The sequence below is a fragment of the Xyrauchen texanus genome, chromosome 32, assembly GCF_025860055.1.
Source record: "Xyrauchen texanus isolate HMW12.3.18 chromosome 32, RBS_HiC_50CHRs, whole genome shotgun sequence".
Lineage (NCBI taxonomy): Eukaryota > Metazoa > Chordata > Actinopteri > Cypriniformes > Catostomidae > Xyrauchen > Xyrauchen texanus.
The window spans coordinates 9,826,792-10,115,149 of NC_068307.1; the positions used below are offsets into that span (position 1 = coordinate 9,826,792).

The following is a 288,358-nucleotide window of genomic DNA, read 5'->3' on the forward strand; positions in this document are numbered from 1 at the left end:
AGAGAGAGAGAGAGAGAGAGAGCGCACATTGCACCTACAGTTCACATTACAGTCAAAACATTTGTGTAAAAATGGCAATCACAAGAGAACACACAGTAAAGCAAAAGGCTTCAATTATTCCATTCAAACTTAACTGATGGCTGTCACATCAAGGAAACTCTTGTTATTGTATGAACACTTGGTCCTCATCAAGGGATCAAATACTGTAGATAAGCATCAGCGCATATGCTGAACATTTTCATAAAGGCATTAAGTTAGTGACATACAAAAAATAAAGCAAAAACAACTAAACTGGCTGCGTGAAGCTAGGCACAATTGGCAGATAGAGGCTTAAAATGAGCAGCACACCACAGGGTTTCAAGTGTTTAAGTGATTTCTTTAGATCTGTGGTAATGATGACAGAGAGAGAGAGAGAGCGAGACAGAGAGAGAGAGAGAGAAAGTGAGGGAGAGAAAGAGAGATAAAGAGGCAATATATGCTACAGTGATTGTCAGTTTAGTGGCATGCAAACTCCACCAGACACTCTAATGCCAATGGTGTCCCACACAGCACAACCAATGGGACTTGCTGCGGTCACACTAGGCTTTGAACATCACTGCAAACCATGCAGCTTTTAAGTGTGCATTCTTTAGAGTTCATCTAAAAGTTCAATTTATGACATTAGGTCCTCTATTAGTCATATGTCTTTTGGCTCACCAAACTTGGAACACAGTGAAAGATGGAATTAGCGTGATCTCGCATTTCCAGTCTCCCGCATTCAGATACGTATGAATGGATTGCCAAGTCTAGTGTGATCGCACTTTTATGAGTCACAACATTTTGACGCAATCATTCAGTTATTAGAATATGCTAAATTCGAAAACGATGATGATTTGGGCAGATTTCCTTTGTTACATGTCTAAAAGGGGAGGGGGGGCAGTCAGCTTATAATACTTTTTTAATAGAGAGCACTTCTGAAAGTAAGAACATGATTTATCAGTGTTGTGTAACACTTAAAATACACATACATACATTTACACATACAGTACATTAGCTGCCACAATAGCATGATGCATCCTATGAATTATACAGAAAATATTGTCTTAAAAAATGGGGGGGGGTGGGGATGCCCAGCAGACTGACACACTCTCATAGTTTGTTTGTTCTTTTGATCTAAGGTAGGTTGATGAAGAATAAGTTGCTACCAAAGTGGCACCAAAGTGGTCAAATCAAAACAGGGCCCAAGACATATTGCAGGTCCTACATGCTAGAAATCTTCTTTACTCTCCTGATGCTAAGTGAACAGAAGTCTATTGCTTTCCCTGATGCTTTAGCATTTTGGCTTTATACAAGACTATCTACCTTTGAGAGCACAAAATATTGAAATAGTGATCATTTTAACTCACAGCTAAAGTCCTGGAAATGTGTGTACTCAAACTCTACATGTGGATAAGCAATGCTGATGTGAACACATCCACACCATTCTCCAGTCACCACTGGTGTTAAAGACACCGACTACAAGTGTAACACTGTTCTAGCAGGCAGAGCTGTCTAACCGACAGAAAACAGTCACAACTGAGATTTCAAAATTCATATAATAATGATATACTCATCTCCATATACAAGTCTGATATATATTTTTCCATAAAAAACATAATGGAGTCATTTTCTCTTTTTAATATATACAGATAAATATGCTGTTGATTAATATTTTGCATAACCAAAGGGGGAAAGCCTTATACAGTATAATGCCAACGACACACCCAAAGGAACAGACTAGCACTGACAGACTACAGGGCCAAGAACACCAGTTAAGTACGACCACCACAAAGACTATATAACTGGGATTACTGGGAAACAACTGATATGACAAGAAATCTCCTTTACAGCTTCTATGCATTCAGTGCACTCAAAATCAGAGTTCATAATTCATCTTACTGTCCCCCTCTATTGCACGGTGTCCAAGAAAGCTCTAGTGTCTTTTAGGAAACAGGAGGGGTGGAGGTGACCCCTCCCTCGTCCTTTCAAGGTGTCCCCAGAATTTGGCATATCATTCACGAAAGGCCGCAAGCATGTGTCCGTACAGGTAGTGGGAATGCACTGGTAAGGAAAAGACTGAATAAAGTTAGTAAAATCATATTTTCAGTATATGTTCTTATTTGTTTCACAATTCAGGTGACATCATTACATTTTAATACCCTATAATCACACATACTAAATATCTACTTAATAAAACACGTAAAGAGAGAACAGTTAAAAAAGTGACCATTTAAATATAATTCTCAGCTTATAAATTTATTCCATTTTTAGTATTAAAGTAGTCAGAAAAGATAATGGACCATTCATTAAAGGAATATCCCAGGTTCAATACAAGTTCAGCTCAGTCCACAGCATTTTTGGCATAATGATGATTACCACAAACATAATTTCAACATGTCCCTTCTTTTCTTAAAAAAAAAAGCAAAAATCTGGGTTACAGTGTGGCACTAACAATGGAGGTGAATGGGGTCAATCGGTAAATGTTACAATACTGTTTCAAAAGTATAGCTACAAGATGTAAACAATATCCGTGTTAACATGATTTTTGCTTGATTAAATCGCTTACTAACCTTTTCTGTAAAGATATATTCAATATTGCAATTTCGTTGCCATGACGACGTAACGCCATAAATCCAAAACAACCATAAAACGATGATTTAAATGACTTTACAGCTAAAACAATACATATGTTTTAAGAGACGAATTAATGTTAGTGCTTTTATATAAGCTTCGCATTTCTGCCTTTAATCCCTCCAAAAATTGCCCCCCTTCAAGTCCATCGTACAACCCCAATTCAGAAAAACTTTGGACAGTATGAAAAATGCTAATAAAAACAAAAAAGGAGTGATTTGTAATTTATAGTCACCATTTGCTATATTGAAAACACTACAACTAAACATTATATGATGTTTTACCTTGTGAATTTCATTTAGCTTTTTTGAAAATGTACAGTCATTTCAAATCAGATGATTGCAACACCCTCCAAAAAAGTTGGGACAGTCGAGATTTACCACTGTGAAACATCACAATAACACTTATTAAGCATTTGGGCACTGAAGACACACGTTTGTTAAGTTTAAAAAGTGGAATTATCTCCCATTCATCCATTATGCAGGTCTTCAGCAGCACAATTGTACGGGGTCTCCTTAATGCATCACACATTCTCAATGGAGATGGTCAGGACTGCAGGCAGGCCAATCTAGCACCTGCACTCTCGGCTTATTTGGCCAGTATGTGGTTTGACGTTGTCCTGCAAAAAAAGTTTTACATATCTGTCTGTATTAATGGTGCCCTAACAGATGTGCAAGTTAACCATGCCATGGGCACTGACACACCCCTGGCCAATACAGACACAATGGCTGTTGGACCTGACGCTGATAACAGCTTGGATTGTCCTTTTCCTTTTTGGCCCAGAGAACACAATGGCTGTGTTTTCCAAAAAAATTGAAATGTGGACTCATCGGACCAAAAACATGGTTCCACTGTTCTACTTTCCATCTAAGATGAGACAGAGCCCAGAGAAGTCAACAGCGCTTCTGGACAGTGTTGATTTAGAGCTTCTGCTTTGCATAGTAAAGTCTTAACTTGCATCTGTGGATGCAGTGGCAAATGGTGTTGACTAACAAAGGTTTACTAAAATAATCCCAAGCCCATGTTCATGATATTCATTACAGATGAATTATGTTTTTTAAGACAGTGATGCCTGATGGATCAGAGATCACATGCATTCAGAAGTGTTTTCGTCTTACCCTTTAAGCATTGATATTTGACCAGATTCCTTGAATCTTTTAATTATATTGTGCACTGTAGAGGGTGAAATACCCCAAATCATTCCAATTTGTCCCTGTGGAGCATGTTGCAATCATCTGATTTGAAATTACTGTACATAAAAACAGACAATGAAATTCACTAGGTAAAACATCATATAATGTTTAGTTGTAGTGTTTTCAATATAGCAAAGGGTGAATAAAATTTACAAATCCCAACTTATTTTGGAATTGGGTTGTAAGTGCCTCACTGTAACCTAAATTTTTTCTTCGTTTTTTTTTTTTTTTTTAAAAAGTAGGGACATGTCAAAATAAATTTTTGTAGTAATCAACATTATGTTACAAATGCTATTGATTGAGCTTAACTTGTATTGAACCCGGAAGATTCCTTTAAGTAAATAATATACATCTTTGTCAAAAAACCTGAAACATGAAAAAAACCTAACACTGTGTCTACACTCAAAGTGACAGATTTCTTTAGGTTGTCTATACTGAAAGCACTGAAGTGGCACATTATCTTAGTACAGGGGCACTCAGGTGCTGACAAATAGCTAAATTATGTTTGATTTCATATATACTAATGTTTAATGAAGTGTGTAAATTGGTACTTAATTTGCTTAAAATTAGATTTTCATGAAAACATGATGAAAATCCAAAAGTAACACATCCAAAAGTAATCTGATTAGATTACCTAAAAGTGCAAGTTAAAATATTGTTACTTATTACAATTTTAGTTGTCATATGTAATCAGTACCAGATTACATTTGAAAAGTAATCTAACCAACAATGTTCATTGGCAAAAAAGTTTACATTGAATGGGCTATTTTAGAATAGAGAAAAATATAACACACAATTTTATTTCAGCCATGAAAACTCTCATAAAGATGTTAATGTGCATTAACCCGCATGTTAATGTGGGTATGACGTATTGACAGGATATTGGTCTTGGAGGACTAGATCTGCTATACTGCTGTAGAGCAAGTATGGAGACATGCTGCTGCTAGAACATACAAAGACATAATGATTTAAGCATATGGACAAGCTGCTGCTGTACAATTAGAAAAACACAAAACAGGCTGCATCAAGCATGCATGACATGCTGCAGTACAATTAGTAATAAATACAATCCCCCTAAAAAGCAGTACAAAAACATAACACATAACACAACAAGCAGATCTACCACCAAGACTTGTGTACTGCTGCTGCTCCGAAGAGCCATGTGCACTGAGCGTATGCTAACAAGGTGGGCCTTGGCCTGCTTGGCCGAATGGCATAGAGCTAATGAACTAAATCTCTGTGTGCCTTGGCATACTTTGACAAAACACTTAAACAGCTAAGAACCTGACTCATGATGTGTATCTGGTCCAAGAAAGCTGAATATTTAACCAATTAATTAGCCAAGCTATGTGTAGGTTTAAACTGATGACTAAAGAAAGCAATGTGTGCCAGTGCCTCATTTGGCTACGGCTTACCTTCACAAAGACGCACTTCTATGTGTTTAGGCCAAAGCAGACCTTACCGTGCAAGCTGATAGATGAAAAAGCTCCAGCAACCACATGAGCACACAGCATTTTAGAGCTGCAGTGAAACCAACTTACTTGCAAACTGAGCAAATTTAAACGTGAGGCAAAGAGAGAGTACGCAGGTTGATTAGCTACCCGATTACGTGACAAAGGATCTGTCAGCTTACGCCATGTTAGCTGACTGGCTTGACATAGCACATGTAAGCAAGCTGATTGGCTAACAGACAAGTTTAAAGAGCCTATCAGTTTCATAGAGTTTCATGCCTTAACTTAGTCATTTAATAAAATAAATTCTATTTATTTCAGAGAGCGAAAAAAATATTAGGGGGGAGTAAAAGTTTAGACAGCTCCATTGATTATGTAGTTTTATTCCGTCCAGTGTAGACACAGTGTAACTAACCTCAAGATCACTCTCCTTTAGTTGAGAGGCTACAGTCAAGAGCTTACCTGTTAGTGTAAGTGCAGTGATTAGTAAAAGCAAGTTAGCAAGAGTAAGTCCTTACAGCTGAGGGGTCTAGTCTCTGCTGGGCCGAAGCACCGGCTGCTGAACCACAGAGACACAGAGGGGAGAAAACATGCAGCGAGTTAGGGGATGCAAACTGTCTGCGCATGATTAGACTTGGTGTTAGTCTTTTTTGTTTTATAAATTCTAACAGTGCTGTTAATATTATTTATGTTACAAATTTTTTCATGCTTTCACAGTCAACAAGCATACATTATTTGCACTTGCAGCAAGAAGCGATGTAAGACAATGTTTTTCAAACTTTTTGATGCCAAGGTCCCCCAAATATGATGAACCCATTGTGAGAGCTTTCTAATAAAGCTATAAAACAGCCAGATATGTATTTTTATGAACAAAGACCCATTTATAAATGGTGAGAAAAATAGCAGTGGTCGACCGATATACTGGCCGATATTCCGAATGTTTTAATTATCAGCATCGGACAATACCTTTTCCCATATGGCCGCGAGGGCACTGTGAATCACCTGCTTGCATGTTAAGCATCTGAGACATGTAAACAACAAATCACAGTTTTTTTTTTGCTATATGCCATTGTGTTACAACAATAACAGACTGGTGTGTAACAGTCTCATTTAAATGGTCTGCACATAAGAGCCGCGATAGACGTGCCTGAGCTCATAAAGTTAAAATGCTCCAGTGTTTTCTCTCTCTCTCTCTCTCTCTCTCTCTCTCTCTCTCTCTCTCTCATTCCCTGTAACTGTTAACTGTCTTGTTTAAAGAGAAAAAGGAAAACATCAATGAAAATAATATCATATACTGTCTGCAAATATGCAGATATCTTGTTTAAACAGATGTAATAAACAAACCTCACAAAACTTTAGGAAATCCAGCATCCTGTGATGCGCTCATACAGTATATCTTCCTCTAAAGCACGTTTTCCGTCAGCCTCTCCTCAGCATTTCCTTGTAACTTTTAACTTTCTTGTCTAATGATAAAAAGGGAAATATCATACTTCTATCATTTACCACCTGCAAATATGTGGATGTCTCGTTTAAAAAGGTGTATTCATGAACCTTACAGAAATCCAGCGAGTTTCTTCCCATAGAGTGCTCTTCTAATATCTTCCTCTGAAGCGCATATCCAAACAGCCAAAATCAAAACTTCAGGATCAGGATCAAATGTTTCTCTAATTCACAAATCATGATGGTCATTTTGTGACAATCCAAGCAGGTGATTCAGCCCATCAACCATTTAAAATAAAAACTTATTTTTTAAAGATAATTTTTTACAAAGTTAAGATTTTGTGTAAAATTTTGTAAATATAGTGCTTAAAGAGTTTATTTGTTTATTTATTAAATAAATGTTATGTTTATTTTACACTACATTAAATTGTGTGATATATCATCGTTGTATCAGCCATACTGCTCTCTGGGTATCGGCATCGGCCATTAAAAAACTCATAATGATCGACCACTAAAAAATAGTAAGCATGATATATTAAAGGCATGTTGTTTGCAAAATTACAAAAATGGCCTTATATTGCCATATTTTGACAAAAATCAAAAGAAAAGATTAAAATACTCTCTGGAAAATATTTACTTAGCATTGAGTTTACAGTGTGTCTTTTTTCTACCCACTATTAATGTTAGATATACACATTTGAAGAGAATCAACACAAATATAAATTACTCTTAAAATAATGAACAGTACGTTGAAAAGAAAGAGCGATGAACACTTTGAAATAAATAAGAAATATTTTGTTACATTATATACCATCAAACTATATGCAAAACGTTTGGTTACGTATGTAACCTCCATTCCCCGAGGGAGGGAACGACACGTTGTGTTGGAGAAGCGACACTAGGGGTCTCTCTTGAGCGCCGATATTCACCTCTGATCTTATTGAAAAGGGCCAATGGGAGTTGGCAGTCGGTATTTGCATATCCCGCCCCCGGACATACGGGTATTTAAGCGGCGCAAATACGGGAGTTCATTCAGGATTTTTCTGAGGAGCGGAAATGGTCCGGCCACAACAGTGGCTCGGTTCAGTGACATGGCGGAGGAAAGACACAGCGTGTCGTTCCCTCCCTCGAGGAGCGGAGGTTACATACGTAACCAAGCGTTCCCCTTCTGTCGCTCTCTCCACGTTGTGTCGGAGAAGCGACACTAAGGGACCCATTTCAATCTTGCCATGCGCTGAACCTTGTACGTGGACCGCCGATACAGAGGCGGGCAGGGATTTCATCCAGTGCCACGCATCGTCTGTACCTGGCTGCACGTACCCTTCTCCAATGCCCCATAAGAACATCGGAGTCCTTCTAGTTACCCTGGGAGGGGAAAAAGGCGATGTTTGCCAACATGGGAACGGGCCAGCCTGGCTGGGCCTCTTTTCTCTCTATGTTTCTCACATAGAGCAATCACGGCCGGGGCCCTTACACGCATATAGGGAAGAGGGTCTTACCCAGACCCTGCGGAGACTACACCTGCCCTTTCTCTTGGGGAGGAAAAGTGGTAGACACGTCACATGGCCGTCTTAGGTCTCGTGTCGGAAAGTATGGTTCGGTGGTAGATCCAGCCTTGATAGGGAGGAGTTGCTACAGCACGGCGACCGAGGCAGCTGTAACTGCCTAAGGGAGACACGGGGGTCCGCTCGTGAGGGGACAGAACCGTGGAATTACACACAGGGGGAGTCCGAACAGGAGGCCTTCTTATTTTACCTGTGGAGCCCCTATACCAGCACGGGGTGGCCATCAGGGTACCCGCAGTGGCTTGGGTCGGCGAGTTCCTCCGCTGAACCGCGGACCCGGAGGGCTGGGGAGGAATCGACCAGGGGCCCGACTTCGGAGTGGAAGCCCTGGGAAAAAGCGCACTACTTTACCTTGGCGTCAGGAAAAGGGCGCTGGGCGCAAGCGATCCACCCGGCCGGTCGGTCTACGTGTTACCGAGTTCTACGGGCTCGGACCTGAGAAAACACGAGACACAACCGACTCAGCGGAGGTTGTAAAACCTCGCGAAGGTGTTGGGTGTTGCCCAACCCGCGGCTCTACAGATGTCTGCTAGGGAGGTGCCCCTGGCCAGTGCCCACGAGGGCGCTAACACCCCTTGTTGAGTGAGCTCGGACCCGTAAGGGTAGGGGCACGCGACCTGGGTGTGATAAGCCAGTGTGATGGCATCGACAACCCAGTGGGCCAGCCTCTGTTTGGAGGCGGCATTCCCTTTCTGCCGTCCCCAAAGCAGACAAAGAGCTGCTCAGAGCGTCTGGTGCTCTGTGTGCGGTCCAGGTAAATGCGCAGGGCACGCACTGGACACAGCAGCGAAAGGGCTGGGTCTGCCTCCTCCGGGGCAGCGCTTGCAGGTTCACTACCTGATCTCGGAATGGTGTGGTAGGAACCTTGGGCACATAGCCCGGTCGCGGTCTTGGGATCACAGGCGTATCTGCCGGACCGAACTCCAGGCAAGTGTCAGCTGACAGAGAGCGCTTGCAGGTCCCGACCCTCTTAATGGAGGCGGCGCGATCAGCAGGGCCGTCTTAAGAGAGGGCCCTGAGTCCAACTGATTCGAGCGGCTCGAAGGGAGGTCTCTGGAGTCCTGCCAAGACTACCGAGAGATCCCAGGAGGGAACTAGGCCTGGCCGGGAGGGATTCAACCTCCGAGCCTCTCAGGAGCCTGAGGATCAGGTCGGTGCTTACCTAAAGACTTGCCGTCTACAGGATGCGTGGTGGGCGCGATAGCGGCAACATACACCTTGAGGGTGGGCGGGGACAGCCTCCTGTCCAGCCTCTCCTGTAGGAACAGAAGCACTGACCTAATCGCGCATCTCTGCGGGTCTTCGACTCGGGAAGAACACCAATCTGCGAACAAAGCGCCACTTTAGAGCGTAAAGGTGCCTGGTAGAGGGGCTCTGGCTTGGTTGATGGTATTCATAGCGGTCATCGGTAAGCCGGCTAGCTCTTCAGCGTCCGTCCAGGGACCAGGCGTGGAGGTTCCAGAGGTCTGGGCGCGGGTGCAGAGCGTGCCCGTCCCTGAGAGAGAGGTCCTTTCTCAGGGGAATTCGCCAGGGAGGAGCTGTCGCGAGGAGCCTGAGTTCGAGAACCAAGTCCGAGTAGGCCAGTAGGAGGCCACCAGCATGACTTGCTCCTCGTCCTCCCTGACCTTGCACAGCACCGGTGCAAGAAGGCTCACTGGGGAAATGCGTGCTTGCGCGGCCCGAGGGCCAGCTGTGTGCCAGCACGTCTGTCGAGGGAGCCTCTGTTAGGGCGTACCAGAGCGGGCAGTGGGAGGTTTCCTGGGCGGCGAACAGGTCTACCTGGGCCTTGCCAAACCGTTCCCAAATCAGCTGGACCGACTGGGGTGAAGCCTCCACTCCCCGCCGGGCAAGCGTTGTCGTGATAGCGCGTCCGCTACGACGTTGAGCTTGCCGGGGATGTGAGTGGCACACAGCGACTTGCTGTCCGATCTCACGAGGACATGTTGGTCCCGAACTAATGGGAGGAACTTCCTGAGAGCAAGAAGGACGGTCAGCAACTCCAGGCAATTGATGTGCCAACGCAGCGGGGCCCCTTTCCAACGGCCCGCTGCTGCGTGCCCGCTGCACACGGCACCCCACCCGGACCGGGAGGCGTCGGTTGTGACCAGGATGCATCGGGACACCTGCTGCAGGGGCACTCCTGCCCGTAAAAAGCAGAGGTCTGTACAGGGTCGGAGTGTTTTGAGGCAGGCGGGGGTGATCCTTACCCGATGCGTGCCGCGGTGCCATGCTTGTCTCGGGACTCGAGTCTGGAGCCAGTGCTGGAGTGGTCTCATATGCATCAACCCCAGCGGCGACCGCCATGGAGGACGCCATATGCCCCAGGAGCCTCTGGAAAAGTTTTAGAGGGACCACTGTGCCTGGCTTGAAGGAAGCGAGGCAGTCCAGCGCCGACTGAGCACGCTTCGCTCGTGAGGCGTGCTGTCATTGAGACTGAGTCTAACTCCAACCCGAGAAAAGAGATGCTCTGAACGGAGTGAGCTTGCTCTTTTCCCAGTTGACCTGAAGCCCCAGCGGCTGAGGTGCGGAGCACCTGGTCTCTGTGTGTGCATAGTAACTCTCGAGAGTGTGCTAGGATGAGCCAGTCGTCGAGGTAGTTGAGAATCGCGGATGCCGGCTACTCATAGCGGGGCAAGGGCCGCCTCTGCGACTTTCGTTGAAGACGCGAGGGACAGAGACAGGCGAAGGGAGGACTTTGTACTGAAATGCCTGGCCGTCGAGCGCGAACCGTAGGAAGGGTCGGTGTCGGTGGCAAAATTGAGGCGTGGAAGTACGCGTCCTTCAGGTCCACCGCTGCGAACCAATCTAGATGCTGAATGCCAGCCATAATATTTCTCTGCATAAGCATTTTGAGCGGGAGTTTTAACAAGGCCCGATTGAAAACTTCGCAAGTCCAGGATTGGTCGTAAGCCGCCGCCTTTCTTGGGTACAATGAAGTAAGGGCTGTAAAAACCCTTCCTCATTTCGGTTGGAGGGACGGGCTCTACCGCGCCCTTGGCTAATAGGGTCGCAATTTCTGTGCGCAGGGAACTGGCGTGCTCGCTGTGTACTGCGAGAAGCGGGCGCACCTGAAGGGGCGGGAGCGGGCAAACTGAATTGCGTAACCGAGTCGAATGGTCCGGTGCAGCCAGCGTGATGCGTTGGGAAGCGAAAGCCACGCTTCCCAGCTCTGCGCTAGGGGCACCAAAGGGACGAGTATTTTGGACGTACCCGGGTTCTTGACTGAGGAGGAGGTCTGATGTTGGCGTCCTCTGGACTCGTCTGAACCGGCCAGCCGGGGGACAGTCGTGGGCAGGCGGAAGGCGGGATCGCCGCGTCCGGTGTACTGGGACTGTTGTGATCTGAAAGCACATTGCCGTGAGAACGGCATTTGCGGGCCAGGTGACCCAGAGGCAAAGGAAATAGCTCTTTTATTGAGAATGTGGGTACCACAGCCCCGTCAGGGGTGTGGCAAATGAAAAAACAAAGGATTCTCCTCCCGGCCCTCCACCGGGGGCGGAGCGGTCTTACCACCTCTGGAGCTAACGTCTTCGGCTCTGGGTCGGCTGTCTCAGGAGCGGCTTAGGAGCCTTCCGGGTCCTGGAGGGGGTTACGTGAGACAGGGGCGTGCACCGCCTGCGGAGTGCTTCGACACTGGGGCTGAGAGCTGGGCCCGGGTTGAGGCGGAGCAGGAGCTGGTTTCCTCGCAGGGGGCGCCCTCGGCGGGCAGGCAGGGCAGGGCCCGTGGCGGCAGGTCTGCGGCGGGGCATGATGTGCTGAAATGGCCTCCGTCTGCTTCTTCACCGCGGAGAACTGTTGGGCGAAGTCCTCGGCGGTGTCACCGAAAAGGCCAATCTGGGAGACAGGTGCGTCCAGGAAGCGGTTTTTGTCAGCCTCACGCATCTCGACCAGGTTGAGCCAAAGATGGCGTTCCTGGACCACTAGGGTGGCCATCGTCTCTCCGAGTGCCTGCACTGTGGCCTTCGCTGCTCTCAGGGCGAGGTCGGTCGCTGAGCACAGTTCCTGCAGCACATCAGGATCAGGTCCACCCCGTTCATGTTTCTGAGAGCTTTGGCCTGGTGGACTTGCAGGAGGGCCATTGCATGCAGGGCGGAGGCAGCGCGTACAGCCGTAGTGTAGGCCTTCGCGTTAAGCGAGGATGTTGTCCTACAGGGCTTGGATGGGAGTACGGGCGACCCGCCAGGAGGTAGGGCTACCGGGGCATAGATGGTGCGCCAACTGCCCTATCAACCTGGGGAATCGCGTCGTACCCGTGGCGCTCTCCGCCGTCGAGGGTGGAGAGAGTGGAGCGGGTGGCACCTAGACAAGCGGAGAGCGGGGCTCTCCACGTAGACGTCAGCTCATCATGCACCTCCGGGAAGAAAGGTACCAGGGGGATGCGAGGCCGCGAACGGCGCGCTGCCCCAGGAACCAATCATCCAACCGAGAAGGCTGTGGGGAGGATGGAGGGTTCCAGTCCAACCAGACGCTCAAGGCGGCCCAGGCAAGCATGTCGGACATCTGAGCGTCGGCCTCAGCCTGGGCCTGCTGGCCCGAAGGCGGCAGTCCAGGAGAGTCCTCAGCATCAGACACCGCACTCTCCGATGCAGCGGCAAGCTCATCTGCTTCGGACTCGGGAGGATAGACAGCCGGGCCGTGAGGCGAGCCGCTATCGCCCGTGGCGTGGGCGGAGACCAGCGAGCGTGTCGGGAGCGGGAGGTTCGCGGGAAACTGCACCCGCTGCCGCCCCCAAATAGCCCCCAGCGCCAACCGCACCGTCCTTAATCCCGTGGGAAGAAGGAGCAATGCGGGGTGCAGCTGGGGTGGCTTGCTTTCTGTTGAAAGCGAGCCGCGACCATAGCGTGGTCATGGTCATGTTCTCGCAGTGAGAACATGAACCATCCATAAGCGCCGCCTCGGTGTGATCGCGGCCCAAACACACGAGACAGCGCCTGTGGCCATCTGAAGCAGAGAGCACTCTACCGCATCCAGGAGCGACACAGAGGCGGAAAGGCATCTTGAAAAAGACGGCGTCCTTAAAAGGGCGTTCAACGCCGCTGTGTTTGCTCTTTTAGAGAAAATTACTCTTTTAGTAAAAAACTCTTTTAATACACAGTGTGTGTATGCGTGTCTGCGCTGTCGAGCGCTCAGGGGCAACAGTGCACGCCGTGCACTGAGAAGGAGAAAGCCGCTGTTGTGCGCCATCAAGATCCAACAGCATGCAGATCGTCAGAGGAAAACAGGAACGTTTAAGTGGCGTGTAACTTCGCAGCAAACTGCAGACAGACCATCGGCTCGAAGAAATTTTCTGAATGAACTCCCGTATTTGCGCCGCTTAAATACCCGTATGTCCGAGGCGGGATATGCAAATACCGACTGCCAACTCCCATTGGCCCTTTTCAATAAGATCAGAGGTGAATATCGGCGCTCAAGAGAGACCCCTAGTGTCGCTTCTCCGACACAACGTGGAGAGAGCGACAGAAGGGGAACTATTCCTTCAGTAGATTAAATCATATTTAATCATATTTAATCTAATGATTTCCGTCTTAGTGTAAAAGTAGAGTAAAATACAAATAATGTAAAATGTAATAAATGTTAATTTTTTGTACTTTTTCCAAAAAAATAAATAAAAACAAAATAAAGCTTTTCCACAAAAAAAATTTAATTTTTCACATATCCCAGTTTGAAAACCCCTGTTCTTAGATATACTGTTAACTAAAAAGTTAATTATTAGTGTTGTTAGTACTGCACTGCACCCATTTCAACATGCTAACGGCAATGCTGAACTCATTTCAGCCCTGTAAAACAGCCCATCCCCATTTCTACCTTCTGGTTGCAGCTGTTTTTTGGGCACAGCAACCATGGAGGAGGGAATGGACATGGTGTTGAGGCGGAAGCCAGCAGGAAGAGTCTCTATGGACCCTGGCATCATACCCAAACACTGGCCGTCTCTTTGCCTGAAGCGCTTACGCCAAGATGGAGACCTTCGGAAAGACTTGTCATCACACTGTTGTTAAGAATGAAAAGAGTTGAGATATTATTAAAATAAATATGACTACACCAACACTGGTGTTTTTTAGTGAAAATCACAACACTACTTTAAGTAAACTTTTACTTTAAGGCAGCTTTAATTAAACAGAACTTGATATACAGTAAAAGCATCATCTGATATTGATATTGTTGTCTTTGCCACTTCATTTTTTCTCCCCAATTTGGTATGCCCAGTTCCCAATGCACTCTAAGTCCTCGTGGTGGCATAGTGACTCGCCTCAATCTGGGTGGCAGAGGCTGAATCTCAGTTGCCTCCGTGTCTGAGACACTCAATCAGTGTATCGAATCACGTGGCTTGTTGAGCACATTACCGTGGAGACCTAGCATGTGTGGAGGCTCGCGCTATTCTCTCTGCATTCACTACATACCCCACCGAGAGCGAGAACCACATTTTGACAACCATGAGGAGGTTAACCCAACATGACTCTACCCTCCCATGCAACTGGGCCAACTGGTTGCTTAGGAAGCCTGACTGGAGTCACTCAGCACACCCTGGATTCGAACTTGCGACTCCAGTTGTGGTAGTCAGGGTCTTTACTTGCTGAGGCCCCCCAATAAAATGCAGTTTAATAAAATTCTGCAAATGACTTTGAATGGTCCATCCTGATCAGAGCTGATAGAAGTAACAAGTAAAACATGACAGTGACATTATGAGTGCCTCTATATGCTGCTTTAGAAGTGGTCTGGATGATAATTTGCACCTCAATTATTATTGCACAATTCAAAATGCACATGTTAGCAGCAAGACTCTATTGGGCTGACATCTTAAATTCAAACTAGAATTCAAAACTTCACCTACCTCTTCCAGGCGCCGGCCCGTTCCCAATGCCAAGAGATTATTGAACTCCCTCTCCATAATCTGCCTGGCCTGGAAGATACATCAGAGATACAAGACTTTGGAACAGTCCTCAGTATGATGGACAACCATGTCAACTGAGTGAGTCTGAGCGAGTTTGATACCAGAACATCAAAAAAGTGCTCTCCTAGAATGGCAACCAGGTATGGCTGGTGAATCCGGCTAATCATTGATGGCTTTAAACCTCATTTGTCAGAGCATTATCTGTGTAACCCTCACCTGGGTGTTCTGCATAGGGATCTGTAGAATGAGGGCCAAGCTGCTGAATTCAAAAGTCTCATCTAGGGCGATTAGAGCTCCATGTACCCCACTCTCCAGCAGGTTATTACTGTACTCCTTCAAACCGATGTTCTGTATCCACTGCATTACATGATCATTGGTCCACACCAGGGTATCTGGGAGTGCAAAACGGTAAAATAATCTGATATTACCTTTTCAAGACACTTTCTTCCAAATATGACATCAATTGCTTTTACATTAAGCTGCCTCAATACTTACATAATACTCTGTGCAGTAAACATCAATGAAGCAAATCTTCGAAGGAGAGTGTGTTTACAACTGTAGCATTTCGAAATATCTGTGTTTAGGTAACCGTATGTGCAGCATGATCATTTTTCACAGCTGGCTGGCCTACTTTCTCTTTGTACAATTCTGTGCGCAATGTGCTTAAGTGTGTGTATGTCTTAAGCAGTTGGTGCGTGTGTCTATGTGAGGAAGATGAAAGATTTTAAAAAGCTGTGACAGCTGTGTCAAGTTCATGTGTTATGATAAAGTTCAGCCGGGCGCTGTCCCATTAAATGGATTTGACAATAAAAAAGCACAGCTGTTGACCTCACACATTCCTGTCCTCAAAATGTGGTTAACAGGTATGACCACTAGAGAGTGCTATTCCCTTCATAACTTACTGTGGTAGTAATGAATCCTGTGTAATCATAATTTCCTCATAGGCAGATGAGCTCTAAAACATTATTGTGTCTGCTGAGTCACCTTTGATGTCATGTTGGAAATTTTCTCTTCTTCGTTCTAACTCTTTCCTATCGTAGTTCAGCCTCTTCAAGCACATTATGCCATAGTGCAAACTAGCCCTGCAAAACAACATAAAACAAAAAGTAAAGCAAAACAAAAGTAAAACAAATCAAAACAAAAAGTAGACCAAATAAAGCACAATAAAAAACAAAACGGAACAAAAAGTAAAAACAAAAACAAAACACAAAACGGGACAAAAAACAAAATAAAGCAAAACAAAAAACCATATTAAGACAAAACAAAAAACAAAACAAAAAAAGGCAAGGCAAAATCAAAACAAAAACCAAACCGAAACATAACAAAATACAACAAAAAACAAAATAAAAAAACACAAAATAGTATAAAGAGTACATTTTTAGCAACTATGGTTATTGTTTACCGATGGAAGCTGTCCACCATCTTTAGATGTGTTCGCAGGTCTTTTTTAGTCAGGTGGTCCAGCATACGAGCATCCACCAGGCACTCCATGAAGTAGCTGCGGTACTGAGGTAGGCCCAGACTGGGAAGCCACTCATTCCCAATCCACTCATGGTTCATGTCTCCATATGCTAAAGTCTGAGAAATAGAAGACATATTAGATGCTGTTAATTGGGTCATAAGTGGGTTTATTAATCTTAATCATTTATGTAGGCACCATATACAATCTCACATACAAACTTGCCCACAAACATTATTATCATCATCAATCCTCAATTATTCCACCAAAATCTTTGTATTCCCTGCATACATAACTGCATATTTTCATATGACAATCATTTGAGCTCTCAACCAATTCCATATGCGGTACATTTATAAATTCCTTCTCAGGTTAATCTGTATTGAAAGTGTTTATTATAGAAAAAAAAATGTTAATGGTGAGGTCAATGGAAGACTCTCTGTCGGTCAAAGGCAGCGAGTTCGTCTCACCTGAGCCCAGCTTCCTTCCTCTTTCTCCTGTTAGTCAAACCCCAGAGTGACAGCATGTTAGAGCACATAGGAGACACTGTTAGTAGTATACACTTCCAGTTAAATAACTCACTGAGCTCAGCCAAGTTAGAGTGAATAATGTGGGACACCGAGTAACAGCAGCAGTGAAATACTATTGATTACAGCACAAAACACATACTGTAAACATGGAAACATCACACAAAGGTGCACTGTTTGCGTACTGTGCAGGGCATAGGGGGATGGGATGGATTCAGGGGCAGCAGGCTGGGGTTATGAGGGCTGCAGAAGCGTGGCATATGCATGGCGCCGTGGGCACAAGAGAGTCACACAGATGGACGAACCATTTTGGTGGATGTTGCCATGTTTTCCATCTCCTCATGAGTCACCCACACATTTCCGGAAGACTGTCCACAGAAAAAGAGAGAGACACACACACTAATGGTTTTCAGAAGTCCTGATTGAGACATTGAATGTTTTTGCTATCCCCACGCTTTGTAAGGAGAATATTTCCCACTAACACTAATTCAAGCCCAAAAAACACAGAGGACATAATAGCACTGCAGATAAAAGAGATGGCCTCACTTTCTCAATCCAATGCATAAGAAATCAAACAATGTTGGTTTAAACTGAGCAGGGCGAGAGATGAGGATACGCTCAGAGAAAGTGGGAAAACAGACACGGGCTCAGTTATTCTTTTTGTTCAACGTTAAATTAATAATTCACTCAACAAAAAAAAATTGCCATAATTTATTCACCCCCATGTTGTTTCAACAAACCTGTATGACTTTTTCTCTTCTGTGAAACACAAAAAGTCCATTTTTTTAATTTTTTTTTTTTTTCCCTTGCTTGACAGTGTCTTTCCCCATTCACTTTGACTGTAAGAGAGCTGCCAGGATATTCTTAAAAACTTTTACCTTTTAAGTTCCATAGAAGGAAGAAAGTCATATGTGTTTGGAACATCATGGCTTATATTTGACCATACGTATAAAATGGAGTAGTTTAAGGGCATGGTTCTTACTGTGCGGGAGGTGAGAGGAGCTGACGGACTAGTCAGCGACACCATCTCTTGAATGGCCAGCCTCAGCTTCAACCGATGAAGTGGGTTACTGATACCGATCTCTCGCTGAATCTCTGTATCCGACAGCGCCGACATGATGGCGCCACTCTTCACGTTAGCACGACACGCTGCCACGTACCAAGCTGGCATGCCCACCCACAGCTGAAAGATGTCAAAGGAAAAATTACCAAAATGCTGAAAAAATCTTTGTTATCTTCATCATCATCAGAGCGAGTGAGAAATTATAGTAATTATTGTCATCCGCATCCCCCTTCCCCTCTGTGATTTGTGTGATTATAATCATGGAGATCATGAGAGCTGTGCTCATTACTGCACTGTGGGAGGGATGATGGTTGCTGATGTCTTTGTACCTCGAGCCAGGAGACAACAGTGGGGCCGTCCCACTGAGCGAAAGGAAGTCCTTTCCTCCTGGCACCCTCCAGCAACTCATGTCTGATAGAAGACAAAGAAAAATAAAGACCTTTATAAATCAAACTCACATCAGTGTGAAAGCTGGAAGCATAGAGTTGTGGTTAAACTATATGTGTTATTCAATGTTCAATGCTGAAGCCAATCTCTATTGAGCAGGGTGGCCAAAATACATTGGTGTTACTTCAACTTCAGGAACTTTTAGCAGTCTGGACTTCTAGAAAGTAGTATTTTATGTTCATTTTTGTAATTTTTCCACCTGTGATTTCCACCACATCTCAAATTCTGTATTGTGTTTCATATAATTTTGTGGTGGAAATGAAAATGTTAACACTATTAAAATAAAACGGTCAACTATATATATATATATATGTATAAACACCCCTTTTTCAGGACACTGTATTTTAAAAATAGTTTTGTAAAAATCCAAATAACTTTACAGATCTTTATTGTAAAGTGTTTAAACAATGTTTTTCATGCCTGTTCAATGAACCATAAACAATTAATGAACATGCACCTGTGGAACGGTCATTAAGACACTAACAGCTTACAGACGGTAGTCAATTAAAGTCACAGTTATAAAAACTTAGGACACTAAAGAGACCTTTATACTGACTCTGAAAAACACCAAAAGAAAGATGCCCAGGGTCTCTGCTCATCTGCGTGAATGTGCCTTAGGCATGCTGCATGGAGGCATAAGGACTGCAGATGTGGCCAGGGCAATAAATTGCAATGTCTGTACTGTGAGACATCTAAGACAGCGCTACAGGGAGACAGGAAGGGCAGCTGATCATCCTCGCAGTGGCAGACCACGTGTAACAACACCTGTACAGGATCGGTACATCAAATATCACACCTGTGGGACAGGTACAGGATGGTAACAACAACTGTCCGAGTTACACCAGTGTAAAGGTATTCAATGGAAAGGAGGCGGCGAGATCCGGCTTGACGATATAAATCATATTTTAATGAGAAACTTAAAAGACAACATAAACACACATGACGGACATGTCCGCTAACGATCTCTCTCTCCCGCACGGCCCTCTGCAGTCAGCCTTTAAACCTCACTGAGGCATAATTAGCCTAATACGGGACCGGGTGTGTAGGATCACGACCCGGCCCCGCCCTCCGCCCTGCCACAACCAGGAACACACAATCCCTCCATCAGTGCTCAGACTGTCCGCAACAGGCTCAGAGAGGCTGGACTGAGGGCTTATAGGCCTGTTGTAAAGTCGCCTATGGGCACAAACCCACCTTCACTAGACCAGACAGGACTGTCAAAATGTGCTCTTCACTAATGAGTCACAGTTTTGACTCGCATTTATCGTTGAAGGAATGAGCATTACACCAAAGCCTGTACTCTGGAGTGGGATCGATTTGGAGGTGGAGGGTCTGTCATGGACTGGGATTCATTTAGTTTTTATTTCAAAATAAAAATAAAAACTAAATGAATAAAACAAAAACAGTACAGCAGACATAACCATTTGTTCACATGTTTACTATATTATATACAGTATTTTTTTTTATGACAAGAATTAAAAAATGTAACTAAACTAATAAAAAAATACTTGTCTACACTCTGCCCCTTTCTACCGGCTATGCAGTGTCACGTGCAAAAATAACTCACTCTAGGGGGCACTGCAGAGGAATTTAGACTTTACTCATGACAAGGTTAAAATTATGCGATTGGATTCTTGCTCTCTTGCCGATGCCTTCACAAACCCTGACACATATACAGGAGGGTAAAGTGCACTGAATATAATGTTAACCTCAAAACATGTTCCAATTATCTGGCAAAAAAAAACTATTTAACATAACTGCCTCAGCCTGAACACATCAAGTTACACCAACAAAACTAATTTGAAGGGTTAGATCAGGAAGAATTAGCACTTTAAGGTAACAATTGCAGGTTACCACTTTTGACAGTGTAGGGTTTTCTGGAGTGAACATATTTGTAAGTGACTACAACGGCTATCCAATTACTTTTCCTCATGCAACACCCTGACAAGAAGCACATTTTGTTCTTACCACAGTTCCAAAGAATGGACACACACACACACATAGCCTAAAACTCATCCACATGGCGGGTGCTAATTAGGAAGCGTTTTTTTCTGTTAAGCTATTGGTCAGGGGACAGAGATACAATACCGCTCTACAGAGAGGACAGTAAAGTATCCTCAAATAAGGCTTCTCTTGCCCTGTTATTAGCCTATTATAAAACTTTATTTGTTCACTTGTTTATCTGCAGAAAATGGCACTTTTACCATCTGATCGATTGATCATTTGCTTTAACTGAGCTGTGTAATTAGGATAAAGTCAGATTAGCGAATGGATGATCTAAATCCATATTAGCGAATGGCCTCAGGATGATCTAAAATCAAGTATCAGGATGAAGGGACCACATGTTCTGAGTGATAATTAGAGAGGGACACCAGAGGAGACCTACTTTTTCTTCATCCTGCGGTCTCTCTCTGCCTGGGTGCCCAGTTTGCTCAAGGTCATGGTATCTCCGATACCCATCTCGAAATCTGTTAATCATAACGTGTCATATTAAAACACAAAACTCAATTTATGGTTAGTTAAGCAGAATATTGTCTTAGTTTATACACATAATGCAATAAATCAGAATTTATAGCATTATGATCCTCTTTACCTGGAATAACAGGTGGTGTCATCTGGCCATCCTTGATCATTGGCTGGTCTAAACGTGCTTTCTCCTTCTTGCCAAAGAGACGGCCGATGGAGGACTTTATGCCCTTCTTTTTGTTGCCCCTAGGCATAGAGAGAGAGAGAGAGAGAGAGAGGAGAGATATTGTGTGCCTTATTTATAAACACTTAGGGGTCGTTCACACAGGATGCGTTCTTGGATTACAAAAACAGCTAGTCTGACGCAATGTGTACAAAGACAAACAACTGAAATATAGTGCAGATTGAATGCAAGGACCTGTCCTGTGTGAATGGCCTTATACTGTCTAACATTCTCTTAACTTCCATTATCATTTTTGTATGTAATCCTTTCATTAAGTGGTCTGCCCTGCTGAGAATTGCTTTGTTATTCATGCACTTCAATTTGGGACTATCAAAGCTAATGCTCAATCTTGATAAAAATGATTATTAAAATATATTTTTACACCACTTAAGTGCAGGAATATTCATTTTATAAAGATATAAAGGATGATAAACATCTTATGTCTTCAGTGTTGTGGTGAATTTTGAGTAAATATTATGTAAAATTGGTTCAATTAGTTAAATCAATTTGTTGTGAAGCAATTTTGTGAATATACACCAAATGTGTGCATATAAGCATCCACAAAGCATATAAAGGCTGTATAAAAGCAACCCATAAGACTTCAATGGTTAAACCTATGTCTTCAGAACCGATATGATAGGTGTGGTTGAGAAAGAGATCAATATTTAAGCCCCCTTTTACTATTAATCTCCACTTTCACTTTCACTTCAACATTCTTCTTCTTTTGTTTTTGGCGATTCACATTCTTCATGCATACTGCCCCATACTGGGCAATGAGGAGAATTAATAGTAAAAATGGACTTAAATATTGATCTGTTTCTCACCCACACCTATCCTAACACATCTGAAGACATGGATTTAACCACTGGATTTGCATGGATTACTCTTATGCTCACATTATATGCTTTTTGGAACCTCAAAATTCTGGCCACCATTCACTTGCACTGTATGAACCTACAGAGCTGAAATAGTCTTCTAAATATCTTAGTTTGTGTACAGTAGAAGAAAGAAAGTTATACACATCTAGGATGGCATGAGGGTGAGTAAATGATGAGAGATTTTAACTTTTTGGGTGAACTATCCCTTTAAACTAGCCTGCATGCACATTAACTACTTCTATTTTATTGTATTCTTTATTAAATTGCCCATATGAAAAGATCACAGCTAATAGGGAAGATCTCAAATAGTGTCGATTATATAGAGAGAACATCTGGAGGTAAAAATGTACTAACATATATTCACTGAAGACTGATACAGAGACTATAGTCACTATTGGACAAATGTGGACAACAAGATGAACAAAGTCATGCTGATAGTAATTAACTATTTTATAGTCCCAAGATAAGCTAAGTGTATGTTTGTGTGTTTCTGTGAGTCACAAACTCATCTGTCCTCAGTTGAGCCTGCTGGGTAAATTATGTCCAATCTACTTCAATCAGAGAGGAATCTATAAGCACTAGAGACGTGATTGGCTGTGGATGTTTGTGAGTGTATTTACCCTCGGCCATCCTCTAGGCTTCCTGTTAGCTGAGCGAAGTTCATTTGGTCTAGTCTGAGGCTGCGAGGGGAGGAGGGGGGCGATGTCTCACACTTTATGGTGGCCTTGTCCTCTCGAGCCTCCACGGGGGACTAGGACAAAACCACAATTTTGCAACAACACTAATGACACACACAAATCTTCTCCCACACACCTCCAAACACTCATTAATTAATACGGAGTCAAATTAACATGCAAACACAAACACTTTATGTTCTTCACATCTGTCACTCTCACAAGCAGGCACACACATATTGAATTGACAAAAAAACCAAGCAGGTCTTCCGTTTACTCATTTAGAAATGAAGACAGTACACTTACAGCCACTCTCCTGCGGTGTTTCCTTAAATCACTAGGCTGATAGCGTTAGCATGGAGAAAGAGACCGAAAAGATGCAGGAATATAGATTAATATATAATAAATATTATCACTGTTAGAAAAATCTAAATAGGATTCATTCAAGCTCCTGTTGAACTCATGGAGTGAGGGAAGGGAGCAGAGTCAGAGATAGAGGAGAAACCTGTGTGTTTGTTCACGGACAGGGTCCAAATATATATATATATATATATATATATATATATATATATATATATATATATATATATACACAGTTTCATGGCAAGTAACAAATATTTGGGTCGTTGATAAATAAGGTTGTTTGAGATGATAAAAATTTGTCATATAAAAATCAAGTTTAAACCACATGTATCAAGCTTGTAGAAATGTAATGTTTGTGTCCATGTTGATATCATATATTTGTTTTAATTTTCTTCAATTATTACTTACTGTACAATGTTTTTAAAGGGTAAAAATATGTCAATATTGTCAAGATGTTTTGTCAGGGCTACTCCATTAGACCTGAAAAAAATTTGCCTTTTGATAAAATTCTATATATAGGAGATATTTTTTTTTATTTCACACGAAGTCATGAGGATCACCTAAGATGACATGGCAGGAATTTTTATCAATGAAATAGTTTTGTGTGCCCTCGCAATAAGGTTTGCGTTCCCTCTCATTAGTTTGTGTTCCTTCGTGATAAGTTTTGCTTTCCCTCACAATAGTTTGTGTACCCTTGCAATAAATTGACCAAGGTATTACTACAGTAACTTATTTTAATCTTGATATTCATAGTAAAATAATAGTAATGATACAGGACAATGAAAACCATGTTAATAAATACAGGTGAAACTCGAAAAATTAGAATATCGAGCAAAAGTTCATTAATTTCAGTAATTCAACTTAAAAGGTGAAACTAATATATTATATAGATTCATTACAAGCAAAGTAAGATATTTCAAGCCTTTATTTGATATAATTTTTATGATTATGGCTTACAGCTTATGAAAACCCCAAATTCAGAATCTCAGAAAATTAGAATATTGTGAAAAGGTTCAGTATTGTAGGCTCAAAGTGTCACACTCTAATCAGCTAAACACCTGCAAAGGGTTCCTGAGCCTTTAAATGGTCTCTCAGTCTGGTTCAGTTGAATTCACAATCATGGGGAAGACTGCTGACCTGACAGTTGTGCAGAAAACCATCTTTGACACCCTCCACAAGGAGGGAAAGCCTCAAAAGGTAATTGCAAAAGAAGTTGGATGTTCTCAAAGTGCTGTATCAAAGCACATTAATAGAAAGTTAAGTGGAAGGGAAAAGTGTGGAAGAAAAAGGTGCACAAGCAGCAGGGATGACCGTAGCCTGGAGAGGATTGTCAGGAAAAGGCCATTCAAATGTGTGGGGAGCTTCACAAGGAGTGGACTGAGGCTGGAGTTACTGCATCAAGAGCCACCACACACAGACGGGTCCTGGACATGGGCTTCAAATGTCAGTATTCCTCTTGTCAAGCCGCTCCTGAACAACAAACAACGTCTGTTTTCTGATGAGAGCAAATTTTGCATCTCATTTGGAAACCAAGGTCCCAGAGTCTGGAGGAAGAATGGAGAGGCACACAATCCAAGATGCTTGAAGTCCAGTGTGAAGTTTCCACAGTCTGTGTTGGTTTGGGGAGCCATGTCATCGGCTGGTGTTGGTCCACTGTGCTTTATTAAGTCCAGAGTCAACGCAGCCGCCTACCGGGACATTTTAGAGCACTTCATGCTTCCTTCAGCAGACAAGCTTTATGGAGATGCTGACTTCATTTTCCAGCAGGACTTGGCACCTGCCCACACTGTCAAAAGTACCAAAACCTGGTTCAATGACCATGGTATTACTGTGCTTGATTGGCCAGCAAACTCGCTTGACCTGAACCCCATAGTGAATCTATGGGGCATTGCCATGAGAAAGATGAGAGACATGAGACCAAACAATGCAGAAGAGCTGAAGGCCACTATTGAAGCATCTTGGTCTTCCATAACACCTCAGCAGTGCCACAGGCTGATAGCATCCATGCCACGCCGCATTGAGGCAGTAATTAATGCAAAAGGGGCCCAAACCAAGTACTGAGTACATATGCATGATTATACTTTTCAGAGGGCCGACATTTCTGTATTTAAAATCCTTTTTTTAATTGATTTCATGTAATATTCTAATTTTCTGAGATTCTGAATTTGGGGTTTTCATAAGCTGTAAGCCATAATCATCAAAATTATATCAAATAAAGGCTTGAAATATCTTACTTTGATTGTAATGAGTCTATATAATATATTAGTTTCACCTTTTAAGTTGAATTACTGAAATTAATGAACTTTTGCACGATATTCTAATTTTTCGAGTTTCACCTGTATCATAATTTTGTGGTTATTATGGTTTTACAACAAACATTATATAAACCATGGTTACTTTATGGATACAGTATACTGCATTAAAACCATGGTTTCCACCCCCAAAAAAACATGGTTACTTAACATACTTTTCATAGTTACTACAATATTACTATAGTAAATCCTCTAAAAACTATGGTTACTACAGTCTAAAATATTACTTTCGTAAAACTATAGTTAAACTATGGTATTTGTAAAAAAAAATATATATATATATATATAAGTCCTGTGCTGTCCTCTAAGGGACTCTATACTAAAGGGATCTTCTCTGTTTTATGGCTTTCTTGTCACATGACAAAAGAATGGCTCCATGCATGCTGGTTTCACTGCCTGGACAAAAGTTTTAAAGCTATTAATAATATTATAAAACTAAATTGTTTCACTGTTTTTATTTATTATTATTTGTTTTTTAAATAATTATAAAAAATGATTAAACAATGCTTATGCCAACATTTCTTTTTACATAATTGTTTTGTTACTCTCGCTGGACGGATATAACCACCTAGACATTTGTTACTTTAAGGCCCAGTAAAAATGTCAAAATTACTTTGTGCTCAGAATTTCATCACATTTGATAATAGTACAGGTGTGAATTGCATTTTGTATGTATTTTTAAATACCTTAATAGATCCCGACAGAAAAAAGGAGCATCATGTCAATGGCCCATTTATAAACTGTAATTTTTTTCAATTCACTGTGTACCTAAAAGATCCTTTTGGACAGTAGTCATGGGCTAACACAGAAAGTTGTAAAAAGACTTTCAGATTTTGATGATAAGCATTGAATTAGGAGGTCAGAAATTGTAAACAATATTGCATTATTATTACAATTGTTATGAAGAGTTCTATCTGTAATAGATGTCTGTAATTTGTGAAGAATGCCACACTAATTGGAAAACAATCTGGTGAGGCATGATCACACAAGAACCGTTCATACATTGTCTGCATGCATGAATTGCACATGTGTAGGAGGGCTGGTCAGCCTCACCAGGGTCATGATGCCTAACTCATGGGCGGTTGAACCGGATGTCATCTTGGGTGTGGATCGGCCGCTTACAGGAGGCGAAGAACTGGCCAGGGAGAGGGCGGTGACGGAGGTGGGGATGGAGGATCGTGGCCGCAGGGTCACATTGAGCCCGTCCATACTGCCGCTGTTCACCCGACTCTCGATCTCATCCGCCCGCAGCTCTGCTGATTCCCTCTCCACCTGGATCATTCTGAGAGAGACAGAGAGAGATAGAGATAGAGATATCAAATCAAAGCCACAAGCCTTTTTTCCAATCAGAATATATATATATATATACAAAAAGAACATGTAACTGTGATCAAGAAAATGTATGGTTATATACTATGTTAATCAATTCAATAACACTTTCCATGAAGCCTTATGTATTATGCATTATGAAGGTTTTCATAATGTCTTACATAAGGCACCTTTTAATCAGTTGAACGTTCTTGTAAATAATTCTAAGCAGTAATAATTAATTACAGTCTCATATTCCAGCTTAGTATGCCAAGTCATTTATAAATAAGCTTTAGTAGACTGATTTCCCTGGGAAGTGTTAACTCTGTGGCTCACTTTCAGAACATTGCTCGGTTTGTTTGTGCATCCCAAACAGCCCAATAACAGCAATATTTACTCTTCGTGTGAGTTGTGGGCGGGATTATCTTTTTGTTGACCAATGGAAGACAAAGGGAGTGTTTGAGAAACCTGTTTGAAAACATTATTTCTGCAATTACGAAATCGCACACTTAATCTTTATACAGTATAATGCATTAAAACACACAATGAACACCCAAATTCATGTTTTCTATCACTAATAATGTACTATACATTTATAAGGTGAATGGATCAGAATTATAATTTCACAAACAGTGGTTAAACTGATTTATGAAAAGATAAAATACTGTATATTACAATGTATAAGGCATTATGAATACCTTTAAATGTATTGAGAACACTTACATAAGGCATTTTATACTGTACATAGGCTTTGTAGAACCGTATTGATAAATTCAAGTATTCATGCAGCGGAAATGCAGTCAGTGAAACTTTAAGAGTTCATTCATCACATCACTGCACATCGCAGGCAATGCTGCTACTGATTGGCATTTATATTTATCAACGACTCAGAATCAATCTTTGTGACGGGCAGATTCAGCGTAGTGACTCACAAATATTGTCATATATGGCAGAGGTTCTACCGCCAACATTTTCCTTTATGCTGCTGAATGAAATCCAGACAGCTCGGTATCAGGACAGAGGCTTCAGTGGACTGTTTGGATTTAGACGGGATGAGGTTCTGACAGTTTCTGTAACCGTTCCAGTTATATCTCCAGTCTGCCAGAGCAGAGAGATGCCAAGGTGCTCTTTTGGTCTGCCTGCAGTATCTAAGTCATTTTGAAATCTAAAAAGTCAGTGAATTTGAGAAGAAAGCTGACTCTTGGCTATAAGTGCCCATCTGTCTTATGAGTGTGTTCAACAGAGTGTGCCTTTAAAGCACAACATTCTGATCAATAAGACACCTGAACCTGACATCTGAATCATCAAAGCTGTTATATTTGCATCAGAATATTAGGCCTCTAGTAAGTAGCAATATCTTAGAAGGTTAATATACTAAGGACATTTTGTAAAGCATAACCCTGAAATCAGTTTAAACTGATCGGTAACACATTGGCGACGTTTCTTTCATTTTAAGGGAATTTTTAATCTGCCAGAAGTTAAAGGAGCCATTCTGTATACTTTTGTAGCATATTATTTCCCCCCAAAAGTCCATTTATAGTGTTATTAAAAAAAATTGTACCAAAAACCGTCATAATCTTTTTTTTCTGTGACTATTTTTCCTCTCTCTCTCTGACCTTTGCTTGCTCTTTTTGCTGGTGTACCTTTAACCCCTTAATTTCTAGTGCATTTTTGGGCTGCCTACTGCAATTTTTCCATAGACATTCAGTCTAATTCACCATTCATGCACCAACCCCATTGTTTCATCAAATATTTTGGCCTCTGAGTAGAATAGAAGCTCATTCTAGGTGTCATTAGAAATCTGAGATTCTCCCCTTTGCGATAATATAAACGTTTTATCACCAATAATCGAACAAGTTTTTCCGATGATTTGAATAGCATGCTGGACTGCATATTTTGTTCTGGACAACTTAGATATAACATTGAATTATTCACCCAAGAAAGCTCATACACAAGTAAAAAATGGCTCAAAGATAAAAGCAGATATAACGTTTTTGGCTACCTAGGGCTTACAGATGCATTGATTGGCACAAAAAAAATTGTTTGCATTTGAAGCCTATTTCACTTTGTGATTTTTTTTTTAAATCAATTGATCCATGGTATTAAGGCAACAAATAAACTATATAGTCATATGTCTGAGAATGAGAGCTTTCATTTGATATATGACTTATCCATTTAATTGCTATGTGAAAGACTTTTATATTCACATGAATATTTCTACCACATTACCTCTAGGTGGCGCTTATTTGAGACATGGATGTTTTCAGCCCTTATTTTGTTATTTTATGTAACATAAATGCAAAATTGATGGTATTCTATGAAAAGTTCTGATTCTAAACTTTCAAATGAAACCCAATATGTCTGACTTACTTCATGTATCCAGGACTTGAACATTTTAATATAAAGAGCCCCCATATGGGCCCGCTGGCGGGTCTATAGAGTTTAATTAACACTATTGAACAAGGATTCCCATTTTGGTCTGTTTCTCACCTAAAACCTTTCATAGAGCTTCAGAAGGCTTGGATTAAACCACTTGAGGTGTGTGGATTACTTTTATGCTGCCTTTACGTCCTTTTTAGGAGCTTGAAAATTTTGTATCCCATTGACTTATATTGTATATACAAAAACACATCACGTTTGTTTTCCGCTTGAGAAAGAAAGTCCTTTTTCTGCAAACTGTAACTTTAAGAGTCTGTATTCCTCACCTTATCTCCTCATTAATGGCATCGAGCTGTTCCTGCAGCATGAGAGCGAGTGTCTGCGCATCTGAGTGCCCACTGGGAGACAGCATATCGGCTGAACTGAAGATGGTCTCACGGTCTTCATCATCCAAGTCTGAGAGCTCAGTGTCGCTGCCCATCAGGTGAGTACGGCTCGCCCGAAGGCTGGAAGGTTGAGAGCGATCCCAGTCCTGCTCCACCATCGGCAGAGTCTAAAAACACACACCACCAAAAGACACATGGATAAGGGCACAAAAACCACAGGCTTATCAAACAGGTATTATTCAACCATGACTTTCCAAGATTTTAGTGGTTAAGAAAGATATTTTGGATAAGTGAAGAGTTCCTGTAGTGTAACTGGTAGAGAGTGGAGCTGGCAATGACAGTGAATTGCTGCTCTATGTGGCTTTGGTTAAAAGTGTCTGCGTACATAAAATATAATCTAAATATGTAACCCAGAACTTACAGTGAATGCATCCAATGAGGCAAAATAGGAAAGAGAAAGAGAGAGGTAAGACTGAAGGAATAAACATTGTCCATATTTATTATTACAGCACAGTGCTACACCTAGAGGCAACATTTAGCTGTTGGTTTACATCATTTTACACCACTGAAATAAATTGAAGGAAGACAGGAAGTGAGCGTTTTAATTTGAGACTGTAATCGATGGTAATGTAGATGACATTGACACCTTTGTGGGTTCATCCCTGAGTGCCAACAGTCGACCTTTCTGAGCCCTTCGTACGACCCCTGTGGAGGAATAATGATCACCCTGACCTTCCACCACTGAGAATCGCAGGTCTGTGGCACTGCCAACATGAGACCTAAGACAGGGTCAACAGAGAAAGAGAGAGACAGACAGACAGAAAGAGAAGCTCAGATGCCTTACTTGGCATGTGTTCATGGCTATATCCCATTTAATTCACAAATTAAAATAGAGCACATGCTTTCTTATGTTAAATTGAAATCTGGATGTCACCTAGGGTGTGTTCCATCTCCAAACACCCCACTCCTGCGCTTCAGATGATCCAGTTCTGCTCGTAGTTTCTCAATCTCACCGATCAGCCTCTCCTACAAAGTCAAAGAACACTCAATTAGTTGAATAAGTTCATGCAAGTTTCATAAATTCATGTCTCATTACAAAAGGAAGCAGAATTTACCATACTTTAACATGCTATTGTTTTTGGATGTTTGACATATAAAATGTCCATGGACCTTTTCAGTTACAGATCAGTGCAATATCTTAGGAGCAATGATACCTTTGAGTGATGGAACTCTTCGAGTTGTTTCTGAGAGTTCTCCAAGTCATGGATGAGTGCATTCTTGATGAAGGAGAAACAGGAAATAGAAAGATAGAAGAAAGAAAGTTGAGAAAAAGGTCAAAGCAGCAGGCCGTACTTAAGATGACATGCATGCTCGTCTCTCTCTCTACATATTGTGCTTCGACCTGTCCACTTACATCTGGACAATCATTCTCACACACTACTTTCCTGTCTTATCAGCTTAGAGCTAAAAAAATAATAAAATTGCTTGGTGCTAATCATGTGAGCAAAATGGCTGACCTTTGCAGTACATCGGCGACAAATAGGTTGTACTTTTTAAAATAAGTTAACTACATTAGTTAACATGAACAAACAAAAAGGGTGCCAGATGAGCTGGTCCATGAGCTGGACTTTCACACACAGAACAGTCTGTAGAATGTACTCCGAATGTTGCCAAAAACACAAAAAAAATCCAATGAGTGGCAGCTCTGCGGACGAATATGCCTTGTTGATGAGAGAGGCCAACAGAGAATGGCCAGACTGGTTCAAACTGACAAAGGGACATCCAGCTATGGAAATAGATCTGCTGACATGTGGCCTGGGAAATAATTCAGTAATGAGAGCTGTGTGTAGGAGGATACTGAAGGCTGACACTTTGCTTGAAAGATAATGGTTAAGTATGTACTGCATGTGTGGGTATGTGTGGTTTAACCTGTACCTTATCCTCCAGTGCAGCCATGCGCTCCTTCAGGTGCAGCTGTAGTCGTTCATTAGATTCAGTGAGGAGACGGTCTACAGTGTCTGACAAACGTTTGTTATGCTCCTCATTCATCTTCTCCCTCTGACGAGCCTGAGAGTGATTTAGAGAGTCAACAGAAAAGATAAAAATAAGAAAAAGGTGGAGTGTGAAATGTAGTGTAGAAGACTGTCTTTTAACTGCATACAGTACAGTAATTGCTATGGTTTTCTGAGGGGTTTTTAGTGCATTAGTATGTGTTTGGTAGGTTCTTCTGGGTCAACAGATAGCACCCACCCCCAAATGTCTATGATATATTTGTCATTTAATATAGAACAAGTCCCTCCTTTAATGGAAGTCAATGAGATTTTATTGCACATCATCAAATATCAAGTCATGAATCTGATCACTTACTGCACACCTCTCCAAAACAAGCTGCACCCTTTGATGTATCACAAATAATTTACATACTGAAGTTTAGTACTTAGTTTCAGAGATTTGGTGGGGCAAAAGTAATAATGATGCTAGCCTTAACAGGCACTACTTACTACAATATTTTGAATTGCAATTCAATTGTGAAGTTCACAGTAAAACCAATAGAGGGCATCATTAAACCCTGAAGCACAGTAGACATTTTAAATATTTTTTTTTGTCTATGATTTTAATGACTTATACAAACATTATATATATATATATATATATATAGCTTCAAAGCTTCAAACTATGTTTAACTTGGCAAAGTGACCTAAAACTATATGTTTAAGACGAAATGCAAACGAGACGCTCCAAAAGCGTCTGACGCAGGTGTGCACTGACACGTCCTTAGAAAAGCCCTCATAATAAATCTATCTCGGATTGATTCAATTGCAAAATAGATTGCTGTGAACACTAGGCCAATTATAGGCAGATTACATAAATTCAGTAATATGGAAATAAGCATATATTGCATACTAAAGACACTTTTTGAATTGTCTTTTTGGTAACACTTCACACTGGAACACTTCTATTCGTTAATATTAGTTAATAAAAATACAATTGTTTATTTTCAGTTCATGTTTGTTTTTTTAAATATAACTATTTATAGTATTTAATCATTTATTGAATTATTGTTATTTGAGGGGCTTTCTAGGCAAATATTTATATATGCGATTAATTTGATTAATTACATTTCTGAGGGCATGTGGTGTATATAATGTATATAATGCAAGGGTGATGACTTTTAAACACAGTTGCAGTGGGATATTGGCACTCAGTTGCCTGGCAACAAACTCTTAATTTTCTTTTGGTAGCAAATGACTTTTAAGATGTAGTCAGCTCAGAGCTTCGTGAATGTACGCACCAGTTTCATTAAGGTTTAAGGAGTATAAGGAGTCTGTTTTAAGTCATTAAAACCATCAGCTCACATGCAGGAGGAAATTTAGCATGCATGAATTATTCAAAATCCAAATATAGCAGCCAATTACAGTGCTGCTCTTAATGGGGGTGGGGAAATTCAGCAGCAAGATGGGCTACAAATATGCCCCATATTCACAATTATGGGAATGTATTTGCATGCATAGCATTGCTTGATTATAGATATTTGCAGGTATTTGTTTAAGTCTGTGTGTGTGTGTGTGTGCCTGAGAAACAGGCAGAGGAGGCTAATCAGAGTGGTCAGCCCCAAGAGTCCCTACTGTGAGGTCAAACACATCACCTACAGGCCTGGTCAAGACCTATTGCGCAACACCCACTGTCTCTGTGAATCCATACACAAACGTACAAGTTTAAGTGGGGACATACCATAGAATTCTATTGTTTTTATGAAGTGAATAACAATTGCTATAGACCACTGGTTCACAACCAAGACAGCCTGGGGCCCACTAAGGGCCCTCAGCAAACTTCCAAGGGGGCTGTAAGATGATTTAAAATGATTAGTTATATTATAATAATGTAACTTAAACTGCAAAAAAAAAAAAAACTCTAAAAATCAAGATGCACAGCATGTAAACTGTCATCGTATTTCTTATTTTAATGAATTAATCCCTCAACGACTGTTGTTTTTATTGAAGAACATGACAAAATGTAAATCTATTGACAATCCTAGTTTCTGTTAATAAAAAAAATTGAAATGAACAGCAATTGCTTTATTTATTAATTACATTTTCTTTTTTAGGACGTCCCTGAATGTTTTTATGTAAGATTTAGCTCGCTTTTGGGGATAAATCTGGCCCCAAACTATAGTTAAGTAGAGTACAATGGGCTGATGGCACACCTTATGGAAAATTTGCTTGTTTTTATTAATAAAAAATGCATCAATATTAAAGAAAATGTATTTTTATTGAATATAGATGAAGCAACTATTTGTATGGGGGGGCGGAATAATAACAGAAGACTGTTTTGATTACTGAGGGGCCTTTTATCCCACACTTTTGGGGTAAAAGGCCCCCAGGGGGGATTAAAGTGATATCATTTATCATATCAACAATAGTTAAAGGATGAAATTTGTCAACTCAGGCAAATACATTTGAGACAGATAGATGCTTTTTTGAGTAACAAATTAAACTTATTCAAAATAACCACTTCAGAAAAGGGTTAATGGGTTACCATTTCATGTTCATTTCAATCACATTCTGCATTTCATAACATCTTAAGTATTCTATAAACAAATTAATCTCACTTGTGATTGGATAAGTCAAGTTGAGTCAAATCTACTCGCCCACTTAAGAAAAACAATGTGTTTTATGAGGGCCTTTGGCAGCGGCGTAGCTAGACCTTAGCTGATAGGGCTGAAGCCCTGGATCTTTTGTTAATAGACTCACATTTTTTTTTTTTTTACATTTAAAAAAATAAGGCTTAATGTTAATTACATCAGGGTACAAAAGCAATGAGGCATGCTTCAATTCTGGCTTCAAATGTAAATTAATTCCAATCAGTGAGCCCAACTTGCATTAATTGACAGTTCGCACTTTGATTTTTACCTGCTGTTTGTGCTCAGGTTCATCAGACAAATAGTTATGAATGCCTCGTGTGGGAGCTTTCTATTTTCTCTCATGGGGTGCAGCTTTTCTGTATCAGAGGCACTGAGATTTTATTATGCAAGCCTTATTTCTAAATATATAATCTATAATCCACATTTCTAATCTTCATTTGTTTATAACAATCCAATCACTAAGAAGATTTGAATGCATGCACCAGTCATCTTGTTCAGTTATTCGGGTTTAGTCGGGAGTCGGTACGTGGTAATGTTTATTGCAATGGAATTTCCTCAAACGCTGCTCAAAATAGCAGCACAGTGAGCTATAAGCCTAAATAGCACAATACAAAGGTCTTTAAATGATACAATCTCACATTAAAGTCAAACAAAAATGACTGCCTGTATTGTATGTGTGCTCTGCCCGTGCTGGTTCATATTTCCATGTCATGTGCGTGGAGTTAAACTGCTGCGTTTAAATAGCCTCTTTGGGGTGCCTTGATTTTTAAATGGTTTCAAATCAACTAACATTGAACTTGAATTTGAACAACTTCATTGAACAACTTGTCTAATTATTGTACTTAAGTCTGAGTAAAAGGGAAAGAAAACACTTTCTTACCGTTTATCAAGCGTTGAAACTTTGTTTTGTTTAAAAACAACCTGGAATCATGTTTAATAACAGTTATGAAACCCATGGGGGCCCTGGGTAGCTCAGCGAGTATTGACACTGACTACTACCCCTGGAGTCGCGAGTTCGAATCCAGGGTGTGCTGAGTGAATCCAGCCAGGTCTCCTAAGCAACCAATTCGGCCTGGTTGCTAGGGAGGGTAGAGTCACATGTGGTAACCTCCTCATGGTCGTGATTAGTGGTTCTCGCTATCAATGGGGTGCGTGGCAAGTTGTGCGTGTATCGAGGAAGGTAGCATGAGCCTCCACATGCAGAGTCGAGGTGTCACGCACAATGAGCCACGTAATAAGATGCGTGGATTGACTGTCTCAGAAACGGAGGCAACTGAGACTTGTTCTCCGCCACCCGGATTGATGTGAGTAACCACGCCACCACGAGGACCTACTAAAAACAAATTGTGATATTATGATATTAGTTTTCATATGAAAATAAAGTCAAAATTATTAGAATAAAGTCATAGCATATTGAGATTATAGTCATAATATTTTGAGATTGAAGTAAAAATGATTAGAATAAAGTTTTAGCATTGCGAGAATTAGTATAAAGTAGTATACTGTGTGAATAAAGTAGAAATATTAGAGAAACAAATCTCAATATTAGGCTAAACAGAGTGTCATTATCGCAATGATGGAACGGACGCCGAGCCAGCAGCTTCATTAATACAAGAGATGTATGTGGAGGACGTAGTTACATCATACTTTAGGATAGGATTTTACAATAAAGAAACCCTTGGTATTTTGTCTCATCAGCACAGAGTTATTAGTATCCGGGCTCTGCAGCGGTAATGTAGGAAATGTAATTTATTCAGGAGAAAGAGCCAGCCAGATCTGAGAAGTCCCGCTCAGCGTTGTTGTTGGGTTTTCCTCTCTAAACAATACTGTAACTGAGGGGATGCTACCACATACAATATGTCATTATGGACTTACATAGTTCATGGCAGTTCCAATTATTTTTCGCTTCACTTGAGTGCGAGCCTATATATCGTGCCTCCATTGACAGGTGCCACAGATTGATTACTCTCGTACTAATCCACCCCTCATTCATGAACAGAGTGCTTGCAAAATCTTGATGATGCTCCATTTTGCTGTTGTCCACAATATCACTTTGATGCTACGTTCCTTTCGATTTATACTCAAAATTGTACGACTTTAATCTCATAATGCTTCGACTTTCTTCTCGTTATTTTTACTTTATTCTCAAAATATTATGATAAATGAAAATTGCAAATTTAAATTGTTAAACGAATTAGATTTTATTGTTAGTGTTCATTTCTGCACACTGAACAACGAGCCGACGAGTTGTAATTCTCACTTTGATCCTCTGCAAATTAAAACGTGTTTGATCCGTTTATTGTGCTCCTGAAGTTTCTGAACCAGTGTCAGTGTTGCACTTAATATAATTATTATTTGACAGGTAGGGTGGTAATCTTTTAAGTCATGGAAGGAAGGATTGTTCTTATTTTTATATTATAATATGGCCTGTGGGCTAAGCCCCAGATGACAGGGGGGCTTTTAACCCAAATACAATCCTCTCAATTATTGGGGAGTTTTTTTTTATTATTTATTTAATCACCTTGAACAAAACTAATAATGACAAAAATATTTATTCTCAAAATGAATGCGATAATTTCAGGGATTTCCATTAGCTACATACATTTGCAACATTTAAAAAGTAATAAAGAGAAGATGAAATTACCTTAAGGTCAAACTTTAGACATTGCAAACAATTATATCAAGGATCAGGAATATTTTGTAGTGTATAGTTTCAAAACAGGTGTTAAAGAAAGTACTGTGGTAGTTTTAGTTGCTGTTTAGTGTTTTGGGAGAAAATAAAATCAAAAGTGCCTTTTATCCCGGGAAGGCCTTCAGCCCTGATTTACTCTATGTACTCTTTGTTTTATTTTTCATGGATGGGACTTTCCATTCACTTCTATTAGTACAGTATTATTATACTGAGCAAATGACATTCTCTCTTCCCTAAACCTAATACTCAAAGAAACCTTTTTGCATTTTTAGACATCTATTATTTATTATGTTTATTATGTTTCTTTCATCATGGGGATTGTTATCTGGTCCCCACAATGTAGGTGATTTCAAGTTGTATTATCTTTCCGGTACATTTGGGCTCAACAATGTAGACAAAACCTGACCCGCAAACACAAACATACATTCTTTTCACACATGCAAGCTTACGTGCTCAAACCACTTTAAATTCATGTCATATTAAAAAACATACTCACATACTGTATACCCACATGCCTCTGTCTCTTTGTAAATATCCCTGACCCCATGCAAATATATGTGAGGCACACGCAAACATATGCATTCGCATGAAATAAATAAATCACTTGTGACTCTTTTTAGTGTTCATTCTTATGTGCACTTAAAAATGAAAAATAAGAAACAAAGCAACCACATACACACACACACACACACACACACACACAAAAACATGTAGTGTTTCCATGTTTTATGGAGACTTTGCATAGACATAATGGTTTTTATACTGTACAAACTTTATATTCTATCCCCTAAACCTAACCCTACCCCTAAACCTAACCCTCACAGAAAACTTTCTGCATTTTTACATTTTCAAAAAACATAATTTAGTATGATTTATAAGCTGTTTTCCTCATGGGAACTGACAAAATGTCCCCACAAGGTCAAATATTTCGGGTTTTACTATCCTTATGGGGACATTTGGTCCCCACAAAGTGATAAATACACGCTCACATACACACACACACACACACACACACACACACACACACACACACACACACACACACACACACACACACACACACACACACACACACACACACACACACACGCTCCCTTGTTTCCTCCTTCCCTCCATCCATAATGCAATCCCATCTTCTCTCTATCTGACATTCACTCACTCCCTATTTCCCTTTGGTGTCTCTTCAAGGCAGTCACCCCTTCAGTACCCCAATCCCAGTCCTCACCCTGCCTAGCTCTTGGTTTTTCTCCTCCAGCTGGGCTTCCAGTTGGCGCAAACGCTCCTCAATGTTGCCATGACGCTCTTCTGCCTGCAGGAGACAAAAATGAGAGGTGAATGAGTTCCACCTGTGCTCCACACCTGTCTTGGGTTCCAGTGACGAGTTACAGGAGTATTTAAGGAGAGGAGACAGCAGCAGATGGAGAGAGATGCACAAAGCCGCGTGTGTGCGTGCGTCGACCATGTTTGTTATGCTGAAAAGTGTGACTTAAGTTGGATTGTTCACCTGGCTCCCGCTTCCTCCTTCCCAACCGAGTAAGAAAGACAAAGATTTGTCACAATGCTATATGTAACTTTTTAGGAATACCATTACACCTACTTATTCTTTTGATTATATAATCAGCCAATTGCGTAGCAGCAGTGCAACGCATAAGATCGTGCATATACAGGTAAGTAGCTTCAGTTAATATTCATATCAACCATCAGAATGAGGAAAAAGATGATCCCAGTGATTTCGATGGTGGCATGATTGTTGTTTCCAGACGGACTGGTTTGAGTATTTCTGTAACTGCTGATCTCCAGGGATTTTCACGCACAACAGTCTCTAGAGTGTACTCAGAATGGTGCCAAAAACTAAAAACATCCATTGAGTGGCAGTTCAGCAGACGGAAACGCCTTGTTGATGAAAGAGGTCAACGGAGAATGGGCAGAATTGAGCTGACAGAAGAGCTACGGTAATTCAGATAACCCCTCTGTACAACTGTAGTGATCAGAATAGCATCTCAGAATGCACAACACGTTGAACCTTGAGGCAAATGAGCTACAAAAGCAATAGACCACGTCAGACACTTTATTAGCACCATAGTGTTCCTAATAAAGTGTTCAGTGAGTGTAGGTGTCTCTGTAACATCTTTAGGCTCCATAAACAGCGATAGGGGAATAGCCTGCACTAAGGTTTCAGTTCCAGTTCCTGCACTAAGGATGACAGTTTCACTGTCATCCAAAATTCCAGCTGATGCTCAAATGGAATGTGACTTTTACCCAGCGAGGATTATCAGAATAGGAAAGAAACGAATGAGAAAGCCAGCAGGAGAGAAATATCTGTTTTATATCTGTGTACAGTGTGATGGTTGATGAAATGGAGTGCTTTATCATTATGAGCAGAGCAGGGTTATTTTGGCCCTTTTCTTGACAAGGATATTAGAGAGAGGACAAAAAGTCAGACTCGAACTCGAATTTCCCACATAGTACCATGACCCAATTTGTCAGTATATGTTGGCTGACCTCTATGCTATGGCTCTGAGCAGTAAAATTATATGGTTTTGGAATGGCATGAGAGTAAGTAAATTGGGTCGTGAACCCAATTTAGGTGAACTATTCGGTCAATGCTCAAACATTTAAAAATAAATTCTAGATAAACTTGATACGACCACCCTGGCCCATCCATATCGGGTACTCACCTTGGTGAGAGCGGCCACTCTCTGGGCCAGTTCAGCCTCCACCTCGGGCAGAGTCTCTGCCTTTCTCATGGTCTGTTGTAGCCGCTGCTCCGCCAACTCCAGCAGTTCCTGGAGGTGTCGTACCTTCTCCTCACTCTGAAAAAACACACACATGCATACTCATGCACATAAACACACAAAAAATAAGACAGAGGGTGTATATTCAATTAGGCACCAAAAAAATGAAGATACATACCCATGTTTAGAAGAATAGATATACAGTATAGAAGAATATACATTGAGATACATGAATATTATGTAACTATTACAGTAAATGCATTCACACACAAAAGGTAAGATATCAAGACTCACACAACGAAGAACTCAAAGCATACACACACAAACGAAAACATACCAAACACATGAAAAGCAAGCACACATACAAAACGTAATAAATAAGTGCACATAACAACAAACCACCAGTGTACACACACAAACGAAAACATACCAAACACATGAAAAGCAAGCACACATACAAAACGTAATAAATAAGTGCACATAACAACAAACCACCAGTGTACACACACAAACGAAAACATACCAAACACATGAAAAGCAAGCACACATACAAAACGTAATAAATAAGTGCACATAACAACAAACCACCAGTGTACAAACACACACAAAAACAAACACAATATACATGTAGAAACTGAACATGATAAATTAACCAATTCAAAAATTGGATTATATGTCTATTGCTGTAATATCAATATAATGTAATACAGTTTAGCATTTACTTCTACATAAACAGTACTCCGGAACTAAAATTCATAAGGCCAGGAGAGCTCTCTCTCTCTTCTCTGGGACCAATGAGTAGGCTATACTGTGTTTCCCAACCTTTTTTATATTATGTACCCCCACAGCCTTATCAGTAAGGCTCAAGTACCCCTTCATCAATGCCAAACCATAAATATGTTCCTTTTAACCACATTTAGCATTTGTATTAGACACTGTGGGTGAAAATCATAACAACCTGATACCCCCACCACCCTGGAACTGTAGCATGGGACATCAACCAGCACTGACCTATAGCATGGATCAACTTCAGTTCAACCATATTCAAATTGAACTTTAAATCATCCCAGGCCTGGTTCAAGGTTTGCGTACCTGTCGGTAAAGTGATTCCTTGGTGGCCAGCTCACTCTCCAACTTGTCGTTCAGGTCGTGGATTGAGGTGGTTTCCCTCTGGGCAGCCAGATAACGTTTTTCTAATGTTGTGATTCGCTCTTCCATGTCTTCCTTCTGTGCCATCGCCTGTCAAACAGGCACATAGTAAGAGAAAACCAAAACCTAAGGGAAATCTGGAAACATTTAAAGGAATATCGGGGTTCAATACAAGTTAAGCTCAATCCACAGCATTTGTGGCATAATGTTGATTACCACAAACATTTATTTTTGTCTCATTGCTCCTTTTAAGCAATAATTTGTGTTACAGTGAGGCACTTGAAGTGAATGGGTGCATTCTATTAAAGTAAAAATACTTTAAAAAGTTAAACATTTTAAAATATAGCCACAAGACTATAATCTAATCTTTTCTCTGTAAAGTAATCTTAATATTTTCAACTTTGTTGCCATAATGCCGTAAACCCTAAAACCACAGTGGAAAAAAATATTATATATATTTTTTTATAATAATACATTTCTTAGCTGAAGTATTAATGTACAAGTGCTTTTACAAAATTATCAGCTTCACATTTCTGCCTTTTAACCAGGCCCGGCTCCACAGTGGCCCACCCAATCATGAATTTGGCCCACCTTGAGAACTACACCTACACCCACCCCTCCAACTGTTCAGCCCACCCGGTGGGTCCTATGGCCCACCTTACATCTTAGAGCTTGAGCCAGGCCTGCTTTAAACCTTCCAAAAATTGGCCCCATTCACTTCCATTGTAATTGTCTCAATGAAACCTCCATTTTTGCGTTTAAAGAAAAGGAGGAAGGACTCTAATACATTTTTGTAGTATTCAACATTATACCACAAATGTCGATTTAGCTGAAATTTGTATTGAACCCAGAACATTCCTTTAATAGACTAAAACACACTTAAAAACATAGGTGTTGTGGAAAAGTGAAAAAAGACACAGCTCAAAGTATTCAAAAAACAAAAATGATGCTTTAGTTTAACATAACCACAAAACTAATTCACCTATGTTGAGAGGCAAAAGGAGAGGTTTAGCCAAATCTCCAAACTGCACTTTCACCATAGAATGAAAGTGGGCAGTGAACTATAACGTCAGAGGTCAAAAAATGGCACAAAAACTTAAAACATTCAAATATCATAAATGTTGCCCATACAACTTGTACGCTACACTAAAAGTCTCAAATCGCAATAAAACTTCTACATATTGTAAATTGGCGAGGCACAATTGTGCAAGACACACATGAACTAATGGTGTTTGTGGTCATAGATTTCAAACCAGGTTTGACATGTCTAGATATGCCAAGTTTTAATACGTATGCTTTCATTGATGAAAAAGAAAAGCAAAAACATTCCGCAAAACATCTCCGGTATTTCACAGAAGTCATCCAGGTTTGAAAAGTAAATGGTGACAGAAATCACTTTTGGGTTGACTATAACTTTAAATATGCTGAAAGACACACAACTTAACATTAGTCCTTGTCAAAGAATCAGTCACCTTCACATTATTTGTAACCTTGTGCCTCTCAGGCAGAACAAAGCAGAGTTGAGAAGCTCAAGGTCTTCATTGTCTGACACCTTATCTTTCCTCAAGAAAAGTCCTTATTAGTGTGTCCCCATTCTGTCCCCTGCCTCTCTCCCCAATCATTCTAACCTCGCGGATGTCCCTCTGGTGTTTAGTGCTCAGCTCCTCGCTCTTCAGCAGGTCTTTGCGAGCAGTGGCCAGTTCTGTCTCGAGCTCACCCATCCGACTGGTCAGGCCGCTGAGCCGGTCTCTGTTTTGGGCCAGCTCCTTATTAGCCTTATCCAGCAGTTCTTGCAGCTCCAGACATCTGCTGTTATCATCGTGGGCGTCAATGGAGCCATTGGGAAGCCTCTGTCACAAACACAAATAAACAAATGTTAGTTTTGTTATGGAATAAGGATGGCATTGAGGTTATTTTGTCCACTGAAGCACATGACATATGTCAGATGTCTTTGGTCATTGTTTCAGCATGAGCAAATTGTGCCAAGTTGAAAATAGTTTACCTATGACTTTGAATCTGTTCAAATATGTCTTTTAAATAAAATTCAGTTCCACTTCCATCAAATGAATACTGAATGAATACCTTATTGATACACAATTTAAGCATCTGTTGGTGTTGGCGGTATGGTTCTGCTCTGGGCAAATACCACATAGCCATGCATGGATGGAGCAGGGCGTGCAGCAAATAACCCCCCACCCAGGGATAACAGAACAGAACCAGCAGAATTTACAATATTGAAAAAAATTTTTTACATTCTGACATATTAGATTAAATGAACATCTAATAGAACTTCAAATACTGTATATCAAGTTGATAAATCGAGAACAAGGCGCAATAACAAATTGAAGACAGGAATAACAACTACCAATTAATTGTAGTCTTAGAGCACAAAGACAGATGTAAAGGAAAACTAAAAGGCAAAGCTGCCATGCAAGATGTGGAGCTAGGGATGGAGAAGGGTTAAGTGCAGCTTGCCTCTGTGCAATGGAAAGACAGCTAAAGAAATGAATAAATGGAGGACTTAAATAGAACCGCTTTGATGAGCATCTGAATTGTATTGGTAGACGTCATGATCAGCTGAGCGTCAGCTGATTGCAAGCTGACTAACAAGACCTGCCTAAACTAATGTTATGCTTGATTTAACAGTCTGCTATTCATGAGCAATAACAGAGCAATTTCAATTGAGTTTTCTGAATAAAGCTCAGTCTATAATTAGCCTCATTTACATAGAGAGGAGTGTTTGCACAGACATTTTTGCTGCCTATGTTATGTTGACATATTATAATTAACAATATCAAATATGTATATTTGTGAGGTGCCCATTTTCTAGAATATTTACGGTAAATTTCTATATTCCTGATTTGCAGAAGAGTTAAGAGTGCGAAAAACTGCCAAGAATATAACAAATGAATTAAACAACAAAGACTATTTGAGTATAGCTGATGTTACATGAGAGCAGTGGTCAGTGTGTGCACAGCCGCGTACTCGCGTGCTTGCTCGAGTCACTTATCATAGCAAATCTGTGTCAAGCCCGTTTGAATTGCTCACCATATATGCATGATCATCACGATCACAGTGTGAACAGAAAAATTATAGTTTATCCTGCAATAATGGCATTGATACCATCAGGAGTGGTGGTGGTGGTGGTGGTAGTGGTCTAATGCACATAACTGGTAAACTGATAATCAGAAGGTTGGTGGTTCGATCCCCACAGCCACCACCATTGTGTCCTTGAGCAAGACACTTAATCTAGGTTGCTCTTGGGGGATTGTCCCTGTAATAAGTGCACTGTAAGTTGCTTTGGATAAAAGCGTCTGCCAAATGCATAAATGGAAATGCAAATGAACTGCATTCCTTCACAGCAAAACAATACAGAAGGTGAACAAATCCTTATGATTTGTCACTGGAGCTATTTTTGAGTAAGTACAGGAAATATATCTCTTGTTTTTTAACATATCTAAGGTTTGTGTGACGCTGAACACTCTTTGTCTATTCGTTGACAGTGTCTTTGACAGTTCTTACAATCATAGTAACTACAATATTACGATAGTAAAAGCATGGTTCAGTTTTGTAAGAACTGATCATGTCTGTTTTCTATACAGCAATGAATGTAGTAGAAAGTGGCTCTTTGAAAAATGAAAACCAAACCATGAGAAATTTGAAATGTTACACCCACAATTTATATTTTATACTTTAAAAATGAACACTCACTATACATTTTTACAAATAAATTAATAACTTATATATAATATACTAATATTAATAGTTCAGCCCTCTATGTTAAGGGGTCCTGCTTTTCAGTCCCAGAGCTTTCCAAAGTTGAGTAGCCCTCACCTATAATATGCCTGTAGAAGACTTGGAATATGACGTATGAGTTACATTGACTACTTTTATGATACTTTTTTAAACTTTAAAGTGAGCCACTATCAACTTCCATTTTATTAAAAAGACTTTAAAAATTGTAATTTCATTTTATGCATAGCAAAAAAAATCTAATGGTTTTGGAGCCTCATGAGGGTGAGTAAATTCTGACAGAATTGTTTCCTATTTCTTTAATTGAAATACTCCAGACGCTATTTCAGCACTGTTTGTGCCTGCTTAAACTGGATTGATGGCAGACATGTGTTTTTTATTCTAACATGCAACATGCAAAAGCGGTGCAACTGTGTCAAAAGTGTAAACAAACAAGTAAAGGATTGTTTATCGGTACCCTTTCCACTTTATGTCCAATATCCAAATAAGTTTCAGCGTGGATACATGCTGAGTCAGAGGCTGTGGAAAATGGTCTGCAAACTAAGCAACTTCACCACAATTATGGCCTCAGGAGTTCAGAGGTTCTCTGGCATGCATCACTCTGTGACCGTGCAATTTCATCCATCTACTTTAAACACCCAAGCAGATTAAAACCTTCACATAAGCTATTTTGTCAGCCCAGAAACTCAGGGATCTTTTGTATTATTGGGAACAACATGATGTGTGAAATGTTTTACCCACAAAACTAATTGCTTTCTTAACTTCAAAACAGAAACGTCCCAACACCCGCCTGACGCGAACCTCCTGGTTAATGAGGAAAGCCATCATGCAACGGGTCGGCCGCAGCCCAGAGCAACAATGACAGCACTTCCGCTCGCTGAAACTGCGCAACACGATATTCGGAAGCAGTGTCTGCAGAGGCCCTTTTCAGAATGATCTCCCGAATGGGAATTCCGAAATAATTCTTCACTAATCAAGGCACTAATTTTATGTCACGTACACTACAGGAACTGTACGATTTATTGGGTATTTAATTGATTAGCACCAGCGTTTATCACCCACAAACAGACGGGTTGGTGGAACGATTTAATAAAACCCTGAAAAAATGATTTGTATGTTTGTGCTCAAGGACACTAGAAATTGGGATAAGTGGCTCGAATCCCTGCTATTCGCAATCTGAGAGGTCCCCCAATCCTCCACAGGGTTTCCCCATTTGAGTTGCTGTATGGTCATCGGCCGAATGGCATGCTCAACGTCATGTGGGAAGCTTTGGAGGAGGGACCTTCAAACAGTAAAAATTTGTATTCAGTACGTTCTTGACCTTAGAGCAAAACTTTGGGTAAATTAACACAGGAGAATTTGCTCAAAGCTCAAGAACGCCAAAGCTAGCTGTATAGGGGAGCTAGGCTATAGGAATTTGCACCGGGAGACAGAGTGCTCCCAACCTCCTAGCTCCAAATTACTCGCCAAGTGACAAGGGCCTTTTGAGGTCACATGATGAGTGGGGTATTTCGATTATGTGGTAAAACGAACAGAGGGAGGTGACGCACATCAAATATACCATCTTAACCTCATAAAATTATGGAGGGAGGTAGTCCCTGTGACATTGGTGATGTTGGTTCCAGAGAGGGCGGAACTAGGACCGGAGGTGAACTTGAAAGACAATCATCTCACCCCGGTCGCTTGTAGGGACCGCCTCTCACCATCTCAACTCACAGACATTGCTAAATTGCAGAAAGAATTTGCAGACATCTTCTCACCTCTACCTGGTTGTACAAACCTCATACAGCCCAACATTGAGATTAACTACTAAGTAGTGGTACGTACTCATCCCTACCGACTTCCTGAGAATAAGAAAAAAGTAGTACGAGAAGCATTGGATGCAATAATTGAGATGGGATTAATAAAATAATCCCACAGTGACTGGTCTAGCTCAGTAGTTCTGGTTCCTAAGAGCGACAGGTCGGTCCGGTTCTGTGTTTTAAACTTTTAAGTGAAACTTTTTAGGCACAGCTCGTTTCTATTTGACACTGGATTTAAAAAAGGGCTATTGGCAAATCCCCTTAACCCTAAAATCCCGTGAGAAATTGGCCTTCTCCAACCATTTGGCTTACAAAAATTCATCCGATGACTCCTTCCGTTTGGGGCTCCGGCTACGTTCCAGCAGCTCATGGACCAAGTCCGCACGATGCTTATGCCTATTTAGACGATATCATTATTTACAGAAATGATTGACAGCGCCACCTTTTACATTTGAGGTCTGTCCTGAGGTCATTGTGGCATGCGGGGCTCATGGCAAACACGAAGAAGTGCGCAATTGGCCGGGTCGAGAAACGGTATCTGGGCTTCCACTTGGGCCACGGGCAGGAGCGTCCCCAAATTGATAAAACTGCAGTGATTGCAGCCTCCCCAAGACCTAAGATCAAAAAGGAGGTAAGACAGTTTCTGGGGCTGGCAGGCTACTATCATAGGTTTGTACCTAATTATTCGGCAGTCACCAGCTCTCAGACTGATCTTACTAAAAAGGCAGCATTCCATTTTACAGACAGATGCTTCAGACGGGGTTGGGGTCAGTGCTCTCGCAAGTGGTGCATGGGGAGGAATGGCCAGTGCTGTACATTAGTCAGAAGCACTCTTTGAGAGAGACTAAGTACAGCACCGTGGAGAAGGAATGCTTGGCCATCAAGTGGGCCGTCCTCAATTTCCGTTACTACCTGTTGGGGTGGGGTTTCAACCTCTGTTCATATCACACCCCGCTCCAGTGACTCCACTGCATTAGGTGGATTGGTTCTGGATTTGTTCCCAAAGGAATTTATAAAATTTGTCATTAAAGAGTTCTAAGACATGAACCAAATCAACAAGCTCTAAGGTGAATCACAACATTTCAAACACTGATTTGAATGAAAATAATATTTGAAAATTGGACAAAAAAAAGGTACAAGACTGTGTACTTATGTTTTTAATGAGGGAAAGAACAGCAACCCATGAAGCATTGCAAATTATCTAATAAAATTAAAAATCAAACTAGGAAACTATAAAAATATATATTAAGTTTATTGCAAAATACTTAGATATTTAGAAATAGTTTAGGAAGACAGACCGATTACGTCATTCACAGTGCGCTAAGGAAGAGGGCAGTTTCTGCTGTGTTCTTATGGCACACTTTGCCACGATTATCTGATTAGTGGATTTTCCCCACAAGATCATGGATAGTGTAGCTGTTCTGATGGAATTCCGCTATTGAACATGATAAAAAACAATTATGTTGAAATAACGCAGACCGATGGTGTCAGCAGAACCCTACCCCATTAATTAACCTTGTAGCTCATATTAGGTCTGTTATTGTTAATAATTATCTCCCCTATGGAAAAAGATGTATTGGATTTTATCTTTCGGAACCCAACCGTGGTGCTCTATAAAAAAAATTACTTCTTCTCCCTTGAAGAAGACCATATATATTTAATATAAAACTTTTCCAAGACGTAAGACTTTTCTAGGCCTGGAAATCACATATTCTAAATTCCCAAATAAATCCATGTATACCATGACAGTATGAAACCTGCTTATATTTGATATTTATTTGTGTACCCTTACAACATTTTTGGTGTTAATCTGAAAATGAGTGTATTTGCATGTGTGTGTGTGTGTGTGTGTATGAGTGTTTGTGGATGTCAGAAATGATAATTGGCTGATATTGTGATGTGCTTCTCAGATTTAAACTGAATTACATGCTGTTAATTAAATGATTCTTCAGAGGGAGTTTCAGATTCAGAAACTCAGCAGGAAGGCTGCCAGAACCACATTATAGTGATCACGAGGAAGTAACCCCATGTAACTCTACCCTTCCTAGCAACCGGGCCAATTTGGTTGCTTAAGAGACCTGGCTGAAGTCACTTAGCACGCCCTGGATTCGAACTCGCGACTCCAGAGGTGGTAGTCAGCGTCTTTACTCGCTGAGCTACGCAGGCCCCCTATAGTGTTCTTTTTAACAAGATGCAAGGCAGTGATGCAACAATATAATTTACTTGTTAAGAGAGCCCACATGAGAAAAGATGTTTCAGTTTTCAAGACATTTGATGAAAATAAAATGCACGTTCCGCACTGCTAGTCTGTTTGTAAACAAAATACTGTTGCTCGACTGTTTCGACATTCTTTCTAGCTTAAAGACAAATATGAAGAAGAACTTTGCTATGAGTATGTCAGAGCACTAACAGTTCAATTCGGCCAATGTCCGATAGCTCAAAAAAATTATTAATTATATGCTGATACAGATGCACTGCTTTATGGGTCTAAAATTGAAGGTTTAGATATAAATTATTCACATAAGGCTAGTATTTAAATAAAAAAATACAAGCAATGGTAGCACGACTATAAGACAATAAAACTTGTATATGTAATTTTTGACAAAAAGAACAGGAATTAATAAAAGAATATAAAAAAGTTATATAGAGTAGCCAGAACAATTAATAATATTTTTTTTTTTTTTGCAGAACCCTCTAAATGATGCCTCTTGGAGTCTGCTGATTGGCCCTTGATGGCTTCTGAGCGAATGATCTTTGCTTTAAGTATTTGATGGGCTGTGATTCACAGGGAATATCCACCATATTTCTGCCCTCCAGGGAGGCCAGCTCTCCTGAGAGACACACTGTCTGGACCACGTCTGCCTTGTCTGAGAATCTACATGCACTTCTATGCAGTCTGTCTGTCTGCTCTCGTTCTCTATACATAATTTACTGTTATCATTAAACATGCAATTAAAAGTCTAATATACAATTTACACAAATTTAAGGCAGTCATCAGATTTTAGGTGTCTTCCTGCAATGACCACTGCAGAAAATTACTCCAGGCCTCTGATTTTCATCACTTTCCTCTAAAGATGTAATATTGCAAGATCAACCTTTCAGGGGCTAATGACTCTCATGAGAAATCCCAGCCAGCCAACCATTAGTTATATATGTTTTATTGATTAAAAAAAAAAAAAACAATAATCAAACTAAAAAAAGCTATTGAGTGAAGGGTAAAGTGAAAAAAAAAAAAGAAGAGGTAGTCTATAAAGTTCACAAAATCAAAATATCAACTAAAACTTTGCAGCTCCAAAAAACACATAAAAGGCAGCATAAAAGTACTTCTTGAGTCAAATCAAATCACTTAATTGTCACACTATATACACAAGCGCAACAGTGGGTGAAAATCTTAGGTGCAGTTCCAAGAAGCAAAGCAGTCATGAGAGTGTCGAGACATGTACCAATCTACAATAAACATCAGATTTACACAACACAATTTACAAAACAAATATACACACTTACTCACAACACAATAAAAAAATATTAATATACAATACACAGTATACAATAAAAATTATATATATAAATGTGCAGTAAGGTTGTATAGTGTTGTATTGACATTCAGGCAGTCGGTTGATAGTCAGTTGCCAGTATGTTTTAAAAGAAATACCATTATGACATTCCAGTGTGAGATTAATAAAGTGCAGTGCTGATATATGTTGATCGTGAGCAATCAAAAGTTCAAAAGTCTGATTGCTTTGGGGAAGAAGCTGTCGTGAAGTCGGCTGGTGCGGGTCCTGATGCTGCGTGCCTGATGGTAGCAGTGAGAACAGACCATGACTCGGGTGGTTGGAGTCTCTGATGATCCTCCGAGCTTTTTCACACACGGCCTGGTATATATGTCCTGGAGGGAGGGAAGCTCACCTCTGATGATCTGTCTGGAGGTTCACACCATCCTTTGCAGGGCTTTGCGGTTCAGGACTGTGCTGTTGCCATACCAAGGGGTGATGCAGCCAGTCAGGATGCTCTCTACAGTGCTGGTATAGAACCGTGTGAGGATGTGGTGGTTCACTCCAAAGTTCCTCAGCCGTCTCACGAAGAAGAGGTGCTGGTGAGCCTTCTTCACAATGGCCTCAGTGTGGACGGACCATGTGAGTTCCTCAGTGATGTGGACTGTGATGTGCTGACTCTCTCCACCAGTGCTCCATTGATGGTGATGGGGCTGTGTCCTCTGTCTTTCCTCCTGAAGTCCACCACAAGCTCCTTTGTCTTACTGACGTTGAGGGAGAGGTTGTGCTCCTGGCACCAGCGTGTCAAGAGTGTGCACCTCCTCTCTGTAGGCAGTTTCATCACTGCCAGTGATCAGATCTACCACCGTTGTATCATTAGCGAACTTGATGATGGCATTGGAGCTATGTGTTGCCACACAGACATGTGTGTACATGGAATACAGGAGTGGGCTGAGAACACAGCCCTGCGGGGCTCCAGTGTTGAGGGTCAGTGATGAGGAGATGTTACTGCCCATTCTGACCACCTGGCATCTGCCTGACAGGAAGGATCCAGCTGCACAGTGAGCTGTTTAAGCCCAGAGCCCAGAGTTTTGCATCAAGCTTGGGTTACAGAAGCGGTTGCTTCTGTAACCCAACTGTAGTGGGTCCAATGAGGCAGGCAGCACAGAGTAGATGTGGTCTCTGATAAGCTTTTCAAAGCACTTGCACTATGGTGTTGAATGCTGAGCTGTAGCCTACAAACAGCATTCTCACATATGTGTTCCTTTTTTCCAAGTGGGAAAGAGCAGTGTGTATTGTGACTGCAATGGCATCATCAGTGGAGCGGTTGCTTCTGTAACCCAACTGTAGTGGGTCCAATGAGGCAGGCAGCACAGAGTAGATGTGGTCTCTGATAAGCTTTTAAAGCACTTGCTGATGATGGGATTTAGGGCAACAAAATGCCAGTCATTCAGGGAAGTTTCTTTGACTGTTTTGGTATGGGCACAATGGTGGATGTCTTAAAGCATGTTGGAGCCATAGACAGGGAGAGGGAGAGATTGAAAATGTCCATCAAAACACCTGCTAGTTGATCCACGCATGCTCTGAGAGCACGGCCCGGAATGCCGTCTGGACCCGCAGCTTTGCGAATATCCAAACAGTTGAGAAATCGGGTTACATCCGCAACAGAGTCAGTAAATGAACTAACCTCTGCTGTGTCATGCATGGGAGTTCTTTCCATGGAGGAGAAACCATGTCTTCTTATGCGATCTAATCCATTTATGGTGAGAACAGACCAAAATATTACTCATTTTTCACTTTACATCTTGCCATTGCCATTCAGAATCTCTCCAGATCCTTACAATTTTGAGGTCCAAGCTGTTGGACTCTCCTATTCAGTTCACCCAATGGGATTTCTATGGGGTTCAGGTCAGGGGACTGAATTGGCCATGGCTGAACCTTGATTTTGTGGTCAGTGAACTATTATACCCGGCCCCATTTTAAGCTTTCTGGGTGCGCAGGCAGGTTCAGATTTTTTTTTTATCTGTCCACGATGCCATGTATCCAAACAAGATGTTCAGGACCTCTGGCATAAAAACAGCCCCATCTCTGGTGTTTGCTGCAAAAAAGCTCTGTTTTTGTTTTATCTGACCATAGAACCTGGTCCCATTTGAAGTTCCAGTAGTGTCTGGCAAACTGAAGATTCTTGAGTTTGTTGTTGGATGACAACAGAGGCTTTTTTTCTTGAAACCCTCCCAAACAACTTGTGGTGATGTAGATAATGTCTGATTGTAGTTTTGGAGACATTCGGACCCCAAGACTCAACTAATTACTGCAATTCTCCAGCTGTGAACCTTGACCATTTTTGGCCAATCGAACCATCCTCCTTACCATGTGTAGCGACAATATAGACACACGTCCTCTTCCAGACCGATTCGTAACATTTCCAGTTATTTGGAGCTTTTTTTGCCCTGATGGTTGAAATGGGCATTTTCAATGCATTGGCTATTTTCTTTTAGCCACTCCCATTTTTTTATCTTAACCCATTGTGATTGATGATTAAGGCAATTTGGCTTGTGTGTTGCCTCACATTTAAATCCTTGTGAAAAGGAAGCCACGGCTGAACAATTTCATGTTCAAAGTCACCCATGTATACAAAAAGATTTAAAATATGTATGGGAATATACTTCAGATACACCCCCCACCCCTTCAATTAGTTTACTTCAATTAAATGTTAGATGTTTTTTTTTTTATATATATATTTTGAATGAAAGATCAAAAAGATAAACAACAAAGACATATTTTTCACAGCCTTCATTGACCTTATTTACCAAGGGTGCCAATATTTTTGGCCACAACAGTAGGCATGGTAACACCTCTTGCCAAAAATCTTATTACAGACCATTAATCAACTGCATTTAAAATACTTCAGTCAGAACCATGCATGAATGGAGCTGTGAGAGCTGTGAATAAACCCCTCAGGTGTACCAGAACAGATACAGCATATTTATATTACTACACTGTGCAATTTTCACATTTCTGACAATATGGTTCAAAAGATAATTTGATTAATATAGATTAGATCCACATATAACAAGTTGTTAAATCAAGAACAAGCCACAAACACATTGAAGATAGACTTAAAATTGATTGTCAGTCTGGACATACAAAGAGCACAGAAAAACAGGACAGATATTGAGATAGCTAAAAGCAAAGCTGTTATACAAGAGGTGGAGCTGGGCATGGAGTGGGGTGTTAAATGTTAGGCTTGCATCCATACAAAAGAAAGGCAGCTGAGAAAATGAATGATGGGAGGACTTAAAAAGGACTGCTTTGATTGGAAACTGGTAGATATCATAATCAGCTGAGTGTCAGCTGATTGCAAGCTTGATTAACATGATGTCACCTGCCGGAACATACGCTATGCTTGATATAAATAAAATATAAGTTGATAAAAACCATGCAAAACCGGATACAAGATTAAGAGTGATTCTCAGATCTCATATTGACTATATTTTTGTTGGTTGGCTGGCTGCTACAGAAGTGAGTCACACTGTACACAAAAAGGCAGGGGACCATTTAGCACCCTGTGCTGAAGGTTGAAGGGCAAAAGTACTTGGCGCATAATCAATGCTGTTTATTTACTAGAAGTTGGGAAAATCAATCTGTGAGGGAGGTATTAGAGCAGAAGGGATTCCTTCTGGACCAGTGCCTCAGAGATAAACAATTGCAAGGTGTAAGTAAACCTTTGTGGTAAAATATTGGCAAGACTTGATAAAGTTCTCTGCAGTTCCAAGTGGTCAGGACAGAATAATATACAGCATGTTCTGAGTTGATGAGTTGATGTACAGCATGTTCTGAGTTCATTAGCCTTAAAGGGATCACATATACACTTACTGAGAACTTCATTAGGAACACCTACTTATTCATGTAAATATCTAATCAGCAAATCGTGTGATAGCAGTGTAATGCATAAAATCATGCAGATACGGGTCAGCTGCTTCAGTTAATGTTCACATAAACAATCAGAATGGAAAACAAATGTGATCTCACTGATATGGACCATGTCATGATTGTTGGTGCCAGATGGGCTGGTTTGAGTATTTCTGTAACTGCTGGTCTCCAGGGATTTTCACGCACAACAGTCTCTAGAGTTTACTCAGAATGTCAAATGCCAAAAACATCCAGTGAATGGCAATTCTGCAGACAGAAATGCCCGCTTGTTGATGAGAGAGTTCAACATAGAATGGCCAGACTGGTTTAAGCTGACAGAAAGGATATGGTAACTCAGATAACCAATCTGTACAATTGTAGTGAGCAAAATAGCATCTCAGAATGCACACGTCAAACCTTGAGTTTTGAAAGTATGTTGTCCCAGTACATTGAATGTTTATATCAAAACATCAAAGAAAATGTTATCCCTCATGATATAAACTTCTAAAAATTCTAAATGATTATTAAAAGTTAGTAGACGTTTATTGAAACACAGCATATACTCTACAACAGAACGCTCTAGCACCCATGGGAATATTTTAAGAACATACAAACTTCAACTCCAAAACTGGAAACATTTATATACCAAAAATGAAATTCAGGCAATACATGCATGTACCTTCCATGTAGATTTCGAGCCGTCCATCCTGTCAACAGCATCCCCATCTGTTCGTCCATCCTTTCTCTGCCTCAACATGACCGCCTAACAATATACAAAAACAAACCAGTCACTCTAACCATGTTTTACATGTGTTAACCTAACCCACCGCACAACATAAAATGTGGCATAATACATAATTGCTGTTCACAAATCTCCGCAGTTGCATAGATGTGCTTCTCCTCCTTGATTTGTTTTGGGTTTTTTTTCCAATTGCAATTTTTTTTTTAAATAGTGGCATTTCTTGTGTTTCTTTTAATAGCATTTGAGCACTGTTCCTGTCTTCCTAAGACTGTATAGACAGTCTTGTGGGAGATAAGATTATACAAACTACTCATTTTGTGGAATTAGCTTATCACATTGCTTAAAAGCCGCATGTTATGGTATTAATGAAATACTGGTAGGCCATTTGCATTTAAATCCTCGCATATCAAGGCCAATGAATGTGAGAATTGGAAGAAGACAATTAAAATATGTACACGCTCATATGATATCACTATTCAGGGGATCTGATTTACATATGCACCAGGCACTCTTAATTGCAATTTGTGCAAGTATTAGAGGAGGCTGGCGAAACAGAGCAGAATTTCAAACATTGAAAAATATGCAGCTTTCCATCAGTATTAGCTCATGAGTATTAATTTAATCACATTGTGAAAGCGTCCAAGAACACTGTGGCTACTGAGATTAAGGGAGTAGCATTTGGCTGGTCATGTGATTCAAACATGGCAGCCTCCATAAGGGAACCCTCTCCATGTAGAATAAAGCAACTTTTATAAGTTCAAAAAGTTTCAAAATTAATTTCTTCAGGAGTAAAACTTTTTAAAGACGAAAAAATTACTTAGTGCACCTTTAATATGATCTTGAACTGTTTAATTAGTGTATGTGATGTATAGATGTGGCGATCAGATCTGATGTAGAGTATTTTCTGATTTTCAAGTCAAAACGTGAAATGTAAATGATGCAAATAATATACAGTAGATGTTGTGATGTAAATAATTTTTAAGAATGCAGGGTTTCCAACCCTGCATTCTTATTGGATAGGCCGCGTTCAAAGCTGCTATAAACAAACACCTGGCATAACACTTTCTATATTAATCTGCCAAATTTCTATGTTGCCTAGCAACCGCAACCAGCCTACAGCTGGGAAAATGAGGAATACATCTTGGCAGACTAACTGTTTACTCAGATGATTATTAACAATAATTTGAACTGCTTTTTAAACATTATTGTCTTTCATCACAGTGCTGTTGTTTCTAACAGCAATTAGCCACTTGAGTCTGTGCATTACAAAGCAGAGTGCCTAAAACCACCTAACCCTAGGTAAAATCACAGTAACGCATGGCCTATCGTGGCTTATTGCTTTAACGAGTAGCAATTTTTCAACATCAATTTTTCGAACTGGTCTCGTTTTATTTGATAACTTCATCCTTACTGTTTCATAAAGTAAATTATAAGCTTTAGGACAACAAAAGGAAGGAATGAAGAAAGGAAGGAAAAAGGGAGGAAGGGAGCGAGAGAGACAGAGAGAGAAAGAAAAAAGCAAAGAAAGAGAAAGAAAGTTGTGTTTTTAATATCTTAAGACACACAATGCCATGATGACCATTTCCTTTGCTGCTGGCTCTAAGTGGCAGCATTAGGTCATATTTGTACTGAGACAACAGAAATGCTTTGCTCTCTTTGGTCTTAAAGCAGCAAAATGACACCCAGAGGCCACCTCACATCCCTGCCACCACAGTGTTATCCACTCTTGCAATTCAGTGGATAACAAAATTCCTTTCTTTATCAGCATATTTGCAAGTGGCGAATGATGCGAGCATTTATGTAACGGTAGAGTGTACCATTACATAAACTGGGCTAGCCGGGGCCAAAAGCCTCAGACCTCAAACAACAAGACCAAAATCGATCTGCATTCCACCATCGGGCCAATAACTCTGCAATGTTGCCCAAAAACCTGCCCATAATATGCCGCTATGGTGCCAACGTCACACACCCCACCCATTTTACAAATAAAAGGGAAGCTCAAGATGAGGTATTGTGTTATCCAGTTATCAAGAGTTTATATTGAATGTAAACAGCAAGATAAGATAGCGTTGACAACTCACCGACTGTAACTGCCATGGTGTCCCGAGTGTTCTCTCCACTAACAGCAGGACGATGTCCCAGCACACGTCTATGAAAGTTCACCGAAACATGGATAGTAATTTATTTGGGCATTGGGCATTTTAAGGGATTTGTATTGTGTCTGCATTATTTTTATTTCTTTCTTTCCCGAACCTGTATTGTTGAGCACTGGATACACAACCTGCAAAGTTCGGCGAAACTCTGCCTTTGACATTGAACCCGCCTCAATCCCTGGCTGGCCTTGTTTGGCCCAAGGGTAATTGGCAGGCCAAAGGCCATTGGCCCTGAGAATGGACGATGAAGCCCCGGAAGTGAAAGTGGGAACGCAACTGGCCCTAGCACGCACTATTTGGCCCGATGGTGGAAACGCAGCTATTGTATGCTTTAAGCCTCTAAAGCAGGTTTAATGAGTTGGTGCAGGCAATTACTGCAAATAGCATCCCTAATATATACTCAGTGTAAATGAAAACTTAAACCCACTAATAAAAGGTGAGGTGTATCATTTCTGTGCCGCTAGTGTCACCAAACAGAATTGCAAAAAGGATCAGCCATTGGTCATGTAACAGATAGTCCTGCCTCAAACTCACGCCATTGGATGAAGCATGTTGCATTGTCATGCTAATCAGAATACTCAAATAAACAGATCAATGTTTTGATAGAGCCACAATTCCACAGGGTTACACTTTTAACTAAATGAATGGCTTACTTATAGTTGTCTCGGAATATTATGCTGGGATATGAGAAATAATTTTTACATCGAAAAATTTATACACTTGAGAAACAGTAAAAGTGATGATGGATTTAGCAAGCACCATTTCCATTAACTAGCTAAAGTAATTCATATTGGAGAATGTATTTTAACATTAAAACATTATACATATCACCTTTAAGTTCACATGAATACAATTTAATACAATATAAAATGTATTCACTAATTTGAATTGGCTCGTGAAACAAAATTCGATGAATAAAAGCTGAGTAATTTCTTTGTCAATACGTTTTTTTATAATTAGGTTAATTACTACTCTATGTCAAGTGCATTACTTTTGCTTGATATCCTAGTGAGATCTAAGTGAAGGAAAAAGACAGCATGCATTTCCTCCAAAGGCTGACAGTAGGGGGCAGGTGATCACTGGACAGATTTTAATGAATCCATCCAGTGTGCATGCAAACCTAAACAAACAAACACACACACACACACACACACACACACACACACACACACACACACACGTAGGAAATAGCCATACCTCTTGAGTGGCGGCTGCCAGCTGTCCTTCTAATGTAGTCACTCTTTCAAGAGCCACCCGTAACCTTTCACGCACCTGTGCAAATTAAAAACAAAATTTAGAGTTCCCCCACCCGTTCCACTTCTTGTTGTGTGATAAGCTACAACCAATTCTCAATTTTAGTGTTACATGCTCATTACTATCTTTACATCATTGACCTGCTATAACAAGCAAATATATTTAATTTATTTAAATAATTAAACAGGTACTTTTGCACAGAGTATTTGAGTGCAAAAACTTACATCATATTCACTAATCAAACAAAATCCATTTTAACCAGAGGGTAAATGCAATGAAATACACTGTGAGGTTGGAGCTCCTTAAGAATAAAAAGCACTGTAAAAGCACTGTTTATAGCACCAGATTCACTCAAGAAATGATGCAGATCAGTGCCATTTGCACAGTGCAGTTTCTATCTTGTGGGCTGACACTGTATAGCAGTGGAATCAGCAGACCACCAGAATCTCTAACCACCGGTACTCACTACTGTGACCCAGACACCTGAATCATCTCTTTAAAAGGGATAGTTCACCCAAAAATGTAAATTCTCTCATCATTTACTCTCCCACATGCCATGCTAGATGTGTATGACTTTATTTCTTCTGCTGAACACAAACAAATATTTTTAGAAGAATATCTTAGCTCTGCAGGTCCATACAATGCATGCGAATGGAGGCCAGAATTTTGAAGGTCCAAAAAGCATATAAATGCAGCATATGAGTAATCCATAAAATTTCATTGGTTCAATTCATGACCTTTGAAGCGATATGATAGTTGTTGGTTTGAAACAGATCAATGAATAAGTCCCTTTTTACAATAAATGTTCCTCCCTGTCCAGTTGGTGGCAATATGCACAAAGAATTTTATTTATCATAAAAAGGGATTCAAATATTTATCTATTTCTCACCCACACTTATAATATAACTTCAGAAGACATGGATTTAACCACTGGAGTCATATGAATTACTTTTATGCTACCTTTATATGCTTTTTGGACATTCAAAGTTCTGGTCACCATTCACTTGCATTGTATGGACCTACAGAGCTGAGATACTTTTCTAAAATTATTTGTTTGTGTGCAGTAGAAGAAGGAAGTCATACACATCTGGGATGGCATGAGGGTGAGTAAATCATGAGTGAATTTAAATGTTTGGGTGAACTATCCCTTTAACATGCAGAAAGTGCATTTGACTGGAAAAAATACCAGGTTATAATGCTTTTCTCCCTCATTTGTTCATTATTTGATGAATTTACAGTTATAGAAGACAAGGTTCTTGGATTCAGACAAAGTGCTTGGATCACAATGCTGGAGTGATGCCGTATAGTCACAGTAAAGTATGCTAGATCATAGTAGTCTGCTGCATCCTCCACAACCTAGTACTCATAACCAGCCTGAAAGAATTGCAACAAGCAAATAGCATAGCAGACAGCACTTGCAACTAAACAAAACTATTAGTGAGAGCAACTCATTCCTAGTGAATTCCGCCTTGAATGCTATAATATAATGTTATACAGGAAACAATTTAGTCCATCTTGCAGTCTCACTTTCTCATCCAGGGCCTTGTGATGCTCAAAGAGGGATTTCAGAGCCTTGAGCACCTCCACCTCACTGGACACCCCGGAGGGCGGAGGAGCCTGCCTTTTCACCACGGTCATCCTCAGCGAACGCTCGTGGCGCGACACCAGACACTCCAAGTGCTCCAAAAGAAGCTATAAAACAAAACAAATTTACATACATAAGCTTTAACCTTCACTCATTTATGATATAGATAATAATGAACCACCATGAAAAACACCACATGTACATTTATAAAAATGGTTAGAAGTTTTAAAAATGTGTTTGTAGAAAAACAACTTTATTAGAGGTGCAGTATGTAAGATTCAGAAACCCTTGTTATTAGTGACACCTGTGGCCATTAAGTGAACTGCAGCCAGCTACCCATTGCTTGTGATCGTGCACACACTCCAAAGGGACGCGAGCATGGGACAAAACAAAGACGTATCGTACAAAGAGAATGAATGTTATTCACTGACATCATGCTGACAGATGAGTTAGCATTATTAAAATTACACAGTTATGATTGTTTTACTACAAAGTTTAAGAATGTATATTATATTTGACTCTCCAGTGCTGGAACAGGGCTAAAACAAAGTGTGGATATAGGTCTGACTATGCAAGACTGTAAATTGAATCACTTTTCTTTGCATGATACATTGACTGCATTTATACGATTTATCAATAGCTGTTAGATACATTTGGTGGATGATGACAGTAGCTGTTTATAAAATAGACAGTACATTATGTTGACACAATTCAGTATTGATGTGATTCCATCACAACTGTCATTTTGATATATCGATGCGCTATTGTTTTATAATAATAGAATGAATATATTTTCTGTATAACCAAGTTACGTTACACTAACGAATGGAGCTTTTTGCATGATCTTGAACATTTTCTAGCATACATTTAATGTATTATTGTAGTTTAACTTGCTGAATAATTACAGATTAACATTGACAATAACCTGACTTTTAGTGTAAAGAGAAGATCCTTGAAATTATTTGAAAGTTAAGTAGTAAGGTAGCTTGCAATTCTTCAGCGTTAGCAGGCAAGATCAAGTTTGCTAAAATTACACAGATCAGTCCTTATGACCCTATATTTCACATGCTTTGCAGTTATGTAAGCTTACCTGTCCAATAAGAAGAACGACAATTCAGGGTCAGTTTTGATCCCAAAAACCAGTTTTGATCCCCAAAACACCATGATCACGTTCCCGCTTAGCCAGACGGGAGTAGATAAATGTTATATTTTTTTTTTTTTGGGTAGGAGTCAGTGTTGTGCTGGGAGCTGGACGTTTGCTGGATTCCATCTCTAATATAAAGTTATCTAGTATTGCAGACTGTTGTTGTCGCTGTTGAATAGCGGAAGAGAAGCACTGAGGCAAGGCTTTCAGGAGCATGCATAAAAGTCACATCCTTTGGATTTTCCTGGCAAACACGACCCGCTCCCTTTGCATGAAAATCAGTCTACAGGCTTTAATAGGCAACCTAGGAAGTCCGGGAAAGGCTAATTTTTTAAGTTACGTTACAAGCCGTTCACACATTGGCAAAAAACAAAAAAAGATATTGTTAAAATGTTACATATTGCACCTTTAAAGGAAGAGTTCACCCAAAAATGTTCCTTACAGAAAACTATTTAGCTTCAGAAGACATGAAATACAGCACACAAGTCATATGGACTTCTTATATGATGCTACAGTGCACTTTTATGTAATTTGTTTAGCTCGACAGTCCCCATCCACGCACATTGTACCCACTTACATTTTTTTATTTTAAGGTCGAATGCTGCAAAAGTGCAAATGCTTCCATAAGGAGGTATAGAATGCTTATTACTTCATGCTCAATAAGGAATTACATCAACACACTATGCTCCTTCAAAGATTTAGCTTGTTCAAATTAATAACATGTAAAAGTCAGGATTGATGGTTAGATTATCACATGAATCAATCAGAATCCAAATATCTGAACAATCTCATACTTGTATCTGGGCCTGATAGCATCATTACATCATCAATTAAACCATTAAAGCAGTTTCTCTGTTTCCCTTCTTCTTGAACACAAACACACAGACTCACCCTGGTATTGTTCCTCTCTGCTTTAAGCTCAGAGATCTCCTCCTCCTTTTCTAGAAGCTGCTCTCGACACAAATTTAGCTCCTTAGTCAGGGTAGCAAACTCCTGACAAGAAAAAGAAAAAGGGAGGGAGATTAATTCATGAATTTGTTATAAATACATTATTACTGCAAACTAATGCACAAGGCCCTTATTGTGGTTAGATATGTTTTATAATGTTATTCAGCACTATTATTCATGGAAAGACATAACTCAGTCACCCAAAGACCTCTGTTAAGCATTTTTTTTCCAATGTGATCGACTCATGTTACTGTTGGACACTACTTTTACAATCTCCTCTGAGTGGTTCATGGGAACCTGAGAATTAACAGTCATGGCAAATAGACCAACTGAGCTAGTTAAGTCCTATTTCCACAATCACTGGCCTTTTGCTGCACAGGGCCACACTTTTTGAACACAAGACCACACAGTTGGATATTAGTCATTTTGTACTCTGTGTGGGCCATGCCACAGTCAACAAGCATAGACATGAGCGTTTACATGCATGTTCTTACACATTTATGCTTAATAAGCTGACAATGTGTGTGGTCATGTAAACGCAATAAACAGCATTTCTTTATTGACGTAAGGTCATAAACGGTGTAAGAAATAAACCGGTCGACATAGGTAGATTTTTGCCCATTGCACTGACTTTACAGGTGTTCTCACCAGCTTATCCAATATGTGCACATGTTGAGTGGATGTCTCTTCACGGGTTGACGTCAAAAGCAGAGAATAGCGCAATTATTTCAAATCTCATGTAAACAGGGTTTTCTTGCTTTGTCAGATTTTTTAAATAAGCTGATTTTTGGGAGTAATTAGCATATTGGTGTGCATGTAATGTGATCATTGAAACACCAGTGACACTTTAATTCAGCTTATTAAATATACATTCACCGACCACTTTATCAGGTACACCTGTACACCTACATATTCATGCGATTATCTAATCAGCCAATCGTGTTGCAGCAGTGCAATGCATAAAATCATGCAGATATGGGTCCTGTTAATACAGTATATATACAGTGTGTGTATATATATATATATATATATATATATATATATATATATATATATATATATACACACTACCATTCAAAAGTTTGGGGTCATTTGCCTGAAATGTTTCTCATGTTCTTAAAAAACTTTAGATCTGAAGGCGTATGCTTAAAGGTTTGAAATTAGTTTTGTAGACAAAAACATAATTGTGCCAACATGTTCATTTATTTAATTGCAAAACTAAAATTTTATAAAATAAGAAAAAAGGTTTTGAAATGGATGACTTGGATCAAACAATAATGAAAAGCAGCCAATAATTGCCCAACATAGATGGAACTTCTTCAATACTGTTTAAAAAGCATCCCAGTGTGATACCTCAAGAAGTTGGTCCAAAAAATGTCAAGAGTACATGTCTGTGTGAGGCCACTTTGAAGATGCTAAAATATAGCAAAGTTGATAGTCACAACATAATTCCCATATTTCCATATCTATTACTCCATAGTTTTGATGACTTTACTATTACTCTAAAATGTGAAAAAAAAAAAAATAAAGAATGAGTAAGTGACCCTACATTTTTGAATGGTAGTGTGTGTGTATATATACACACATATACAGTACACCCACACACACACACACACACACATATACATACATATACATATATATCATTTTAAGACTAATACAAATCTACAGAATAGCTAAAACTCACTACTTTTTCACTGTTTTCCTTTGCTGTAAACAACACACGCTTCTGAGTTCGTCACTTCTCACATGAGCTTACGCTACGCCTACGTCATAAGCCGGAACTCGACTCTCTCGTGAATGTGCGAACAGCCGTTAAGCTAGTGATCATAGGTTATAAAGTTATAAATATGGATATTTTTCTAAGAACAATGAATCACTTCACTTCAGAAGGCCTTTATTAACCGCCTGGAGCCGTATGGATTACAATTATGATGGATGGATGCGCTTTTTTGGGCTTCAAACTCTAAGGTACCATTCACTCCCATTATAAAGCTTGAAAGAGCCAGGATATTTTTTTATATAGTGATTGTGTTTGGCTGAAAGAAGAAAGTCATATACACCTAGGATGGCTTGAGAGCAGTGGCGAATTCTCAGGGCCAGCAAAGCCTTCTCTGCTGGCCTAACATGACAAATAAATAGATATTTTTCATCCTTTCATTCTCAATCACATTTTTGCATATGTATTTTTAATCACTTTCCACTCTTAATTCATCTACAAACAAATAGAAAAAAATGAAAAGTTTATCCAGTCAGAATTTATTCCTTGATTCTTACAAGCAAAGTGTGATAACTGTTTCACAAATTGCATGCCTGAAGCAGTGTGTGAGTTTGTGCTCCACCCCCTCAGGCCTTCAGAATTTCCACAGAATCCCTCAACAGTGCAAATGAATGGGCATCTAATGTCAGATTGTCAAATTCAACAGCCAATCAGATTGATTTATTTGTTCTTGGTGGGTGTGATCTTTAGTATATGTCCCGATCGAGGCCTTCTAGCTGGCCTTGAGTGACGTAATCACACTTTCAGTGATGTACGCAATTTGAAAGCGAAGAGCACGAGATCTTGCTGACGAGTCAACTGTCATCACTGCCGCTATCGCCATTGAGGAAGAGATCCTTATGGATTTAAAAACCTAGATGTTCTGCATGTGATTGTGTGATTTATTAAACAGGCTAATTTTCACGTCAAGTAAATTGGTAAGTGCTTTTTGCATTTTTATAGCAAAGTGTAAATTAGGCTGCTTGAGAATTCAGTGTCGGATTAAGTTTTGAAAAGAGGTGCTGAAAAGAGTTACACCTTCTTACAAGAAAAGTGCAATGGAATGCACATTGAAGTTAGAATTACAACTTGTAGGCTCGTGCAGAAATTCTCACCACCGATTTCGCCGAGATGCAGGGGCATAATGTCACACAAACATGTCAACACTCAGGGAGATATAGAAAGTAATTGATAAACATTCACTTTATTAAGTAATATTGATAAATGAGTTTGTTCCCACATTACATGATACTAAAGCTTGTTTAACAAACACCTGCAGAAACCGGTGTATAAAACATTATAATCTATTTTGATAGTCGTACACCTGAAGCACAAATGCTAATGCTGCAGCATTGTTTATGAGTTGGGTTGCTAGGAGACATCTCTATTGCGAGTCAAACCCCTGCTAAGCTAACGGGAGCATTGCAGTTCTGAATATCGGGGAATGGAATGCATTTATGGCCGGAGATATCAAGCAGGAATATCCCACATCCAACTTGAATGGTGTTGTTTCAAGTTCTGGCTTTCGTGGTGGATGTGTTTTTAATATGTCAGTTGATATTATTAGTTAGCTGCGACATAATGTATTATGCCCAAAGACATATAGTGTCTTATTCATTGTGAAATTGTGTTTGCATAATGGCATGAATCACACTGAAGGCCTAGACTTTTAATGCATGGCCCGCCACTGCTTGAGAGTGAGTAAATAAAGGGATAATTTTTGGGTGAATCAACCCTTTAAATGGAACAAAATGCTAATCTTCAAAACTGAACTTCAACTTAACACGCATATTAAAACGCAATGGTTATGGTATCTCCTGTTATTTGAAAATATACTGTTCAGACAGTCACTAAAAAAAAAACTGGTTCGCACTTACTAAGATTACTATGGTAACCTGAAGGAAGAACAGACAGACGCGCGTTTTGCACATTATGTCAAGAGTTGGGCAGCGAATCTTCACAGGAGATACCATAACCAATGACAAAATATGATGAATTATATTTTCATTATGCAATATTTAGTACATTTTGTAACATACTATTATTGTCACGTTCCCCTGTTGTCTGCCCCTGTGTTCTGTGTCTCACCAGTCTATTGTTTAGAACTACATTTCCCACTATCCACCTGCCGTCATCACTGCCATTTTGTGTCATTGTTCACACCTGTTTATCATTTGTAATCATCCTGTCCTTGTGTATTTATACCCTGGTTTTTTGTTCTGTCTTTGTTAATCGTTGAAATGGTGTTAGCCAGAGGGGAACTGGCCCCTGTTACAAAATGAAGGCAGCGAAGGCAGACGAGGAGAGCGGATCCAAATGCAGGCTACTTTATTAAATCAACAAACAGGCAAAACACAAAGGAAAAACCCTCAATAGGGAAACAAACATAAAACTAGAAAAGCACGGGTAGGGGAAACACACCTGGCTAACAACATTTCAACGATTAACAAAGACAGAACAAAAAACCAGGGTATAAATACACAAGGACAGGATGATTACAAATGATAAACAGGTGTGAACAATGACACAAAATGGCAGTGATGATGGCAGGTGGATAGTGGGAAATGTAGTTCTAAACAATAGACTGGTGAGACACAGAACAAAGGGGCAGACAACAGGGGAACGTGACAATTATATAACAGCCTATAAAGATAAATAGATGATACACTGGAACAACAAGATGCCATGCAACGGCCATAGAAGTTTGTCAGACATGTTATTATATATACATACATGCAGTACATATATATATATATATATATATATATATATATATATATATATATATATATATATATATATATATATTCCCAAATATAGGGAATTACAATAGTCCAGTCAAGAGATGATAAAAACTGGATTTTATTTGCTTGTCAAATTTAAGGGCACTATAAAAAAAGTCCTTCTGAAGAGCCAAACACAATGATCTCAGTTTTACTTTAATTTAAATTTAAGAAAATGAAAGACATCCAGGCATCAGACAGAAAGGCAATGAGAGAGTCTAAGCCATTTTTATGCTTCAGGGGCAGATACATTTGTGTATCATCTGCCTAGCAGTAATAATTCAAGCCATGTTTTTTTTTTTTTAATTGAGCCTAAGGGAAGCATATATGGAGAAAACTGTTCGGGGGCCAAAATAGAGCCTTGGGGAACCCCACAAGTCAGGGGAGCTACACTCGAGTGGAATTTTCCTATGTTTAGAGTAAAACTTCTATTTTTAAGATATGATTGGAACCAACTAAGGGCAGTTCCTCTAATGCCCACAACATGCCCAAACAGAGAAAGAAGGATATCATGGTCAACTGTATTGAATGCAGCACTTAAATCTAAAAGAACCAGGACAATGGAGTCACCAGAATCAGTGGCTTTTAAGACATCATTTAAAACCTTTACAAGTGCCGTCTCAGTTGAATCAAAACTTTTGAGATCACATATTGTGTTACTGTGTTGTTTTTCAGCTTTTTTGAATAATGCTGGTTGACTGAACTGTAGGGGCAAAAAGGACTGTGGGGGCGGGGGGAGTGTGGATGGGTCAGTGTGTTCATTTAATTTTTTCACAGGAATGGAGGAATGGGCAGGAGGCAAGTTCAAGTCCACAAACAGATGTTGGATCTTACTGCCTTTTTCCAATCAATGCAAATGGATTATAATAAAAAAAATCTAACATGAAAAAAATCTATTCAACATGGCCAGAGAAAAACAAAACACAAAAAGTACATGAAAAAATGCATGTGGTTTGTCATCGGAGATTGATATTTCAGTGTTCAAACCAAACATAAATGATTGTGTATCAACTGTAAAAATTAACACACAGAAGTGTTTTCTGTGCTGCGCATTTGCATTTGAAGCCCAGGACTATTTTGTATATTGACTTGCGAGCCTGAAAGGCTGAAATCCTTCCAGTATTCTTATGCATACTTTCCAAATCAAATCAATCAAATCACTTTATTGTCACACTTCCATGTACACAAGTGCAACAGTAGATGAAGTTCTTGTGTGCAGTTCCGAGTAACATAGCAGTCATGACAGTGACGAGACATATACCAATTACAATAAACAACATCTTTATGCAACACAATTTACATATCAAATGTATTCATACCTACACAACACAATAATAATATACAATGTACAGTAAATAATACACACAATATAGAATACACATACAATAAAAATAAAGAGTATATAAAAAAGTACATTTTCTGATCTACATTGTCGCTTCTATGACACTTTTGGCTCGAGCTTCGGTCTACCGATCGAAAGTCCAACATTTTATCAGGTTAGCTACCATGCAAGTAAATCACATTGGTATAAGTGTTTAAGTGTAGGTGGGTCTGTAATACAAGAGTTAAAATGTATTGTTTTTCAAATGATGTGTTATAGTAAAAGTGTTTCGATATCATAACACATCTGTGTGTGAGTAATACAGTAAAAAATAAGTGTTCATAAAGTCATAATCAGCCACTGTAATCCTGATTTGTGTAAAACGCACAGTTGTTGTAGCGCCTTTAGTGTTCATTTCTCCAGGAAACTGTGACTAAATGTAGAAAGCGGCACGTAAAATTCAGTTTGCAAAAATTACGTTATAATTAGGGATGAGCACGAGAACTCGAGGACTTGGGTACTCGGACGTGGCAGCAATGATCGATCGTGAAAATTATGATCGATAGTGATCACGCATGATGTGACTTTTCACTTAATTCGAAATACAGTGACAATTACCTAACTAAACACAAACGTGTCAAAGAGGGAGCTTACTTTTATTTTTGAGATTGATTATGTTGTGACTTTGAGGGGTACATTGATTATCAGAGACTTCTCATGGCAAATAAACTGATACGACGTTGCAATGCTAATCATTACAATAATCAAAACAAAGAGAGGGAAATTAACAGTGTTTTCAACACCTGGCTCTGTAAAACGTTTGCTAAACATGATTTAATATCATTTAATGTAAGAACTTTGACTCGTTAATGGATATTATTTAATAAAAGTGAATGATTGTCACTGACTAAACATCCCTGCCCTGCGTGATGTAACGCACACCTGCATCTCAACAAAATTTATGACGATTTCAGCTCGAGTTTCCAAGTTAGACATCCGATATAAAGTGTAATTCCATTGCACATTCCACAGTTGAATGGTGGAAATTCAGACTCTCCAAGTTGAATGGAATGCTTCATGAATCACAGCAACAACAATACAGAGCATTGTGGCTTTCCTCACAAGAGTGAAACTTTGGGGACACGCACGCACGCACACACACACACACACACACAAACACACACACACGCGCACACTTACACTTACACACCAGGCACGTGTGGCAGTGTACAGCAGGCGAGTGTTTTAAAAGCTAGACAGAGCGTAGTTAAATGGAACACAATGCAGCATCTTCAAAACTGAACTTCAACTTAACACGCATATTAAAATGCAATGGTTATGGCATCTCCTGTTATTTGAAAATATACTGTTCAGTCAGATACACTGGAACAACAATATGCAATGCAACAGCCATAGACGTTTGTCAGACATGTTATTATATATACAGTTATGACCATGTAATTGCCCCTTGAGTACTCAGCGAGTACTGAGTACTTAGTCAGAGTACTAGAGTAGACAAAATGACCAAAATGCCCATCCCTAGTTATGATAACGATAATTCCATGAGACTAGGTTGGAAATTATGGTCATTATTTGACTTTCTTGCTTGACAGCCTCACTTGGTGTGGAATTCGCCAAGTGAAGAAAACGTATTATGGGTTTGGAACATCATGAAGGGGAATAAATGACTGACAACAGAATTCAACATTTTGGGATAACTGCCCCTTTAATGTATCACTTTAATGTATCCTAATGAAAAACACCCAAATATAACATGTAAAAAATAAATATATTTATATAAAAAAAAACTATGATATTTCAGATTCCATCTTTGACAATTTTGATGAATTTTTTTATTTCTTCACAACAACTTTCAACGTGGCTCATTTGCAATAACTGCAATAGCTATATTCCATTTGCAAGCATTGCAAAAAAATCACTAGGTAACCAGTATACAAAAACCTAATTAGTCTGCTTGAGATATAATTCATAGGCTTTTCCTGTGGTAACACCTTCTTCATTTATGTTCCACTATAATTGGCACACTTAACTCGTCTTTGTGTTTGAAATCCATTTTATCAGGAGAGGAGATTATACGACCTGTGTAATTATCATTTTCCAAGAAAGAAAGAAAGAAAGAAAGGCACAGCTGAAATAACGCTGCTAATTATACAGTAGGTCACTTAATGGATATCTATAATGTGAATACAGTGCAATTACTGTATTGTTGTTAGTTATCATAAGGTAATAGCATATCATGTTAGAGCTCTGTTCTTGTTTATAATGATATCTTTTTGCCTCTCTTTCTCTATGTTGATCCTTATGTTCCCCTTCTGTCACTCACTCAATGTTTTGTCGAATGTAGTAACACTAGGGGTCTTTCTTGAGAGCCTTGCGTACCTCTGAACTTGAGAAAAGGCCAATGAGAAATTGGCAGACAGAATTTGCATGTCCCGCCCCCGGACATACGGGTATAAAGGGAAGCAGGCTTGGGTCAGATATTTTCTTCGGAGCCGAGTGGTTGTGCAGCAGCAAGCTGAAGTTCAATACTGTTCCACTCACCTCTGTTGGCAGAGCACAGCTGCTGGATCTACGGCACGTTACCAGCAGCTTTCTCCTTCTCTGCATGCTGTGCAGTCCACACCCCTGGGTGCCTCTAAAAGAGTTTGTTTTCACTCACAAAAGAGCAATACACATCAGGCGTTGAACGTCCTTTTCAGGACCGACCTAAAGTGGCGCTCGTTCACAAATTGGTGTTCTTCCCGGTCTAAAGACCCGCAGAGATGCGCAGTTCGGTCAGTGCTTTAATTTCTGCAAGAAAGGTTGGAGGGGAGGCTGTCCCCCTCCACCTTGAAGGAGTATGTAGCCACTATCGCGGCCCACCATGACACAGTGGAATGGCAAGTTCTTGGGTAAGCACAACTTGATTATCAGGTTCCTTAGAGGTGTCCGGAGGTTGAATCCTCCACGGCCAATTCACTAAAGATATTATGCATCAGGTAATGTAAACACGCCAAAAAATTTGCCATAAACAACATTTCCGCAATTTCTCATCTCAATTCTGTTTACTGGCAGGTTTCCATGCGTGGTAACAGTGCAATGTTAATTGTGCCAGGCAAATAGCGCTGACATAAATGAATAAGGTGCAATATATAATTTTGCGCAGAAAGTATTAACAATTGCTTCATTTAAATACTCAGAGGAAAGTGATATTTGAGCACATTTAGCCCCTGGTTAAACTAGATAGCAGGTGATTAGTGAATAAGACATGTTTCTGTGTTGAAATTCAGTACGCAAAAGTAGTGCAATATTTTAGAGAATTTTCCCCAGACTCTTTTAAATCACACACGCACGCACGCACGTTCACACAATACCTTGTAAAAAAACTCAAAACAATACCTTGCATGTGAACAAACTCACTGAGGGCTTTCTAAAATGCTAAAAGCTTCCAACAAAATATTCTATACTGCCAAGAGAGAGAGAAAAATCTACAATGTGTCAAGTAGCTTTGAGCCAGTTTGACCTTGTGAGACGGCTGTTGGCAGGTGAGCAGTGTGGAGCTCAGACAGCTCCAGGGATTTCTCTGTGTTTGGTTGCAAAAAAGCCTTGGGTTTAAGGAATGTAAGGAATATTTTCAAATAACACAGCGTCTCTGAGCAGAGGATTAAGACTGCACAGTCTGAGTACAAACCCCAAGCACCTACTGTCAACACACACACACAATAATAAGGCACAAATGGGACTGTTTAAATTATATAGAGTGAAACACTTGAATATGTTGTATACTTTGTGTTCAGAGACTGTGAGGGTTAAAAGTGAAGTGTTTTTTCCCCTATGTTAAAATACTTTCTCTCAACCCAGCTTAGTATGCAGAGATAACTTAAAGTAATCCATTAGGATAGGTAGGGTAGGATGATCAGATTCTCTAAAAAGTGCACAGACTGTGGTGCAGTGAAAACATTGGTTTGTCGTTTAACCATCCCAAGCAGTGCAAAATAAAGGGTCACCCAGATTTATGTAGAATAAAATATCTTCTTCTAGGCCCCTGATATTGAGTCTCTATCTCACATTAGTGTATATTGTTTTAAACAGTTTGTAAAAACAATTACTGATTTCGATTGGCATAAAACCTTTTTGAGTGGAAAAAAGTACTTGGTGCACATTTAATAAAAAATGTCAGTCCAGATGAATGCGGAGAGGGACTATATTCTGATCAGCTGTGTTGGTAAATTTTTACCATCACATTTTCACATTTATGCTTTTAAATGACAATGGATCTACACTACGCTATATGATGACTTCAGAATATACACATTTTGTGGGCATAAAATGCCAAAGGCTTGAAATGCAAAATATAGTAATCCTAATATTACAAATTCTGTACTTAGTGTTTGAATTGAATATTGCATCCAAAACAGTCCTTTCCTCAACTCCACCAGACATGCCTAAAGCAAGCTGATTTATTCTGGTCTACCCCAAATCCTTAACATTGTTGTAGGCATGAAATTTACATTTACATGTATGCATTTGGCAGACGCTTTTATACAAAGTGACTTACAGTGCACTTATTACAGGGACAATCCCCCCAGAGCAACCTAGATTAAGTGTCTTGCTGAAGGACACAATGGTGGTGGCTGTGGGGATCGAACCAGCGACCTTCTGATTACCAGTTATGTGCTTTAGTCCACTACGCCGCCACCACCACTCCAGGCAATGAAATGAAAAATGAAAAAAAATGAAATGGGTTTTGAATAAAGAAAAATGTTGACAATCAAGACCAGCAGCAAACATTTGTTCATCTTTAGCTGCTCAGTCAAGCCCTCTTGCTCAAAAAGTGCATTTGCTAGTTCAACAAAAAGCTGATGATAACGTTTAAATATCTGCTCATTAAAAACAAACAAACAAATTTTATATGTTTACATGCAAATCAAGAAAGCAACATGCCAGACAAGCATGTTATGAGAGATTTTAAAATGACCCTTTCCCAAATAAAAGAACACTTATTAATCGTAACTGGTGTAAATTGTGCATTTAAATGAAAAAATAAATGGAAAGAAATGTAAACCGCATTTAGATTATTAAATGGATAGTTCATGCAAAAACATTATCTCATAATTTCTTGACCAGGACTCCCTGGAAGAAGAGATCATTTATTTCAACGGGACCCTCCTGGTTAAATAAAGGACAATTAAATAAATAAAATAAATTTACTTACCCTCATGTCATCCCAGATGCATATGACTTTCTTCTGCAGAACACAAACGAAGCTTTTTAGAATACAATCTCAGCTTTGTTGGTCCTTACAATGCAAGTGAATGGTGGCCAGACCATTGAAGCTCCAAATATCACATAAAGGCCACACAAATGTAATCCATAAGACTGCAGTGGTTAAATCCATATCTGAAGTGAAATGATAAGTGTGAGTGAGAAATAGATCAATATTTAAAGTCCTTTTTACTATCAAGCTCCACTTTCACTTTCTTTCACATTTTAAAAGTGAACATGAAAGTCAAGATTTATTGTAAAAAAAAAGTAATAATAAAAAAAATATTTATATTGATCTGTTTCTCACCCAGACCAATCATATTCTGAAGATATGGATTAAACCACTGCAGATTTATGGATTACTTTTATGTGGCCTTTATGTGATTTCTGGAGCTTCAAAGGTCTGGTCACCTTTCACTTGCATTGTAAGGACCAAAAGAGCTGAAATATTGTTCTAAGAATCTTTGTTTATGTTCTGCAGAAGAAAGAAAGTCATACACAGGGATGGCATAAAGGTGAGTAAATGATGAGATCATTTATTTTTGAGCCAATGTTACATGCTCATAGAAAACAAAGCAATTTTAGATAGTACATATATTTAATGGCCTACTTATACGTGTCTCTGCAAATTAAATATTTTAAGAAAATATTTTCACATAAAACAACAGCTTTAAATGTCAAACTGAACTTGGCGATAATAAACTTGAGCTCGTCTTATTTATTGTTTGATGAAATACTTGTAATATCATGATAAAATTTAGTGACAGCGACTCAATTGCATAAACGTATTTCGTTTTATTCTCTATGCTGACTGTGCTTTCTGATTGCAGGTTGGGGGTAGTGTTGTAGAAATGTACATGAACAGCATAATTAGAAAATTTGATTAAACTGTAAGCCAGTGCAGTATTACCGAACTGAACTATAAAGCTTTTGACAAGAAGACAAAAGTGGCTCATCAACTTTATAGATCATAGTAATGACCTCTTTATTCTCATTGACGAGAGATAAGAAAGATTGTGGAACATTTTTACAGCTGACAATATGTGAAAGCTTTGGAAATCATGATGATATTTTTTATTTTTTTCTCATTAAGAAAATAACCTAACACTAATCTAATCAACTGGATGAAGATCAAAAATGAGTGGTGAGATGTGTAATGTGAGAATAAATAAATATGGAGGTGGGTGGGAAGAAATGCTATTAGTTTTAATTAATCACCTCAAGCTATCAGTGATATGACTATCTAAAACAATGTACAGACTGCCATCTCATTCTAACAAACAATTATTTACATCTTTATTCTGGTCAGTGGGTGTCAGCTTTCATTAGTTTGATTACATGCTGAAAATCAGGTGATATAATGATAAATTGTAATACCACAGGTGTCTAAATCAATGATTGTGAATTCGCTAAACAGGTAAATCGCTTTTGAATGTGGTATTTTCGTGCCAAAATCTGCTAAAAACCTGCAATCCAGTTTAACCATGTGGTAAATGTCAGTGTCATTGTTTTCAGTGCAAAAACGCCTCCTTTCAATGTAAATAGGAGTATTGTAGATTGCACCTGTAGAATGCCTCACATTACTTTCCTTCTAATGTCAAACACAAAAGGAAAAAGTCTTCATGTTGATTTTTACCATATAAAAAAGGTGAACGGTGACTCGTGCACTATATTCCAAGTCTTCTGAAGCCATATGAACACTATGATGAACCGACCACAACAAAACGCATTACTCACTCTTAAATCTAATAATTTATGAACCGAGTATGCAGCGAATATGCAAATATGGTGACTATGGTGCAGGTTGGGCGTCAACAACATTAAACATCAATGATTCTTGCTTGTTTTGTACACATATATATATATATATATATATATATATATATATATATATATATTTTTTTGGAGCTTGACAGCCCAGATGTTCACTTGCATTATATGGCAAAAAGCTGTGTAAAGACTTTAAGTTTTTCCTTTAATGCTTGAATTCTTTATTAAAAAGAAAGTGATATAGGATTGGAGCAACATTAGGGTGAGTAAATTATGACATAATTAAACTTATAGGTTAACTATTCCTTTAAATTGTAAGTCCAGTGGGCATTCCAGAATACAAATAGCAGATTCAGATCTCTTGGCCTGGCACCAGGCACGTTAAGAGGTAAGTAAGGCCTGATCTTGGTTAATTCTGAAACACAGCTGCACTCTTTGGCTTACCTTCCCTTCGTGCATAGAGGGAATTGTGGATAATATGCAGAACCTGGTGCTCAGTTAGCTGCTAATAGATTGATTCCTCTAAAACATGGCATCTCCTGTGGGATCAGGACAGATTAAAACAATATTCCATGGTTTGGGATCAGTCAGGCATGACGCTGCCAGGATGCCTGTGGGCATTGGAGCAGGTGAAGCGGAGGCGAGGGCTACACTTTTATGATGGCATTTCATGGGCACATTTATGTATTCTAACTGCCTCTGCAAGGGGTCCACACACTTAAAGGGCTTATTTAAGACATCAAAATTTACCAGTACTTTATTGCCAAGTCGATACTAAAATATTTTTATAATTAACAATACCAGTCTTTCTGCAATACCAAGTTCCAAATAATTTCAGTTCCTGAGTGCTGACTGACTAACTGAAGATTTCTCTCTATAGTTACAGTAGATGCATGCTTATGTCCTCTGAGAGCACTTGCAGTAATGCGAATATACACCTTAACAATATACAACGTATACATGGACACAGAATGCGGCTTATTGTGAGAAAGCAGCATTCCAGTTTACATGCACTGTATAAGCGGTGTACACTTTACAACCATATACATGTGGCTCGGTCAGTAAGCAGCATTCTCTACAACAACGTCAGTTCCCAAAGACACTTGTGTAAATAACAAACATGACACGTGGAAGACTTCACTATTTTATTCTCTGTTGCTTCGCTTTATTTCCAGATTTTCCAGAGTTGTTGCTATTTTTGCTTCCTTAACTTTGCATCACTACCGGCAGCAGAATTGCGCTGCAATAGTGGGGTTTTCCTCTTATGTAAAACTCTGGGATTCCCCCAATGTACAAGCGTTTATACGAGAACTTGACAGTTGATATTTTATATTGGTGTGTATAAATGGGTATAGTTTATAGTGTATGTTTTTTTCCACTGTAGTTCCAGAAATGCTGAATTATTTTTGGTTTGTTGACTTGTTGTTGGGCTCCATCCAATGATATTTGTTATCCGGTCTGTTCATGCACATGCACACTCCTATAAAAACCTATAAGAATGGTGCTTAAGTGTTTGCATGACCACTTAAACCGTGCTCTCTGGTAGAAACCTGGGTGTGTTAAACTGCATTCACCTGTTGTGTGAGCTCATACAATTTTTTCCAGTCGGGAGAGATTGCGTGGAAATCGCAGGTGCTCGTGTGATAGCGGCTCGCACTGAATTACGAGCGGAGCCAGGTGGCTTACGACCACCATTTTTATCATTTTTAAAAATGTCTAAAAAATTTGCCCACTGTCGGCATTAATTTGTGAGGTGTGTGGTTGATCGAGCCGATTTGGCGGTCTACCTGAACTTGACCAAATAAGAGAAGGCGTTGCCACTCAATTAGGTATAGATGCAGACCGGGGATCTCCAAATGGTGGTGGTATCTCCTAAACAGGGTGGGGTTACTCAAAAAGGGCCAGTGTAACTCAAAAAGGTGGTTACGCCAACTCCAAAAGGGGGCATCACTTCCATTCATTGTTAAGTTTACGGAAAGGGTAAGGTTAAGGGCTCCCTATATCTTTAATGAAGATTTGGAGCTCATGTCCCTTTTTGGAGCACTACAACCCGTAAAATGAAGCTTTTACACATTTGAAGAAAATGGCATATTTTCCATATTATTCATGACCACATTACTAAGAATGATTCTACAGAATGGCCATAGTGCTCAAACAATTTCTTTGCCATTCCCAGAGGTTTCGCTAGAAAAAAAATATATATTTATCACTCTGACAGACTGAGCTGTAAAATTTCCATCATGGCTTGTTTTTATCCATCATGATTGTATTAATTTAATTTCTTGGGCTACATTCAGGGGCATGTAGTATCCTGTAATGGTATATTGTAGATTTTTTGACTCCCCAAGAGCAAGTCTGGTGAAACCAAGGACTTCTATGGTGAAAGTTGTACCTGTCAATCAACTGCTGTGCAAAAATAAAGATTTTTAAACTTAACTGGCTGCATGCTGCTTTAAAGCCCATTTACATGGACAAGACTTCACAGTTCTTCTGATACAATAGATGAGAAGCAATCTGAAGGAACTCAGGTACAACAGGTACAATAAAAGAGTAAAATAACTCCCTCTTTTTCTCTAAACGTCATGTTTGCGCTTTGAATAAATCCATAATTTGAAGCGGTGCACCTATTTATCGCACTTTCTTTTTAATCTTGTACTTTTTGTGTGCTTTATTATCATGCAGTAACTGGCAGTAACACACTTACGTAATGATTGATGCAGTCAAAAAATCAGATGTCCCCTCGAAATCTGAATCTGTCAAATGTCGGAAAAATCTGGAATTGTTAAAGAGTTTGCCATTAACGCAGCCCCTGCCCATACCCGTCTTATTTTATTTAGAAATATTAAACTAACTGCCACAAGGAATTAAATATCCTTTTCTGGCTTTATGTTTTATAATGATAAATAGTGCGAAAATACATGCGATTTCTTAGTAATTTGCCAGGAAGTAAAGTCATGTCCCCATGCATCTGTACAATTATCAGATAACCTGACTCGTAATGTGTGCTGGGGCTCACAACCTCCCGAGTGTTAGAACTCGTACAGTGTACACCCGCCTTAAGGAAATCAGCGTTTTCTTTTACATTATGTTTCAGAACGGTGCTTTCATCAAAAACCTTGGAATAAACCATTTGCATGTAAACGTAGTCACTGCTCATAAGACTTGATCGATCATTTATAGAGGAATAGATTTTATTCTAAGGTTAAAATACAAATAAATCCCTTCACACATAAACAGCACTTAATAAAATCATACTAAAATGATAAAGTTACCCATTTATATGACAATTTCTGAAACTTTTTTCATCCTTTAACATGACACATTGAAAGTAAAGTAATTCCAGCTCAGTTATGACAGTGCAAATCTAAAACATTAATAGAAAAGTTGAGAATAAGGTCACAGCAGTTCAAATTATATCAACTGGTGGTGGCACAGATGGTTTCGATGACAAACCAATGTGAGAGAAATTACACCAATTAGTCATGCAGTATATAAAATAAAATATGCAAAATATGTATAGACGCTGTCAATTTCCTTCATGACTCATCAATTCCCATGATTGTAGTCCAACAACGGCACCCTGATGTGACCTCAGCTAGGTCTGGGGAAGGCTAATTATCAGTCTAGGACAGGGTCATGGTAAAAGAAATAAATCATTGGCACAAAAAACATCCATTTCAGGGCTCTTAATGTCAGCAACACTTCAATCAGGCTTTCCTCTTGAGAACTGCTGAAAATGTCACTTTTTAAAGAAAAACTTATAAATTATGGATAACTCACTGTAAAATGCCAGAAAATACAATCAGCCAATAACTGGAAAAGGTTTTGGCATGGGGCCACAAGTATGAATCAGTCTTACACAAATTTAATTAGAAGCAAAGGCAACAAGAGCTGAGTTGACAAAGTGCCAGGATGCACATTTACTGAAGTATATCACAGGGGATGGCTCAGTGGGACAGATTCTGATCCTGCAGTCCAAAGAAGAGATTACAAAAAGAGAAATAGTTACAGAGATAGAGAGGCTTAGAACTGAACACATATGAGCAAAAAATTTAGCTTCCAATTTGGTCTATTTTCAAATGTCTTAATATGAAAAGGTCCTACTGTAAATCCGATACATATCTGATATCTCCATCTAAACACTTGTATAGTGTTCCAATGATTAGCAACAGATAAGCTAGTTCCACTACAGTTTTTCTTGTTTTAGATAGCTGAGGAGTATAAAATTGTTATTTTCTTTAGAGATTATTGTAGTTGTTATTCAGAAGATAGATAAAGATAGATAGTTTTGTTGATTGTTTTCTTATTTTGGTTCCTTGTAAAGTGTCAAAAGCTAAAATAAAAGAGAAAGCTCATACATTTTCCGCCCCTCATTTATGTCACTGGATAAGAACCTAAACGGAATACACCTAGGCCCTTTGGAAATAATTTTGCATCCTAAACTCACTCGCATCTACAAGCAAAATAACCTATAACAATTTAGTAATCCTTCCACCTAGTCCACGCAGTCTGGTTTTTGTTTTTTAGATCTGAGATGTATGGTAAGCCAAACACTCAAAAAGTGGGACAAATCTGAACAACTTAAGTGAACCATGCAGCATAAACCAATTATCCATGCAGATCAGTCATACTTGCACAATTTTCTGAAAGTGTGCCGCAGACCGGTTTTAGCAATGCAGATCAACTTGTACAGTGCTGCTTTAACATGAAGTTGGGTTGTCACTTTACCAAAATTTCTGTAATCGTACTATGGCTGGGTGATATGACGATATATTGTGGCGAAGATATAAGAGTCAATCGATATAGATTTTGCTATATTGTATATTGCAATATGTAAATAGCATTTTACAATATATTTAAATAGAAAACTGTTCTTTTAAATTGTAAAAAGAGTTCAGAATAGCAATGTTGTTTCTGTATTTTGGATCAAATAAATCCAGTCTTGGTGAGCAGAGGAGACTTCTTTTAAATGGTAGTGTAGGTCTAAAATTAAGTAAAGTCTTTATGTAAGTCATATATAGTCAGATTACTTCTTTTAACTTAAAACTTGATTTTGATCATTAAGTCTCCTCACATTCATTCTCTATCCTTGATTGATAGGCCCAGGAGAGGGTCTTTGATCCTCAGGTGTGAAACACATCCATATTCATGATAGTTCACGCCTCCTCGCATATTACCTCTCAACACTAAAAGTGTCTTACAAAAGTTCAATTACTATATTGTTTTGTATGAATGAGTGATCAGGATGGTTTTCACATCATTTTGTAGCAAAAACTCTAGGCTACAAGATCCAGTTCTCAAAGGTCTTGTGGACAAATGTTTAGTATGTGTTATATGACGTTATTTCAGTGACTTACAATTTTTGTTTTTTCAAAAACCATGCATAAACATTATTTTCTCAAAAATAAAACCTTTACATGCATGTTGCTCACATATTATTTTTGCCCAGTTTGTGCTGGATACAGTGTAATTAGACTTTAGCCATTAATATGTTTTTAAGCAACTGAAAAAAGCACAAATGTCAAGGCATGTCAAAACCTCTCCAGGGCCCAAAATACCCTCAGACCCCAGAGGGTTAATCCATCCAATATAATACTCCTGAACCCTTATATTTCCAAAATCTTAAAAAGATAATCCCACACTACCATATCAAACGTCTTTTTGGCGTCAAGTGAGATGGCAGTGACTGGAGTCTGATCATTCGCCACTGACCACATGATACTGATGAAACGCCTAATGTTATCTGAAGAGCTGTGGCCCCAAAAAAACCCACCTGATGTATAAGCTTTACTTAATCGGTTAGCCACTATTTTTGACAATATTTTTACGTCTAGCTGGATCAGGGAAATTGGACAATAACTCATAGACTCGTTTGGATCTTTGTCCTTCTTAAGAATCAAACTGATCCGGGCTTGTGTCGTGGTTGGCGGAAGCTTTCCATTCTTTAATGATTCCGTATAAACTTCTAACAAAAGTGGAGCCAGTTCTGTAGCATAAGATCTAAAACATTCAGTGCAAAGCCATCTGGCCCCAGAACTCTACCTTCCACGAAATAATTGTGTTATGTCTGTATTTCAATCTGGTCAATTCTCTGAGGCCATCAGACAACAGCTCTGCCTAGGCACTTTTAACATTCCCTTCCAACTCCACAAGTTCTCGAGCTTTGGATTTTTTGATGAATGAGCATTACTGTATGATCCGACCCCTAAGAACCACCTTAAGTGCCTCCGAAGCCACACCCATAGAGGATACTGAGGACCAGTTGTTCTCCATATAAACATTGATTTCGGCCTTTAACATTTGTTGAAATTCAGGATTTTGCAAAAGGGATACATTAAAGCACCAACTATACGATTTATTTTCTCTGTATGTGGCAACACCTCTAAACTCACCAGGGCGTGATCTGAGACTAAGATGTTTCCAATTGAGCAATCAACAAGAGATGAAAAAAAATCTATATTAGAATAAATCTTATGGACAGTTGAAAAGAATGTATAGTCCCTACCAGATGGGTTCAAATGTCTCCAAATATCTGTAAGACCAAGATTTTTTCCACATCCTGTGAAGGATGCTGCTCTAGGGGGCTTACACACTTTTGCTTTACTATGATTCAGGACTGAGTCCATCAAAAGATTAAAGTCTCCTCCCAATATTATATACTCACTGGAACACGAGACCGGTGTGGCACACAGTTGAAAGTCATTTGCCACTTATATTCCCGGCCTCGATCTGCCCAGATGTCGCTCAACCCCACCCTGCTCACCACAGTGCGCATTAACCCTGCGTACTACAGCACTAACTGGCATCCATCCCTCTAAACTCAAACAGTGTACCCCTACAAGTGCCCCAGTGACAACTTTGCCGTTGGATTGCACAAGCCACTCTTGTAACCATCTCATCTCCATGGCAGCGATTGATCGATGTATAACAGCAAGATCCTCCAAGTCAGCACCGGCCTTCGTCAGCATTGCCAACACGTTCATCAATTGACACAGATTTTCCTTCACTTTACTGTCCAAATTGACGCTGACTGCCACCCCTGGAGTCGTGAGTTCGAATCAAGGGTGTTCTGAGTGACTCTAGCCAGGTCTACTAAGCAACCAAATTGACTCGGTTGCTAGGGAGGGTAGAGTCGCATCGGGTAACCTACTCGAGGTCAAGATTAGTGGTTCTCCCTCTAAATGGGGCGCGTGGTAAATTGTGCATGGATTTCAGATTGCAGCATGAGCCTCTACATGCGGAGTCTCAGCGGTGTCATGCACAATGAGCCACATGATAAGATATGTGGATTGATGGTCTCAGAAGTGGAGGCAACTGGGACTTGTCCTCCGTCACCTGGATTGAGGTGAGTAACCGTGCCACCTTGAGGACCTGCTAAGAAGTGGAAATTGGGCATTCCAAATTGGGAGAAAAGGGGATTAAAAAAATATATTATTATTAGTTATTATTATTAGTATTGGTACTTTTGACATCCTTAGAATTAAGTTAATGCAATCAAACATGACAAAACACATTGCTTATGTCTCACAATATCAGATTTGTGTATTAGTATTTGCAGTGTAAATGCAGACAAAGGGACAGAGAGTGAGTCAGTGTCACCAGTGCATAGAGAGTGAGAGAAAGAAACAGAGCAATAGTTTGGGAGCAAAAGTGAGAGAGAGAGAGAGAGACGTCTTTCATCAGAGAGACTTTGTCCGTCACATTACATTGTAGACAGATGTGGTGAAGGTGCTAACAGATGTCGTTCTCATCATTGCTCTTGGCAGAGTGCTAGTGAACTCCTTTAAAGTCCAGCACACTCATTAGAATCACTGAGAATATGATGAAACTCAAGAAATAACACCGCAATATTATCATATTATCATTAATAAAATATTGTATCGCCAAGTCTTTGATGATATACCCATGGCTCAGTAATAAGGATGGCCAGTGTGAGAAAATTTTGGGCTGGTAGAGGGAAACCCATCGGTCTAGTGCTGCATTGTCAATACATATTAAATTAACTGATATTGTACATATGTTTTTATGTCTTGCAAACTTAAACATTTTGTTTTCTGTGATGTTTTAAACATTGTTGCAAAATCTGCTGATTTAAATGTGTCACCAGGGTAAAGTTAACTAGTCAGAAAACAAAGGTTTTGTCAAAACTGTGAAAATGACTAGCGTGTACCATCAGTTAGAATGGGTTGAAAAGTTTAAGCAAATCAGTAATTACACCGTGTACCATCTTGTATGCAGATTGTTTGTCATTCTTACTATGTTGAATAGTGAGATCGATTTATTTTTACAAATGGTAATTTTACATCTGCAATCCACGGTAGTGCTCGGCTAACTTGCTATATAATGTTATAGTTTTGGTAAGGGTTTACTATTCAGCTGTGAGCCAGCTTTTACCTAAAACTGTGTAACAAAATGATCGATCTAAAGAGTCTTATATAATTACATTATTAAAAGCTGTAGCGTTATGGCCTCTATCCACGGTAGTCCAGGGCTAACTTGCTCACAAACTGGGATTAAGACTGTTCCCTGTTCATATCTCGGACGAAAAAAGTTCGACTAAACCAATTCCAGCAAAAGATGACTAATTTAGATGCACTACATTTCTTTTACTTGAAGCTTTGTTAAGTTCACACTAATCAACAGTGTTCTTGTAAGAAAGCAACAGAAGTAAAACTTACCACTGTGAAACGTCCTGTTCAAGTTGTGCTTGCGAAGGTGGTTTGGGTCAATCAGTTTTTTTCTACCAAACTTTCATTTTCGGACTCAGACTCAAACTGGTAAGGCAAAAACCAACGTCATTGTTACCATAGTTACAATAGTGTTTACATCTGTTAAGGGAGCTGAAACTTAGTTATGATAAGGGGCATAAGGATTTTACATCTGTAAAATGACGTTACAGCTTGTAATAATGTAATTATATAAGGCCCTTTCATTTCCGACATGCTCTACTCAGTTGAACAATCACAACAGAAAAGGCCAGCTGACCAATCAGAGCAGTCAGGGCTTTTTCGGAAAGGGGGCTTTAAAGAGACAGGAGGTAAATCAGAGCGTTTGAGCCAGAGGATGAAAATAGATACAGTTTGAGAAAAATAATGTGTTTTTGAAGATTAAAGCATGTTAACCTGTTCTATAAGACACCCCAAAATAAAATCATGAACCTGTACATTAGCATAATATGGGCTCTTTAACATTTTTAATAAAAGGCGCTTTTTTCATGTCAAATGGAGATACACATAAAATATCCATGAAAAAAAAAAAAACGAAACCGATCTGATTCAATCTGTGTTGTTGTTTTCTTAATCAGTTTAGAATATCTAAATCTCACTGTATGGAAATTATTGGGGCTATTCTTTTATATGTAAAGCAAAAAAAATTAAAATAATAATTTGAAAATAGAGAAAACAAAACAAAAATTATTTCATAAAAATGTGTAGCCTATTAAGCAAATCTTTCATTTTAAATAGTCTACTAAATATCACAGCAGCAAAATTAACAGTAATTCTAGTGAAAGTCTCAAAACTTGAATCTAGACTTGTATTCAGCACATTGGACATTTTTCTTGTTCACTTCAGTTGTAATAGATTATCAGTCCACTATTCAATCACACAGTTATTTTTTTTGTAACCCAGTCAACTTAAATATTATTGCAATAAATTATTATTATAAACAATAACAACCAAATAAATAAAAAATTAAAACAATTTATAATGTATTTCTGTAATTATTTCTTAACTTTATAACCCTGGAATTTTTTTGGACAGAACACTCCCAGAAGACAGTGACCTTAGAGTATCTTTGTGTGTATTGCTGCCTTCACATGCTATCGGCTTTATAGTAAATACGAGTTTCCCACTCAGAAGTTGCACATGAATGACCCTTCCAACTCTAATTTTGATACCCAAGTTTCCAAGATGGGAGTTGACCTAAACTTTCAACATGGCGGAGCAGAGTACAGTTTCTAAAGTGAATGACAGGTTTTGTTAATTTTTCTAAATACAGCTAATAGTTAGCACTTGCCATTTTAGTCATTTTCATTTATGTATATCAGCAACCATTGTAAATTTTTACACTGTGAAAATAGCTTGTATTTGACCAAAATACCATTATTGTCACTAACTAACTGAGTGATATGTATATATGGTGTCTAAATAAAAGTTCCTCAAGTATGAATGAACTTGGCGTTGTCCATGTTTCTTGTTCTTTTCGACAGCAAAGCATGTGACAACGACATACTCATAATTACCACATCAGAAGTGGGAAATAAGATAATACTGACAGCACATGAAGGCAGCACTAGTTCACAGTAGTTTAATATAAGTTTCCATTCACAATCTAGTGAATCACTGTATACTAAATCATAGAATTATCATAATATGTTATCACAGATTTAGGAAACATGCTAAGATAAAATACTGGCTTCTCCGGAAACAATGCTACAGCCAGTATATTCTACTTTGAAATGTCCGTTCCAGGATGGAATTTCTGTTTGTGGTTTAGCCACTGCCCATTTCCAAATAGTATTTAGACACCCCGAGTTGCCAGATTTGAAACAAGTTAGCCTGCAAACACAGCATGCTGCAGCCATGGAAGCCAGCAATACATCTAGCTAACATTGACAGGTCTGAGGGAGAGCGGTAAGGATCGTCACCTGGGTTATGATTACTCTAACACCTGTCTCTAATTATGGTGATGGCAGAGGGAGTCATGAAAAGGCGCGTCAGAGTGGAGAGAGAGCACCAGGGACGAGCCTAGAGATTGACTGGCAAAACAAAGAGCCCTGATTTTTTGTTGGCTATAATCCGCAACTTTTAATGAAAATAAAGTCTGACCTTGACTGTTTACTGTCTCCTGACTCCTCCATTGCCCACGAACATAGAACCTTTTTACATATACATTAGCTGATCAACTTACAGTGTAAGGCTCCTCGCTTTCCATTGTCAGTTTGCTCGTTCCTGTTGCGTGACCTCAATCTGGCAACACCTGTGAGCTTCACGTCTGGGGAGGAAGGGGTTGGGGAGAAAACTCTCTCCAATATTTTGAATTTGGACTGCAGTACCCTTTTAAATGCTTGATGTCAATGTTACATATTGCTCCTTTAAAGCATGTTATAAGTGAAACGAACTATCGAGGATCTATATTTGAGATGTAGTTCGTGTGGAGCATTTACATATCGCGTGCCACTCTGAGAGCAGCAAACAGTAATGCTTCATCAGCCAACGCTTAATACTGTATGTGTGTGTGTGTGTATGATAACAGTCCAACTCGTTTACTGGAGCACGCTATGCATGCAAAATACATATTTATTTATTAAACACAGCCTTTTGAGAAAGCTATGGCATGTCTTCAAGACTCAAATATAATAAAATTCATGAGTCATATTAACTTTTTTATTTGTGCTTTATTGGTTATTTTATGGCATTTTTTGAGCTTGATGGCAACGACCATGATTAACACAATATCGGATTTGGATCGGGCTTGTGGGACCAATACCCGATCTGATTAGTAACGTAAGTATCAGAGCCGATACCAATCCAGTTATTGGATCAGTGCATCCCTACTTTAAAGTGCACTAAAATTTGTGTTATATTGCACTGACAACTACCAGCGGAGATGCAGAATCACTCAAAAACAGAAGTTGCGGTTGTAAAAATTGAGGTATTTGCAGTCAACCATGATTCATTTAATTTGCAAGTTTTCAACTCATGTGAGTATTAAGAGTTAAAAAAACTATTAGCAATTAGCAAAAATAAATAAATAAATAAATACATTAATTTAAAAAATACTGCAATTAGATAAACCATGTACTCTAACTATAAGCAAGTCACAAGCAAGCCCTTAAGTCTAGATTCTCTCCCACAAATGCTTATCGGAATTACTATGCACACAAATTCCTACGCATACTTTGGCAAAAATACTTCGGTTATAAATCGGACAACTTGGACGGCAGACAGCACTGATCAGAAACAACTTTCACACCTTAAAATGAACTTCAGCCAATGGTAGGATGAGTTGCCACCCCTTACCTACCTGATACATGTACTTGTTAAAATAGATCCCATTGTGCAGTTGGATCTTCGGAAAGGTAAGTTTCATCTCGTAAGAATCATATCAGACCCTGGCTTGGATCTGCCAGCCCCCAACAGTGAAAAGAGAAGGGGAGGGTGGAGAGAGGAAAAGGACTAAAGAAAGAACCGAACTCTCGCTCTGTATCTAAATCCCTGATGGATGACAGTAAGCTAGAGAATAAATTAAAGTCTTCGATGCCGGCTCTGCCTCGCAGACAGCGGCGCACAACTCTGCATATTGCAACCCACATGCGAAAGGTCGAGAGAGAGAGAGAGCGAGAGAGAGAGAGAGGGGAAGAGATAGAGAGAGAAAGAAAGAGGGAGAGAGATTTGGGGGTGAGTAAATGGGGTAGGAGAGGGAGTGCAACAGAAAAAGAATGCTACAAAGTGCAAACACAGAATGAAATAGAGCGAAGGAGAGGATAAAGATCGAGACATTGTGGAAGAGAGGGAGAAAGAATGAGGCTGGAAGGGGCACAAATAGAGAGAGTTTTGACTGAGCATTTGCTGGCAGGGCATGTGGACCTGGCTGGGGGTACATGGAGACAGTAAGAGTTTACAACCTGGTGGATGTCAGCCCACCTGTTCTGTGCACTCTTGCCATGAATATGCAAACCCTCCAAAGAAAATCCCAACCATTATTCAAACCATCCCAAGGGAATGTAAAGAGCAGATCTAATCAGGTCAAGCATTGGAGACTGAACAATGTTTGTCATGCTGTGGCTTCAATTTAAAGATCACATTCGTCCACTACAAGTGTACAAGCCAACGTTAAACAATGTGTGTGATCCGGATTAGAGGCATTGGTGTTAAATAAGTCTAAACACTGTAAGGCTTACAAAAACCACTGTATTACATGGACTTTTCAAGCCCTAGTCTTACATATCCTGATCCCAGACTATAGGCACAAAGCTCAAGAAATGCAAATGGTGAACAAGCACTCGATGATGGAGGAAAAGTTATTTCAGTCGTGGAAGGAGAATGAGGGGTGATTTCACAAAACAGTTGTGCCATGTTTGGTAGTTAATTGCAAAAACCTGCATCTTATTCAATAACCACCCACAATCTTGCTTAAGTAGGTGCAATCAGTGCTGAAATAGCGCAGTCTTCAGTATTTAAATTAAGTCATTGTCATTCCTTTTGTGGAAATACTTTGTTCCTATAAAAAATTAGGTTCATTATTGATTACAGTGAGCCACTTACAATGGAAGTGAATGGTGCCAATCTGTAAACATTAAAATACTCACTGTTTCAAAAGTGTAGCCACAGGACGTAAACAATATATGTGTTAACATGATTTTCGTGTAATACAATCTTAACTGTGTCTAATTATATAAAGTTTTACAACTTTGTTGCAATGACGACGTAATGACGTACACCATACAACTTTAAAACGGGCGTTTTAAAGTTGTATGGTGCTCAAACAATACAGTTTAACAGAATGCATTCACATAAATTGTAAGTGCCTCAGTGTAACCTCGTTCCTCTTTTTTGATGAGGAATCTTGATCTTTTGACATATGAGGACATTGTACTATAAAAACATACAGTAAGTTTCAGAACTGAAAATGTCCTCATTAATTTTTTTTTTTTAAAGATGCAGTATGTAAGATTCAGAAACTCTTGTTATTAATGTCACCTGTGGCCGTTAAGTGAACTGCAGCCAGCTACCTGTTGTTCATGCTCACGCACACACTCCAAAGGACCATAACAATGACGCAACGTACAAAGAGACTGAACGTGATTCACCAACATCATGCTGACATATGAGGTAGCATAATTAAAATTACACAGTTATGATTGTTTTACTACAAACTTTAAGAGTGTATAATATATTTGACTCTCCAGTGCTGGAACAGGGCTAAAACAAAGTGTGGATATAGGTCTGACTATGCAAGACTGTAATTTGAAGTAATCACTTTTCTTTACATGATACATTGACTGCATTTATGCAATAGCTTGTGTTGGCATTATCTAGCTAGCCAGCTTTATCAATAGCTGTTAGATACATTTGGTGGATGATGACAGTAGCTGATTATAAAATAGACTGTACATTATAAATATGTTGAAACAATTCAGTATTGATGTGATTCCATCACATCTGTCATTTTGATATATTGATACACTATTGTTTTACAATAATAGAATGAATATATTTTCCGTATAACCAAGTTACGTTACACTAATGAATGGAGCTTTTTGCATTATCTTGAACATTTTCTAGCATACATTTAATGTATTATTGTAGTTTAACTTGCTGAATAATTACAGATTAACATTGACAATAACCTGACTTTTAGTGTAAAGAGAAGATCCTTGAAATTATTTACTAAGTTAAGAAGTAAGGTAGCTTGCAATTCGTCAGCGTTAGCAGGCAAGATCAAGTTTGCTAAAATTACACTGATCAGTCCTTATGACCCTATATTTCATATGCTTTGCAGTTATGTAAGCTTACCAGTCCAATGAAAAGAACGGCAATTCAGGGTTGGATTTGATCCCCAAAACCGGTTTTGGACGAAGGTCCCTCCAGGAATCAAATGCCCTGCCGATGTTCACTCTAGTTTTCGCTCAACCATGATCACATTCCCGCTTAGCCAGACGGGATTCAGTAGTTAAATGTTTTTATATTAAATTTTTTAGGCTTACTCTGAGTTTGTGCTGGAGTCGGTGTTGTGCTGGGAGCAAGACGTTTGCTGGATCCCATCTCTAAGATAACATTACCTATTGATGCTGTTGAATACCGGAAGATGAGTTATTACTGTCTGAGGCAAGGCTGTCGGTAGCGTGGATAAACTTCACATCCTTTGGATTTTCATGGCAAAAGCGACCTGCTCCCTTCGCATGAAAATCAGTCTACAGGCTTTAATGAGCAACCTAGGAAGTCCGGGAAGGGATCATTTCTTAAGTTGCGTTACAAGCCGTTCACACATTGGCAAAATAAAGGTGAATATTACATGAAAAATGTTACATATTGCGCCTTTAAACCAGGCTGCAAAAATTTATAATTTGCAATTTGTGGAACTTGTGACATCACAAGGACCAATTACATCTGTTTATGCAATGCCTATTTTTCCATCATTGCACCCTTGGCCCCGCCCACTTGTGCTCAGTCAGTCACACAAGTGAAGGGGAGAGAGATGGGCCTGTCATGGGAGATTCATCCAAAGCGGACTTACACAGGACACCTATGTGCCTGTCTGGATTTAAATGTTTTTCTACGTAAATGTGCACTAGAGGAACGGCCTTGATTGTTATCTTGCACCGCTTTTAATTTTTGTGATAAAATTGTTTTCACAAATGCTTTCAACTTTTTGACAAGGTTTACTTGTACAGGTGGAAAACTGGAATTTTATTTTAAACTGGAATTTTATTTTAAAGTGATGTGTATATTTTCTATCAATCATGGCAGTCAAATAATGATCAAATGATGGAGAAAAGCACTATAACCTGGCAGATATCCAGATGTGCATATATTGTGGTGGTGTGCATCATATATAGCAAGCAATATTGCCTGCAAAATCTGAATTGAGTCATCCAAATTTCATTCAGCACAGATGTTGTAGCCGTTGTCTGATCTGCAGAATTCCTTTAGTGAATCGGGCGCTAAACTAGCGCTGACAGTGTGTGCATATAAACGGCACTTTTACTGCATGCAATACTTTCTAGAGAATTGCAATAATATAGGCTAATTATAATTATAATACAGGCTTAACTTCTGTTGCTTGTTCATACAGACAATAACAAACCTCTATTGTACTGTTGTATGAACAGGACATTTCAAGATACACACCTGTCAATAAATATGGTTATCAATCCCAAACATTGATTGTGTAAACGTGGCCATAGTCTCTAAGTCTGGTATGCCTAGTATTTTTATAATCTGTTCAGATCTTCAAAGGTGGGTAACATTATCCATCTTTAAACTCATCCAGCTTCAACATACAAGCATAATGAAAAACTCAACATATACTTTTAGAGTTAATTAAACAAAGCTAAAGCGAATGCTTTCATAAATACCTCATATCAGTTACACTAGGCAGTGTCACTATAACAATACACATATTTGCACTGAAATAATGTGAAATCCAAGATGACAATGCAAGTTGTCACCAAACAAAACACGGAGGCTGCTTTATAGAGACAGGGATTAGCAACATATTCCGCTATTTTTGGCTCAGACATACAGCCCCTGTTGAGCTCACAACACGCAGCTATAAGGCTCCTTTGAGTAGATGTGACAGAGTCCTCACGAAAGATTTAAAAGTTTATAAAACAGAGAGAGAGAAAAAAACACGACTGTGTCCCAAGGCTCAGACACAATGTGTATGGATATTGAAGCAGTGCTCATTCGACAGCAAAATCTTCAAGTCTAGTTTTTGGCATGTGGGTGCAGTTTCTCCTTGTTCAATTCTCCTTTGTACTTCCATGTCTCAAAGAACAAGATGTTGCCCAACAGACATGAAACTACTGGGATTGCAGTTTTTGAGGTTGCTTTTTATTTTTAAATTAATAGGAGAAGTCCAGTTATTTGGAGAAAGACAACAGAGAATATGAAGTGAAACAGGGATATAAACCAAAACAACCTCTGTAACAGCACACCTCCAAAGTAAACCTATTTAATGTTCAATTCTTCCATGTAGCCATGGGATTAGTCTTAATCTAAACCTCAAAACCGCAGACATGCTGATATTGGAGAAGCTGTCACATATAGACTATGAGCTATTCTGGTCTACTGCACACTTTCTGTATTGATGCATTTAGAGTGAGAAAATTCATATCTCGAAGTGATAGTACTGATCTGGGCTCAGATTTCCTCTTGTCCAGAGTCATCGCATTCAATCTTTGCTGAAATGATAAACTGATCTTGGAACAGTCTGTTTGGTTAGGGGGAGGATGAAGAGGTCTGCTGGGACTGCATGTACAGGAGGAAGAACAGGAAGTGCAATGTTAAGACAAGCCCCTCCATAACACAGACTATTTAGCAGAGATGGGCCACTTCTATTAAAATCAATGGGAGAAACTGGAAATGCCCAACGGTCAATAGATGTAGAAAGGAAGCCCTGCCTTACAGGTAAAAGAGCCAATCAACTCTCAAATACAGACATCGGCTGCCAATCAACCCAAGAAAGTGTGTGCGTATTAGCTATACAAGCCGGTAAAATTGTTTATTTAGGTAAAAAAGCTAAACTACTTTTGACAGTGGACTGACTTGCTAGAAATACTGAGAAATAATTTGATGACAGGTTTTAGCATTTCAGTAACATTTGAGTTGCTGCGTGAAGAATTTGTAGTATCATGTGATATTTTTGATGCACATCTATATTCCTATAAAATTCTATATAGCGTATATGATTTTTATGCTCATTTTGGAAACTTAATTTGCATCTTGTTGTTTCCATCAATGCTATATCCCAAAATGTGCATAAAATTACAAATATGGAAACCCTGCTCATAAAATGCACCAATGCTAAATATCAGAGATCCTGTTTTCACCTGATATTACAATGCATTTTAGTTGATCCTTTGAAATAGGATTATTAAATTCAATAAACTTGCAATTTCAAGTACAGCAGTCCATAATTTCCAAAATTCTTGAAAATAATATAAATATATATTTTTTAATAAGGAGATCTACATTTCTACTTAAGATCATGTGTCAGCCCCACCATGATGCCAAATAGATGGTCCAACTTATAAAGTGGTGTAAGTAACAAGTACATCAAACATTTAGAAGTTAAATCATCTTAATGACTAAAGGAACTTCAAAGCAAATACTAATAACCCTGAAGGTGACCAAACAAAACGTCTCGGGTTACATGTGTAACCCTTGTTCCCTGAAAAAAGTGGAACGAGATGCTGCGCTGCTAAGCGCTACGGGGAACAATTCTAGCTGTGAACCGAGCTGAAATAGTGTGTGTAACACGTCAATGAACATTGACCGGAATTTATAGCCCCGGCTGATGTAATCATTAGATGCACCTGCGGCCAGGCTATAAATGGATACGACACCAGGTGTCGTCAGACACTTCTTTTTGAAGAGCAGTCCTGGGACGTCCCAGTGCGGCAAAGCAGCGCAGCATCTCGTTCCGCTTTTTTCAGGGAACAAGGGTTACACATGTAACCCGAGACGTTCCCTTTACAAAAAGCTTCACTACGATGCTGCCCGGAGTGCAGAACATCCCAACTAAAAAAGTCCCATGAATGTGTGCGGAGAGAACAACCTGCCGCATCACAAACTTGTTTAGGCATGGGCTGAGATGTCGACTCAAGGACATAAGAGTCCGGAGTAGCAAAGCATCTAACCCATAAAGTTCGATGAATGTGTGCGAAGAGAACCCTATTGCAACACAAACTTGTCATAAAAACTGATGAATGTGAGCGCAGAGGACCAGCCTGCCACATCACAAACTTGTTTAAGCATGGGCTGAGATGTTGACTCAAGGACATAAGAGTCCGGAGTAGCAAAGCATCTAATCCATAAAGTTCGATGAATGTGTGCGAAGAGAACCCTATCGCAACACAAACTTGTCATAAAAACTGACGAATGTGAGCGGAGAGGACCAGCCTGCCGCATCACAAACTTGTCCAGACATGAGCTTGAGATGTCGACTCAAGGGCATAAGAGCCCGGAGTGGCAAAACATCCAAACTATAAAACTCTAATGAATGTGTGCGGAGAGGACAACCTGCCGCATCACAAACTTGCTGCAGAGGGAGACTTCTAGCCAAGGTTTTAGAGGAGGAGAGCCCTCTGGTAGAGTGCGCCCTAAAACCTACTGGCGAAGCTTGACTGCGCGCCTCGTAGGCCCGGGCAATAATGAGGATGCCTCTTTGAGGGCACCCCGCTCACCAAGCCGTGGCAAACCGCAGTGGCCACATAGAACCTGGCAGTGGCGAGGCATTGCGCTATCAACAGAGGCGAAGAGGTCCTCTTCTGCCCTGTAAAATCTACCCAGATCAGTTCCAAGTGGAGGGAGCCCTAGCACTTGAAATGGTCTCGATAATCTCAAGAGAAAACCCTGTGAACCTCATTTGGTACCCTTAGGGGCCAGATATGAAAGGTTTCACAATTCGGGCCAAGGATGAGAAGGTCCTCCCTGTTCAGAATCGCCCAAGGCGAGCCGTCGAGGAGAGGAATTAGCTCCGAGAAACATATCCTGTTCGGCCAGCGCAGCGCCATTAATAGGAGGCAAGACCCTTGCTGGTGAACATCGCCAAGACTCCCGGGAGCAGAGAAACCGGGGAAAGAAATGCATACAGACGCATTCTGGGTCATGTATGTGTCTTAACGTCCAGACTCAAGGGGGCTGGGTGATTTCAGGGAGAAGTAGAGGAGACATTGCGCTATTCAAAGAGGCGAAGAGGTCCTCTTCTGCCCTAAGATCTCACCCAAACTTGTTCCAAGTGGAAAAAGCCCGGCATTTAAAAAGGTCTCGATAACCTCAGGAGAAAGCCCTGTGTCCCTCAGTTGGTACCCTTAGGGGCCAAACATGAAAGATTCCACAATTCGGGGCAGGGATGAACTATTGCCCTGTGCCTGAGATAGAAGATCCTTCCTGTTCGGAATCGCCCAAGGCGAGCCGTTGAGGGAAGAGATTAGCTCCGAGAACCAAGCCCTGTTCGGCCAGCGCAGTGCTATCAGTAAGAGGCAAAAACCCTTGCTGGCGAACTCTGGTCAACTACTACCTTAGGGTGGAGTTCTTAACTCCCCCGTTGGTATTTTCTGTCTGGACCGTAAACCTGCTCCCGTATATGGGCATCCAGGGATATAACTGACCTGAGTGACAGGAGCTTACCCTGGGCCCTAAGGAGAATCCGACGTGTCAGAAATACAGCTGACAAGAACGTGGGTCTCCTTGATGATTTATGTAATAGGCTACCGCTGTATTGTCCAGCCGCACCAAGACATGGCAGCCTCAGGAGGAGGTATTTCAGGGCCAGAAATACAGCCATCAACCCGAGACAGTGACTGTGACAACCGAGCTGACGACTCTCCTATCCCCTTAAGCTGGACGACCACTTAAGGCCGCTACCCCGCCCATCAGGGAGGCGTCTGTCGTTAGCAGTCTGCGACAACAAGACGCACCTAGAGTGGGACCCAAGGCAGAAAACCGGGGTCTGAACCACATAGAAAGGGAACGAAGCCTGAGGCGCGTAACCCTTTTTAGCCTAGGGGTTTTGGCCCTTGGAAGAAATCCCCTGGCTTTTGGCCACAACAAAAACGGTCTCATGAGCAGAAGGTCCAGAGGGATCACCGTGGACGCGGTCACCCTGAGACCTGGAAATCGTTGATACTGATAACAGTGCAACCTTGACCTAGCCTGACTTTGCTCAGGGTGATCTGAATGGACTCAATCCTAGCGGGAGACAGTTGTGCCCGCATTGTGATTGAACTCAATACGATGCCCCGATAGACAGTGTTCTGAGTGGGAGAGAGGACGCTTTTCTTGGCGTTGAGCCTCAACCCCAGAGAAACAGATGAGCTAAGACGATGTCCCTGTGCTGAACTGCCAGTTCCTGGAACTGCGCTAGGATCAGCCAGTCGTCTACATAATTCAGAATGCAGATGCCCCGGAGTCGTAAGGAGCCAGCGTCATGCATTGTGAATGTGCGGGTAAAAAGGGCTAGGCTGAGTGAAAGAACGTGACCCTGGAAGACTTCGCCCCCGGAAGTGAACCTCAGGAACTTTCCATGTTGTGGCAGAACTTCTAAATGAAGTATAGAAGTGCATCATAAGATCGATGGTGACCAGCCAAACGAGTTATAGGGCTTGAGACACGACCGTCTTGACAGGCATCATCTTGGACTTGAACACCCACGGGTAGTTCAAGCTTTAAGATCTAAGCCAGACGCCACCCCTCACCCTCCATGGGAAACGGGAAGTATTTAGTGTAATAACCTAACTCTCTCTCTGGAAGGGGAACACATACCATGGCCCCTTTAACCAGGAGATTGAGTTTTTTTGTTTTTACATAAAAAGAAATCCGGTTCACGGTAGTGAGAACACACCGCTGAAACACGGAAAAGCGTGTAGAATATATCCGGCAGAAGTTTCCACGCTGCCAGGATCTCTGAGATGGGTATTATATTTTAACACTTCCTGTTGAGGGGTTGTCGAGTGTTTCACGTCCTGAATAAAATGCAGGAACAGCGAAAACACCCATTTTGATGGAAGCCTCTGCAACCCGAAACACCAAGAGGTGGCGGGAATGGAGGGGCTTTGAGGGGGTACCGGGAGGGGTGAAGTGAAGCACGAGCCCCGTCCCGAGGGGAGCTACCCACTAATCTAGGCCCTAATCTTTTCTCTTACTAGAATTTATAGTTCTGAGGTCTTGCTTCGGGGGCTGGCGAGGGCGGCGAGACTGTCCCCAATCCCTGGGAGGAGGAGCACGACTCGCCACGCTTTGCTTTTGAGCCTCCCTTCAGTCAGGACCGAGGCGGGTCTGAGGCTTGCTCGTCAAGCGCAGAACCCACACTCAGGTCGTCCAGGAGGTCAGCCTGGTACGCCTGTAAAAGTGCATAGTGTGCAGAGCAGCACCAGCCTGACCTGCTGCTTGATAAGCCCTTCCCACTAAAGTGGAGGTTGTCCTACAAGGCTTTGAGGGGAGAGAGGGCTTCTTAAGTGACGATGCCGAGCCCGGCGAGAGATAGCCCTCAAGCGTCTCTTCAACCGGCAGCATCACTGAATACCCCCGTGCCTCAGCACCCACGATAGTCGAATATAATGACGTCGAGGGTATGTGAACACAGGAAGAAAATATATCTATATATTTTTTTTTTTTTTTTTTTTAGGGGTTCTCCATGGCGAAAAAGCTCTTCATGGAGGTTATCAAAGAAGGGAAGGGACCCCTGAGGCATTCCCTTTCTTAGACTGGAAGATAAAATCTATCCCAATTTGGAGCGTTTGGGGGTCTCTTTTTCACGTGGCCAGTCCAATCTGGCAACCGCACGAGTAACAACATCGAGCAATTCCTCCGTAGATTTTCTATCGCGGACGGAAAGCTCGGAGGCGGGAAGAGAATCGCGATCCACCTCATGATCCGAAGAAGCGTCGGAACGCGCTTCGAGATCATGTGAAGGACCAGCTGGGTTTGTTGAGAAAGTGAGAGAAAGGGAACAACCCGTCTCTTGCTCCTCAGCCAAATCCATGCAAGAGCCCCACGAACTATCTTTTTTTCGTGAGTGCTGACTCCCGGAAGCAAGCGAGGCGAGCACGATGCACTCTGCCTGTTAAAGCAAATCGCAGTGCTCGCACCCGCCCTGCTGCAACGCGAGAGCAGCCTGCTCTTACCCCCAAACAAACAGCAAAAACTGATGTGTGTCGTCTTCAGCTATAGAGCGAGAAGAGGGAACACGCACCGCTTATGGCTTTCAGTCATTCTCTCTTTTTTTCTTTCTTTTTAGAAATATATATATATAATATTTTCTAAACAGAAGAGAAAAGAGAACAACGTTCACTGCACACTGCCTAACTGATTCTAACTCCTAACAGAGGAAAGAAAGTTTTGACAGGGTGTGTGAAACACACAGAAACAGAATCGCTCTGAAAAAAGAGTTTCTGATGACACCTGGTGACGTATCCATTTATAGCATGGCCGCAGGTGCATCTAATGATTACATCAGCCGAGGCTATAAATTCCGGTCAATGTTCATTGACGTGTTACACACACTATTTCAGCTCGGTTCACAGCTAGAGTTGTTCCCCGTAGCGCTTAGCAGCGCAGCATCGTAGTGAAGCTTTTTGTAAAGGGAACACAAAATTTTACAGCAACACATCATTCAAAATATACAACTAAAACATCTATTAATTCAAAACAGATCATTTACAAATTATCTACATGTCCTCATAAATCGGCACGATTTGACCAAACACACTTAAATAAATTCAAGTGCAAGGGATTTTGGGTATTGCCTTCAGGCAAAATGCTTCTCCATTGGGCATGCTCAGTAGCAGATGTTCACGTATAATACCAAGTATACTTATACACATTTTGGAAACTTCATTCACATCTTGGTGTTTCCATCCAGCATTTTTATGAAATATCCTACAATTTGCATAAAAATACATAGATGGAATCCCAGCTCATAAGATGCACAAAATATCAGTTGCCCTGTTTACACCTCTTATCACGAAGCGTTCTGGTCTATCCTTTGAAATGGGACAATGCTAAAGACAAGTGTTAATGGGATCCAAAACGTTTTGAGATTTGTCTAATTCAGTGGTGATCAAAATGCATTGTGCTTGTATTGTAAACGTGCATTCGGATACATTTGAATCGCCATCCACTAGCCTGTAAATAAACCTCTGTGCTAAAACAAAACTTTAACTTTGCCATCAATGTGGGCCTTTGAAAGGAAATAACTGTCCACGCCAAAAAAAAAAAAAAAAGCACATACATATACATGTTAAAGAGGAAAGATATGGAGCTGAATTAATGAGCTTGTATTTTAGCATGTCTGGAACACTGTATTGACCAGTCATCATTGTTTTATAAAATATAGTTCCAGAGGATAAACAAGCACAACAAACAGTAGTGCAGTCTCTGAATGTCTTCATTGGTTTCTGGTTTTGAATCAGCTGGCCACGCTGTTCTTAAATGCAGTTGTCAAGGAAACAGTAACACATCTACATTATAGAAGGTAAGCACCTGGTGTGGAGAAGAGGAGATTACAGCAGACAAGCCATGTCACTCTTAAATATGACACTGTAAACAGAGAGCTTTCTACTGCACTTCTCGTGGGAATTCTCGAATGTCACTGCAGGAATAATTGAGCTTGAATAAGGACTCTGCAGAGTCTCAGCAATGCTTTTAGTGCAGTGAGTTTTCTAATAAGAAAAACAAAACCGTGTGTTTGGCTGCAGGCCAGACTGGACTGGAGTTGGAAGAGACTGGCACTCAGAATACAGTAATGCATCAGTAAAACAGATTTGTTATTGGAAACTCAGGCACACCACAGACCTTACTTTGACCATCATATAAAAGTTCAAACATGAAAAAGGAAATTCTCGCACCCCTTTGGTCTGGTTTTTCTCTAGAGCTACTACTTAAGATCTGCTCCATCATTTGTAATGAGATTGGGCCCCCAAGTGACTAGGAGGTGTAAATGCTGATCTAGGGGTGTGTAAAATGTTTGATTGTGAACAGCTGAAATGCAAATACATGCTCTTTAGGACATAGAATAGAAAAGCTTTGTGGCTTTTAGTCCATGTCTGTTAACTTTGATGCCATCTATTGACCTGATTCAGTCACATGACTTTTTTTCTTGCAGCAGCCATATGTAATGACCATTTAAGGGGGTAGGGGGGCAATGGCAACAGTCAGAATATTCTGACTGTTGTTTATTGACTAGCATTACTATTCACATTAAGTATATACAGTATATTTACATTACAGTGTGTTTTTTTATTTATTACAATGTGTTACAATTACCACACACCTTATACAATCTGGCTGGGTTTCATGAAGTTAACACCATCCTACATGCATATCCAGTTTAATTGAAACTGACTCAATTATGTTATATATTTTTAATTGACACATTTAATGACAACTGATATGTCAAAGGTGTTTGAGGTAAAATTTCAAAGCTTTAAGCTATAGACATTTTCTGAACAAATAAGCATAATTGCTGCTTGACGAAAAGAAGCCATAGCACTTATAGGATATACATTACAAATACTATACAAAATATATAATTTTTTTGACAAGGTGGCAATCGCTATATTTCCTGCCTAAACTGTGCCGGTTAAACCATTTTTGGGGGTCTTTTACACAACTTCTAACACTAATAATGAGACAAAGGAAGATAAGAAAGATGAAACTAGAGAACCAAAAGTTGCTTTTTGGAACTATCGTTTATCTGCAAAACTCTATGCATATTTTGATTAGATAATCAAGTGTCTAAATCGAGGGCATGCAGATAAAAATGCAACTATATGGAAATGTACCCCGTCAGCACATACATTGTATCTCCAACTTCATATTTTTCAAATAATAATAATCTCATTAAACCACATCTGGTGAAAATAAATAAATAAATAAATGTGTATATATATATATAAGCTGTCGGAATTAACACATTAATTGCATGCAATTAATTAAAAAAGTTTAACGCTGTTTGGGAAATTGGAACTTGAACTCAAAGGTAGGACTTTTACTTCAGAGCACATCAGCGCTTACAGCTTCACATTAATCAATAGCTTTTCAGCTTCACAATAAACTGATCATCTTTCAGCTTCACAGACATCACTTAGTTCCACAATATTCAGACCCAGACTCTCTCCCTCTCTGCCGGTGGCATGGCCGCTTATATACTGCTCTCCCCATGCTCACTGGAATTACAGACAGGTGTTAATACATAATTTAGCTCAGATGTAAGCGCCTTTACCACTTTCTCTCTCTCAGGACAGACGTGCAACCATGCCCCTGCTGCCACATATCCCCACTGCCCGTCTCAGGCCGGGGAGCCATACAGCCTGTCCACCCCAGCAGGCATCTCGGAGATGTTGAGAGAAGGCAAACGGGCGGCCGGTCTTTTCCATTTCTATTGACTGGAAGAGCTGACGATACTGTTCTGGGCTTCGGCCAACCCGCTGCAGTATGGTCTTCTTCAGGTCGCTGTAGTCCAGGAGACTAGCCACCGGCAGTTGTTGAGCAGCCGGACAACAAAGGAATGAGCCAGGCCGCCCATTGAGGATGCAGCCAGCCCCAGATCACAGCAGTCCGCTAAAAGAGGTCAAGGAAGGCTTCTGGGCCATCTTCCACCCACATCATGAGCATGGGTGGGGGCATGGGGCCTTTTGTCTGGGGTCGCAGCTGGGGCTTTCTCCTTGCTTAGGAGACTCCGGATCGCCTGCCAGTCCTCTGCCTGAGCTCTGAAGATCTCATGGAACTGACGATCTTGGTCCTGTTGGAGCTCAATCAGGGCCTGTTGGTGAGGTTGGTGTAGGCCGGCAAGGGATTTGAGGACTTCTGCCAATGGTGAAAACTCAATGATGCATACCATCTTCGATCAAAAGAGCCCGGATCAATTTCATGGATACAGCATAAACCAGCATAAAAACTTGTTGGGAAGGCAGAACCTTTGTAATTTGTCCGCCCGGAGTCCTAACACTGACACACACGCCACAACAGTGCTTCCCTGTCAAAGATAAAATGATGGAGAAAGGACCTCTTAATGACGAAGAAGTATAAATATGCCTTTAGGTCTATTTGATGTACAAAACAAGCCCAGATGGGACTTGGTATTTTTAGCCTATGTAAGGCACATTTTAATTACCAATAAAGCACAGCAAGTCTTAACTATCACTCCGCTTTTCCTGTGGAGTTCAAATTGGTGCTGGACGCTGGTGTTGACGCTCTGGCGCGAATCATGAATTCAGCTTAACGACTGCTGTAGGGAAAGTGGATAGTAGCAGTCTCCTGGTAAATTAATATTGTGGAGGATGGGTTTAAGAGATTTAATGCCCATTGCAACGAATACTAAACCTATGGGGACTAAAGCCATCTTTACACAGCAAAGGTGGCACAGAAGCTGCATCTGAAGTAGCAATTAGATGTATTTTCACAGAGCAGAAATAAATGCATTTACACAGCAGTTGCAAATATATAAACAATTTTATGAGATGAATATTTACAATATTAAATTAGGAATATAGAAATATGAAATGAATAAAATTATGAATCAATATTCAACTTATGGGGACTAATTATTTCAAGAAGTCAACCTCGCAATTATTAAATGTTTGATGTTACTTGAACAGGTGATGCAGTTCTATCTTATACTGTGGAAGGCTTTGCTTGAAAAATGTCAATACGGCATTATATTGTTACATATTGGTTTGTTTTCTTTACTAAAATGCAAATAAATAAATTTTTACAGGAAAATAAGTATATATGGTGTCAAATTTCAGCATTTTCAAAATCTGCGATTAATCACACTTACAAAACAATATGTGATTAATCGTGATAAAATTGTAGACTGACAGCCCTAATATATATATATACACACACACAAACTCACACACACACACACACACACACACACACACACACACACACACACACACACACACACACAAGATTTAAATAAGGTACAGATTTTGCTGTTTCGGAAGGAAATTGGTACTTTTATTCACCAAAGTCACAATCAGCTGATCAAAAAGTATAGTCAGGAATTACTGACTATACTGACTAAATAAAAAAAAAAAAACAGTACCATCACTATTTAAAAAAAGTAATTTTTGATCAAATCTAGACAGACCCCATTTCTAGCAGCCATCACTCTAACACCTTATCCTTTAGTAATCATGCTAAATTGTTAATTTGGTACTAGAAAATCACATGCCATTATATCAACCACTGCTGAAAGCTATTTGGTTCGTTAAATTAAGCTTAATATTGTCTTTGTTTTTGTTTTTGAGTTGACACAGTATGCAATAGGCTGGCATGTCTTAATAAGTTCAATGCTAGGTCAAAATGGCAAAAAAGAAACTCATCAGTCAATCATTGTTTTGAGGAATGAAGGCTATACAATGCTTGAAATTGCCAAAAAACTGAAGATTTCACACAAAGGTGTACACTACAGTCTTCAAAGACAAAGGACAACCGGCTCTAACAAGGACAGAAAGAGATGTGGAAGGCCCAGATACAACTAAACAAGAGGATAAATAAATAGAGTCTCTAGTTTGAGGAATAAATGCCTCACATGTCCTCAGCTGACAGCTTCATTGAATTCTACCCACTCAACACTGTTTTATGTACAACAGTTAAGAGAAGACTCAGGGGTGCAAGCCTTATGGGAAGAATTGTAAAGAAAAAGCCACTTTGAAACAGAAAAGTAAATAGAAAATGTAAGGGTGGGCAAAGAAACAAAGACATTGGACAACAGATAATTGGAAAAAAGTGTTATGAATCTTAACCCCATTGAGCATTTGTGGAATCAGCTAGACTGTAAGGTGCATCAAAAGCCATATCTATGGCAAGAGCTACAGGAAGCATGGGGTGAAATGTCACCTGAGTATCTGGACAAACTGACAGGTAGCATGCCAAGGATCTGCAATGCTCTCATTGCTGCATGTGGAGGATGATGTGAACTCTTTGTAGTTTAAGAAGTTCAGAATTTTTTATTATTGTCCTGACAATACATTGTGGTCAGTTGAATGCCACTTTGGTGAATAAAAGTACCTCTTTCTTTCCATAAGAGCAAAATCTGTACATTATTACACATTTTTGGAAGCCAGAGAGCACACACACACACACACACACAAACACAGTCGACCTCTAGACGAAACGACAAATTGTATATTTTCGTGAGAAACCCTCAGCTGAGCATCATTCCTCCTGTCTCCTCACCATAAGGTGAAGAAAGAGACACATTTCTAAAAAACAGGATTCCGGACAGCATGAAGTCAGCAGTTATACCAAAGAGATATCACTTAGCCATTCCCAACATTTATCATGTCTATTTCCCATCACCAAGCAGCTTTCTTTCCTGTGGCTTTTCTTAAAGACCTCTCCAGATAAGCCCCTTATGCTGGAGTTGGTGACTGCATGGCTGGGGAGCCATTTTACAGCTCAGCACGGAGTCTCGAGGAACATACTGTGCATGTACTCATACATACGTATATGCCCACTTGCCAGTGTCACCACAAAAACAGAGAGGCTCATAGTAGATATTAAAGTGCCTCTGTAATGAATAGGGGTGGGCAAGGAGGAGGCGGGAACCAGCTGAGCAGTCAATGTAAACTTTCAATGGTATAAAGAAACTGAAACATAATATAAAACACACATGCACACCCACACGGCATGTGCGTCTCTCTCTAACTGGCATCTCCACTGTCCCTTATCTCTCTCCTATTAATTACTCAACTTAGCGCCAGGCATGCATCATCACGGCCCAGCCACACCCCCCTCCTCGTCACACTCCACTAGCAGATTCAGGCCAGGGAGACTTCCCTCTGACTTACTAACCCCTCCATTCCTGGGGGGGGAGGTGTTACCCTTTCGGACGTTGTTCCTCCAGCCCCCTCTCAGATGACAGCCACTCCTCCCCTGGCAGATGGCAGCGAGTCCTCCATCCCCTGGTGTACGGCAATGGCTCCTCCACTTCCTGGCGGACGGCAGCATTTCCTCCGGCTCCTGGGGGATGGCAGCGGTTCCTCCTGCTCCTGGTGGATGGCAGCAACTCCTCCATCCCCTGGCAGACGGCAGCGGTGAGCACTCCACAACAGTGCATCCCTCCTCCTTACCGGGTTTCGGCATCAGTGTAATGAGTAGGGATGGGGAAGGAGGAGGCGGGAACTGGCAGAGCAGATAACATACATTTTTAATGGTATAAACAAACTGAAACATAACATAAAACACACAAACACGCCCACACACAGTACATGCGTCTCTCTCTCTCTTGAACTGGCGTCTCCGTCCCCCCTTATCTCTCTCCCGCTGATTACTCAACTCAGCCCCAGGCGTGTGTCATCACGGCCCGGCCATGCTCCCCTTCTCGTCACAGACTCTAAGGCAGTTTACTTGGTGGTCATCCTGGTAACGCCCCCGGGTAACTATTTTCTATGAGAGTAGTAGGCATACAAGTACAGCTCCTATCTACTTGAATTTGGAGAGACCTACATTTCTGAAACTGTTTGTGAAGATTATGCTTCAATATCATTTTATTGGCCACTGGCTACCCTGCTCTGTTGAAACTATCACCATTGCCATTGAAAAACCCACTTTAGCTGACACAAACAGATATATACACTATGCCCGTGCCATATACACAAACACATACACATACAAACAGAACCAAACAAGTCAAACGACTCATCCATGCAAATTCCATTTGTCACATGCAATTATTACAAGGGTCGCTTCCCTCTGTCTCTTTGCTGTCACGTCATCATTATCTGCCCTTCTGCACACCTCTCTTCACTCTCTGTCTCCCTTCTATCCCCAGCAGTTTCTAAACAGGGTGCATCCTTTTCCTCTAGCATGTTGTCATCTGTTGAAATACATTTCATGTACATGGCCATGCCATTTAAGCTTTCAAGGGTGTTTGCCTGTATTTTTCACCATGTACCACTGGACCTTTATGCTCTTTTATTTCCACTTCCTGTCAGTCACGCCTGTTGAACACAGCACGGGAAGAAGTGCATGAGCAGCGCCAAAGCATCACTTTAGCAGCAAGCAATGCTTATGCTTTTACACCAGCAGCATTTCTGCTGCAGAAACTGCTGCGCCCTATATGAAAAATAACGTTATAAAATGGTAATCAGGTGTGAGCTATTATAAAATATTACTGATGCAGTCATAATAAAAAAAATACATACAGCTTCACAGTTCCTTTCCACCCAAAAAAGCATATTCTCGTCCATTTGTTTGCATGACTGCAACAAGAACCGAATATCAAGAGATATTCCTCCCCTGAATTCTATAGAGTAGAATTCAATAACAAACAAAATTATTACAAATATTGTCTTGTAATATAACTAGGCTTTGCTTTAGAAGCACAGGCGCCATGATATCTTCTTCTCTCATCCAACACCTTGACGACACAGAATGGAAGAATGCAAGATCGAGAACCGTTTAGGGAACAGAAAGTCATGAAAATCATTTGGTACATTTTCTTCTTTTTTTTATAGAACCAATTCTTTGTTCTCAACCCAAAAAAGTGATAGTGTGAGCAAGTGTGTAAGTAGACTAACATGCAACAGCATTAGATCAACAAACACTCAAATATTACTATTCAAACAAAATAATTCATATTCATAATTTAATACGTTTCTTGATTTGTAAAGATGTTCGTACAGATCCTTCATACGGTTAGACTGCAATGGTTTTCATGCAATGATTCATACACTGAATAATCATCCGCCTAAATAATCATCGCAATAGCAACCTAGATATCAATATAATATAGTATTTCCAAATCCTTACTGATTTTCACCCCTTTTCAAAACAAACAACAAATCTGTGAGAGCTCTGAATACACTAGATAATGCTACAAAGAAGCTCTCAGAGACACCAAGACATGTGGCTTCATATAAATTGCTTGTCGACGTCAATGAAAATCTCTTGATCACAGAAATGCCCATTTATGCTGTTTGAGGTCTGTAATTTCCCATTGTTAAGTGTTCCCATTGATAAAGATTTTTATACGTCACTCCAAATGACATTTTATTACAAAGATGTTCAGTTTCATTAGTAAATTACATTTGAATATCAGTCAACTGTCTGTCCAGTATAATCTGTGAGCGCTATTAGTGAGCAGCCTCTGCTATGTAATCTGATATGGGGAAAAAAGAGGACATGATCTGATACCTGCATCACATTTATCAAAGGGAAGAAAGAGGAAGAGGGGGAAGAGATGAAACAGATTGAAGGGAGGGAAGCTCGCGAGAGAATGGAAGGGTGCGTCTCAATCCACTCCCTAAGTAGCAAATATACTGCAAAGGGAGTAAGACATTTCTAGTGCCTTCCCATTGTAAATTCCAGTGCACTGAAATGTTATGTCCTCTTCACCCTCTGAAGTCATTAGATGTTAAGCATTATAAAAAAAACAACATTGCGTTGTGTACCCTTTATAATGTCTTTTTACTTTTATAATAGCTGTATGTGTTGTTTGATATACCCCTGACAAATTTCATTTAAGAAGTTCTGTCAGAAATGGTGGCTATACTGTATGTGCTTATGTTTAAGGATGTGAATGCTGGGACTTATAGAAGATGTCAAGGCCACAGCTACTCTCCCCAAGAGTAATACAAGCATGCGTGTGTGAATGTCTGTGCTATGGTGTGATGAAACCGTACACTACATGGTGGACAAATGGATTTCAATGGGAGAGGAAAGAGAAGGTTATGTGTAAGGAAATTAGGATGGTGCCACAGCAAGAATCAAACTGCAGCTTTGCTGTTCACCTTCCTCCTGTCCGTCCATCATAATATTCTTCATTAATATACAGATATTAAAGCTGAAGTGTGTATTCTCTGCACCACTAGCATCACAAAATGGAATTACAAAAATAATTACTGTTTTCAAACAAATTCCTAAAAACTCCCCATCTTCCTTTGGTTGTGCAAACAGATAGTCCCGCCCCAAACTCACACAATTGGTTGAGCCAATGTTGCGGTGTGTAATATATATATTAAATGTTAACAAATATGTACAACATTGTTGCACAACACTGAAAACAATGATAGCACTTATTCTGTTTATTGTTAAGGGGAAAGTGGTTATTTTTTTAGTTGTATTGAGCCTTTTCATTCTTCCGGTTTAAAAACGGAAGTTGAAGCAACATCACAAAATATGTTTGGCCAGACGCCGTTCTGCTACTCTAGCGCTCCAAACATGAAGCAGCTGTTTATGAGGGGAGGCTTTTCTGTTTAGACAGCATGCATATCTTCTACATCCATCTGATTATGGAAAGGATAACACAACAGCTTTTTCAAAAACAGAAGACAATGATGAAAACTGCAAACTCGAAGTCAAAGTGATGTTTTTTTGTATCCTTTACATTATTGTGTCAATACAATCTAATATCGATACATTGTAATATTTTTTCTCATGATATTTCATTGATACTTTAGATCCATGTATCGATATTTACACTAAACTATTTGTGTATTCATATCAAGTAAACACACAACAAATTTGGCACACTGTTGCTTCCAAATAAATTCAATGACTAAGAGGCAAAAACATGATTTTTCGACCTACATGCTTTTCATCAGACATCAGTATAAACAGTTGAAGTCAGAAGTTTACATACACCTTAGCCAAGTACATTTAATCTCAGTTTTTCACAATTCCTGACATTTAATTGTAGTCAAATTAACTTGTGTCAAACATTTTGGGTAGCCTTCCACAAACTTCACAAAATAAGTTGGAATTTTGGCCTATTCCTCCAGACAGAACTGATGTAACTGAGTGAGGTTTGTAGGTCTTCTTGCTCACACGTGCTTTTTCAGTTCTGCCCACAAATTTTATATCAGATTGAGGTCAGGGCTTAGTGTTGGCCCCTCAAATAACTTGACTTTGTTGCCCTAAAGCCATTTTGCCACAAATTTGGAGGTATGTTTGTGGGTCATTGTCCATCTGGAAGACCCATTTGCAACAGAGCTTAAACTTCCTAAAGTTAATCTCTAGGAGACATAATGCTTTCCTTAGCGGTATGATGGCTTGTTTGTACAGATGAACGAGGTATCTTCAGGCATTTGGAAATTGCGCCCGATGATGAGCCAGACTTGTGGAGGCCCACAATTTATTTTCTTGAGGTCTTGGCTGATTTTCCCTTGATGTCAAGCAAAGAGGCAGAAGGTAGGCCTTAAAATACATCCACAGGTACACCTCCAATTCAGTACACCTCCTATCAGAAGCTAATTGGCTAATTGCCCAAAGGCAAATGAAAAGATCAAAGCGTGTCTCAGCCATGACAGTATTACAAATGTCATAGACAGTAATGTCTTTGTATTGAAGGCCAAGTTTAAAATATATCTCTATAAATTCATGCGCATCCATGCTCTCAGTATCTTTGAGTAAATGAATGATGGCAATGATGCAATCAGAAAAGAGCTATACACACACCGGAAACTGTAACGCGTGCGCACGCGAAAGTATCTTGCGCGCATGCCAAAGTATATTTAATATTCATCTCACATTCTGCACTTTGTAAGTGCTAAATATGCTTTTTATCTCAAGCATACAAGTTAAGCCTGGTTTCACGTGAGTGTCTCACCAGCCACATGGTGCATTTGCATATTCATCTTCTTTGAATGTGGTCAGAATCTGTCCCTGACCACCACCGAATATGTTTTCAGTGGTCCGATCAAAATGCATCTTTGGTGCATTTACACCTGGACTTGAATGTGGTCAAGTGCAATCCGATTGCAATCTGATCAACGAAAACATTAATGCAAGGTGTAAATGGGGCCACACACTAGCCACCTGGAATATAGTCTGGACTGTATTGCAGTTTAAATTGGCCAAGAACAGCCCTCTTAGTCAGGAAGAGCCATCTGACAGATATGTAAAGCGATCAATCAGTAGGTTTTGTCATTACGTGCTATTTAGGGACATGGTTATTGGAGATATTTTATGCCATAATAAAAGTCTGCCATGGGGAAATAAATAATTTTAAATAACAGACTAAAGTCAGACTAAAACAAGTCAGACTAAAACAATAATTAATCTTTTTAAACACTTTAGTCTAAATAAAATCGTACCAGTCCGTTTTTTATAAAGTCGAACAGATAGACCTAGATTTTAAGATTGTAACTCAACTTCATCCAAAATATATTCTTATTAATTGGACCACAATTAGCCTCAATGTTGTGCAAATGCTCCAAAAGACAGTGGTGATGCATGGCCTGGATTTAACCTGGAAGTCGAACACAACACACACAGGGTAGATGTATCATGGCGAACGCTAATGAAACATACATTTTTGGACAGTTGAGAAGACGACATTCCTGTTCAAAGAATGTAAAAAATTTTTCCATGTTGTGCATGTTGTGTAAATATTGCTATTGAGAAGCTACAGTAGATAGCTGAAATTGTTTGGTTTTGCATGCTAATGTGCCACAAAAGGGCAGCCAAAAAACGTCAACGTCACTTTCTCTGCTGACATCCTTCCTTCCAATCTTCAATTACGTTTTGTGTCATGGATACTTGGAACAAACAGATGAAGACTGTAGCTTGACTATGCAAAAACCTGCTGTAGTTCGATTATAAATGTGCATGTAAATATACTGACATTTATACAGTTGCATGGCTTCTTATCACTGCTAAGCCGATGATACTGTGCATCTCATTCCCTTCCACTGCAATCAGTCACGGTCAAGGCATGCGTCCCCTGACATATTGACCTGGATGACTACTCATCATCACACGATTATCCTTGACAAGTCTAAGCTCCTCTACCTCCCAGCCAAGACCTCCCCCACTCATGCACTCTCATTCTTGGTTAAAAGTCATAAAGTCATATAAAGTCATACAATAGACCAAATAAAACCTCAGGAGACATCCAAGGTTACCAAGTGCAACAGCATAACAGAAACAGCTTGATCCTGTCCATTGTCGACTCGGCTCTTTGTCCATGCTCTCGTACTGTCATGACTAGAGTACTGCACTCATTCATCACCAGCCTACCAGTATCTGCCACACGTCACTTTGAGTGCCTCTAAAACTTGACTATAAATTCTGAGAAAAAAGCATCATAAAATTCCTAGGGCGGTCAATCGATTCATTTTTTAAAATTAATTAATTACATGAAGTGCCAATTAATTTATTGAATTAAACGCAAATTGCATGTATCAATAATTACTGAGAATATAGTATATAATAATTAAAATAAAATAAATAAAACAATTATATAATTAAATATAATAATTTAGATAATTAAAATGCATTACCTTATTATGAGTACAAACAATTAAAACATTGAATAGACAATAGAAAAAGTAGCTTTGGTTTATTTATTGTTTGTTTTATTTCCATATCATTGCACATAATCATGTTATTGGCATCATCTTTAGCCAAAATCGGTATACGTTGACCGCATTTTAAAACACTGCCCCCAGAGGCTAAAGCTAAGTGTTTTAGACTGAGCATAAAAACAAGTGTGACATACATTTATATCCATGAGATGTCGCCAGAAGCCAGTTGTAAAGATAATTGTTTTCAGCTGTACCGTACAGGGTGTAAAACTGTGAAATGCTTATTTTATTTAATCTACCTCCCAACCAAAACCCAAATATAAACCTAAACATTAGTAGACACAAAATACAAAGTTATGGATAAAAATGTAACCTTTATCATGCTTGTGACTGTTTATACAAATGTGATTACCTCCTTTGAAAGGGGATTGGACTGTAGTCTCCTGAGCAACTGACACTATGCGATACCAATTGCACCAAGAGGGAAAGTAACTGTTGGAACAAATACGTCCGATGGGAGATAAGGTATGTTAGTGAGACGGCATACTGTTGCCGATCCTAGGGTACTGGATCTTTTGGAAACAGCATGCCAACTTCCCTTGTGCTCATGTTGCACAGGATGCATTTTGTCTGCATTAGATGAATGCTTTTGGAGCATCTCATGTTGATTGAATTGTGAATCACTGGTTACAGAAATACTCAAACCAGCCCGTCTGGCACCAACAATCATCCATGCGATTATCTAATCAGCCAATCGTGTGGCAGCAGTGCAGTGCATAAATTCATACAGTTATGCGTCAGGAGCTTCAGTTAATGTTAACATCAACCATCAGAATGGGGTGGTTTGAGTATGTCTGTAACTGCTGATTCATGCTCAACAGTCTCTAGAATTTACTCAGAATGGTGCCAAAAACAAAAAGCATCCAGTGAGCGGCAGTACAGTGGACGAAAATGCCTTGTTGATGAGAGAGGACAACAGAGAATGGCCAAACTGAATCAAACTGGCAAAATCTATGGTAACTCAGATAACCGCTCCCTACAATTGTGGTGAGAAGAATAGTCTCTCAGATTGCTACTATAAGACTGTTTTGGCAGCACGAGAGGGACCTACATAATATTAGGCAGGTGGTTTTAATGTTTTCGTTGATCAGTGTACATTAGAGGGCAAGATTTTCATTGAAATGTTCACGTAAATGTTCCAGAGAAGAAGAAAAAATCATACCGATTTGGAACATCATGAGGGTTGTAAATATCAACAGAATTTTCAATTTTAAGTTAACTAACCCTCAAAGCACTTGAATTGTAGCTACCTGTTCCAGCAATTTACCCTTCTGCAACATGCATACTTTCTTGTTAGTCACTTTGATAACAAAGCATCTGGTAACATAAAGGTAAATAAAGATCATCAGAATGCATTTGCCTGAATGCTCAGAGGTTCATTTATTACCCTGGCTATGATGATCTTCTCATTGTAAGCCATTAGGACACAAAAAGCTGTATCATCTTTCAAAGAAATAGCTTCATTAAAACCCATATCATTTTTCTTCCGTCAATAAGAAGTGGTTATGTTGACGTCACAGAATAATAATGGCTCTCTTTCCAACTGTAACATGTGAGGCAAAAGAGCCAGGAATGAAACCATTGGCCTTAATGTTCTGTTTCCTGTTTTACAGCATCATACTTCAGTATATTTGATCTAACAGCATTAACGCTGAACAGCCTTTAGACAACTGTTCTAACCTGCAAGGAGCTTTAGTTCCCCAGCCGGAAGAGAAAAATCACATTTCATAAATAAATCAGAAGAGAGGGAGAGAGCTACAGCAGTGCTGCTGAGATCCGCCATGGCCACCCGGAGACATCTGAGACGTATGACTTCAGAGATGTATTTAAAGTTCTCTCCAGCTCTGTGTGTGTAGCTGCCAGCCAATGAGAGGGAAGGAGGCTGGGGGAGGAGGATGGAGTAATCTGGGTATGGATAAAGTGGGGAGGGAGAATCTGAGCAGGATGACTTTGTGGGTGTGTATTTCTGTGTTCATGTGAGCATACGTGAACATGTGAAGTTGACATTGGTGCAAAGTGAATCCTATAAGCCGTTTACAGGATGGTTCTGGAGGGTGGCCAAGTTGTGCATCTGGGACTAAGAGAAGTGCTCCTCTCATGACAGGTGATGAGTTTGAGTGACCTTGAGTGCTTCCTACTGTATTCCAAATACCTCTCCTTACAGATGCATAGTAACAAGTTAAAAACATTTATTCATTTAATTTGTGTAGCATCTTGCATAGATGGCATAAAGCTCATTGTATTATACAGTACAGAACAGATGCCCTTAAAACCAAAGAATTAAACAATGAAAGCATTAAAGGAATTATTCACTCAAAAATAAAATTGTCATAATTTACTCACCCTCTTGTTATTGCAAACTCACATTACATTTTTTCTTCTGTGGAACACAAAAAGGTTAATTTTCAAAAAGTGTTCACAGAGTTTGACATTAGTGATGTAGCCAACATATTTCATTTACAAAGTTCAATAATGATTTGAGAATGAATAACAACTTAAATAATTTTTTGTATTAATAACTGTTTTTTCCCCCTTTTCAAGCTTGACAGACCCAAGTCACAATACACTTAATCATATGGCAAATAAATAAATATTTTTTTTTTTTATCTTCTTTTGTGTTACATGTATGAAAGAAAGTCATACGGAATTGGAGAGACATTAGGGTAAGTAAATAATGGGTGAACTACTCTTTTAAAGTGAACAAAAGAGATCAACAAAATAGGTTGAGAACATTTTCACAACCTATTTCACTTATGACATATTTGTGCAACATGATATTCAAGAAAAAAGTGAGAGTGATTTGCTCTATTTGTGAATTGGTTGTGAAAACTGGGTCGTGACATACCAAAATAAAGCCAGGTGGTTGGAGAGGTTGTAAAAGAAAGAGGAATTTGTGGTGTGAGAAAGTAGTTATTTGTATTTTGATAAAAGACTAAAGGGATAGTTCACACAAAAATTTTAATTCTCTCATCATTTACTCACCCAGATGCCATCCCAGATGTGTATGACTTTCCCTTTTCTGCTGAACACAAACAAAGATTTTGAAAGAATATTTCAGCTCTGTAGGTCCATACAATACAAGTGAATGGTGACCAGACTTTTCAAGCTTCAAAAATCACAAAGGAAGCATAAAAGAAACGTATTATGACTCCAGTGATTAAATCTATGTCTTCAGAGGTGATATGATAGATGTGGGTGAGAAACAGATCAATATTTATGTCCTATTTTACTATACATTTCCACTTTCACTTCCTTTATGTGATTAAGGTCTGGCCACCATTCACTTGCATTGAAAAGACCTACAGAGCTGACATATTCTTCTAAAAATTTCCATTTGTGTTCAGTAGATAAAATAAGTCATACACATCTGGGATGGCATGAAACTGAGTAAACGATGAGAGAATTTTCATTTTTGGGTGAACTATCCCTTTAAGGAGAATTTTGAATTTGATGAATCATGCACAATTGGAATTTCTTTCTTAAGATTGGCCTACATTTAATTGATTATACAATCATACATTTGTGCTTGTTTCTATTTTCAAGGTCTTCGAGGCATCTGGATTTGTTATTTGGCCCAAGACTGCTGGAGAGTGACAGTAAAGCGCATAAACACTGTACTCACTCTATGAATAATGAAGAGACATTGTACTCAACCTGACTGTGGATTAACATTAGCATGATGTAATGTTTCTGGTGCTACAGTGCTCCAATTTCTTTTACGCCCCATGTTGTCTCTCTCTCTCTTTATCTGTCTGTCTACATATACAGAAAACAAGAGCATATAGTCCTATGATTAGTTAGCAATGTGGCACAATGTCACTCCAACAACTCTCTTCTTTGTGTGTAAACTAGGCCAGGGTGTGGTGCATGCCAATCCCTGTAATGGAGCGTGGAGTGCATGCCAACCATGAGTCACCCCCTACAGGATTGGCATGGCATAGCAGTTGGCAGACAGTGTTGTATCTTTGTGTCTGATACTAGAGACTAGGGCTGCAACTAACAATTATTTTGATAATCGACTAATCTAAAGATTATTAGAATGATTATTCGACTATTAGGTCGATTATTGCAACAATTAATCATTAGCTCTTAACTTACTTTTCAGCTTGTGCCTCAACTTAAAAGGTTATATTAAACGTGCTTACTATCAATAAAGACAAAATCATGTTTTAAAAATACCTTTAAATGACATTCACTGAACTACAACAAAAAAACTAAAAAAAATATTAAATTAAAATGTCTTCACAGTAAAACACACAGTATATTATGATTCAATACATCACAAGTCATCACGTTACAATCTAGCTGCACTGAACACATGCAAGGGATGAGCGTCCCCATACCAGTGTGTGCCTCAGCTTGGAGCAGTTTCAATCTCTCCCCCTTCACGTGACTCATAGGAATGCCATTTTCTGAGTTTTGTTTATGACCCACTTCCTTATTATTTTAACTTTAATAAAGGATACTTTTAAGATATAACGCCAGGTTGTTTGATTTTTAGATGCTCAGACATGCAAGTTCTGTATTTACTTATTTAGTATTTTTGCATTATAAATCCCTCATACTTTGCGATGTATATCACCTGAAGCTGTCTGGAACATTTTGAGTGCCTCTGTACTGTGAGCTGTGTTTTCTTCCTCTCCCAAGTCAGACATGAGCTGTGGTGCTCCTCTCATGTGCCATTATTAGAGTTTCATATGATCTCATGTTTCGTGAAATGACTATTCAACAACGAACATTTTTGTCAACAATTTGTAATTGTCAACGTTGTCGATAATGTCGACTAATCATTTTAGCTCTACTAGAGACACAACACCCCACTCATGCAAGACAGACTATATCAGTCAGGACAGCTATAAAAACAGAACTGATCCTGTACACGCAGGATGGCGAAAAACTAATCCCACTTAAATTCACAAGAACAGGTGTAGCATAGTATGCTCAAAAATGGCATACTACGTTACAAATACAGTGTGCCTAATTGACTGACAGGTATAAAAACAAAGAAAACAAAACATGGCATTAGCAACTAAGAATAATATCTTTTTGTATGCAAATGTATGAATGCACCCTTGGGCTTACAGGGTTAAAAATACAACATACACAAAACACTATGTGCAGTGTTGCCATTACCTATTAAAATGCTTTAAGGAAAATGTTTTACACTATAAATAATTACCGTGTGAATAATTAATGAGTTCTCAGCCCCTCAGTGTTTCGAGCATTCAATTTACAATGTGTAAATGTAACATTTTACGGATCTTTAACTATACTTTTTCATTGCGTTTACATTTTATGACTAATTTATTGTGGCCACGTCCCAAAAATCCACTCGTGATTTTGGCCAAGAATCAAGAGGAGACAGACAATGACACAAAGAGAATGATGTCATTCCCTTAGCCCATATACTGCAATGTTAAGTTCTGAAAATATTTTTGACATAGACCCTTTAAGATATACAATTTTAAAGGGATACTTCATTTAAAATGAAAGCTTATGGCTTTCTTTCTTCAGTAGACACAAAAAGAGTCAAAGCTGCTCTGTTCCATACAATGAATGTGGATGGGGACCAGATAACTCTTTGTGTTCCACGCAAAAGAGAGAGGTTGAGTAAATGATGACAGAATTTTCATTTTAGGGTGAATTATTCCTTTAATTGACTGTAGTTTTCTGACAGATAAGCTGATGGTCAATATTTCTTCTTGTTGGCAAAATGAGGACAAGAATCTAACATCTAGAAGCCAACTGGTTCTAAAATTTGGTGTTTCCTAGCGTGTGGGTCTGTGAAAGGAAGTTGCCTACTGTTTCACACCTCTTGGGGTGGATGGGAGATGTAAAGTTGACTTCAGCTGCCACGTCTTGCTGTTTCCAAGGCGACAAGATTTTCAGGGCCTCTGGACATGAGCCATTTGAAAAACAAGGAAAGAAAGAGCCAAATGTGCCGAGAGCAAAAAAGATAGAATCAACTTCTGAGTTTTGAATGATACAGCGTTCATTAGGGCTGTTACGATAATGACATTTGGCTGACGATTAATTGTCAAACAAATAATTCCGATTATAATGATTAATTGTCTGTTTTATATATTTTTTATATATATAGCATACAATATTAAAATATTGCTGTCATAATTTCTTCACTTTCACACGTTATTTTAATGCTCTTTGATTAAACTCACGAGCCCTTGTTTCTCATGAAGAAAAATCTTGGAGATTTTGTTTCATTTTATCATTCCACAGAAATAGAGTAAGCGTGCGTGTCCTCCTCTTTGTCAATGCGTGTCATTAACATTATACTATATTTTAAAGTGAAACCAGTGCACTTTGCCTTCACTTTCACAGTTTATACTTGTTTGTTTATATTTTCGTGGGAGTTTGGCTCGAGCTTCTGCTGACAGCATGCACAACAGAGCTGAAATATTCTTCTAAAATCTTAGTTTGTGTTCTGCAGAAGAAAGTAAGTCATACACATCTGGGATGGCATGAGGTAGAGTAAATGATGAGAGGGTTTTCATTTTTGGGTGAACAATCCCTTTAATATAAAGTGTAACCAAGACATTCACGTCTTTTTGCCATATAAAAAAATTAAATGGTGACTCTGGGCTGTAAAGCTCCAACACTGACAAAAAACAAAAAAAACACCATAAAACCAAAATAAAAGAAGTTGATATGACTTGTGTACTATGTGCTAAGTCTTCTGAAGCCATGCAATCACTTTGTATGATTGAACAGAAATTTAAGAAGTCATTCACTCTCAAAACAAATCAAATCATTGATCAACTCACGTTTACAGGGCACAAATTAGATATGGTGACTATGTTAATGACATCAAACCTCACTAGTTCCCGCACATCTTGTGAGCAAACATCATGAGGCAAAAAACAATGATGTAAGATGTTACTGGTATTTGATTTGTGTGCTGTATATACAGGGTTGGGAGGGTTACTTTTCCTCTACAGATTACAGAACATGCTGTAAATTGTAATTTGAATCTGTAGAGTGGAGGAGGGCGGGGCCGGCTGGAACAAACGCACGCCTGGTCCCCAATTAGCCTGATGGGGGCACACAAGGGATAAAGGCGGCCGGTGACGACCGGTTCGAGAGAGAGAGAGAGAGAGAGAGAGAATAACACCTGGAGTGATGGAGCCGCTACCAGGGGCGGAGGAGTGCCCTGCCATCCCCCAGAAACGCGGAGGTGTCGAGAGGACCGCCGTCCGCGAGGGGAGGAGGGAAGCGACTCCCCGACCGCCTGGAGCGGTAGGGCCACTGCCAGGGGTGGAGGAGAGTCCCCACGGGTTGCCGAGAATGCTGAGGGGCGTTCTGTCCGCTGGGGGTCGGTCTGACTCCAGTCTGCCCTGGGAGGAGTGGCTGCCGTCTGCCTCTCAGTCGCTCCGTGATGGCCATTATCCCTCGCCTACTTTGTTATGTTGTTGTTTTTACCCTCCTGCCTCCTCCCAGGTCGAGCAAGGCGGGAATGACCCACCGGCAGACGGGGCGCAAGGATAATTGGATTATTTCTTCAGCACTGCTAGATTTTTTTCACTTGTTTTAACTATAAAGACTCTGCCAGTAAAATAAGACAATATACACATGTTAATTTTCTGAAAAACCTGAATATCTCATGCAGTGTTGTTTCTAAAACAATATCAATAAAATAGATTTTGTTTTAAGGATTTTTTTTATATTTTTACAGGAAAACAATACAAAAATTATTATCAAGAATACAATTCCCTAATATCTTAATATTTCTTACTAGAAAAAATAAATTATGATCCAACGTAAATATTCTTGATAAAAAAAATATATATTTGTGGCTGGTAACATGTGCATGTAAAATGGCTAGAAATAGCATTTTAGTTTAGTGTAAAGCTGATAATTTCACAAGGTTTATTTCTATTTCTTCTGCTCCAAACATACTTCTCTGTCTGCTCGTATGAATGTAACACATCATAAGAAAGTGTTTCACCGCTGTTCAAATGCACTTTGGATCGCATCATTTATATGTATAAATCTTTCAATCTGAAAGGACTAAATATTAAATGAAACAATGACAATAAAATGTAAAATAATCTCTTCAGTAATCAAAATACTTATTAATTGTATTGATCATTTTGGGGTGAACTATTCCTTTAACCAACATTTTTGCTGAAAAATCCAGAACTACATCAAATCATAAATACAATCTGAACAAATAACCTAGCTTCATTTGCAGCAGAGAATGTTTTATAAATTGTGCTTTGAAAAATTTCTGAACAATGTATGAAATCAAGCTTGTATAGATAGAAGTGTTTGCATTCATGTACGTGTCTTAAACTTAACCAGTTGCATAGCGTCAAAATAGCCTAGCTATTACTGATCATGTTTACATACCGTGTACACTTAAATAGATGAGCCCCTCTTTGCTGTGAGCTTTTAATACAAGGGCAGTGCTAAACTTCTCCACCAAAACAATACAAACTCTTTCTTAGCAAGAGGACACTTTAGACTAGATAAGTGCCTCATTATTTGAAATCCAACAACTGCTTCTGATTTTATTGACTTTTCCTCAAACAAACCTCCTCAGAAATGCCTCTGAAGTGACCCTGCCAGAGTAGTGCCGTCATCAAAACCTCCTGTACTATTTCCCAGAAGTGCACATGAATGACATGACCCTGCCATCGAGTCCTGGCGTAATCCCAAATGAGAGGCCTGTGGTGCCACACATGCCTCTTATTTTTAATTACAGCCCATCCCTGTCTGGCACAACGATGCTCTATCAGTTATACACAACAAGAGCCCATTACACTGACAATAGAGATTACTGTTGTGTGGTTAAGAACATTAGTCACAGAGATCCGGGGAAGGAAAGAAGGTTCCATTTGACACAGGCATGGAATAGACTGCATTTAAAGGAATATTTCACCCAAACATGTAGATTCTGCCATCATTTATTCACCCTCATGTCATTCCAAACAAGTATGCCTTTCTTTTTGCAGCATGAACTTTCAGCTAAACTTCTCCTGTGGTGTTCCACTGCAGCAAGAAAGTCATTCTTGTTTCAAAAGACATGAGGGTTCATTTTTGGCAAACAATTATTTTAACCATTTAATTGTTCAATGTAGAATCTATGGGATAAGGGAAAAGACTTAGTAATACTTGTTGAGCTTGCTTGTGTTTTGAGAGTGAGTTCATACGCAAACAGCCATGGTTAAATCTAAACCAGAAATAGTGTTGCCCTGTTGCCAAATTAAGGTGATAAGTAAGTCTGTAGCATTTAGTTGGAGGTTGTATATATATATACAAATTAGAAATATAATATATTTAACAAATGTAATAATAATAAAAAAGTCAAAAACATGATATTATTGTTGCAGATGAAAAAATAGTTGATTAAACAATTGATTAGACACAATTACATTTGAGTTCGTCAGTGTGTCCGTATGATGCGTACTGTCTGCGCTATTTTTGTTGGTCTATGTACACATGCGCCAGACGGATGCTTTTAGAGCACGTCACTTTGGCAGCATCACGTCTTATTGATGTTTAGCATCTTGTGCTATGAACACAGCATGTTTTTAGGACGTTGTGTCCAGTTAAACATAGTTTGAAACTTTGAAAACACGTCTCAAGATTCCTTCATTCTGTCTGTGCTCTGTCTAACTGAACGCAAGGGTATGAGGCAAATTTTTTCCTGATTGCTCAGAGTAATTGTGCCTATACAGATGGATCAACGCTTACTGCCCCCTGCTGACTAGGAATTACAAAAAAATTAAGGTGGTACTTCAAGCTTAAATTGCTAGGATGGTAGGAAAATTCCTTATAAGAGAATTTATGCATGATCAGCGTGCATAGTCAATTGTGTAATTTTTTTAGTGTGTTAATTTTGTATTTTTATTTCTATGCCATACTCTATTTAAACTTCCACCTGGCACTGCAGCATGTTCTGCCTGCACAGCTCTTAACAGCCCAAAGTGTTGATGTCAGGTGCGCTCATGTAAACAAGGTAATTCTTGCATGCCCGGCAGTTTTAAATGAGTGACTCACTGAATACAACCGCTCGGCTCCGAAGAAAAAATCTGAATGAGTGGCTCCTTTTATACCAATATGTCCGGGGGAGTGGCAAGCAAATTCCACTCACCAATTCCCATTGGCCTTTTCTCAAAGATCAGAGGAGTTTGGGGCTCCCAAGGGTGACCCCTAGTGTCACTACATCGACACAACATTGAGTGAGTGACAGATAGGGAAGTCCGTCTGAGAGCCACTGCTCTATACACAGATGCCAGCACTTGGCCACTGCATTGCCAACACACGGTCTGGTTGAACATGCTTAACATGCCTTCTTGAGTTACCACGGGAGGAACAAATGTCAGAACTCAAGGAGGCGATAGTTACCTTCAAACCTCTGTGCCATTAAACTAGATGTGTTATTATCCATTTAAGTTGCTATAAACATATTGACTTTAACTTACTTGCTCAGCAATATTCTCTTCAAACTGTTGCTCTGTAGATCAGCTAAAAGAGAAAACTCACTGTAGAATTGGACAGTTCACACTAATCTCAATACAGCACCCCTTGCGGCAACGTTGTGAATGCAACGGGTAGTTGTTTTAAGTTATTAACTGTGGTCTGACACATTTCAGAATGCAATGACGTGTGAAACCAAGCTTGTGTTGCAAGATACATCTGTGATCAAGTACTTACGTAGATTGTGTTTCTGCCTTTAGTGTCATTAACCAGAAGTTCAAATAAATTATGAAGCAGGTCATCTAAATAAGCGCAACTCCGGAGTAAGTTTTGGCCCATAATTAACGTGTTAAACCGAAAGCCCTATATTTTATATGACCATATTAATATATTTTGATTATTTTAAAACCAAGGGTCGTAGGCATGACAACTGAATTCCGTAATGGCATGGGTAATTCAGCAGAGGATATCAGTTGTATGTTTTAGTAGCAACGACTGTTTTCAAACAGGATTCCTAAACCACTACCCAGACATACGTATAGCTGTGTCAATATACTGCGATAGAAACGTCTCGGGTTATATGTGTAACCCTTGTTCCCTGAAAAAGGCGGAACGAGATGTTGCACTGCTAAGCGCTACGGGGAACAGCTTTAGCTGTGAGCCGAGCTGAATAATGTGTGGAACACGTCAATGAACATTGACCGGAATTTATAGCCTCGGCTGATGTAATCATTAGATGCACCTGAGGCCAGGCTATAAATGGATACGTCACCAGGTGTCGTCAGATACTTCTTTTTGAAGAGCAGTCCTGGGACGTCCCAGTGTGGCAAAGCAGCGCAACATCTCGTTCCGCCTTTTTCAGGGAACAAGGATTACAAATGTAACCCGAGACGTTCCCTTTACAAAAGGCTTCACTACGATGTTGCGCTGCTAAGCGCTACGGGTAACGTAGTACCCACGCCGCCGCACTTGGGGCTGTCCGGACCCCTACGGTTGTGCAGTGTACTCACAAAAACGCGAGAGGTCTCAGACATGAGCTTCAGATGTCGACTCAAGGGCATAAGAGCCCGGAGTAGCATAAACATCTAAACAATTCAATTTTGATGAATGTGTGCGGAGAGGACCAGCCTGCCGCATCACAAACTTGTTCAGGCATGAGCTGAGATGTCGACTCAAGGGCATAAGAGCCCGGAGTAGCAAAGCATCTAACCCATAAAGTTCGATGAATGTGTGCGAAGAGAACCCTGTCGCAACACAAACTTGTCATAAAAACTGATGAATGTGAGCGGAGAGGACCAGCCTGCTGCATCACAAATTTGTTCAGGCATGAGCTGAGATGTCGACTCAAGGGCATAAGAGCCCGGAGTAGCAAAGCAACTAACCCATAAAGTTCGATGAATGTGTGCGAAGAGAACCCTATCGCACCACAAACTTGTCATAAAAACTGATGAATGTGAGCGGAGAGGACCAGCCTGCCGCATCACAAACTTGTTCAGGTATGAGCTGAGATGTCGACTCAAGGGCATAAGAGCCCAGAGTACAGAACATCCAAACTAAAAAAGTCCAATGAATGTGTGCGGAGAGGACAACCTGCCGCATCACACACTTGTTTAGGCATGGGCTGAGATGCCGACTCAAGGGCATAAGAGCCCGGACTAGCAAAGCATCTAGCCCATAAAGTTCGATGAATGTGTGCGAAGAGAACCCTATCGCAACACAAACTTGTCATAAAAACTGATGAATGTGAGCGGAGAGGACAAGCCTGCCGCATCACAAACTTGTTCAGGCATGAGCTGAGATGTCGACTCAAGGTCATAAGAGCCCGGAGTAGCAAAGCATCTAACCCATAAAGTTCGATGAATGCGTGCGAAGAGAACCCTATTGCACCACAAACTTGTCATAAAAACTGATGAATGTGAGCAGAGAGGACCAGCCTGCCGCACCACAAACTTGTTCAGGTATGAGCTGAGATGTCGACACAAGGGCATAAGAGCCCGGAGTGCAGAACATCCAAACTAAAAAGGTCCAATGAATGTGTGCGGAGAGGAAAACCTGCTGCATCACAAACTTGTTTAGGCATGGGCTGAGATGTCGACTCAAGGGCATAAGAGCCCGGAGTGGCAAAACATCCAAACTATAAAAATCCAATGAATGTGTGCGGAGAGGACAACCTGCCGCATCACAAACTTGCTGCAGAGGGAGACCTCTAGCCAAGGTTTTTGAGGAGGAGAGCCCTCTGGTAGAGTGCGCCCTGAAACCTACTGGCGAAGCTTGACCGCTACTCGTGAGGCCCGGGCAATAATGAGGATGCCTCTTTGAGGGCACCCCGCCCACCAAGCCGTGGCAAACCGCAGTGGCCACATAGAACATGGCAGTGGCGAGGCAAGTGCCCGCTGACAGTTGTTTCTACAGAAAATCCAGAACTGAAACAAACTGGCAGTTAGCTGGTTCTGTAATAAGAACTTTAGTAGAAGGAAACGCATGCAGGCGCATTTGCGTTACTACCTTCAGCCCCTCCCAGGGGGGACTGGGCGACTCGGGGAGAAGTAGAGGAGACATTGCGAAGAGGTCCTCTTCTGCCCTGTAAAATCTACCCAGATCAGTTCCAAGTGGAGGGAGCCCTAGCACTTGAAATGGTCTCGATAATCTCAAGAGAAAACCCTGTGAACCTCATTTGGTACCCTTAGGGGCCAGACATGAAAGGTTTCACAATTCGGGCCAAGGACGAGAAGGTCCTCCCTGTCCGGAATCGCCCAAGGCGAGCCGTCGAGGAGAGGAATTAGCTCCGAGAAACATATCCTGTCCGGCCAGCGCGGCGCCATTAATAGGAGGCAAGACCCTTGCTGGTGAACATCGCCAAGACTCCCGGGAGCAGAGAAACCGGGAAAGAAATACATACAGATGCATTCCGGGTCATGTATGTGTCTTAACGTCCAGACCCAAGGGGGCTGGGTGATTTCAGGGAGAAGTAGAGGAGACATTGCGCTATCCATAGAGGCGAAGAGGTCCTCTTCTGCCCTAAGTTCTCACCCAAACTTGTTCCAAGTGGAAAAAGCCTGGCATTTAAAAAAGGTCTCGATAACCTCAGGAGAAAGCCCTGTGTCCCTCAGTTGGTACCCTTAGGGGCCAAACATGAAAGATTCCACAATTCGGGGCAGGGATGAAATATTGCCCTGTGCCTGAGATAGAAGATCCTTCCTGTTCGAATCGCCCAAGGCTAGTCGTCGAGGGAAGAGATTAGCTCCGAGAACCAAGCCCTGTTCGGCCAGCGCGGTGCTATCAGTAAGAGGCAAAAACCCTTGCTGGCGAACTCTGGGCAACTACTACCTTAGGGTGGCATTCTTAACTCCCCTGTTGGTATTTCCTATCTGGACCATAAATCTGCTCCCGTATATGGGCATCCAGGGATATAACTGACCAGAGTGACAGGAGCTTACCCTGGGCCCTAAGGAGAATCCGACGTGTCAGAAATACAGCTGACAAGAACGTGGGTCTCCTTGAAGATTTATGTAAGAGGCTACCGCTGTATTGTCCACCCGCACCAAGACATGGCAGCCTCAGGAGGAGGTATTTCAGGGCCAGAAATACAGCCATCAACCCGAGACAGTGACTGTGACAACCGAGCTGACGACCCTCCTATCCCATTAAGCTGGACGACCACTTAAGGCCGCTACCCTGCCCGTCAGGGAGGCGTCTGTCGTTAGCAGTCTGCGACAACAAGACGCACCTAGAGTGGGACCCAAGGCAGAAAACCGGGGTCTGAACCACATAGAAAGGGAACGAAGCCTGAGGCGCGTAACCCTATTTAGCCCAGGGGTTTTGGCCCTTGGAAGAAATCCCCTGGCTTTTGGCCACAACAAAAACGGTCTCATGAGCAGAAGGTCCAGAGGGACTACCGTGGACGCATTCGCCCTGAGACCTGGAAATTGTTGATACTGATAACAGTGCAACCTAGCCTGACTTTGCTCAGGGTGATCTGAATGGACTCAATCCTAGCGGGAGACAGTTGTGCCCGCATTGTGATTGAACTCCATACAATGCCCCGATAGACAGTGTTCTGAGTGGGAGAGAGGACGCTTTTCTTGGCGTTGAGCCTCAACCCCAGAGAAACAGATGAGCTAAGACGATGTCCCTGTGCTGAACTGCCAGTTCCTGGAACTGCGCTAGGATCAGCCAGTCGTCTACGTAATTCAGAATGCAGATGCCCCGGAGTCGCAAGGAGCCAGCGCTACATCATGCATTGTGAATGTGTGGGTAAAAAGGGCTAGGCTGAGTGAAAGAACCTGACCCTGGAAGACTTTGCCCCCGGAAGTGAACCTCAGGAACTTTCCATGTTGTGGCAGAACTTCTAAATGAAGTATAGAAGTGCGTCATAAGATCGATGGTGACCAGCCAAACGAGTTGTAGGGCTTGAGACACGACCGTCTTGACAGGCATCATCTTGGACTTGAACACCCACGGGTAGTTCATGCTTTAAGATCTAAGCCAGACGCCACCCCTCACCCTCCATGGGAAACGGGAAGTATTTAGTGTAATGACCTAACTCTCTCTCTGGAAGGGTAACACATACCATGGCCCCTTTAACCAGGAGATTGAGTTTTTTTTCCCACACTCAGGTCGTCCAGGAGGTCAGCCTGGTACGCCTGAAAAACAGCATAGTGTGCAGAGCAGCACCAGCCTGACCTGCTGCTTGATAAGCCCTTCCCACTAAAGTGGAGGTTGTCCTACAAGGCTTTGAGGGGAGAGAGGGCTTCTTAAGTGACGATGCCGAGCCTGGCGAGAGATAGCCCGCAAGCGTCTCTTCGACCGGCGGCATCACTGAATACCCCCGTGCCTCAGCACCCACGATAGTCGAATATAATGACATCGAGGGTATGTGAACACGGAAGAAAATATATATATATTTTATATATTTATATATATATATATATATATATATATATATATATATATATATATATATATATATATTTTTTTTAGGGGTTCTCCATGAGCTGAAAAAGCTCTTCATAGAGGTTATCAAAGAAAGGGAAGGGACCCATGAGGCGTTCCCTTTCTTAGACTGGAAGATAAAATCTATCCCCTAATTGGTGCGTTTGGGGGTCTCTTTTTCGCGTGGCCAGTCCAATCTGGCAACCGCACGAGTAACAACATCGAGCAATTCCTCCGTAGATTTTTTATCGCGGACGGAAAGCTCGGAGGCGGGAAGAGAATAGCGATCCACCTCATGATCCGAAGAAGCGTCGGAACGCACTTCGAGATCATGTGAAGGACCAGCTGGGTTTGGGGAGAGAGTGAGAGAAAGGGATCAACCAGTCTCTTGCTCCTCAGCCAAATCCATGCACGAGCCCCACGAACGATCTTTTCGTGAGTGCTGACTCCCGGAAGCAAGCGAGGCGAGCACGACGCACTCTGCCTGTTAAAGCAAATCGCAGTGCTCGCACCCGCCCTGCTGCAACGCGAGAGGAGCGTGCTCTACACCCAAACAAACAGCAAACACTGATGTGTGCCGTCTTCAGCTATAGAGCGAGAAGAGGGGAACACGCACCCTTTGCTTTCAGTCATTCTCTCTCTTTTTTTTTCTTTAGAAATATATATATATAATATTTTCTAAACAGAAGAGAAAAATAGAACAACGTTCACTGCACACTGCCTAACAGAATCTATCTCCTAACAGAGGAAAGAAAGTTTTGACAGGGTGTGTGAAACACACAGAAACAGAATCGCTCTGAAAAAAGAGTTTCTGACGACACCTGGTGACGTATCCATTTATAGCCTGGCCTCAGGTGCATCTAATGATTACATCAGCCGAGGCTATAAATTCCGGTCAATGTTCATTGACCTGTTCCACACATTATTCAGCTCAGCTCACAGCTAAAGCTGTTCCCCGTAGCGCTTAGCAGCGCAACATCGTAGTGAAGCCTTTTGTAAAGGGAACATATTTTAACATTGAATAAATTGCACACATCAGTTTTAAGAATTTAATTAACATACGATTATTTAACATAAGCATCAATTATAAGCCATTCCCACAACTCTAGGTCAATATTGTGCTCCTCTCTGTATTCAAGGGTCAGTATGCCTAATGCATAATCATCAGCACGGGGCATTAATTTAAGTGATCTCAAACATGCCAAGGTCTGCGAAAACCCACCTAGCCACTCTTATGCCTTTGCTTACAGTGTCTCTTAGTATAGTCACCAGATGTTTTATAAAAAGACACCTGGAGTTGTATTAATCTTAAAATGGCTACCATGGAAAGCATTTTTAAGAGCAAAGGCGCTTATGCCAGGCAGTCAATGTGCCATCTATATACAGGCCACAATAGAATTATCTATAGGTCCTCTTGTTTTATTAAATATGTACATTTAGTCTACAATCTATAATCTTTAAAGGGGCAAATACATACCAAGAAACGTGCAAATACACATTTCTGCTTAGATTAGAAGAGATCTATTTATGTCTCAACTGCAGTGGTAGTAGTGCCATACACATATACAAGCTGTCGTTGGTACTCTGAATGGCAATTAAGAAGGGCAGTCTGAGCGGAAAAGAATGTCACTGATCAGAAGCACGCTTCAATACCTCGCTGCGCCTTGCTAGTGTCTTTAGTTTACATGCAAGTGACCTCATCCAATCTGAAACAATTACAGTGCATAGCCCTGTGTGTATGTGAGACACAGCGAGAGAGAGAGAGAGAGAGAGAGAGAGAGAGAGAGAGAGAAAGGAGAGGGAGACTTAGCAAGAAAGTGAGAGTGACCTGATGCCATTATCTGACCTGAAGATAAAGGACACCAGGATGCCTGTATACACACAAAAAGAAAAACATAAATTCACAGAGTGAGAGACTGAGTGTGAAAGCCACAAAATAAAGATGTGGTTGCACACAGAAGCATCCAATATGCCCCTTCATATTTATGAGCTAAATGGAATGTAAATGCAGCTTTACAAAATATTTATAGCATTATGTCATGTTTCAAAATTCTCCTATCCCAGATTAATTTGCAGAGGTAAACCATTTGTAGGTAGATTTCCCCGAAAAGTGAAACACTGTGGGACCATCAAAACATTGCTCCATTTTTTTTAGCATTCCAAACAACCCCACAACATTTGCTCAACCAATGGCGTGAGTTTGGGGCGGAACTATTTGTTTAACATGGAGATGTTAGGGAAGCCTGTTTGAAAATAGTAATTATTTTTGCAATTTCATTTGGTGGGACAAAAACTACACACTTCCCCTTAAAGTTGCACACAATTTGCTTTAAACTGAAAATGTATCATCTACCCACCCTCATGCCCCTCCATATTTATTCATATATTGTTTCATGTGGAACAAAATGTAAAAGCTGCTCTTTCCACACAACAAAATGCATGGTGACTTTCTATCAAATTCAGTTGCAAATTTACATAAACCTATTTTTTTGGTTTCTGTAAATAAACAAATATGCACACAAAACCCCAGCTAAAAGTATGTTAGGTTGGGATTAGATCCCAGGTTCCCTTTCACTCTAAACAAAAACTGTACCACTGGCCCATACTGTCTAATACAGCATTGTTAATAAGGGTTTATTTTGACCTTTGGTCACATCTTAAGGCCAAAGTATACAATGGTCTGCCATTGAATGTACTAAAAGAGTATAACAAAACAGTCATAGTGTGCATATGTCGAACGCGTTCACATACACTTACAGTCAAAAGGGGTTACTTGGAAAGGCTGAGCGCTCTGCTGTGCACGAAACAAACTGGCACACAAAAAAAAACGATGTATACCTGAGCCTTTATATTATTGATATACCCTCTGCATGCAGAAAAGCTAAATAAATACAAGACAGAGAAAAGAAGAGCGAGAATGCTGTTATGTGTGCATGTGCAGGTACTACTGACAGGGAGGGAGGCTTTCTCTGTGACCTTTGTGTAACAAAGCTAGAGGCAGTTGTTGCTTCTCTCACGTTAGTCAGATCTCAGGCTCGGCAGAGTCAGATTCATAACCGCTCATCTCTGAGAGCTCCGATCTTACCCTGAACCACATCACTCTTAAACACTGAAGACAGACAGGCCCAGATGGTGTACATATTTCACATGTGGGCTAGGCTAACTATATATTAGATATAATTAGATATCAGAGATTATTTAAAGTCATGAATTCAGCCATGACTTCAAAATTGACAATTCTTGTTTTCTTATTGGATGTTGCTGCTTTTATTATAAACAATTTATCTGTGCATGTTATTATTATAAATGTTTTAATGGTTTGCCCTCTTAATCTTTAATCAAAAACACTAACTTGTGCATGTGTGGGCTGGTTATGTAATAATGTTAGATCATAGGGTTCTCAAAACTTTTGAAAAACTGGCCGCTATTGAGATTGCTTCTCAAATTTTCCCGGTAAGCCACTCACTGGCATGAGCAGCATGGCCGAATGGGGTATTTGTGTGTGGCTGTAAACCAAAGCCTATTGGTTATTTTTTAAAACGCGGCGAGTCGCTTCGACATGTCCGTTCTCAATTCCTGTTTCAGTAGGTAATACGGCAACACTGCAAATCAAACAGCGCTCACCAAGGCACTTCTGTACGACTTTAAAGCATTAAAAGAGATCACAGGGATGTGTAACCAGGAGTAGAAAAGGTCATGTTTAGAAAAACATTTCTAAAGATAGTTAAAAGGGAGGGGGCCTGTATTGCTCAGTGGTAAAAAGACACTGGAGTTCGCTAGTTCGCTAGATCGAATCCCAGGGTGTGCTGAGTGACTCCAGCCTGGTCTCCTAAGCAACGAAATTGGCCCGGTTGCTAGGGAAAGTAGAGACACATGGGGTAACCTCCTTGTGGTCGCTATAATGTGGCTCGTTCTCGGTGGAGTGCCTGATGAGTTGAGTGTGGATGCCATGATGCCTCCACAAGCGATATATCTCAGTGGCAACGCTCTCAACAAGCCACGTGATAAGATGCACGGGTTGACGGTCTCAGACGCGGAGGCAGCTGGGATTCGTCCTCCGCCACCCGGATTGAGGAGAGTCACTACGCAACCACGAGGACTTAAAAGCGCATTGGGAATTTGCCATTCCAAATTGGGTGAAAAATCCTTATAGTTAATAGTTATAGTTAAAGATAGTTAAAAGGGAACAAATGCGGGGAGGTTGAGAAATACAAAATGAAATCTGAACCAAAAATCTGAAGACAGCTGGTATTTTGGGTCAAGTAAACAACTGATTGGGCTAATGGGCTAGTGGTGGTGGCGTAGTGGGCTAAAGCGCTGAACTGGTAATCAGAAGGTCACTGGTTCGATCACCACAGCCACCACCATTGTGTCCTTGAGCAAGGCACTTAACTCCAGGTTGCTCCAGGGGGATTGTCCCTGTAATAAGTGCACTTTAAGTCGCTTTGGATAAAAGCGTCTGCCAAATGCATAAATAAAAAAATATTTTATAAAAAAAAATATATATTTATATATCTATAGAATTTATAGAATTTAGGGATGTACCAATATGAAATTTCTTGGCCGATACAATAATTTACATCATATTGTGGCACATACTGCTAACCGATCATTTTATATTTTGCATTTGAACCCTTTAAACATCAGCTGTTTTCTTATTAATTAAAAACTCCTAACTTAAAACAAAGAAAATGTTGTTTATTAAGTACTTCATGACACATGTACAGAAAATTGAAAATGGGATATCGTTACATACGACAGATGATTAAAACAACAGATGATTAAAACGAACCCCAAAATCAAATAACACGATTCATATATCTTGAAATAATCTTCACAGAGCAACATGACAGGCTAACTTGGCAAGTAAAGCAAGTATCTGCATCAGGGATAGTGTAAATATCAGGGATATTTACACTATCAGCTAGGGGTGTATATCGCACGTTTCATCACGATACAATCTTATATCGATTCTCTTAGCCAGCGTTCTGATGTTTGCCGATAACTCAAAATCTGCAGCAATGCGATTTCGATGAGACTCCCCGCACATTTGTGTGGCCACATTAGAAGAATATTTAGTGATTATTAAGCAAGATGAATATTATAAGGTTGCTATATCAACAGAAAAGCGTAATGACATGGCTGGCAAGAGAATTTCAAAATAAAGGTGAATCTTTAAAAAAAAATATGCATCGATGTTTACACATTGAATCGATGACATCTTTTCATTGGTGATTTGATCGATGCATCATTAGTGTCAAATTAGTGATTTATTAGCATTTAAAAACTTGTCGCTCTGACACTTTCCACCTTCGAATCTCCTTCCAGGCTGTATTTTTCTCACTCTTTTACTCCAAGGACTTGAGCCAAGTGCTGAGCTCTATATTGACTCATCAAAGCTGGACAGTGGTGTAGTGGTCTAATGCACATAACTGGTAAACTGGTAATCAGAAAGTTGGTGGTTCAATCCCCACAGCCAACACCATTGTGTCCTTGAGCAAGGCACTTAACTCCAGGTTGCTCCGGGGGGATTGTCCCTGTAATAAGTGCACTGTAAGTCGCTTTGGATAAAAGCGTCTGCCAAATGCATAAATGTAAATGTAAAATAGCATACTGAAGGAGGACCAAAATAAATTTCTCATCAACAGTTGCATTTAAATATGGCAGAGAGTCATACTCCTCCTAAGCATATGGCTCATATTCTTCCACATCACTCCAGTCTTCTCTCAGCATAATGAATGACTAATCGGAAAAAAAAAAAAAAACTGTATGTGCTTGTGCTTGAACAGGCCAATCTCTGAGTACACATGACTTGGCCTGACTCAACATTTATTGAGACCGTCTCCCTTAACAAGCCCTGTATTGTGCACATCCAGGGATTCTAGCTAGCACAGCAAAGGGCATTGGACACCCCAATTAAAGCCCTAATTAAATGAATCACATGGCTTATTTCATGGGCTGCAGTAGAGTAGGTTAACAGTCTAAATAGCCAAGTTGATTTCTTATTTTTTTTTCAATATAACAACCATTAAAATAGTGAGTTAAAAAACTTAATGGCTCAAATAATACACAGGTTTTAAGGATTAAAATTGAATGTACGTGCTTTTAGTGTAGTAGTAAATCCTCCAAAATTGTCCCCATTCACTTCCATTTTAAGTACCTCACTATAACCTTTTTTTTTTCTTGAAAGAAAAGCAAGTTCAAAATGTACTTTTGTAGTATTCAACATTATGCCACAAATGCTGTCATTGACCGCATACACCGACATTTGTATTAAATCAGGAATATGCCTTTAACACTCAAGAAACAATGTGGGGTAACAGCCTTTTTTAAATGTAATGGAGAACAGATAAGCAGTTTCTTTTAATAACTTAATATTTAAGTCACATTTATTTGAAATGTATAAAACATATAAGCTTGGAAAACTTGATTTTGGAGATTTCTGCCTTTTCTCAATAAAGTAATCTGTAGGAACTGCACTGCATGACTGGAAATAGAAGCCCAGGGGCATTACCATGGCCACTGAGACTGACGTGCTTTAAAAAGGACTTTGTTTTTAACCACTAGATTAGCAATACAAACTGTTGCACAAACTGATGTGTACTGATGTCTTTGCAAAGACATTTGCACCAAAATTATGATATTTCACACATTTAGAGTACAAAGCAACAAGAAAAAAATATAAAAACTGCCAAACTTGAAGAGATATTGAATGTCTCAATTTATTTTATTAATTTATAATGAACTTTTTGTTTCAGAGCATCCCAAGACTTAAGTTCTTTACTAATTTAAATTTGCCAAAAGGTCCATAAGACCTCTTTATATTACATTCTGCAATTAATGTATCAAAAGCAATTGCCAGAATTTTTCTTTGTTCTAAGATCAAATTCATGTTTTCAATGTTTACTGTGTACATATCCTGTACACAGTAAAGTGACAAGCAAATTCTAAAATTGCCATTCTGTGACACTATCTGCAATACTTTTCATGTGGAGCTCAATGCGGCGCATGAAGCTTGCGCAGAGCGGTGTGTTGGAGCCCTGCCACGATTAGTGAATATGCAACAAAGGGGAGATGGATCACATATAAATAAAAATAAAGGGAGAAAATCACAAAGCTCAATATGGCAGAGTTAGGAATGGAAATCCCACCTTTCATGTAAAATATCCAATCACCTTATTGATAAAGACATAGTCTGATCATCTGTTTACTTTTATGTGTGATCTGAGCCATAGAAGCAATGGCAATTAAAAGCAAATGTAATGCTGTCAAACAGTTTTTGGTGATTTTGGCCTTTCTTCATCTATATATCTTTTCCATAGGTTATAGCTCCCCAGGGGCATTGCTGAGTGAACTGACTCACTTTAAAAGGGACTTCAACTCCGTTTCCACCTGATACTAAGATGCGTCTCAGGTGATCCAATCACATGTTGTCAAGTGAGACACATCGCTGTTACACATGGTCACATGGTCTCCAACTTGTGTTTGGATTTGGAGGGGAGGATCTCTGTTTCATGACAGCATACATCAGTCACTATGTTAAAGTTACTGCATGATAATAATCAGAATAGACAATGGAAGTGCGAAACAAATTGTGCGCTGTTTCTCCCAGATACGGTTGAAATTTAATCTAAGCACAAACACAATATGTCAAGTGGAATTATCCATTATTTTAGTGGATTACCTATATTAAAGCAGCTTCAGGTGTTCATGCTTGTCATCTGTGTTGATATCAGACACACGAAAGAAGAAGCTCTCATGATTGTGTATGTATCTTTTAAAATTTTCCGATCTGATTTTTATTTCTGTAAAACAGTTCAAGGAAACCAGTGTCAACTTAAAGGGTAAGTCTTTTTAATCTTTTTTTTCTACAGGTAAGCAGAGACAGTCTTTTTCTTCCTCCCTCATGCTCCGTCGCTCCTGCCCTTTTTATGCCGCTCTCCTCATGTTACTGCAATCAGACACAGGTGTTAGTCATCATTTAGCTCAGGTGTGAGCGCCCTTACCGCTTTTCTCTCCCGGACGGGCGCTTGACCACGCCCCCGCTGCCACATACCCCCACCGCCCGACTCAGGCCGGGGCGTCATCCGGCCTGCCTACCACTCCCCCCCCTCATTTCTGGAGAGGAAGTCAGCGGCAGCCATCTGCACCCCTGGTCTGTGGACCACCTTGAACTTAAAAGGCTGGAGGGCCAGATACCAACGGGTGATCCGGGCGTTCGTATCTTTCATGCGGTGGAGCCACTGCAGTGGGATGTGATCCGAGCAGAGGGTGAAGGCCCGCCCTAGCAGGTAGTATCGGAGGGTGAGGACCGCCCATTTGATGGCCAAACACTCCTTCTCTACAGTGCTGTACTTAGTCTCCCTCAAGGAGAGCTTCCGGCTAATGTACAGCACCGGGCGTTCCTCTCCCTCCACCACCTGCGAGAGTACGGCCCCCAGCCCTCTGTCTGAAGCGTCCGTCTGCAAAACAAAAGGGAGAGAGAAGTCAGGTGCATGCAAAAGCGGCCCCCCACAAAGTGCAGCTTTAATCTCTGTAAACGCCTGTTGGCACTGCTCTGACCACTGGACCGGATCTGGAGCCCCCTTTTTAGTAAGGTCAGTCAGCGGGCTGGTGACATCCGAATAATTAGGTACAAACCGTCTGTAATAGCCAGCCAGCCCCAGGAACTGCCTCACCCCCTTTTTGGTCTTGGGTCTAGGGCAAGTCGCAATCGCCGCGGTCTTGTCAATTTGGGGTCGCACCTGGCCATGACCCAAGTGGAACCCCAGATACCGTACCTCCACCGCCCAACCGCGCACTTTTTCGGGTTTGCCGTGAGCCCGCCCGCTGCAGCGATCTCAGGGCGGCCCTCAGATGTTGCAAGTGCAGCTGCCAATCATTGCTATAAATGATGATATCATCTAGATAAGCAGCGGCGTAAGCAGTATGCAGTCTGAGGATCCTATCCATGAGGCGCTGAAGCGTGGCTGGTGCCCCGAACAAACCGAAAGGAAGCGTCACGAATTGGTGTAATCCGAGCGGCGTGGTGAAGGCCGTTTTTCCGCGGGATATTGGTGTCAAGGGATCTGCCAATAACCCTTCGTTAGATCCAAGGTCGAATAAAACCGAGCAGAACCTAAACGATCGAGCAGTTCATCAACACGGGGCATTGAGTGCGCGTCAAATTTAGACACCGCATTGACTTTTCTATAATCCACACAGAAGCGTACAGACCCGTCGCTCTTGGGAACAAGGGCGACCGGGCTGGACCAATCGCTGTGAGATTCTTCTATTACTCCCATGTCCAGCATCAGCGTCCAATTCTTCGAACTATTTTCTTTTTATGTTCGGGCAAGCGATAAGGGCGACAGCGTACCACTACGCCCGGCTCGGTCTCGATGTGGTGTTGTATGATGTCTGTACGGCCCGGTAGAGGAGAGAACACGTCTGCAAACTACTTTTGTAGTTCGGAAACCTCTGCGAGTTGGCGTGGTGAGAGGTGGTCTCCACAAGGAACCGGGTGTTAGGATCGCAGGCTTTGTTTACCTCCGGTCCGAGCTCCGCCCTCTCGGAACTACCGTTGCCAGCGTCACAGAGGCCGCCTCTTCCCTCCACAATTTCAGGAGGTTGAGGTGATATATTTGACAGCGCCCCCTCTATCGATGCGTTTAACTTCATAATCGAGGTCCCCTACTGGTCGTGTGACCTCAAAGGGTCCTTGCCACTTGGCGAGTAATTTTGAGCTTCGATGTTGGGAGTAATACAAGCACTTTATCTCCGGTGCAAATTCCGTAGCTGAGCACCCCTGTCATACAGCCGGCGTTGGCGTTCTTGAGCCTGGAGCAAATTCTCCTGTGTTAATTGCCCCAGTGTGTGGAGTTTTGCTCGAAGATCAAGAACGTATTGAATTTCATTTTTGGCATTAGAAGGTCCCTCCTCCCAAGTTTCACGGATGACGTCGAGGACCCCGCGTGGGCGTCGTCCGTACAGCAGCTCAAATGGGGAAAATCCCGTGGAGGCTTGCGGAACCTCTCGTACTGCGAATAACAGGGGGTCCATGTGCTGAGATGTTGCTCAGAGGCACTGCTTCCGGATACCGCGTTGCGTAATCCACCAGGACTAACACAAAGCGATGTCCGCGTGACGTCCGTTCTAATGGCCCGACGAGGTCCATTCCAATTCTCTCGAAGGGAACCTCGATCAATGGATGGGGGCGCAAAGGCGCTTTTGGGGTGGCCGGTGGGTTTACCAGCTGACATTCGCGGCACGCCGCACACCACCTGCGGACGTCGCCGCCAATGCCCGGCCAATAGAAACGGGCTATTAGACGGAAAAGTGTTTTCCGTTCCCCTAGGTGACCGGCCATAGGATTATAGTGAGCCGCCTGGAAAACCATTTCCGGCGGCTCCGTGGAATCAACAATTGTGTCACCTCCTCCTTTGTTTGAGCGTCCTGCGTCACTCTATATAACCGATCTTTAATAAGTGAAAAATCACGGATATGAAATGGCGACACCGGCGGAGTTGTTGACCATCGATTACTCTCACTTGGTCAAAGCGTGCTTAAGGGTTTCATCCCGCGACTGCTCCAAGGGAAGTCCCCTCAGGGAACTCCCTGAGAGGAGGGGTGACCGCCTAGCCCCTTCCCTCGTCACTTCGGAGCAGCCGAGGGCGGCCCGGCTCCGCCTCCCCTGCCAAAGCATCGCACATCACACACCTCTTCACTTTCATGCAGGACCCATCCGCACAAACTCCCTCTAATACATTTCTAAAATTCGGCCAATCAGTACCCAAGATTAGCGGATGGGTGAGTGAGGAACTAACCGCTGCCTCCACACTATGTTTTTCTCCCGAATTTGATTGCTAAAGTCACCATGGGGTACTTGTGAATATCCCCATGCACACACCTCACCCTCACCCGTTTAGCTGTGCCCAAAGCCCGGGTTGAACCAAGCGTTGGTGGATGGTGGTCTGATTACAGCCGGTATCCATCAATGCTTGGTATGTACCCCCTGGATCCTTACCGGGACCCGATGCGCTCCAGCCCGACCGGGGGCAGCCTGCGGGACATCGGAGACCCGCACCACCGTCCCCACCTCCATCAGCGGACACTGATCCCGGAAGTGGTCGGGTCTCCGCACCTCCAACAGACCGGCCCAGGCGCCCGCGGCCGCACCCGTGCTGGCGGCGCCACCACCTGAGGAGGAGGCGGCTGAAGGGCGAGGGAAGGGTTAGGCGGGTTCTCCCACGGCCGGGAAGTTGGCCTGATGTATCCTCCACGCCTCGCGGGGGCAGGAGCAGGCCCTGGGGAGAGAGCAGGCGAGAGGGAACAGGGGGAAAGCAGGGGAAGACACAGGGGAAGGGGAGAGAGAGAGAGGGGGAGGGCTCATCTGCCCTCGGCATCGCCGCCAGGTGGTCCTCCGCGAGCTGAACAGCTGCCTCCAGCGGCGCCGGGCGGTGGCACTGGACCCATTCCGCCCGTTCTCCTGGGCAGTCTTTGCGTAAATTGCTCCAGTACCACCTGATCGATGACTCCCTCGACGTCGCGGTCCCCACGAGCAGCCACCACCGACAAGCGTCCCAGAGCCGTTGAACAAACGCAAACGGGCGGTCGGACTTCTCCAGCTTCATGCTCGGAAGAGCTGGCGATTCTCTTCCGGGCTCCGACCAACCCGCTGCAGAATGGCCCTCTTCAGGTCAGCGTAAGCCAGGAGGTTCAGTCAGCTGGCAGTTGTTGTGCCGCGAGCTGTGCTTCCCGGACAGGAGAGGAATTAGGCGGGCTGCCCACTGTTGGGCGGCCAGCCCCAGATTTCAGCCGTCCTCTCAAACAGGTCGAGGAAGGCCTCAGGATCATCTGCCACCCCCATCTTTTAAAGCCTCTTGTAAGCGGCAAAGTTTAAACTCTTTGTTTTAGAGCAGCGGTTGATTGACAGGTGAGGAGTGGTGCTTCACTGCTGCCGGGACACATAGAGGACGGATTAAAGTTTACACCTTAAATGCAATGTGGTCACAAGCGTTTTTGACCATATTGGTATGTGGTTTTGTAATCCAATTACAAAACGTTTTAGACCCCGGGCTGACCACAAGTTACGGGATTACCCAAAACGCATCTTAATACCAGGTGGAAACGGGGTCTTTGATAGTACCACCCTCTTAACCAGTGGACTGCTTACACATGGAAAAAGCATCCATCATTGTGAGACGTGTGATAGCGACGGTTACATTGAAAAAATAAGCATTAAATTGCCATGTGTTTATTTTCCTGAGGACAGTTGGAGGTTAAAGCTTTGGTGGGTCAGCAGCATGTCACTGGCTTTGGCTGCAAGTAAAGCACTTTCTTGCCAGTAAGAGCAAAAGCTTCACTGGGCTTTCCAGGAGGACACTGCATGGTGCAGTTAGTAGCACAAACTTGTTTTGAGGCCAAATCTTTTAAAAAGTTGCATCTTCCACTTTGATAATAAGACGATAAAAAGTGTACATAGGAGGAAGATGTGTAAAACTGCTCTCCCAACGGGAATCATTAACCTAGTTAGGACCTCATTAAAAGTCTGTCTAAGTTACTCTCTTTAGCCTGACTTTATAGAATTAATTATTCAACAATTATCATCAAGCATCTTAGGCCACACTCCAAGCCTCCAAATGTTTCCCATGTTACAATGTAATGGCCCGCACAAGTGCCATGCAGAATAATCTGAGCAGTTCCTCTAATGGTGCTTGTCTCATGACTTCTCATATTCTCTTCATTTCCTACTGTACCTTTCGGGCATTCTAAAAATGAATCACTTGGCTCAGTGGATGACCCATTTAGCATGAAAAAGGCAAAGTTTACTAGGACCTCCTTGAGATATGCTCCATTGATTTTTGAGTCCAACTTGGCACATTCTTGGCAACATGATAGTCTAAAAGGGAAAGTCTGCGCCATAATGAAATGTTATCATTATTTACTCACCCTCATGTGTTCCAAACCTTCCACGCCTGACTCTCTTACTACTGTGGAACACAAAAGGAGATGTTAGGCAGAATGTTACTACCCTCAGTAACTGTGGTAAGACTAAAATACTGTCTAGGACCTCTGTCTTCAAATTTTTGACTCAGAACTTAAATTTGACAGGCAGATTAACACGGTTGTGAAGAATAGTTTCTTTCAACTAAGAACTATTGATAAACTAAAATCTGTACTTACAGTGCTTTATTAATAAATTTGATTTGATTCGATTAACATTAGCCTCATTCTCTTTAAAAGGAAAATATGCAATAATGTGAATGGTGACTGAATCTAACATTACTTTAGGAACAGCATGAGGGTAATGAGTAAATTATGACAGATTCTAAAATCTCAAGGAGTGTTTTCATGGACATCCGAGAGCTATGCATAATTTTTGAGGATTAAGATATGCTTTTAAACACTTGAATATCATTGCTAAGTGAACATGTTTACCATTACATGCACAAGCAAAACAATGTGTACACCTGAAAAAGGGTTCCTCTGAATGTAATTAAATTGGACTATACACTCACTGAGCACTTTATTAGGAACACCGGTACACCTACTTATTCATGCGATTATCTAATCAGCCAATCGAGTGGCAGCAGTGCAAATCATTAAATCAATGTTCACATCAACCATCCGAATGGGGAAAAATTGTGATCTCAGTGATTTCGTGCCACACGGGCTGGTTTGAGTATTTCTGTTACTGGTGGTGATCTCCTGGGATTGTCACACACAACAGTCTCTAAGAGTTTACTTAGAAAACATCCAGTGAGCAGCAGTTCTGTGGACAGAAACGGCTTGTGGATGAGAGAGGTCAATGGAAAATGACCAGATTGGTTCGAGCAAACAGAAAGGCTATGGTAACTCAGATAACCCCTCTATACAATTGTATAGAGCATTATGGCATATCAGAATGCAAAACACATCAGACCTTGAAGCGGGTGGACTACAACAGCAGAACACCACCCCTGGGAATGTTTTTAGGACCATAGTGTTCCTAATAAAGTGTTCAGTGAGTGTTTTGCAGGATATATAATAAGACAGCTTCTTACTGAATATTCAGCTGTTGCTGCCTCTAATAGCTGTGTCCTCCACACCATGTAAATGGACAGGCTTGTGGGAGATAATTCCAATTCGCAAAGGCACACAACCAAAGGCCTTTCCAAGAAGAGGACTGGAGAAAACAACATAGCCACAATCTAGATAGGAAACTGAAAAGTTAAGTGTCTGCCTAAGTATTATCGTCCTTGACCCACTCACCGCTGAAGTGGTTTGAGTTCTAAAATAGATACCACGTTGAGTCACGCTTGACCTCCTAAAATGATTTGAAGCGACTTCATCTTGTGCATGAAATCTTCCTTGTTACCTTCTCTCAGTCCAGTGACAAATGGCAGTGCTTTCATTGGCTCTTCAAGGAAATGAGTCTATCACATCCTTGTTTGGCTTAGCCATGAGGGTGTGTGTGAGAGAGAAATAACAGGGCTGATGATATTACTGTAACTGGACTCCAAATTGACTGCCACAATGACTAAATTGAGTGATTAATCACAAGCCTGTCAAACACTAAAATGGTTTCGCTATATGCCCATATACAACAGCAAACAAATAATGACAGATTGTTCTTTTGAACTGGGTGTTTTGATTACAGAACACAACACATGCACACTATTGTATTAGTAAGCTACTACTATTCTCTAATTTGTCATCAAGCAGTAAGAAGTGTGATAAGTACTTGGATTGACAGATGTCTGAATGCTGTTGCAGACCAGAGACAACAGGGATTGCTGATAGAGGTACCCTATTGTTAGGAAGTAGGGATATGCAAACCTACATATTTTCAAAACTGATTAGTCAATGGGTTGACATTTTCACGTTCTTAACCCTTAATTTTGTTACGAACAAAACTGACAAACTTTTTTTTCTTCTGAAAAATGTAGTTTATTTTATCCAGTTGTAATACAGTTCCATGAGGTTGTTCACACAGGGCATCTGAACAACATTGTTTTTTTTTTTTAGATAATTTTCATACAATTTTATTGGTTTTATTTCACTTTGTTGCACCTGTGGTGTTCAGGGTCTAAAGTGATCGGCTATTGGAAATGAATGGATTAGACTACATACAGAAATATTCAGTTTTCAGGAGCATGCTAATCCTTTAGATAAGCAGATTTGTGTGTGTTTGTACACACAGTATTTACACACACAAAGTCCTCATGCATGTGCACACACACACACACACACACACACTCACTCACTCACACACACAACATGTGTTAAGAGCTCTTTTGTGCAAAGCCTTTCCATGTTTTTAAGAAATATTTCAGATCTACATATTATATTATGCTGTGTTTGGCCTTGTTAGTCTGCTTTAAGTTACGATATGCAATTGTATATGTCATATGTATATTTCAGGAAGTAATGAGGAAAAATGTGACAAAAAGACAATTCTGTTTATTATATTTATTTGTGTCAGTGGGAATGTCATACACTAATACTCACTGCAGTTTGGTCTTTCCAACGATATATAAAACATGGCTATCTATTTATGTTTTTACCAATTTTAAATATCAAGTTGTGATAACAAATTTGCAAATTATGAGAACGAAACTGTTCCAATTTGTCAGCAAATTAAAAAAGCATTATGAATTGGTAGGATCAGCTCTATGCATTGTAAAGTCCAAGTTCAGAGCTATAAAATTACACCTACCTGTATTTTGTTAAGATCAAGCAAGTGGTTATTAATTTATTACAGAATTATTCATTTTTCTGAAGTGAGCCCCCCCAGCCCAGTTTAATGAATCATTCAATCAAGAAAAAATATATTATTTTAAAATATGTTCAGAAAAGAAACACAAAACCTGTCATAATTACTAAAAAACAAGTTGACAAAAAGAGTTAATGCAAGAGAGATTTATTAACACAGTGTGCCGGTCATTTTTTTAGCACATGACTCCCATGTAAATGTGCACACAGCCTTTATTTTTTTTTATTATTATTGTTTTTAAATTCAAACTGTCTAACAACAAAAGCAAAGCATGCTGACAGCATGCCAATAAATCTTTTGGGGTTTAAGCTCAATCGACAGGATTTGAGGCATAATGTTGATAAACACACACTAATATATATATATATATATTGAATCGTATCGAAAAATAATATATTTTTCCCTTATTTAAAAAAATATATTAAAAAAATTTGCTTAAAGTAAGGCACTTAAAATGACCAGGAGCTCCACCTATCTTAAGGCCGACAGATAATTTTGTAAATGTTGTTCAGTCAACATGAACACTGGCAACAGCTGTACAATCGTTTGCGTAGAGACATTTTCCAAGACCATGCCATGTGATTTTTATGTTTTAATTAGTCTACAAAAAGAATCATATCTACTCAAATACTCTCAAGTGCCCAATATCTCTTTTGCATTCTGCAGCCAAAAGGCATTCAAACATCGGCCTAATGTAAGATATACCTATCATCATTCTTTTGTCTGTATTTTGAACATTAACACCCTTTTATATGGCCATTTTTGCAGTAGTATCAGGGTCTTCATAATTGAAAATGTAGCCGGCGCATATTATGGCCGCATATAGTGTGTTAGTGCATTAGCATCATGAATTAGGGATGTAAACAAGACTAATTAAACATTATCTACTGCATATATATTACTTTAAATCATCATCGAGTGGTTAAAACAGCTTTTCTACTGACTGCGTATGAATCCTACTCATAGAATGAGGCATAAAGTCATTGATTACACATTCTAATGTTACATTAGTTAAGGTTTTACATGTAGTCTTAGCATATTCATATGAACATGAACATGAACATCTTCTGGGAATACAGTGTGTATTTTAACATTTATGCACTGGCCCCATACACTTACATTGTACTGTAAACATTATTTTTATTTTTTATTTTAATTAGTCAAAATTATTTTTGTGGTAATCTACATGCTACAAATGCTGTCAATTGAGCTTAACTTGTATTGAACTCGAAACATTCCTTTAAAGCACCAATGTTATATATATATATATATATCACAAAAATATATGTTGTTGATGACTAGTGGAATATTCATTCTTCTTGACCCATCCCTACCAAAGACTTGCAATAAAAATGCATCATAGCAGCTGCTATCATAGAAACGTTACAGTGGATTGTCTTCACTGTCCTCAGGAGGACTAACTCAAAGAAGAGTGACATAAGGGATAGAGATCCAGAATATCCTGAGCACCAGTATCATCTGGCATTATTAATAATGCAAAATACAACGTGGAGCTTAAAGCCATTTCCGCAATGGTATCCCAGAGTCAAGGATTTGGAAACTGTACTTAGGGAGCATTTACGTCTATGATAAGATGATACATGAAAGAGTGGAGGAAAAAAAGATGGTGACAGTGAGGAAGTAGATCAGCTCAATTTCCATCGCATTAACAGCTACGGCCTTCGGTCTGAACGACAGCTCTCTTACCAATAAAGGAGTACCTCTTAAGAATATAAAGCACAATGTGGTGTCCAATTCACAAACAAATAATTTAATGGGTGCAGTTATTTTAAATCAGTAGAACCAATTGGAGAATTCGGTGCTTCAAATTAATTATCTAGACTGTGGCGACCGGCCACAGTTTCATAATGAACCGCAAATATTTTTACACTTCTCATAATAACATAAAAGATGTCTAACATTCTGTATCGCGGCGATGCTTCAGCAAAGCATCTCTCACTCCCAGTCAGTCCCCCTCCCCCTCCCCTTAATATCTTTGATGGCTCACAAGGCTCAACATTAACACTTGTCCGCTTGTCCTGGACAAATGGATTTTTGAAAGGGGGAAATGAAAGAGAATTTTACTTGCCAGCTATATTTGTGATAGCCTAGTTCATATTCTTATTCTGCTGTTGAAAGTAATCAAGAGCATGTCATTTTATAATTCCAAGTGATCTAGAAACAGCTGCGCCCTGTTTGATTGACAGGGGCCATATGTGTGTGTGCTGAACATGTGCTTGTCTTCCCAAAATGCTTGTGCTAATGCGCACCTGAACGGCCAAATACATTTAAAAATGATGCCAAAATACCCATCTTGGTTAGGTATTCGTGTAAACACAGAGAATGATGTCTATAGTGAATGTAAACAGTGGAAAAAAATCGGATTTGTGTTAAAATGTCACACTTGAAAGCTAACAGGCCTGCTGTTGTATAGTGTGTCATTATAAAAATCAAACATCCATAACAAGAACAGGAGAAAACACTAACTGCTCTTGACTGGGTACCTTTAGTAGCTTTAAAAAGTATTAATGTTTTAGTCATACATTAAAGACCAGTAATAGTTTGATGTAGCATTTCATTCTGAATGTTTCCTTGAATACTTGACAACTTTTAAAGCACTGACTTTTCTTAATTTTTTTGTTGTACTATTTTTAATCTATTTCTGTTCTTTGCTGTTTTTATTGTTATTTCATTACTGACTGTTTACTAGTCTTGAATAATTACTTAAGAACTTGTTTATTCTTCCATAATTAACATATTAGATTATAGTGTTATTATTTGTTGTGGTTTTGAAGCTGGTATTGAGAATCGTCAAATTTCATGACGACTACTGAAATTTTGGTATTGTGATAATTTATAGCCTTTATTGTATATGGTAGATCTTGCTGCAATAACATGATGAAAAAGTTTATCTCATTCCAAGTGTGAGCATCCCTGCTGTTAACGGTGGTGATGGAGGCTTTCCTTTATTTGACTGCTGTTTCCTTTATTTAACTACCATACTGTGACGAAGAGGAGGGCGTGGCTTGAATCAGCTGATCAGCGGGAGAGTGAGATAAAGGGGTGCCGGAGATGCCAGTTAGAGAGAGAGATGCACGTGGCCGTGCTGCATGTGTGTGTGTTTGTTTTATTTTGAGTTTTACATTAAGCTTTATGTTGACTGTTAAGCTGGTTCCCACCTCCTCCTTGCCCATCCTTTAACTGGTTACAGTGGTGCCGAAAACCGGGAGGGAGAAGGGATGCGCTGTCGCAGAGCCCTCGCTGCATCCATCCGCCAGGGTATCAGCCGCGGCCGTCTGCCTGGGAACGGATGGATCTTAAGTCAGTCCGGTGGTCCCCCGGCCTAAATCGGGCATGAGAGGAGTGTGACGAGGAGGAGGGCGTGGCCGGGTCGTGAGGGTGCATGGCTAGCACAGAATTAGCTGATCAGAGGGAGAGTGAGACAGCTCTGAATTTAATCCACTTCCATAGGAGAGCCATTTCTCTGCTTCTGAAATACAGAGCTGGACATTAATACTGACAGATCATATACTGCAAAGGCAGAGTGACCAACAATGACACAGCATATTTGCCTTTACATAAGAAAATGGGTTTTACTCAAAATTGGTCCCATTTTTATATTAGAGATGGCTGCTGAATGATGAATGCTCATAAATAACTTCCTCACAGTGATCCATACTGTGTCAAAGCTGTGAGTGTTGCATGCTGGGGTTTAATTGAAGTATTAGTCACTAGAGTTCTGTTGCAAAACATGCAGTGAAGAATCCTTGTCCAAACATATTCCCAAAAATGATATAATTTTGATCAATATTGGGTTGATGATGATGTCTCCACTCTTCTCTGATTAAAGCAAATCTCTTTTACCTATACAAAATCATATAAAGACTTTTATGAACAATGTTAATTGTTCAAGTAGGGGCAGTTACAACTACTCAAAGTCTTCAAAAATGAAACAGACTATGTTTAACTTTTTATGGGATGGAAATTACATTTCTCACTATTTGGAGAAAAAGTTGGATAAACCTTGAACTTAGCCAAGTAGCAGTCAATTAACTTTAACCCTTTAAGCTCTGCAGGTGTTTTTAAAGATTTCCTGTTTCAATGGCATACCCAAAATTAAAGGCTTAAACTTGAGAGAGAAACAAGGAGGGTCAAGAGTTTAGTATCATTGTAAAGAAAACTTTTATATTTTTTAAGGATACAGATAATGATGCATCTTGAGACTCTCAGCCTAAAAAACTGCTGAACAACCACAAATAAATGTAGCAAAAATGTACTACTTTCCCTTGTTTTTGCCTGTACGTATTCCCTCGTGTTTCCTCAATCATTGTCTAGTCTCATCTGTTTTAGCACTAAGCTAAGTAGTTGCTTTGTTCATCTAGACCTGTGTCATTTCTATTTATATATCGGTCTTCATTAAATACTGCATTTGGGTTCACTAACACCTCTCTCTCCTTGTTCACTGCTGACACATAGCATGGACACATGATTTTAGTAATGAGAATTATTATCATTTTATTTTTTTTAATTGTGCCTTTTGACTCAATGAGTCTGCATCATTGAGTCTGTCATTTACTTGGCGCCATATGTTACATTGTGCTTTGTGGATTATCTAATGATCTATATGCATCCACATATGCAATACCTTGTGTGTGGGCTCGTTTGAAAGATAATTACCTCCTTTAAGCAATGGTTTGTGATTTTATGTTCTGTTTGTTTTTCATGACGTTACAAGTGAAAACGCAGCATATTAGCAACACCAACATCATTTTCAAAGACATATACCTAGCTATTACTCACTATATTTTTGTCTGTGAGTAAAACAAATAGGCTGGTTGCTTTCCAACAAAATATGACACATTGCTATGTCTATTTTGATATGAGTTTGATGTTTTTACTGACTGCAATAATATGTACAGTGCAATTTGTTTTTGTAAATTATCAAAACGGAACACTTCTGATTTGTCTGCAAATTACAAAGTGCTTGTTCAGTTTTGGCCAAAATGCCTACATGCATTTTAAAGTAGAGCTTCTAGGCTTTCAAACTATACCTATTTTGTGTTGGTCAAGACTGTAGTTATTAATATTTTGATGATTATTTTATCTTGTGTCCGAGCAGGCCCATCTGAGCTTAAAGTGTTAATTTTATAATCATAAAAAGAAAAAGACTCTTTCTGAATTAGAATTAATTTAACAGATACTCTTAGAACATAATTTTTTAATTAAATTTTTGATCTTCAAATTCTCACTCTGCTATTCTTGGTGTTGGGTTAATGACACAACAAGGAACATTTCCCTAATTTTAACACTTTTTATAAATGCATTTTAAAGGGGCAGTCTTGAAAAAAGTCTTTGTAAGGGACAGGTCCAAAATACAACATTTCAACTCTTAAACTTAGAAATAAATAAAGAGAAATATTTAACATGTTTAAAACGATTATAATCTATAATTTACAACTACAGTGATAGAAAAAAAATCTCTTTAAAATCATCCCAGGGGACAGAAAAGTTCTCCTAATTGAAGAATCACCCATAAATGCTTCTTAATGAAAACAGTGTAATGAGCACAACAGATGTCAAATAAAGTGGTATTCAAATCAAGAGATCACCTGACACATTTTTAAATGATTCACAGTCCTGCCCTTTGTTCAGGTCTGACAGTTTCCATGTTGTTGCTAATATTCGCCCCATCTGATGGCAAGAAGGGACATGCTGGAATCTCTGTGCGTTAATCGTGCTGAGAGCCTATGGTGGCAGATGGTTTGGCAAACCTACAGAGGGTAAGACACGACGACATGCTGTGTGAAAGCCCTCGCAGCAATATTTCATTAGTGTTCAAGAGTCTTATTTTTACGTGAATGCACAAACGGGTGAACTGTGGCAAGGGCCGTGGGTGGCACAGTGGGAATCCTCACAAGACATCAACTATGGGTGTGGTAGTGAGCTACAAATGCCTTGAGAATAGTTTTTATTATAACTATTTTTAACTTGACAATGCATCTTAAAGGGATAGTTCACCCGAAAATTACAATTCTTTCATTGTTTACTTACCCTCATGCCATCCCAGATGTGTATGAATTTCTTTCTTCTGCTGAACACAAACAAGACTTTTAGAAAAATGTTTCAGCTTTGTAGGTCCATACAATGCAAGTGAATGATGGCCAGGACTTTGAAGGTCCAAAAAGGATATAAATTCAACATAAGAGTAATCCATATCTCATATCATTATTATTTTGCTTATCTCCATAAGCAAAATGATAAGTGTGGGTCAGAAACCAATCAATATTTAAGTCCTATATTTAATATAAATCTCCACTTTCACTTTCTTCTTTTGCTTTTGCTGATTACCTTCTGAGCAGGGAGAAGAATTTAATGTAAAAAAGATGAATAAATGATGAGTTTTCATTTTTGGGTTAACTATCCCTTTAAAAACCGTAAACGCAATGCACATTGCAGGAAAATATGAAAATCTACATTACATTTTCTTCTAAAAACTTCTGATCACAAAAAGCAACGCCACCTTCTATCCAGGAGTTTAAGAGATCTAAAATGTCAATAATGTGTTCTTTTTCCAGATTAAACAATTATAAATGTCCCAAAAGTCACTTTTAACACTTCCTTTGTCTTTTCTTTTGGCCAAATTCAACACTTCCTAAAATATAGCCTATACACCTCTATAAACATGTCTTGTTATCCTCCCACTTGCTTTAAACCACAAAATATTTGATTTATTCCCAAGCATCTTAGATTTGTTATAACTTTTTTGACAAGATATCAGAATTTGCAAACCATTCAGCCCATTTTATTCTAACTATACACAAGCGAGCATAAGCATGTCATAGCATCTCGAAAAATAGAAATAGAACAAGTCATGTGAGGCTGCACGCTGCATGTTCTTTGGTCGGTTGTGCAGTGCAAGTGTCCTTAAAATATAAATAAAGTTCATTTTTAGCATATGACACAAGTCGACATTTTAGTGTGACCTAGAAAAAGCTGTCAAACTGCACTTATTCCTAACTCTGTAATTCTCACCTTGTCTCCAAATTTCACAGATTTTTTTTTATGCAAACAGTAACTGCCCTCAGACTAATCCCTTAAGATACACAAAACTCTCGCTCTCTCTGTAACTCTCTTCTTCTCACATTGCTACACTCTTTCAATATTTGTCATGTCACCAGATCTGTTCATAATCCCTGCTACAGCATCTGAGCAGCATTACGCTTAGCTATATCTCGCCTGGAGGAAAGCATCCTAAAGATTACAGGCCAATTCAAAATATAATTCCTTGAGGGTCATTTCCTCTCTCGTAGGAGGCAAACATTGGAATGTAAATCACAAACAAAGACCACCCATGTCACTCTCTTCCTGATGTTCATATGACTGGTTCTTCATTGTACAGTCCAGGACCTTACAATAAGTGATCCTAAGACTGCCTTTAACTAAATGTCTAAAGATCTTTAGAGTAATTACGAATCAGTTTATCCTCTGTTGTATCAAGGGTTCTTTTCTACCCTCACAGCTTCTGTTATGAGCCATAGATAGTAAGGATCACTGTACGCTGTAAAAATCTATGTAATTTTAACTGTAAAAAAAACTATAAAAAAGTAGATGCCTTAAACATGTTATAAAAAAATCAAAAAAATCAAATATTATTATAAATTTATAATATTATTGTGTTTATTGATCACAACTCATTTTCTCAATTAAGCTGCTTATTTGGATACACATTCTAGGGCAAAACACAACCTATTTATCTAGGGTTATATATACAACCACACACATACACCAAGTAATGTTACGTTATAAATCCTTTCCAAAATCAGTCTGCTACCATGGTTTATGTTCACGCGTTCCTCCTGTTGTTTTTTCACGACCTCCACATGACACGGAAGCGGAGTGAAAGCCGGTATGTCACCCCTTTGCTATTCTGAACCAGTGTGTGTGTGACAGAGCTCTCACTGAAGAGAACGAGACCTCAACCACAACATTCGATAGGTGTGTGACACCCTTAGCCAAAATCAAGTTGTTCTGAACCAGCTAGTGAGATGTCGGCTGTAATATACTGTTATAAGAATAGTTTTAGACCCATTTGTTGACACTCCTGCCCTAGCAGCATTGCATTGCATCTGGTTAAAGATCTAGTGCAATTGAAACCAAATAGAGCCAGTTCCATTATCTTGCTCAGTTTGCTTCACTTTTGCAAAATGCCGGTTTCGAAGATGTGCTTATTTAAATGACCTGCTTCTTTATTATTTGAACTGTAGGAAATGACATGAATGCACATATAGTTAAATAACAACGGACAATCAGGGCTGCTGAGAGGATTATTGGTGCCCCCCTGCCCACCCTCCAAGATCTGTACATCTCCAGATTGAGGAAACGTGCATGTAGAATAACTCTGGACCCCACAAACCCTGCCCACGTAATTCCATATATTTAGCCATTTGAGTAAAAGACGAAAGACCTGAATGGAAAAGTGTTGACTGAAATCTTGTAAGAATATTGTCCTTTTCTCCGGCACTTCTGTATTTTCAGCTGTGCTGACTGCACAAATTACTTGAGACAGAAGCCGGCCACACGCTCCAGGCTGCTCCATTTTACAGTGATTACAAACAAAAATCTGTGTGATTTCAGTAGAACAAATAAATTATGTAAAGAAGTGAACCATGACGGTCAGAATTTATTTTCCTTTCAAGTCAGGATGGTCTGATAAAAAAATAACCAAACCATTTTCTAAAGCAATAGTTTTCAGTTGCAGATACCATTGTAGATATTTAGTATTAACAGTAATTTGTGTGTACATAATTACTTTAATCAATGAGTGAAAGTGTCAAATAACAGGATGGCTACTGAGATTAAGCGAGAAGTATTCGGCTGGTCATGTGATTCTAACATGGCAGCCCCCATGTGCGGACCCTCTCCATGTAGATTAAAACAGCTTTTATAAGGTTACTGATATGTAGAGCAGGGTATAAAGTTTGATGCATTTTAGGCACCGACCGAATTGCCACTAAACAACTGAGTAGCAAAAAATGTGTTGTCGTTCAGTACCAAATTTCGATACCTAAGTGGTTAATCTCGTCAACGTCAGTGTATCGAAAAATGTAGCATGCTACATGTGCCCAAATCTAAAAGTGCCCGTGATTGGCTGTGTTTAGGCATCAAGGAAAAACACTAGTTTACGCCGGTTACGGCCAGAGATACGGCTCACACGTGAGGCTGTAGTGTGTATGCGTTCCAACCCCCATAGATGTAAAAGATGTGTAAAAGATCAAAAGTGTGGCAACATTTCACCAGGCTCAATGCCAACGGCACACAATGCAATATTTGCAACAAGATAACTGCTGCCAAGACCAGCAACATGACAAATCTGATGAAGCACTTGACAGTGCATGGAATAAATTTAAGAGCAGAAAGTTGCTCCGTCTTCGACTGCAAGAAAACAGAGCCAGTGCAGTCATCCTCTCAGCATCCTCATGCCCACCACACGAGTCCTCCTCCAAAACTACTGATGAATGCAGCGGCACAATGACTGGGACTCTGACAGGTAGGTTAACGTTTAGCAAACAAACCAACAAACAAAATCGGATTTATTAGTTCAAACTAAATTTTACAGTTTAGCTTTCTTGTTTGTTTGTTTTTCCTGCTTACGTTAATGTTATAGCCTCTGCCCCTGCCGACCATGACATGAGGAGACCAGGAGGCTCAGGAGAAGTGTCTTTGAGTCTGTAAAAAGTCAACAAACTGAAAAAAGTTTTTTTAAGTAATGTGTAATGTTTGTAATCTTGTTAAAATGGATTTGGTATAAAATGGATTGGATAAAATTGGTATCAAAAAGTATCGTTTAGGAACCGGCATTGAAAACAATGAGCAAATGAACAATACATTTGCTTGATGTTGCGGGCAATAGACCAATGAGGACTTTTTGGGTGGCGCAGTCGAAAAGTCACTATAGGTAGGTTTTGTTATGAAAGTATGTTGTTCAAACAGATTCCAGAAAACACTCCCCATCTTCCATTATTGTAAAAGCAGAGTCCCGCCCCCAAACTCACACCATTGGTTGAGCCAATGTTGCAGTGTTGGGCTGGACAGGCCACTCAAACAAACAGGGATGTTTAGATAGCACCAAAGATTGAAGTAAAATCAACCTACCTATGGCTTCCTTATAGTTCCCCATGGATATTAAACTGGGATCAAAAAAATTATTTGAACAAACAATACACACATCAGCATTAAATTGCTCCATTTTAATATTAAACTGTAAATAGTAATAGTTATCTTAATAATTATTATTTTTTAATTGTTACTCAAATAAAGGTGCAGTGTGTAAGATTCGGAAACCCTTGTTATTAATGACACCTGAACTGCAGACAACTACCTGTTGCTCGTGATTGTGCGCACACTCCAAAGGGACACGAGCAGACCAAAACAATGACAACGTACATACAGGCTGATTGTGATTCACCGACATCATGCTAACAGATGAGGTAGCATAATTAAAATTACAGATATGATTGTTTTACTACAAACTTTGAGACTCTCCAGTGCTGGAACAGGGCTAAAACAAAGTGTGGATATAGGTCTGACTATGCGAGACTGTAGTTTGAAATAATCCTTTTTCTTTGTATGATACATTGACTGCATTTATCAATAGCTGATGACAGTAGCTGATTATAAAATAGACTGTACATTATAAATATGTTGACACAATTCAGTATTGATGTCATCAACTGTCATTTTGATATATCGATGCACTATTGTTTTACAATAATAGATTGTATTTATTTTCTATATAACCAAGTTACGTTACACTAATGAATGGAGCTTTTTGCATTATCTTGAAAATTGTCTGCCATTCATTTAATGTATTATTGTAGTTTTCCTGGCTGAATAATTACAGATTAACATTGACATTAACCTGACTTCTTAATCTTGCAATTCGTCAGCGTTAGCAGACAAGATCAAGTTAGCTAAAATTAGACAGATCAATCCTTATGACACTATATTTCACATACTTTACAGATATTTAAGCTCACCAGTCCAATAAGAAGAACGACAATTCAGGGTCGGTTTGGGTTCCAAAATCGAATGAAGGTCCCTCCAGGAATCAAATGCCCTGCCGTTGTTCACTCTAGTTTTCGCTCAACCGTGATCAGGTTCCCGCTTAGCCAGATGGGTTTCAGTTGATAAATGTTTTTCTTTTTTTTGGCTTACTCTGCATTTGTGTAGGAGCTGTGCTGGGAGCTGGACGTTCGCTGGATTCTATCTCTAAGATAAAGTTACCTAGTTAAGCTTACGTTTTTACTATTCTTACTAGTTTTAATACGTTACTCACTAAATCCTAAAGTTGACATTAATAAAAAAACAGTACTTGAAATGTCACATTTTGGAATCATAACCCCAATAAATATGTTCTTTAAATTTGGCTTTGAGTACTACTAACTCAAAATTATCCAGCACAAAATTGCGGCTGTGTGGAATACCAGTAAAAACTAGATAGGTACATTTCCTGAAGAAAATGTGAGTGGTGCTTGCCGTGGCAAAACTGGTGAAACAGCATGTTATAACTTGAGAAGAGCAAAAATTATGGTCATGAATAAATCAACCCAGAAGTCTGTATGATTTTCTGGTGCAGAAATATGTGATTTGTTACTCGGTTGCTAGGGTAAGCCCATGTGGTTGCTATGCAGTTACCAAGGTAATACAATACATGGCTCCTTTCCATCCTGAGTGAAATAAGTCAACCCGGAAGTCTCTACGTTTTTGTGATGCAGAGATATGTTATTTGTTAGTCGGTTGCTAGGGTAACCCCATCTGGTTGCTAGGCAGTTACCATAGTGATACTTATGAAGTCTCCTTGCCATCCTGATTGAAATAAGTCAACCCGGAACTCTCTACGTTATTGTGATTCAGAGATATGTGATTTGCTAGTCGGTTGCTAGGGTAACCCCATCTGGTTGCTAGGCAGTTACCATAGTGATACTAATGAAGTCTCCTTGCCATCCTGATTGAAATAAGTCAACCCGGAAGTCTCTATGTTTTTGTGATGCAGAGATATGTGATTTGTTACTCGGTTGCTAGGGTAACCCCATATGGTTGCTAGGCAGTTACCATAGTGATACTAATGAAGTCTCCTTGCCATCCTGAGTGAAATAAGTCAACCCGGAAGTCACTACTGTTTTCTGGTGCAGAGATATGTGATTTGTTACTCGGTTGCTAGGGTAACCCCATCTGGTTGCTAGGCAGTTACCATATTGATACTAATGAAATGTCCTTGCCATCCTGGTTGAAATAAATCAACCCGAAGTCTGTACTCTTTGCTGGTGCCGAGATATGTGATTTGTTTCTCGGTTGCTAGGGTAACCCCATCTGGTTGCTAGGCAGTTACCATAGTGATAGTAATCAAGTGTCCTTGCGATCCTGAGTGAAATAAATCAGCCCGGAAGTCAGTACTATTTTCTGGTGCAGAGATATGTGATTTGTTACTCGGTTGCTAGGGTAACCCCATCTGGTTGCTAGGCAGTTACCATAGTGATAGTAATCAAGTGTCCTTGCCATCCTGATTGAAATAAGTCAACCCAGAAGTATCTACGTTTTTCTGATGCAGAGATATGTGATTTGTTACTCGGTTGCTAGGGTAAACCCATGTGGTTGCTAGGCAGTTACCATATTGATACTAATGAAGTGTCCTTGCCATCCTGGTTGAAATAAATCAACCTGGAAGTCTGTACTCTTTTCTGGTGCCGAGATATGTGAGTTGTTTCTCGGTTGCTAGGGTAACCCCATCTGGTTGCTAGGCAGTTACCATAGTGATAGTAATGAAGTGTCCTTGCCATCCTGAGTGAAATAAATCAACCCGGAAGTCAGTACTATTTTCTGGTGCAGAGATATGTGATTTGTTACTCGGTTGCTAGGGTAACCCCATCTGGTTGCTAGGCAGTAATCATAGTGATAGTAATCAAGTGTCCTTGCCATCCTGATTGAAATAAGTCAACCCGGAAGTCTCTACGTTTTTCTGATGCAGAGATATGTGATTTGTTACTCGGTTGCTAGGGTAACCCCATCTGGTTGCTAGGCAGTTACCTTAGTGATACTAATGAAGTCTCCTTGCCATCCTGATTGAAATAAATCAACCCAGAAGTTTCTCTGATTTTCTGGTGCAGAGATATAGTTACTGCTAAATGGTTGCTAGGGTACTCTGTTTAGTTGCTATGGAGTGGCTTGGCAGCTGCCAATCATTAATCTCCAAAGGCTGCTTGTCAGTATGAATGATATAAACCAACTCCCATGCCTCTGTGACATTCAGAATGGAAGATATCCTCTATGGATTTTGGTTGCTAAGGTGCTCGACAATGGTTGCTAGGGAGGGGCTAGGAAGTGTTGAGGTGATTCATGATTGGCTGTTTGCTGCCCCGAGTGAAACGAGACCACCCTTGTGTTTCTATGACACTTCTATCCGGAGATATCTCTTTGATGTCTTTCATTAGAAGTCTATGGGACTTGTTGCTAAGGTGCTCTAAATTGTTGCTAGGGCGTGGCTTGATAGATTCAAAATGATCCTGAGATACTGATTGGTCGTCTGAGTAAAATGAGCCCGCCCCATTGTCTCTATGACACTGTGATCCAGAGCTATGTTGAATACAAATCCCAATGCCATTTCATTTCATGGGCCGTCCTACACCATTGTAAGTCAATTGGGGCATTTTTGGGCAGCTCCTGCCCCCAGGGGTGCAACTTTTACCCCATTTTGAGGTATGCTCTTACAGAGCCTGCCAGCCTCTTCAAATATGGCAAATCACACGTTTCTGCGAAATCCTCGCTCGGAGCTGTGACGCGTCAAAGTTTGTCGCAATGTTAAGTCTATGGGATTTTTCGGCCGCTTTTTTGCCCCTGGGGCAATTACCGTACCCGATCAGCTTATAAAAGTCATAGCACACGTGTCCTCAATAGGCCGTTCGATTTGACACCTCATTCGTGGGTCTACGCCAAACGGTCGCGGGACGAGTTAGGTGCCGAAGTTTTGTACGGAGATAGAATAATAATAAAAAAAAGAAAAATAAAAATAAGTATGTGAGATTACAATAGTGATGCTTTGCAAGCACCACTAATAAAAAAGTTTGCTGGGGTGGGTTGCTGGTTGGTAGAGGCATGCTAAATACATACAAATTGTGCCGTTGTGATTTAATGTGCTGAGTAACGCTATTTTTCCCACAGTGTCCGATATTATAATCTGTGCGACACACTTTGCATAAGACATGGGCATTGTCGATATGGTTGAGATATGAAATGAAATTCTTCCGTCCAGCTGTTGTTCCATTTACACGCATATTTTGTATTTTTTCGCCAGAGCACCACTTGAATCTTCTCCTCCCATCCACCAGTGATGCTTGATTCAACTTCCTGCGTCTACTACCTGCGCAGATATAAACAGCGCAACTGGGTTGTAGGTTGCCATGTTGAGGTCACAAATGGGGTGAAATTTGTATGATGTGTCGATTATGTGAGTATTGGAATAATATATTGATATGATTATTCATATAACGAGGTTTGGGCCATACAAATTATGGGAGTTTCCCGGGAGAAATAACAAAACGGGAGGGAGGCGGGAGATGGATGTGAAATACGGGAGACTCCCGGGAAAAACGGGAGTGTTGACAGGTATGTCCAAACTCCAAACAGAAAGGCCTAGTTGAGAAAGGAATTGAACCGGGGACCTTCATTCTGTGAGAAAACGTCCGTAGAAAAATTATTATTATTTAAAAATGTATATAGTTTTAATTCTTATGACTATTTTTGTTGTAGCTGGTTGATGGTTGTGATTTGTGTGAAGTCACCATGAGGGTTATTAGTGTTACTGCTGGTGAACTTGGAGCCTGTGAAATTTAAGCTATTAATATTCACTCAATTGTACTTAACAAAAGTGCAGCTTAATCTGCACTAAGTAGTACTGATGAGAATCAAATGTGCCATATGGCTAACCGAGATTCCAGTCATAATTTTCATTATACTGTTTAAGGCATGCTATAACTCAATTTAAATAATTAAAATAACAGATGAGTTACAATAAGTTTACATGTAACTAGATACAATTCCTAAAAAAAATTAAGTTCAGTTTACTTGAGCCAAATAAGTATGTTTATTTAGAAAAAGCAGTCAAACCGACTGCCTTGACAAATGTAAGGTCAACTAATTCGATTTTACAGTGTGTTGATGAAATTTACAGTCGATCAAATCTTCAATTTGGGGAATAATCACAGCAGAGGCAGATAACAATGCAATTTTCTTTAACTCTGTTATATAAAAATCCCTACACTATAAGCCTAGTTGCCTAAAATTAAACTGTCTGCTGGGTTGCACTGTTCTCTTTCAGAAGAGTGTACATTTTCAGAGACTCTGCAAAAACGAGACTTCCTCTAAGAGGCAGTGATCAGAAAATAGCATCTATTGATCAGGCTCATCTATCACAGAGTCGGAATGCTGAGTCGCTCAATGAGGGGAGACGAAGAGCTGTTGTGTTTTCAGTGAAGCACAGCAAACATTATTACAGGGGTTAATGAGACAGGAGCTGTTCTGGAATGTGTTATTTGTGGGAAAACTAAGCAAAATCATAAAAGATGCTTAATGGTGGTTCTATGAGGTGTCAGAATTGCAATACAGTATGATAGAATTTATAAAACAAATTTTAAATATACAGTAAATGACAACTTGGGATGTGTGATAAATCGAGTCAAAACATATTTCCAATGATTTTGCATGGCAATATGACACTAAAAAACATAATATATAAATTATTTTATTGCGTTTTCTATTAGGCCATTAAGTTTCCTGTAAGACTGTGCCATTTTGTGATCAGGGAGCTGTTAGGGCTGCACAATTAATCACAATTGCAATAATCAGCATATTAGCCTATGCAACTTCTAAACCACAGCATGCTGCAATTTCATTAATGCGCCATTTTGATTGGTGCACGTTTCGCACACTGACGAGATCTTGCTATCAGAATGCAGTGCGCAAAAAAAGCTACCACTGAGAAAACTGAACAGTATTTTACTTCTTGCATTACACATTTTGATGCTTGGCTACAGTATAATTTTTTAGCTACAGCTTATTGTACAGCCCTAGTGGCAACCAAAAAACAATCAATAGGTATTTTAATATAGTCTTTTTTGGACATCAAAGGCAGTATTTATCAGACACATAAGCACAAAAAAGAAGAAATGCTGAATGGTTAAGCTCAGCTTTCCTGGGTATGCAGGACTTGACAAAAGAGGTATTCTTGTGTTTCAGACACATACTGCTGCAGAGTCTACAGCACCATGACACACAAATATAACAGTGCTAGGCTGATCAGATGTGACAATTTTGCTATAAAATACATCTAATTGCTCAATGAGGATTTGATTCTGAAGTATTCTGGAACAACTTCTTAGTGGACACATGTATAAACTAAAAATCACACACTTGACCTCTATTCTACATGAGGAGCAGATGACTCAGGATTTATCTGCTCAACTCCAGTACCATCCCCACTTGCCAGTTCTTTTGAACGTCACTTAGATAAACAAGATACTGAAGACCTTCCAGCAGACATAGACAGCCTGGCATTCTTCCGTGCTCAGTGGCTTCGGCCAGTTCAGTAGCCCTAACCCCCACTCCACTTCTCCCTGAATGGACAAACACATTTGATTGGCAGCTCTGCTGAGAAACCAACTTCCCTGATAGACCATATTTCAAGACCGAAGAGCAGGTTGCTAACTCTGCACTATGGTAAAACCCCATGAGGGACATGTAATTGCAATCAGCTGTCCTCCACAGGTGTCTTTAAGTTGACTCTGCAGAATAAAGTATGTGCATTGTTTGTGTATCATCAGCAGTATCATCAATATTTTCATAATATTCTTCCTAAATGGCCTAATTTCATTTTTTATGGAGGAGAATGTTAAAATGTTCTGAGAGGATTTTGCTGGTGATTTAAAATTAAGCAATTTTGTGAACATCACAATTATTTTTTTTAGCTTTTTCCCTAAAGTCTGTGCCATTGGACAAGTTTTGAGCTTCGTTCACAGCAGAAATGTTTACTAGTGTCTCTGATTAAACATTAGAAAAAAAGGCCATTAGAATTGGTAAAAACTGATTACTTTTGTAAGTCAGTTCAAACTGTTAGTTTCAATGGAGTCGATTCAAACTCTGATTAAATTATTTGTTTGCATCATCACAAAATATATGTAGGATGATATTGTTATATTGGTGTAAATAATTGGTGTCTTCCTAAATTACATACTTTATTTTACTTCTACAGGAGGATAAACAACGAATAATACAACAACAATTTGAGTGTTTACATGCACGATCTTACACCGATTATGATTAATTAAAAATGTAAGGTAGTGTAAACGTCTTAAACTGTGTTGCTTTATTGGTGTAAGGTAATTAACAGTTTAAGGAAAAAAAGAAAAGAAAAAAATTCAGCACACATAGATTTTTGACCTTTACCGACATTCTTACTCTTTGTGCACAAGCCTATTTACGATTTGATGTCAAATGCATAGAATAACCTGATGATTTCAAGTTTCATGTAAATTTTATTTATTTATTTATTTATTTATTTATTTTTTGGTAGTTATCAGCATATTAGTGTGCATTTAAACACACTCATTGATAACTGTTACGATTCACTGTTATCTGCTGTGTTTTGCATGTCATCTGTTCCCCCTGGACTACACTCCCCACAATCCCCTGCTCTTCCAGCTGTTCCCTATTGTTCACACCTGTTTTCCATTCCCTTATTAATCAGTTTGTATATAATGCCCTTATTTATGTTCAGACCTTGTCAATTGTTGTGTGTTTTGACCTCCCGTTCATGACCCGTTCCCATTGTTCATGTTTTCTCTGTTCCTGTATTTTTCCCATCATGGATGTTTCTTTTGTTCCTGTTTTTACTTTGCTAATTTTTACTTTGTTCATTTTATTAAATGCTTTTAAGCCTACATTTAGATCCTGCTCATGTGACCTCCCTCGTCGTAACAATAACAAAGAGCCAATACATTTAAACTAAACACAGGTAACTAAAAAAGCTTTATGCTGGAAAATGTAGCTATCACTACAGAAAAAAAAAGAGCACTGAGAATGTTTTCAAGCAACACAGCTAGCAACCTGATAGTAGCCACAATTACAGGTTATAAAAGACATCAACCACGGCAATATGTAATTAGCTACGCACTCTAAAGATACAGAAAGAAAGGTGATGTACACTATGAGACTTTTAACAGTATGTTGAACCTAAAAGAGTCCATGAAACTACCACATAATTGACCAATTAGTACGTTTGTAAATGTATCATAAAAATTGACTGAATTGACAAGAATGATATTGTATCAACTGCCATTATTATTGAATGAAAAGTGAAATAAGCAATTACTTAAAATATGGCCACTTAATCTAAGTGCACTGATTCTGAGTGGTGGTGGCGTAGTGGACTAAAGCACAGGGCTGTTAATCAGAAGGTCATTGGTTCGAACTCCACAGCCACCACCATTGTGTCCTTGAGCAAGGCACTTAACTCCAGGTTGTTCCAGGGGGATTGTCCCCAATAATTGCACTGTAAGTCGCTATGGATAAAAGCGTCTGCCAAATGCATAAATGTAAATGTAATGTAAATGATTCTAAAGTTATAAATAAATAACATAACATTGAAATTAAAAGTTGAATCAGGGGGTTTAAACATGAATCTCAGCTGTAAACTGGACTAATTGGCCTTTTAGCAACAGCCTCACATGCACCAGAGCATCAGATTAAAAGCAGGTATTTTGCTTTGAACAGTCCTACACATACAAGCACCAAATGTGGAAGTGCAAGTTTCCTCTGGTGACAGAATGGTGAGGTTCTCTCAATTCAAAAAAGGTCATTCTCGTCTCTGCTTCTACCCATACCATTTGGGGTTCAGTCACCTCCATTTAAAACCATTCTGCCACTAATCGAACAGTGTCACAATTCTTCCACAGGAAGAGATCTTTTGCATGGAATTCAAATTAGAGGGAGGGATGGGGGGGTTATTCAGCTGAATCAATAAATATCACTTGTGTCATTGGCAAGCGACCAAATTCGGCACTGTGATTCAGAGGAAGAGACAGAAGAGCTAACCGTCTGTGTCTTTCAGAATATTACCGGACGAATGACAACAATGCTGGGTGACCTACTCCGATTGTCTTTGAAATCCTGGGGAAAAGTTCAATCTCTCTGGCAGACTCTCATTTATTACCACAATGAGTGTTTCAGAGCATTCACAGACCAAATGCATAATTTGCTAAATCACAAGCACATTACAAGTTTCATGTTTGTGACAACTCTTGTAACACAATGTGGTTCCATTTGAACCTGTCAGACAGGCTTCATCTACAGTCCTTCAAGCAGACCTTCCGTCAACATCATCAAACTGAGCTGGATTCTGGTTGTTGGACTGGTAGATGCCTCAGCCTCTGGTCATTGTCTTACCTACCATACTGATACACCAAAAGCATGCCATTTGGAGACTTACTGGCATGGTCAGCCATGTAAGACTGTTTAAAAAAAATGGGTGAAGTTAGACCTTAGGGTTAGGATAAGAAAATTAAAGATTTTGTGTGTTTGTGCATACATGCAACAATAATCAAGGCTTTTCTTTAAAAATGTAACTTCTGCTTTTGTTGACTGGATGCTAGCACATTCACTGCAGCTGACATTTCTGGGTCACACATAATTCTAGTAAATGATTTTTGTGAAAATAAGAGTTTACCTGACACCAGCAGTACCACAATGCACAAACTATAATTGCTTGGGTCTGAGTAACTTAAAATGTGTCAAATTGAATAAAATATCACTTTGTCATTTAGTTCTTCATCAGAAAAAGATCATCTGGGAACATTTCTTCTGAGGATTGACTTCAAAGGCAATTATTTATATATCTAGACATTCAAAGGCACTTCCCCTCACATCTTAGCTAGTCATCATGTAACTGTAAAGCTTTTGTTTTTGTTTTTTTGTAAACTGTATATATTAATAGTTATCTGAAATTGTAAAAAAGTAAATAAATAGTTTACTCCGCTTAAGGATAACTTTTTACTATTCCTAAAGTGGTCACGCATACCTATGCACGGCGAAGATGACGTAGGCGTATACTGAGTGCGTGTGAAATCCGCAAAAAGAATAACTGCCAAGAAGCCACTTTTGCTGCACTTCATACTCTGGCAAAGTGAAGTTCAAAAGAAACTTGCCACTAAAGTTATATCCTTGTCCATTGTGTATATTCAGTGTTCGAAGCACCGCACACTCAGAGGTCACTGCCAAACCAAGCATCTTCCTATTGGTCAACACGGTTAAAGTTTTGTTGCAATGGTAAGGAGTAGGTGAGTTGTCTTGTCCTTGTGTGATTCCTGATGCGGGCCTTTTTGATTGTTTAAGGAATGCTGGTATTGTATATAGTTAGTGTTTTTCTTGTTGCTTGTGTCTTGGAATAAAAAAAATTAAATAAAAAATAACCACGCGAAATCTGCGAGAGGAAATTCTTCACCACCGGAAGTTCATCGTACAAAATTCATGATCGCACGGATTCCCATTAAGATGACTGTATTTTGCCCGCAGAATTTCGCCATGCAAAGGTATGTGACTGCACCTTTAATAGTTTTAATTAAGTTACCGTTACACTCTAAACCCTAAAGTTGTCATTAATAAAACATTTAAGTTAATAAACGGTACTTGAAATGTGACATTTTGGACTCATAACTCAAACAAATACGTTCTTTAGACTTTGCATTTGAGTAATACTAAAAAAAATGTGGCTTTGTGGAATACCTATGAACACTTTCTCTTGAAAAAAGTTTGTTTAAGACAAGGGAACTTATGGAAAATAATAATAGTTTTTTTTTAAATGTATATAGTTTTAATTCTCATGACTAATGTCGTTGTTTTGTTGTAGCTGGTTGTGATTTGTAGGAGTCACCATTAGGGTGATTAGTGTTACCTCTGGTATACTTGGAGCCTGTTAAATTAAAGCTATTTTCTTTACACTGAAAATAATTACTAATGAGATTTATTTCATTTTTATTATCAATTATGAAGTTTTTTTTTAACTAGTGAGCTTATTTAGATAACATGAAATCCCATAAGCTTCAATGTGGAAAACAATAATTATATGAGCGAATTGTTGCATGGCACTGGAAATATATTTTCTTCTCCTCATCTTGACATGCAGAAATGCTAAAATAAACCAGCAGACATCTCTCACCCTTTCAGTAATAGTGCTTGTTCAAAGAGAGAGCAGTGCTTTCCTGAAGTAATGACAGAAAAACAGCATCTGGAGTCATTCACACCAAGTAATGACAAACCTAGACATGACGTATTATATTGGGCTTGTGTGACTTTTTACAGGCTTATTTAAATTAAGAGGTATTAAAATATTGATATTTAATCCTTGTTAAATGATACCCTTATGAAAACTACCCATGGATTTACTGTAGTAATATTGTATTAACCATGACTAGTAACCACGACTGTAACCATGTGGGGTTTTTTGGTAGTTTTTTGGCAGTAACCAAGGTTTTGATACAATTAACCATGGTTTTACCATAGCATTACTGCATTATCCATATTGTAACTTGGTTTTAGTAATAGTAATCATATAATAATATCTATGGTTAATTTTGTGGTTTTATATGTTATTTATACTTACTAATTTAAAAAGTTAAACAAAGCAGCCTAATCATTTTCTGCTAAGGCATTTATAGGCCTTATATAAAAATATAAGTAATAATTTGTTTAAATTTTATCCAAAGAATTCATAAAAATAAAATGTATTAGAGGTATACATTTGGTTGTATGATACATAGTTGGTATCATTATCGGCGAAACTGGCATAAAAGTACTTGGTAACAGATCGAACAGAAAATAAGTGGTATCGCCCATAACTAGTAGAATTATTGCATGCTGAATTACAGCATGTTGCACAAAATCACCTTGCATTACTAAAAATTAAACACAAAATACAAGGCTGTGCACGCAGTCCTCAATACTTATACTTTTTTTTTAGTTTTAGTAGAAAATGATCTTCAGACATCACAAAACAAAAGATTACCAAATTCAAAAACAAAATCAATAATAAAAATGGTGTAAATAAACTTTCAAATAGTGAAACCCTGTAAGTTAGTTAATTATTCAAGCCCAGTGCATGCTGGGAACACCAGCTTTGAAAAGTTAAGTCAAATTTACTTATTTTATTTACCTGTGAAATGTAATCAAATGAGTGTCACCCGAACACACACACACAAGATGAGACAGTCACAATGTCGGAGGAAACTGCTTTTATTTAATAGCAGTGCAGGCAAAAGTACAAACAGGGGCAAATCCAGTGAAGAGGCGTCAAAGGGAAGCCTGATGTCGGAGCCGGGGAATCAAGAGGAAGGAAGGGGCAAATCCGGGAGAGAGTGGTCAACGAGAGCGGGAGGTCGAAGCCGGGAAAACAGTTAACAACTATGGCGTAGAACAAGACGGGACTAGCGGGATCAATGACAGGGGAACAAGGGGAGCTGGCAAGCTAAGAGGTAAACAAGAGGAGTATCAGAACTAGGCGAGACTAGTGGGGGGCAAGGACACGGGAAACTAAATACAATAACCAACACTGGAGAAACGAATGCGTGTGGAATATATAGTGACGAGTGCAGGTGTAAACAATGAACAGGAGTGCAGATGACGCGAGTGCAGGTGTAAACAATGACGTGGTGATTGGGACGAGTGCAGGTGGTCATAATGTTCTGGATGAGAGCGGGAAGCGAGCGAGTACGCTCGCGGAGTGCATGTGTGCCCGGGGGGGGAGATAGTCTACGAGCATGTGAGCTCGTAGGAGCAAAAACGAGCGTGCAAGCTCGAACGAGCAAAACGGGCGTGGAAGCCCGAGGGAGGAAAAAGAGCGTACGAGCTCAAGGGGGCGGAGCGAGGGAGCGGGGTTTGTGACAGTACTCCCCCCTCTGAATAGGACGGCTCCTGACGGCCGCGGGTGGTGGTGCAGGATGATTGGGGGACAGGCAAAGGGAAGTGAGACAGTCCATGGGCAGTTCAAGGTAAGGTCAGGGGGAACATAGTGGACAGGCGGGTGGTCGGGAGATCTAGGGGGCATCCATAGGGCAGAGACTGGGTCAGGGGGTCTGGAAGGCGACTGGAGGACAGGGACTGGGTCCGGGGGTCTGGAAGGTGACCACCAGACAGGAACAGGGTCAGGAGGCCAGGGAAGAGGCCACAGGACAGGGAGAGTGTCAGGGGGCCACTGGACAGGGTCAGGGGGCCAGGGAAGAGCCGTGAAAGGCGGAGCCGTGGAGGACTTGGGAGACGGAGCCTTGGAAGACGGAGCCGTGAGAGACTCGGCAGGCGGGGTACTGAGAGGCTGAGGAGGCGGCGCCATGGGGAGCCCAAGAGACAGGGCAGAGGGAGGTGGTGCCGCAGGAGGCTCTAGAGGCGGAGGCCTGGAAGGCTCTGGAGGTGGAGCCGAAGGAGGCTTTAGGGGCGAAGGCCTGGAAGGCTCAGGAGGCGGAGCCAATGACGGTGGCGCCGTGGGCGGCTCCAGCGAGGTAGGCCTGGAAAGCTCTGGAGGTGGAGCCGAAGGAGGCTTTAGGGGCGAAGGCCTGGAAGGCTCAGGAGGTGGAGCCGATGACGGTGGCGCCGTGGGAGGCTCTAGCGAGGTAGGCCTGGAAGGCTCTGGAGGTGGAGCCAAGGTAAGTGGCGCCGTGGGAGGTCCCCGAGGCGACGACCTGGCAGGTTCTGTAGTCTCGGGGGGTAGAGCCATAGCAGGCACGAGGGGCGGAGCTCTAGAAAGCTCGGGAGGCGGAGCCGTAGGAGGCTCGGGAGGCGGAGCCGTAGGAGGCTAGGGAGGCGGAGCCGTAGGAGGCTCGGGAGTCTCTGGGAGTAGAGCCGTGAGAGGCTCGGGGAAAAAGGTCGTGGAAGACTCGAGAGCCTCTAGAGGTGGGGCCCTGGAAGGCTCGAGAGGCTCGAGGGGGGGAGCCATGAAAGACTCGAGCGACGAAGCCCTGAGAGGCTTGGAAGGGGGTGGAGCCCTGAAAGACTCGAGAGGAGAAGCCCTGAGAGACTCGAGAGGAGAAGCCCTGAGAGACTCGAGAGGGGAAGCCCTGAGAGGCTTGAGAGGGGGAGGAGCCCTGAGAGACTCGAGAGGCGAAGCCGTGAGAGGCTTGAGGGGTGGAGCCATGAAAGACTCGAGGGACAGAGCCCTGAGAGGCTCGAGGGGAGGAGGAGCCCTGAAAGACTCGAGAGGGGAAGCCCTGAGAGGCTTGAAAGGGGGAGGAGCCCTGAGAGACTCGAGAGGCAAAGCCGTGAGGCTTGAGGGGTGGAGCCATGAAAGACTCGTGAGGAGAAGCCCTGGGAGGCTTGAGAGGGGGAGGAGCCCTGAGAGACTCGAGAGGCGAAGCCGTGAGAGGCTTGAGGGGTGGAGCCATGAAAGACTCGAGGGGCGGAGCCCTGAGAGGCTCGAGGGGCGGAGGAGCCCTGAAAGACTCGAGAGGCGAAGCCGTGAGAGGCTTGAGGGATGGAGCCATGAAAGACTCTAGAGGAGAAGCCCTGAGAGGCTTGGAAGGAGGCGGAGCTCTGGGAGGCTCGAGAGGAGGAGCCCTGAGAGGCTTGGGAGGAGGAGCCTTGAAAGACTCGGGAGGAGGAGCCCTGAGAGGCTTGAGAGGTGGAGCTCTGGGAGGCTCGAGGGGTAGAGCTCTGGGAGGCTCGAGAGACTTGAAAGGCAGAACCCTGGGGGGCTTGGGAGGTAGAGCTCTGGGAGGCTCGAGAGGAGGAGCCTTAGGAGGCTCGAGAGGAAGAGCCCTGGGAGGCTTAGGAGGAGGAGCCTTGGGAGGCTCGTGAGGCGGAGGCCGCGAGGGCTCTGAGGGGCGAGCAGAGGCTGGCAGAGCCGTGGAAGACTCTGGGGGCGGAGCAGAACCCGGCAGAGCCGTGGAAGACTCTGGGGGCGGAGCAGAACCCGGCAGAGCCGTGGAAGACTCTGGGGGCGGAGCATGTGTGCCCGGGGGGGGAGATAGTCTACGAGCATGTGAGCTCGTAGGAGCAAAAACGAGCGTGCAAGCTCGAACGAGCAAAACGGGCGTGGAAGCCCGAGGGAGGAAAAAGAGCGTACGAGCTCAAGGGGGCGGAGCGAGGGAGCGGGGTTCGTGACAATGAGCGAATTAATATGACAACGTTTTCTACTTTAGGATTTATACATAATGAATTGTAAAGATAAACATTCATGAATAATGTTTACTTAAAAGCTAGAGCATTTATTTTTTACATATTTGAATTTAAGTATACATGTAGAATTTACTTATGTTAGTTTAAGCATGAGCTTATAAGATATTATTTGATCTAGAAATTACTTAATCTTTTCTGCTATATTTACTTCACCGCATAAAAAATACAAATAAATTCAGTGTACTAAATTGTACTTTACTTTAGAAAAGTGCATATTTATGTGCACTAAGTAGTACAGAGGAGAATCCATTATATGAAAACAATGAAACTTTAAATCACAGATGTAGTGTATTTGTAACTTGTTAAAATTACTTAAATTATGTTCAGGTTACTTGAGCCAAATTAGTATGTTTAAAAAAGCATGCAAACAGATTGCCATAAAATGTCGAAGGTCAACTAATTAGATTTAACAGTGTAGTCAACACAATTATTGTTACTTCAATATAATTTTAAGGAACTTACTTTGTATTTGCTGATGTCGTTTAAAAAAAACATTAAAATGGCAAAAATATAAAAATAAATAAAAAAAAACAAAAACAAGGCCGTCTAGACTGTTACCTCAGAAAACGTAACTTCCTGTAAACCTCTCCCAGCTTTACCTGCGGCAGGGCGGAGTTGAGCTGTCTCTGTAGCACATCCCTCTCGTGGAGCACATCCTGGAGTTTGGTCTGCGATTGGATGAGGGTCTCCTGTGTCTCCCGTAAGGACTCCAGCAGCTTATCTCTCTCATCCAACATGTTCACCATCAGTTGTTCAAAATTAGATTCGGCATCCGTGCCATTCTGAGAGCCTCGCTGGGAACTCACCGAGTCCCCCTCATTTATGGTTGGCATCACTTCACACATCATATTGCTCGGCGCTATATTATTAAGTCTAAGTGAAATTTAAAAATCGACAAACTAGAAGAAAATTCCAAATTTTTGATACAGGTTTGAAGTTCAATATTAATATTTGTGGCATTTAAAATGCTTATTAAACTGGCTTAACATGTCCATGTTTTAAATTCATATACATCCCCTAATTTCAGAAATCGTAGCCATCTTCTAGATTCTTCACACACCTTGACCTCTCTGAACCAGGGCTGTCGGCCTTCCTCGCTCTGACATAGCCACCTAGTTTCACTTGAAACTCAATACATTTGGCTGCAAATCCATCACAGTGGTGGCCACATTCATATTCCAGTGGAATCGATCTCAGTTTATTGAACCTCCGCGGTTCCCTCGCTTTAACATCCACCAGTTGCCATTAACCTTTCTGAAAACGGTGAAACGCGCGTCTGCCGCATCCTCCAAATCCCTCTGCCATCATCATCGTCTCTCTACACGGCGAGCAGAGTGAAGCGCTCCTCCCTCTACGAGCTCATGCCAGTCGCCGCGTACAACACAGCGATTCTGCTATCTCCACAAACACTCGCGCATATTTTATGACGCAAATGGACAAGCGCTTCGATAGACTTAATGATTAAAAGTCTCCCACGTCCTCCGCGAAGATCATATCGACCCGGCGTGTATCGGGAAAGCTCGCGCAAACAGCATAAAATCGGCAGAGTTCCTCACATCAGCACCACGCGACTACATGACTGTAATGCACGAGACGGACAGCTTTAGAAACGGTGTCACGCGCAGTGCCCTCTTGCGGCATCCAGATAAAATGGGTCTATACCACTGATCATATATATATATATATATATATATATATATATATATATATATATATATATATATATATATATATATATACACACACACACAATGTCAGTGGTCTATACTAATGTAATAGTATAGACCTTTTTCACAGACTGCGATGACGCGTTTCCGCTTTATTTAGCAGCGTAAATCTAGCAAACTTGTTTTATATTATTATTATTTTTAATATTGAGTGTACATTTCATTTACGGGGTAAATGAAAATAATATTTGCTGTGGTCTCCCATTCACTGCTGTTGAAGTTTACCCTGCAAACGTTTACTTCTGCGTTCCAAAACCCGGAGTGTGAAAAGGGTAAATTAAGAAGATACCCCCCAAAATTAATTAAAACAGTTTTTTATTATTATTTATAATAGCACGCTCACAGAATACAATAATTCTTAATACAGTTTCAATTTCGAGCATGAAACATTTATGTATGTTAAGTTTTATATATATACTATAGATATATAATAACTAGTTATTGCCACTGCTAAAATAGCCTGACATAAAAGACCACGCCTTCAAGGCACTAAATTATAAACAAAAAGAAAATGCTGAGATGACGTCATTTTTCCCTCACAAGCCTACTGTTTTGAATATACTGTGCCTGATTGGATGAATCGTTTCATGTCTGATCTCGCGAGAAAGCACGGAACCTTGAACGTCAGTTCCATGATGGCTGAAGATCCTGGAGGAGCTTTGTTTAATTTCACTCTTATTTTTATCGGGTTTTCATTACCTCTGCTGGGAAGATGGCAGGGCACACAGCCTCGATAAACGGCCATAGACCACCGCTGTCGTCATGCCCAAGAAAGGGAACCGAAAACGGCTGAATTTTAAAGCCGATGATATTTGCTCGGAGTCAGGTAGTAACGAAGCGAGTCAGGCTGTACCGTGCATGCCTAAAGGATTTTTGCATTAACCAACAGCATTTGTAGTATAATGTTGACTACCACACACACACAAAAGAATAAATAATTTATAAAAAAAAAAAAAAAAAAGAACAAGAATTCGAATTTATAGAAAGGCTCTTACAATGGAAGTGAATGGCGCCAATTTTTTAAGGGGTTAAAAGGCAGAAATGTAAAGATTATAATATAAACTTAATACAAGCATTTACCTTCATTCTTCTGTGAAATCGTGTGTATCCTTTGAGCTGTGACGTTTTTTTAATTGTCTTTTTTCCCGCGGACTACTAAATTAAAAGATTACGGTGTTACGTCTTCATGGCAACGAAGTTGTAAATTGGATATAACTTTACATAGATAAGGTTAGTAGGTGATTTGTTTTTTTATTATAACACTTGTATCATACATTGTAAAATATGTCCGTAATTTTAACGGTAAAAGACTGTAAAAATGCTGCAGTAAAAAAAAACTTAATTGGTAAACATGTAGCTGTTACCTTAAAATATTTGGTACAAAATTGTAATATTCAAAAAGACAAGTTATTTATTTTTTTATGTAAAAAGTGAGCCTTCCTGTTGAATTAACGATACGAATTTTTATCATGTTTAACAAGCAAGTACATGTACTTTTTTATGGTAAATTATTGTTAAAATGACAGTAAAATCCAATAATCATGCGTTCCCACAATTTCCTGCGTGACCAATTACATTTAATTATCATTTATGGGAATAGTTATGTTCTTATTTTTAATATCAGTTATGCAATTTGGTGTGTTCTGTGTTCTATATTTGATGTAGTTTAATGTTTATTACATTATTTTAATTTCACATGTGTTACCCTGATGGTGGTTAGTGTTTGTGTGAGTGACGCTGAGCACTGTCTCTATGTTTATTGGTCATTGCTCCTGGAAGGGTCACTGTCAATGAACTTAATGTCATCATGTGCCCTTTTTTAATTGGTCCATTGATTAACAATACATTATAAAGTAAAAAGCAGATTTTTACAGTTTCAGAAGTTTAATATGAAGTTTATCATTTAATTATATAAATGATGATAATGCACTGTAAAATATACAGGCATCAAAATTACATCCCGTAAAGCCTGACACGTAGTTAACGTATTTTTTTACAGTGCATTACTGCCAACCAGAGCTGCCAGTTTTTTTTACCGTAAATTTAACAGGATTTTTTTTGTGTGTGTGTGTGTGTGTGTATTAACATGCACATTGTTTAGTGGCTACAATTTGTATTTTAAAGTTGGACTGGTCCCATTCACTTCCGTTGTAAGTGCCTCACTGTAATCCAGATTGTTTTTGTTTGTTGTTTGAAGAAAAGGAACCAGTTGAAATTTACTTTTGCGATAATCAACATTATTTAAAGTTCCACATTTTGCATGTCCTGTCTGTGTAAAAATCTTATAATTGTTCATCTTTTCTTAAAGTAACTGTGGCTGACTATGCCAACGCTGATCCAGCCATTGTGAAGTCAGGAAGAGTTAAAAAGGCTGTCGTTAATGCGGTTGAAAAAGAAGGTAAAATCTGAGATGTTGATTAATAGGTCTTTTTCCTGTGTCCACATGTTGTCACATCCGTCCCTGATAGTTGGATAAAGTGTGCGTTCATGAAACAGACTGCACGTGAGCTTAAGCTCCCTGCATGTGAGTAGAGCGCTGCAGCCACTCATGGGGTGGAGTGTTCAAGTGAAAGTTTGTTTCACTTCAACAGGACCACCATCTATATTAACAGAAAACACAACATGGCTGCACACAAACAAGAGAGCAGAACTTAAACATGTCTGAAGAGTTTGTAGTCAAAAAAAAAAGTATGCATTTATATACCCAGCCTTATTTGTTTGTTCCAGAGTCCTCAATCAAACAGAGATGGGACTGAAGGCAGCTAAAGACACAACGCGTCCCAACCAGACTCCAAATGGCACCCAATAAAAACCTCTTTTACATGTTAAGAGTTTTTGTCCTCAGCAGCTGCTGCGAGCAACAGGGCATTCTGTTGATCACTTAGTTTCTATATTAGGCATCACGCTATGAGTCGCGTCTGCAATGAACTGGCACCGGTCCAAAATCATTCTGATAACATTATATTGAAGCCAGTATCTCACATGCCAGTTAAAACTACTTGATTTTGGCAGATAATGTTACACCTACTGTTTTCGCTGACTTCTGTTCAGACAGAGGTCTGTCTCACACACACACACACAGGTTTAGAATGAAGAAGAGGTAACAGACATTCCCGCTCCCTCCTCTCTGGTTCTGGCATAGAAATTAATCTATTTTTCGACTACAAACTCTTCAGACATAATTGTGTGTCCTTTTGAACTGAAACAAAATGAGTTTCCGCAGTCGGTCTCATGAACGTGCACAGAAGATCAACTAAATAATGCTTTGGATATATATTTGTTTCTCACCAAACCATATTCCTTCAGAAAAAGACACGAGTCACATACAATAATTTATTAGACTCCTGAATTATAATTTTGCATCCTTTTGAATCTCGAAGATGTGGTCACCATAAATTGCCACTGTATGACATCCCTGAGCACAACATTTTTTCACGATTTCTCACTGTGTGATAAGAAAAAGAAAGTCATATTGGGTTAAAATAACATGAGTGAGTAAACTATGACTGAATTTTCCTAAAGGGAATTGTCATACAGTGATAGGGGGAACGATCCTTTTAAGACCAACGAGAGGGTGAACGATCCTTTTAAGACCAAAGAGAGGTTTTTAATGGTAATCATTATTGATGTGTTTGCAGAATGTTAATCTCATTTGTAATTCAAACCTAATGCAATTGCTGACAATCATGCTTCCATTACTCCATTTTTTAGATTTCATTCTAATTAGATGATGACCCTGAAATTCTTTGTTTCATCATCTCTGGAATATCATTGGAATCGGAGTTAAGGTTGTCTAGATGAGAGTATTTCTGATCAGTTGTACACTAAAACCAGCAATATTCTCCCCTTAGATGCTCCCAGTGATAAAGCAGAAGTTTCTTTACTCTACAACTGAAACCCGAAACCTACCACTGTGCAAATGCTGAAGAATCAAAGAGACAGATGCATTTTGTTTATGAGCACTCAGCCTTTCTCCTATGGATCTACCTTCCTGCAGAGAAGTCAAGCCCTGCTCTTACACACCTGCCTGTAATTTAAAAGTGAACCCAAAGACTGATTAGCTGAATCAGGTGTGTTTGATTAGATCTTGAATGGAACTCTGCAGGATGGGAAAGGACTTGTTTTAGGGTGCATCTCAATCAGCTCCCTAGTTCAGTAGTCAGGGCACTGATCAGGGAGTCAGCCATTTTTTATGGCTGTCTCAATCACAAAATAGTTCCAGTGCAATGAAATGTTCGTTTCTTAAAAAATTCCACAATGCACCGTAAAAACCAGGGAGCATCGTTGCTCACTATGTTCCCTTACTGGAAACGTTGTCATGTCTTCTGAAGTAAATAGATAATGAGCACAAGTGTAAAAATATGAAGTCCAAGCCTTATGTTCTCTTGAAAAATTATGTTGTTTGTAATGCCTTTCATTCATAATTACCATGAAAGTGAAACAAACTTTTCAATATTTGAGTTTAAAATAAAAGAAGGTTTAAAGTACACCCCTGCATATTTTAATTTCTTTATTTATACCATTTATCTGTTCTATTATCACTGTTCATTTGAATTTCTTCAAGGAAAATTAACGATAGTGTCATTTATACAGGAATGATGCTGATTAATAACAGCTGCGCTTCTATGCATGAGCTCGTTATCATGTTGCAGGTGATTGAGTCATAAGTGTCTGATGTTCAGTGAATCAGTGCCCGAAATACTGATTCATGACATAGGGAGTTGATTGAGACCCAGCGTTGGACTGTTTAGGCTAGGCGATAGTGGTAGTTCTCTAAAACATGCTTAGAAAATCCAGTATGTGGAGTTTATCAGAATTAATCACTACTGCAACCTTTAGCACTTTAACATCTAAAAACATTTCCATCTTTGTTCTGTTTCAGTGAAATTACTCTGTGGACTTGAGGCATCCCACGGTCCGGTGCAGGAGGTGCTCACCTCTGCAGTTGGTATGGGTAATGCAGCCCATGAGAGCAGTGATGAACTGGACTCCGAAGAAGGGGATGAAATCAAAGGGTCCCACAAAAAGAAAAACAAGAGACATAAAGGTAATTTGCATTCCAGCATCCACATCCTGTCAGATTTGTATTGTACCTGATATTATTCCTGATTTTGAGTGACTTCTGTCTCCTATGAATCCCAGAAAATAGTGTTGGCACAAATGGGGAGGAGTATCCTGTTGATATTTGGCTTGTGCTTGCGGCATATATTCGCCCAGAAGATGTTTGCAGATTTGCTTTGATCTGCAAGAATTCTTGGACCGCCACGTGCACTGCTGCATTTTGGGCACGACTCTACAAAAGGTAGCCATCCAAAAACAGTGTAAACATTATTTAGCAATTGGACATTTCTGTCAGTGTTGGGGGAACTGCTTTTAAGCTGTAGCTTCCCAAACTACAAGCCACTAATAATTTTAAAGGTATAGTTCACCCAAAAATGAAAATTCTCACAATTTACTCTCCCTCATGCTATCCTATGTTTATGACTTTTTCTTTCTTCTGCAGAACACAAAGAATTTTAGAACATCTCAACTATGTAGGTCCATACAAAGCAAGTAAATTGTGACCAACATTTTTTTAACTCCAAAAAGCAAAGGATTGATAACCACACACAAAAGAAAGAAAAAAACAACAAATCTTTCAGTCAAAAAAAACAAAAATCCATGTTACAGCAAGTTATGTAGATTTTGGATTTTCATGTAATCCATATGATTCCAGTGGTTTAAATCAATGTCTTCTAAGTGATCCACTCTGTTTTAGGTGAGAATGGACCAAAATAATGAATCATAATTTATGCATTTGGCAGATGCTTTTATCCAAAGCGACAGGGCATTTATTACAGGGACAATCCCCACGGAGCAACCTGGAGTTAAGTGCCTTGCTGAAGGACACAATGGTGGTGGCTGTGGGGCTCAAACCTGCGACCTTCTGATTAACTGTTATGTGCTTTAGCCCTCTACGCCACCACCACTCCACTAATCATAAATCTTAACATCTGCAGTCTCCTTGGGGATCATGTTTTCAAGCTCGATTCCACTTACTAGTGCCATCTAGCGGTCTGCACGTGAATCAATCACTAGGATGTTTAATCATGCTTGAAATCATCATCATCGTGCCTAGAGACCGCAATGGCAAGATGCACAGTGAAAAAGGTGTTACATTTTTGTACCTTCTCACCCAAATTCAATTAGATTGTTCCAGAAGACATTAATTTAAAAACTAGAGTCATATGGATTACTTTTATACTGCCTTTTATGTGCTTTTTGGAGCTTCAACATTTTGGTTATTCGCTTGCCATTCACTATGGACATACAGAGCTGAGATATTCAAAAAAAAATTGTTCAACAGAAAGAAAGTCATACACATCTGGGATGGCATGAGGGTGAGTAAAGGAGAGAATTTAAATTTGGGTGAAATATCCCTTTAAGTTCAACCACAGTCAAAAAATATCTTTTGAATAATATGACTCGAATTCTATTAAATTCTGCAGTCAGAACATTTGCCTGGCACAAGAACAACTGAAGATCTCAATTAGGATAACAATCACTTAAGGTGATAAAATAAATTGAACACAAAAATGAATACTAAATTCATAAATGTACTGTAAAGATAATGTATACAAAAATAAACAAGGATTTTTACATTTTGAAAATTGATAAACTGCTGCAATTTACTAAATATTTCACTTTTTAAAAAAGGCACAGTCATTTTGATAAATCAATTATTTGAACGGGTTAATATACATAAAATGTAGTTCTGGGAAGTCTAATTTAAGGTATGTTCACACAGTTTAAGTTAAAGCTGCATTATGTAAGATTTGTTTGGTTAAAAATGAATAAATTGCCATTATGCATAAACTATCAGGGTTCAAAACAATGTCCTGTCCTTACACCAATTAATTTTGGTAAGCCTATACAAATAATTTGTATTTTGGAGCTGTTGGGTCGGATTTGATGTGAAATCGCTGGCTTATGTCATTCCTCTTTGTGTCTTGACATGTCCATAAACGCAGGAAAGACTGTTGGAACACACTGTCATGTGTTCCAACAGTTGTTCAGTCAGTCTGTCGCAATCACACAGTTCAGGATGGCATCGCTGCAGTCTGGATGGACGTTTATCTGTTATCCATTTGGCAAAGTTGTTTACCTGCTATAATGCTTGGAATTTGATACAGTATGTTGTCTAGTAGGGTTGTAATGCATTTCAAAATCGAACGTTACTCGTGTGTTTGCTGATCGTGATCCGTTTGTCGGGAAGTTACGGTGCATGTAGTACGCATGTCTTCTGAAATTGACTTCTTGTACATATTATTTTCATGTTTAATAAAGTACATTTTATCCCCATTATTTCTCATGTTATGTTTTTATTTTACGGTGCCATTAGGCCTACAGTTTCACTTGCTTTATCAATTACCATGTTCCTTTGTTCAGTTTTTTTCATTTTAGTCTTGACAAATGTCTTTTTAGAAATGGTCAATATTTTGTCATGTTATATTCATTCATTTTAATCAGTTTTACAAAAATGAAAATAATATCTTCTACTTGATGACGACATGCAAAATGGACAGTGTCAAACTGTAACAGACCAAACTTAAATAAAACATTTTCAAAAACAAATGTGTAAACATTTTCTAATGTAAACCTGTATCAAACATACAGTATAAATGTACATGGGCCTTATGTCCTTGCTGTTAAAAACCTGAGCTCCTGAAATAATAATAAAGTTAACCTACTGTACTCTGAATTCATGCTTTAGCAACGTATACATTTTCCGTGAAAGGATATTACTTTGCGTGTTTCTTCTGGAAACAGTGTATTACAACACAAATTACGGAACGAAAATTACGATTATTCGGACTAGCACATAATTGAAGTTCATTCGTTTTGTTGTGCAGATGTAAGTTGTTCCATATATGTTGTGAATATATTGATGAATCTCGTGAATAAATAGGATGCGTTTGAATGAGGCGTTTACCCCATTTTAAAATGGTTAATTTAGCAAGTGTTAGCAAGTTCAGCTCAAGCTGAGAAATTTATTAAATTCATATCTAATTATATTATTTTTCTATTTGCAGATTATCAAGCTGTTTCCTCTGTATATATTGCACTGTAAATATCTTGCAGTATAATTTTTATCTTCACATTTTCATCAACAGTATGCTTTAATAAAATGATTTAATAATATTCATGATGCGCCTTTTTCGTCTCGTTATCGTTGACTAAATCAGAAAACCTTTTGTCAACAAACGTTTTCTTCATTGATCTAAGTGTCAAGATTAATAATGTAAAGATAATGAAGTCATTGAACACTAATCGGCAGTATCACGAATTTCACCACTTAAATCGATAATACGATCATTAATAGTTGATAAAACACTTGAATAATCATATTAAAATATACTTGTAACTGGTGGGGATTCAGGAGAATCCCCTGTTCTCTATGTAGAAGCACGTTTGATCCCAATCAGCCGATGTCCACATCGAAACACGACGGACAATGTATTCTTCCGCAAAATACGGAGCACAAATTTACATAGTGCAGCTTTAGTCAATTGATTTAACTGATTAATTTAAATAAACCACCCAAATGATTCACTTAAATATTTTTGACTGCCCAATACTATATTTATGAGAGCTTGTTTAGGTGGAAAATGTTAATTGTTACTAGAAAAGTGGCACTTTTGAAACTAGCTGAACTAATGTCCCGCTACAAAAATGCAGCATTGCTGCTTTTAGTTAGTTACTCCCCAACACTGGTTTCCGTTTTCCCCATCGTACTAAATTCTGTGCAACCCCAGAATTTCCTCTTACCCCTTTATCCTCTGTTTTGTTCTGTTTTTAACTTCCCATTAGGCACTATAATCTTGATGCAGACCTCCCAGAGCGCCTTCAACCTGATTCTATTGCAAAGATGCATTGTCTTCGTGCTCTTGTCATTCGCTCGCTTTTTCATCTATATGAGCCATTTAACCTGCGGGTTTCCAAAAGCCCTCCTCTTCCTGAATCTACGCCAACTGCGCTACTCAATTCTAAGGTGTGTAGCCATACTTTTCACTACTGAAATGTTTTCTATTTGAGCCCATTTATCATGAGGATATTGAACAATTATAATTCCTTTCTTGTTCAAACAGTGTTTGCTGTTTTGGGTCAACAAAGTGTCTGGAAGTAGATCAGAGCCAATGTGGGAATTCAACTTCAAGTTTGTTAAGCTGGTATGCTCACTGCTTTGCATTCATTTAGACAGCATATGATATGGCCAGTTCCTTTTTGTTTTTTTATTCTGTTTATGATTTGTTTTTCATTTTGTAGTCGACCAAGGGCAAAAATGGATGTGACCTGGGTCTTCAGCTGCCCAAGCAGTATAAAAACGTTCACACTAATCCAGACTTGGACTGTTATCTGCTGCGTGTCACCACCCTCAATTTCATATTCACTTCTGTTGTAATGGGCATGACTTTATCGTTGGTGAGTGGTGAAACATCCAATTTCACTTAGAATTTTTACTTTGTAGCATTACTTTTTTTTTTTTTTTAAGACCAATGTTTCTAAATTCTGCTCCTGGATCTCAAATCATCATTTCATTGGTCTGGATTGGTAGTAAGTTGATACTAAAATGTACAAAAAAATTATAATTTTACAATGTAATAAAAAATTTATACTATTAAAAATTATGTAAGTAATACTTTTGAAATTCCAATTTCCCAATACTTGAAAACTACTTAAAAGTTTAGATTTAATTTGTTAATATTTATTTTAATGTTTAAATTTAAAGGCATGTGTTCAATAGCATTTTAGATGAGACCTTTAAAAAGTGCACTGCTGATCTTGCTGTTTGTATAGTCTACTAACCTAAAAGGAACTTGGCATTGTGTTCTTTTTTTATAAAGAGGAAGTCATGCCTGATGACACTCTTTTTGTATAGACCATCTGAATTTTCTGCATTCTTTTGCATTGTATGTTTTACTTGTATTGGAAATGCAAGTTAAGGTGATGTCATAAGGCAAAATTAATCATCCTTTCCCTTTTTTCTTTCAGTTTACTATTAATGTGAGTACAGACATGAGACACCATCGAGTCCGTCTGGAGTTCCAGGATTATCCAGTCTTTCGAGGGAAGAAGCTTAGAGGAGAACAGGGGGTGCAGGTAGTGCTGGACCCTGTCCACAGCGTCTGCCTTATGGACTGGTGGCACCCTCAGTACCCCACATCTTCATATTATTAAACTAAGCTCTGTCATTAACCTTCTCTGTCACAAACATTTTGTAGATGACAATTCAGGCCTATTTCAACCAATCAAAGTCCTGAGTCTGCTTTGTTAATTTGGCTGTGCTCCTTTCTTCTTTTTTTTTTTTTTTCTCTCTTTAATTTTGCACTTGTGCACTGGTTTTATTAACACTTAAAAAATGGTTCACCAAAAAATTAGAATTATTTTCACAAAACAATTATAATTCATTATTTATGATGTCTTATGTCATCTTAAACTCGTATGACACAGATATTTTAATGGAAAAATTATGTCTGTTTCTCCATACAATACTATGGAATGGTAAAGAAGCTCCAAAAAGCACAAAGGCAGATTAAAAGGAATTCATAAAACTCCAGTGCTTTTAATCCATGTTTCTGAAGCAATCCAATCGGTTTTGGATGAGAACGGACCAAAATGAAACTCCTTTTTCATTGTACATCTTGTCATTGCTGTCTCTAGACCCGATCATGATTTCAAACTCTATGCACAGCGTGCTAGATGGCGTCCATTAAAACTCAGAACATATGACACTTTACAACTCTCTGAAATCTTGTGTTTGCACACAGAATTTATTTCACTGTGCATACCCCAGTTCCTGGTGTTGTGCCGATTTCTGACTCCCTAGTATTATGTTCATGGGTAGGCGTAGGGATCGGGACCAGTGAGTAGTAAGAGTCAGACAGGGAGTCAGATTTCAGCACAGCACTGTTATTCAACAGTAAGATGGTTTAGAATTGATGCAACGGTGAATATAAACAGAAAAAAAAGTGGGTACTGTATATAAAAGGGAAGCAAACTTGTGGACAGTACCCACATTTTTCTGGTTCTGTTCATTAAGTGGGTTGCTTTCTGTTACTCTGAACGTGGGGTGCAGTTACATTTTATAGCCCTATAGATAAATAGTTTACTACAGTATGAAGATAAATGGTAGTGATGGTGATTTTAATGCTTTGTTTTTTTGGGGGGGTGTTCACTGGAAAGATTAGTAGGTGGCGACAAAAAAAGTTTAAAAAAAAATCTTAGTAGCGTCTGTGTATTCATAAAAATTCTGCTATGAAGGATTTAAATGCAGTGGTCAACATTGAAGTGGTGTAATGTAAACTAGTAGCTTTTAGCTTGGTGAACATTTATGTGTTCAGTGCTTTGTTTTATATTAGCTGTGAGTTCACTTTTGCAACCATGCATGCTTGCCTAGTTTCATTTCTTTGAATAGACTGCAGTGGCGTGGAGATTCTACATATTTTGGATTTTAAAGTGTTTGTTAAAAGAAAGTTCTAGTTTGTGAACAACGCTGGTCTGAAATTATGAAACCTACTGTATAGATGGAACCAGTTTAAATTGTCATCTTTACAATTGATTTCAGAAGTTGTGCTCCTTTTTGAAGTAAATTCTATTATGGTTTTAGAGATGTCAAAAGTACCAGTACTGTTTTTGCAGTACCGGAAGTACTGTGTACTGACACAATTCAGTACCCGCACTCTGTCTGACAAATGCCTGCTTTCTAGTGCTCCCATGCTTGTGCATTACTGTAAATTTATAATATCTGTAATATAAATCCAATATGTAATCAAAAGGGTTGATCAGTGAGGATACAGTATTATGCTAGAATGGCATTCTCTGTCAATTCTGAGAGTACGGAGTATGTTGTCAATATTATATGTGCCTTTTTTTGGGGGGGGGTTCTCCCAATTTGGATTTCCCAATTTGCTCGAAGTCCTCATGGTGGCGCAATCTGGGTGGCAGAGGAAGAATCTCAACCCTCCCTAGCAACTGGGCTAATTTAGTTGCTTGGGAGACCCAGCTGAAGTTACTCCGCACGCCCTGGGATTCGAACTAGTGAACTCCAGGGGTGGTAATCAGCGTCTTTATCACTGAGCCCCCTGGCCCCAGTCCCCCTGTATGTGACATTTTAAGAATTAAATTACTTTCCTCTACACTACTCTTACAGTATGAACGTTTTTACATTGGGGTGACTTACTGTAATGTGCAGCCACTGCCATAGTTATGCCTCGGTTTACTGTATTGCATCACATAGTGGACAATGATGGCACAGATCTCATTGGGCGCAGCAGTTACCTGTCATCAAACTCCCCTGACAGCTTTAGTTTTAAAAGAAATCTACAAGTTTGCATATTTTTTTCTCATATACTATGGGGGGGAAACACATTGCTTATTTATTAGTAATAAGGGTTGCAATTTAATACTCTCTGTAAAGCTGTAAATTTATTGTAAAAAGTGCTATACAAATAAATGTTAACTGAAAATGTTTCTCTTTGGGTTTATATATCTAACATTCATAGAAAAAAGACACACTGTCAACATAGTTATAAAGTAAATCTTGTCCATATAACATTTTAATAATACATTTTCAATGACAATATAAGCCCTTTTTTCTTTATTTAGCAAACAATATGTCTTTAAAATATCACATTTACCATGTCTCTCACACAGGGGTCCCTTGCAAACGTACGTTCATATTTGGGGGTCCTTGGCATTAGGACATTTTAAACCCCTGCTGTAAACAATAGTGGTTGCAAATGATATCATTTGGTAATATTGTAGCAAGTGTTCATTATGTTTGGTTGTCCTTTTTCGAATGTGTTATTTACTGTAGATTTTTGATACTTTACAAACACATCAAAAAAATCTAACCAGTTTGACATATATAGATATACCAAATTATTCATTGATTAACCATTAGTTTGATTAAATGATGGTCAAATGTATTTAAATGAATGAGAACAGATGCTTATGAAAAGTATGATGTTAATAACATTATGGAAGGCAAATACTTTCAATGAAAGGTGTGTATATAGATGATAAAGATAATATATAATTATTTGGTGTGGTGAAATAGTTACTTTGTGATTGTACTGTCTATTGAAAATATCCTGAAATGTTTGAAAATAAAAAATGTATTTAAATTTAAATTTTTTACACGCGTAACGCGTCTTTGTGTTGACTTAATATTGAAATCACTCGCGCCTGACGCGCTATTCGCGTCCGGTGTGAACGCAGCATTAGTTTAACCAGTATGCCACTGCCAGTTTAGTTCTTCGGATATGCAATGGTGGTTCCCCCCCCATTCTTTCATAAAAGATAATTCTAATAACAATAATAATTATCCAGTTGTAGCCTGCGTCCTCCATCCAATACGCATATTTTTTTACATTTTATTGACAAATCCTCTTTCCACAGCATATTGAATGCCTTTTTATATATCAAAAAAGACTCCTATCGCAACTTAATTATCTTGGTCTTTTTTATATCCACCTCCAGACAAAGAAAGGAGTCCACAGTACTATGCCCAGCACGAAACCTATTGCATAAAGTGATGTGCACCTCTCCAAACTTTTTACCATGTGTCACATCAAGGCAGACCACAACAACTGTGATTGGTCCACTTTGTAACCAGAGACCATCCCTGTTGAAAGTAAAAAGGATATATGAAGTAGCGTCACATTTTCTCTCAGATTAATTTAAGAACTTTACATCTTATCACATTTTATTTGGGCTTGGTTTATTTGGGAGTATCCAAGTAGCTGCTATTTTATATTCTGTTTATGTTACGATGTTACAAGCAAAAATACAACAAAAAGACATCAAACTGGCATTTTACTTGATATACTGTACATTTGGTCTGTACATTAGACAATATATGCTGTATTCTGCTGGACCTTTCCGATCGGTATGACGTTTTGAAAGTATGTTTGACGGTACTTTTTAACTTTGTCAGCAAATTAAAAAGCTCTTGTTAGAGTTGGTTATATTGCCTATATGCATTGGTCCAGCTTCTAAGCTTTAAAATGACACCCAGTTTGTGTTGGTCAAGCGAGTTATTATTATTTTTTGCTTTGTTTTTATTTTATTTTTTTTATCAGCACAGAGCATCAAAATATGCCATTATATATTTGTTTTATTAAGCGGCTTAAGACCAAACATACATAATTTACTGTGCGGAAGTTTTAGGCACTTGTAAAAAATGTTGCACAGTGAGAATGTCTTCAAAAATAATGTCATAAATAATTTTCATTTATTAATTAACATCATACTAAGTACTGTAAACATAAAATAAAGCTAAATCAGTATTTGGTGTGACCACCTTTGCCTTTAAAACAGCAACAATTCTCCAAGGGACTCCATGGTTTTTCTTGGATATGATTTTACAAGCTTCATGGAGAATTTGCCACAGTTCTTCTATCTATTTTGGTTGTCTCAATTGCTTCTGTCTCTTCTTGTATTCCTAGATTGGCTTGATGTTCAGTGGGGGGCTTTTTGGGGGCCACGCTATCTGTTGCAGAGCTCCCTGTTCTTCTGTTCCAGTGGTTCTCAACCTTGTTCCTGCTCTATTCTATATTTAAAAAAAAAAAAAACATTATAATTAATGTTTGGGTGTCTAAAATATATATTGACACACTAAAGCTGAAGATATAAATAACCATCTTACTACAAATATTTTTGTGAAACATCTTATGTGCCTAAGACTTTTACACAGTGCCATATATGCCAGGATTTAGCTGCGTATATACACATAATGATGCAGACACACCTAAGCAGAACTAAAAATGCAAACCACCATGTTACCCACTACTTGAAGCCTTGCTGTAATCCAAACCCTAAACCCTAACAGCGTAGGTTTCAACGCAGAAGTACAAAACATGCCTTATGAAAATTATCATGGATTTACTATATTGTAATCAAGGAATTTTTAGTAAAATCATAATAACCACAAAATTAACCATGGTTATTACAGTCATGGTTACTGCAATATTACTATAGTAAAATCATGGTTATTATATGGAAACTACAGCATTAATGTAGTAAAACTAGAATCTAGACATGACCCGATGCTGAGCCGCAGGAGAATTCCATCACCCCTCCCGTTCCGGGCTCAGATGGGAAGGCGTGCTACCGACAGACCCCGCCCCTTACCAAACCAAATCCTACTCTAAACATGAACTCCCCGACCTTTTGCAACGAGTGTCACACTTTATCATAGTTGTTTGATTGTATGGTCAATTAGGGAGATCAATCCACACCACAGTTTCAACACATATTCGGCTTCATGTGGAAAGAACAAATTATATATATATATATATATATATATATATATATATATATATATATATAATAAGATGATAATATAAAAAATAACAATTTAATGAATTATACATGGCATATGTGCTTAATTTTAAGCGTTAATTTACCGGCATTTCACTTAGTTTTGACGCACTTCTGGTTTAAGCCAGACCGAAAACAGGTTATATCCGAATATTGATACAGATCATTTTAACATATGTAATTTTGCGTTTCAATCGACCAACAGGGTCCTATGAAGTGGATTTCACATGGTATTCAACCATCTTAAGTGAGATTCCAATCCAAATGTAGTGTACATGTTAAGTTGGAAGGGCACTCCGAACGGCAGAGGGAATAAGTGTATACTCACTGAGCACTTTATTAGTCACATTGTGGTACTAATGAAGTTCCTGACATGGCCATCTGCTGTTGTAGTCCATCCGCATCGCAGTTCGATGTGTTGTGCATTCTGGAATGCTATTCTACTCACTACAGTTGTACAGAGCGGTTATCTGAGTTACTGTAGCCTTTCTGTTTGGCCATTCTCTGTTGACCTCTCTCATCAACTAAGCTTTTCCATCTGCAGAACTGCCGCTCACTGGATGTGTTTTTGTTTTCTGCACCATTCTAAGTAAACTCTAGAGACTGTTGTGCGTGAAAATCCCAGGAGATCAGCAGTTACAGAAATGCTCAAACACCCCATCTGGCACCAACAATCATGCCATGGTCGAAATCATTGAGATCACATTTTTTCCCCTTTCTGATGGTTGATTTGAACATTTACTGAAGCTCCTGACCCGTATCTGGATGATTTTATGCATTGTACTGCTGCCAACGATTGGCTGTACAGTTTGAGTTTGACCAAATGATCTAACAAATCGAATTTAAGGAAAAAACTGATGACTTTAGGGCTAGTTTACAAATCATACAATATGCTGGTTTTGTGCATTCTCACACCTCTTATATTGAGTAGGCTTGGTATATGATGATCTTGGAGTGAAGAACAGCTGTACATAAAACGTAATGAAGAGAGTGATCTGAAAAAATAAGTACTTTAATAAAGGCTCTTACTCTGGGTATGACAAAGATCTTGTCTTCCAAGAAACACTTTTTGAGGACAGAAACTTTAATATATATTATGATTATAATTATAATGCCAAGACCTCCTTTTAAAGTTCATGCATCATCTTTAACTATAATATTGGACTTGGGATGAATATGTATGTAGGAAATATATAGGTTTACGTAACATTTAAAAAACAAACGGTCCGTTTGGATTAAAAGAAAACAGTTTACGATTCTTTTACAAACTACATCTCCCACAATGCACTGTAAGCGCTGTGATTGGTGGGTTAGGCTGTCACAAGGGCCCACAGGTGACTGGAGTACAGCGCTGTCACATCACACACACAGCGCGCACTGAAAAAGCCAATCGCAACATCATACAGGAGTGAGTTCTGCTGAAATAATCGAGAAGTTTTAAAGGGGACTCTTGCGCAGTTTCGCTTCCACACGAAGCATGAAGGAACTGATACCAGTGTGGCTCTAATGCTGCACAACTGATTCGAGCCGTTCATTTCCAAAAACTCTCTCCCAACTTTGTACTTTCTGACCTTCAGCGGGTAAGTGATATTGCCCATTTCGCTCTACTTTTGTGCCTTAAAAATCTACATCTTGGGTCGTATTAATGTCCAGCGTAGTACATGGCGACAATGTAAACATAAATATTCTACACGATAATAGAATGCAGATACGCCTTCGGTGCGTATTCTATATTTTTTCATCCGTTGAAAGTCATTGTATCTTGTGCCATAGGCGGAGATAGCTGGAGAACTATTGAAATAACCGATGAGTTTTAAATAATTATGCAGTGTCAAATTCAATATTGCCCCCATCTCTTTGACTTATGTTATTTATAATCAAAATATTTGATGCTGTTCTTGAGAACAAATTATATATAGGCCTATATATATATATATATATATATATATATATATATATATATAGAGCACATATATATAAATATAATGTCATGATAATATATACATGTATTTATCTATTACTGTTTGTATGAGCATTTATAGTTTGCGCAGTAACAACTTGTCCCTGGCGCACAGCCATATGCCGCTTTATTATTGATACCGATACGCATAAACTTGAAATATATATGCATGCGTAAACAGCCTTGGCAGTTATGTAATGCGAAGTTTGCTGGAAAGCTCAGTGCAGCGCAGAGCCCCTTCGATTTGTTCCCATATAAAAGTGTATGCCATTTACACATTGTACAAATATAGCGCGCGAGTTATTTATAGTTGGCAAAATCAAGGCCCGTGCATACACTTTCCAGCCTTGCTGTGTGTACCTATTCATATAGAGAGGACATCACATTGTAATGTTGATTTCTTGTTCATTCGCTTTCAGTATGCTGTACTATAACGTAATAATATGCATATAATGCGCTGTTGTTATTACGCCTGGTTGTCAGTATAATACTGACCACAGTGTCATATAATTATCTATTTTGTGAAGCCATGCATATGAGATTGGTAGTACCCACACAATAAATATGTATGTACTGGGTATCAGATTTTCCAAATGTAATTAGATACACAAGCATTCGATTCTGATTTATTTGGTTATATTTCCATTATAATTTCTATTTTGCTTACATATGATAGAAATTATATCTCAGAGAATGCTGTGAATTATACATGAAACCTACTAATTTGGTAGCCTAATTAAATATTATATATATATATATATATATATATATATATATATATATATATATATATATATAAATATATAAATATATAAATATAAATTATGCAGTTCAGTTGCTATTTATTAAACAGAAGTAATATTAAAAATACCCAAAACTGAAGTTAACTTTAAAGTATATTGATTGGGATTTTAAGAATTGATATTGGGATCATTCAAATGAAGAGCGCAATTAATCTGAAAATCAGAAAATTTTAACAAGGCCTGTGTGGCTACTATATAAACATATTCCGATATAGTAGAGTGAGGAAATGAACAATAATAGATATATTCGGTTCACTGAAAACTGATAGTATCAAGTTTAACCCTTGCTTGTTTATTGTTTTGTGTCTATTCCTTTTGATATGCCAGAGCAGTGGTTAACAACCAGGGGACCGGGACCCACTAGGGGGCCTCAGCAAACTTCTAAAATAAATGTAAGATGTTTTAAAATGATTTAAACTAAGTTCAATTGAAATATGATAACTTTATTTGAATTCTGAAATTAGTTTAAATCATTATGTAGTCCTACAACATATAAACTGACAGTTCCTGAAACATCTGGAATCACAAAATGAATTGTGATAAATATGTTAATCTATTGACACTTCTAGATAATGGGGCTTTGAAAATTGTTTCGGACAATGGGGGGCCTCGCAGTCCAAACGGTTGAGAACCATTGTTTCAGAACACAACTCTTCACACAGGAAAATGAGCAACAAAAGTTTAAGTGAAAGGTGGTAAGTCTTGAGGTACCACATGAATTGGTCTACCTAAACCAGCCTATGGAAATCATAAATAAATGTTCTTTGGGATTGTGCCCTTCTTTAAATTCTAAATGAGGAACATTTTGTTTTATTCTTAATGTTTATAAATTTGACACAGGCCTACATAGCTCTTGGCTGTGGTTCTCAAAAATGTCATGCTCTGTTCTGATAGGGTTGCATATAGACAGGAAAAAGCAATAGAATGCAACTAACTATTTTATTATGTATAGTTGGGATCAGGGACAGATTATGACTTGCAAAGGCCCTGGGGCAGTTATCTCCAAGGGCTCCCCTCCAAACGTTGTTGATGAGGGGTGGGTGTGTTTTCGTTTTCATGCCCAATCTTTTTCATTGTTGATTGGTTTTTTTCGAGCTGGGGGACCGCCAATCTGAATCGTGCAACCTTAAAGCCCAGGGCCCCCCCTGGGCAATCAAGGGCCCCTTGGCACTGGTAATCTATCGCTGGTTAGGATAGCAAGTTAAATAAACATATATTTTTAACAGGGGGGAGAAAATGTGTCCCATATTTTTTGTTTTTGACATTAAAGGCTTAACTGTATTTTGGTGCAAATGTATCTACCAAACTCATCGATTAGTAGAAGCTAGATAAAGTAGGCCAAAGCTAACTTGGTTTCTTGGCTAAGTTTGTATCCTTGAATGCCATGAACAGTGCTATGCAAGGTGAAAGCAAAGTGACATAGAATACATTAAAAACATGTTCACTTGCAACGAGACATACCTGTAGTTTGTGGCAATCGCAATGCGTTTTGTGCGGTGAATTATTGATGGCTCAGCATAAATCTGGCTGAAATAATTTTGTAAGATTGACAAATGTTGTTACTATGTTGGGTCACCACTCTGCTCAATGTGAATTTTGGATCCTGAAGCAAAAGAAGTTGAGAACCACTTGTTTAGGCTGAACATTCGTCCTTTACAATGACTACAAATCACCAAAACAATGGAATAGTTTAGTGTTGTCCTGTAGTTGACTTTCACAGAAGTGGAAATTACTGCCTCTGGCTCTCTTTTCATTGAATTGAATGGGACATTTTTATTTAGGGATTCAAAATGTTGCCTCTGCTGCTTCTTTAGACATTTTCCTACACTTTGGATACATTTCTGCTGAATCACTCAAAGGAGAAAATCTCGGACATGTCAGGAATTCAAGTTCGCCCACAGGTCACATCAGATAATGCTGTAGAAAACTGGTGGCTTTATCTGTGCTTATTGATGGTAACAGATAATTGCACTGTCTTGTCACAGGTGTGGCATTGCAGCATTATCCATCACACGTGTCAATGCCTGTAATCCATATAAAGCATTAGGCAACAGTTATGTGTTTGATTTGATGCAATTGAGTGATTATGACCAGATATTCAGAGTGTAGAATTGTATGGTGAATGAAAGATAACTCCAGAACACTCACCTCTCCCAAACTCCCATGGACATATAAACACCCAGCAGCGAGGACAACGGTAAACACATTTAGGTTGGCTTGTATTTGGTCTGTTTCCATTACACTGCCATTGAGTCCGCTGCTCTGACAGTATTTTAGTTGTACATAAACTACGCTTGGGTTAATTCTAGATATGACCCTGTCTTTGTGGGTAAATATGAGCTGCTACTCAAGGTCCTTTAATCTAACAATACATTATGAGTTTTGTTGTACAAGCTTAGATCTAACAGTCAAAAAGATTACTACATAAAATAGAATTATATAAATGTTTATACAATGTGATTCTAATTCTGTATTGTTTGCTTCAACAACCAGCCCTCCATGTCCAGAACAGAACTAAAAAAGCTAAGATGTGGCTTTTTTGGAAAAATCTTGCACCCAATCATGTGCCAAAAGCCTGCCTTGTAGATGCAACCCTTTCATGTAAATATGAAACCAAATTGTGTTCCTCTCTGTTTTTATTTTTACAATGGTACTCAGAGGCGATACTTGAAGCTGATGGAGCATGGAGAGAGAAAGCAGTGGGCCATTTAATGCAACAGCTGTTCTCAACAGTGACAGAGTTATTACTGACTGAAAAAGCAGAATGAACTGTGGACATGTACAAAAATAGTTCAGTGTTTCTCAAAAACTAGTTCTGTTCTGATAGGGCAGCAGGAAAACAACAATGCTAAATGCACAAAATAATATGCAACTTACCATGTAATTGTGCATAGTTAAGATAACAAAATAAATCAATGTTTAAAAGGGAGAAAGCTCTTCCCATCTGGAGAACTCAGTTTTCTGTTCTGTCCCCCTTTAAGATTTCAATATACACACCCAATTTGTTATGACTGGCTAACATCTTTGAAGTGCCACCACCCCCTGCCAACACTCATGGGACTGTTTTTTCTAAGAATATAAGAATGAAAACGTGCAAGTGATTTACAAAATCCACTGAAAGCACTCAGTCCAGGTAATCATTAATAGTTACTGTATACACAGATGAGTCAAAACATTATAACCACTCACAGGTATAGCGAATAACGTTGATCATCTCCTAAGAAGCCCACTTGTCAAGGTCTGGGTAGATTAGATGGTAAGCAAACAATCAGTTGTCTCGTAATCAGTGTGTTGAATGCTGGAGAAATGGGCAGGGGTAAAGACTTCAGCGACTTTGACAGGGGCCAAATTGTTTTGGCCGGACTATTAGGTCAGAGAATCTCTGAATTGGTAAGGCTTGTGGGGTGCTCCCCGTCAGCAGTGGTCTTAAACCACAAACTGGTGATAGGGTGTTGGGTGCCAATGCTCATCGATATGCAAGGGCAACGAAGGCTATCCCGTCTAATCCAAACCGACAGAAGGTCTACTGTTGCACAAGTCACAGAACATTTCAATAATGGTTATGGTCACAACACACAGCACATCGCACCCTGCTGAGTATTGGCCATTCATGTTGACATCAATTTGACACTTGCCAACTACCTTAACATCGTTGCAGGCCATGTACACCCCTTCATGGCAATAGTATTCCTTGATGGCAGTGGCCTCTTTCAGCAGGTTAATGCGCACTGCCACACTGCACACATTGTTTGGGAATGGTTTGAGGAACATGATTAGGAGTTCAAGATTTTGCCCTGGCCTCCAAATTCCACAGATCTCAACTGAGCATCTGTGGGATGTGCTGGACCAACAAGTCTGGTCCACAACAGCTCCACCTCGCAACCTACTGTACTTGAAGTATCCGCTGCTAATGTCTTGGTGCCAGATACCACAGGACATTTTCAGGGGTCTTGTAGAGTCCATGCCTCAGCTGGACGGCACTTTTTTGTTAGCACGCAGAGGACCAACAGCATATTTGTATGTTTTTGCTCATCAGTGTCTCAATTTATGAGAAACACGCAATCAATCTTCTATGGTTGTTTCAAATGAAATAACTGAACAAAGTCAGCATACTGTTGCTCCCGAATACATACATTTTTTGGCACACAATATTGTGATACAATAATGCTATATAAAGCTGAAAATAGTCCAGAATAAAACAAGTTGTGAATGTAAAGTGTTAATAAATGTGTGTCTTGCTGTACTAGACTGTCGACCCAGGTGGTCGCCTCTTTAGTGTGGCCGCTTCAATACGCATCCCATGGGAAGTACGATATGTTCGCCTGTCGACCGGGGGAGTGGGTCACCCATGACTGTTTTGCTGCTTAAATACGGACAATGGATGGCAGCCACTAGTTCTAGATCACTGTCTTTCATTGCCCTCCATGCTAGGTGTTTTTCAATAAATAAATAATGTAAACTATATTTTTATTTCAATTAAATAGAGCAATTATGTATTTCTCTGGCAAGTAACTGTGTAATAAGCACAGTCTGCTCTGCATCGGAGTTCTGATCATGTTTTATTTTGCGATTAAAAACGGCTGACTATACAATTCCTTAAATATCAAAACAAACACAGACAGAAACAGTTGTATTATTGTTATTCAGCACATTACGGTTGTGTCCAATTTAGTTGGCAATTCTCCATCTTACAACATAAGTTTCTTGTAAAGTCTGAATCATTAGAGTTCTCAATAGAATCATTTGAGAAATGTGCCAAAAAAAAAAAAAAAAGATAATTCCACATTGACACATTCAGGAAATGTATTTAAATAGGCCACTCATTCCTAATGTTGGTATCTTCAGAAGTCTATGCAGAGATGCAGTATTTTTCACAACTAGGAACCTTACTTGACATCTTTTCATTGATTAAAAGCAAACTACAGTAACAATAGTACCACCTTCAGAGTTGAAGTACCTAAGCCACTCTGTCAGTTTACCACGTTAATTATGTATGTTGTGGAGGCGAGGCTATTCAAATGACACTGCACTGTGACATCACAAAGTAGCCCATTTCAAAATGAGTTGTTTTTGCAGAAAAGAAACAACAAATGCTCTTTTCAGACAGGAGATACATTTTTAGTTTTTAAGGACAATAAATTGGTTTGACATCCATTGTAAAAATCTGGGTCCTGAAGCAAAACCAGTTTTGGAGGTACTCTGTTCTAAGTGATACAGGCTGGAACCGCAGTTATGGTCTTGAGACATCTCCCTTTAGCTTTTAAACTGTAGCCATTGAAAACGTAAAATTTGGTATTTCATATAATATTCTGTAAGTATAAGAATAGGCTAATGCCTGATTAGATTAATTATGTAATTTACAACAGTAATGAATCAAATTACATTATAGATACAGTACATTCTTTGCTGATAGTGTAGTACCCAAATTCCAGGCAGCTGTTCCGAGGAGCACTCTAAACAAAACAGGACCTGGCAGTCCTGTTCTAATGTACACAGTAGTGTAATATCCTGTTTAACTTGTGGTTAAGACACCTTAGCCTCTTCTGTACCGTATGTATTCTGTACTGTACTTTACAAGGAGTGAAGAGACAGTCAGATCAATAGCAACACTCCTTGAGAGTCTTTTAAAGAAAGATACAGATCAAAAGGGATTAAAGTGTACATGGTGAGTGTGGAAAAAGAAAAGGGTGTTGTACTCAATGTGCTGGGGCAAGTGAAGGTCAGGCTGTGCAGAAGGGTGGTCGTTCAAAGGCACAGGGCCAGGTGGTTGTAAATCAAGTGCACACTACAAGACAGACGCTTGTCACCTTATGCACACTTGAAGACTCATAGGGCCCTATTTTAAGACTGCTGTGTCTTAAGCGCAGTGCTGTGCAATATACCAAATGCCCAAAGTCACTGGGTGTGGCCATGAAGATTTGGTATTTTCATGTAAGCATGTGCTAAGTCAAGGCGTAAGGGGGTTGGCGTAATCGTGCACGCAAAATGCAAAAGATATATATGCAGGGCTGGGCGATATATCGAATAAACACAATATAATCGCAATGATTTTGATATAAAATTAAACAATATAGTGAATATCATGATGAATTTAATGTGCTTTTCATTTGGCCATTAAGTTTCATAAAGAGCAGATCAGTAGACTAATTTCACGATCCTTTAGGGCTGCACAATTAATCAAAATAACATCAAGATGGTGAGTTGGTGTGATTATTAAACCACAAAATGCTGTGATTTAAATGCAAAGTCAACATTTATTTTCATCCAGTTACATTAATTTTGGCCAAGATCTTGTATTGCTGATGGGAGAGTCGAACCACTCAGTAAAGTCTTCTCCAACACACCCCTGAACCACTCTTTCACAATTTGAGCCAGATGAATCTTGGCATTGTCGTGCCCGTGCCGTCAGGGAAGAAAATAAATCCATTGATGGGATAACCTGGTCATTCAGTACATTCAGGTATTCAGCTGACTTAATTGTATTGCCACATAACGTTGGTGAGATTAGACCGGACCAATTGAAGCAACCCCAGATCATAACACTGCCTCCAGAGGCATGTACAGTGGGCACTATTCATGACGGGTGCATTGCTTCATGCGCTTCCCTTCTTATCCTGACGTGCCCATCGCTTTGGAATAAGGTAAATCTGGACTCATTCGACCACATGACATTTTTCCATTGCTTCACAGTCCAATCTTTATGCTCCCTAGCAAATTGAAGGTGTTTTTTTTTTTCATATAGCCTCACAAAGAAGTGGCTTTCTTGTGGCCACACAGCTGTTTAGTCCCAATTATGTAAGTTCTCGTCACATTGTGCGTGTGGAAATGCTCTTACTTTTCTATTTACCATAGCTGTGAGTTCTACTATCTCTGTTTTTACGATGTGACTTCAAGCATTTTAGTGTTCTCCGATTATGGTCATTCAAGATTCTTTTCCTACCATATTCCTTCCGCGAAGCTGACGGTTCACCACTATCCTTACACTTTGCTTGATGCAGGCCAATAATTTGCCTCTTCTTAAACACATTAACATCTTTTCCACGAACACGGGATACGTCTTCCAACAAAGTATTTTATGAAATGAGAAGCTACACACTGCATCAGTTAGGGTTAAAAGATTTGTTGCAAGCTGAAACATATTAATCACTGCAATAATGATCCAATCATAGGCCCTTAAGTATCTGCTTATTTAAATCCAAACGGCTACTAGGTCACACAGTAATAATTTAGTATTATGCAATTTTCAAAGGGTTCCAAAAATATGTGTTTTTGCACATAAAAATGTTGTAAACATTTATGAAGGTAAATAATACTTTTTATTAAGCAACTATATATAATTGTATATGGAATATAAATATATAAAAGTGCAGATCAATGAATTTGCTTAACTATCATTCTCATTTGTGTTAATTTAGTGAAAAACTGGGAATAATGCCTTCATTATTTTTAAATAATTTGTATTTAATGCCTTTAAAATATTGAATCTACTTTGCAACAATGGCCTATATTTCACAAAAATCTATTACACGTCAGTTACAAGACCATTCCTCCCTGACTGAAGCTACAATCCCAAAATTTGTTCTCACACAAATAGCAACTGTAGAGTTTATTCATTACAACGCGTCAACAAACAACATGTAGTAAAGACTTGCGGCCATTTTTGCATTGATTTTGCTCTGAATGGGGAAAAACATTGATGATATTGTATTTTATTATTTTTATTATTATTATTATTGGCCCCTTTTTGCTCTTGCATTGCTCACCTCTCACACCCTCTTGTTTTTCATTGGCTGTTGGTAATTGCTGCTCTGTTACTCACCCAAAATCTCTTTTGCATGGTAAGATTGTGTAGGAGGCTCTCATTCAAAGCTGAGCAGAAACAGAACAGTCTTTTAGAGTTGCATTCGCTGGTGTAGTTTTACGTTCAAGGAACATTTCAGGCAAAACTCGTATAACTTTCTTCTGCGGAATACAAACAGTATTTTTAAGGATATATGATGCATGTTTGTCCATACAATGCAATGGGGTCCAAAACTTATAAGCTTTTTTTATCACTGTTAGTCTTGGCGTCTGCAGTCTCCTTGATGCATTTTTAAGCTTGATTACACTTTCTAGTGCTTGACACATGTACAGAGTGCATGTACAACACGTAATTGGATTACCATTGTGCTGCTTTTGTCCTTTTTGGAGCTTGAATGTTTTGGACCCCAATGATTTAGAGTGTATAGACAAAAACACATCATACATCCTTTAAAATGTATTTGTTTGTGTTCCGCAGAAGAAAGAAATTCACACAAGTTTAAGACGTCTTAAGGGTGAATAAATGATGAGAGAATTATCATTTTTGGGCGAACTATTCCTTTAATTGGTGGACCAGACACACCAGCGTCCTGCGTCAAAGCTGAACATTCATTATTGTGCATTTGTGCACATCTAGGAAACTGCCATCATCTCTGTACAGTTGGCTTCCATTAGTAACTCCCAATTTCAATCTAACATGTTTTGTTGCGTAATAATACAGAATGAAAAGACATTTGTTTGTTTTTATCTCCATATCAGCTGTCATAGCTCAAACATAGTGTGTGCAGTGTTTATGTCTCAGCTTCACCCTGTAAATCTCACACTGCTAAACATGGACATGGTTCCCTTCTTTAAACTCTTGACTAATGTCCCAAAGCATTTCATCTCTCTTTCTCAACCTTTCTCTCTTGACACATGCCAGATAGGCCAAAGGCTGGCATAGTTTCCATACAGAAGCGTAAAACAGTGCTGGTTCCAATTGCAGCTTTGAGTGGGGGAGCCAGAGAGGGAGGTGGAATTCTCACGACAGAATCCTGCGTTTTAATGCGGCATAAGCGACATTGACAATTGAAAACAGTGTTCTGTCGCCACCAACGCTCCTAATCTCCCAACACATCTCCTGAACATCTCGTTGGCTGTGGCTCATTTCAAGGCATTCCTGTTTAAGACCTTGCTAACAAATTATGGAATGAAGGTGAACTAGTTTTTTTTTTTCAAGTTTCCCTAACGCAACATCTACATAATTACGAAAACACACTTCAACACAGCAAAGCAAGAATGTGTAACTTTGGGATTTCCCTCTGTAATCTTAATGTAACTGCAAAATACATGGGTCAGATTTTGGTTCCCTTGTTGCTGATGAGAAAAGCTGTGGTAAAAATAATAGAAATGCCAGACCAGCTTGTTTAGAGGTGTAGTCAGAGCCTAGAAATATCTGTTGCATGCCTCTCCTTTCCATAGGCTATTGTCAGGAAAACAACAGCTCCTTGGTCATGAACATGACCTCCTACACAGGAGCTGGGCCATTGCAACAGACCTGCAGCTGTTCAGACCAATGAAAAACAGTTTTGTTTCTGACGCTCTCCCTCTGGCCAAAAATAATACTGTAAATACATTGTTGTCTGTATTTAGTTTATTAAATTGCCTCAGTGTATATGCACACAAAGGTTGTCTTGTCTCACAAGTTGAATATCAATAAGCAGTTTAAACCCTGTTTTTGCTACTGTTTGCATTTGCGTAACTCTTCCCATGTAACTGTATCACTTCGAAAGCACCCCAGTGAGGTCCCTTTGGAGGGAAGGTCACTGTTGGTTTGAGCGTTCTGCAGAGGTCAAAGGGCATCAGTTAGGGTTAAAAGAATTGTTGCCACAATACTTGGCTACAATGGCAATGGTTTGGATAAAATGATGGTTCCTCTAATAAAAAAATTAAATAAAAAGAATTAGCCATTTCATAGCAAATATATAATTATCAAGATATCGAATATCCTTAATAGGCTGAAAAATATTGAGACATAATTTGTAATTCTAGACTTTGAACATGCACTTTGATAGCACCTGCTAGTGGAACCTCCAAACTGCAAACAGACTAAGTTTCAGACTTTGCGCTGAAAATAGACGTGGTTCTCAGATATCTAAAGCACAATGGCCTATTTTTCACAAAAATCTATTACACGGCAGTTACAAGACCATTCCTCCCTGACTGAAGCTACAATCCCGAAATTGATTCTCTCACAAACTCACACAAATAGCAACTGTAGAGTTTATTCATTACAACATGTCAACAAACAACATCTATAAAAGACTTGTGGTCGTTTTTGCATTGATTTTGCACAGAATGGAGAAAACATTAGATAAAGAGCCGAAGAATATTGACAATATTTATTATCTTTACATTATTACAGTGCCTGATTGGAAATATGTGGAAGCCAACCCTTTGTTACCCATCATGCACCTTTCAAACAAAGCCATAGGAAAAAAAAAACAGCATATAATTCATCACAAAAGCACACTTAGAAGCAAGTCTTATATACAGCAGATCTTAAAGGGGATGCGTGTCATATTTTGTATGTTGAGAAAATCAACTTCTGAAAGTATAATTACTGGCTCTGCAGGTGCTTTTAACATTGCTCTGTTTATGAGTTCGAGGCAGGACTATCTGTTAGTCTGACCAATGGGAGATGGGCAGAATGTTTGGGGAACCTGTTTGAAAACGGTCATTATTTTTGTAGTTCCGTTTGGTGCCGCTAGTGGCGTAGAAATTATGCACTTCACCTTTAAGGTCAGAAACATTCTTTGTACGCATATGAGAGTGCTTGGCCAGTGCATGTCCAATTCGCGGTCCGGTTGAACATGCATAACATGCACTGTTGTACTCAGGGCGAAATGGAGTTACCTAAAGAAAATAATGCTTACCAACTATCAGCTATTTATTTATGCATTTATTTATTTATTAGTATAATGTCAAATCCTCTAATGTTCATCTAAATTTCACATATTCCATATTTCAGAAATCTGATCATATTTCATCTGCACATGATCTAAAGCATGCTTGAGGATTATTCTGACATAATGCAATACTCATTTCTTGTAACTAATATCTCACTTCCTCTTATCTCAACCCCTAAATTTAGTTCTTTTTGCATTGTTTATCTGCTAGTGATCCATTGTCTGCTGTTAACCTTGATATGTGTATGTTCCACAGAACATGTACTGTCATCAATTGAAATAGGGCTCGGTAGGCTTCTGCTTGTGAACTAGACACAAAAAGATTTTTGCGCAGCACATGTTAGTCAAGGTCTTTCTCAGTGAGTAAATTAATCATGGTATAATCATGGTATAATCTCTTAAAATGTAGATGCCCCTTTGACCTTTATCAAGTCTACTTTATGGAGCATAATACAGAATATAGACTGCTTGAGGAATGATATTTCTGTGCCTCTTTGAATGGCCACAAGGGGGAGACAAACAGTCTTGTCTGTATTTCTATCCTTAAAGCACAAGAGTTTGTTAACATGTCTATAGCTTAATCTTGCAGCTATTGCTGTATCACACAAGCAAGTAAATAAATATTGGGAGGGGATAAAATGTAAAAATGTAAGAATATGTCAATGAGAAACCCATTCAGCCTGACTGTCTGTCTGTCTGCCTGCCTGTCACTAATCTGAATATTTATTTTACATTATCTACATTTGACTGTTCACTGTTCCCATAGCCCTAAAAGAGAAAAAGTAAAGCACCTGAGTGCAGCTCAAAAGTGTGACATTCATGTTATCCTCATGTGAGACCTGGAGACCACATCTAGTCAAACCACAATGTGGTGTATCTGCAGAATGAAAACTTCACTGACCTCACAAGCTCACCATTTGTAGCAGTTACAGTATATCATTTGATTATGGGAAACTTCCCTAAACAGTAATCCAAATATATCGGTCTGACATCATATGAACTGTGAGTGTGTGTGTGTATACACACGTCCATATGAGTGATTTGCTGACTCAATCTAAACCAGTGATTCACCACACTCCTCCAGACTCATTACATTCAGAAGTAGACTCGGATAAGATTGAAGAGAAATCACGAAAAGGGATCTGGGACAATGATGGTCCCTTGTTCCTTTCTCACGGAAGCTTGCAGGGTTAGGGTAATTTAGGGGAAGTAGAGGAGGTAATAGACAGAAGAGGAGAAGTTGTGGACACTGTACTGGAAGGCTTCATGACTAAGGATTTCCCTGTGAATGTTGATAACACTGCCTCTATATTTCTCTGTGGCTATTGGTCACGAGTGGAGGCACTCTCAGCCAGCACAGCCTTTGGTGCAGTATAAGAGCCAGGCTTCAACATGAAGGCTCAGTATTGTTTTGGAACACCAGTGGGGTTTGGACTAGGCTGTGACTACATGAGGATTTTGTATCTGTTGCTACGGCAAGATTATCATTGGCCGGCCCTCATACTAGCTGTCTACACTGCTTATACTAAGGTACTGAATGGCAATTCCAAATGGAGAGGGTGATTGTTGTTAGCTGCAAATCATTTAATTTTATTTGACCCATTCTTATAGAATTGTTGCTTGATAATTTCATATAAAGAACCCATGTTGGGCTCGAATACTCTCTTTGATGATGTTACCTTTAATAAGGATACCAACGATTTAGTGAATGGCCTCTTACTGGACATTTTGTGTTTTGTTGAATGTCTCAACTGAGATTTGTTTTGCTTGCATTGGCAGAGACCCATAAGCTCAGACAAGTGTGGATGTTTTTTTGAGTTTTCTGTGCAGATTTTTGGGGGAAATCTGTGGAGTTCTTTTGAATGGATTTAAATATGGTACAATTGGTTAAACGGAGCTGAGAGCACAGTCAAATTAGCCAGAATATTTAACAAGCAAACATGCAAGGGGTGGGGAACGCGTAGAGCTTTGTGAATAACGAGTTTCCAGTTATGCATAGCTCTGAGAGTGAAGATGTGTTTACCTTTTACTGTGGTGCAACATGGCTCAGAGGCATAGGTTCTGGTCCCATTGAAACCAGGAAGTAATTGCATTCACATAATCAATGATGAGCGTGATTCAGAGCTTGCATTCTTCCTCTGAGATTAAAGTTTTTCTCCACTGATGGTTAGATTTAGGGTTGGGGTTTGGGTAAGGACGTATGTTTAGTAAAATATGCATTCCTGTTGACTATTTTTATGACTATCATTCCTGTTGACTATTCGCTTTTGGTGGACATTTCACCTGGAAATTGACTATTTGCACTGAGCCTCATGACGTATGTCCGCTTTGAAATAGTCCGACTAGCTAGTTTCTGGTTATCTGCAATGTGCTGTAGTTGCCTAGTTCCTGAAACTCTTTTAAGGATTTTAAGATTTTAAGGTCTGGACATTTTCAGACAGGAGAAGAAATATTCTGAACATTACTGTTTACAGCGTCTTCAAAACTCAGTGGAAGAACAATTTAACAACACGCTTCAAACACTGCAATGCTCCATGTATGAGGGAGGAGAGAGACTTGACCAATTCATACATCACCTTATTTTTATTAAATGTATGTTTTAATCTGTATTTTGTCTCCTTGTTTCATTAATACGTATATCACTATATGTTGAAATGTAATGCATAAGTTAAAAAAACTGCTAATGACAATGAGTTATAACTGATTGAATATGTTTAGTGCTGTTGTTTATTTTAGTGCAGCTAATGTACTGTATTTATTCAATTTGACATTAAAACTGCTTCATTCTGTGGTTTTTAATGCCTGGGAAGGGTAAGAGAATGGGTAATGCTTTCATGAATCAGTCTTTCTGGGACTTTTAACCAAACTGAAGTCATTTGCAATCATTGTATGGTGGAATTTATCATTGAAGCTCATCAGTTATTACATATAATCAATGAATGAAACACATGTTAACAAGATGTCAAGACTGCTGCAGGTTGTATTTGTTTGATGTATTATTCAGGAGCTGAGTATAGCTACATTTGTAAAGGAAAAAATATATTTAGAGGCAAATCTCAGCAAATAGTGAATTTGGGATCACTTTAAGGCATAAAACTAAATTTAGTTATTTTTGCCCTTAAAAAGTAGAAAAAATGTGCATGTAGTGCATGTAGGCGCACTGAATGTTGTAACCACAAACACCTGAGCCGCACTATGACTAGAATGTGGAAGCAGTTGTGCAAGTAGTCCATTGAAGCTCACACGTGCCCATGCATTCAACAACACTTCCATCTTCAGCCACTGGGGGCAGTGGTTCGAAATTTAGTAAGCACAGACCGATTTTAGCAGCAGAACTTTGACCTACTGTCGCCAGATTCACAGTGAGATCAGTCTGATATAATCACGAAAAGTAGAATTTTAACTGCATTGTGTAGAATAACTTTTCTGAGGTGATGAATCTATATGAATGAATGTGATACACATTTGTATCGGACAGTTTATAAACTAATTTAACTGGATGTCTCACATATTTGACAGGATATCAAATGTGCCTATAAATAGATATGTCGTTATGCACCTGTTGTCTTGCTACAGTACTTGGGCCATTGGAAACAGCACAGCCGCAGATATCTGCAACATTCTCACTCTGATGATACTCAGGCTCTTCCTGCTACAGCCACACGACTCTTCATATTACTCATCTGTCTTACTGGGCAAAGAATGACCATTCTAATACTTATCTCTGTGTTTCTCTTACAGTTTTTCAGCCCAATCATAGGCAGGCCAACAGTCATGTAGTGAGCAGTGTGTGAAGGACATCCAGATCACTTTCAGCTCTTTCTACACAAAGAGGTAATTGTAAGATATTTCTCACAGAGATAAATTAATAAAGGCACAGAAAGCTGTGGAGAATACACCATTCAGCTTGTCTCTGGATTAGCTGGGCTGTCTGCTAGGAGAACCCATTTGGCTGTTTGTGTATTTTCCTGTAAATACCGTCAAAGGGAATTGTTGCAGTGGGGTTTTGATTGGGTTATGATTTCCTGTATTAAAAAAAGGGTGAGTAATAAGGATCAAAGGTTGGGAAAATGTTTTGAGAAGTTTACTTCATGTTTGTGTAATAGCACATAGGGGCTTTATGTTAAAGCTGATACAGTATGTGTGATTTTTTTTTCAAGATTAAAATGCTTTCTCCTATCCTAGCGTAATATGCAGAGACAACTATAAGTAAGCCATTTGTAGGTTGATTTCACATAAAAGTTTAACACTGTGGCTCTGTGGTACTTTTAAAACATTACTCTATTTGTGTGAGCATCCAGACTCAACCAATGCCGTGAATTTGAGCAGAAAATTTATTTTTGTCTGACCGATGGAAGACAGAGCGAATGTACAGGAAGCTTATAATTCATTTTGCTATTCTGTTTTGTGCTGCTAATGGAGCAGAAACTATACATTCAACTATTTAAAGGAGGCATGTCCACATAACCGTTCATAATAAGGTATTTTTTACATAGTTTTACATTTTTTTTGAGAGAACTTGAAACTCCAAGAAACATATTGCACGTGGTCAAGATTATTTCATATTAAAACAGCACTCAATAGCAGCATTGTCTTGCAATGGTAAACAAAAATATTTTCCTTTTGATTCAGAGTCAAGACGTCAGGTAGTAATTGGCATTGCAAAAGACAGTATGAATGTATGACTTGCATGAGCATGGAACAAACACTTTGAAACAAGTCACCCAATGGTCATTGTAGTGGCTAGTTTAATTTGGCCCCATTTACACCTTGCGTTAACATGCGTTTTCTGTGATCACATCGCTATAGGATAGCACTTCACCACATTAAAGGACATGTGTAAATGCACCCAAGACGTATAGTGACCGGATCACTGAAACCAAATTCGGAGTTGGTCAGGGATGGATTCTGACCACATTCAAAGAGCTATACACCTGATCTACATATCAGTCCACATGTGTTTTTTTTTTTTTTTTCAAAGAATGTGAGCATTTCTCTATTCCACAAGATCCTCTTTAAAGGCATATCACATATAATAACAACAAAATAAGCACATACCGTTGAAGTCAGAAGTTTACAGACAACTTAGCCAAATACATGTAAACTCAGTTTTTCACAATTCCTGACATTTAATTCTTGAAAACATTCCCTGTCTTAGGTCAGTTAGGATCACTCATTTATTTTAAGAATGTGAAATGTTGGACCCCCGCTAGATTGTGTAGGCTTGGTCTTAAAGACACACCCACCTGCTGGCGATGCCAATGGGAGGATAGAGACACGTTTTTTAGTGGTGTATTGAGATCAGGATTTCTGGTTGAAGTTTCAGAGTTTTGTGTGTAATGTGGTGGGCACTTGGTTTCGTTTTGCTCTAGACTCTGTGTTTTGGGTGATGGGGCGGTCATCGATGTGGGGAATAGTCACATAGAGAATTGGGTTCTGACCTGTGTGATGATCGCCATGCAGATTATTTTGAGGAGTTGGAGATGAGCTGGTGCGCCCCCATTTCGGAGTGCTGCACGGAGATCGGGAGGGTGGTGGCTTTTGATGAGGTGTCATTTGGAAGACAGGGTAACATGGATTTCTTTGTTGGGAAATGGTGCAATTATTTTGAGTTTTTGGAGGTCTCTCGGGGTGGGACGTGGAGAGAGTAGTGTAGCTTTGGTTGTGTATGTTTATTAAATATATATTTAATGTTTGCTTTTTTCTGTATTTCTAATCATGTGTGACCACGGGAATGTTTGTTGGGGGGCGGAGCTGGGGATTGGGAGGGGAGGGGTGGTTGTGGGGTTTAAATGTTGTTTATATACTATATATATTTATTTATCCATCCATCCATCCATCGTCAACCGCTTATCCTGTGTACAGGGTCGCGGGGGGCTGGAGCCTATCCCAGCTAACATTGGGCGAAAGGCGGGGGACACCCTGGACAGGTCACCAGTCCATTGCAGGGCCATATTTATTTATTTATTTATTTATTTTTTATTTTTACTTTTCTTTATTATTTTAAGATTTAATAAAACATTTTAATTACAAAAAAAAAGAATGTGAAATCTCTAAATAATAGTATAAATAATTATTTCAGCTGTTATTACTTTCATCACATTCCCAGTGGGTCAGATGCATTGCCTTTAAATTGTTTAACTTGGTTCAAACGTTTTGAGTAGCCATTATGGCCAAACAGTTACATTTTTGTTTCATTAGACCAGATGACATTTCTCCAAAAATTAAGATCGTTGTCCCCATGTGCACTTGTAAACTGTAGTCTGGCTTTTTTATGGTGGTTTTGGAGCGGTTGCAGAGCAGCCTTTCAGGTTATGTCGATATAGGACTTGTTTTACTGTGGATATAGATACTTGTCTACATTTTTCCTCCAGCATCTTCACTAGGTCCTTTGCTGTTGTTCTAGGATTGATTTGCACTTTTCACACCAAATTAATCTCTAGGAGACAGAATGCGTTTCCTTCCTGAGCGGTATGATGGCTTCATGGTCCTTTGGTGTTTATACTTGCGTACTATTGTTTATACAGATGAATGAGGTACCTTCAGGCATTTGGAAATTGCTCCCAAGGATTAACCAGACCCACAATTTTTTTTCTGAGTTCTTGGCTGATTTCTTTTGATTTTACCATGATGTCAAGCAAAGAGTAACTGAGTTTGAAGGCAGGCCTTAAAATACATCCGCAGGTACACCTCCAATTCAGAACACCTCCTATCAGAAGCTAATTGGCTAATTGTCTAAAGAACATCATGTTCTTGAATTTTCCAAGCTGCTTAAAGGCACAGTTAACTTAGTGTATGGAAACTTTGTTTTTTCAGTAGGGCAACAAATAAAATTATGACATTTAGATTTTCAGGAAGATAATTAAATGACAGTTATCTATGATATAATTTAATGAAATTATATGATAGATCGTCTGACATTTTAACATTTTCTTTTTCTACATATCAATTCATTTCATAACCGAAATATAATTTTAATGCTGACATTAATTTTGCATTGTTAGATTGCCTTCTACACATCAAAATGTAAAATAAATAAATACAAAAAAAAAAAAGATTTTTGCAAACGCATTTAATTTGTGAGAATTTAAAGTTTTGACACCGTGTTAATCCCCGCAATAGTAAGAGTCATTCTGGTTGGATTTGTGCTAGTGACTTTAATCAGATATCTGTCCGATCACAGTGGAATGGCATTTGACTGCAAGGTGTAAAGGCAATCCAGCCAAAGACTATCCAGATACTATCCGGATATAAAATGCATGTTAAATCAAGGTGTAAATGGGGCCTTAGATTCTAATCAAGTTAGGCAACACACTAGTGCTTAATCAAGCTTGACAGTGCTCTAGATTTTATCAAGCATCTTTACACGTGTACATCTGTGACATTTCAGGAATGTAGAAGTGGCACACTCTGAATTTGCATTGTTTTTCAGCTACTTTTTTTGTCTAGATAAAGTACTGCAAGCTGTTGTGATCTTATAAAATAGAATGGTAAATCCATTTTAAATTTAAAGGGATAGTTCACCCACTCTTGTGTGGTTCCAAACATGTATGACTTGCTTTCTTTTATGGAACACATAAGGAGATGGAAGGCAAAATGTTGGCCTCATTCACCATTTACTGTCATGGCATCTTTTTTTCATACAATGAAAGTAAATGGTGAATGAGGCCAACATTCTGCCTAACATCTCCTTTAGTATTCCACAGAAGACCGAAAGTTATACGAGTTTGGAATATCATTAGGCTGAGTAAATACATTCATTTCAAAGCATGTTCATGTTGACGTTTCACAAGTCAAGATTAACTTGTGTTTTGAAAGTGTTGGTTCTCTTCTGATAGTTGGTGAATTGCCATTTTCTCTTTCGCAGCGTTTTAAAAAAAAGCAAAGTAAAACAGAATTTTGAGTTTTGTAATAAGAACAGCAGAATCAGTAACCATAAAAGCAGAAGTTGCAATGATGTTTATTTACTTGATTGCATGAGTTTTGGAGTGAGGTAATTGCTTGTGCTGGTGAGAGCCCAAGAGGCATGACCATTTGGCACATGACCCAAGCATCATTTGGGTATTTTTCTTGAGTTTCTTTCAATCATGGGACCCCTGATTCAACTTATTAAAGCTGAAGTGTTTAATTTCTGCACCACTAGTGGCACCAAAAAGAATTGCAAAAATAGTGACTGTTTCCAAACAGGTTTCACAAGGCACTTCTCCCATCTTCCATTGTTCATGCAAACAGGGAGTCCTGCCCCAAACTCACCCCATTGGTTGAGATCTAATTTGACATTTTGGGCCACTCAAACAAAATGCCACAGAGCCACAGTGTTTAGGCTACACTTTTCAGAAGAAGAATGGCTACTTATAGACACCGTTTACACCTCATATTAAGATGTGTTTCAGGTTATCTGATCACATGAGGTCAGACATAAATACATGTCTAAACGTGGGTCTAAAACATTTTGTGATTGAATTACAAAAACTAAATACGGATGTGGTCAAAAACGCATGTGACAACATCGCATTTGAGGTGTAAACGCTATCCATCCTAGATGTGTCCCGAACAGCAGCGAAGCACCACCCCTCACCTGTCGGTTACGAGTAGGGTCGCAACTAACGATTATTTTGATAATCGACTAATCTAACGGTTATTAGAATGATTATTTGACTATTCGATTATTGCAACAATACAATATTGTAAAATACAATTACTTGGAGCAACATATAAGATACTTAGACTTGCTTTAAGAGACAAATATAAATGTATTTTTTCACTTGGCTATATTTGTGTATATTGAGTGCAGAAAAGACAAAATTCAAATTCCATTTAGAACCAATATTCTAAATATCTTTTCTGGTAAATGCATCTTTTTTTTTTTTAAGAATTTTTAAAAGTATTTGTATTTTTAATATTATATTCAACATTCTCAGATATCCATTTTTTATTCTGTAGTATAGCTGCTAAAGAAAATGTATGTTGTTTTAAAGGAGTTTTATATATTTATATTGGAAAACAGGCCAAACTTATTTTGTTGCATTGTATAATGGGGTGAAGACTGTACCCTCTCTCACCTTTTTGTTCACTTCAATCCATCTTGAACTCACAAAAAACAAACTCTCTCTTATATTGCCAATTTTCTTCATGTTACGAAATGCACAGTGACACATATACTGTATTATGATACAATAAGTCGCGAGCCATCACGTTATAATCTAGCTGCATCAAATTTACGTGCTCGAGGGACAACCGTCCCCGTGCCAGAGTGAGCCTCAGCCGGGTGCAATTTTAATCTCTACCCCTTAGATCTAGACACTTGGCGCAACTCAGAAGAGGTGCTTACCACACCGAGAAATACCACTTTCAGAGATTTTAGTTATTTACATGAACTGCTTCCTTGTTATTTGAACTTTAATAAAGCAATAATGCATTAAATATAATTGCATTAAAGATGTAACACCGGGGTGTTTCCTTTAAAGATGCTTGACACGCAAGTTTTGCTTCAGTGGAGCGGCAGCTCCGTTTCCACTTATTCCACAATGAGAGTGCTTCTATATTTACTTATTTGGTATTTTTGTATAATTTCCTGATACTTTGCAATCTACATCACCTGAAGCTGTGAAAGTTTAGAGTGCATCTGGACTGTAAGCTGTGCTTTCTTCCTCTCCTCAGTCAGGCACGAGCTGCAGTGTCATCATTAGAGTTTCATATGATCTCATGTTATGTTAAATTACATCAAATGACTTTTCAACAATTACAATTTTTGTTGACAATTTGTTATTGTCGATGTTTTCAATAACGTCGACTTATTGTTTCAGCCCTAGTTACAAGCGGCTTTAAAAGGAAATAACTGTCCATTCGGAAGATTTTAAAAAGCATATTCGTGCACAATAACTTCAAGGATCTCCTTCAGTCTGTCTGATATCAACATGCAGTGAGACAAATGAAAAGCACACTCATCTGAAGCTCAGGATAATACAGACAATTCTGCTCAAAATTTTGCATTCGTGCATAGATTACATTTCAGATGCATCTGGGAGAATCATCGCACCATTTTTTGCACTTTCTTTGTCTTTTATGACTTTGTTGCTCTTTATTATCTTGCAGTAACATACTGACATAGTGATTGATGTGTGTGATAATTTAATCAGAGACTATCCCCTCCAATTCCAACACAAGTGATCACAGGAGATGCATTTTGCATTTGACCAGGTGTAAACAGCGATATGTCTCGCCTGACCACTTGTGATCGGATCAGCCGAGAGGCATTGTAATACTAGGTGTAAACTGGGTCCTGGTTGTCCTTGCAGATAAATACAGTTATGAGACATTCAATGTCTCTTCACAAATTTGGACAGTTTTTAAATGTTCTTGTTGCTTAGTACTCTGAAAGACAATATTGGTGAAGCAAAAACTTGTGTGTGTGAAAAACACTTTGGTGTGAAGTGGCGTCACTTCATAGACTTCAATGTATTCTGCAGCGCTGACGCAAGTCATGTGAAAGACCCTTAAGGCGTATGAGTATCAGTCACTTTTGCACATTAATTATTGCTCTTCGCAATCACAAAAATGACCAATTATGGTTTCAAAACGGCAAATTTCTCCAAAAGGTGAGGTGTTTGGATCCCTGCAATTATTATTTTCTTTCATGCATTTCTTTATTTTGTGGAATTTGATCATTTTCCATGGCACACCTGGCAATCTTTCACTGCACACTAGTGTGCCTCGGCACAGTGGTTGGGAAACTAACTAATCCCAAAGTCTAACTGATCCTATAAAAGCTCAATGGGGATAAGATCCATAACACTCTTTTCAAATTATCAGTTGTCCAATGTCTGTGTTTCTTTGCTCACTCTATCATTTTTTTTTTTTCTGTTTCAAAAGTGGCTTTTTCTTTGCAATTCTTCCCATGAGGCCTGGACCTCTGAGTCTGAGTCTGGACCTCTTTACTGCTGTACATGAAACTGTGGTTGAGTGGGTAGAATTAAATGAAGCTGTCAGCTGAGGTCATGTGAGGCATCTATTTTTCAATCTGATGTACTTATCCTCTTGTTTAGTTGTATCTGGGCCTTCCACATCTCTTTCTGTCCTTGTTAGAGCCAGTTGTCCTTTGTCTTTGAAGACTGTAGTGTACACCTTTGTATGAAATCTTCAGTTTTTTTGTTTTTTTTGCATTTTCAAGCATTGTATAGCCTTCATTCCTCAAAACAATTATTGACTGATGAGTTTCTAGAGAAAGCTGTTTCTTTATTTTCCATTTTTGACCTAATGTTGACCTTAAGACATGCCAGTGTATTGCATACTGTGTATATAAATATGTGTGTGTGTGTGTGTGTGTGTGAGTGAGAGAGAGAGTGAGAGAGTGAGTGAGTGAGAGAAGGCGAAAAGCAAAAGAAAACATTCCCTGTCTTTGGTAATTTAGTATCACTACTTCATTTTAAGAAAGTGAAATTTCAGAATAATTGTAGAGAGTATAATTTATTTCAGCTTCTATTTCTTTCATCAAATTCCCAGTGGGTCAGATGTTTACATACACTTTGTTAGTATTTGGTAGCATTGCCTTTAAATTGTAGAACTTGGGTCAAACATTTTGGGGAGCACTTCCACAAGCTTCTCAAAATAAGTTGCTGGAATTTTGCACCATTCCTCCAGATAGATCTGGTTTAACTGGGTCAGGTTTGTAGGCCTCCTTGCTCACACACGCTTTTTCAGTTCTGCCCACAAATTTTCATTGGAGTGATGGCCACTCCAATACCTTGACTTTGTTGTCCATTTTGCCACAACTTTGCTTGTTGTCATTGTCCATTTGGAAGACCCATTTGATACTGAGCTTTAACTTCCTTGCTGATATCTTGAAATATTTCTTCATTATATCCACATCATTTTCCTTCCTCGTGATTTCATCTATTTTGTGAAGTGCAAAGCACCCTCACAACATGATGCTGCCACCCCAATGCTTCATGGTTGGGATGGTGTTCTTTGGCTTGCAAGCCTAACCTTTTTCCTCCAAACATAATGATGGTCATTACAGCCAAACAGTTTGTGTGTAACACAACACAAACACAGTCATTGTTTCATAAGCCCAGAGGACATTTCTCCAAAAAGTAAGATCTCCGTCCCCATGTGCACTTGCTAACTAGTCTGGCTTTGTTTATGGCAGATTTGGAGAACTGGCTTCTTCCTTGCTGAGCAGCCTTTCAGGTTATGTCAATATAGGTCTCGTTTTACTGTGGATATAGATACTTGTCTACCTGTTTCCTCCAACATTTTCACAAGGTTCTTTGCTGTGGTTTTGGGATTGATTTGCACTTTTCGCACCAAAATACGTTCATCTCTAGGAGACAGAACTCCTTCATGAGCAGTATGATGCTTCATGGTCCCATGTTGTTTATACAGTACTTGCATGTAAACGCACATGTATGTAAACTTCTGACTTCAGCTATTTATATATAAATATATAACATATAAACATTGGCAAGCAGTGTATAAAGTAGGCTTTCTCTTTTAGATTTTCAGAGAATCAACTCTCTTGATTATTGTAACACAATAGAGGAAGGAACAGACTGCTGAGTAGCCACGCACCAACACAAAAATTGTCCATCTCGTAAAGAGATGTCCGAGTGTCAGCCAGGAGAGTGTTAAGTATGAGCATGAATTCTTAGAACATGCTGGAGAAGTTGGTTATAGCATGTTTTATACTAGCATGGCTATAGAGTGTTACCCCAAAGAAAGGGTGTCACTAAAATGAGGAACAGAATGTGTGGATGTATTTTTGGTTTTGCTTGCCTCACTGCCTTACTAGACAGAGTGGGTGGTAAACCAGGCAGGGGAGTCAACATAGATTGGTTCTTTGCCAGACCCCTGCCCACCCTTCCTTTGTAGGTTACTGTGGTGTCCAAAAGTCAAGCCTTTGCTGTCTGCTGCTGAGGTTAACCTATATTTATAGGCTTTTTGTCTGTGTAGTAGAGTACACGTTAGGATTTAAAGGTATAGTTCATCCAAAAATGAAAATTCTGTCAGCATTTCCTCTGGGGTTGTAGTTAACTGGATTGTGCATAATCTCCAGCTGCAAGATAAAACTCAGCAATGCACCAGGGAGGAAAAAATACTGTATTTTTAATAAGGATAAAATACAGTAAACAAGAGTGCATATTTTACTAACCATATGCCCTACACCAAACCCCAACCCTAAGCTTAACCTTCAGTGGGGTTAAAATGTAATCTTACAGTGAAAATGTAACCTCTGAATCTCGATGATCATTGATTATGTGAACGTGATTACTTCCTGGTTTTCATGGGACCAGAACATGTGTCTCTGAAGGATCAGTGGACCCACAGGAAAAGGTGAACACATTTGAATTGATGCAAAAATGTCTGAAGGGAGCTTGTTAGTAACTTGACTGAATGTGGTTTTAGTCATGACAACTCTCTGAAAGTTTTAGCATGTTAATGTAGGTATCACATTTTGATAGGATATTGGTCTTAGCGGACTAAATCTGCTATGCTGCAGATTTATTACGGAGACTTGCTATGGCTAGAACTTACACAGACATACTGAGTTGAGCATGTGGACATGCTGATGCTGCGCAATTAAAAAACACAAGATATGCTGAATCAAACATGTATGACATGCTGCTGCACAATTAGACATAAATTCAATCCCCATGTAGCAGATCTAGACATGTGGAGGTGGAAGGTTTCAGAGAAAACTCTCGCAGCGTGCGGCATTGAAACCGGCTTACTTGAAAACTGAGCAAATTTAAATGTTAGGCAAAGAGAGTGTGTGCAAGTTAATTGGCTACCCCATTACACATCAAAGGACTTATCAGCTTGCACCTTGTGAGGCGATTGGCTTGACATATCACATGTGAGCAAGCTGATTTGCAAACAGAAAATATATCCAAAGAACCTATCAGCTTGTGCCTGATTTATGCCTGAACTTACGCATCGATGTCAGGGTACCGGAACATTCTGTAACGACATGTTAAGTTCTCATGTTGCAAGAACGAGAACGTCCAACTCTGGCTATTCAGTGGAATTTTGCGCAACAATCAATCAGTTTTCATTTGAGAACTTTTTAAGAATTACTTCTGCCAATTAGTAATTATTATACCACAGGTCTGTTGAATGCTTGATTCTGATTGGTTCAAGTACGTTCTAAGGTGTACAATTTTTCAAGGAAACGCACGGCTATAAAGTAGTTCTATGTCTAGACCGCATAATGGTTCCATATCACTTCACCAAATTATTTCAGTTATTTCAAAGAGATCTACAGACTACCACAACAAAATAACCAGTAAAACAAAGACATTGGTTAAAGTTAATCGGTTAAGAACGTCTAAATGTCTAAAATATCCTACATTTATTACAATTTTGGTTTAAAGAGCCCTCACGCTTCCTCGTCTCCCCAGCACTTACACACACGCACTCACACACACACATATGCACACACACACACTAAGACTCAAGTCGCGACCGACAAATAGAGCCGCGCCCCCGCGACTTCATCAATACAACAGTTTCTATTATCTAAAATAACTTTTAATGTTTAAATGTATTTCGCCCTAATCAGCCTCACATAGCTATAGTGGAAGCACCGCGCTTCCCCTCCCCCCATTTCGCTTTCGCTTTTCGATTGAAAAGCAGCGCATGCTTCGTTACTTAGTTCTAATGTGATGTTTTCGAATTTGCAAAGAAGACTTGAGCTGTATTAAAGCTAGATACACTTGATTAATACAACAGTCTCTATATTATATAAAATATCTCTGGGGATAACCCTTGAGCTCCCCCTCTCTCACACACACTCCACACTCATGGACACACATTATACACGTAACGCACACATTTAAGGCCCAAACATACTCATGAGAGAAGAACAGATTCGTCATGTCAGCGCACTCCTGCATCTCAGTGGGGATGAAAAAAAAGTTGTTACGTTTTATAATGGGAATATCGCAACACACATCTTGGCGATTTTGAAGCGATACTTCTGACGAGAGCTACATCAAAAAAGGCAATCCCAGGAGCGATCTCTCTCATTTCAGAGTTTCTCTCTTTCGATCCCTCAAATATAAACTCACACACATGCACAAATGCACTACCTTATTACTCCAGTAAGTCCTCCATTGCTAGTTCTAACGTGATGTTTTCGAAATAGCAATATAGGCTTGACTGGCTCAACCAATGATGGGTGGGGGTGGGAGTGTTTGGGAAACCTAGTGGTCGATAAAACAGCCGAATAAATTTGTGAAGGAGGGACCCAAGCTATATCTAGGGATTACAATATCACAGAGGCTTGGGCCAGCATTTAGAAACCACTCACAAAGCCTTAGCTACCACTTAGCAGCCACTCAGAACACCCTGTCAACCTCATAGCAACGCATTACAAACCACTCTGTAAAAACCAAACTGGACAAAACTAGTTACTAATGCAACTCACATCCAAATTTGCCTTACAAATTTCTAAATCAAGAAATCCACCAGGTTATCTGGTGCAGGTCCAGTTCTGAGTCCCAGTCTGTTATGACTCTGTCAAGCTGTGGCCCCTCTCTTTGTGAGACAGCCCGTCCCAAACCACTGTTCTCCTGGAACTGAGTCAATCGCTGGCCTCTGCCCTGGTGACAAAGCCTGAAAGCATCCACTGACCAGTGTGAACCACAAAGCTTGCAGTGTGTGTCACCCCCTCCACCACTGAAATGTACACTGTGGGCTAAATACTGCTTCAGTGCCATCTCAATAGGAGCTGCTTTGCTTATTGTACCTCTAATACAATAAGCTTTTCTCCATAGCCAGACTGCCCGTGTCTTTGGCTCCACCCCATGGCTATGTACAGTATAGTTTGTCATGTGTGTCTCTGTGACATAGGCTGGGATGGACTGGCTATACGGAGCATCGGGACTATTCCCTATGGGTCGGTCGACTTGTGGGTCGGCTGTCAAAACTTAATGTATACACAATGTAAATAGAAATGGATGTTATTGAAATCATATAATATAAGTCATGTTAATCAAGTCAGTAATTATCTGGAATCTGAACTGGATCACTGTGTTATCACTATACTTGCCTTTCGACCACCATAAGGTTTTAGTCTATTAGTTTGTGATTTCATTTATAATTTGTGTGTAATTTCATTTAATTGCCTTTTCATTGTTAAAATCCTATTAAAAGGGATAGTTCTAATGTGACCGGGCGGAGGGCGGGGCCGGGTCTTGATTGTACACACCCGGTCCATTATTATAATTAAGCCTCCGAGAGGGATAAAGGCCGATTGCGGACGGTGGTTCGACGAGAGAGAGATAGTTTATGGACATGTCCGTCAAGTGTGTGTGTTTGTCTTTTGTTTAAGTTTCTCATTAAAACTATTATTTATATCGTCAACCTGGGCCTTTATTTACTCAACCTCGTGTTGTTTCAAATCTGTATTCGAGTTTTTACGTACGTAGAACACAAAAAGTAATGTTAGGCAGAATGTTATTCTCAGTCACCTCTCAATTTCATTGTATGTAAAAAAAAAAAATGCAATGAAAGTGAATGGTGACTGAGACAAACATTTTGCCTAACATATCCATTTGTGTTTCGGGAATGTAGAAGTGACACTCTATATTTGCATCATGTTTCCACAACATTTTTGTTCTAGTTAAAGTACTGAAAGCTGTTGTGATCTCATAACATATAATGTTATATCAAATTTAAGTTTAAAGGAATAGTTCACCTGAAATTGACAATTCTGCCATCATTTACTCACCCTCGTGTTGTTCCAAACCTGCTTGACTTTCTGACTCTGTGGAACAGAAAAAGGTTACCTTGGGCTAAATGTTATCCTAAGTCAGCATTCACTTTCATAGTATGGAGAAGAAGAAAAAAAGATGTATTAAAAAGTAATTGGTGACTAAGGCTAACATTCTGCCTAATATCTCCTTTTGTGTTCCAGAGAAGAAAGTCAAATCAGTTTGCAACAACATGAGGGTGAGTAGATGATGACATAAAGAAATCATTCAGCCGAAAATAAAAATGAAGCTAAGAAAGCCCTAAATTATAATTGTAAGGCTATTGTCACCTAGGGTGTCCTTACAACCACCTGCAGGCCTCAACTAACTTTATCCAACGATGTCTAGCTTGCATACTTAGCACAGCATCTTTCCCAATAAATCAATCTAAATTCCACTTCCTCCTTTGGAATGTTTGTATCAATACCTCACAATAACAGCAAAGTCATTCTTGTTTGCATATTGGCCTGTAGCAGCCAGAAAAGAGGAACTCCTCCACGGAGGGACTCCCCATCACCACAGAAGAGACAGGGTGTGGGCCGTTCTGTAGTGGGGCGAGAGACATGGGGTGAGGATGTTTTGGAGGTGTTTCCAAATTGAAAAGGCCACTCACATGATCTTAAAAAAAAACACCACCTGACCCTCACATGACTTCCTCAATCTCACTGAGTTGCATCTTGCAGCTGGAGATTATGTACAATCCAGTTAGCTACAACCCCAGAGTAAATGATGACAGAATTTTCAATTTTGGATGAACTATACCTTTAAATCCTAAAGTGTACTCTCAAAGAGTATAGGTTAACCTCAGCAGTAGACTGCAAATGATCATTACATTTGCATTGTATTAATTCAGAGTATGGCTTTAAAGAGATGCCATAGGTGGTTCATATTCGTATGGGCAACCTGAGGAAACCTGAATGACATTGAATAATATTAAGCCATGATATAGTATATGCAAATATCATATCATGGTTATATTTAACGTTTTGGCGATAGTGCAGTACTCTACACAGGCAGTACTCTAAATGCTTTGTGAGTTGCACACAATGATTTCTTTTTCTATTTTAGGAAGTGCCAGACTGCATATTTATTTGTTTGCTGACTTTTGCGTACATTTTGTTCTGTTCTTCATTTTAACTGTGAGGTTTATATTAGATTTAGTGGACCCTCAAATTTATTTGAACACTTAAAGGGATTGTTATCCCTTAAATTAAAATGCTATCATTATTTATTGGCAGCTTCTGTTGTTTCAAACCTGTATAACTTTCTTTATAAAATAAAAGGACATGTTAGGCAATATGTTAGTCTCAGTCACCATCAGAGCTGGACTGGGAAGAGGAATCGGCCCAGGATATTACATAGCAACTGGCCCAAAAGTTGAGCGGTGGGGGTCCTTTTCTGCATATTGCTGCACCGTTTTGTGGTCCGTTTTGCATAACGCTGCAGCTCATTTTAGCTTTTCACATCCCATTTAGCCCGTTGTGTGGCCGACCCACCGGCCCGCTCGGTCTCCCGATGGCCAGTCCGACCTTGACTGGCCCCAAAGTGCGTTGGCCCACTGGGAAAATGCCCGGTATGCCAGATTACCAGTCCAGCCCTGGTCACATTCACATTCATTGCATCTTTTTTCCATACAATGAAAGTGAATGGTGACTGAGGCTGTCATTCTGCCTATCATCTCCTTTTTCATTTTCATTTTTGGATTAACTGTTTAGAACTTTAAGACACAATGTATGAACGTTATGGGACCAGTTGTTTAAAGCCAGGTAATTGCAAAACCGCTCAAAAAAGTCAAGTTAATTCTGAGAAAAGCTCTAACGTAAATTTTTGCAGATGCCGCTTGGTTTGCTGTTTTGTTATTTAATGCAATAAAATTCATGAAGTGTGATTTAAGTGATCAAAAACTTTTTGGGGCTGCTGTTTGTAAAGTAAAGACTGTTTTTATTGCATTACTAGTGTTTTATTATCATATAGCAATATGCATCCACACTCAAATATAATTGCTTGTATCCATATACTTCACATTTGCAAAATCTAACTCACCTTTTTCTTTACAGACTCCCATCTCTCTTCGGGCTGGACTGCGCGGCGGCAGCAGCCCGCCCCCCGCGTCCCCCAGCCATGTCGTCACGCATTGCCCTGCGCCTACAGCTCATGCGGGACCAGATGCAGCAGGAGGAGCAGCGGGAGCGGCAGCAGCAACAGGCAGTAGCCATGCATTACATGCAACATCGTATGCCAGGCCCGCCTGCATCATCACCATCCATCAGTGCGCCAACTCACTTCCAGGCACCCATGCAGGTTCCTGTGGAAGTGCTAAAGGTAGATACATCTACAGCCTTTGTGTGGATTGGTAAATGCCAAATATTTGTTAACTCCCTTGGATATTTAGTTTTCTGATTACATGCCGAAGTGTAGTTCACTGTAGATTCTGTGACCACATTAAAGGGTGGCCCAAAATTAAATATCTGTCATAATTTACCCACCACCGTATTATTTCTAACTCGTATGACTTTCTTTCTTCTGTGGAACACAAAAGATAAGGTTTTGAAGAACCCTTGGGTACTGGGGCTGTCAAGCTCCAATATGACGAAAAATAGAATAAAAAAAAAGTGGTACATACAACTCGTGCATTATTTCAAGCCTTCTGAAAATTGAATACAATATTCGGCTGTGGCTCAGATGGTAGAGCGGGTCGGCCACTAATCGCAGGATTGGCAGGCCCACACGACTCCACACTGAACCCCAAGTTGCTCCCAATGGCAGGCTAGCCTTGCATAGTAGCTCTGCCATAGTTGGTGTGTGAAGGTATGTGTGAATGGGTGAATGAGACGCAGTGTAAAGCGCTATGAATACCGCTAAGGTTAAAAATGCACTATATAAGTGCAGACCATTTACCATTTACATCTTCCACTCCACTGCAATGCTCAACTCATATATGGCAGCATTGGTATCAATGACATTTCAGAATCCGAATCAAGATTTGTTGCCAAGTAGGCTCACAAAAACACACACACACCGAATTCGTGTTTTGTGACAAGCTTCCAGTACACACAGAAATTTTTACACAGAATGAAAAAATTAAATAAAGTAAAATAAAATAATATATAGAAGTACACAAAAAGACAGAATGCATTTTTTCAGATATGCTACAAGCTACAAATGTGCTGGAATTTGAATTTGGTCACAAGACATGCAAGAGCTAATGGCATTTGGCATCAATGGTGTTGCCTCCCATTTTGTAGTCCATTTTAACTTTTGTAGTCTGTTTTAGAGCTTTGGCACAAGGGGAAGATTATCAGTGAATAAATATCAGTCCGTTTCTCATTTAAAGCTACTGTATTGCTTCATAAGCTTGGAATACAGTGCACGAAAATATAATGACTACTTGTATAATTCATTTATGATGCTTTTTTCTCATTTTGGAGCATAATCCTTTTTCTGCTTTTAATTATAAATGTGTTGCAAAGAATAGGTATTTGTGGAAATACTTAATTAAGCCTTAAAACTGATAATGAATGGGATACACCCTCTCTCAAAAAACGCCCCAATTGCCAAAATCTCTCTAATCGTAGAGCATGTCTGTGTTCCGGGGTATGAATGATCTCCCCCATAAAACCCTAATCCTGCTTTCCATTGGGTAGTCTAGTGCTGTGGACACCCTAGTGGTCCCAACAGGATTAATACATTCTAAGGAGTGCATGAAGACCAAATTAGGCAAGATTAGGTACTCCAGTAATCTTCTCTCGTGTTGCGGCAACCTGGTGTTTCTGGGGAAAGAGTAGTGGTCGAAGTCCAGAAGTCAGTAGGTTGTGCAGGACTGAGCGCTGGATTACATTTCAACCAAGATTAAAAAGAAAGGAATATTTGTTGAAGAATGCGGTGGAAAGACAGCCAGGTAAGAGGAAAAGGCAGAAATGAGGGGCAGATAGAAACTTGAGTTCAGGCGCAAGTCAGACTTAACTCACAAAAAAGTTCACTTGAGACTTGGACTTCAAAATAGATAAGTCTTCATGTCTTCAACGAGAATTATTTTCTCTGAATATCGCGGCACTGTCCAGATACAAGGGACCCTCTCATGCAACTGTTGCTTTTTATTTTGAAAATGGGCATCATTTGCTCATTTTATTTTTCTAGGAAATCCCTAAAAATAATATGGTTTTAAAAATATTATATATAATGTTGTATAAACCTGTCCTCCAACAGGTTTATACAACAACCTGCATCATAATAAAATAAAAAATAAGACTTGACTTTGACTTGACCTTGAAAATTGGTATGTTTCTCTTTAATACCATGGATATTTTTCTGCATTCTTATCAGTTAAATGTAAAGGCAGCAACTCAGTGTTTAGTGCCTGCTTGTGCACACATGGAATTTTAAGTGTGGGCATGAGTGTGTGACGCTCTGAAACTTTGTACTGCACCTACAAGAATTTATTCGATTTTCAGGATGTTTTTAACATCTTAGCATAAAATTAAATCCCTGATTCCACATGAGTCACCATAAGCATGTTGACACATGGGAAAATTGTGAGAATTTTTTTTTTCTTCTTTTAGAGCCTGACTAAAGATGTAAGTAAGTGGTTTACTTACAGTTGTCTCTGCATATTAAGCTGAGAGACAGCAAAGTATTTTAACAACAAAAATGACACATTTCAGCTTCAAAAGAATTAAGACAGTTAATAAAGGTTGTACAACTCAAAAACGTCTGGATAGCAGATTGTCAAGAGCCTGTACATGTAGTATCTATCATACCTATCACCTAGGCTCTGAATAGACAGTAACTAAGATTGCATAAGAGGCTCTATTCTTAATTCAGTTACTTGTTTAACAACGATGTGGTTGGTAGGCAACTATAAACACTTGTGTTAAAGTTTCTACAACTGCCTCCAAGGTAATAACCTCAGTCAAATCAAACTGAATAATTCACCCTCTGTGTCAGATTTCAGGAAGGTTAACATGGTTCCAAACAGACCTTTTTGCATAAGTCAAATACCCATTTTATTCAGATAAGTGTAGTGAAGTTTGTACCACTCACATATTGTTACTACTCTCTCATGCAACCAGCTAGGGCCGGCCCTGGCCAATTTGCTGCCCTAGGCAAGATTTCACCTGGTGCCCCTGGAATCACAGACAATTCCACCACTGATCATTGTGTTCATACACTCACACAGAAACAAACTGCGCAGCTTTGTCTTGTTTTTCTTTATTTTGAAAATATTTTAGAAACACACACACACACACACACACACACACACACAACTAAATTATAAATATAATTTAAATACATTTATATTATAAGATTATTGCGGGAAAAAAAAATACAGAAACAAAAAGATACACAAAAAAATAAATAACTATACACAAACTGGAATGCAAAATGTAGCAAATGTTCTACAGCCTTACTCTCCTTGCCTTTCTAGCAGCAAAGTCATCTATGATATCATCATAAGACAGCTGTTGGGAGACCACATGATTTATGCTAATGACTGAAAGTCCACTGAGACGTTCTTGAGCCATTGTAGATCTCAGGTAGTTTTTAATCAGTTTCAATCAACCTTTCAGCAGCAGCGACGGTAACAGGTAGAGTGGCAGAGATTCTCAGAGCGACCCACATATTGGGGTAAATTTCCGTCAGCTTCTTCTTGTGCAGGAAAGTCAGGAGCTCAATGTTTGTCATGTTTTTGATGGCAGATGTGGAAAGTTTTGCATTTCCATTACAAGTTCCCTGCCATCAATATCTGGCTGTCCATCATGACTTAAAGCTGTGCTCGGGGTCTGACAGTGCTCTACCAACTCTTCTTTGGACATGTTGGGAAAGTTGAGGAGCACTCCAAATTTAACAACAATAATATCTTAATAAAAACCTAAAGTAATATTGACAAACTATATATCATTTGAAACCTCATGTTTGTTTTCATGCCAAGAGTTCAAAAGATAACACCAATTCAATTTTATGAGGAAAAAAAGGTCTGAAAATGTTTTAAATATAAAGAAAGATATTATGGATTCTCGATTTGTGATGTGGTTGCGAGCTATAACGCACATATGTGCTCTTTTTATGCATTTATTAGAGGTTGAATTCGAATCAAATACTAAATACTACAATTAAACACACAAACAGCAAGAATAATTACATCTGGTATTCATGCACAAAACTGTATTGAGCACTTCTCTAGCATACATACAGTAGTTACATTTTCAAAAAATTAATTTTGAAAGTGTCTGTTTTCCAGTAACAGTTAGATGGTAGCAATGTCCTACTAACTACACATTACTAATTTAGCCAATTCAAATAAAAATACCATAAAATAGTGCTCAAGTTCAACTAACTGTCATGATAAGCTATTTCAAATTAGCAAACGTTACTAGCATCGATCGTCGACGGTCGAACTAACTGCTAACTTATGCATAATGCAACATAGATAAACAGATACATCACATTCATTACCTCTATCTTTCTTCCTCTTCTCTTCTTTTTTTTCTTCCCTGGGCACCAGAGGGCTTCGGTCTTTTTGACATAATGATAATTTATCTGTGAATTCGGCCATCTGTCACAATATCAAACAGGTAATGGATGTCTTTAAGTGCAGCAGGGCGGGGGGGAGATTGATACGTCACTCGGACCGGGGTGGATCGGGAAAGCAATGTAGTTATGTTTTTGTGGGATGATCGCTTTTTATATATATATATATATATATATATATATATATATATATATATATATATATATATATATATATATATATATATATATATATATATATATATATATATATATAAAATAATAAATAAAAATTATATATATATATATATTTTTTATTTATTATTTAATCTGTAGAATTAAAGTTGTATTGTTTAAAAAAAAAAAAACTCCTTTGGACGCTCAGGCGCCCCAAGGGGTGGGCAGCGCCCCTAGCATTTGCCTATTCCGCCTATGCCACGGGCCGGCCCTGCAACCAGCCATGTGTCACCTTTGCAGTAAGCAACAATGGCTCCTTTTTTACACAGTGCCATATAGACATGTACAAATATATTATGTACATATATGTCATACGTCTTTGGATGCTGCATTGTGTCTCGTTGTTCCAACATCTATTTATTTAACATAGGCTGTTATAATGTAGTCTGTTACAATAAGTGCTAAAGAGGGCATAATCAAAATATAATGCATAATATATTGTCATTATGTGAAGACTCGCTGGTCAATGCAATGAAACAATGCTCAGAACGGGTGTCTCTGTTCTTCCTTAAGGTTACCATAATAAGCTTAGTAAGTGTGCACCACTGTTTCTTAGCCATGTATCTGCGAACCATGGTTTCTGTGATGCCATAATCATTGCGTTTGTTAAGTTGAAAATAGTTTTGAAGACTCTGCGTTCTGTGGCATACAGCTGTGCTCTATCTAGATGTTTGAAAGAAAGATTTCGCCGTGTGTGTGTGTGTGTGTGTGTGTGTGTGTGTGTGTGTGTGTGTGTGTGTGTGTGTGCGCACTTCTCCAGAGTGTAGAGCGCCATCTCTGCCCCGGACATATAGACATGCTGCGCTCTATTGGCGTTTGTTGCTGTGATGATTCATGCTTTCTTCCATTAAACTTGGAATTTTAAACATCATACTGGGAAAACTGCAATGGAACGCCACTTTATATTGGACTTACAACTTGTGCAGAAATCTTCAGCTCTGATTTCACTGAGATGCAGGTGTGACCGTGTCGGCACCGTTGGAGATAGACCTTCACTTGTATTAAATAATATACATTAATGAGTCAAAGTTTCTACATTATATGACAATAAAACATGTTTAGCAAATGTGTGCAGAGACAGATGTTCAAAACACAGTGGATTAAACATTATTTTGATTATCATAAACCTGTAGAACAAATGTTAGCATTGCAGCATCGTTTATCAGTGTGGTTGCCATGAGACGTCTCTGTTGACAATCAAGTTTCTGCTGAAAATGACAACTTTTAAAGTAGGTAAAATTGTGCCTACATTATTTGCATGCGCAGAGTGAGATTTGTGAAAGTGTAAGTCAACAGAACGTTTTGTAAATGTGTAAATCAAGTTGCCAGCGTAAGAAACAAATTATATCTATACTTTAATGCGTTACATAAGTGTAATTCATGTGTTGTGAATCTTTAATTTCATATTAACACAAAGTAAAAGTGGTCAGACTTCCTTTTTTTCGTGCATACACTTTTGGCACGGTTTTCACACCTAAACATGGCCAAAAACATTGCAAACCAACAATCAGCATTATGCAAGCAAAGAAAGGGTGTCATGAACAGCAAAATGGATTGACCATGTATAATGACTTGTGTTTGTGGCATAAATATTTTCCAGAAAGAATCCGATATACACTGTTCTGTCTTCCATTTTGTTGCGCTTACACTTTTTTCACGAATTTCTCACTGAAAAGTGAGAAAAGAAGGTGGGTCTACCTGCTTCTAGTAACCAATCAAATGAGGTTTTCCTTGACCTGTTTATTCTGACCTGATTGGTTTAATAACGTGAGTGACAGCTTCTTCATAAGGCTCAGCGTCTTTCTTCTGGGTATCTCTCCTCTCTTAAATATTAAACAGAAATATAATTTCATATCACAATCTTTTATTGTGAGAGTAAAGTTGAGCAGACACCGTTTATTGATATTGATATAAATATGATTCTCAATTGTTTCTTCTTGTTGCTGTTCATTAAATTAATAATATTTTAATTACTTTGTATTATAATTGGCATGGCAAATGGTTGGATGGAACTTGCTGGTATCTTAGAACTACTGTAATTCTAGAAAAGAAAATGATACAAGTAAACTCTGTTTATCTATCTGTTTAGAGAGTTTCAATTTAAATGGATTACTTTATTATTATTTTTTCTAGCATGTGTTCAATGATACCAGCTAATTCATCAAAATGCCTTGCCAATGATAATTAAAAGTAAATTCAATTAAAAGTCACAAGAATACAGACCACATTTACTTTGTGTTAATATGAAATTGCAAATTCACAACACATGAATTACACCTAAGAAAGCATTAAAGTATTGCTAATATTTTTTTTATTACACTTGCAACTTAATTTACACCTTTACAATCCCTTATGTGCGCACGCCATTTATTTTTATGCTTGCAATTTGGTTTACGCTAACACAAATCTTACTCTGAGCATGCACATTTTTCTACCACGCTTGTAACTTCATTTACAATTTTACAAATCTTACACTGTGCTTGCAAATCATTTAGGCACTATTTTACCTTCATACCCCTCTTTGATATGCAGTGTATAGTTGTCAGGTTGTTGTCACTGGATTTCGAATTCAGTGAAAAGTCACGTCCTTCTGTAGCCACACGTAATCATCTATAATTTCACTATAAAATCTGAGAGCAACTGACCCTACCCAAAATGCCCTCTGCATTGCATGGAGGCATTTAACACCAGGGAAATGCCCTTTCAGACAGTGTCCCAAGTTTACAGCTTGTGTGCATAAATTTGAGTCCAATATCTTTCACTAGTGTCGGCTATAAAATTTTGACTTGCTTTATCATGTTTTTGTTCATTAATCCTTCAGTTATGCACAAGTGATAGGACGAAGGTTGCATAAGTTGACAGCTTTTATCCACTTATCCTGTGGCTTGTTTAGGAGGGTGTAATGCAGACAGTGGAGCTCAAATAAAATGTGTTGTTTTAATCTTATATTTTAAGATCTTATACATGTTGTATGTTTATTGTCATTTTTTCTTCACATGTTAGTGACTTTAAATACTTAAATCCTACACTTAATGGCCAAAAGTATGTGCATACCCAACCACCAAATCCAATTATGATTGTTGAACATTTAATTTCAACACCATTGGCATTAAAATGGAGTTGGTCCTCCATTTGCTGCTATAACAGCTACCACAGGCTTTCCACTAGATGTTGGAACATGGCTGCAGAGATTTGCTCCCTTTCATGCACAAGAGGTCAGAGGTCAGGCACTGATGTTGGGCATTGCCGTTCTCATTCAACCCAAAGGTGTTCAGTAGGGTTTAGGTCTGGGATTCCTTCCCAGACTCAATAGACCATTTCATTATGGACCTGGCTTTGTGCACAGAGCTTTAAAATGCTTGAACAGAAAAGGGCCTCCCCAAACTGATCCACAATGTTGTAAGCACTTAATTCTCTAGAATGTGATTGTTTGCCATAGCATTAAGATTTGTCTTGACTTAAATTGAGGGATTTGGAATAAAACGGGGTTGTCCACATACTTTTGGCCATGTAGTGTAATTTCTTTTCATCGCAGTACATCAATGACGCATATTGTCAAATGTCAGTTTGTGTAGTGAAGCACTCACACTGTTAAACACGGTCTGGCTTTGAAGTAAAAGAATGAGGCTAGTCCGGTCAGACATCACCCCCAGTCTTAACCTACATCAGCAGGTGTCTGTGTGATTGAATGAACTCCTGGAGGGTCACCCCATACATGCTTAGATTTAAACCCTACAGTTACATAAGTATCTGCGTCTGTAGTTCTTTTCTAAGATTTAACTTGCTGTGCCTGAAGGCTTTTGTGTAATAGTGACAGAAAAACACTGTACTTCCCTTGGAAGAGCAAGTCATGAGACAAGTCATTGCTCAATGAAAACATGGTCAATGTTTTATTCTACATTAATTGCATTCTTATATATATATATATTTCTAAATTCTATTTTTAACTATTTTTTTTTTATAACAAAATCATGTGTCTTCTATTTCACAGTGGTTGAGCATTGTGCAGATCCTGCTAATAAGGCCTTATTGTCTCATAATCTGACCTCTTCATGTTTTAAGGTGCAGACCCACCTTGAGAATCCCACGGACTACCACATCCGACAGTCTCAGCGGCAGCAAGTCAAGGAATATCTGTCCACTACCTTTGCCTCCAAGCAGACTGTACATGCCATAGCAAGCTTGGCTCAGCCTTCTCCACCCACAATGGCCCAGGGTCAGACAGGAGCTGCCCCACCACCCCTTCATTCTCCATGCATGCGCACAGAGCAGCTCATGAACTCTGCTGGGAACAGCGCCCCCAACAGTCCCATGGCCATGCTAAACATCGGCTCCAGCCACGAGAATGAGGTATACATTTTATGTTTCGTAGCATTTAAGCAATAGTTTACCAGCGATTAAAACTCTGTCATAATTTACAAACCGTCTTGTTGTTCAAAAACCCATATGACTTTCTTTCTTTTGCGAAAGGCTCACTTTAAAGCTTTAAAAGCACCCAAACGTATCATAAAAGAAGTCCATCATATACCAAGTGAACATGCAAGCCACTGTGCATGAGTTTCTCTTAAATCCCAAAATCGGCAAAAAAAACAAAAACATTTAATTCTTATCATTCATGGCACAAATAAGATAAAGCCATTCGAGTTAACAATGTGTTAAAGAGACAGTACCAGATTTAGGACATTTACCATATTAATATAAATACTTGAAAATAGTTCAAATTACACAATTAAACTATAAACACGTAGCAAAAAATGATATATAAAATATAATATCTTATTAATTGATTGAATAAATGGGTTTGTTGATTTTTAAAAAGCTAAAATATGACCAAAATGCTCAAAAACTCATTTAAACTAATAAAAACATTTATATTTTCATTATGTATCTAGTTAGAAGGTCCCTTGTATAATTAACCGCAGTAGTTGAGAAATAATTTCTTTCATATGTAAGCAAAAGGTACATTCTAACTTAAATATACCCATATGAATCAATACCGAAATCGGAATTGAATCGAATCGAGAGGAAATCGGGTAATCTGTAGCAGTACCCAGCCCTTAGTGATAAGCCAGTGCAATTAAAATATACACTTTCACTCAGATATTCACATACATTTTAACCAAAAGTCTTGATGGTTTGGTGGAACATTCTTGTGAATGTCTTTACATGCTTTAAATGAACACTTTTCCAAAAACATATCTTCCCATTACAGCACAACATTGTGATTCATTTTGGTATCACAACATGTTTATTTTACAGTTTTCACTCTATTACAGTTACATATTTAGCACCATAGTTTGCTGTTCTTTCATTTCACTGAAATCTGAAGTTCATCAAATGACGTGTTCTTGCTCATCTCTGAGTACACCATTCCCTTTTTTATTTTCTCAATTTCTCACCTCCGGTGTTGTTGGTGTTATTTGCCTAGGTGCACACAAAGTTCAGGGTGTTAACTAACTTAACTCCTTTGTCATTGGAGTTTAAGTGGCCAGTTATGGCCATAGAGGTATAATTACAGATTAAAGAGTGACAGGGAACCCACAGGATGGCCCTTTGGAACTGAGCAGACTTTGGTCCTTCATTCATTCTTGTGCTCTCTCTACCACCAAATCCTATGGAAGGATGAAGTGAATGTGTGCTTGTGGGATAATGTCCATAGGGCTATTGAGTGGAATGCATCTTTCTTCAGTAATTTCTAGTCATTTTATACTATTCTAGACAATTTATAAAGATTATTATTAAAGATTAAACATTTATAAAGATATTATTTGAATGGAAAATGTACAGAAAATGTACTTTGTAAAATGCAAACGTTCCAAGTTTCTAGATCATGTGATTTAAAACAAGTAAGTTATCCTTATGTGTTTGTTTTTGGGTAGATGGATGAGGTTATTGATGACATCATCAGCCTGCAGTCAAGTTATGATGACATCCAGGCTTATATTGACCCCGTGGTGCAGATGCCAAACACAGTAAGTAAAAGTCTCGCTCAGTTTAGGCTTTCTAGTCTGTGACATTGCTGCCTATGGCTAATGTAAAAAGTTGAATCCCAGAAGGTACAGTAAGTGGAAAATTGAGTGAATAATTCTTGTTTATGATGCACAGACCTCATCTTATTGCCGCTGAATAGGTCTATTTTGGAAACCCCGCAACCTCTTACTTTGACAATGGAGGAATTATGCTCTTTTTTTTATGAGGGTTACAGGGATGAAAAGCATCTTTGTTGTGATCACCAAAAGTCAAGTCTAATTATATCAAAGCACCATCTCGGTAAAATGATGCAAGTGTTTTGCTCCCATCTAACCTCAAAACAACTTAATTTCTGAGAGAACTTTGCCTGTGGATGTTTTTCTTGCTTTTTGCATATCTGATTTAATAAATAACCAATATTAAGCCAATTCCAGCTTCCTACAGCCTGCCTGGGGGGAAATGTTTGAAATATTTTCAAGTGTTTAATTGACTGTTTTTTTGACCTGATTCACTAAAGGCCTTGCAAACAGAGCAGACATTGCGTTCAGAATCCGGAAAGTGGTCACACTGTGCTTTTTATTTAAAGTAACTGCACAACATTAACAATTAAGTCACACTCAGTTAGAGTTCAACTTGTTTACAAGGCATTTTGTAAAGGTAGGGAAGCAGGAGAGGGGGGAGGTTTTGGAGAGAGAGAGAAGACTAGGTAGGGGAAGCTGAAAGTCCAGATAGGGGAAAGTTCAGTGTTTAGTGTTTAGGAGAAAGTAAAATCGAGATGATCCTGGTGTGGCTCGGGTTAGTCTCTCTGGAGCGGTCGAAGAAGAGAAGGGGGAGAACAGCAAGTGTGTGCAACCATGAGAGATTCAGAGGCCAGTTTGAAAGATACAAATAAAACGTATGCCATCATGGAGGTTCTCGATGGGGAGAAGATTCAGCTGGTAAGGCAGTAGAAAACTGTCTTTTACCCATCACTCTCATTTCTCCAAACCGGGCTTGGGTATGAAACTGGCAGGTGGGGTTGTTGATTTCATAGACTTGCCTCTACGAAATGTACTGTGTTTTCCTGGAAGCTAAAGAGAATGGAAATAAGAACAAATGCCTTGGGCACTTTAAAGTCACCGGTAACCTTGTCAAACAGCCATGCACCCTGTTGCTCATAGCCTGTTGTGCTTATGTGTATTTGTTAATGGTTCGTTGTTTATAGCTGTTGTTTAGGTGGAGTACAATTCTAAGCTGCAGTGTATACAACATAGCGTGTCCTTTTTATAGAGTATTGAGTGAATGTGTAGAGTGATTGACTTTGCTATTGATCAGTGTCTTGTTAGGGATATGTTTCCTATTGTGATTATTGATCTTTGGTTCTAGCTGCTCTGTGGGGGTTTCAGCCTGTTTGAATGGACTTGGTCTTCTGCATGTTGTGTGTAAGGAGGGGAGGAATCCTTTTACCCATAACAAAGTGCTAATGCTTGTTTTGGTTTGGAGATATGTTGAGGCATCTTCTGTTACCAGAAACACCTTTAGTTTCTTGTCTTAGGGTTGAATGAAGGCTGATTGCATTGATAGAGCGATAAATCAGTATATATTTAGCCATTTTGAGATTATCGGTATCAGCCAATAACCATGCGCAATTAGCCAATTAACAGAAGCGTCCCTTCTGTAAGTCTACAAAAGGCCTTTATAATTGTTACGATAGGGTACGCTTTAGTTTAGACACCACACTCCCATATTACACATCCCTTAAACTGGGGTGCAGGTTGGAGCACAGTTTGTATTTCCAAGTATTCTTTGTGAAATTAGTAAAAATGACAATTTAAACAATGTTATTGCTCAAATAATACATGAGTTTTGACAGAACAGTTCATGTTAGTGCTTTTATAAAATTATATGCTTCACATTTTTGCCTTTAAACCCTACAAATTTTGGCCCAACCACTTGTTAACAAGTTATACTTACATAGTATCTTGCTGTTTTTCCCTACGGATCCTTCCTATATGCTAAGATTTTCCTTGGTGAATGAAACTGTTATGCTTGTCTACAGAATGATTAAAGGCCTAATCCTGGTGGCTTTATAATACAGGCTTTGAAAAAGGCAAAGCATTGGAGCTGTACGTGACAATCAGACTTTATGTAAAGTTCTCAATTTAGAGTTGATGTGAATGAAGAGAATCACCCTCCTTGCTCAATATTTAGAGAGGAATTTAGTAAGAATCAATCATTCTTGCTGAAAGCTATGCACTTTAAGTGCCAGATTCACACAGAAATTATGCAAATTAGGCCAGTGCACAAATCTGTGCAGAATGCAGTTTGCACGGCGGAGGACTTAGCACACTTTTGTGGGACTGTACAGCATCACTCCACTACTGTGATCCAGACAACTGAATCAACACTTTAACATGCTGAATGGGCGCTTGACTACACTGCTCATCTGTATTTATTCCGGGTTATAATGCTTTTATCCATAATATGATCATCAATTGATGGAATACTGCTGCCATGATCACTAGAAAATGTACTTTTATATTTTTTCAATCGCAGAGTTTGCACTGAAAAGAATGACAAATACTTAAATACTCAAAACGCAGTGCTCTTTCAGAGATTAGCACCTGGTAAAACTGGATTGAAGGTGATAACTGAATAAGACGAAGGTTTTTGCGCTGGCATACCGAACATTAAATGTGGCATAACTGTTTAGTGAATTCACCCCTTAGTGTGTAAAACTGTTTTTTAGAAGGGCATTAGAGGTTTTAAAGGTCAGGAGAGACACAGGGGTGAAGAGGTGGGGTTTAGACAAAACTCCTAATGAGACTGCAGCACAGACTGCCTCTGACCCTGTTGGACATGTCTCTGCTTTGATCACTTCTATAGTACTCTTTGATCAGTGATTAAAAGCCTCTCAGGATGAAATTCTTAGCATCAAATGGGGGTCAAACACCTTCTGTTGGTCGCATTGTGCATACACATATTTGGAATCGTTGTCTTAGCTTATCAGGATGCAGCATTCGAGAGCTTGTATGGAGTGAGTTCACACCCTCCCTCATCCTACTCGTTCTCTTAGTTTATCTTAGCATTTGAAATCCTCAATGAACGGTTTCTGTTTTCTGTGTATATATCGCTGCAGTATGCTTTGTAGAATGAAAATAAATAGAACAAAAAGGTGTAACGAGCTTGCTGCTTACGATGTCCCTCTCCGCCACTGTCTTTGTCGGCACCGGGCTGGCTTTTTACTGTTGATTTGTGTTTGTTTGGCATTGTGCTTCACAGTAGCGTTCGTGATAAGGTATCTGAGGTTTCTGTTACCTGATTTTATCTGTCACAGCTCATTAGAAGCCCAGGACTGCCTTGCTCACAATTATACTGCAACACTGAGATGGAATATAACATACAGCTGGTGTAAAGCAATAAAGAGGCCGATAAGAAAGAACAGTGAATCATTGTCAATCAATTCTCTCACTCCAGGAGCAATAGCCAAGTGTGATATTTTCTTGCATTTTATCCATATGTTATCTCTAGCATTTATGGCTTTGCTCTAAAGATAAGCTGAGTGTTTATTGGGCTTCCAGTGATTGTGATAATTTACCAGGGTTACGCAGAACATGGCTTCGTAAAAATGCCTTTTAGGACAAACAAGCTGAATCTTCTCATGCAAGGACAGTAAAGCTTGCTCTCTCAAATATAGTTGCTAATCAAGCGCTGTAGCCCTCAAATATAGGATGAAATTCATCAAATGCTTGCAAGAATTTTAAAATAGTTGTAAATTAACTGTGCTCTTGATTTGAAAGTTTAATTGTTTGCTATTGTTTCTCATAAGTAGTATGATTTACTTGAGGGACATACTTAGATACTTAGAAGTGTCTTATCTTTAAATGCTGCTGTAGCCTTTCAACTCACTATGCATTATGTTTCTCTTTGTGCACTGTAGCTCCCGCTGTCTAGCAGCCACTTGGATGTGTACACAGGGCCAGGTATGACTGGACAAGCGATCGCCATGACCAGCAACTCCTGCCCTGCCAACCTAGCCATTAAGAGAGAGATGTCAGGTACAGCCAATCTCATCTGTACCATACCAAACATATACACTACTGTACACAGACACAGATGTTAGAAATCACAAACTGGCATATTGTTACAGGGTTTTCACTGTGGTGGAAAACCTAAAATAGGAATTTCCACACCAGTAACATTCATGAAAATTAGGTACATAAGTCATGGACATTTCTATATTGAATATAATTGTTTTCAAGGTATGCTATGCTCTGACAAAAAAATTTTGTATTTCAAGTGACAAAAAAAAAATCATTGAAATTCATTGGTCAAAATGCAACCTAAAGTTATGTATAGGAGCTTACACCCTTTCAGACATTTTTCAGTTAAGTTGTCATCCTTTAAATCCAGGGTTTTCAGTCAGTGGTCCCTGAAGTCACACTAAGCGGTTTGTGGAGAAGATTTATAAAGCATAGAATTTTATGCCATTTTAAACTATTAACTAATCGCTTACATTCTAACTAATGATCTGTTTAAGGAATATTCCAGGTTCAACACAGGATAAGCTCAATCAACAGCATTTATGGTCATAATGATGCTTACCACAAAGTTCATTTCAATTTGCCCGTCCTTTTCTTTAAAAAAAGCCCAAATCAGGATTACAGTGAGACACTTACAATGGAAGTGAATGGGGCCAGTCTGTAAACGTAACCAATATGCGTGTTGACATTATTTTAGTGTGATAAAATTGCTTACTAACCTTTTCTGTATAAAGTTATATCCAATTTTACAACTTTAGAACCATGACAATGTAATGTTGTACACCCTAAAACCCTAAAGCAACAATTAAAAAAATTATAATAATATTTAATTATAATTTTAAGTAATCGTATAGTATGAAGGAAAGTTTATGCTTTCTAATAATATAATTATTGTGTTTCCACTCCAAATAATTGTTGAAATGTAATAATTTAAATACTGGGTGATGTAATCATTTAAACGCTTTTCATTTTACAAACAAACTAAAACAAAATGTGTATCTGGAACAAAGTGACTTAAAGTATGGAGTAGGTCACATATAATGTAATGTTAGTAAATGTTGTTAATTGGGCTAGGTCTGTTAAGGTTGAAAACCATGCAAAGCATAATTCCATAACATCTTTAACTTATAATAAATCTTATAATTTCTTGAAATACTAACCTAAAATAAATAACATCCAATATAAAACAATTAGCGTAAAGAACACTGCTTCAAAACGAGTATTTGGGAAAAAAAATTCCCAAAAGTATTTTGGGGTATTTATTGTCATCATTCAGACAGCATTTGTATGCATAGCAAGCAAAACATGTTTGTCATCATACTTGATGAACAGTGTTGCATTATGTTTTTACCCAGATGCAGAAGTCCGTGCTGTAGTTAAGGAGAGACAGAAGAAAGACAACCACAATCTGAGTGAGTATGCACTACTTTTCCCTCATTTCACTCAGTTTACAATCCTTCACAGTTTAAAGTACACTAGCTCTGCCTTTGCACTGCCATTGACACCCCCTGTCACCACCATCCCTGGGTAAATTCAGCTGACAGCGCACTACACTTTGGTGTATCTTTAACTCGGGCAGATCCTGCTGCCTTGGCATTAAAATGTAATTGCCTGTGACAATTTGCAGGTATTGGAACTGTACAATAAGACAGAGCAATTCTGCAAAATTTGCTAAGCTTGGTCCTTTCCCAAGTACATCAGTATAAGATGGTATATAGTGCCATAACTTTTGCATTATAAATGCTTTGCTAGGAATGCAGCAATTATTGCGTGAGAGCATGCAGTAGTACGTGTAGTATTGTCCAGAACCAGTCACCTCATTAAGCAACCCTCATTAAGAAAAGTTTTAGCCAGAAGACAAATTTTAACAAGTCCCTTTATAATGCCCAAATGAAAGCCAAGGTCGGCCTTAATGAATAGGTTACCATGCTGTAGAATAGTCAGTCTGTAATGTAACATTTAATATAATTCATAATATTCTATTCGATGCTAGTTATGAGTTTAGAATGTATTTAATGGCTCTTGAACAGTATTACTCTTGAATATGCAGATAATATAAAGCATTAATACTACTACCTTAATCATTACTATTGCAATACTAACAAACTCTCTACTTTTTCCTCTAGTTGAAAGGAGGAGAAGATTTAACATTAATGATCGAATTAAGGAGCTAGGCACCATGATCCCCAAAGCCAATGACTTGTAAGTTTGTATCCATTTGAACACTTGGATTTAAATGATAGTAATTTAATCCAGACCAGATGTTAACTTTACTAGACATTTCTTCCAACTATATGGAGGTGCAAGTTTTTTGTTTGTTTGTTTTTTCCATTAATAAGCACTTGACCCTCTGGAATGTGTTCAGGGATGTGCGCTGGAATAAAGGCACTATATTGAGGGCCTCTGTGGATTATATTAAACGCATGCAGAAGGACATCCACAGAACCAGAGAGGTGGAGAATAACTTCAGGAGGATGGAGATGGCCAACAAACAGCTGTGGCTCCGCATTCAGGTGATGAACATTCATTTACACAATACATACTGTAAAAAGTGACAGAGTTATAAATAGCAGATATTGCGGACAATAAAATGCATTTTATCTATGGCATTACTGCTACATTTAGCAGTACACTGTAGCTAGCATCACTCTGGCATCAACGGGGCATTTGTGATTTAGCAGGAGCATGAACTGGATCTGCTCATATCTTGTGTTAGCATGTGCGGTGGTAAATGGACTGTACGGTTAACAACTATTTGCTAGATTTGCCAAAGTTCATGGCAAACGTGTGAAAATTATTTTCAAGAGTTTGGTCTGAAGCAGTCTAGTTCAATTAACGACACTCTAATATCTGACGAATTGTGGTTGGCTGTTGTATATGCCGATCAGAATGTTTCTGTCTAATAAAGCGAAACAGTGCCAGACCGCTTTTTCCAAATAGGTATAGCTGCAGCCTGGAGATTCCCAAATTGGGGCCAGAACTCCAAAATATGCAGCCAAAAGTTTGAAATAATGTACATATTTTGCTGTTTCGGAAGGAAATTTGTACTTTAATTCACCAAAGTGGCAATCAGCTGATCACAAAGTATAGTCAGGACATTACTGATGTAAAAAACAGTACCATCACTATTTGAAAAAAGTCATTTTTGATCAAATCTAGACAGACCCCATTTCCAGCAGCCATCACTCTAACACCTTATCCTTTAGTAATCATGCTAAATTGTTAATTTGGTACTTGAAAATAACTTGCCATTATATGAAACACATTTGAAAGCTATTTGGTTTGTTAAATGAAGCTTAACATTGTCTTTGTGTTTGTTTTTGAGTTGTCACAGTATGCAATAGACTAGCATGTCTTACGGTCAATATTACGTCAAAAATGGCAAAAGAGAAACTGCTTTCTCTAAAAACTTGTCAGTCAATCATTGTTTTGAGGAATGAAGGCTATAAAATGCTTGAAATTGCCAAATTAAGTTAAGGTTTCAGTAAAGATTTCATACAAAGATGTACACTACAGTCTTCAAAGACAAAGGACAACTAAACAAGTTGTGAGAAATAGACGCCTCACGTGTCCTCAACTGACAGCTTCATTGAATTCTACCCGCTCAACACCAGTTTCATGTACAACAGTAAAGAGAAGACTCAGGTGTGCAGGCCTTACTGGAAGAATTGAATTTTTTTTTATTTATTTTTTTTTTATCAATTTTCTCCAAATTTGGAATGCCCAATTCCTATTACTTAGTAGGTCCTCGTAGTGGCACGGTTACTCACCTCAATCTGGGTGGTCTCAGTCGAATCCACTTCTGAGACAGCCAATCTGCACATTTTCTCACGTGGCTCATTGTGCATGACACCGCGGAGACTCTGCATGTGGATGCTCATGCTAACTTCCACGATCCATGCACAACTTACCACGCACCCCATTTAGAGCGAGAACCACTTAATCGTGACCACAAGGAGGTTACCCCATGTGACTCTACCCTCCCTAGCAACCGGGCCAATTTGGTTGCTTAGGAGACCTGGCTGGATTCACTCAGCACACCCTGGATTCGAACTCACAATTCCAGGGGTAGTAGTCAGTGTCAGTACTTGCTGAGCTTCCCAGTCCCCCCTAGAATAAGCCACTTTTGAAACAGAAAAACTAAAAGAAAAGGTTAGAGTGGGCAAAGAAACACAGACATTGGACAAAAGATAATTTGGAAAATAGTGTTGTTTTTTTTATTTCAAACATTTAAGCATATGCCTTCAGATCTAAATATTTTTAAGATCATGATAAACATTTCAGTCAAGTGTTTCAAAACATTTGACCGGTAGTGTGTATATGTGTATGTGTATATGTATATATATATTTATTTATTATAATTTTTTTGTTACTTTTTAGTTTAGGATATTTTTTAAGCGCTATGTTGTATATATTTGTCATCATTAATCCTAATAACTTTGTAAACTTATCTCATTAACCTAATAAACTTATCTCATTATGATTGTGGTGCTTGTTCATTCTTCAGGAGCTTGAGACGCAAGCCCAGATACATGGCCTTCCCAACAGCTCTCCATCTGGCTTAATCAACGTCGAGGTGCTAAACCCCTTCCTCAAGCAGGACAACAGCCCAGAGGAGAACCACCTCCCACATCAACCCCACCTTCCTCCTCACTACCCACAGCACCAGGGTCAGCCGCAGACCCAACCCCACCCTCAGCTCCACCAGCACCAGCACCAGCACCTCCACCCACAGCCCCCGCTGCAGTATCCGGCAGTGGGCAGCTCTCAGCACTTTGACTATGCCCAGTCACTGGACTTGTGTGACATGGGCATTTCAGGATATCAGGATGGGATGGGGAGCATGGGAGATCTCATCTCGTTTGGTGGAGGTGTCGCACCGATGGGAAAGAAGAGCGAGCTGGGCTTCTTACTGATGGACGAGGCCCTGTCGCCTTTGGGTGTTGACCCACTGCTGTCTGCCATATCCCCCGAGGCGTCTGTTGACAGCAGCCGCCGTAGCAGCTTCAGCATTGAAGACTCAGACATACTGTGACCCGGCCAGCCTTGGGTGTCACTGCACCATATGCATATGACATGACATACACACATATTATCACACAGTTAACAAGTCAAGGTACAATGCAGTTGCACCCTGCTATCTGCAGTACAGTTTAGGTACTTCCTTTAGAGTCTGACACCCAAATCGAGATCCATGCTTTTCATACAAAAACACTTTTCACTCAACGCAATAATATGCACATACTGATTTATATTTACATGCAAAAACAGACTAGCTGAACAAACAGAGAACTGATATGCTTGAATACTGTCACCCAAAATTTGTTTAAATAGTATAAAAGTGGACACAGGCACCATTTAACTACATGTACCCCTTCAAATCTTTCAATTTGGCAACACCCAAAAAATAGCATTCAAACTTTTTAAATGTGCATTATCATGCATATTCAGACCACACACTCACATTCTCTATCGGTAGAAATATTTTACTATTAACACACGGTATATCAGCTTTTTCCCCACATGTGAGACTGTCAAACACCCTTAAAGGGGTAGTTCACCCAAAAATGAAAATTATCTCATCACTTGCCCTCATGCCATCCCAGATGTGTATGACTTTCTTTCTTTTGCTGAACACAAACAAAGATTTTTAGAAGAATAGCTCAGCTCTGTAGGTCCATACAACGCAAGTGAAGCTCCAAAAAGCACATAAAGGCAACATAAAAGTAATCCATATGACTCCAGTGGTTAAACCTATATCTTCAGAAGCGACATGATAGGTGTGGGTGTGAAACACTCTTACTGTAAATCTCCACTTTCACATTCCTCTTTGTTTTTGTCGATTCGCATTCTTTGTGCACATCGCCACCTACTGGACAGGGAGGAGAATTGGTAAAAAGGACTTGAATATTGATCTGTTTCTCACCCACACCTATCATTACACTTCTGAAGATATAGATTTAACCACTGGAGAATTGTCATTTTAGGGTGAACTATTCTTCAATATTCTCCTGAATCCAGAAATGAGCTAATTATTGGAGCCTTTTTTTTTCCACTTGAATTAAACAGCCACATTTGAGCTCTTAGACAGACAGACAGACAGACAGGAAGCCTGCTGTATCAGAGAGAATAAAGCAAAGGCAGCTAATCCTCAAATGCAGGAAGGACAGGGTTCCCACAATCATGGAAAACTTGAAAATGTTTCCGGTTCTCGAAGTCACGGAAATTTAAAATATTGATTTGGCTATAAGTATATTAAAATGTGTTTGCCAGCAATAGTGATGGCTGATTTATGAGCGAATCTTTATTTTGAGTTTGAACTTTAAATGAGTTTAAAACATCCTTATCCAGTAATCACAAATGACTGGAGAGGACATAGAAATTAATTGGTTAAAAAGTGTGGGAACCCTGGAACGGTAATTTAATGTTCACAAAGGAAAGAAGAACAGCTACTCAAATGAGTCCTACAGCAAAAAAAAAAAAAAATGCCAAATCTTGTAATGATAGTATTTTTTATTTTATTTAATTTTTTTATAAACAGGCCATTGTCATACTCTGGTATGAATCTCCACCAGCTTGGAGAGACTTTGAAAAAAGCTATAAAAAGAAATCTGCCATAGTGCCTTAGACTATTTTAAAATTAGTTTTATGTAGCTGCTGTTGTCTGTTGTGCAGATCAGGTGCTAGTGTGACAGTACAGTCAGTGGACAGTGCAGCAGAATGCAAAATAAATTAGCCAGTTAGTCTCCTAGGTGTCTTAAGGCCAAGGTCAGATTCTTCAAGAAGCAAATGGTCAAATGCACTCTCGTGTTGGCATGCATTAACATTGAGCCAACAACTGTGAGTGCCATTTGCCAAGCTGAAATTATAAAGCCCAAGGTGCCTTTCAGGAAAACTGGATCAACGTGATATTTGATCCAGCTTTTGAGATGTACAGTATTGAAAAGGATGTGGAATATGTAGAAAAGGTACATGTGTTCATATAGGTTATCTTTTTTTATTGGTCCTTTTAACTTCCCAAAGTACTGGAAAAACCAATTATAATTTTATTGACATTATAAAGATTTTATGAAGCCCCCCCAATGTTTTATAAGCCACTTAAATGTATTTTACCTGTCCTTTTTTCTTTCTTCTAAAAAATATTTCACTGCCGAGCCATTGAAATACAGTATAAAATATTTCATCTGCCATTCTATTATACAAATGGCAAGTGCAGAGCCATATTATATATATTTTTTCCTTTCTTTGTACAAAATCGTTAAAACACATTAGGCTATTAATAGATTTAAAGAACATGTATAAAGTTGTTTTTATATTGATTTTGATTTCTTCTCTTTTTCTTTTTTTTAAGAAAAAGAGCTATTTGAGGACAAGTGATACTGTTGAGTATTGATTCGTTGTTTTCATTAAATTTGAATTAAACTGAGAATGTGAATTTTACGTATTGTACAGTTTAGTAGGTTAAACTCAAGGTGACATATAGTCTGCCTTTGTTGAGCACGAGCTTTTATTGAACCCATGTGCTGTTCTCAAAAACAAGATCCAAATGAAGAATTATACACTTCCAGTGTCTTATTAACCAGCTCTTTCTGTTTTACTGTTTTAGTTTTTTAAATAAGTGCCATCAGCATCGGTGATATTTTACGCATTAATATTATCACAGGTGCATTATGGAACATACATTGAACCAAGTTAGAAACAACCAACACTCTTGTCGAGTCTTGTTGGTTACTTCTATGCAAATCTTTGACTTGGTTTTGTTAGAATAGTCATAGCAAAAATAAAAAGAGAAAAAAGGGCATTTTGGATAGTATTGCGGGAGGTGGCTTCTCATTTTGCTTGTGTGACAGTTTTGTATTTAGCCATGCACCAGGAATGAGAAGGTTTGCCATTAAGACTGAAGATAAATCACTTGAAGTAAAGAGTATGCTTTGGTAAAATATCTTGATGATAAAAAAGAAAAAACTTTTTCATTATACAGCATGCTGAAAGACAATACAAGCAGAATGTGACTCAAGTTTTTACCCAAACCCTCTGAAGGCCTTGAGAATGTTTCAGTACTGTGTCATGTCTATGGGATTTTCACTTTCAAAAATCTCTGGAATTAAGTGACACCTCATTAAATGTATTTAAGTTGATGGGAAAATGGCTGGCTTGTGTGTTTTTTGTGTTGTCAAGGCGTTTCATGGTGGTGAGGATGTGTCTCAGCAGTGCCGATAGAGGGCGCTCTACATTGTATTACAAGCAGATGGAATTACCTTGTTAAAAAAGTGGATTTTCCAGTGTTATGGTGAAATGAAAACTAAATAAAACACCGACATATACAACTAGCGTAAACAGAATTAAAGATATGTTCATGACTGCAAAACTCGTGTAAAATTTGAAACCTTTACACATAGCCCAAGGGTTAGGGTTAGATTTTGTTACGGTTAGGGCTCAAGTACTAAAACTAAAATAAAAAGGAATTGAAGGAGACTGATAAACTGAACTGAATCAAATTTAAACTAACAGTCATAGGAAAAGTTAAAAATAAAATATAAATAAATCCAAATTAAAAACTCCAAACTATAATGCTGCTTTGTTTGGAATGGAATACTTACCGTATAAATACTGTATATAATATATGCTGCCTGCTATGTTTTTAAATATTATGTTCAACAGAACACGTTATATAATGCAACAATTAATGTCTCAAACAGTAGTATGTAACATCTGTAATATGACCTCATTATGTTTGCATGTGGCATCCACTCAAAAAGAAAGAAAAATAAAATAATATGGTTATTTTGTATTTTTAATCAATTTCTGTGTAAAAATGTGTTTTGGAAGTACAATCAAATAATATGTTAAGAAAGAAAATGCCCTTTGATATTATTTACGGTTCATTCATCACACTGGAATTTAAAGGTCAAGTGTTGAGCACAGTATGCTCTGTTGTTTACAGCTAATTTTAGCAAATTTAGTAGGTCAACCCGGGTAATTCATGCACATAGAAAGTTAACACTGTGCACAGTATACATATATTACACATATACTGTATATACTTACAGTACTGTGCAAAAGTCTTAGGCACTTAAGATGTTTCACAAAAGCTTTTGTCTTAAGATGGTTATTTATATCTTCAGCTTAAGTGTGTCAATAGGAAATATAAATGTTAGAATCACAAACATTACTTTTGCAAATATAATAGATGAGAATAGAAGAACAGGGTGCTCTGCAACAGATGTCATGACCCCACAGAGCTCCCCTCTGAACATCGTGTCAGTCTGAGATTACATAAATAGACAGAAGCATTTGAGACAACCTAAATAGATAGAAGAACTCTGGGGAATTATCCATGAAGCTTGGAACATCCTATATGCCAACAACCAAGAAAAACTGTGTATATAGCTACTAAATACAGTAGACATAGTAAGAGTAGGATGGTAGTATGCTATTCCAAACATAGCATAATTATTTACAGTAGATTTAAGTACACTTAAAACATGTATTTATCTAAGTAATAATTCAAATATGGTCATTTTAAAACATGTCTGTAGAGAGGAACAGCGAACAAAGATATGGGAAGAAATACAAATATACCCTGGAAAACATGTTTGAGGTTTAATAAAAAAACCGGTTATAAGAGCAAAATATTAGAGGAAGTGGTTATTCATAAGAGATTAACTGACCTCTGTTTCTTGCTTTATTAAAAATATCTCTCTCTCTCTCTCACACACACACACACACACACACACACTTAATGTCTTATTCCTTATTATATAAATGACACAATTACATGTCTCTCAACAGCAGCTTGATGACTCAAGCACCATACTCATTTGGTTTGTCAGAAATTATGATTTTCTTAAAGGTATAAAACAATTATTTTTGGGCATGTACTCTCATTGCTTAATTCAAGCATCAATCATGAGTAATCTGCCATAACCAATTAATGTCTCTCTTTCGCTCTCATGATTCAAGAGGAGATCATCTTTAGTGGGCAATGTGAACAATGCAGTCACCAAATGATCACTCTGGAACCTCTAGGTGGCACCAGAGAACCTCGAAACGCCCTGTCCTCCCTCTATAGCACAGGACCTCATTTATTTCCTGTAACAATTACAGAAACAGCACTGCAATGCAATTAACCTATTTTTAAATACCATTTTATTAGGGCAGTTTATCCCAGATAAAGCTAGGCTTAAAATAGGATGAGGTGAGGAATAATTAGCTTGCAGTCATTTCAGTTAGGCTCTTGCCACCTCACATAAATGAAATGTTCGGGCCAAGAATCGTGTTGCTTCATTAAAATGAGTGAACTGTAAACAGAGACAGAGAGAGAACGGAGAATTAATCTCCTCTTAATGCTTGGCGACAATTAAATTGACCTCAGGTTACGCCTCTTGATATATCTTCATCTAAAGAAAACAAACATGTATCAAAGATAAACAGAACTTATTTGTAGGATGCCATAATCAGATTGAATTATCACTCTGAAGAGATTTGTTGAAACAAAAGGACCATGTGAGAGAGTACAGCTATATAGGGCAGTTCCTGAATATATTGAATAGTGCTGCTAATTGAATACAAATGCACAAAATGACACAGAATTTATACTGTAAAGGCTATGACTTACTGTATTTGATGCATGTATAGCATATTATTAGTGGTGTTTGCTAGGGCATTTTAAAAAAAAACATATATTAATTCAACTTTGTTGAAATGTTTTGTTGCAAATGTTGCTGCTGCATTAACCAGCTAAATGAGTCTTATTTTCTAGCAAGTTTTATCATTATTCTTCTTTAACAGTACAACAAATGCATACAAACTTAACGGCACGACCAAAATCCTGAAGTAAAACTGATTCATTACCAATAACAATTTGCTTATGCCATGATCAACAATCCGAACTTGATCGACAATCGACACCAATCTCGGAAAATTGGGTTGAGAAAAAAATCCTGCTTTTCCCACTCGTAATTAAGACTTTTGTGGTGCCGTTCATGTGCGCTCAACTCGTAAATAAGATGATTTTGACATTACTTGAACGCACCATGAGCTACAGACATGAATTGTATTTCTAATCATACAGCTTGTTGAAAAGAGTTGTTTTATTACTTCGCTGAGCAATCAGACTTATGGTTTTCATCTGAAAATAAAACAGGTTAAAATCCCATAGACTTGCATTGAAGGAGGGAGCCCAGACTTTATCTTACTGTGAATTTGATGACAGTAGGTCAAAGTTCTGCCATAATAAGGCTTCTATATAGGGGAGCCTTCAAGCTTAAGCTAAAATAGCATAATGCGGCAGTCCCGTAGACATTCTAAGGGCGATACACTGGCGAGCAGATAAGAGGCCGTTTTTTGTGTGTGTGTGTGTGTGTGTGTGTGTGCCCGTGGATGTCTTTGGAGGACATCCTTTAGTACTGTACACTGAATAAACTGCTTTGTGAGGAATCAAAAGCTCATCATTTAATGAATTGACTGCCTGTCCACTAATCGTCAACGTTTTACACTACAATTAGTTTGGAATGAACTATGTGTGGAGTATGTTTCATACAAGAATACATGGACAATTTTACGACAGGTAGGTGTCAGTTTATGGCTCTCCCCATTAATTTGTGTGGTATCCACAAAATGTGACTTACTGTCGCAACACGCTAGTTGACCGTTACGCTCTCTCCAATGTTAAAAACGTGGAGGTATCTCTGTATAGAAGATCTCTGGTTCTGCTCACTGCCCCAGTCACTGAAGATGGAAAGTGTTGTCGAGGACATTTGAGCTCCAGTTTCCGGGTGAAATTATGTTGCACAGTAAACAGGAATGCATATTTATTAATTCTATCCACTAATCCAAACCCCAACCCTAAGACTAACCATCAGTGGCGTAAATATGTACGTTAAGAGCAAAAATCAGTAGTGATTTAAAAAAAGAAATTAACAGAAATGGAATGGAAGCAACATATCGATTTCTCGTGTGATCGTGTTGATTTGTAGCAAAAAAAAAGCCCAATTTTAGATTTCCAACGGTATGATCCATTTTTCATCTGTCAAATTAAGGCGTTAAAGATGTATCTTTAAAAACCTTGGTACTTACTCTTGCAGTGCACACAGACACTCACACGTTATCATTTCACAAGCCACTATCTGCGTCAAATTAGACACTGGCATAAACAGACTAAGTGCCATGCAAGTGAACAGAGCAATTGCCGCTTTGGACTGTTGGATTTCTCCCTTCTCACAAATCCAGCCCCATGATTATTCAACTTCCATTAGACTCTTCTGTGAGAAGATATGTATCTTCAGTACTCTGAGTTAAACAGCCCTTCTCTAGCTTCAATCAAGACAAAATCGGCTTATTGAGACTCAGACGTCCATGTGTCTTTAAGCTTCCTCAGGCCCCAGCCCTGGTAAAGCACCATTCTTTCTTTTCCTGTTCTTTATGATGCTAATGGACTTCCATATCTAATAAATCCCTGTAGATTTGAAGTGCAGAGATGTTATGGCTCGCTTGTTGGAATCCACCCCTCCCTCCCAAACTCCCTCCAACACACATCCAGTACACCTCTCATTTTCCAGCCACCACCCTCCTCCTCAACCTCAAAACAGATGAGAAAATGCCTGACCAGCACATTCTACCTGCTGGTTTTCTGGCAACAAAAACAAAAACGTGAGGAAGCGAAAAATCAAATGTGAAAACATAAATTAAGGAGCAGGAGGGCTTGTGTTATGCCACAAGGTTTTCGCACCGTTGAAGCATGTCTGACCTGTAGGTGGCCTGGATGGGCTGTAAATTTCCTACCTGCTCAAGTGCTTGGCAGAAGTAAAGCCTCTTTGGTGCTCTGGTAGAGCTTTCACATATGTAAACACACTAAAAGGAAAATAATCAAACCGTTCTTTTTATTGCCCCAACAAACAAGCAACAAGAGAGTTCATTCATGGTGGGGAATGTGCTTAGTGTTACGTTGTGTCAAATGAGTTTATCCACAGTGCATTGCTGACTTCTATTAGGCAGTCTGGCCATGGCCGTTACTTCTCACTCTCCTGTGTTCTCTAAAGCAGTGGTTCTCGACTGGTGGGTTATGACCTAAGCATATATCACAGGGTCAGGCAACAAGGAAAAAGCAATGCTAAATTTATGCCAATAAACGCAACCAAGCTCTTTCTCCTGTGACCCAGAATTTTTTTTGCAATTTAGTTTGATTTTATATGTCTAAGTAACATATGACAACTAGTAGTTTTTTGGAGGAAATACATAGTATATACACTTACCAGCCACTTTATTTAGGGACACCTGTACATCTACTTATTCATGCGATTATCAATCAGCCAATCGTGTGCCAGAAGCGTAATGTATAAAATCAAAACAAGCAATTACACTAACTCCAGTAAGTCCTCCAGTAAAGCATCACATGCCTCCGTTGCTAGTTCTGAAGTGGTGTTTTCGAATTAGCAATGAAGGCTCGAACTATATTAAGCAGGGCACTGAATCTGTGGCAAAAGAAAGTAGTTCCTCTCATAAGAGAGTTTTAGGGGCGAAAACCAGAACATGTCTTGAGATAAAACCCTGAATGGTGTCTTAAGGTGTGGTAAACGTGGTATAATTGCACTAATTGACAGAATAGCATCTCAGAATGCACAACATGTCGAACCTTGAAGCGGATGAGCTACAACAGCAGAAGACTACGTCAGGTTCCACTTCTGTCAGACAAAAACAGAAAACTGAGTCTGCATTGGGCCTACCACTTGTGTACCTCAGCAGAAATCCAGATTTGTCAGAACAAGCGATGTTTTTCCAATTGTCTACTGTCCAGTTTTCGTGAGCCTGTTCCCACTGCAGCCTCAGTTTCCTATTCTAAGCTGACAGTAGTGGTACCTGGAGGGGTCATCTGCTGCTGTAGCCCATCTGCCTCAATGTTCAACATGTTGTACGTTCAGAAATACTTTTCTGCATAGCACTGTTGTAACTCATGTTTATTTGGGTTACTGTCAGTCACCTTCTTGTCAGCTTGGACCAGTCTGGTCATTCTTCTTTGACCTCTGTCATTAACAAGTCGTTTTCACCCACAGAACTGCCGCCCGCTGGATGTTTTTTTAGTTTTCGCACCATTCTCTTTACACTTTAGAGAATGTTGTGCGTGAAAATCCCAGGAGATCAGTTATAGAAATACTCAAATCATGCCCAACTGGCACCAATGGTCTAAATCACTGAGATCACATTTTGTCCCCATTCTGATGGTTTATGTAAACATTAACTGAAGCTCTTGATGCATATCGAATAATTTTATACATTACACTGCTTCCACGTGATTGGCTGATTAAATAATCGCATAAATTAATAGATGTACAGGTGTACCTAATAAAATGACCAGCGAGTATATGTATACAGTATATACATACATACTGTATATATACACCTATGAGCTAAAACATTATGACCACTCACATTTTGCGAGTCTGATCTAGGTCTAGGTAGATTAGATGGTGAGCGAACAATCAGTTGTTTGGGGGGGGGCACGGCTGTTTTCAAGTTATCTAGGGGGAGACTCACTTTCAACCAATTTGAAAACCCCTGAACTAGAGTAAATAGCTTTCAGTAAAAATGCACAAAATAAATTGAATCAAAATGATGCAATCTCATTGGATCAAGATGAAATTTCCTCTTGATTCCATTGGACCAGATTAATTTCAGAAAAATCTATTAAATTGTGCAGAAATGTGTGTCATAATTAAATTAGGTAAGACCAATATATATATATATATATGGTTCGATGTGTTGTGCATTCTGAGATGCTATTCTGCTTACTACAATTGTACAGAGTGGTTTTCTGCGTTACTGTAGCCTTTCTGTCAGCTCAAACCAGTCTGGCAATTCTCCATTGATCTCTCTCATCAACAAGGCATTTCTGTTTGCAGAACTGCTGCTCACTGGATGTTTTTGGCACCATGCTGAGTAAACTCTCGAGACTGTTGTATGTAAAAATCCCAGGAGATCAGCAGCAACAGAAGTACTTAAACCAGCCCAACTGGCACCAACAATCATGTGCAGTTCATCAACAGTAGTGCCTGATCCATATCTGCTGTCACACGATTAGCTGATTAGATAATCGCAAGAATAAGTGTACAGGTGTTCCTAATAAAGTGGTCAGTGAGTGTACATTTGATTTTAAGGACATTTACATCTCATTTTGTGCTTTATGGTTTGAAACAACATGCAGGTGTGTCAATGATGTCAGAATATTCATTGTTGTGTGAACTATCCCTTTTAAGGATGTTTTTGTACGTTTTGGTTTTATACAAGTTCCACAAAAACTTTTGTATACTTTACAAATTCCGTGCCTCTAATTGATGTCCAATGTCAAATCTGGGTCCTGAAGCAAAACTAGTTGAGAATGACTTCTCTAAAGCCTATCCAGGCCATACAACCTCCAGTAGATTTGCCTTTTTTGGAATCTTTTCTCCATCAGACAGATCCCTCCTTGTCCTTTTCCTTCTCCTTCTACATGCATCTGTTATTTTTTCACCATGTCCCATTTCTCCAAGTGTTCTCTCCTTAACACCCTTCCTGTCCTCAAAGAAGGAGTGCATCATCAGACATAACCAGGGAGCAGAGGGTGAAAGTCTGCCGACTGAGGTAATTTAGCCTCATGATGCATGGGCATTGGAGGCCGCACTGTCTTTTTAACAGGCATGTGTCAAAGTTACTGAGGAGGAGGGGTTTGAAGGGGAAGGCTGTAAAACCTGACAGACTGGGATAAATTTATTAAATTTTGTCCAAAAGATAGTAAAAAAAAAAAAACCTTTTATTAACACAAAGTGACATTGTGAAGTTCGTAAAGGTTTATGCATATTGCCCTGTTTTAAAACTTCAGATATTGCTTATTGATCCTACCCTTATCCATTACCACACCATTCATCAGGAGCTTTTTTATGATCTTGTCTTGAGAAATCGACAGCTCATTTTCTCTGGTTTGACACAAATCGTCAAATCTGTGGATTCTAAGCTAAATTGAAGGTTATGTATTCTTTATGGTGTGATGATCAATAGTAACCTCTGCCTGTCTGTGGTGGCTTATTTTAATGAGGAAGCCTAGACCAAACTCTGTGTCCTGAGAGAAGTCTCTCAAAAATAGAATAATAAAGTTGGACAATCGACACATGGAGGATTGTGTCAGAGAAGTAAATGGGGGCTTTTTTTTCCCTCCAGAAAGGTCAATTATGTTCAGTGACAGCATCCTCTCAGGTAGTTACCCTGTCATCTTCCTCTCTTCCCATACCGCAGACTCCTCCACTACATATTTAATACTTTTTTCCAGACTTCTTTCAATCCACCATCAGACAGAGACCTAAATTGGCAGGGGTGAGAAAAGAAGGTGAATAATTCTCTTCTGCATTAACATGGTTGGGAGACGGATTGCCCTTTCGCGTCTGGAGAACGTGAGTCGAGGCCAAAGGAGCAGAGGTGAGAGAAGGAAGGAAAATGACATTGTTCAGCCTTGAGGATGCTTCCGCTCTTTAATCCGGCACAGATCACAATTCTCCCTCATGATGCCAGCTGTGACCTGCAGATGTCTCACAAGGTTCTTTCTTCTTTTCATATAAGTTTAATTAAGTAAGCTGGTCTTGAAAACCTGGAAAAGGTAAATTTACAACTTATACAATGGAGAGATCAAATCAACTCACTGGCAATTAACAAAGGAATGAGTGAGAATGAAAAAAAAATGGGATTCTTCTGCCAAGAGGCACTTTAAGTACTGGTGCTGCTAAGGATTAGTCAGTAGGTCATCTGAAACCAGTGAATGACCTTGGAGATTAGACCCTCAGTTTCCCATTTCAGGCACAACGTTGTCCCAGTGTAACCAATCTAAGCTGCCCCAAGGATGGAACTGAGCTTCCTTTGAGGGCCACTGCGGCAGTAGCTGTGCCTGTAACTGCCCCAGTGATCAACCTCTGTGTCATTGTATCATTAACAAGAATGGAGGGGTGTGAAAAGTTTTTAAAACGCATAATTAAATGAGTTTTTCCTGCTTCGATTCTGAAGGAATAATAGATGTCAAGTTTTTGAAAATCAATGAACACTTAGTTACACAGCCAAACTGATCTCAGTCTAACAGAGACATTTTGTGTGCCACCATTTGAAACCTGAGCAAATGCCATCTGATCTGACCAACCTGAACAGACAAACCTGAACAGTGTAATGTGGGTGCATATTTACTTTAACCCACACACTTGGGAGAAACCGAACTGCCGTTGCTCGAAAATTGGCTTTAAAAAATACTGATGTGCATTTTTCAGTTGAATTGATCTATAATATATCTCAAATATATAATACCTCTGTAGGTCCATTCAATGCAAATTAATGTAGGTCCAAAAAGAATATAAAGGCAGCATAAAAGACATGTGTGGCTGAGAAACAGATCAATGCTATCTCTTTTAGAAGTTAATTTGATATCTTCTGCTTTAGTATGCCAGTAGGCAATAGACATTTTTGATTTCCAAACAGTCATTTTGCAAATAGAATAGAATAGAAGTAGAACAAGGAGACCTGCAACAGATTGCATGGCTTCCACACAGCCCTGATCTCAATATCAAGTCAGTCTGGGATTATATGAAAAGACAGAAGCACTTGTGACCGCCTAAATTCACAGAAATGTGTCAAGTTCAATGTTTGGAACAACCTATCTGTCATCAACTTTGAAAAACTGTGCGCAAGTGTTCCAAGGAGAATTGGTGCTGAGGAAAATTTTTAATTTAGGGATTTTTTGGACTATTTTCATCTTCAGGGTTTGAAATGAACATCAAGTGAACATCACAGGTCGTGATGTATGTGGTTTAGGCACTGATATGAATTGCTCATGACGTCATATCAGTTAAGCCACTGCGCCGCCATATTGCTATGCCCAAACATTCCAATGTCCCTATTGACTAAATAGGAAATCATGTTATTTCAGCGAGTCCTTCAATCACTGATTTTATATCTGAAATAGATGTACATTCCTACAACGCAAATGTCCCACACATGTAATTATGTATTTATTAAAATGTTCCTGTATCTTTAAATACCGAGTGAGTTGTGTTTATCTGCATCAGAGTATCCACCTCTAACAAACTTAATCAGCGAACAGACTTATTTATTGTGATCATCGAAGTGTTTGTTCAGAGTTACTTGTTCTCGCGGTCACTTGTATTTGAGCTCTCTCTTCCTATCACACAAACAACCGCAGTTGAGATTGAGAGACACACAACGCAAAGTTTGTTCAAATTAAACTGATATGCTAGATTGAAATGGCAAACGAACAAGTATTTATGACATGTATCGATGTATGATTACAGAGAGGACTTCAATAAGAAAACAAGCAAATACCGAGCATTTAAAGCGATTTAGATTTTTTATTTTTTTTTTTTATTCCAGCTATGCACTCGATTCTAGCAGTTCATATCGATTATCGATTCTTTTTGGGATCGATTCCCAGCCCTATCTCAAGCGCCACAAGTTAGTTGAAAGTTGATAGTTCAATGATGCTGCTGACAGTCAGTCTTTCAGTCAAATGCAACACATTTTAAATGTTCGCGCAGTCCGCATATATTAACGTGAGTGTTTTGATATATGCGGTGATGTGCGGTGTCTCTGACTGGGACTTGTTTGGGTCCGCGGTTTACATTGACCTAGACACAAATGCTATCCATCCATCCATCCTTAACGTAAGTGTGTTAAGCGAAGTGTCTAAGTATGTACATATATTTGGAAATCATCGTCTTGGAATAAGTCTAAAAAGTTATTAATGTGTAAAAAACATTAACATATTTTTGATACAGAGTGCATGGCTTGGCATTCATTCGTGTATTAAATTACAGATATAAATTACCAGTGTGAGTAATGTATTATGAGCTTACAAAACGGTGTATAATTTATTATTGTGACCCTGTGTAGCCTGATATCAGGGGCCTAGATTCCAGGAGGGATGGGGGTGGTAAACCCCCCAATAATCAAAACTAGCATTTTAAACCCCCCAAAAATATTAATACCATGATCAATGGAAACATGTAAAATCTTCACACTGTCAAATCTACCCCCTTGCGTGATACACATCAGTTGACCCTACTTTAGCTTTGTGTAAAACTACGTTACTTAATATTACCTTTTTTGTTTATAGTATAGTACTCTAAAAATGTAATCACACTTGCTACTATGGTGACATAAGGAATATCAGTAAAGATGTGAAGACCTAAGGCGACATTGCGTTGAATAGTACAATTCCAGTGTATTAACAGAATTGATTAAAGGTCCGAATGTAAGGCACTGTAAAGAAACTGTGCAGCCATGTGTTTGACTGCATATGCGTGTGCACTAACTGCGAATGTTTAAGTGCATGTTGATGTGTTTAGACGTATGTTTGTGTATAGTCCGGCAAGCCTCCAGCTGTGTTTCCCTGGGCCTCTCTCTAGCTGAACGAATCTCCAAACTAAATAAACCAGGCATAGTCAAATTAAGCCTTACTGTATATTGTTCCCTGCCCTGCTTGCAGATCTCCCCACTTTGTAGCGTGCATCAGGACAACAGCACACAGATGAGAGGCAGAGTAAATGCATCCCCAACAACCAAAAGAGAGGGCAGGAGCCAGCACCCAGAGAACCAATAGGGGGAAGCAATGTTCCACAAATCACTGTGTCCTCCATGTCAGTAAATTATGACTGAGGACATACAGCATCTACCAGCACAGGTCATGATCTATATTGCAACTTTATGCATGTGTTTTGTTGGTGTTTAGGGACACAATAGGGCATGTTCACCCAAAATTGAAAGTTCTGTCATAATTTACTCACCCTAATGTTGTTCCAAACCCATATGACATTCTTAATTCTGTAGAAAAGAGTATGTTAGGCAGAATGTTAACTGTAATCACCGTTCACTTTTATTGTATGGAAGGTGCATTGACAGTGAACTATACCTTTAAGCTATCCAAGTGCTGATGACATTTAGTGTTATATAACAATAAAGCACAATTTGCACATGCCAAAGGTGGTTGACCTTTTAGTTGGACTGATAAAGTGAGAAAGAGACAATGAAGGAGAGAGGACTGCCTCATATTTATTAAATTGGAGCTTGACCCCTAAGGACTGGAAAATGCAAGAAAAGGATTACACACGTAATGCACAATAAACACCATTTACACCACTTGATATTTGATGCTAAAATGGAAAAAGTGATAGCTGTCCAAACTGAATTCATAAAAGACCAAAGATAACATGAATTCAAACACAAGGACAAAAATACATAAAATGGGTTAAAAAGTCTGAAAACACTGAAAATGCTTCTATCTTTCAAATAATCTTAAATATATCCTTAAACTTTGTTTGGTTTTAAAATTTTGAATGGCAGATTTTCAGTGTGATCAAATTTGTGGTATAATGGAACTGTGACAGGAATAATACAAATTACTGTCTTAATACCCTTGAATGAACACTCTTAGAGGTCAGTACACTGCTCAACCTTGATACTAGCACTGGAATAAGTTGGCTCTACAGTCATAAATCTCACTTATTGGAGTACCAATCCTTGAATAAAATTAAGACTCATACAGTCACCTAAATAATCTCTTTCTTATATCTGCCGATTTAAAGTCTTGCACAATACCGCTACTGCACCAATTCCACTTAAACCCATTTTCTCTTTGCTTTGAGGAGCCCAGAACCCAAACCTCCTGAACTTCAGTCAGAGTGAGTATGTATTGAAAGTGTTGGGTCAGACCCAGTCTGTCTCTGAGATATGTGGCGACTTAAAGTTGGATTCCATTTTCACTTTCCAGGTAATAAGAAAAGTTTCTTCTTGCGTCTGTGCCACTCGCATGAGATAAAGCCCTGGAATGACTTAGTGGTAGAGAGATCTTAACACCACATAAGGCACCAAGAAGCTCTCCTCAATAGTATTATTACAGCTCTTGAAAAAAGAAAGGAGATGGAGAGAGCAAGGAAGCTATAGGAGACAAGTTAGTCGGTAAATGCAACAGAACCTGGTTACAATTAGAGGGCGATTTTAAAAAAGGTCAATGAATTCAGATAATATCCTTAGAGGGAGGAAATTTGATACCCTTTTTTGCTGAATTAATTAATTGTAATATTAGGCTCACTCAAGGGGGCTCTTTCTTGAGTGATTAAGCGAGCACATATCTTTAAAAGACTCCTCAACCCTCTTGGGTGCTGTGCCTTTGAACCCAGGGTGTAGCATATACTTATATATAATGCATGAGTGTAAAATAATATACATAAATGTGAGCTTGCCTCCATCAGAGAGGTGCAATGATTATTCAGATGGCGAATTGGAGTCGTTTCTAAAGCTCCATCATCTCTGTTGGAGACTTGATTTTTCAGAATGAGATGGGATGATTTGTTTCCATATTGTTTATGCTGAGTATGGTATTCTTTTTACAGCTACATTTAAGTACAGTACTTGTCAAACAACATCTAGGTTTTGAATGCCATTGAGCAATTGAATTATCCTCTCTACTTCAAATGATCTCTGATCAATCACACAGATGATATTTTTATTAGTTCCATACTGCCACTTAAAGTTGAACTCCATAATTTTAACTTAAGTTAAACTTAAGTTAAACTTAAAGTTAAACTCCAAAAAGTGGCAAAATCACAGGGCTGTTAATCAGAGGGTCCCTGGTTCTAATCCCACAGCCACCACCATTGTGCCCTTGAGCAAGGCACTTAACTCCAGGTTGTTCCGGGGGAATTGTCCCTGTAATAATTGCACTGTAAGTCGCTTTGGATAAAAGCGTCTGCCAAATGCATAAATGTAAATGTAAATGTAAATTTGTACCTCACTAAAAAGTTTTACCCCTAAATAAATGAATAGTACTTTTCATAAAACATCTTTTAAATCACGTTCACTCATGAGCTAAATATCCTTAAGGAGACAAAAAATATTTTTTATTCCCAGAGGAACAATACATATAAATGTTCCTTTAAAAGGTACACAATAGGTTATTGGGGTACAATTTTGTATCCATTATGGATCGTTGTATACTTGTGCTTTGTACATTTGTTTAAAATCGCTGCATAATGCACTTCCATAATGACTGATAAAATAAATGTTGTCAATTGGAACAATATTTGTTCTTATTTCCATGTATATTTACTTGTTATGGATTTGCACAAAACCCTGAATGTTACGAATTAAACGTGACGACGTCTAAACAAAAAACATCTTTAGTCTGACCCGTTATTCAATACTTTACTATTAACGTTAGTACAGATGTTCACGACTAGTAAAGATAGCACAGCAATAGCGATTACATTGTGAAGAAACCACCACATTTTTGGTATACAAAGACACACATCACAGCATGTCACAGCAGTTTAATAAATATTATTCATATTTGGCAATGAAAAACACTTAAGATCCTTAAAGTTGTTTATTTAAAAAAGTGATATAAAGGCAAAGATGCTGTAATATACATTATGTTAGAGATTTAACAGAACTCACATAAGATTAAATGCATAGACAAAACAATGCAGCAATAGGGAATCATTTATTAAGACAATCAACTTAAGATCAGATCATTTTTAAAGGGTATGCAAGGCAGTATTGCAGCATCATTTACATGTTAAGAAAACCCATATTAGATTTTTTTAAGGCTTTTGATGCAAATGAAATACACACCCTCACTGCTGGTTCTGGATTTCTTATTTGAGTAACTGCAGTTGCTCCTGACATGTGATCCAAGCTCATATTTTATTGGTCAGGGCATTCCATCACAGGACATCGACACACAAACTGCAAAAAAACTAGCTTGTCACCAAGAATGTTTGCTCCAGGAGAACTGCTACATAGGAATCCATTGTTTCTATTTAAAATGTTAATAGTGGTGAGAAATCACAGCAAAAATGTACATTCGGTGTGCCAAGGCCTTAACGCTTTTGTCTGAGAGTGTACTTGCTTTATCTCAATAACCCCCCTATTGTCTGACACTTTCACTCACTGAATAAATGAATCATGCTGATTGAAAGTACCACATTTCAACAATTGCATTGGTATTAGAAAATGTCTCTTATGTAACCTCGGTTCCCTGAGATGAAGGGAACAAGACATTGCGTCACTAAGCTGACTTTCTACAAAAATGCAGGATTGGTATAAAAGTGGGCGTGCAAACACCATTCCTCCGAATTTTCTGACTGAGGGACAAGGAGCGAATCACTCGCACCTCAAAAAACCCTGAGTCCATAGTGTGGCCTACTTATGCAATGTCTCGTTCCCTTCATCTCAGGGAACCGTGGTTACATACGTAACCAAGACTTTCCATTACTATTCAGTACACTTGACTAAGCTGATGCTATGGTGAACAGATTCCCATCACGCCGCACTACATGACATAATTAAATAGAGGAAGGAAAATAGAGGCTTGAAGGTGAACCACCTGCTCTCTGAAGGGTGTGGTTAGAACCTTAGGCACCTAGCCTTTCCTGGGTTTGACAGTGGTCTTTGAAAGACCCGGACCAAACCCCAGACATGATTTGTCCCATTTTACTGAGGCCAAAGCAAGCAGTAATGCAGTCTTAAGAGAAAGCACATGCAATTCAACATAGTCCAGAGGCTCAAAGCGAACGCCTTTATAACCAAAGTTAGGTCGAGGGGGATTCAGCTGCCGATAAAGGGTGCCAGCATCAGGTGCATGATATGCAGATATAGTCGCCACACAAACTTTGAGCATTGACGAAGTGAGACCTACGTCCAGTTGCTCTTAAAGAAATATACGAATTTCAGGTATGGGGCAGTTTACTGGGTCTTTGCTGTGTGAAAAGCACCAGTTAGTGAACACATTCCATTTCAGTGCATAAAGGCGTCTCGTGGACGGTGCTCTAGCCTGTAAAATGGTATTTATAACCGACTGAGTCAATTTTGGCTCATCCGCTGTGCTCCGTTCAAAGCCCACATGTGTAGCCTTCACAGCTCTTGCTGGGGATGCCAAATCATCCCTTGTGTTTGAGAGAGAAGGTCTCTCCTCAGCGGTATTTCCCATGGAGGCTCCTCCAGTATTTCTACCACTTACAGAAACCAGGACTGATTGGGCCATTTCGGTACAATTAACAGAACTGTTGTTGGAATAAGCAATAAGTTGACCATTTCCACACAGACTTGATGACAGAATGAAGGAGGCGCACCTGGGGAAATGCATACTTGCGTTTCACCAGCCATACATGGGCCAGCGTATCCTGGCGACTTATATACGTCACTACTGTTGTGTTGTCCGAACGAATCAGAATGTGGTGATTCAGATTCCTCTAGAGGAGATTACTCGAGACCAAGCTCTTCTACCACACTTGAAAGATGCAAAGCTTCCTGTCAGTGGCACGTGCATGCTCCTCATCCTTGCTGGGGGAAGGGGCGGCAATGTCCTCCATTGACCACTCGCCAGATGCAGTGAGAGACTTAACATCATCATCCCTGCTGTGCCTCATGTGATCCTTAGGGAGTCACAGAAGAGGTAGGTGGGAGGGTGCAGGAGGCTGAATCATCCTTCAGAACAAGTGCAATTTGCAAGCGAAGTCTTGAGACTCATGCCCTCACAGTGAGGGCAGTCTGTCTCTGTGAGAGGTGTCTCTGCGTGGGTGCAGCCCAGACAGTGAATGCAGCTCTCATGCTGATCTGACGGTGGGATGTGTCCCTCACATAAGGAACACTAATGGAACGACATCTTTAAAAAGACATGAACAAGTAAGCGGCAATTATATATATATATATATATAGATATAAACACACACGCAACATCAACAATAGCTAATAGGATACAAAACCCCTGCCGAAGCGCTGCGGGGATTCAGGATGCTGAAGCAGCCCTTTCACCAGTGAAGCATCAAGAGGCAAGGCATAGTAAATGTTCACCAGAACACTGCAAGGGAGCAGAGAGTCTTCTTGTTGCCATGAAGATCCTGCCCGCTGACTCATGTATGTCGACGGTAAAGTAGTAGAAGGCTTGGAGACGAGAGATGAATCGCTGTCTTGAAGGAAGAAAATTCGGAGGAATGGTGTGGCTAAAAGTGTGTGGCTTAAACACTATAGTCAATCCTGGCGTTATTGTAGAAGTTTTCAACTAGGTCATGTGGAAGGACACTCCCCAAAGCATCAGCTTAGTGATGCAATATAAAATTTACTGAATTGTAAAGGAACTATTGCTCATGATGCTGCACCTGTGCTGCTTGGTGTAAATATAAGTTCAAGATTAAAGATCAAAAAGTGAGAAGGTTACTGAGTGCACCTTTAACAAACTTTTGTATGAAATGGGCAGTGATGTCTTGTTAAAATGTCAAACTCGAAGCTTTATAATAGGATTTGATGAGCATTTAATATTCTAGACCATTCTAACCTGTATATTTGGGCCGACTGTCTGGTCCATTAAAACTTTTCAGATACAGCAAAGCATCTCCTTGATGTTGCTTTCATATTTCCATCCTTGTACGAGCCCCCCTTCCTTTTTCTTTCTCTATTTTCAGGGGCCTGTATTGTCCCAGGCCCCCTTTCCTGTCAATTTATATGCCCTGGGGAGAGCGGCACAAAGACCTGCAACATGACAGCTTCCTTAACCTGCTGCCAACAGTCCCCAATCAACCCCTAATAATGCATCATGTCCAGTAGGAAAATAACCTTGCTCATTCCCTCTCCGACTGGCAAATGCATCAGTCACTCCTTACCCACTGATATGTCAATCAAATCCTCCCTTTTGAAAGGTTTCTGAGCTTTTTTACCACTCTGCAGCTTTACAGATCTGTTACAAAGTATCATCATTCAGTTTGAATTCTGTTAGCATGCCATCATAACATTCTTTTTGGTGACTGATCTCTCTGTTGGTTGTCAGGTGGGATTTTGTTTGTGCTGGGTACAAATAGACTGTGAAGGCTGGAGCCATGACACACTCCTAGCCCAGAGGTGTCATGCCAATTAGATTTATGAGCCATTTTGATTTTTTAATGTGATTTTTTTGGCATCTTTGATAAATAAGTTGCACAATTATTGTAGGCAAAAAAAAAGAAAAGTTTTTGTCTAAAACGCTGTTATAGAAATTATCCATTTACTTATCTAAATTCTATATAGAGTCTACATCCTCAGCAGATAATTTGATTTAAACTGAAAATGTTGTCATCATCTGTTAAGCAATCTACAGGGCTAAGACTCATATGTTTCACTGAAATATTATTGTAATTCAAATTAAATTCCAATTTTAAAAACTTATTTGAGGTAGGGGAAAAATGTACAAGACATCCACATTTTTAAATCAACATTTTCTTCTATGTTTACAAGAGGGCACAACAAATCAATATAAACCAATTAGCACCTTGTTATTGCGATTGTTTATGGCAAAGAACATATCTGTCTGTTAAAATTATAAAGTAAACATTTTTTGCCAGATCTTATTCTTATTAATTTTGAGTAAAAGAGTAAAACAAGAAAAAGAACACTTAAAAAGACAGTTTTATGTTTTAGTTTTGCACTGTAGCCTATACCGGTGCCATAGAATTACTATGGATTTGAGCTTTATAATACCGGTGGTACCACAATGTTTTTTATTAAATACAGTTGTATGTACGTAGCTAATGCTTATGCAGCGATATGCTGATAAGAGAGAAATGCATAGTCAAGTCACAACTGCCAAATACCTCCAAAAAATTGGCATACTCTAATATTTAGTTGGACAGCCTTTAGCTTTGATTACGGCATCCATTTGTCATGGCATTGTTTCAAAAAGCTTATGCAACGTCACAACATTTATTCCATTGTTGGGATAACCTGGTCATTCAGTACATTCAGGTAGTCATCTTACTTCATTTTACTGCCGCATAACATTGGTGAGCCTAGACCTGACCAACTGAAGCAACCGCAGATCATAACACTGCCTCCAGAGACTTGTACAGTGGGCACTTTGCATGACGAGTGCATGACTTCATGCGTTTCCCTTCTTACACTGATGCACCCATCGCTTTGGAATTGGGTAAATCTGGATTCATTAGACCAAATTACATTTTTCCATTGCTCCACAGTCCAATCTTTATACTCCCTAGTAAAATTAAGCTCTTTTTTTTTTATTTAAGCTCAAAATTAAGTTTCTTTTTTTCCAATTAGCCTTACTAACAAGTGGCTTTCTTGTGGCCACACAGCTGTTTAGTCCCAATCCTGTAAGTTTCTCGTCACATTGTGTGTGTAGAAATGCTCTTACTTTTACTATTACTCGAATATGATGTAACTTTACCAAATGTTTTAGTGATCTCCGATCATTCATGATTTTGTTTTCCGACCACATTTCTTCTGTGATGCTGACGGTTCACCACTATACTTCCAGGTTTTAAGAATGGTTTGGGCATGGAGGCCTGGGTAGCTCAGCGAGTATTGACCACCCCTGGATTCTCAAGTTCGAATCTAGGGTGTGCTGAGTGCCTCCAGCCTGGTCTCCTAAGCAACCAAATTGGCCATTGCTAGGGAGGGTAAAGTCACATGGGGTAACCTCCTTGTGGTCACGATTAGTGATTCTCGCTCTCAGTGGGGCGCATGGTAAGTTGTTTGTGGATCACAGAGAGTAGCATGAGCCATAGTCACGTACATTGAGCCACATGAAAAGATGCACAGACTGACTGTCTCAGAAGCAACTGAGACTTGTCCTCTGCCACCTGGATTGAGGCGAGTAACCACGCCACCATGAGGACCTACTAAGTAGTGGAAATTGGGCATTCCACATTGGGGAGAAAAAGGGATTAAAAGTTTGCTTTAGACAGATCTTAACCCAATTCCAGTGATTTCAGCAATCTCCTTAGCTGTTTTCTTTGCATTACGCAGGCCAATAATTGAACCCTTCTGAAACACAGTAACATCTTTTCCAGGACCACAGGATACGTCTTCCGACAAGGTTGTTCAAGAAATGAGAAGGTACACACTGCATCAGTTAGGGTTAAAAGAATTGTTGACAGCTGAAACACATTAATCACTGCAATAATGATCCAATCATAGGCTCTTAAATATCTGCTTATTTAAATCCAAAAAGCACGTTTTTTTTTGGCCAGGCAGTGTATATTATATTAGGATTTTAACCCAAATGCCCTTGAATGCTTAACGGAAATGTAACATCAACAATACATGCCTTGCAGTTTACTATTGAATTGTTAAGTTGTTAAAGTGTTTTTATTTTTTTTTTCTCACAAAATATAAACAAATAAATATGTAAAAATAGGCACGTGCCATACATGCTCCTATTAGCCCATCTTTACCATTCATAGGTCTTACTATGGATCTCTAAGGTGCACATATTTACTTTATCTGAAACATTAACAGAAAATTTTATTTTGCTTTACCAGAGCACAGGACTCTTTATGATGTCACACACACACAGTAATATTCTAAAACATCCTGCTAAATTCAGGGGTTAATGTTTTGGTGTCATAAACTGCAGTCTCCTTTTAATGAGCATTAGTTGAAAACACCAAAAGTTGGACACAGACAGGATTGTGCTAAAATTTTTCTTCTACTCCTCACACATTCACTCCTCCTTTTGCAAATCTGACAAATCAGGTTCCTTCCATTGGTAATGATCAAAGTCGTATTCAAACGATGCTTGTTTCACACAAAGGGGGGGGGTCCTGAATTAATTTCAAGATGAAAATGTTGGTTTAGTGCAATCAAGTAATGTTATAAACATTCCTCTACCTCAGGCATTGTGCTACCATTCTCTGACCTTGCTAAACATTCAGGTGCAATTAATTATTTCACTGAGATCTAGCGACTGCTTCAAACTGATTAGCCTCCCTGGGGGTGGGGGAGACATTATTTTAAAAACACTTTCTCATCATGAATTTTAATCATCCCAAAATGTATCGATTAATTATTAATTAAGTAACTTTAAGTGGCCAGCCAGGTGGGTATAATTTCAAAAAGAATGGGAAAAATCCTTTTGTGGGTGAAGACTTTAAAGGCACTGTGAATTTATGAACCAAGTGTTGGCAGTTCGGGTACTTTCATGTTCGAAAACACTTTTTTTCCCCTAAAGTGGGTCTTTGGTCTTGTTTGGACAGAGTCGACTAACTATGGACATTTTTTTCTCTTGTTTGCACGGAGCAGCAGTTCTTTGATTTTAGCCCCTGAGATATATTTAAAATGGAGTGCTCTCTCTTAATTGACAGAGTTGTACTATTTAACAGTTGCCACTGAGACCCAATATGTGAATAATCTTGTCTTATAAGAGTACTCATATTAAAACCCCCAAAATACAATTAAACACACAAGTGATTTTTGTTTTTGGCCCCAATTAAATGGTGTCTTTTATCATTTTCATAAACACAAATGTTTGTGTGTGTGCATAAATACTTAAGCTTAAACAAAAGGAGTCTTGACAGCTTATACTATGCCTAAAAATGGGCCAAAGTCTAATACTAGTCATGTGTTTACACTTGTAATAAACCTTCCTAAATCTCCTAATACTGCAGTAGGGTTTTTTTTATTTTTGCAATACAGGGTACGTTTATATATATAGGGCATGTTCCATGGCTTGAACAGGCAGTATAGTGTCATTTTGGTGGACCTTTGTATACTTAGTTGTGTTCAAAGTCCAAAGTCTGATAATATCCTATGGAACATTGCATTTGAATCCCATTTACTGAGATTTATGCATAACTAGTACTGTCGGAATAGAATGAGGAAAAATCTACTTAGAGCCTGAATTCATTACAATAAGCATTTATGCAATTTACTATAATAGGCAATTCATTTCAAAATAATAACCTGACCTTTTGTTGAAACCGCTAACTAAAAAGCCTTTGGTTTTGTTACCTACTCAGGGAAAACGTTAAATGCCAAGTCATTTGAAATTTTTTAAATTGCATTATTAAAAATAGATAAATAACAAATCCAGGTAAAGCAAGGTAGTTGTACTTTATGTTCTGTTCAAATATACTTATATTAACCTATGCAGCAGGTCCTGGGTGAAAACACAGCAAATTACAAATTATCTGCCTGATTATAACTGACCCCAAATATCCTATAGGCATGAATATTCATTACGAAATTTATCCCAGTCTCGAAAAATTATTAATATATTCCTCCTCTATCTCCTCTCACTCTCTCCATCTTTTTCTCTCGTCTGGGTGGATTGTGAATAAGAATGATTAATGAAATTCTCACACATACAAATTCATCATATTCAGGGATCCGGAATGGTAATAAGGATCCAATTAAATACACAGTAGGGAAAGAGCAGTGGGGGCTTTAGATTCACACTGAACTCTGACTGCAGTGAGGGCAAGTGAGATAAAGAAGCAGAATCACTTAGTTTGCCACAGTGTGCTCTGGTGATGTTACGGATATGCTGTTAAAATGGTACACTTTTATGGTATACACAAGAAAGTTGGTTGAACACAACTATTTATGTTATATAGCCTTCAAAAGAAGAATTGAAGGGATGTGCGTGTCAGAAATTAACTTTTTTATAACTGCGCAGCATTTGCCCCCTGGAATTGACTGTCAAAGGCATTTATGACCTATTTTGAGGGCAAATTTGAACACCGAGCATGTTGCGAAAGTGAATGTTTAATATCTCACTTATATCAATTAATTGAAATCAGTTCCTAGTCTGGCTGTTACTGATTAACATCAAATTCAAAAGTAGCTGTAAATAGATCACAAGATGAGGGTCAGGCCTAATATTAAGTAGTGGTGGTGGCGTAGTGGGCTAAAGCACAAAACTGTTAATCAGAAGGTCGCTGATTTGATCCCCACAGCCACCACCATTGTGTCCTTGAGCAAGGTAGGCCTACTTAACTCCAGGTTGCTTTGGGGGGATTGTCCCTGTAATAAGTTCACTGTAAGTTGCTTTGGATAAAAGCATCTGCCAAATGCATAAATGGAAACAGAAATGTATTATGAAATGTTACAGTTTTTCTCAGTCGCTTTTGCTCATTTTTTTAAACAGACTTAACATGCTCTAAACTGTAAGTGCAATTGTCACAACTGCTTTATGGGACATCTCAACTCTATTGCATGTCTGCAAAATGTAGCAACTGACCCAAAACATTTAATTCATGCTTCAAAACCTAGTTATTGTGTCAGTAAATTGGCTATTGCCACCAAAATGAAAAAATAAATAAAATTGTCATCGTCAAAACATTTAGATGTTTTTTTTCATCATGGCAGTCAACCCTGGAAATATTTTTAATATACAAATTAAATTTTTATTCTACTTTTTTGTTGACACTGACTGCTTACTGTACTATACAAGAATGTCAGTTTTGGCTAGCTGAATACTGTTGTGTACCGATTTCAACAGTAGGTAAAAGTTTACTGGGAAAAGTCAATACTGTACAATACTGTAGTACACAGAAAAAGGATATGCACATTTGTATGTTCCTCCTCACAGTACATAGCACTACAACTTCCCATCTTCTTGAAGACATCCTGTCGCTCTTGTTGGCCTGACCAGAGCTTGAGCAGACATCACAATCATACCATGTCATAAATATTTATGGAATATACATGTATGTTTGACAGATTTTGATAATTGAATGGATCATTTTGCATGTGATGGCTCACACGATGAAAGAATGTTTAGACGTTGTGAAGAGTATGACAGTTTCACTGAGAATCAACTCATCATCAGTATTGATCAGCAAGCCATGTGGATTTAGTTATTGTGCAAATTGTAGACAATTGTACTTACTCTTTTGCACACATGTGCCAAAACACGTGCAATTTGCTTAAATGAATAAGAAATGTAAATCTGGTGTGAACAAGAAACTAACTATTCAAGAATTGAGCCAAAGCGATTGAGTAAAACTAAAACAGAGGAGCCATGATATTTTTCCCACATTTCAAATATCTGGCTTTTTGTGTGTCATTTTCGGTGGCTTTTTTGCCCCAAGCTCTTCTTTATTCTAAACCTGGTGTTATAGCATTACATGTGTTGATTGTCTAAAGCGTATGACACCTTCAACCTCCTCCTCTCTGTACCTCTGCCACCTGCTCACTGTTGTGTTAACAGAGGCCTAAATCATGTTTTCGGTTGCTCTGCACCCCTGCCTGTCTGCACACTGCTTAATTTCATGTTCGGTTGGATTCTAAGATGGCTCATCCGCCAGCCAAATATTTGTTGTGGGTCGGCAAGGTAATCTATGGCTGAGTACATACACTTATCTTTTGAAGCTGCCACCGGAAAGAAAGGACACTGGAGTCATGGAGGGCAGGAGGTTGTGTGCATGCTGAACCCTGTGATAAAAGCATTTGGATAAATCCTCAGCAGTGCCAATACTGCTTCAGCTATGGGGCATTAGGGCTGAATCCACTCTTTGAGACCACTTCAAAATGAGGGTTGCTATTGAATGCTGGTATGGTGATGCTGTAGTAGACTAAGATGAAGCAAGCAGGGTCCTATATTTCTCTCACCTATATTCTAATCCTATTTACTCATTTTTTACTTTCTATATTTCAATATTATAAGGATAATTAATCCAAAAATGAAAATTCTGTTTGTCTTATGACTTTCTTTGGTGGAAAAAGGAGATTTTAGGCAAATATCTTCAGTCACCATTTACATTCACTGCATCTTTTTTCCACAATGAAAGTGAATGGTGACTGAAAGATTTTGCCTAACATCTCCTTTTTTGTTTCACTGAAGAAAGATCTTATATTTGGAACAACAAGATTTCATACAAAGGTGTCCCGTCTTCAAAGACAAAGGACGTCTGGCTCTAACAAGGACAGAAAGAGATGTGGAAGGCCAGATGTACAACTAAACAAGAGGATAAGTACATCAGAGTCTCTAGTTTAAGGAATAGATGCCTCACATGTCCTCAGCTGACAGCTTCATTGAACTCTACCTGCTCTACACCAGTTTCATATACAACAGTAAAGACAAGACTCAGAGGTGCAGGCCTCATGGGAAGAATTGCAAAGAAAAAGACACTTTTGAAACAGAAAAGAAATAAGAAAATGTTAGAGTGGGCAAAGAAACACAAACATTGGACAACAGATAATTGGAAAAGAGTGTTATGGATCTTAACCTCATTGAGCTTTTGTAGGATCAGCTAGACTGTAAGGTGCATCAGAAATGTCCGACAAGACAGACACATTTATGGCAAGTGCTACAGGAAGCGTGGGGTGAAATGTCACATATATGACAGCTAGAATGCCAAGGATCTGCAAAGCTGTCATTGCTGCACATGGAGGATTTTTTTTAAGAGAACTCACTTTAGTTTATGTTTTTTCTAATTGTAATATAACATTTTCATGTTATTAATGTCCTTACTATACATTGTGATCAGTTGAATGCCACTTTGGTGAAGAAAAGTGCCAACTTCTTTCCATACGAGCAAAATCTGTACATTATTCCAATTTTATTATTTTTATTTTTTTGTCACATAGGTGGCATTTATTGGCATTACTGGACATTAGAATTTTGTGAATTGTGTACATGATGTCCATGATTATAATTTTGAAATCACTACTCAATTATGAGGAATATGATATTTTGTAAATGTTAATTAACAAGAGTGAAAAAGGGATGTTGAATGAGACAAATAAAATAAAAAACAATTCTGTCGCATGCCTTATTCTGCCACACACACACAATAACTTTGCCTGTGCTAATTAACAATTAGCAAAGACTCTGTGGCTAATTGTGTTATTCCTCGTAATTAAAGGGCTAATTACTAGAATGTCAATTTAGATTTAATTACTAAGTGCTTTGTTAAGTCCCAGTGAGCATAAGTTACCATTTTCCAACCCCTTTCCCTTTCTGGTCGCAGAAAACCTTTTGACAGTTTCCCATTCCCCGTTGCCTTTGGTTAAAAACGAAGAGAGAGAGGTAATATGTAAATAAAAACAAATTAGAGAGGTGTTTGAGCTTCCCAGATCTGTTATCAAGACTGCAAAGCTTAATGATTAATGAAAGGGTATACCTCCGGGCCTCTAATTAGAGATCCTTTTCTTTTTTGCTTAAAAAAAAAATAAAAAATTAAACAATTAGAGCCACAAGCATTTTGTCATCTGTTAAAGAAGTTTAAACATTATGTCCTTTAGCTGCCACTACTAATATGGCAATGTACTATGTAACGCTATTTGTCTCCACACAAATGAACATAATGCATACTGCCAAGCTCTCCAATTGACCACAAATGGCTGCTTTTGGCTTAAACATGGTCCAGTCCACGTGAATCAAGCAATTTGGAAATGGCCTACAATTCCACTAGCTCTCCTGTTCTTTCCGCATAACGGCTTTGATTTTCATCCTAACTGTCTGACTCCCTCAAACCGCTGCCAAAAAACAATAGGACGGGATATAATATATATAATTACACCCACTTACATTAGCCATTATGCTAGTGAAGCATTCCTTGGAAAATGACACACGACCTGTCAAGACTTCATTCACGCCATTAATAAGCATCATTAGTGTCTAGTTTGAATACCTCTCTTGCACATTGCAGTCATTTCAACATGTCATATATTTTAATTTGAGGCTGAAAATAGCTGTGTGGATATTACGCACTCTTACTGCTAGTCTTTGTGATCTCTTAATGGCCAGGAAGTTCAGAGTCTGACCTTGGATTTGCTCTCATTGGAATTAAAAATTCTTGCTTCTCAAGAACTATCGGCCAAAAATGTGTCAGGCTGTCCTTGTTGTTGTTTATGATTGCAGTTTCACCCCAAATTTTTTTTGCATCATACTACTACCTCACCCAAAAAATGGCAATTATCTTTTTTTGAGGAATGTCCATGGGAATTGATACAATTAAATTAGAGAGGAAAATATTTCGTAAAACCTCCCCTGAGCTGGATCTCAATACTGGTTGAGTTCTCTCTATCCCGCCTTGCTGTTCCCCATAAGTTGCTACGCTGCCCCTGATGACGAACTGATGAAAGGAAACATCTCTGTGTTGCTCGAGCGCAACCGAACCTCCCACAGGTATCGGCGAAAAATAAAGACAATAACTCGTCCTTTGATCTAAGTAAGTCATTAACTTTCTTCGCCTTGTTTACCGGCTGCTTAAGGGGCTAATTAATTGTAAAAGTGCCGCACATTGGTTAATTAGCCGGCGTTTGTTGTCTGTGATGTACCTTGGCATTTTGCAGAGTTTTGTAGAAACCTTCCCGTCTTCATCCTCCTGTCTTACTCCTCCCTGGTGTTATGGTGAGCGGTCCCATTTTTCATTCGAGGCCACGAGTGAGCCTGGCTGACATTTTAGCTGGTAAGCTCATAGGAGGTCACCATCAAAGAATCCTCAAGGTCCCTTTTAAAGAACGCTGTTGTGTAATGTGCAAGTGGGGGTAAATGGATTCACATATGCAGTAATTGACTGGCAGCAACGGGGTTAGAAGGGCAAATGGAAAGTGCCATATAAATGTATAGCACAATTCAGTGGTGACCCCCTCGCTGAGATTAGAGTGATAATGAAATGTGAGCGAGAAATGAAGTAATTCTGTTGTGCTCTTAGAATTGTATTCAAGAATTAGTTAAAGGAATGTTTCGGGTTCAATCCAAGTTCAGCTCAATTGACAGCATTTGTGGCATAATGTTGATTACCACAAGAAAATTATTTCTTACTTGTCCCTCCTTTTTCTTTAAAAAAAAAATAAAAGCAAAAATCGAGATTACAGTAAGGAACTTACAATGCAATACAATTTAATGGGACCAATCTTTGGAAGATTAAAATTTTATAAAAGCACTAACATTAATTCTTATAATTATACTATTATATTTAAACTGTTAAGTTGTTATAGTTACATTTTTAGGGTTTTAGGTTCAATGGCATTATGTTTTCAAGGCAAATATGTTTTAAAATTGGACATAGCTTTACACAGAAATGGTTAGTAAGTGATTTTATCACACATTTGTTTACGTCTTGTGGCTATACTTTTGAAACTTAATATTTTCATGTTTACAGATTGGCCCCATTCACTTCTATTGTAAGTGCCTCACTTGTAACCCATATTTTAGCTTTTTTTTTTCTTCCCTTTTATCCCCAATTTGGAATGGCCAATTTCCAGTGTGCTCTAAATCCTCGTGGTGGTGTAGTGACTCGCCACAATCCGGGTGGTGGAGGACGAACCTCTGTTGTCTCCGTGTCTGAGACCATCAATCAGTGCATCTCATCACTTGGCTTGCTGAGCACATTTCTGCGGAGACGTAGTGCATGTGGAGGCCCATGCTATTCCCCGTGGCATCCACGTACAACTCACCACGTGCCCCACCGAGAGCGAGAACCAGACATTATAGCGACCACGAGGAGGTTGCCCCATGTCACTCTACCCTCCCTAGCAACTGGGCCAATTTGGTTGCTTATGAGATCTGGCCGGAGTCACAGATTTTTGCTTTTTTAAAGAAAAGGAGGGGTATTGAACCTGGAATATTCCTTTAACAAGTCAATAATAGTGTCTTGATATTGTGAGGATACAGATGTTCCAAAGAGTGTTACCAAAAGGTACACATGCTGTTAGTAGCAATAAATTATATAATATAATTATTATAAAAAAAATAACTAATGTTTACATAAGTCTTTGTATGGATGTCATTGTATACCCTTAATAGCATGATTATTTCATAGGCATTATTTACCCTTTTATAAATAAAATAATGTGGTTATTAGCTGCTTTGTTTTCGTATTTTTCTTCCGACATCAGGCACAGAGGCAGTTCCCTACACGCAGGATAAAAGAGAGACAGTTGAACTTCACAAAGTGCACTCTGTTAGACACGTTCTTCAGCTTTGGATAAGGACCAATTAAGTTGTTATGACTTCATACCCTCTGTGACCACATGACCATAACCCAGCATTCCCCTGCCCTGCCCCGCACCACATCGTACCACTTACCACCCACTGGGAAGATAACATATCTTTCATTAACCTCCAGTAAACACACGTCATTTTTAGTAGAGGTGCAATCTATGAAAATTATTTACAGGGTAAAATACTATATTTACTGGGCAAGCCTTTTTCATATTGTGAGTTTCTTAAAGTAGACTTAATATTTTAAACAAACATTAGAACAGGTTTGAGGACACATTAAAAGTTAGTATTGTTTAAATGAAAGGAATATATTTGCAAACTGTCCATAATGCACCTCTGCCCATTAGGCTTGATGCTGTAACTTGAGAACATAAAATATGCCTCTCTATGCTAATTAGAAGGACATATTAAAAACTCGTCTCCAAGACAAATACCTCATGACCTTTCAAAGCCACCCTTGAGAAGCGTATTTTCCTCTGCTATTGAGGGTGGTTGAAACCACAGTGAAAGTGCAATCATCCAGACATTCTGAACCGTTTGCTCTGCAGTCTTGCATGCTGCCATTTATTTAAGAAATAAACATATTTAAAAAATAATAGATAGATTCTGTGAATTCTCTTGGAGGTGTATTCTGTTTGCTAGTTAAAGGTTGCAGAAGGTCAGAACAGTTTGAAATATCTCCTAGAGAGTTGCTCTGTTTATCCAGCTGTCATTAGTTTTTTAGTGTCTTTTATGGACAATCTATGTTCAGGCAAATTGTGAAAGAGACCTACTTACTATGTCATTTTTTTTAAATGACTTCAAAGCAAACAACAAAAAACTTGGCTCACTATTGTGGGTGATTAATGAGATGGCTTGTTTTTGTTACTCAACATCTCCAAACTTTCCCTGAAATAAATATACATGTTCTCATTGTGGATGTGACAGTTAGGGCAAGTGAATAAACAATAGATGAAGGCCAGCCTAGAATATCAATTTCAACTTCATCTGCTAAAGCCAGCTCATCTAATCCTAATCATTTCAGTTTAAAATGTTGACGCCACACTTTCTGTTTTGCCCAGATCTCTTTATACAATTTAAAAGTGTTTGAATGACTCACTGAGGTAGACTATTTGTATACGTAAAAAAAATTGGATAGGGTGTGGGGGGGAAGAAATTTACATTTGAATGAGAAAAGGCAGTTTTCTTGTGACATATTTCTCCCATTACAGCAAATTAAATTCATTCAATTAGGCCACTCATCTCACAGCTTTCTCCTTCATATGTATATCAACTGAGGTGTCATTTGATTTCTGTTTCATATCTCAATGTTTATGTTTTTGTGGTACGTAACATCTCTGTGTTCATTATATATCGGTGTCATCTGCGACAGACCGATGGATGGATACAGTATGTCTACTTTTGGACATTGTTAGTAGACAAAGTAGATAAACTAGTGAATATGAAAAGAGTTGGGTGTTTATCTTATTATTTATTAATAGAACTGTTCAAACAGCCTAATGAGAAACTTTATTATCCACTGATTTTTTTTGTGTTGTTTTGTTGAAAGTATTGTCTGTTAAGCAGAAGCCAGGATATGAGCAGCATTCATATTGAACTCCAAGGTCAAGGAGTTGCCGCTGATTATCTGAAATTAATCAAAGCCCCGAGGGCAGCCTGCTGTAAATAGACTCACGAGCACATCAGAGATTTTCACCACATGAGGCTGACTGCCCCTTGTCATTTTCATATTTAGTTTTGGATATTACAATCTGACAGGATCTTGATAATAAGGGGGTGAGCAAGTAATGCATCTGCCTCAAGACTGAAAATAAAATTGATGTCATAATCTTCTCTGAAAGCTTTAATCATTTATTTAATTGAAAGAAATGCTACAGTAGGTCTGGCGCCACACACCATGTCTTTGTACGGTTTTTGAAGCCGTATAGTCACACTGCTGAATTCAATACATATATAACCATTTCGACAGAGCATGCATGTGTATGTGTGTGTGTGTGTGTGTGTGCGTGTATGCAGGGTTAGAGGAGTTAAACTGAGGGGATAAGAGGGGTCCTCCACATCGTCTCTGCACCGGGGGCCCGAGTCGCCCACCACACGCCCCCATCTCCTTCAGCTCTCCTCTAGTGCTGCTGTGATTGGCAGAGATGTTAAGTGCCATTTGACACCTGAGAGGGTGAAAATTTCTGCGAGTGGGCAGTAATGAATTGGAGACGTCTACGCAATTAAAATCACTGTTAATTTCTCCAGGGAGATGTGCCCCCCTCTGTGCCCATGAATCACAGGACAGAAGGAGGGATGGGAAGAGTGAAGGATGGGGGTGGGGGGTGGTGAAGGATGAGTCACTGGGTTTCCTGTATGGGTAGAGGGCATGGACGGCTCCAGGGCTGGGCTACCGGGGCTTAAGAAACGAATGTTTTCCGTAAAGCCCCGAATGTTTTGATCATCTTTTTGTAGTGATGTCAGAAGTACCAGTGCGTATGTGTCAAGTTGATATGAAAACATGTTATTTTTTATTATTTTAAAATACAATTTAAAAGTTAGGGTAATATATATATATATATATATATATATATATATATATATATATATATATATATATATATATATACTGTATATATATATATATATATATATATATATATATATATATATATAAATGAATGATTCTGGTCTTTCTTCGGTATTGATAACACCAAGTACAGACTCAATTCATTACCCACGTGTTGTCTTGTCAGCAGCGGCTTTCCATTTCTCATGTAGCCTTTGTGTGTGCATGCAAGAAGAGAGTTTAGCGGTACGCGATTGCGGCTGTGGGTCTTGGAAATTGTGTTGAGTTAGTCCATCCAGATGCATTTGCATTTTTAGCTAAACTCTTTATTAAGACATGATGCAATAAACCTAGCAAACTTTAGCATATCTAGCTATTATTTTTCATCTCTTGTACCTATTTAGCCTGTTTACAACCTGTTTTCTTGTACATTAACTTAAGCACCTGAAAGATCAATGGAGACTGTATACAGCCATACAGAATGGGAGTCAAACTACAGAAAGCCGAAAGGGACAAAACAGTGTTCCTTTTTTAATTGAGGTTTTAAAGTATATGTGTTATAAGCATGACATTTCTGATCTTCGAGTGTATCTAAGACTGAGACAAAAGTTAGTGAGACTTTATTAGTTACTATATAAATGGCACCTCATAGATAATTTTTATTATAAAGTGTATTATATTCCGATATTTCATCAAAGTATGGCCCCATATCCACAGAGGTCTGAGCTAAGCCCTGAATGTCCACTGACCCTAGCACCGCCCCTGGTAGAGGGGTAGATGAACGGAGAACAAGGGACCCCATTGCACCTCTCATATGAAGAAATTAAAAGACACATTGTCGTTGTTAAGCATATTTGATTAAGAACTGTAATGTTCCTTGCTTGAATTTTGTTCTGCTTCTCATTTGGTGGAAATCACTGTACTTTGGTCATCATCTGTGGAGCTGCAAATGGATATGATTGTGGTACTTGTGATGTTCTAATCAGCGTTCATTGACACAGTTTGAGATATTAATTTAGGGCTCAATACGCATGGCCCAGTGGCCAGTGTGAGAGAGTTTCGGGCTAATTGACTGAACTCTCATTTGCCCTATCAGACCAGGACTGCGTTGTCATCACGTTTAACTGTACATTAGTTGATCTTGTTCATGTGCTTTTATGCCTTGGAAACGTAAACATCTGGTTTTCTGTGATGTTCAACATTGTTGTTTAGATTAGATTAGATTAGATTCAACATTATTGTCATTGTGCAAAATACAAGTACAGAGCCAATGAAGTGCAGTTAGCATCAAACCAGAAGAGCAAATAGCAATATGTGTGTATATATATATATATATATATATATATATATATATATATATATATATATATATATATATATATATATATATATATAAATATGGAAGTATATACAATATGGGTTTTTGAGTGCAAAGTTATGATGTAGAGAAGCAAAGACCGGCTCAATGCAAATGTCTATAATAAAGTACAAGATGCAAATGAAGAAGCATAAACTGAAGGTGCATTGTACAGAATGAGGTATAAATATGTAAATGAGAATTCTAATGATTTAAACTTGGTAACTAGGTAATGTTACAATATCTAGCTGGCTTACCTAGTTGAGGTTTCGTTAACACTGCGAGAATGACTTGTGATTGACTTGGAAACATCATTAGAATGGGTTGAGTATTATACACCATTAATCAGTAATGTTTTGCACTCAAATGTTTTTGAGTGTCTTTATTTTCCAGCAAACATCTGCTCATGGATTTATAGCTTTCATGGGTTGCATTTTATCAGTATAATTTCCAGGTATTATTGTAAATTAAAAACCTTGTAAATTTAACCTTTTATTTAAAAAAAAAAAAACTTAAAATATATTAATCGCACAGTTTTATGTAATTGATTGTACATTAAAACAAACATTAAAATATAATAATAAATATATTAACTTTATTCTTTGTCTCAAAGAACTTACAAGAAATTGGTTAGTCATCATTTATTTGAATTATGTAAATATCTTTACAAATATATATGTTAAAATGTAGATTTGTTTGTGGATTTAGTTAATTAGACACATATTTACAGGCACTGTTTAAATCTTGAATACAAGTATATGTATAGATGCCATAAAATCAGTTGACATGCTGTAATTTGGCAAAATCATTTAGAATTTTCCAGTGGACCTTTTTAATGATAGATTCAAATGTGCAGATTTAATTTATATCACACATTATTGGCAAGATAAACAGAAGTGTACATGTGCCAATGCATTATTAGACACAATACATATAGATATAAAACAAACTGACTGCTGAAATATAATTTGCTAGTTTTAAATCTCCAAACTGTACACGCTGTGTCTCTCCTAAGGTTACTTCTCAACAAAATCAGTTTCTGTTCTAGGATGTGCAGTTGAGTCAAGTGTGTATCTCCTGGAAATTGATATATACCAATTTTAGTTCAAGCATATATATATATATATATATATATATATATATATATATATATATATATATATATATATATATATATATATACACACATATACTGGACATTTTTTTTTAAATAATAATAGTTTAAAATAATATTTTATTGTAAAAAAATAAATAAATAAATAAAATTTAAATATACAATTTATTTATTTGTTGTGAGGCCAGTGAAAATCTGAAATACTAACCAAACCAGGTCAAGCATTGATTCAATGGGATTTAGCTCGGTTGTGTTACATGGTCGGGCTTTTTAGCCCCCATCTCATGCCAGATATTTCTCTTTGTTTTTGTCTCCATATGAATTACAGGAAGATACTGTCACTGATTTCCTGGTATATGACCCAGAGGAGAAGCAATTTGTGGGGTTCATGGAGCAAATGTCAATCTGCTGTAGATCAGGGTAATATTATAAACTGGGAAACCATTCAGTTCAAACAGTGGGTCAGTGTTTTTGTTTGCACTTGGCTAATGCTACTTTTTCCACATTTCTGTTAGTTAGTTCTGCATGATGCCTTCATGACACCATGAACTAATGAACCCATACATTTGGTATTCCTTCAACCTCAATAATGTCATCAAAGTGGTATGCGTAAATGTGTAATCTTAAACCATTTATGAGTACCGTAATTTCCGGACTATTGAGCGCACCTGAATATAAGCCACACCCACTGATTTTTAAATAAAATATTATTTTGAACATAAATAAGCCGCACCTGTCTATAAGCCGCAGGTGCCTACCGGTACATTGAAACAAATGAACTTTACTAAGGCTTTAACGAAACACGGCTTGTAACAAAAATAAATAGGCTTTAATGAAACACGGTGTGGCAGCGGGGGCGTGGTCAAGCGGTGACCACCCTAACACCGGTGTCTAATTTCAGTAAGCATGGGGAGAGCGGCATAAAAAGGCAGCAGCCACAGAGCTGAGAGAGTGACACACGTCAGTCTAGTGTTGGCACATAGAAGAATTGAGAAATTTTATAAAATTGATTGTAAACATTGCTGTGGCCATTAAAAGCCTTACCTGGAACGTCAAGTGCCCTGCTGAAAACTGTCACACTGGTGCCCGTGTGGCAGTTTTCCCAAGAAGGACACGTGAAGCAGGGACACGTAGCCTCAGATTTAGTTGTCTTTGAGTCAATTCCTCACGCTGCTGTTTCCAGCGTCTTATCATCGACTCATTAAGACCAAGCTCCCGTGCAGCAGATCTATTTCCTTTCCAACAGCCAGATCAATCGCCTTCAACTTGAAAGCAGCATCATAAGCGTTTCTCCATGTCTTTGCCATGGTGAGGGTGACAAAATGACTACCGTAATCAGAATGATGGGAAGTTTGAGCGCGCTCGATTTAATCTAAACAGTAAACAAAAAAAGTTGTTTTGACCTTAACCCGTTCGGCAATTTCAATTGGTCTAATGAAAGCTTCACGCCGCCAAAAAACTGAGCACGTCACAGAATGTTTTTTTGTATTTTTATTTTTTTATATATAAAATTTGAAAGCGGGAAAAATCCATATATTAGCCGCGTCATTGTATAAGCCGCGAGGTTCAAAGCGTGGGAAAAAAGTTGCGGCTTATAGTCCGGAAATTACTGTACATAAAGAAGTGTAATTTCTGTCAAAGTTCTAGCCAGTTAATAAAGACTGTCAAAGCCTTTCCTTCTTTGACCAAGAAAGTGTTCTCAGAGCAGACCAAACAGCCTCCAATGGACAGACTGACCTTAGCACACCCAGAACAGCCCTGGTGCTGATCAGAGTACCGCTAGACCCAGGTATCTCTGACTGCCATGTTTAAACTGCCTCCCACTGGCATTCAAATTACAGCCCCTATCTCATCTGTTTTAGATCTGGCATTACATCGAGTCCATCTCCCTGCCACACACACACACACACACACACCACCCAAGCACATAATGAGGCAAAGTCATCGCCTTCTGAATCCCCACTGGGTGTACCTGTAAAGTATAAGGCCCAGATGTGCTATTTTCAGAGCTACCTTTTTAATTTATTTTCATGATTTGGTGATAATAATAATAATAATAATAATTGTGCTGTAGGTGCTGCATTGAAATTAGCTGACACTTCCTCAGGCATTATCGCCCAGCCATCGCATCCAGTACCTTTCCTCTTCTTGTGTTCCTTCACTACTTCATCTCTCTCTCACTCTCTCACTCTCTCTCTCTCTACATTGACACAAAGGCTGTTGAAGCAGTTCTTCCTTCATTTTCTTTTCCCTTTTTTCAGCTTATTCAAATCAGGTGTTTGAAAACTAACCTTGTTTGAATTGTAATGCCGCAACGAAGGGTTTACAATTTACTGATACAGCCGCATAATAGGAAGCGGAGCGGGGTCTGAATTTAAAATGAATTAAATTTCTCCTTGTCTGTATTCTAATCACAATGTTACATGATAGCTTACAAGAGTGTCTTTCAGACAGTTTCTAACTAAATAAATTTGATTTTGAAAGGGTGTGTTTGGCAGATTGGCTTCTGCATATTTTCACTGCCAGCCAGGTGCTGTCATGGACAAAGTACCTAGTTTATTGCACATAATAGGATGCAGGGATTCCAAAATATACATGAATTCTATTTGACAGAGGGAAGCAATATCACAAAGACTCCCGCCCGCCCAGAGATGGCATTCACTCACCATTCAGATGGTCTATGATGGCTACACTGGGCATAGATTAATCAGTATGCTAAAGAGGGAGCTAACACAACATGTGATACATTCTAGACTCAAACTAAATACACCAAATAATCCTCAAAAAGATTTTAGAAAGCTCAAGCTACATTTAATGGCTTAGTTTGATTATTTAGCACAGTGTTTCCAGCATGTTTGGTCTTATGTACCCCTCAAGTACCCCTTCATCCACATTAAACAAAGAATGTGTTCCTTCTAACTCATTAAGGATATGATTTAGCTTTTTCATCAATTTTATTAATTGACTATTCACTATAAATATTAGGTGTTTTGAAATTAAAAAGAAAAATAAGTTTACTCAACTTAAGCTTATGTTTTTACTATTCTTATTAGTTCAAATTAAGTTACCATTACTCACGAAATACTAAAGTTGTCATAAATAAAAACAGTACTTGAAATGTCACATTTTGGAATCATAAATCAAACATATCTGTTCTTTAAACTTTGGCTTCGAGTACTACAAATTCAGAAATATCAAGCCCAAAATTGCAGCTGTGTGACATACCCATATGTCCTTGCGCTTGAATAAATTATGGATGTTTGGTCAAAACAAGGGTACTTGTGTATAAAATAATAATTGCTATTTAAAAATGTATACTCTGGCGGACAAAAGTTTGGAATAATGTACAGATTGCGCTCTTATGGAAAGAAATCGCTACTTTTATTCATCAAAGTAGCAATCAACTGATCACAATTTGTAATCGGGACATTAATTATGTGAAAAATTGGTATTACAATTTGTAAAAAATTCAGAATTTCTTAAACTACTTCAAAGAGTTCTCTTAAAAAAAATCCTCCATATGCAGCAATGCCAGATTTGCAGATCCTTGGCATGCTAGCTGTCAGTTTGTCCAGATCCTCAGGTGACATTTCACCCCATGCTTCCTGTAGCACTTGCCATAGATGTGGCTGTCTTGTCGGGCACTTCTCACGCACCTTACAGATCCTACAAATGCTCAATGGGGTTAAGATTCACAACACTCTTTTCCAGTTATCTGTTGTCCAATGTCTGTGTTTCTTTGCCCACTCTAACATTTTCTTTTTGCTTTTCTGTTTCAAAAGTGGCTTTTTCTTTGCAACTCTTCCCATGAGGCCTGCACCTCTGAGTCTTCTCTTTACTGTTGTACATGAAACTGGTATTGAGCGGGTAGAATTCAATGAAGCTGTCAGCTGAGGACATGTGAGGGGTCTATTTCTCAAACTAGAGACTCTGATGTACTTATCCTCTTGTTTAGTTGTACATCTGGCCATCCACATCTCTTTCTGTCCTTGTTAGAGCCAGTTGTGCTTTGTCTTTGAAGACTGTAGTGCACATCTTTGTATGAAATCTTCAGTTTTTTGGCAATTTCAAGCATTGTATAGCCTTCATTCCTCAAAACAATGATTGAATGATGAGTTTCTAGAGCATATGAGTTTCTAATTAGCAATTTACATGATTACTCAAGGATAAGGTGTTGGAGTGATGGCTGCTGGAAATAGGGCCTGTCTAGATTTAATCAAAAATAACTTTTTTCAAATAGTGATGGTGCTGATTTAACATCAGTAATGTCCTGACTATACTTTGTGATCAACTGAATGCCTCTGGTGAATTAAAGAACCAATTTCCTTCCGAAACAGCAAAACCTGTACAATATTCCAAACTTTTGGCCACCAGTGTATAGTTTTAATTATTTTGACTATTGTTGTTGTTTTGTTGTAGCTGGTTTATAGATGTGATTTGAGTGAAGTCACCATTAGGGCGATTATTGTTACCTCTGGTGAACTTGGAACCTGTTAAATTGAAACCATTCTTCTTTACTCAGTTGTACTTTACAAAATTGCAGATTTATTTGCAGTAAAAAGTGTTTAGTAGAATCCAATGTGCAGTATGGCTAACCGAGATTCCCCTTCTGTCGCTCTCTCCACGTTGTGTCAGAGAAGCGACACTAGGGGTCTCCCTTGAGCGCCGATATTCACCTCTGGACTATGAAAAAAGGCCAATGAGAGTTGGCAACCAGTATTTGCATGTCCCGCCCCCGGACATACGGGTATTTAAGCGGCGCAAATACGGGAGTTCATTCAGAAAATTTCTTCGGAGCCGATGGTCGTGCATGAACTCTGCTGCGAGTTACACACCAAGTTCCTGGTTAATCCTCTGACGCTCTGCATGCTGTTGGATCTGACGGCGCAAAACAGCGGCTTTCTCCTTCGTGCACGGCTGTGCATTCTTGCCCCTGGACGCTTCGACAGCGCAGACAACTCGAAAGAGTTATTCTAAAAGAGTAATTTCGCTCTAAAGAGCAAAACACAGCGGCGTTGAACGTCCTTCTCAGGACGCGTCTTTTTAAAGACGATATTTCCGCCCCTGTGTAGTTTCTGGATGTGGTTGATGTCTCCCCACCTCTGACGGTCATAAAAACTGCCTTGCATTCCTGGGTTGCGATCACACGCAGGCAGCGTTTTTATGAATGGTCTATGTTTTCAGTGCGAGAACATAGCCATGACAGCATTGCGGTCGTAGGCTTTCTCTTGTAGTGAGAGAAAGCCGCTTCAGCCGCCCCCCGTGCCTCGCCTCCTTCCCACGGGATTGAGGCAGGCGCCGCGGGCGATGAAAATGATCTGGGGACAATGACAGGCTCCGTTTCGCCGGATGAACCCCCTCGAAACCCCCCGCATCACCCGGCACGCTTGCTTGTTTCTGTCCGAGCTCGGGATGAGCATTCTCTCCAATGGGTTATGTTTTCAGTGTGAGAACATAGCCGCGGTAGCGTTGCGATCTCTGCTTTCTCTTGTAGTGAGAGAGAGCCATCTCAGCCGCCCCAGCGCTCGCCTCCTTCCTACGGGATTGAGGCAGGCGCCGCTGGCGATGGAGAACGATCTGGGGAGAATAACGAGACGCTTCGCCGGGTAAATCCCCGAAAACCTCCCGCCTCCCGGCACGCTTGCCTGCTTCCCTCGAGCTCGGGATTAGTGCGGTCCGCTTAACGGCCTACCGTCCGGTCCCTCGAGCTCCCCAGCATTGGATGATGACATCACCGCTGCATCGGAGAGCGTAACAGCGGCGTCGGATGCGGATAACTTCGCCTGGGCCGCCACCTTCGGGTCTCCGCCCAGTCTGAGCCTGACGCAAGAAGGTCCGCTATGCTTCCCCGGGCTTAATTGGTTCCGCGGGCATGTGCGCCGCTCACAGCCGCGCCCCCCCTGGATTCCTTCCCGGATGTTCATGACGAGCTGAGCAAGCCCAGCTTCCTCGCTCCTCCGCTCTCGCTACCCTCGGTGGTAGAACGGTCCCAGACCGCTCCCCCCTGCACGCCTTGGCCTCCTCCTGCAAGTCCACCGGGCCAGGGCACTTCAAAATCTGCACTTGGGTAGTCCTGTTCTTGACGTGCTGATGCAAATACTGGTTGCCAACTCTCATTGGCCTTTTTTCATAGTCCAGAGGTGAATATCGGCGCTCAAGAGAGACCCCTAGTGTCGCTTCTCTGACACAACGTCTTGTTCCCTCCATCGGGGAACGGAGGTTACATACGTAACCTAGACGTTCCAGTCATAATTTCCCTTATGCTCAGATTAAATATTTAAAAAAACAATGATACTTTAAATCACAGATGTGTTAAGTGTACTTGTAACTAGTTAACGTTACTTAAAAAAATTACGTTCAGTATACTTGAGCCAAATAAGTACGTTTACTTAGAAAAAGCATACAAACCGATTGCATTGAAAAATCTAAGTAAGGTCAAATTATTAGACTACAATCTACCATGGTTTAATTTTTAAATTAAATCAAACAAGTTTCGACAGCTCCGGGGGGGGGCAATCATAGAGAACCTTTCTCTGAGAAAGGCCTTTTTAATTGCACATTAATTTGTAAATGAACAGATGGGATGTTTAACATTAAGTAATTTTCAGTTGTTGCATGGTAGAATTGAAATATCATCAAAGCTTAACAACTATGTAATATCACCTATGAGTGAACCAAACCCAACAGTTGCACATTTTCTTACCATAAAAAGGAACTGAATCACTATTTCAAAAAATCTAAAGATTAAATTCAATAAATAAATATTCTTTAAAAATCCTTAAAATGAACTATTAATTCCTGTTTTATAGGTCAATCAATGCAAAATCTAACTATTTTCCCTGGTTAGGAATCACTGGTTTAAAGTATGAGGCAAATGTATTAGAGGCCGTTCACACAGAATACGTGTTGTGTCCCTCTACGCTGTTTTTATTTGTTTTCAATGTAAACATGTGCTTGCTGCAAGTCTTTGAACATTGCACCTCATCTGGCTGTTTCTTCAGCGTCTCGTGCATGAATGTCACATTTTAAGATGACATTTCATGTCAAGTTAAAGAATGTTAACTTTTATACACCTGCATTCTGTCTCATTTGTTGCACTGCATCCAGCTTTTGTATTGCAACAACACATTCAGTGTGAACAGACCCTTTGCATTGAATGACAAGGTAACATCGGATTCATCACTCCATTCTCAGAAGATCTACAATGTGGATTCTGCAGATTGTCTGCTCAAAGCCTCCAGATGTGTGCTACTTTTGCTCAGCAGTGATATGTGTTTAAAAATACTTCCTAATGGCCATCTTTGTTCAAGTCTCTGGTTTTCCTGTCCGGACTGAAGCTCACGGAGACATTGTGAATTGAATTCACAGTAATCCACATACTGCCATCTGTATCTACTTGTTTTTCTGGTCAGCTGAGCTCATAATAATCTGATGGAGCTCATTATGAGCTATAATTGGAGGGTTTCAGCAAAGGTGCTTGTATCCTGAGAGAGAAGGAGAATTAAAATAAGCAGAAACTTGTGGTCCACTCCAAAGCCCTGGGCCCTTCTTTCTCATACTGTCTTCCATGAATATGGGCAAACAACCTCTTTGCAATGCAAATTATGTTCATGAATATTAGCATGGGGACTCTGATCAATGACCAATTAATGACCTGAGAGCAGTCATGTGACATCTTACCCTGTTAATATGCCTATGACAGGTTCGCTGCTGCACGCTGGCACTTATTACCATGGTTACAGAGAATCATAGCAGGCAGCGCAAATTAAAAACAAAAAAACGTAATGATAGTATGGCAATAGAGGAATCTTTGCAGTAGTGACCTTGAGTATGAAAAGTAAAAAGTATGATTAAGACACAAATATTTCATGGAGGTTGAGAAATGTGTGGTGTTATTGTAATTATCAAATTTATTTGATGTTAATTAATAATAAAGATCACTGTATATTTATTTTTTACTATAACTTTTTTTATTCAATCCCCAAATGATATAAATATTTATAAACTTTGATACTTTCTTTTGAAGTCCCAAGTGAACATTCAATACCAAGTCCCTATCAAAATGATCAAAGAAAGCATAAAGAAGAAAACACTAAGGCCGAGCTGGCATTGTTTTTTGCCTGTCCCAATGCACACGTTTAAAAGATAGTGTGATAGCATCAGGACTGGGACCAGTGCACTGTCGCTTTTCTTCTACATCATAATTATCTCCTTAAGGTAGAAGTATTAGCATATCTTCCAATCGTATTTCTGAGAAATTGCCTCATTAAGTTGCCTGCCTCCCCTTGTGCCCACCTTGCACATCATTGTCCAAATTTCATCAATGATTCCATAGAGCTCCGGGCTGCTCTGATTGGCAAGAGGCATATGCCTTATAACAGGTCTCTATGGGGACACAGAGTGGGCCGAAGTACACCAGCACAGCTCTCATTCTGACAGCAGGATGATCATCGTTAATATCATGTGCCTTTGCTGCTGTGTAGACAACCTACAAATGAGTGGCCTTCTTCCCTCTGTTTGCCTCCTGCTCTTTTTCCACCCCTCTCCTCTCTTCCTGTCCTTCACAATTGAGCATGGAGGGGATGCCCATCGTGAAAATGTGCTCTTCTGCAAACGAGGGTCAAGTCACATGGGGACATGTAGTCCTAAAGTGAACTATATTTGCCTGCAGCCTTTAGTGTAGGTGTTTGAATATTCAATGAGCCTAAACTTATTTGGATGAGTGTCATTCCATGATGGATCTCTCCTTTACAAAGATCTCTATCTATCGGAGCGATAACCATGCACCGAGGACAAATCCCTGTTTGGAATTATAAGCTAATTGTCAAACAGAAGGGACCCTGCAGTGTTCTAAGTCCCAATTCTACTGCTGCATACATTCAAAGATATTATTTAAATGATTACCACCACAAATTATACATTACCGCATTCAGATATTAATGAGATGCACTGGAATATCCCTAACAGCTTAATCTGTGAAATTTAAGCCATGAAATGAAATCTGGCACCCATGGATTCATAATAAAATAATGTCTTTTTTATCCTAGGCAATGGCCTTTCTGAAGCTAGTGGCTCTAGGATCTGAGACATTGTCGGCAGAGCTGCAGAGAATTTGTAGATCGCATTTGGAAAAGGGCTGCTGTTGGCAAGTCGCCACTTTAGTAGGTAGAAAGTTACAGTTCAAGAGATAACTGTTAGCATCCTTCACTCAGAATGAGAATGAAGATAAAATCTAATTGTGGTCTGACTGAAACTGGCATCCTTTTAATGGATCGGTGGTCTTGAGACTCTGCTGTTAATTGAATCTATTGCTTAGTTAAATTATTTCAGTGCTGTGTTTTAAATAGGTAGCCTCCAGCATTTATAATGTTCTGCTCTACAGCATGTTGGTAAAAGAGTGCTCATTTAAATCTAGATAGATTTGCATTATGATAATTTTGCATTCTTGCATAAGGAAAACCTTTTACCTCGAATTACTCAACGCAACATCTACTGCAATGAAGTATCTTTTCTAATTTCCAGTTATACAGGTGAACATGTGAAGCATTCCATTGACTTTTGATGTTTGTTGTATTTCAAACAGCATTAGTCATAGGAACTTAAATAAACAACAACAACAAAAATCTATATAATTAAAGCTCTATTTGTTACTTGTGTTGGGAAAGCTACTTTAAATTATGAATAGCTTTTAGCCTGGAAAGCTTCAGTTTCAAAGTATGTAGACTATAGACAATCTAACCTTCTAAATAATTAGTTAGCTGCATTGATACATTGAAGCTATTAGAGGGGGGGATAATATTAATTTTCAATATATAAAAATCAATATATTTTTCTGGCTCAAAAAAAATATATATCAATTTGGGTGACAGCATTTTAACAGATAAACTTATATTAAAACAACCAATAAATATAGGAAAAAATGAACTGATGAACTGGTGATTTTTTTTTTTTATCCTAGTCTCATCGAATGAACGTTACTATAACTACATTTTTGCTAACTGAGTTTTACTTGCCACTTTATACATAAAATGAACACTAGAGGCGCTACAACAACTGTGCGTTTTATAAACTTTAACACAAACCACGGGTACTATGGCTCTTTATGACTTTATAAACACGTTTTTAGCTCTATTACTCACCCTTCTATGTTATGATATCATTTGACATCATTAACACTTGTATTACAGATCCACCTCTATTAACACACATGTAAATGATATCAGTAAATGTGCTTTCATGTTGAATTTGCTTTAAAAACCCAATCGGTTATGGTATGTTTTTTAACACTATCGGTTACGTTTAGGTGTTGGTTTAGGGTAAGGATGTTTGTTTTTTTTCACCTCTCATTTATCTTTTAGGACACTATTGGATAGATTTAAGCTAAAGTTTTAGGTTAGCGAGGTACTTTTTACTTTTTAAAACAATAGCCATAAAAACCTCATCTGATTACACCATTATTTCACTCGCTTTTGGTGCCCCCCGCTTGATATTTCACTGGGAAACTGCAGCCAAACATGTAATGAAGCATGTCATTTTGGTTTGCACAAATGTTGCCATTGTCATGTAAAGATCAGGCTGCGTTTTTTGGACCAATGCTTCATACAAGGGAGAGAATGGACATCATATGAGAGCACATTTGATCATCTTAATTTGCTCATCTGGAAAGTCCGAAATATACTCCTCAAAAGTACATGAACGCAGACTGTTCTAGCTACACAAGCTTAATTTGTGCATAGTTGCATTCAAAAATATCGGACTGATTTTACAACACAATGTAAGTAACATTTAGTAATTCTTAACATGGCTACAAGGAGTTATAAAGCGTAAATTATCCGCTACTACGGTGAACTTTCGCTTTCAAGTCAACTACTGTCATGGTGGAGCAAAAGTTGAAGGGAATATTGCTGAGTAAGTTAGTCAATAAATCTGTTGCAACTTACCTGAAAAATAACATCCAGTTAATGGCACAGACTTTTTAAGGTAACTCTATCGCCCCCTAGAGTACTAGGGTTAGTTACCGCCAAAGTAACGTACAGTAAAAATGCATGGTATGTTTAACCGGACCATGCGTTGGCCGAGCTCTTGCTTCTGCGTACTGTATGTGTACTTGCGTAAAAAAACAGCATGTTTCACACTGTTTTACACTACATCCCTATTTGTTGGGAAAAGTAGCTTGTTATTGGAAAAGCTAGTTCTTAGTAGCACTGCTAATTCCTAACTCTGATTCTGTCACTTTGGTCACCTGTATGAACCTGTATTTGGTCACCTGTATGTACTTAGCTGTACTCCTTAAGTACCTCTTTCTGTGTTAAATGTGTATGCTAATTAAAGGGGAATATGTTGATACCCTTGATTTACTGTAAATAACATGATGCTGGTTTATTTAAAGGGAAATTAGGAGAAGTTGCAGTCTGTTTCACTGAGTGTAACTTTGATTGTGTGTGTGTGTATGTTCTGGAGCATGTGTGGGGCAGGTTGGTCGAGTCCTGATATGCTTAACAGCCAATTTACAAAGGTCAGGTCCTATGGATCAAACCGTTCACTAAATTGCACCTTCAAACTCATAAATGAGAAACAATCATCTTGCTAAAGGTCACAGCGCTAGCACTGTGGATTACAATAATAAAGTAAGCCGCCCTGCTCTTCCACTAATTTACTCTCAAGTAACTCTTGAACACTGGCAAAAGAACAGCTCCTTTTTCTTTCTATTTGACCCAAGTTACAGCTATAGTGGAGGAAACTCTCCTTCAAGAGTGTTCTTTAATTTTCACAACCAAGAAAGATGATTATTTCAACACTTACATTGTATACAATTGTACATACAGTGGGGTCCAAAGATCTGAGATCACACTGAAAAGCAATTTCACTATCAAAATAATAATTACAAAACAATGCAAAATAGAAGCAATTCATGAGTGGTCTCAGACTTTTAGACCCCATTGTACATACTAAAATGGTCAGAAGATGAGAAAAACAGACTATAGTGTATATATGACAGTGTGACACTCGCAGGAATTAACTCGATGTCCAGCTCTTGAAGATTATGTAAGGGATTGGATGTAAATTTTTTTAATTTGATGTACAATCTTGACAACCCTATTTTGTAAAAAATTAAGAGTAGTAAAAAGTTTAAAGGCTTTTATGTGAGTTTTAATGAAATCATTTAGTTTGTTCATTTCAGGTAGATTGCAATAAATTCATGAGAGCATAGATTTACCGCTGGACTGTGCCAAGTGTCAGATTACATTTGACACCTCATTAGCAAGCATCCATAAAGAGTAGCCATGACATCACCTCATCACTGCCGCACCTGATCAAACTGCCACTCAACTACACGAACCTTGGATCTGAGTTTCTGAGTGTTGAACTTGATGAACTTAATCTTGCTTTTTTAATGGTAATACGTCGCCATGTGCTAAAGCTGCAAAAGAGATCTTAGAACAGAACTCTTACGTTAAGGATTGTTCTTAATGTGAAGTTAAAGCCCAGGAATGCCTGGATCTCCAGCTCTTTATCTGGGGACGGGTAAAATTGGGACAATCTGGTGACAGACTGGCAGCCTAATTAAGCCTGGGGAAAGATGCCCGGGGTCAGCCAATTACAGCCTCATCTAAATGCGTCTGTTACGAAGGGTCCTCCAGGGAGACAGAGGGCTGGAGGATAGTGACTTCGAAATGGACAGCAAACAAATCCAGGGCCCAAAAACATAGGAATGTCCATTTCATTTTGTGCAGTTTTTAAACTGATGAGAGGCCAATTTTTCTTTTTTTTTCTTCTTTTTTAACTATGCTCACTAAACATCTCACTAAGCAATAGTTAGCTCAAAAATGTACAGGGTTGGATAGCTACTTTGAAACTATAGCAACACCAAAAATTAGCTAGCTACATTACAGTTATTTAAAAAATTACATATTTTAAAATATATAATCAGATTATATAATTTATGATTATTTATTTAAATAATACCTTATATTTAGGCTATATAATGTATTTAATTAGTGTGACATTAAACAATTGGGGCGATAACATTAAATATAACATTCAAATGTATACAAATATACATTTAAAAGCTACAAAACAAATATATTTTTAAATAACTGAGTTGAAACAGAGGTGATAAAAGCAGCAAAATCCATTTAAGGCTATGCAGGGACTCAAGTGAATTTGTGAATAATTTGCTTAAAGGGATATTTCACCCAAAATAGAAAATTCTCTCATCATTTACTCACCCCCATGCCATCCCAGAAATGTATGACTTCCTTTCTTCTGCAGAACACAGAGACAGTTCTTTTTTAGAAGAATATCAGAGCTCTGTTGGTCCATACAGTGCTACAAATGTAGCGTTTTATTTCTCATTGGAAGTAGTGGCTCATTACTGGGAAAGCTAAAAAATGTTGTTAAATTAGTAGTGATGTTACTTTTAGATACAGTAGTTACTCCACAACCCTGCAGACCAAAATTACTTTGTCCCTTCTGAGAAAACACAAAATGTACATTTTGAAAAATATTCTGGTCGCTCTTCTCTTAATAATTAAAGTTACCGGGTACTTTGTCTGTCGAGCTCCAAAATCTTAAGCACTATAAAAGTGGCATAAGTATCATAAAAATAGTCCATACAGTTTGTGAGCAATATTCCAAGTCTTCTGAAGCCACATACTATTACTTTGTGTGAATAAAAGTAAGCTCTTGAATGGACTACAAAAGTCGTATGGAGTACAAAAATGGCACAATTGGTTCATGTGACCAAATGTCATTGATCTTAAATTTTATTTGAGAGCTACAGTACAGTGGAGGGGAAGATTTTCAGTGAATAACAACTTAATTTTCAGTCTGTTCCTCACTCAAAGCTATCGTATGGTATCAGAAGACTTGAAATATAGCGTACAAGCAATACAGACTACTTTTATTGTGCTTTCATGGTATTTTTATGGTGCTTTTAGCCTTTTTGGAGCTTAACAAACCCAGTCCCCATTCACTTTTATTATATGGAAAAGATTGACCATGGTATTCTTCAAAATTCACCTTTTGTGTTCTTATGGATATGGAATCACATTAGAGTAAGTAAAATGGTTAGCATGCTAGTCCCAGACTAGTTATGAAGAGTGACGTACTTGATCCAAAGATCTCACCAACCTGCGTTTAACTCCTTTGAGTCGAGGCTAATGGGTCCGTAAGCGAGACACTAAGGATAGATTGAACTAATCACAGCTTCTATCCATGTGACTGAAGTCTTCTGAATCGCTGTTTTAGCAACACTAATTTCTTTGCCGATACTTTTTGCGTTTTCTTTTTTTCATTGTCCTTTTAAATGGAAGTAAAATGATTCTGTTAGTGTATCCCCCAGCATTTGCTATTCACCTGTCAAATGACAGAAAATACAAAATTGCTCTGTCTTTCAGTGCCTCTGGAAGCTATTTGTACAAATTCTGCAAGAGAAAAGAGACGATTGCTTACAGTGTTCAGTCATCAGGGGGGTGACATGCAGACAATAGGTTTTGCTGTGCTGTAATTGCAGCCCGTTGGGGTGTCAGTCTACCCAACAGTAGCATGCTCACGCGACACAGGCATCTCATGCTACCATCTGCGAACAAATGAGACTCCGTATTTCTCCTCGGTGGAGCTCCTTACTGACAACAGGGGGCAGTATTGAGTCACAATTATCCTCATTCTCTCTGTCATATGGCACGGTAGCTTCTTCAGTTTGTGTGGGCATCCGTTCTTTTGCTCTCTGTCTCGGATCCTACACAGACGATGCTGGCAAGGGTCCAGACGGTGGACGAAGGCAGATTAATTACACTTTTTCAATTAATGTTCTAATGACGAACTGTTGTGTATTCTGCTGATAAGCATGTATAATCTGTGTGTCAAGGGGGCCGATAGAGGAGATAATGGCACAAGATGAAATAATATTTCACACCTGACTGAAGCAAATAGAGCTAGATGGACAAGTTATGTCTGCCTTGACCACTAAAGACATTGCTCGTCCACATGTATATTTAAGCAAACAGCACATACTTTTCCACACGTAACTATCAGTGGCACTAGATATTGAGTAATTGTTTTGATGCATGTGTGAATTGGAGCTCTCTGATTCCCGAGGCGCATTAGTAATGATGTCTTTGTTCAGAATGGTTGGAGTAGCTTACTATTCATTGCATACTTCACAGTATACACTTTATTTATTTTTTAATAGTTATTTAAACAATTCAAATTAATTCCACAATGAACATTTTAAACAGTCAGCGAGTGGCATCCAGTTATCATTTTGGAAATAAAAAAACAGTTTGGGCATTTTTTTATTAAATTATGTGTAAATTATTATTATTATTATTATGTGTAGTAAATTAATTATTATTATTATTATTATTATCTCTTGAAATAAATAAAGTGGCTAATATTACTTGCATTCACACTGCAATGCGACAAAATGTGCATACTTTGCACCGTATAAATACTACATACTGCAGAAATCATAAGAGTAGTATGTTAGTATACTATAACGAACATAGCCGATGATCTAGAAAGTGAAATTGACCTTCATTCATTTGATAGGAGACAGCTAATACATCCCCGGATGATCTTTAGAAATGTAAGTGATGTTGCAGACTTTAACAAATACAAATTTGATGACTTAGTCAAGAATGTCAAATTGCATTGTGTACAATGAACTATGTTATAGTGGTAAATCTTGATTTAAATTAATATTCAATTCATAAATTTAAAGGTCTAAAATAAGATCTGACCAACAAGACATTATCACGCCAATTTAAATTTAAAAAAATGCTAAAATAATAGGAGTAAAGTAGCTCAGATTCTGGAAATTGCTTACTTTTTTTTTAGCCATTTAGCTCTGACTGTCCTCAGCCAGTGAGAGAAGTGTGTGTGTGGGGGGTCTGTTTTTAATTCCACAGACACTTAACATGAGTCGTATTCTCACTTTCGCTAATCAGGGCAAATTATTTCATTACATATAGTTTTTAAGATAATAGGAATTCAAAGTGTGTTCAATTAAAAT

At 39.2% G+C, this 288,358-nt stretch overlaps 3 protein-coding genes across 4 annotated transcripts; 2 read left to right on the forward strand and 1 right to left on the reverse strand.

The window, feature by feature from the left end:
• Nucleotides 1-928: 928 nt before the first annotated feature.
• LOC127625921 (liprin-alpha-4-like) lies at nt 929-168,060 on the reverse strand. Of its 2 annotated transcripts, none has more exons than XM_052101387.1 (30): nt 167,094-168,060; nt 61,618-61,719; nt 59,525-59,689; nt 57,941-58,015; nt 54,528-54,611; nt 42,519-42,740; nt 40,834-40,980; nt 39,685-39,819; nt 38,232-38,315; nt 31,608-31,739; nt 30,887-30,949; nt 30,607-30,698; nt 30,319-30,451; nt 29,613-29,818; nt 26,653-26,881; nt 23,231-23,266; nt 22,871-23,001; nt 21,277-21,395; nt 21,070-21,151; nt 18,566-18,647; nt 18,156-18,356; nt 17,479-17,541; nt 17,117-17,143; nt 16,590-16,765; nt 16,172-16,269; nt 15,404-15,579; nt 15,128-15,196; nt 14,104-14,284; nt 5,812-5,852; nt 929-2,079 (listed from the first exon to the last, which is right to left on the reverse strand). In XM_052101387.1, the coding sequence occupies exons 1-30, from the start codon at nt 167,340-167,342 to the stop codon at nt 1,927-1,929; spliced, it is 3,753 nt and encodes a 1,250-aa protein (XP_051957347.1). In that variant the 5' UTR covers nt 167,343-168,060; the 3' UTR covers nt 929-1,926. The 2 variants fall into 2 exon arrangements, with proteins under 2 accessions (XP_051957347.1, XP_051957346.1); XM_052101386.1 differs by having other exon boundaries at nt 29,613-29,839.
• Nucleotides 168,061-168,865: 805 nt separating this feature from the next.
• LOC127625603 (transmembrane protein 183A-like) lies at nt 168,866-181,601 on the forward strand. The gene is made up of 8 exons (XM_052100886.1): nt 168,866-169,047; nt 170,530-170,619; nt 173,104-173,268; nt 173,364-173,523; nt 177,072-177,252; nt 177,350-177,430; nt 177,528-177,683; nt 178,254-181,601. The coding sequence occupies exons 1-8, from the start codon at nt 168,984-168,986 to the stop codon at nt 178,437-178,439; spliced, it is 1,083 nt and encodes a 360-aa protein (XP_051956846.1). The 5' UTR covers nt 168,866-168,983; the 3' UTR covers nt 178,440-181,601.
• A 3,342-nt stretch (nt 181,602-184,943) lies between these two features.
• Nucleotides 184,944-238,951, forward strand: tfeb (transcription factor EB). Its single transcript, XM_052101762.1, has 10 exons — nt 184,944-185,164; nt 200,837-200,929; nt 215,907-216,171; nt 224,656-224,943; nt 226,473-226,565; nt 230,483-230,600; nt 231,941-231,997; nt 232,712-232,787; nt 232,951-233,098; nt 235,093-238,951. Exons 3-10 carry the CDS (start codon nt 215,971-215,973, stop codon nt 235,618-235,620), a joined length of 1,509 nt encoding a protein of 502 aa, XP_051957722.1. The 5' UTR covers nt 184,944-185,164; nt 200,837-200,929; nt 215,907-215,970; the 3' UTR covers nt 235,621-238,951.
• Nucleotides 238,952-288,358: the final 49,407 nt, after the last annotated feature.

Coding starts and splice junctions, on each gene's coding strand:
- LOC127625921 (XM_052101386.1), bottom strand. CDS start 167,342: ATGATGTGTGAAGTGATGCCAACCATAAATGAGGGGGACTCGGTGAGT. Junction 26,882..29,612: donor GCCATTAATGAGGAGATAAG/GTGAGGAATACA, acceptor TGTCTCTCTCAG/AATGATCCAGGTGGAGAGGG. Junction 23,267..26,652: donor AGTTAGGCATCATGACCCTG/GTGAGGCTGACC, acceptor TAACGCTATCAG/CCTAGTGATTTAAGGAAACA.
- LOC127625603 (XM_052100886.1), top strand. CDS start 168,984: ATGCCCAAGAAAGGGAACCGAAAACGGCTGAATTTTAAAGCCGATGAT. Junction 177,253..177,349: donor CTGCGCTACTCAATTCTAAG/GTGTGTAGCCAT, acceptor TTGTTCAAACAG/TGTTTGCTGTTTTGGGTCAA. Junction 177,431..177,527: donor ACTTCAAGTTTGTTAAGCTG/GTATGCTCACTG, acceptor TTCATTTTGTAG/TCGACCAAGGGCAAAAATGG.
- tfeb (XM_052101762.1), top strand. CDS start 215,971: ATGTCGTCACGCATTGCCCTGCGCCTACAGCTCATGCGGGACCAGATG. Junction 230,601..231,940: donor CATTAAGAGAGAGATGTCAG/GTACAGCCAATC, acceptor GTTTTTACCCAG/ATGCAGAAGTCCGTGCTGTA. Junction 232,788..232,950: donor ATCCCCAAAGCCAATGACTT/GTAAGTTTGTAT, acceptor GAATGTGTTCAG/GGATGTGCGCTGGAATAAAG.